Below are 261,220 nucleotides of genomic sequence, written 5' to 3' on the forward strand. Positions count from 1 at the left end.
GGCTTATGGGTCGTGGCTCGTGAGCCCGTGAGCCCGTGAGCCAGTGAGCCCGTGAGCCCGGGTGCTCGGGTCCTTAGGAGCTTATAGTGAAAAGACACTTTTGCCACGAAGTGTAGTTTTACTTAAACTCGGATTTTGACTAAGTCGGTGGAATTAACCTAATCAGTATTTGAGTATATATCTAGCTGATCTCGTAGGGTTAATCAAATTAGTTTCCGAGTTTATCTCCCACTCCCTTAACTTCTTTACCACGTTTCCTAGGCGGTTATGGTTTTCTCAGAGGCTATATATACTGGCCGAAATCAAGAGAGAAAAACACACAACTCAATTTCGGCTATCTTCCTCTTTCTGACTGTTTAAGTTTTCGAGTTCTGTTATCTCCATTACTATCTCTATTAGTGCAGACAGAGGAAGTAAGTTGTGGTCAATCCTTGGGGAGTGATCGGAATCAAGTAATTAGCACCCCGGTTACTCCGAAATCACTTTCAAGGCAGTGGCCTCCATACCACGATACAGTGAATAAGTTCTTTTCTACCCGACATTTCCATTGATCTACTCCATATTTCCAACATCATTTGGGTTTGTTTTTGCAGTTGTGATCATGTAAATGACAAAGGTGGAGAGTTATGAGATTTAGGTGATCTGAATTGTTTATGGAGTTCGGTGATCTTGTTTCTTCAAGTAAGCTTCTTTCAGTTTGGTATTCAATCTAATGAATCTCTCATTTACTGAATTGCTCATCTGGTATTGACTAAAATCCATATATGCTTGCTTCCTGTTTGATGAAATGTTTCACCATTTTTCTCAAGTAAGCTTTCTCCATTTTGGGTTTAATAAACTTCTCATTAACTGACTTGCTCATTGGTATTTACTAAGATCCATATATGCTTTCATCTTATTTGATTAAATGTTCCACCCATCTTTCTACAAATAAGCTTTTTCCATTTTGATATTATACCAAGCATATTTCATAATATACCAGCTATAATAGGTACCTTTACTCTCAAGTTTTGTTAACTATCAACTATAATAGGTACCCTTTACATATGTCGATTTGTAGATGCTCGATGTTTGATGATAACAATTTTATTAATTTTAGTTTTTCAGACAACCCTTTTTAAGACAACACTTCTAACAAGTTGTAGTTTGTGTATAACCATGTCTCGTAATTCGATAATGTATCTTATACAACTATCATTATAGTTGCACTTTGGGTTGTTCATTGTAATATAGTATATAACTTTAAATAAACCAAAATTTGTTTCTCCCCTGCGAATTGTCTTCTCGCTATAGCTCTCGGAATATGGATAGGTAATCACTGAATTTCTGATGTTCTCGCTGCTCCCTCGATTATTGAGTTCTTATAAATTGGGTGTTATTCTGTCACACATTGATACGTGATGCTTTAATTTAGTGAGAGTTGTTACCTTTATAGTAAATCAAACATGTTTTACTTTGACTTGTTTCTTTAGGTGTTATTTTTAACTTTGAATTCCCTTCATCTAATTGTTTTATTAGACTTAATACTATTTCGTACGTTAGAATGATTTTTCCAAGTGACCTTTTTTTATACAGGGTGGTGTTACCGCTTAACCATGCAATTTAGGAACGAAATTGTTCTCTCATTAACAGGTACCATCTCAGCCAACGATAGGCTCCACCAATAACTTCCCTACTTAACCAATCGGATTTTCCAGCTCGACATGCACAAATCCATGACAAGACAACCATTGTTTTTTGTATATTCATTTCTAAATATGAAATTACTATCCTATATAGTACTACGTTACTTTTGATATCATATTCATCTTTTTTTCCTCGCAAGTAGTAGATATCAACTATCTAATAATTACGTTAAATCAACATGGCTTGGGGAAGGTACATTGATTTTAAGTTGGGTAGTATAAGCAATATGAAAGCATCGTAGTAGACCCCATATTACAGATAGACTATTCTGAAAATGTTCTCCCTATTGCAATTGGACATTTTTGATAATATTTTTCATCTTTGAATCCTTTTTTAACAAAGGTTTCACCTTTTCAAGCATTAATCTTTGTAATTGTGCGTGAGTATTTATTTTCTTCCATGTCTTTGTTACGTTCAATATGTTTAACAGGTCATGTTATTTGTTTTCGTTTTTGTGGTAACAACTTTGACCTCGTTTCTAAAAGATGATGCATTTTTTCGTTTAATTTCATAAACTTTGGAAGTGTTTACATGTAGGAACCAACTACTCTGAAGTTTTCGCTCATATCTTCCAAGGCTCAAACAAAGGAGTTTTGTGCTTATGTTAGGTTATCAAGGTCTCTTTTTCCCATGTACTTCTCTCTAACCTTATAAATTAAAGCATTTAGTGTTATTGACATTTGTTTACTTAATTGTTCATGCAAGTAAAGTGGTAGGTGCCACTCATGGTACCACTCTTTCTCTCATCCTCTTCTTTTTATCCTCTTTCAATATATTTTTTTAGTCAACTAATCTATTTTCTGTTAATATGAATCTAGAATCATGCAAACCCATTTATATTCAAGATGCATTGTGAGTTTGAAATCTCCAAAATGTTAGTTCGGTAATACATTTTCATCTCTTCCAAGTGATTTGGCTTCTGTTCTGTGAATAAATATTTAACTATTCTTTATTTCTCTTTCACATATATCATATTTTTTCCCGTTCAGAATGCCATATTGTAATCAGGATTTAAATTAGTTAGAAGGTGTTTCATTTTTATAGGATTTAGCACATTTTTATATTGATTCATTTTTCCGTTGTTTAATATTCATTTAATAATTTGATTCAAAATGAAATCATAAATCCGAGCGGCATAGAATTCAACCATACAAGGGGTGGAATGTTATCATTGTCTCTTTCCATCAAAGTCGACTTGGTTCCGTTTATTTTCTCTGACGTTTGAGTTTAACGCTTGTGATATTAAATGTTTCCTAAGGAGAAAACACCTTGTGGTGGATAATACTGAAAAGTATAGACGCAAATGTTATGTCGACGGGATCAAGTCCTATCTTAGTTTATAAACCAATGTCTTCACTTCAAAAAATGGATAGACAAATATACTCAATTAGTATATGCGACAAAGTGAATATCAACCCACATAAGAGCTCTATGGGCAAGTATTCTAACATTACCAATTATTCTTTTCTTCTCGAATATTAATTGCCATTCGTTGAATTCATTATTCATTTTAATTAGTTTACACTAAGTTGGATTAAATTTTCGATTTGCAGATTTAGATTTAACATCATAAAATAGTTGTTGAATCCCATGGTCAAATGAGTTCAATTTTTTGTCAACCCATAAAAAAGGAAGTGGATGAAGATTATTCAACATGGAGTACTTATTCTTCCTTCACAAGGAAACGTTCTATGAATTGTGCCGTGCCGAAGGCACGGGCTATACCTAGTGGAATATCTAAAATCCTAATACAAAATCAGAATATATTATTGTTTTGGAAACGTATGTACAATCGGCAAGACACTCACACTGCCACAAGTCACAACTCTAATTAATGAGAAAACCGTTTCCTTTTTTTTTTTTTTGTTATTTTATTAGGCCAGCGCTTTGGGGAAAGCTAAATAGTTTCCGGGGTGTGAAATTTTAAAGGGAATATGTAGAATTTTGAAAATTTTCCGGGGAAATATATTTTATGGGGAATATTTTCTAACACCTCATGTATTCGCCACCTCATCGTCTTCACTGATGAAGGTCGCCGGCCGGCCAATTTCCGGCCGGTGACCTTCAACCATAAATTTTTTTTTTTCCTTCTCTCTCTAGATCTGATCTAGAGAGAGAGAGGAGACCTCCATTGGAGGTCCCAACAGACCTTCAATGGGTCTGTTCGGACCTCCAATGGAGGTCTGGAACAGACCCATTGAAGGTCTGTTCCGACCTCCAATGGAGGTCTCCTCTCTCTAGATCAGATCTAGAGAGAGAGGAGAAGGAAAACATTTTTTTTTTTTTTTATGGTTGAAGGTCGCCGGCCGGAAATTGGCCGGCCGGCGACCTTCACCGGTGAAGACGATGAGGTGGCAGAGAGAGAGAAGTGAGGTGGAGAGAGAGAGAGTTGAGGTGGAGAAGTTATTTTGCTTTCCCCCTAAATAAAATTGTCAAACAAAATTGACCAATTTTTGACCAAGTCTTCATACCCCGGAAACTATTTTGCTTTCCCCACAGCGCTGGCCTTTTATTATATAGATCTTGTCGGTAGTAACGGTTACCACCAAAAACGTTTATTAATTTGGGAATAGAGAGATAAATGACCGATTTCCCAAATCATTCCCTCCTCCTATATTTAACCCAAATTCTACATACTTCTTCACTCACTCAAATTCTTCTAGAGAGAGAGAGAGAGATGGCGGCTACCGGAGAGCACGAAGTTAGCAACAAACAGATTATTTTCAGAGATTACATTTCTGGATTTCCAAAACAAACCGATATGATTCCTCAAACTGGAACAATCAAACTCAAAATTCCTCAAGGATCGAACTCAATTTTGCTGAAAAATCTATACTTATCTTGTGATCCATATATGAGACCTAGAATGCAAAAGATTGAAGATCATTACATTTCTTCTTTCGTTCCTGGTTCGGTGAGATTCATTTACTTTCTCCATTTTGTTTTAATCTCTCAAATTAGGTTATTTGATTTGAAGATGATGAATTATAATCTTTGTTATATACATGTAGGTTATAAATGGATATGGTGTTTCAAAAGTTATAGATTCTGGAAATCCAGATTATAAGGTGGGTGATTATGTTTGGGGTATAACTGGATGGGAAGAGTATACCCTCATTGATAATCCTCAAGCTAGTTTGTTGATGAAGATCAATTATACTAATGTTCCTCTTTCCTACTATACTGGAATTCTAGGTATGTCTTTCTTTTTTTTAGTCATTTTTCATGAATTTCAAGCTCTTCTTGTGTTTTTTGTGTTTGATTACTATGGGAGTATGAGTTAGAAGACCTAATATTTTATTTATATTCTTGATTTCTATGATTATTTTGGACTATTTTCCCAATTACTACTTGGGGATAGAATAAAAAATTGTAGCTGTACTATTTTCAAAAGGGAAACAATTTTTGAGTATAATATGGTTTACAGTTTGATTTTTAGCTAAAAGAATGTTAAATTTCCTTTCTTTTTTGTGATTTCCATGTTTGATTCACAAAACTTATTTTTTGTCTTTCTTAGGATATACCTTTTTATGGTTATTTTTTCTATAAGTTGTAAGGAGTATCTTAATTTCTTAAAGAGGAATGTTGGTTTGGTTAAAATAATGTTTTTGGTTTGGGCTCCTATTATAATATAATCATGTTTAAACTATGCAAATTGGTATAAGCTTGAGCGAACTATGTGGAAACGTTTCTTAGCACGTGCAAATGTGTATAAACATTACTCTCCCCAAACCGGTATTGCAAATTTTAGATAAAGAGTTGAAGCCTGAAAAATTGATGGATCCACATAATTGGTAATTTATGATGAGATCATCTAACTGTTGGGGTCCCTCCTTATATGAAAAGGGCTTCTAGTCGAAATAGGGTTTTTCCTGAGTCCTTTTTTGAAGTGAAATATGTTTCCTAAAAAAAAAAAAGACTAAAAAGTTTATCCTAATATTATCAGAATACCTCCTTGTTTAATAATGTTTATCATTATAAAAGAGAATGGAAGGAAAATATTATTTTATAGAGAAAGTATCCTCTCACTTGAGAGGGTGATCAGATAGTTCCTGAAGCAATTTGACTTTGTGTTGTACTTCTTCAAGCATTGTACTTCTTCAAGTAAGAGATCTCTATTTTCCCTTTTCTTGTTCAGTTTTATCCACCATAGTTTTGGGGAAGAATTGTTATCCAAAAATGTTTCCAAACATCTTGAAGAGTTGCTTTAGGGAGAAGTTGTTTAACCCATTATTACCATCATATTGGAAGTTTTCTGGACCAGGTCCCGTGGTTTTTTACCCTTTATCTTAGAGGGGTCTTTTTGTCATGTTAAATAATTTTGGTGTCTCTGCTTTTCCTTCCACATCTTAAATGTTTTATATTTTAGAACAAGTTATTTAGGTTATTCCTGACACTAACCATGTGTGATCGAATATCGATAACATCCATTTTGACAGACCACAACCAAGAAACCCATGGAGAACTCTTTTATTTTGGTTGGAAGTATGAGTAAAAAAACCATGCTTGTTTATTCTGAATATTTTCTATTTTAAACACAACTAACTGATCATATTTACACTCATGGGAAGTTGTTTCTTGTCTATCTTATGATATTGGGTGACTTTCATTTCTCGTCTTTTCCTTAATACTATGAAGTTGATTTAAGCAACCATGGGGAATGGTTTACCTAATAGGGGAAGAAAATGAAAGACACAAGATCCTAGTTAGTTATTTATGATTGTATAGATCAAGGCTTTATCTTCCCTCACAACATCAGGTCCCTCGTGTGATATTTACCTGATTCTTCGAATAAAAATTGAATTACACTTGTACTAAAGTGACGGTATTTCTGGTATTGTAAAATGTGTCAGTTGAGTATCACTACTCATATACTATGTAATGTCTGTAAATGTTTAAAGATCGATCACCAGTTGGCCATCATTTTCACTTCCATCCAGTTTATTAAGATTTCAGAGAATTCGTCTGCTCTAATTAGTAAATGATGTTTAGGTATGCCTGGCGTAACAGCTTATGCTGGTTTTCATGAGGTTTGCGCTCCTAAGAAAGGAGAATATGTGTATGTCTCAGCTGCATCTGGTGCCGTTGGCCAGCTTGTGGGACAATTTGCAAAGTTAATGGGTTGCTATGTTGTTGGAAGTGCTGGATCCAAGGAAAAGGTTTGTTAGTTTTCATGTTTCATTAAAAGAAAACTTCTCATACATCTTTCGAGTATTATTCCTTGTCTTGCTTTTTTTTTTTCGTTTTTTCTTTTCTTTTACTAATTACCCGTTCTTCATTTACACGCCTTGAAAATTAAGGTCGATTTGTTGAAGAACAAATTTGGCTTCGATGATGCTTTCAACTATAAGGAAGAACAGGACTTGTCTGCAGCTTTGAAAAGGTAAGAATCCAAACTTTGATTAGGGAATTTAGAAACCCAAAAAGTCTTATTGTGGAAATCATCCCACATGGACAAATATTTATCTCATGGCCTATAATAAAGCTTTTATGGTCACTTCCAATTGGTATTAACATTTTTGTTTTTTTGTTGAGGAACATTTTTGTTAGATGCGTAGAAATTTTTTACATGTTTGGCCTTTTGGTACATTAGAAAGAGAAGTTCTTTAACTAGTACATTTCTGCTGCATGTTGTTACAAGTCACACAAGAGTTGAAGTCATACTTGGTATTACACCAGTCAAAGAAAGTGTTTCCTGTTGTAGTTGTCAATGTATTACTAGTTCGAGTCAAGAGAAACCTGGTCACTTAATCCAATCGTTTTCTTTACAGGTACTTCCCGGAGGGCATTGATATATACTTTGAGAATGTGGGTGGGAAAATGCTGGACGCAGTCCTCCTGAATATGAGAGTCCATGGTCGAATTGCTGTTTGTGGAATGATTTCTCAATACAACCTTGAGCAAGCTGAAGGAGTGCACAACTTGTCCCTTCTTATCACAAAGAGAGTCCGTATGGAAGGGTTTTTGGTAAGCGATTACTATCACCAATATCCCAAGTTCATAGAATTGATGAAGCAATACATCGAAGAAAAGAAGATAGTTTATGTGGAAGATATAGTGGAAGGGATTGAGAATGCGCCTTCCGCATTGATCGGACTCTTCACTGGACGTAATGTTGGGAAACAGGTAGTCGTTGTTGCCAGGGAGTGATTAGTTTATTTCTTACATATGTTTGTTGTCTATGGACTTGCATATGATGTTGCAGTGTTAGGGCTACATTTTGTTTGTTATTATGGTGTTGAGAAATGTAGTGACTATGATAATGATCTCTACACCTAGAATAAAATGAGTAACATTTTGAGTAGTCTCTCGTTGCACACGATACAATGGTGGGTCCCAAATGAATTGGCGTATTGAAAGAACAACAGTTGTTCCTCGATTATCTATTTTGTGCCTCCATTGCACGGTTCCACTCTCCTAAAATTCCAATTTCATTGCCCATTTTCGACATTTCTGTACAATCAAATAGAAAGTTAATTATCTTGTTTTTTCTTTTGGAAGTCGACTACGATGTACGTATGTCGTTACATCTGGCACTTGATACGTCATAGATGTAATAACCCGAATTCAAATAACCAAAGATTTCACCTTCTCTAGGATTCGAACCTGGGACCTCCAGGTATTTCTGGAGTTCATGTCAACATCTTGGAACCACTTGGGCTACCAACTGTTGACTTTGCTATATAATGAGCTAGTTTGTTGGCTTTGCTATATAAACTAGCTCAAGGAGACATGGCCTAAAGCCCAACAACATTATTTACACTCTAATAACCCGAATTCAAATAACCAAAGATTTCATCTTAATTACGACAAGGTACGTCATCTGGATCTGGAGTTCCTCCTATATCCAGACGAAAGCCTGGTAAACCAGGCCGCTGGATGGCATTTTGTGAGAAGAAGTGAAAGAGAAGAGGGGGTGACAAAATACCCTCAAATTTGAGCATTGCCTCCAACCATACTTAGTCAACTTGTTTTGACCAAGTTTTAGGTATAAAAGACATTGTCATTAACATGTTTGGGCATTGCATATAAAACTTCTTATTAGGTATAAGGTGCCTTATGTAGGGGTGGGAATCGGGCGGGTATGGGCGCCCACGGGTAAAAACACTTCGGGTTCGGGCGGATCGGGTAGATCTTCTCTTTGGCTATTAGGGTAGTCGGGTAGATCGGGCGGGTAATTTTTAATTTTCCTCTGCCCAAAGCCCACCCACACCCACTAAAGTAGTCGGGTTGTCGGGCAACGGGCGGCTCGGGTATCGGGCATAGTTCTTCATCCAAGTCTAAATCAGAGAATCAATTCATTTCTTCTTTGATATTTCAGTTGATTGTTAAAGTTATATATATATATATATATATATATATATATATATATATATATATATGCTTGTATTTGGTCTAGATCTTGTTTACAAATTTGTATTGGTCTTAGTTATAGATCTTGTATAGATAATCAGAAACTCATAGAGGAATGAGATAGAGAGAGAGAGAGAAAGATTAACTAGAGAAACACTAACAGAGTACCAAATGACAGAATGAGAAGTGGAAAAGGAGAAGTTTAGGGGGAACGTGGGGTATATATAATAGGGTAGTGGTGGAGTTATTAACCCTAGATCTAACGGATGAGCGATATCTTATGGATCCCACATCTCATGGCATACAATCTCTCCGCCTTATTGAAGATATGAAGTGGATTTCTTCTTTTAGGCTTCCTAATGGACCACAAATGGGCGGGTATATATAGGCACCCATCGGGCTTGCCCTATCGGACTCGGGTGTGGGCGGGAGGTCGGGCAAGGGGTTTTACCCGCGCCCGCCCACCAAATTTCATCGGGCCGGGCGGGATCTACCCGTAACGGGTAGCGGGTGCCCGTGGTCAGTCATGGGCTCGGGTACCCATGGGCGGTTTCGGGCTCGCGGGCAACATTCCCACCCCTAGCCTTATGAGTCTGAATTTGGATTGGTCTATGTGTTTAAAAATACTGCCTATTCACCGCCACCAACGACCATCCCGTTTCTCCTCCCTCTTTTCTACTCTTAATCTATTAAAAAGAACCACTTTTCTTTAATACTTTTTACATCTTCTCCTTCAATATTTTGAGGGTCTGTTTTTGGGGAAAAAAAAAACTAATTAATCTTGAGTTTTAAGTCTGAAAAAGAATTTTTTAGCTCAAGTCTAAAAATAGGAGGGGTCTTTAGTCATATATCCACACCTAAATCAATAAACACTATAAAAGCATCTCCAATGCAAGACCAGGAGCAGCCCGGATCCAAAGCCACCAAAGTGGCGGCTTTGGACCCGAAGATAACGAAGGGCCTCTTGTTTAGAATTGTATATGTTAGTTTGAATAACATTTAAATACTAAACATAATTCCAACAGATATTGAATTATAGCTAAATGGTTAAGAACGTAATTGGTATGCATTAGTCCACAGGTTCAATTCCCTCTATAAACACTATTAGAAAGTCTTTTATTTTTGGGTTATTTTCCAAATGGCCTCCAATTCTGTGACCAGCTTCCTGCCTAGCCCCCTACTTTATCAATAATTCCCATAACATTTCTATTTTATGTTTGACCTTTTTGTTCTTTAGGTACTGGGGGTGATAAATGGATTCTGATAGTGGACCTAAATATGAAACTTGATCTGGTCTTTCTAATGATTTTACTCTTCTCGCTTCAATTTCTTATGATTTTATGTTTCTCTAGGGTGCACAATGTTAATAGTTTGCTCCTATTGTAATTGTAATCTTTCATTCAACTCCCTTGATTTCTAAGTTTCATAGTAACAAAAGAGTTTGTATATATTTTGGTTCTTCAATTTGCTAGCTTTAAATGTGTCTCTTTTGGGCTGAAGTAAAACTGTTCTAGGTAACATCTACATGTTGTTTATGAAATTTAATTTTCTTTTATTACATACAGTTACTGAAGTTCATTCTCTCTCATTAACAAACATCAACCATTCTATGACACTTTTTTTTTTTGTTTATTTCTATTCATATAAGTTTTTTTTGCTTCCATGTTAATTTTCTTATCTTTTTGTTGGTTTATATGTTTTGAAAGGGATGGAGAGGTGCTGTTTATCTTCTTGAATTTATTTAGGAGTTCAAAAATTTTTCGAAGACTTCACTCAAATTGATCCTTTTGCTATTTTTTTTCGCAGTGAAGAAAATAATAGCCATTATTTTGCGAAGTATGGAGGAAATTACAAATTGAAGGTCTAGAGCTATTTTTGTTCTCCATATTTTGTGAAATATGTTGGGGACATGTTAGGATTTTTAATGTATTTGAAATTTGAAGACACGTATTACTTCAGTTTTGTATCAGTTGCTCTTTTTGTTCTCCATTCCCTTCAATCGTCTTGATGTTCAAATTAGGTCCTTGGTTTGTTTATATTTTTGGTATGTAAAGACATGTACTCTTTTTCTTAAGAGAAAAAATAATTAATAGAAACCAATGTACTTTTCGAAAAAATGATTCATTAAAACCTTCTATATAAGTAACAAGTCACAGATAGGATATTCATAATATTTCATATATTTAGTGTTAGTTAATGTTCATGTAAAACTAGGTGTCCACCGTCTTCTACGACCGCGGTAGATCACTTTTGGTTAACGCCTTCGAGACTGCGTCTTAGTGGTGCACGTTTATCGAGGTGCATATACCGAGACGTTTATGTATCGCGAAATTCATCTTTAGACCATCTCGGATTAGACAGAGTTGTAATTCGCATAACAAATGCAATTGAGCTATATATTAGGGTCGGTGGGTATATAGACCAAAATAATGTTCAAAAAAGGTTTATGATCCAATCTTCTCAAAATATGGATATTTAGTCCTTTTACATTATAGACATAAAAACCCTCACTTTCTAAACACATTACCGTCAATGTCTCACGCTCAAATTTGACGTGGAGATTTATTAGCAAAAATTGTGGAGATTTATTAGCAAAAAATATGGAGATTTATTAGAAAAAAAATGGATAGAAACAAATCATAATTTCTCTCTCCTCTAAACAGATTTGGAAAGCAAAATTTCTCTTTCCTATTATCCGAATCAATCAGAAACAAAAATCCTAACCAAAACGAAACGTCATCACCACGGATATTTCCAAATTAATTTTCTCTCTCTTCTTTACAGATTTAGAAACCAAATCAATTTTCTCTTTCCTATTATCCGAATCAATCAGAAACAAAAATCCTAACCAAAACTACTGTAAAGTATGTATAATTTATTCACAAGTTTTTTTTGTATGGTTATTTTTCATCATAAAGAAGTTTGTTTCAACGTTATGGTGAGATTTTGGGTTGATTTTTATGGTTTTTTCTGTTGTGACATAGTTTATGATGTTCAAAGCTTCGTTATAAATCAATTTTTAGAGATCTGTTTGATAAATTATGTCAATTTCTGTCTGGTATAACTTAAACTACTGTAAAGTATGTATAATTTATTCACAAGTATCCGTGAGTTACCACAGGATTCGGTAATTTTTTATAAATAACCAATGATAACAGCAAAAATTTAAAAGTTTTTAATTGTTCAAACCTTGTAATTTCTGATAGTGGTCATTTATATGAAGGAATTTATATTGTATACTGATATACAATAAGTATGTTTTACAATGGGATTTAATGATGTACAACAAATTCTGATATACTAATGATAAAGTATAATTTTAAACGTTATATACCTAAACTGTAAATACGATATTATGTATAATTTACAATAATTTATGCAAACTTTATGAAAAATAATGAGACATTTATCACAAATAATGAAATCATGTTTCCTTTCCATGTCTTTCAATATGAACATAGAATCGCATTTCAATGGTGTCCATCCATGCACTATCCATTTGCAATCTTCAACAGGACAGCAGTAACACGCTTAGAATCATTCTTTATGAATTTGAAATCATGCCCGGTGTAGATGCTATATTGCCTAAGAGCATATCGAAAAGCTTTTGCACCCCCAGGAAATAACTGTCCTAGTTCTGTAAATATCTTATCCCAACCATCTGATTTCAGTTTGATTTCCTTATTTTGATTTGATGATTCTGTCTGGAACTCCATCTTTGATAACAAAGTGAGATAGATTAATTCAATTAAATTATGTATACAAGTATATTATTTGCAGTAAATTATATAAACATTTGAATAAATTACATGTACTTTACAGAAAAGTACACAGGATTTACATATGTAAATCAAAGATGTTCTAATAATGAAACGAGAACTGTTTTGATCTTAAATCATACATTATGTTCCATAAATTGCGTATGATTTACACAAAGTAATATAATGTTAATGTTATTCGTGAAAAATTTGCAGAACCAGAACATATATCATGTTCTCAATTTGATAAACATCGCAGGGAAAAGTTTATATAATTTACGTTACATTATGGTAATTTATTCTAAAGTATATATAATGTTAATTCTGTTATAAGTAACCGTGCGAAAAAATCACGTTTCATCAATCTGAAGAAAATTTGAATATCATACTTTGCATAAACTCCAAATCTATTGATAACTGATATGACGATTGATTGCAAACAATAAGTAAACTCGATTTGTAAGATTTAGAAATGAAGTAATAATCTCATGAAGATCGTGATCATTAATACAAACTTTAGAGAGAGAAAGACAATAATAACTTTCTTGATCTGAAACATAATCATCAAATAAGAAAATTGTTTACCTGATTAACGATTAAGATGATGATTTTGAATAGCTCTAATGATAATGAAACAAGTTAATGAAAGATTTTCAATCGAAACATAATCAGAAAACATAAAATTTGGTTTGAGTTTTACCTGAACTTAGAAACTCAGTTTTCTGTTTTAATGGAGGATAGTTTCAGAAGATGAAGATGTAGAGAGAGAGAGAAAGATAGGACGAGAAGGTTTCGGTTACAAAGTTTTTTATTTTAATGGAGGATAGTTTCAGAAGATGAAGATGTAGAGAGAGAGAGAAAGATAGGAAGAGAAGGTTTCGGTTACAAATTTAAGGAAGATAAAGATTTCTTTCTTCCTTTAGAGTCGGTAATTGGAGAGGGAAACAGGGAGATAAAATAGGAAAACGAATATTGGTTGATTTGAGCTTAAATTAGATTTTATATATATGGAAGGTTAGTTTAGGTATTATAAATTATTTGGTATTCTAGGGATTTGTGTTTTCTCTCTAGATGACACCAAATGGACTAGATATCCATTTGTATTATTTTTTTGGTTTTGAAACCCTTTATAGGATTAGAGAGGACTAAAAGTCCTATTAGGGTCCGTTTTTTGGATTATAAGCCCAAAAATTCTATATATTATGTGTTCCTTCAAGATTAGCTTAATTTATGTCTCTTTATTGTTATAGTATCTCTATGTCTCTGTCTCTTTATCTCTTTTATTTTTCTTCAAAGTTCAATTGAATACCAAATCAGAAGATGAAGAAAAACACAAACTTCGAAGATTCGTGCTTTTTAATGTAATTTTTTCTTCATTTGGTTACATGTTAGTGTTCTTGATTTGTGCCTTCAAATAATGTCCTTATTTCTTCAATGTTTACATTTGTCTTCATTATGTATTCCTAATTTTAAATAAATTTGAACTTCTTTTCACTATCTCTCACAAATTTTGGACTTTTTTTTTTTTTTTTTTTTTTATTTTTTTATTTTGTTGAGATCCCAAATTTTGGACTTTAGTTAATATCTTTTCATTTTTCTTTGACATTTACATTTTAATTTGTAGAGCATGAAAATGCGATAGAAAATTGAAAAAGTTAGACGAAATATGTGTAGTTATTGGTATTTCTTATTGATTAGATAGATAATTGATAAGTTGATATGTTATTGTCAATTATACTCATTCGTAATTTTAAATTATGTGAGATTGGTTCGTTCATATCTTTAATAAATTCTCATTGTTTAACCGGTTTAATTGTTTTACTATATTTTTAGTTCAGACTCAGAAATATCAAGAGGTTTATTAATTTGTGTATTCTTCATAAAATTTCTTAGTTATGTCAAACTTTATTGTTCTATGAGAGAGATAATATATTTGGACACGTGTTTCAACTCTTTGCTTTTTATGGACATTATATCATTGATATCATCTCAACATTTTATCTCTTTTCTCTTCAAGCATTGCAACAACATTTTACTTTTGTCTTCAACTAGGTGTCCACCGCGTCCTACGGACGCGGTAAATCCCTCTTGACTAACGTCTTTGTCATTTTATTCGTCGTGGTCGATCACGTCTCAGTGGTGTGTGTTTCTCGAGGTTGTGCATATTTAAATGCGAATAAATCACGAATTTCAAATCTATGTTTTTGCGAGTCTGAGGCACCCTCGTTGTTATCATCAGTAAGACACACGCGCGGGTCCTCCATCCTACAAATCATCGACGGAAAAGGTTGAACAATTGTTCCCACCTAATGTCTAGGCCTACAAACTTTTGTCTGGAACAAGTCCAACAAATACTTGCACATATACTCCCATTACACTCACGAGCGAGCCAACACTTAGTCCACCTAGACTATGTTTGGCCTCTCTGGGGTAACTAAAGTCCTGTTAACTCGAATGGAGTGAGCCGACACTTAGTCCAGCTAGATTATTTTTGGTCTCTCTATGGTAACTAAGGTCCCCTAAATTCGAAATGGCTTGGCATCCAATGTTAACATAACACCTAAGGAGTGAGCCATCCAGCTAGACTATATTTGGTTTCTCTAGGGTAACTAAAGTCCCGCTAAACTCGAAATGGCTAGGTATCTAGTACTACCATGACACCTAAGGAGCGAGCCGACACTTAGTCCATCTAGACTACTTTAGGCAAATTCAAGGCCAATATTCCATAAATAGCAAAAACTTGGATTTCAGTAAATATGTTATCTCATAAAGATTCAAGCATCAATATCTAGCTAAAAGCATGCAAAGGAAAAAAAAATATGGAAAACATAGGAAGAACATGAGAAGAACAAGCAAAAAATACGAAGAACGCGGAGAACAAAGGTAAAAACTAAAAACCTTACCTTAAATATCCAGAGCAAGGCAAAATTTCTCCACAATTTGCTCCAAATCCTCACAACAAAAGTGAGGGAGTCAGGGGTCCTCATTCCTTTTGATGCAGGGGCACCCGGCGTGGAGACTTTTTTCATGACTGAACCCGGTCATGGGCCAACCGGCCATAGAGAGTAGTTTTAGGAAGTCCCAATTTTAGTATGATTATTAGGGAATTTAGGTTTAAGAAATTATGTTATTTTAGTATTTCCAATAATTGGAAAGGTCCAGATTTGAGTCTAGTTATTTAGGCAGTTACAGTATTTTAATTATTTAGGAAAGTCTAATTCAAGTCTATCTAGGAAAGTCCAGAATCCTATAAAAGGATATCTAGTTAGTCCATTATTCTCAGATTGAGAGAAAAACCTCTTTGAAGTTTTAATAAATTTGAGTATTTAGAGTTATTTAATCTTTATTTTTATCGTTTTATTTAGTTTATTCATCTCTTTTAATTCCGCTACGTTTCTACATCAAGTGGTATCCAGAGCCATAATTTTTTTTTTCTTCTTCACTTTTATCACCATGGTTAATACTACTATCACCGCTACACCAACTAAGGAGAAAACACCAACCTTTTCATCCGAATGGGACAACATTAAAAAAGGGCTATCTGCAGGTAAAAAGCTGGAAGAAGGTTTCAATGAGTACAAGAAAGAAACAACAGAAAAATTCGATAAAATCGATCAACGATTCGATCAACTCAACGACTCCATCAACATCATCTTCAAACAACTCGAAGGTATGTGTAAAAACCAAACTCCACCTCCCACCACTATCACACCTCAACAACCCTCACAACTACCGACTACCACCAACACCACTCGATTTCCACCTCTCGGTTTTCCTCCCGAGCCCACGACACCACTCTTCGGTCACACCATTAGCAACCCCCCTCCGGTTATCACACCACCCTTCATCACATCTTATTCACAAAACACACCTTTTCAAACACCTACGTACCCCTCCTATACCCACACGTCAACACCACCATCGTTCTCCTTTCCCGAGCTAACTACAACACCACACGAAACCCACTTCTCAGTCAAAACCCACTTCTCAGCCGACCACCACCTCCTCACCAACTCCCAAACCAACAACCGAAACATTACCAACCAACCCCAACCAATCGCCCCTTTAGGAACCATTACAACCTACCAAGACCCCCGTTTTCTTTACCCGTATACCCGATACACTCCAAACCCTACCAACCAAACCGAAAACCACCCACAATACCAACCCCATCACACCCACCATAACCTCCAAACCGAACCACGATACACCCCCACGGTTCATGATCCGGTTACACCACCTCTACACCACCGCCGTCCACATGAAACCGAGACGACCATCACCCTTCCTCTACAACCCGACCGCACCACACACCCACGTCACAGAGACCAACTCCATCCATTAAACCGAAACTGAGAACCCAACTTTACCCATACCCAAACCCGAGAACCTACCACACCTATCAACCGTCCAATCAACCTACTCCAACGACCACCCTTGGTTGTCCAACCCACTCAAACCGAACGTGAACACCACACTCCACCAACCGAAACCGAATGTCCAAACCCTAGTTCATCGTACCGTATTCGAATGGAAGTACCATCATATGATGGTTCGATAAATATTGAAGATTTCTTGGATTACGTCTCACGACTCGAGATTTTTTTTGATGTTATGCAAGTGGAAGGTCCTGAACAGGTACGTTGTGTTACTGGTTATCTATCTAAAACTGCTCTTACTTGGTGGAAACAGGAACCCGAAAATCGTCGTTTATTACACCTACCTCCTATTTCTTCTTGGTTAGAATTGAAACCATTAATGTTCTCACGTTTCCTCCCTCCGGATTATGAGAACCAATTGTGTGTTGATTATTTACGTTGCCGTCAAGGACGACGTTCAGTTGAGGAATATGCTTCGGAATTCCAACGACTAATTACAAGACTTAATCTCCCAGATTCAGAGTCAATGAAAGTAGAAAAATTCAAAGACGAACTTCGGAATGATATTAAAGATTTGGTTAATTTAAGGTCTTTTAATTCGGTTTTTGAATGTATCAGTGTAGCTCGGTCTTTTGAATCAGATTCACGTTCCATCTTCCGGGGACACAGTACGAGAAGTCAAGCAGTTCGAACTCTACCGGATGAATTAGATCAATCAAAACAATCGGAGGACGGTACTAAATCAATAGCCGATAATCCTTATAAAAAACCTCCACCAGTTAAGTGTTATCGTTGTTTTGAAACAGGACACTATTCTAATGCTTGCCCCTCTCGCGGAAAAGCAAATATTGTAGAAAAGAAATCAGATTTAGATTCAGATGAAGAACAATTGGAACGTATTAACACTATTCCAGACAACGGTGATCGGGTTATGTTACTCACTCGGAGAGTTCTTTTTACACCTTTCGAGAGGAATTTATCTCAACGAAAGAATTTGTTCGTTACACGGGGAACAGTACTGAATAAAGTGTGTACTATTGTGATTGACAATGGTTGTGTAGAGAATTTAATTTCTACAAAGCTTGTCAATTTCTTGGGTATTACTACAATGATTAAGTCAAACCCGTATAAAACCGCTTGGATTCAGTCGGGTACTACTACACGGGTTGATCACATGTGTACTATTAATCTTTCTATTGGTTCTTCTTATTTGTCTACAGTTAATTGTGATGTCACAGATATGGATTTATGCCACATCATATTAGGACGACCATGGCAATCTGATGTTGATGCCACTTACCGTGGTCGTTTGAATATTTATGAATTTTCGTGGAAGAAGAAGATCGTGACGTTATTACCAATTGAAGATGGATCGGAGGAACTACATTCTCTTCAAAAACGGTTCGGGACGAACCTCTTGGGAGAAGGGGATGCTGATGCAGGGGCACCCGGCCTGGAGACTTTTTCCATGACCGAACCTGGTCATGGGCCAACCGGTCATAGAGAGTAGTTTTAGGAAGTCCCAATTTTAGTATGATTATTAGGGAATTTAGGTTTAGGAAATTATGTTATTTTAGTATTTCCAATAATTGGAAAGGTCCAGATTTGAGTCTAGTTATTTAGGCAGTTGCAGTATTTTAATTATTTAGGAAAGTCTAATTCAAGTCTATCTAGGAAAGTCAAGAATCCTATAAAAGGATATCTAGTTAGTCCATTATTCTCAGATTGAGAGAAAACCCCCTTTGAAGTTTTAATAAATTTGAGTATTTAGAATTATTTAATCTTTATTTTTATCGTTCTTATTTAGTTTATTCATCTCTTTTAATTCCGCTGCGTTTCTACATCGCCTTTATATAGAAGTTGGACTACAAAAGGAGTGGATCACACCGACTCACATGTCACATCACCATGTTGTACTATTACACCCACAAAAGTTACTTTGTCATAAATGTGTCATATAGTTGTTGAGACCTCCGACAAAAAAAAAACATGTGTTGGCTATTTAATTATATGTCACTTGAGCACATTTGTTTACACACATATACACACATATATATATATATATATATATATATATATACACACACACACACCCACATATGTATATAAATATTTACACACACATGTATATATGTACACACATTTTTCAAGAACGAAAATTTTACTAGAAAAAATTAATATCGACCTCCAGACTGCTTCACGACAGTCTGGAGGAATCCCTCCAAGTTACCCACGGTAGTTCGGAGGGAAAATCTTCGAACTGCCAAAAAACAGTCTAGAGGAAGTCCTCCAAACTACCTCATGGTAGCTTGGAGGGAATCTTCCTCCAACCTACCGTTAGGTAATTTGGAGGAAACCTCCAAACTACCACCTTGTGGTAGTTTGGGGGAAACCTCCAAACCACCTTGTGGTAGTTTGAGGGAAACCTCCTCCACCCACTAACTGTGGGTAATTTGGACCCAAACTACCTTTCGGTAGTTTGGGCAGGCTATGTCCGACTAATTTTACCATAAGTTTGTGGTACCAGTTTTAATGAGACAATTATTTCGGACAATAGTCATCCAAGGAAGAGTGTTATATAAGTGTCTAGTTGCCCATAGTATTGTGTAGTGTATGCTTTGTAGGTTGCCTAGAGCAAATAAGAAATGAGTGTCTAGGGGGTGATATTTGCCTCTCCATGCAGCCAATTACATTTGTAGCTTTGGTAAGAAGGAATTAAAGAATTGTTCACTCAGGCAATTTTACAAGGGCAGTTTTAGATATGTATTGGATAAACCGTCTGACTATTCCCACCTATGTGATAAGCTCGATAACCGCCCACTCAAACACTAACAGACCGAACCTATAACCCAACAAGATAATGACCTGAAGCCCAACAACAAAGTTATACCCTAATAATCTCTATTCAAATAACCAAAGTTTTCACCTTCTCTTGGGATTCGAACCACTTGGACTACCAACTGTTGACTCTCTCTAAGTTACTTGAAATTTGTAACTTCCCTCACCTTATATATATTTTAGTGTCTGAGTTTAATAACAATAAAACTTCACTATCACTCTCCATCTCTCTTTAGTCTATTTAATTTTATCATTTTCCAAATTTAAGCCAAATTCTACATACTTCTTCCTTCTTCACTCACTGAAATTCTTAATTTCTTCTAGAGAGAGAAAGGAGGAAATTTAGAGAGAGAAAGAGAGATGGCGTCGACCGGAGAGCATGAAATTAGCAACAAACAGATCATTTTCAGAGATTACATTTCTGGATTTCCAAAACAAACCGATATGATACCTCAGACTGGAACAATCAAACTCAAAATTCCTCAAGGATCGAACTCAATTTTGCTGAAGAATCTATACTTATCTTGTGACCCATATATGAGACCTAGAATGCAAAAGATTGAAGATCATTACGTTTCTGCTTTCGTTCCTGGTTCGGTGAGATTCATTTACTTTCTCCATTTTGTTTTAAATCTCTCAAATTAGGTTTTTGATTTGAAGATAATGAATTATAATCTTTGTTATAAAAAACTATACGTGTAGGTTATAAATGGATGTGGTGTTTCAAAAGTTATAGATTCTGGAAATTCAGAGTATAAGGTGGGTGATTATGTGTGGGGTATAACTGGATGGGAAGAGTATACCCTCATTGATAATCCTCAACCTAGATTATTGATGAAGATCAACTATACTAATGTTCCTCTTTCCTACTATACTGGAATTCTAGGTATGTCTTTCTTTTTTTCCATGAATTTCAAGCTCTTCTTGTGTTTTTGTGTTTGATTACTATGGGAGTATGAGTTAGAAGATATATATATATATATATTCTTGATTACTAGGAGTATTTGGGACTATTTTCCCAATCACTACTTGGGGATAGAATAAAAAATTGTAGCTGTACTATTTTCAAAGGGAAAATAATGATTTTGGTTTAGGCTCCTCTTATAAACATGTTTAAACTATGCAAATTGGTATAAGCTTGAGCGAACTATGTGAAAACGTTTCATAGCACGTGCAAATGTGTATAAACATTACTCTCCCCAAACCGGTACTGCAAATATTAGATAAATAAATGAAGCCTGAAAAATTGATGGATCCACAAATATGTAATTTATGATGAGATGATCTAATTGTTGGGGTCCCTCCTTATATGAAAAGGACTTCTAGTCGAAATAGGGTTTTCCCTGAGTCCTTTTTTGAGGTGAAATAGGTTTCCTATTTTAAGACGAAAAAGTTTATCCTAATTATTATCAGAATACCTCCTTGAGAGAGTGTTCTCTCACTTAAGAGTGATCAGATATCCTCTCAGGTTTGAGTGAGAGGTTATAAAAAGAGAGGAAGAAAGAATTCTGAAGTGGTTCTCTCAAGAGAGAATGAAAGAGAAGAAGATTGGTTTGAAGAAAAGAAAATTACTGATCTTGTGAACAGGGTCGGCCCTGACTTTTGTGTGGCCCGAAGCGAACTAAGAAAATGTGGCCCTCCACTTCGTTTGTGTATGTATATAGGTTTATTTTGTCAAAACTCCTTAGGTCATTTTTTTCTCCATCAATATTCTAAATTTTAACTACGCAAATAAATTCTCACGAATTTGCCCATTAGAAAGTTCATACAAGTTCACACATATTATGTGTGATTTACACGTTGCACAAGGTTTTATATTGTGTACAAGTTTGCTCAAGAAGTAGAATTCTGAAAAGTATTGAACGTACTTTTAACCTAGACAAACCTGAAATTCAACCTAATCTCTTTTATATACATGTGTGTGTGTGTGTGCGCGTGTGTGTTAGAAATTGTTAACATCTAAATTACTTTCATTAAACTTGCGTAAAGGAACCTTACGAAATCTTTAGAGTTTGATGCGATTTTTACTAATTGAGATCATAAAATAGATCCGTTTGATTAGATGTTTGTCTTCCACGACAAGTCGTTATACTAAATCTTTAGAGTTTGATGCGATTTAACTTGCATCAAAATTCTTATATAATATTTTTGAACCATGATATCTTTCAAAATGGATTTATTGATACCCCAATTCTCCAAAAAGGGTATTTGAAGGTTCGTATTTTTCATTAATGAAATTTTCATTTCGATTATCATAGATAGAATGATGCAAATTAATTATAATATTCTCACCTAAATTTTTAATAAATTTTCGTATCAAGCATTTCTGGAGATTTGATATTTCATATTGGCTCGAACTTGGAAACCTTTATTAAGGGTTTCTCCTTAAGTTTCCGAGAATGTGTGGGATTGAGGGAGAGAAAGAGATGGATAGAGAGATAAAGGGTGAGAATATGAGAAGCGAGCAAGTGATAGAGAGTGAGAGGGGGTGAAGGAGAGAGGTATGAAGAGGCGGGGGGGAGTGTGTTTATGTCTGACTCATTTACAGATAACCAAGAGGCACTTCACGCTGACAATCAGATTTAAAATACGAAGATGACTAGGTTAGAAAGAATTGATGAGGGGGAAAATAGTTTGGAGCAAAATTGACTGTAATAATAAACATGAGGGCCAAATTTCATAGTTGATCACAACTAGGGCCAAATTTTATAGTTCCTTAAATACTAGGGGCCTCATTTGAATCAACGACAAATGAAATGGTGGGCCCGTAAGAACAGCTTGGATTTAAAGTGCCTAGCACGTCATCCTCCTGGTCTGTTTTGTGACCTGGGTTAGTTCTTTTTTTAAAGGCACTTCCATGATACTGCCCAGTTGAGTTTCACTAAAATGTGGCCCTCAAAATTGTGTGGCCCAAAGCGAGGCTTTGGGCCAAGGCCGGCCCTGCTTGTGAAGTAATTTGACTTTCTGTTATACTTCTTCAAGCATTGTGGGAATCTACGATTTGTTCAAGTCCTATGGAGTAAGAGATCTCTATTTTCCCTTTTCATGTTCAGTTTTATCCACCATAGTTTTGGTGAAGAATTGTTACCCAAAAGTGTTTCCACACATCCTGAACAGTTGCTTTTGGGAGAAGTTGTTTAACCCATTATTATCATCATACTGGAAGTTTTCTAGACCAGGTTCCGTAGTTTTTTACCTTCTGTCTTAGTGAGCTTTTTTGTTGCCACGTTAAATAATCTTGGTGTCTCTGCTTTTACTTCCACATCTTTAATGTTTATATTTTCTAACAAATTTTTAGGTTATTCTTGACACTAACCATGTGATGGATAGCATCCATTTTGACAAACCACAACTAAGAAACCCATGGAGAACTCTTTTATTTAGGTTGGAAGTATGAGTAAAAAAACCATGCTGGTTTATTCTGAATATTTTCTATTTTAAACACAACTAACTGATCATATTTACACTCATGGGAAGTTGTCTCTTGTCTATCTTATGATATTGGGCGACTTTCATTTTTCGTCTTTTCCTTAATTTGCTAATGAAGTTGATTTAAGCAACAATGGAGAATGGTTTACCTAATAGGGGAAGAAAATGAAAAACACAAGATCCTATTTAGTTATTTATGATTGTATAGATCAAGGCTTTAGCTTCCCTCACAACATCAGGTCCCTAGTGTGATATTTACCTGATTCTTCGAATAAAATTTGAAGTTACACTTGTACTAAAGTGACGGTAGAATTTGCAGTATTTCTGGTATTGTAAAATTTGTCAGTAGAGTGTTCACTACTCATATACTCTGTAATGCCTGTAAATGTTTAAAGATCGATCACAAGTTCGGCCATCATTTTCACTTCCATCCAGTTTATTAAGATTTCAGCGAATTCGCCTGACTGTAATTAGTACATGATGTTTAGGTATGCCTGGCTTAACTGCTTATGCTGGTTTTCATGAGGTTTGCGCTCCTAAGAAAGGAGAATATGTGTATGTCTCAGCTGCATCTGGTGCCGTTGGCCAGCTTGTGGGACAATTTGCAAAGTTAATGGGTTGCTATGTTGTTGGAAGTGCTGGATCCAAAGAAAAGGTTTGTTAATTTTCATGTTTCATCAAAAGAAAACTTCTCATACATCTTTCGAGTATTATTCCTTGTCTTGCTTTTTTTTCGTTTTCTTTTCTTTTTCTAATTACCCGTTCTTCATTTACACGCCTTGAAAATTAAGGTCGATTTGTTGAAGAACAAATTTGGCTTCGATGATGCTTTCAACTATAAGGAAGAACAGGACTTGTCTGCAGCTTTGAAAAGGTAAGAATCCAAACTTTGATAAGGGAATTTAGAAACCCAAAAAGTCTTATTGTGGAAATCGTCCCACATGGACAAATATTTATCTCTCGGCCAGTAATATAATAGGGCTTTTATCGTCACTTCCAATTGGTATTGACATTTTTGTTAGATGCGCAGAAATTGTTTACATGTTTGGCCTTTTGGTACATTAGAAAGAGAAGTACTTTAACTAGTACATTTCTGCTGCATGTTGTTACAAGTCACACAAGAGTGAAGTCATACTTGGTATTACGCCAGTCAAAGAAAGTGTTTCCTGTTGTAGTTGTCAATGTATTACTAGTTCGAGTCAAGAGAAACCTGGTCACTTAATCCAATCGTTTTCTTTTCAGGTACTTCCCGGAGGGCATTGATATTTACTTTGAGAATGTGGGTGGGAAAATGCTGGACGCAGTCGTACTGAATATGAGAGTCCATGGTCGAATTGCTGTTTGTGGAATGATTTCTCAATACAACCTTGAGCAAGCTGAAGGAGTGCACAACTTGTCCCTTCTTATCACAAAGAGAGTCCGTATGGAAGGGTTTTTGGTAGGCGATTACTATCACCAATATCCCAAGTTCATGGAATTGATGAAGCAATACATCGAAGAAAAGAAGATAGTTTATGTGGAAGATATAGTGGAAGGGATTGAGAATGCGCCTTCCGCATTGATCGGACTCTTCACTGGACGCAATGTTGGGAAACAGGTTGTCGTTGTCGCCCGCGAGTGATTAGTTTATTTCTTATATATGTTTGTTGTCTGTGGATTTGCCTATGGTGTTGCTATGTTAGGGCTACATTTTGTTTGTTATTATGGTGATGAGAAATGTAGCAACTATGATAATGATCTCCAAACCTAGAATAAAATGAGTAACATTTTCAGTACTCTGGTTGCGCATGATATAATGGTGGGTCCCAAATGAATTGGCTTATTCGGAGAAAGAAAAACAGTTGTTTCTCGATTATCTATCTTGTGCCTCCATTGCACGGTTCCACTCTCCGAAAATTCCAATGTCATTCCCATTTTTTTCGTCATAAATGATCTGCTTGCCTCGAAATGACCTAACCCAACAGGGAGATCCTAATTCATAGACATTTCTGTACGATCAAATAGAAAGCTACTTATCTTGTTGTAATCTTAATTATGTCCTTGTCTGTTGGCTTTGCTATATAATGAGCTCTTGTAAGGTGCGTCGTCTGGATCTGGAGTTCCTCCCCATATCCAGACGAAGAGAGAATACCCTCAATCCCGTTCAAGTCAGCATCTTACTGCATTTAATCTGAGAGAGACTAGACAACATATCATCGAAATTAGTATTAACAGAATAAGGAGGGATGATTTAATTTATCGCTTCAAAATTAACGTTGAAATCAGAATTTGCAAATTATGGTTTAAAAATGTTGGCCAGTTAAAGAAAGCAAGATTCAATTCATTCACTTTCATTAACCAACAGTTTACAAAGCTACTGATTTATATATCTAATCAGTCTAGAGAGAGAGAGAGATCTAATAGTTCGTTAACACTAATTAGAAGCTTAACTAACACTAACTAACTGTAACTAACTTCTTAACTAACATTATAATGTGCGCACGAGTGAAGTACACGAGTGGTGGAGTGTCCATAGCTTTCTTCCTTCTGATTCTTCTCTCTTCTCTCTTACATTCTCTTACACCCCCCCCCCCCCCTCAAACACATGTTGTGGAAAGAGGGACAAACATGAGTTTGTCTCGAATTGATTTCAGAGTGGAGAAGAGAACTCCCTTAGTAAGAATATCTGCTAGATTGTCATCAGAGGATATAAACTTGACCTCAAGAATCTTCTAAATTACTAAGTCCCTTATAAAATGAAAATCTATATCCACATGCTTAGTTCTAGCATGAAGGACTGGATTAGATGCCAAGTACTTAGCACCCATATTATCACAGAAAATAGTCATTGGCTTAGTAACTTCAACATGGAGTTCCTTCAGCAGATAAGAGACCCATAGCATCTCAGAAATAGCCAAGGAGAGGGCCCTGTACTCAGCCTCTGTAGAAGACCTTGAAACCACATTCTGCTTCTTAGAGGACCAACAAATGAGTGTAGACCCTAGAAAGAGACAGTAACCACTTGTGGACCTCCTAGAGTCAGGACAACTCCCCCAATCAGAGTCAGAAAAACCAGATAAACATGAAGTGTCTCCTGGAACAATTGTTATTCCAGCACCAAGAGTTCCTTTGAGATATCTAAGTACCTTCTTGAGCAGTATAAGATGGGTGGTGCTAGGCTCCTGCATGAAGTCCCCCAACCATACTCCTATAGAATAGAGGATTATCAATCTGTTCTCCATCAAATTTAGAAGCTCTTTTGCCATGAGACACTGGAATTAGGCTTGGCTCACTGTCTAACAACTCAGACTTATGAAGAAGCTCAGTGATATACTTCGTTTGAGTCAATTCCAGTGAAGAACCTTGATACTTAACCTCTATACCCAAAAATTAATGAAGAGCACCTAGCTGTTTCATAGCAAACTCATGTCCTAAATCAGTGACCAATTTCTTCATCAAAGACTCACTTGAGCCAGTAAGAATAATATCATCAACATAGAGAAGAAAAATGAGCAGTTGGCCATCCAAGTATAACACAAACATAGATGTGTCTGAGGTGCTTCTCTTGAAACCCCATTGTTGTAAATAGGTTGCTATTCTTGTAAATCAGGCTCTTGGAGTCTGTTTAAGGCCATATAGAGACTTATGGAGAAGGCATACATAATCAGGAAATTGGGAATCCTCAAAACCAGCAGGTTGTTTCATATAGACAGCTTCACTCAAGTCCCCATGGAGGAAGGCATTGGACACATCAAGTTGTTGGATAGACCAATGATGAGTTACTGCTAATGTAAGGGCTACTCTAACAGTCTGTATCTTCACCACAGGACTAAAAGTTTCTTGGTAGTCTATGCCTTCTTGCTGGGAATACCCCTGAGCAACCAGCCTTGCCTTATACCTTTCAAGAGAACCATCAGAGTTGTATTTGACCTTAAAAACCCATTTGCACCCTAGGACATTCATAGAGGGTAATCTGGGTGTCAATGACCATGTTTTATTTTGAACTAGAGCCTGATATTCAGATTGCATTGCCTGAACCCAATTTGGATCTTGAGCAGCTACCTTATAGGATTTAGGTTCAAGTACAGAAGAAATGGCAGCAATATAGGATGAATGAAGAGCATGAGGAATGGTGAAATGTGAAACATGATCAGGAATTCCTTTTGGCTTAACTATCCCACTCTTTAGTCTAGTTTGCATAGGGTGTTGATTAGTGAGGATAGGGGGATCACCCTCTGGTGAAATAGGCTCTATTTGTGAGTGTGATGAGGTAGAAAGAATAGGTGATGAGGTTGAGGAAGGCTCTATTTGTGAGTGTGATAAGGTAGAAAGAATAGGTGATGAGGTTGAGGAAGGCATATTGATGGACAGCTCCTGATCAATTTGTGGATAGCTATTGTGGTATGAGGGGATGGAGGTTAGAGGACTTGATTCAGTATAGGCAACTGTAAAATCTGATATGGAGTAGGTTGTTCTTGGCTATGTGAAGGAGTGTGTGTGATGGTTTCAGCAAAAGGGAAGCAAGATTCATAAAAAATAACATGTCTAGATACATATTCTCTTTGAGAGGACACATCTAAGCATTTGTACCCCTTATGAGTTGTACTATAACCTATAAACACACACTTAACAGACCTAGGTGATAGTTTATCATTTTTCACATCTCCCAAATATGGATAACATAATGATCCAAAAACTTTAAGCATTGAATAATCTGGACATTTATTAAACAGAACTTCATAAGGTGTTAAGTAAGAAAGTACCTTAGTGGGAGTTCTGTTTATGATATAGATGGTTGTGTCATAGGCATGGAACCAGAAACTCTTAGGCATTGAGGCCTGAAAAAGCAATGAGTTACCCACTGATGTAATTTGTCTATTCTTTCTCTCTGCAACCCCATTTTACTCAGGTGTATAGGGGCAGGAGCTTCTAAATAGTATGCCACATTTGTTTAAGTGAGCTTTGAAATCTCCTTTAGACAGTTCAGGAGCCCCATCACTTTGAAAAACCTTGATGGATGTTGAGAAGAGTTTTTCATAGTGCCTTTGGAAAGTTTGAAAACAACTCAAACTTTCTGACCTTAGCTTAAGAGGGTAAATCCAGAAAAACTTGCTAAAGTCATCCATGAACAGTATATAGTATCTTATCCCTGATTTTGTTGTTACAGGTGATGGTCCCCATATATCACAGTAGATCAATTGAAGGGGACCAGAGGATGTACTTGCTGAAGAAGAAAAAGGTAACTTATGACTCTTGCTCAGTTGACAAGAGTTGCATAGAGACATGAAATCCCTAGAGCTTAGTTTGATCCTATTTTCTTTTTCTAAGTTCAAAATGATGTCTTTAGATGGATGTCCTGGCCTATTGTGCCAGGTTTGAGCAGATGCTTTTACAGAATAAGCTTCCTCAGTACCATCTTGAGGTTTATCATATGGATTTAGTGTAAGATCAATGCTATAGAGATTATTCACCATGGGTCCATCAGCAAGAACCTCTTTAGACCATAGGTCGCTGACCATAAAACTCCATGGTAAAAACTCAACACTACAAAAAATTTTCTTTAGTGAATTTTGGAATGGAGAGCAAGTTTCTTTGAATAGTTGGTACATGAAGTACCTTTTTTTAGCTGAAAGGTAGCTGAGCCAGAGCTAACAGTTGCCTCTCCTGTGCTGGATATGGGTAAAGACTTGCCATCTCCTACCAAAACCCCATTTGTACCTTTATATGGTTCACTAACAGTGAGATTTCCTTTAGTATAGGTCATGGGGCTGCTAGCCCCTGTGTCAGCAATCCATTTCCTATCCTTCTCACTTTGACAAGATAAATGTGCTTCATGGGAAACCTCTTGATTTTCATCACAATGAACAAAATGTGCTTATTATTCCTCTTCATCTTGTTGTTCAAAAAACCCATCTTCATCCTCATCTTCTTCTTCTATTTATTGTAAATGTAAATTTGCAAAATTTATTTGAGGTACCTTGTTTGAGGATGATGATTCAGAGAAATCTTTAAACCTCATTCTACATTGCCTTGCTGTATGACCCCATCTGTAACAAATACCACAAGGTATGGTAGTATAATCAAAGAATGTGTTTCTTGGTTGAGATGGTATTTGTCTCTGATTTTGTCTGAATTGATTTCTCTGTTGAGACCCTTCTGAGTTTTGGGTCTGGTTTGGGAATCTAGTATTATTGAAAAAGGGTTTTATTTGATTCTTTGGTTGATATTTTTTCACAAAGTAAGATTCATTATCCTCATTTGAGTCTTGCTCTTTCAGCCAAACTTCATGATGAGTCAATCTACTTCTAAGTTCACCAAAATTCAAAACTGCATCTCTATTCTGAATTGTAATAAAAAATTGGGAGTATTCTTTACCCAATCCTTGTAAAGCTATTCTAGTTAATTCAACATCACTAACTCGATCATTTACTGCTACAAGAGAGTCAGCCAAGGTTTTGATCATACTCAAATATTCAGAGATAGAAGATGTACCTTTCTTGATAGTTTGTAGTTTATGCCTCATTGATGACTTCTTAGCTTCAGATTCTTGAAGATAAATTTGTTCAAGATATCTCCATATATCACTTGTTGTCTTTAACCCTAGAATATCTGATGCTATAGATTGATTAATTGTAGCTTTAATGCAAGCTTTAACGAAACTGTAGTTCTTCCTCCATTGAAGATAGGCAGGATTTAGAGTATCTCTACCTTCAATTAGAATCAATTGTGGAGGTTCTTCATAGGATCCATCAATATAGCACATAAGATCATTGCCAATTAGGGCATTTTCGATTTGCTCTTTCCAAATGAGGAAATTGGAGCCATCTAACCTTGTAGAAATTAGACTGGTTATGTTAGCATTGTAAGAAATCTGACCAGAAGAAGATCTCGTAGTTGTGTTTTTGAAGATTGAATACTCCGATTCTTTGATGGCGGAAGTTTCAACTCCTTTTGATCGATTTTGGTCTCATCCAAATTTTAGGTTAACTTGGATCGATTTTGATCTAAACTCTTAAAGCTCTGGTACCATGAAAGAAAGCAAGATTCAATTCATTCACTTTCATTAACCAGCAGTTTACAAAGCTACTGATTTATATATCTAATCAGTCTAGAGAGAGATCTAATTGTTCGTTAACACTAATTAGAAGCTTAACTAACACTAACTAACTGTAACTAACTTCTTAACTAACATTATAATGTGCCCACGAGTGAAGTACACGAGTGGTGGAGTGCCCATAGCTTTCTTCCTTTCTTCCTTCTGATTCTTCTCTCTTCTCTCTTACATTCACAGCCAGAACAAAAAGATCATAATTCTCTACAAATGTGCTTGATGTGAAATGGAACTCTTAAAAACCCTTTATACTTAAGTTTTTTCTTTGAGAAATCGACTATGATCTATGTTAGTCGTTTACAAGGCATTGATACATCGAGACGATGTGATAAGCACGATAACTGCGGAAATACTACTGAGCCTAAAGCCTGATGAATTAAATGGCCTATAGCCTGACGAATGAAATGACCTAAAAGTTACACTTCCATGGGATCAAACCTGAGACCTCTGCATTGCAGAGTATATGCATTGACCAACTGGGTACCAGTGGTTGACATTTTATAGTTCGGTTTCATAACCTATAATCTGAAGTACAAGTTGTTTTTGTTCTTGAGAGAAAGTTGGAATTGTAGGACAAAATTGGATTGTGTGTCCTAGTAAACCACATGAATTACAAAAGTGGGGGAGTTTCTCGAGTCGGATCTCAATGGAGACCAATTTTGAGTTGGATAACTACAAATTTACCGTGGGAATGGTTTCGCCAATACGTATTCAATTCTAACATGTGGTCTCTCGGAGAGACACCTTGTCGACATGCTTGGAAAACGGTAAGTTCTTCTTGGATAACTCAAGGCCAAGTCTCTAAAGCCACTTCCAACTCTGTTGTCGTCGAGAATTACAACAAAAAGACATGGTCTTTGAGTTCGGTCATGGTAAATTTATTTGGTTCACGGATAACCCTTGACAATGCACCATTGCCTGTCCAATGTCAATTTTCTTAGAGCATTGAAACCAAGCCACTCCTCACTTAATGATATCCATCGTCCATGGAGTGATGAGATCTTTCACTTCCACCATTACCGGAGGTTGTTCCTCCGCAGTGAGGGTTGCGTAAGAATTGAGAACTTGCAGTATCCATAGAAATCAGAGAAACTTGATGAGAATCAAGAGAGATAGTGCACGAAAAGTGACTAGATCTCGAGAATAAAAATTACCTAAAGAGAAAAAGAGTATGTAAAAGAGGTTCAAATTAGACACCAATAATGGAAGTTGGACTGCCAGAAATTTAGTTTCTTAACTCTTTCTTTTAAGTTGTTGAATTTCTCAAATTGTGAGCATTTGCAGCATTTTATTACGTACATGATAGACACTGGTCATTTAATATAGCCGAACATTTGTAGTTTTAGTACGTAATTGATGGGCATTCACCATTTTAATAATCACTAGTATCATATAGTAATTTAATATAGTCCAACATTTATAAATGTAGGTTGAAACGGTAAGACATGGAGAAAACCGTGTCCGCTTTTTTTAATGTTATCTTTGATTATTACTATCTTATTCGTCGTACCCCTATTTTTAAACCCTATTCTATGTCTGTACTTGTTCATGACTCACTGAAATTTTACAGGAGAAAAGAAGAGAGATAGATGGCATGGAGCGGAGAAGTTAGCAACAAACAGATTATTTTCAGAGATTACATTTCTGGATTTCCAAAACAAACCGATATGTTTCTTCAAACTGGAACAATTAAACTCAAAGCTCCACTAGGATCAAACTCAATTTTGTTGAAGAATCTATACTTATCTTGTGATCCATATATGAGACCTAGAATGCAAAAGATTGAAGGTCATTACATTTCCGCTTTCGTTCCTGGTTCGGTAAGATTCAATTACTTTCTCGAAGTTCTTTTTTTTAATCTCTCATGTTAAATTACAATCTTTGTTAAACAAAAAACATACATACATGCAGGTTATAGATGGATATGGTGTTTCAAAAGTTATAGATTCTGCTGGAAATTTAGAGTATAAGGTAGGTGATTATGTGTGGGGTATGACTGGATGGGAAGAGTATACCCTCATTCATAATCCTCAACCTAGTCTCTTGATGAAGATCAACTATACTCGTGTTCCTCTATCTTACTATACAGGAATTCTTGGTATGTTTTTTTTCTTCTTCTTCTTTTTCGGTACCATTTTGTCGGTTGAGTATTATTCACTACTCGTTTACTCTCTGTAATACATGTGATATTTCAAGATCGATCACAAGTTTAGCAATCATTTTATCTTCCACTCAACTTATTACTAAGATTTTAGTACATGGTGTTTAGGTATGCCTGGCATAGCTGCTTATGCTGGTTTTCATGAGGTTTGCGCTCCCAAGAAAGGAGAATATGTGTATGTCTCAGCTGCATCTGGTGCCGTTGGCCAGCTTGTTGGACAATTTGCAAAGTTAATGGGTTGCTATGTTGTTGGAAGTGCTGGATCCAAGGAAAAGGTTTGTTAATTTTCATTTATTATTACAAAAAAATGTCGATTCGTTGTCTTATTTTTATTTGTGCTTTTGCTAATTGCCCGTTCTTCATTTGCGGTCCTTGAAAATTAAGGTCGATTTGTTGAAGGACAAGTTTGGCTTCGATGATGCTTTCAACTATAAGGAAGAAAAGGACTTGTGTGCAGCTTTAAAAAGGTAGGAAATCAAACTTTGATACTATTGTGGAAATAGTCCCACATGAACAAATACTATTTCTCATGACCAATAATAGTACATTACTAGGGCTTTTATGGTCCCTTTCAATTGGTATTGACAGATTTTAGATGAGTAGAAATTGTTTACATGATTTTCTGTTTGGTACATTATAAAAGAGAAATGTTTAAACTAGAACATTTCCGCTGCGTGTCGTCACAAAATCACATAAAAATCGAAGTAATAGCTTTGAGTTACGCCAATCAAAGAAAGTGTTTCCTGTTGTAATTGTCAATCTACTACTAGTTTGAAGTCAAGAAAAGAAGACGTCTAGCTAGCCGTCACTTAATCCGATCGTTTTTCTTTTCAGGTACTTCCCGGAGGGCATTGACATTTACTATGAAAATGTGGGTGGAAAAATGTTGGATGCAGTCCTACTGAATATGAGAGTCCATGGCCGAATTGCTGTTTGCGGAATGATTTCTCAATACAACCTTGAGCAAGCTGAAGGAGTGCACAACTTGTTCCTTCTTATCACAAAGAGAATTCGTATGGAAGGGTTTCTGGTAAACGATTACTATCACCACTATCCCAAGTTCATAGAATTGATGAAGCAATACATCCAACAAAATAAGATAGTTTATGTGGAAGATATAGTGGATGGGATCGAGAACGCGCCTTCGGCATTAATTGGACTCTTCACTGGATTCAATGTTGGGAAACAGGTAGTCGTTGTCGCCCGCGAGTGATTAGTTTAGTCCTTGTGTATGTTTGTTGTCTATGGAGTTGCTTTGTTAGGGTAACGTTTTCTTTGTTATATTATCGTTTTCTTTGTTAAAAAGCGTTTTTCTGTAGCTTCTCTCATAAATGTTTTTCTTTTAGAACCATTTTTTGGAGAAACTGCCTATGCAAGAACCATTTGTTTAAAGAAGTGGATATGCCAAAAAAAAATTAAAAATGATTTCCAAAAAAAGTTTGTGACAAAAATGGTTTCCAGAGAAAACGATTTCGAAAAACGACTGTTCTTCGAAAGATCTATCTTGTGTGTACTGTACAGTTCCACTCTCGAAGAATTCAGAATCATTATCTATTTTTCCGCCATAAATGATTTGTGTGCGTCAAAATGAGTTGATCCAACAGGGAAACCCCATCCATCTGCATTTGTATACAATCAAGTCGTCCCAGGATGACATGATCTAATAGGAAAATCCCAATTCACCTCCGGGAACAAAATTATCCAATGCAAATCTCAGTTAAGATCTCAAGACGAGGTGCAATGATCCTAAGATGTTTCAATCATAGACTATTTTTATTCTCTTGGGAATAATCTCAAATATTTGATTCTATCAAATTAAACTTTAAGAACGATAGGAAGTCCGTCTCAACTACTTTCTCATATAGTTCAAAAAAGAACTTTCTCATATTAAATGTGCGTTATCATGTGCAACTGTAAAAAAAAATTATGAAGCACTTCTGTCTTTTCTTTTTTTTTTTTTTGTTAAAATGAAGCACTTTCAGTCCGAAGACACCCAATTTAACTATACACCAAACAGAGTTTCAATTGAGACAATTTCAACTTCCTTTTAGTTCCGCAGTGAAGATGCTCCATCTTGTCGTAATTTTAGATGTCCTAGTTAGTTGTCTGTCATATGGGTTTTTGTTTCCAACTAAACTATTAATTTTCGTACAAATTAGAAAATTAGAAGCAAGAGATGCCCACACCGGGAATCTTCACCTTCAAGGTGAAAATCAATCTGGAAATCAATGAACGGCACTGGTCTTTTTTTTTTGAAACTTTGAATAAATATACTAGAAGACGAAACTATATATTTACAAAGTGTATGGTGTGACTATGGAATCTCTCACAATATCCATACCTCCCTTCGATTCAAAGAAAGATACATTTATGTATTTCTCAGTCTTCCTAATCCAAGAGTGGATCATCCCTTTGATGTCTTCAATATCAACATTACTTGATAAGTTATTTTCTTTGAAGATTTTTGTTATTTCTACCCTTCCAAATATTCAAAAATCAAGTTACCGAACTTCTTTTTTCTTCTTCCTCTTACAAAGGCCCTCCCACTGAGCTATCATCCGAGTAGTTAAGTCTGGACTGCATCCAAGGATTGAAATAGTACTGATGAAGAACTGCCTAATACAATATAGGTTACTTTGCACCGAAGGAATAGGTGGTCTATGCTTTCCTCTTCCATGATAGTACACATCTATTAGGGATATAGAAACCTCCCCGTTTGAGAGCATCACTGTTGGAACTTTCTTGAGAGACCAAAGAAAGAAACCAACTCTTGGGTGGGTTGCTTTGTGCCGAAGGACTTTCGAGAAACAGGGATCTAGCACCTGGTATGCCGTTGTTCTTTCTTGATAAATAAAAGGTCGGCTATAGAAATCTATTGTTCGAAGAGAACTCCTCTATGTTAAGAGTTATAATAAAAAGCTCTATTAAAATTAGGTTACTTTTTGTCAAACTAGGTTTCATCAATTTCTCAAAAGCTGTCTTCAAATTCTTCCAGCCAACGACTCGAATAACCAAGTAAAATCAGCAGTAGGACGATTACAAAGGTTCAGTTTAATTGAGTTTCATAAGTTTGAATCAAAATCTAGCTTTATCATCCAAAGATACCAAGTCTAGATTACCACATAGATGATCTAATCGAAAAAGCAAACGAAGTTTCATAGTTTTCCAGTCAACCCAAAGTTGTTCAAGAAGAAGATAGTTAACACTTACTATCAACACTGCAACTACATCCCCACTGTTCGCCTAATCCTTTCACAACAACTGAAAAGCTACACTGCTAAGATCAGAACCTGCATAAGAACCGCGCCACATTAAGTTTGAAGCTCAAAACCCCAAATCAGAGATAGATTGGACAGACTAAAACTGAAAGGAATATCGTCAAATCCTTCATTTAAATTCACTAAGATACTACATATAAGTTCTGCCTATTAAATAAATGTCTAGATCAAAGCAGAGTGTAGAAGACATCAAAACAAAGCAAATAAAATTCATAGTTGTGCAGAAAGAGAAATAAAAAGAACAAAAAAACTCACTTTCGAGCAAAACTTCATCATGGTGTGGATTTACTCTTCCCCGGCTTCTTTCACATCAACCGTAAAATTGTACTCCTGATCACAACCTAGATACGAATCGCACATAAAATAGAGAGTATACGATTTCTTTCCACCTTCTGCCGGTGCTGCAAACTCCAGCTTCACTCTTGATCTTCTCTGCAGAGAGACTCTCTTGATTGCAAGCAACTGGTTCGTTTTGCTATCACCAACCACGAGCCACCATCCTTCTTCTTTAGCTTTCGGATACCTAGGAGCATCAACAGGACCTACCTCTGGTCTTCCTTCAAGTTCTCGTTCAAGAGTTACTTGCAAAGTAACATCCTCCCCAGCCCTCACATTATCACCTTCCATAACCTCATATGCCATGTCTATGTTAGGGAACCGATTGCAAAACTGTGCAATGTCGAGTAACTGGGTATCTGACATCTGGAGCAGCTCTCTCCTCTCCTCATCCTCCATTTCCACCAGATCGAAAACCGTTTCAATACCTTTTCCTGGGTTTTCCTGACATTTCTTGACCAGCTCTTTGGTGAAGTGTGGTAGCTGGAGGAGCATTGAGTCTCGTTCCCACATTCCCTGCGTCACCATCTGACTCACCTCCATCGCAAGAAGCGCAAGGCTGAGCCACCCACTGCTGGAAATCACATCAACCATTGCTTGAAGCAGCCTGCTAGCAGATAGGAGCACCTCTCTCTGATCTGAGGCTAGGTTTCCGACAACTGTGTGCCTTGAGAAGTGGGCTTGCAGCAAAGCATTTGCCTTTACATGGGGGTCAGTGCATTTCGGGTTTTCAAACGAGAACCTCTGGTGGTTAATTAATCTCCTTATCAGCTCTTCTTCTCCTGGTCTTAGAGGGAGCTGAGCATACTCTGAAGCCGAAGCAAGAATCTCCAGAAGGCCCTTCATCTTGGTTTTGGAAGTCAACGAAGAACTAAATCGTTCTATAGTGGTATAGCTTATATAGTAGTAGGACGCTATCATCCCAAGGTTCAGGGGAGACAGGTCCATATCATCTTCCACGGCAACACATTTACTCGCTTCTAGGTCACTTAACGTGTTCTCAATAAGCTCGGACAGGTGATCAGACAGATGTCTGTGACTAACTCCCTGGAGATTGTAGTAGTTGGGATTCTGAGTGAGCCTTCGGTACATGAATGTCCAAGTGAGATAATCAACTGCATCTTGCTTATTCTCGATAACTCCCACAACAACCTCAGCGTTCAGATTGTCGTGCAAATAGTGATGTAGATGACTCTCCACAGGGAATGCTTCATACAAGAACTTCTTGTAGTATTCTTTCCTCGGAGCATGACAAAGGATCACACACTTGCCAGAATTGTCTAAAAGAGGTCGACTAGCGTGTCCCATCATCTGTAGTAGATCTGTAACTGGGTAGTCAGTGTGAGCATTTTCTCGTCCATCATAATATTGTGTTCCCATAACCACCACCAAGTGGGCTGCTAATGGCATGCCCCAGCACATTGAACTGCTTGCAACACAGACCTGAATCCAACCAGCTTCGAAAAGATGCGACACAACTTCAAGATCCATACTGGTAAGGCCTTCATGCAAGTAACCGACACCATAACGGAGAGTCTCACTCAACATGGGCTCCTTGATTTTAGAAATGAAAGGCTCCAATTCTTCAACTGGTCGAAGAAGAAATGCAGGTCTCTCTCTGCTATCTGCATTTGAGTAAGTCATCAAATCAACTGCTGTGAGTCTAGCATGCTTCCTAGTAGGAACAAATACAAGTGCTGGTTTTCCATTTCTTGCATGTTGGACAATTGCGGTATACGTCGGCTTTGTCATTGCCTGCATTCTTGCTTCAAAATTAGCTATATCCACTCCGTGAATATGTATCTCCAGAGGAACGGGACGGACTCCTGGTGGGAAGTTAAATAAACCGTGAGAGGTTGCACCTATCCACTCCCCTAGATCTTTGGCATTCGCAAGAGATGTCGAAAGTGTAACTATGCGGATCTTGTTCTCGCTCTGACTTGCAATGTATCTCATCCTAGATACTATCACCTCTAGAACATGTCCAGCTTGCCCTCCAATCAAGTGAAGCTCGTCAACAATAAAAAGGCTGACTTGCTGCACATGTTTTCGCTGTTTCCACCGTCGAGATAGAGCATCCCATTTCTCAGGAGTGCTTATGATAACTTGCCCTTTCTCAAGAAGTTTCAAGTCTGTTGCTGTTTCACCTGTCAGTTCAACGACTCTAATTCCAAGACCCTTTCCGAATTTCTTCTCCCAATCACGATACCGCTCCTTTGCAAGAGCTTCAATAGGAGCAATATATACAGCACGCATGATGCTCTCGCCTCCTTTCTGATGATTCCTCAAAATCGCGAACTCTGCACAGATGGTCTTCCCACTTCCAGTTGGTGCTGCAACCAACACATTGTCGTCTGTATTGTATAAGACGGTGAAAACCTGTGTTTGTACAGGATTGAAGTGCCTGAACTGTTGATATAGAGCTTCATAGGCAGGATTTCTCAGTGCAGTCACAGGCAAGGGTTGTAAATCCAACAACTCAGTTGGTGGAGGATATTTTTCAGGCAGGATAAGGTGTCTAAATGAAACAGGTAAAACAGACTGAGAGTTGAGCCACTTGTCTGACACAACGCGAATGAAGTACTGAGGAGGCAAAGGCTCGTATATCGGCACCGTGAAATTCAAAGTATGGTCCTCATCAATGTACTGTTTCTTCAGCAAAAAGTACTCGTGATGAAGAATCAATTCTCCATCATTATCCTCAACAATAATCCAAAATGGCTGTACATATTCATGAACACTGTCCTCCCACTGGAAATCAGGTGTAATTGTCAGTTCAACCCTCAATACGGAGCGGGTAATTGGTTGAACATGTGCTGCTAGGTTCAGCTTCGGAAATTGGTGAATAAATCTGTGAAGGGTCCTTCCCATCTTTGGGAAGCGGATAAGTTCGCCAATCTCCTGAGAGGACAGATCATAATACCTATCCCAAGCCAAATCTTTCTTCTCCAACTTCATCAACATTTCCTTTGGGATGCCTTTGAATTGTCGAAGGGGTGTCTGAACATTCCACATCTGCTTGCCAATCATCTTACATAAGTTCAAAGCCTTCTCAGCCAACTGCGCCCATCCTCTTTTTAGAACAATTTCAAAAAGAGCTCGCATAAGACGTCCAGCACTCTGCAAAAGAGAATAAAAATTAAGAGTAAGTATCATGGAAAGGTTTATCTATTTTAGGTAAAGAGTAACCCAAAAATATGGAAATTCGTAACAAAAGCAATCCACAACAATACAGATTACAGACCTGAGTGATGAAAACCATGTCGGATGTCAGTGAAAGCCCCTCGAGCTTCAGTTTTGAAATGTGGGCTTGCAGTAAAACATTGATTTTGGCACTAGGCTCTTCCAAGCTTTCCTTTACAGGAATAGGCACACGATCTAAAAGCTTAGCGAGTTCCATCTTCTCGTCTTGCCTCACAGTGACGTATTTAAATTCTTCACTGAGGGAGAACAATCGACAAAGTTCAATATCCCCCATTGTTGGTTTCAGATACTCATTATATGTTGATATTGTTCCATGACTTATATAATAGTAACTAGCAATGCGACCAAGATCAGTGACCTGAAAATAGCCACTTTTCCTATCATACTTGACCAAATTATTTTTCTCCAAGAGGGTTGCAGCTGAATGGATCTGCAGAAGCATTATGACAACGTCAGTTATTCATGTTAAATGGAAATAAAACATACTTTTTTTTCAGTTGAAAGAGAAATAAAACATACTTACGGTAAACTAAATTATCATATACAAAAAAAACAAGTGAACCACATCCTATGGAAACTATATAATCAATAACATCATAGTAATGTCTGCTAGGCAGAGACAGAATCACAATGTGAGTCTCAGTAGTTGAAGCACCTTAATAGAACTCCTTACTTCATTCAGATTTATTTCATCATTCTAGCTTCACTATGGGGCAATAAGCAATGTCATTCACGGATACCAACCCAAGACTATAATGATGTTCAACTACTATCAGTCAGAAATTCAGAATGTGACTTATTCCTTTAATGCATACTTCAATACAAAACTATGCCTCGTTGGATGTATGCCAACTCTCTAAGATTTCTAGCCTTTAAGTTCACGACAGAATTGAATGTTTTGGAGTTCATTCTAATTCATTTACTAGCTATTAGCCTAAAATGAAGACCATAAATCTACTCAGTCCGCATACAAATTTTGACACAAATATAATTTCCATCGAAAAAACCCTCCCCCTTCAAAGTTTTATAGGCAAGTACAGAAAAAAAAATTGAAACAGGAAAAACAAATGAATATCGTAGAAAACCAATCCAGAAAAAATGTGACACCTATATGCCACCAAGCAAAAGTCAGAAAACATGTAGTTGTAGAACCCTACCGACCAATTTGCAGAAGATACAGAGAATAAGTTCATGGAGAACAAAAAGCACATAGGTGACAGACACGGTCAGAGTTCTGTTTTGAAGTACAAAAGTTGAATGCATGCATGTGATTGTGACTCCTTAATCATGATATCCACATGGAACTTTATTTCCGTCTTATGCTTGCAAAAAAATCTGAAATACTAAATTATTAATGTTAATACGACAAAAAAGACCAAGAAACTAACAGAATTTTACTCTAAAATCAGTTAGAAGCTTACCAAATCAGCCCTCCTTTCCTCCAGTGTTAAGTCCTTGGTCAAAACATCAGGTGCCAAACTATAAAGTGTAGGATTCCTCAACATGCGAATGTACAAGTAAGTGTAGCCAAGCCAGTTGCAAGCTTCCCTAGCATTCTGAACTGTTCCAAGAACAATCTCTGCATTCAATTGATCAGCCAACTTGGACACAAACTGACTCTCAATAGGAAGCTGTTGATTCATGAGAGAGAGATAATACTGCAGTTCACTATGACCAGTTATGATTATCCCTTCCCCAGAAGTGTCATACTGAGGCCTTCCTGCACGACCAAGCATTTGCATGACATCCAAAGGGCTTAATTCGGTCCATGCTCCCTTTTCAGGATTGTAAATCTGAGTACCTTTAATAATCACTGTATGCGCTGGTAAATTAACACCCCAAGCTAGAGTAGCTGTGGATACCAACACTTGTATATGCTTTTCAGCAAAAAGTTCCTCAACAATAGTACGGTCACCCCTAACCAGTCCAGCATGATGAACTGCAAAACCATACGGCAATAGGTCTTTTAAATCATTACTCTTAACACCTTCACTTTCTCCCCGCAAAATTGCGTGACTTGCACTATCTTCTTTTAGGAAATGACCTAGTGTGTCTTTAGCAAGAGCAGCATCTCGTATTGCACGAGCAGTTTTCACCGTCTCCTTTCTAGAATGAACGAATATAAGAAATTGATGCTTCCCAGCTCCAGCCATAACCTTTTCATAACAGATGTCGTTCATCAGCTGGAATCTCTGTAAAGGCTTCCTTACTGTTATTCCAATATACTGTTGATTTAGTGGGCATGGTCTGTAGCTGTTATCAAAATGGAAGAGTCCCTTATTTGGGTCCACTCGAAGGAACAAAGCCACATCTTCATAATTAGGGAGTGTAGCGGATAATCCAACCAAACGGATAAGCTCTTTTGTGGTCTCAATTTGTCGGACTGTTCTTGCAACAATACTTTCAAGAACTGGACCCCTGTTATCATGAAGAAGATGGATCTCATCTATGATTACAAGTTTCACAAGCTGGGTATATGTGCGGTCTCCTGATTTTCTAGTGATAATATCCCACTTCTCAGGAGTAGTTACAATTATCTGTGTTTCTTCGATTTGCTGACGAGTCATCGACTGGTCTCCACTCAACTCCCTCACCTGTACACCGTAGTTTTTTAGACGGTTGGATAAATTTCCAACTACCTCAGCAACTAAAGCTTTCATTGGTGCCACATAAACGATCTTATAATTGCTGTTGTTAAATGACCCATCTGGGTTCCTATGAGTAGCGATCTGATGAAGAATAGTTAACACTGCAACATTTGTTTTCCCAGCACCAGTTGGGGCGCACAAAAGGAGATTATCAGGTGTAAAGAGGGCTGCCTCATAAACTTTACTCTGAACCCTGTTCAACTTGGACATATTCTCAAAGGCTGGTTGTGCCCAGTCAGGCATGGAAGATATCTTCACTAGTTCTTCACCAGGGTCAAGAGGTTTAGGCTTCAGAGCAGGTACATGAACTTCTTCATATCCCTTGCTATGATTACGGTAAGACCCCGAGGGAAGCTCGCACTTCTTCTTTTCCATCAAAAGACCACCTTCCTGAAACGAAATGCCTTCTAGATCGAGTAATTGACGCTGCCCCTTCAACCAACTATTCTCTACATCTCCTCTATCTACAACCCCTCTCCTCTCCCAGTCTCTGTCCCCATCACCACTGCCACCACCACCACCACTCTCATCTTTCAATCTTCTAGCTTCGTCTCTTATGTTTTTCTCTAAGATTTTCTGTCGTTCTTTTGCAGTAGCTCTTGTCGCATGCAACTGCTCAAGAATGGAAACCAAGCCAGGACCTAAACCCATCATTTCATCCTCGATCTTCTTCCTCTCATCCTGGTTTTCTGCCCTAGCCAGACGAGTACACCAAACAATCTTTAGACGATTCCGCAAAAGAATCTTAATGAGTTCAAACTTTCCGTATTCAAGGAGCACCAGCAGACGAGCCTCCACTTCCCTACTGTCACCACCTTCAGCAAGTATATTAAGTATTTCTTGAGCAAGGTTCTGGCTCTGCTGTGCGTCAATCTTTTCATAAGCCTGGCCGATTTTCCTCTGAAGCCAATATGCATCGATGTCCTGGACATTTAGAGTCATACCCTCATTTGCCTCTTCCATCTCATCGTCATCTATTCCACCACCCATCTGCATACCAGCAGATCCATTTGTTTCAGCCCCATCTCCATCCTCCTCTTCCTCCTCCTGTACCTGATCATAATCACTCTCCTCATCCTCTTCTTCCTCTTCAAACTCGACAGCAACACCGATATCATCTTCAGCCTCCTCATCGTCATTAGCAGCAGCAGACCCCCCTACATCACTCCCATCTTGGTAATCAGTGATAAGCCTCCCAATTGATACAATATGGTCAAAAGTAGTGTTAGGGATTGCATTCAAAAGCTTCTCAATATCCTTTTTCTTGTCAGGATTCTTCACCTTCTCGTTCTTGAGAACAGCCAAGACCTCGTCGGCAGCACCACATAGAATGTCTTGCGGCTGCCCACCCAAGTGTTGCTGGATTACACTAAGGAGGGCCTCATAGGCAGCACGTGTCTCTTTAGTCTTGGGCTGGTAAACTGGTTCTTCAGAAATATTAAGTACAGTGGCCTCGTCAAGTCTTCTGCGCTTACTATCTCTCTTCTGAACAGAATCAGGAGCTGAAGGGTCACGCTCCTTCTTCTTCTTGGATTTTTTCAGCTTTTCTTCAAGTTCAGGTGGTCTACCAATGTAAGCTCGGTCCCCAAAATGCTTGGGATCAATCTTACCCCAGAGTGTTTCAGGTTCACCAGTGGGCTCATGAGTGTCCCGTGGCCGTGTGTCTGTGGTGAGAACAAGACTGGAGTTGGCTCGGTACTCGTACTGTTTAAAACGGGCGTGTGCTTCAGCACCACCACCCAAATGTGCCATGTTCCCTCAGAGCAGATCAAAGACTACCAAAAAAGTAAGCAAGATATTCCTGAAAAAAATAAAACAAAAATCACATAAATTGTCTGCAAAATCAAATCAACCAGTTCCTAATCCAAACAAACTTTTCATTATTAGAGAAAGAACACATCGAACTTCATGATTTAAGAGAAACAGTAAAACCCTAATCTCTTAAATACTAAAGAACAACAAGAAAGCTATCGATACTCACTAGCAGACGACGATTTTAAGATAAGCAACAGAAAACCTAAGAACTAAATACCCAAAAAATACTGCAAAAAATAAAACCCTAATATAGAATATATTCCAACTAAAGCATTATCTTATTCAAGAAGAAAAATAATAACGAACATCTAGGGTTAAGATTTCAGAGAATAGAGTTTACCGAATGATGATTTATCCAGAGAGAGGAGCGAACTTCTTCTGAGAGCCTTTAATTCGTGATTCCGGGAAACTAGAAAGAGAAGCGAGAAGAGGGAATAGAGAAGAGAGAGTAATGTTGGGTTCTATATTTATTCCTGACCTAGAGGCGGTTTTCACCGACTAATAAGTTTTTCTCTTCCTCAACAAAAAAAAAAATAAGTTTTTCTCTTGAACAAAACTCTGATTTTTCCAAGGGCCGCCACAAACTTTGCCCCATCAACCCCTATTGGGAAGTTTTATTATTTCAGTCATTCGGGATAATACATGATATAATAATTTGTACTGAATTTTGGTATTTATACAATGAAAATATGGTTGTGTTTCTAACTTATTTTCATTTATTTATTTTTTAATTTAGAACTTCTGATAAATAGTTATGACTATAATTTTAGAATGTGTCTAATTACCACGCAAAATAATAAAACTTCCCAATAATAATTTGTTAAAAGGCCTCCCTTCAGGTATAATTTAGCAAGTAAAATGGTCTATGGAGAGGCCTTTAATAAAATTGGGGAGGCCTTATAGAACTTCCCAATAATAAATTGGAGTGGCTACAAGATAGCAAGTATAAACTATGCCACGTACTTCTACCACTAGTAATGCAATCTAGCTTTGAACGCGCATTGATGTAAGTTTGAATTGTTTGACCTTCAAATTTCGTATCCTTTACATTTTAACTAGCTTTCAATGTGATTTTAGTTAGTACATGAAAGCTAGAAACCTAGAAGATGCTAACATAGTGTCTTTATCTTTACTAATGGTGGATGTTAAGTTGTGTAATACTAGAGTAATAGTGAAGGATGCAACTAAGGTTGGAGTATAAGTAGGTGGCGCGACACGACTAGTAGAAAAACCTTCGGGCGATGTAGAACGAGATAACATTTCTTAAAAGTTTGTATTTCTCGTGTATACGACCAAATTCACTTGTACCTCGTCGTGGAACAATACTATTGCTCGCAGTATCATTTCCCTATATATGAGTTGGATCTTACTCATTGCTAACTCTTCTCGTGAACTTTTATTCTAGCAAATGTCAGAACGTTTCTCAATAGAGGATCGAGAACTTAGAAACTCATTGTCTTGGTCCGACCCAACCTCATCATGTTAGCAACCAATCTCTCTGCAACCCTTGAGTTTGCGCTGCATATTATCTTCGCGAACTGTTGGTTCTTGTAAATCCATGTTAGGTTCATCGGCCCTGCTAGTTTTTCTGCATCTAAGTGACAAATGACAAAAAAAATGACAGTTCATTACGAACTATTGGTAAATATGTTAGTTATAATGTAACAATCAACATTGATCCGCAGCTGAGGGGAGCTAAATTCCGTAGTTCCCACAGACGATTACTTTATAATGCAAATGTAAATGCTCTGTCGAATATCTTCGTATTTGAGGAGGATTATTGTGAAAACAACACAAGTAGATATACAAAAAAAACTAATGTAGTTGGAAGGTTTTCAAAATCTAGAACGAAATTGTAAATGAAATCAGTTAAAAAAAAAAAACTAGTGTTGTTTCCTACAAAAAGGTACTAAAGAAAATGATTCCCTAGAGGTAACCTTGTTGATTCCCTAGAACTACAAAGGAAGAGAATATCCCCGGAGGTACTTTGAATCCACTCCAGATTCTCGAACAATTGCCAAGCGCCCTGTCCTCGCCACCTTCATAGGCACAAGAAAAAAAAAATCAGAGAGAATATGTTACAACAAAAATTGCTTACCAAGAATAAGAAAGAAGAAAAAAGAAAGCGGGTGAAAAATAAGCCAAGTGCAAAAAGTTCAATTTTTTTATTAAAGGTTTAAGCTGTCAATCCGGGCGAAGACGTTCGATCCTTTGCGCATAATTTTCTTTATGAGAAGAGACGCCCACTTTTTGTGGGGTAAAGAAACAAATATAAAGGCTAGAAACATCTTAATTTGCTGGACAAGGTGGGTCCAGGTTAGACGCTTAGCGAGCTAAGGTTATTACAACAAATTCTTCCTCTACTCTCAATATAATCTATTATGGAGGGAGATGAGACTAAATCCGAACTTGTCAAGTGGTTAAAAGCCACTCAACTAACCATGCAAAGGTAGCCCATCCGGTTCAAGAAACATACCTCACAAATGCCGTAGGGCTCCAATAACCTCTGTAATGCAACCATCTTGTCCAAATCTCCTGTCAGCTGAAATCATCCGAACCACCCAAATAGTCAGTTTTGATAGTAGAAAAACAATGGAGTTCAGAATTATAATTTCATGAGAAACGGGAAAACCTATTTTTTACTTATGTGGACTAATACACTAGTGTAATGGCACGTAAAGGCATTTCCTGCGACAAACTAGCCAATTGAATGTATTAGTATTTCCTTAACCAGACAGATAATGAAATTGATGCACGGTTAAGACAATCGCATTGTACCACTTCTGAAGGAAAAGACTCGATGTCTCCAAACCAATCTTAACCTGTACTTGTTTATTCTTAAATGGCAACATCACTTTTACTTCTTGAACCCGCAACCACAAAACTTCACAGTTTAGTAATTGAGCAGCGAAATAGAAGTGATAAAGAAACCGGTTATAAATCATGGATCAATCCGAAAGTGGTTTCAACTAATATGTAAGCCAGTTGATATTGCACAGTATCTAAGTAAGGACAAACTTATGTTATGAGAGAAGCTTAATTAGCAAGGATGTGATATATTTTCTGAGTTGCCACCATCTTGGTGGTATATTTATATTCAATGAGAAGCATTCACCTCAAGGGTGATTGTGTGATCAGACACGTCCACGGCTTTGGCCCTAAAAATATTAGCAATATCGAGGACATCCCTTCGAGCAACAGCATTCACAGCAATCTTTATTAGCATCAATTCTCGCTCCGCAAATGGCATGTTGGTAAGGTCTTTAACCTGAAAGTGGCGAAAAGAATGAATTAATTCTAAAGAAAGGAGGATATACGGGAGGAATATATAAAGCCTCAAAATCAGAAATTAAACACATTATCTGTCATAAGGTGTCCATGAGTAAAAATGATGCAAAAGAATTTGCCCTTGGGAGCTCATATTGCATACCCAGGTAAAATGAAATTGCCCAAATATCTATGTAGTTGGTCTCGGCCGAGAATCTCGGGTCTCGTCTCGGTCTCGGCCCTCTCCCGAGACGAGACTCGGCCGAGACCCCGAGTTAGGGCTTGGCCGAGTTTCTCGGCCGAGACAACCCGAGACCGAGACGAGACCCGAGACCGAGACAGCAACTTCCAAATATTTAGATTTTTTTTTTGGAAAACTCTTTGACCTAAATTAAGTACTACTATTTATTATATTCTCAAATCTTAACTACTTATTATATTCCCAATGTATCTAATATAAACAGCAATAATACTATATAGAATATTTAGGGTTTATGCCTTAGAGAGAAACTAATAAATTCTTTAGAAACTTTCAAAAGTTTAGTAGATTGGGATTTCCTTATACAGAAATTAAGTTATAATATATAGAAGTTGAAGATGATGGAAGTGAATTTGAGAGTGATAGCGATTAAGAGAAGCAACATAGCTATACACTACTAGTTATTAAACTTATTAGTTATTAGACTTATTAGTTATTAAATATTAGTTATTGAATACTTATGAAGTATAAACGTCGTTTTATTAACCTAATGAAGTGAACTATTTTAGAATTTAGCTAATTTCTATATTTGCTGTCTCACCGAGAATCTCGGCCTGTCTCGGTCTCGTCTCGGTCTCGGCCGGACCGAGACAGAGACCAACTACATAGCCTAATATCTGAACTAAACTTCTTGATGAGACTCCTAATCTTGGAAATGGGTGCATATTTTTCTGCTTATATCACCGAAGCTCAATATAAATTTTCCCTAGGTAAAATGTTGTGATCCTTGCTAAATAAAGGGATCTATTCGTTGAGTATGACTTACCTCATGGATATCGATAAGTTTATAAAGTTGCTGGACCAACTTGCCAATTGATTCATCTGTTCCAGGAACTACAGTAGTAATGCGAGAAACACCCTTCTTTTCAGCAGGCCCAACAGCTAGACTCTAAAGAAAGAGAAGAAAATAACTACGTCATGAGGAACCACAAACATCAAAAAGAAGTAGAAAACAAAGCCTTAGTTAAGCACCTGAATGTTGTATCCTCTGCGGGCAAAAACACCAGTAACTATGTTGAGAACTCCCGGACAGTCACTTACGAGCAGAGATAAGGTGTGAGACCGAAGACCACTGGACTGCAGAACAAAATAACATTTAGATGGGCATCACAGAATATCAAAATTCTACAGCACAGTTCGGAGCAGTACTTAATTTGGTTAAAAGAACTTCACGAAATTAAGATATGAGATGAGTTTATACATTAGGAAAATGTTCATTTCGATATCAAACTGATCTCGAGTCAGTTATGGACCTCTTGACATAACAAAAAAAAATACTCCTCTTGTTGGATTTCCATGTCATTAACACTGTTTTTTGCTAGGATAAATAAAAAGTAAAGGGAGTCGCTGCAAATATGTTTTCTTACATCTTCATCGTCGAGAACACCCCAATGAGCATCAAGAATTTGATTCATTGAGAAGCCGTCATAGGGCTCTACGGGATAAACATCACCCTTCAAGTAAAGAAAGGAAATTATTACAAACTTAATCATCAACAGAAATGATACAAATAGAGTTACTTAAACAATAAAGGAAACAAGATGCGATATGATTTACATATATACGTGACGATGATATGATACTGTGAATGACAACTTTACAAAGTCTAATATATCAAAAACAAAACATAACAACCTGTATGTTTTCGGACTTAGTTATGCACACGAGGTGGCACAGAACTACAAACTAAAGTCTCTTGAAGTCAAGGAGCGGTCAAGGAATAGAGAGATTTTTAGATCTAAGTCTTGAGCACAATATATTGTTTATCTACCACAAATGCTTAGGAAAGCAAATACCCCTGCAGATATATCTGACCCAGCATTGAGTGTTCTATTTGTGGGCTGTGCAACAGAATCAACAGATGCAGCCTCAAGGTCAGGATACGAAGCCGCAGAAAACCTCCAAAAAGGAGCAGTCTCACCCATCTTTTCTCGTCTCAAAGCAATCTGTATATAATGTCAAAAAGAATTTAAGAATTAGAGTGTGGTACTATATATATATGTGTGTGTGTGGGTGTCTGTGTGTGTGCGCGCGCGTGCGTGTACCTGTGTGGCTGTGTGTGTGATTGTATATATACAAACATGTGTGCGTGTATATATATATATATATATATATATATATATATATATATATATATATATATATTGTAAACTTTGAATGAACTATTATTTAGAAAGAATAAAACGTTACAGTGCTAGGTGAGACTATGTTATATCATCATAGTTTGGCAATGGTTAACAAAATCATTGTAACATTTGCATTTTGCCCATCTCATCTGTCTACTCCAATGGAAAAGTAGCCTTTAATGTCTTCCACCCCTACGACACGATATGAATTGGCGTCCTTTAAATTTTGTCACTTCTCTCTTTCCATATGCACCAGATTATGGCCATAGGGATTAAGTGCCATAACTCTTTCAATTCTTGGGAATTTTCAGACCACCATGTTGATAGATGGATTGGTTTATTGATTCTGGGGGTACACCATTGTAGCTTTGCCACTCGGCTGAAATGGTCCCATAAGTAGGTGGCTGGTTTGCAATGTAGCAGCAATTGGATGGCTGTTTCTTCTTTCTTTTTGCATACCACACATCTGCTTGCCATCTGAAAATCCCTAAGCTTCAACATGTCCACCGCTGGGATTTTCTGGCGGCACGCTGCCCAGACCATGAAACTGACCCTAGTAGGGATAGGTTTCTTCCAAATAATCTTACGGGACTCCAAGTTTGGAGTGTTGCTGATTGAATTCATTATTCGGTAGCACTCCTTAGCCGACATGGCATCCTTATCCTCATCCTTCCCAACTCTATTGTCCTCTGCAGGGTGTATGCTATATATTATATCCAACAATTGCGATATTACTGGAACATTCCAATCGTTGAGGTTTCTTCTTAGATGTAACTCCATCCTCCTTGAGTGGCTTTGTGTAGTTGATGTATTGTGCCATCTTTTGCAATGGACATGTGATAAATTGTTGGGAATGTTCCTTTAGGCTAATGGTATGTCACCACTTGTCGTGCCAGAACTAATGGACCTACCATCTCCCAAACCTCCATTTTGTTAACCTGGTGAATTATTGGACTCTATTTTGGACCCCTCACCATGTCCCACATCCAAAAGCCTGATTGAAGACCCTATTATTCCATACCCCCTCTGACTCTCCATATTTGTCAGATATGATACGATGGTTCGCCACAAGGCTGTTTTCTCCTTCGCGAATCTCCAGACCCATTTGGGCAGGAGGGCAAAGTTTTTCACTCCCAGGCCCCCTTCCTTCAGGTCTTGGCAAATGATATTCCAGGCCACCCAACGAATCCTTTTCTTCTCTTCTTTGTTATCCCATAAGAAGTCACATTTTCTTATTAATCTGCTTCAGCACTGCCGCTGGGATAAAAAATAAGGAGAGTTGTGGGTGTGTGTGTGTGTGTGTGTGTGTGTGTGTGTGTGTGTGTGTGTGTGTGTGTGTGTGTGTGTGTGTGTGTGTGTGTGTGTGTGTGTGTGTGTGTGGGTGTGCGTGTGTGTGCATGTACGTAACACAAAAGTAAACACACACTAGATATAGAAAATTTATAGGTCATTCGACTTCTATTACAATTATAACCCACATAGTTCACTAAAGAAACTAAATTAAGGTGACTCAGAAGAAGAAGAAGAAGACGAATATGACCTTTCCAGTTGTTGCCAGTTCTTTAATTCCGAACTTCCTGAAGTTTCTCTCCACAGCAACCATCTTACCTGGATCTCCAGTTACCTGATTCATTGGCATCAAATGCAATAAGCCAATTGTGGAGCTTTTAGGGTCAAATAACAGCCAGAGAATCTAAATTAATGACCTCTAGTTAGATTACATTGATTAGCACACAGTACTTCAAGGAAAAATGCAGGTTATACTGTAGTGTTGTACACATCATGCAGTCAGTGAAAAACAGTACCTTCGTCATTTTATCGAAACACTTTCAACTTGCATAGAACAAGTTTTCACTGAAACAGCACATCATCAAGGTTAATTTGCAACATCTTAACTTGCGACGTACTACTTTTTACTTGTGCAAAAATTTTGACCATAATAACCTATACGAACAAACCTCGGCTCATATTCATATTGTCCCCGACTTACATATCCACATGAAGTAAATGCAAGCATCTAAGATTCATAACCAATACAAACAAAAAAAAAGATAGACGTATGAAAGGGACCTCAATAGTTAGTGAATCTTCTGAAATATCAACAATTTTTGCTCTGAATATATCCACTAACCACATGATCTGAAAAGAAAAGGAAAAAATATTAAGCACTTTGACTAAGAAAAATGTAAATGGCAATAGAAACAGATTTGTTCACACTTACACAGTAGAAAACCTTCAGGTGAAGTAGTCGATTTAATATGAATCGTTATTCTTTATAAGTAATCTTACTTAAGTCTTTTAAAATCCTGATAGGAGTTCTAGGTCATTAACAGCATCGAGAAAGTGCACTTATGTACACACAGTCACATGGAACAAAAAACATAATATGGGAGCTTTAACTTGGACCAATCCACGGTTGGCACTGAAATCAGAGAGTTTAGAAATAAGGACAGTACATACCTCTGCACGGTTACTTTCGTTTGCGCTGAGCTTTATGAGCATCAATTCACGTTCTACTTGTGGTTCCCTAGAGAGATCCTCAACCTAAGTAAGAGAGAATGAAGTGTTCAAAAGGTACTAAGCGAGTGATGAAAAGAATCAATAAAACAAAAAAGAAGGAAAAGATTAGTGTAAAACAGCAGTAGGAACATATTGTGAAGAAACTTCAACCTCATTACATTTAGCAGTTGCACATACATCACAAAATGTAATGACAAGACAGGCAATGAGTTTGCAGTAATAGAAAATAAGAAACAATTAAGTCATACCGAAAGTATTACTTTAGGAAAATATTAAGTCATATAAACAGTTGGGTAGATCGCTGAAGATTGTAACTTTTCTAATATTCACCTCTTCAAGAAATTTGTAATGAACTGTAAAAATTCTAGAAAAAAGGCAGAGAAACCCCCCATCTTTCAAAGTCAAAAAGATAAGGACACCTCATATATAACATTAAAAATATGTTATGAAAAATCGAGGATAAGATTAAAACCTTCATGACATTCACAAGCTTGTTCAGCTGCTCTACCACCTGTTGCAACACCTTTTCGGTTCCAGAAACAACTATAGTGAAAAGAGCCTTGTCCTTGTTCAAACCGACTGCAAGGGAATCAATGTTGTATCCTCTTCTAGCAAATACCCCAGCAATTCGGTTTATCATTCCACTTTCATCCCCTACAAATACTGAAATTGTATGGCGTCTCACACTGCATAAAAAGAAAAAGGGCAAACCAATCTTAGCGCAAAGTTTTAACTGAAGTGCACATACTATAGATACATGTTACTAAAACGAATATAACGAAAAAAGAGGAGATGGAAATGATCAAGAAATACATAAAAGAATAGGATAACTCTTTAAATTATAAAGTCACTAGCACATGGTAGATTTTTATTACTATTATCTATTGAATAGCTAAAACTTATCGCTATTGAGAGCGAAAGCAACCCGAATCCATAAAGAGAAGAACATTTGCCAATGCCATACTTTGAGTAAAAGTTCACTTATTAACTAGTTCTTGCTCTCTAGACACAATGAAAAGAAAAATTTACCAAAAATAGAAAAGCCAACTTTCAAATCCACTTATCCTATCTCAACAATAAAGCCAACATTTTCCTCTCTCTCTCTCTCTCTTTCAAATATTGGTACAAGAACTAAAAAGATAACATTTTTATCACCTAACAACAATTGTTTTCACAGAATTATTCCAAAATGCATTACAAAAACATGCAGAAATTTCGAATCTTGGAAACAACTTAGTGAGAAAATAGGGCAAAAGAATACAGCCAGAGTAGAAATGAAGCAGTTTTAGCTAACATGAATTCGATAAAACTAAAGTGAAATTCTTACCTAGACCTAGCCCTAGGAGGTGAGGAAGAATCAGTGGCTGTCAATCCGTTATCACTACTTGCAGATACAACCAGCTTATGGAGCTCCTTAAAGCCAGAATTTGGTTTAGAAACAAACGAATTTCTTGAAAAATTTAGGTTTCCAATGAACCCCTTGTTTAGTCCAAGTGAAATTGAGGGTTTGATGGTTTTGATTGAAGTAGTGTGAGCTGAAATGGCCGCCATTGTCGTCTCTTCTCTCTCGACCGTCGTTGCTCGTTGAAAGTAGTATTTGTTCAAGTGGAGGTTTTAGAAACAGACCTAATGGTTGGGATTGTTCAAAGAGTGATATAACACTGTCTTTTTACTCGGTTACCCCCTTTAACAAAATTTACTTCATTCCTTTTAAATAAACTATAGTACGATATACGTTAGTCGTTACAAGGTAATGATACATCATGAAGATGTGATAAGTACAATAATCGCCTAAGTTAAACTAATAATGAAAGAGGTCAAAAGTCCAACAACATGAAAGGACCTAAAGTCCAACAAACTTATTACATTATTTATACCTTTAGTAACCCAAGTTCAATAAACCATGGATTCCACCTCCTCTGAAAATCGAACCTGAGACCTCTAGGATTTTGAAGTTTTTGTCAACACTTGCTGACAAGTTAAAATGTTTTTTCTAGTCTGCTCGCCCAAGTGGTTGAAAGTGTTGACATAAACTCCAAAACCTTAGAGGTCCCAGATACGATTCTCACGGAGAGTGGAATCCATGGTTTATTGAAGGGTTTTTTGAGCTTACCCCCTCGTCACTAATTGGTAATTGAGTTTACCCCCTCGTCACTAATTGGTAATTGAGTTTACCCCCTTGAATAATGGGTAATTGAGCTTACCCCCTTAGACTTACTATTAGTGACAGAAACACAAAGGTTATGTTTGGCGTACGTGAAATAATTGCGACTACCAAGAACAACTATTCTTCAATATGATTCCTAGTAGAGATTCTACCTCATTGTATTGTTTGATTTGGGCGGGATTATGATTAGTAAAGATTGATTTTGTTTATATATTATTTACTTTATGATTTTATTATCACATACCAAACATATCCTTAGTAGTTTTGAAAAATCTAAAATTCAAGGGGGTAAGCTCAATTACCAATTACTGAAGGGAGTAAACTCAATTACCAATTAATTTTGAGGGGGTAAGCTCAAAAAACCCTTTATTGAACTTGGGTTGTTAAAGGTGTAAAGAATACAATAAATTTGTCGGGTTTTAGGCCTCTTTCATTAATGTTAAATTTAGGCAGTTATCGTGCTTATCACATCTTTCTAATGTATCAATGTCTTGTAACGACTAACGTAGATCATAGTCGATTTCTAATAAAAAAATCGTTTTTTCCAAAAAAGAGATTTTCTTTTTTGCCCCCTACTTTGCAACCAGCTTCCTGTTTAGCCCTATTTTTCATAAATTCAAATTTGGTCTTCTTTTGTTAACATTGTTAGTTAACTTTAGTGATTAATTTTTTCCCCCTATAATTGTTCTTGTTATAAAAGTGATTTTGTAAATCCAAAATTGGCCCCCTTTTAAATATGAGTTGATACCAAACTAGGGGTCAAAATGGAATTTATTTTAAAAACATTAAAGACACCTCCTCACTCCTCCATTTCATCAGTACCCGTCATGACTTTTGGAGGGCCCTAGGCGAATGAATCGACGGGGCCCCTACACTTTAAGTAAAAAAAAATATATAATTTGTCATTTTTTTTTTGTAAAATTTATAATTGTTAAAATTATGCATGAAACAAATACTACTTAAACACCGTTCTTGTTGTATTTTTCGATGCAAAATCATTAATCATATTTATGTAGTCAATATTCTCAGCTAATTCATGTTCAATTGATAACAAATCTAATTCAGTTACTCTTTCTTGGGACATGGTAGATCGCAAGTAAGACTTGATTAACTTCAACTTTGAAAAACTTCTCTCCCTATAAGCCACAGTAACCGAAATGGTAAAGAATTTTATAAGCGAACTTCTTTAAATCAAATAAAAATCAAAATATTTTTGCATATATTTGAAACTTTTCAAACCTAATTTTAATAGATGAAATAGATTGATCGACAATATGCAAGAAGTAGTTGACTCGAAATGATTCTTTAGACGTAAACCCTTGTAGAGATTTTAGATAATGAAATAGAAATGTGAGATTGAAGAAAAATTAGAAAAAAAAAAATTAATTATAAAAATATGTATTTAATTTGATTTTTGATCTTTTATTAAGGTGTATTTTAGGCTTCCATGAGATGTGAATTACGTTTAAATGTTATGACTTTATGTTTTAAATTTTTAAGTTTAACACTCTAACTTTAATTATTTTCAGTAGATTTGGGTTAAAGAAAAAAATTATCTAAAACATAATGTAAGTTGTGAGAGTTGAACCCTTAACCTTAAGTTCAAAAATCAAATACTCTACCAACTCTACTACCCAAACAAACTTGTTATATGTATGCATTCAATAATACATATAATATAAATATAATACTATTTACATATATAATGTTTTATCAAGTGAGGGCCCTCTAAATTTGGGGGCGCTAACGACCGCCTGGGTCGCCTAGGCCCAGGGCCAGCCCTGCATTTCATCACCTATCTCTTCCACGTTATCTCTCTTGCCACCTCATCATCTTCTCCGATGAAGGTCGATGACCAACCAAAATATCTAGCGACCTTCAAACTTAAAAAAAATCATGAATTCTTTCTCTTGTCTTCTTCTTCTCTCTTCTTTCTTCTCTCTCTACTCTATCTATTTATCTTGAACTTAAAAACTCTTTTTCATCTTCCCCTTAAGGGTCCGTTTGATACGTGAGAAATAATGGGAAAGAAAGTCGATTTTTTCTGATGAAAATTTAAGTTTTAAGTGTTTGATAGAGTTATAGAGAAATGACGGAGTGCCTTTAAAATGTCATGGACTCTTCTTTAATAAACCAAATTAGTGAGGGTTAAAATTCGTCAACATCTTCAGCCATATTTGGGTTTCCTCTAGACTAAAATCCTCTATTCTCTCTCTCTCTCTCTCTCTCCATCTCAAACTCTCTTTCCATCTCTAACTCTTCTCCATTTTTAACCCAACTCACCATAATAATAAGGGTTTGATCAAGAAACCTTCACATACTCCTTGAAAGCTGAAGGTCCTTGACGAACCAGATGTTCATCCCAATCTCTTGTACTAACATAAACATTATGTTTACGAGCCATTTCAGTTACTTATTTGATGAATGATTTTGTCATCAAACTGTGAGATCCACCGGAGAACTTCAATCTGTCAACAAATTGTGTTTTTGACTCAAAGATATCCTGTAAGCAGACGAAAATCATAATTGATTCAAGCGGTAATTGATCAAATCATTCATATTAAACAATAAAACCATACCTGGAGGGCGTTGTTGGCGAAGAAGGTATATGAGGGTTTCTCATATCGGTGACACCAAATCTTCGAGGTTTTTCAGGTTTATCTTCATCCTCGAAGAAACTCTTCCATTAGTAAATTGACATTTTCAGAGATATCGACTCTTATGTTTGTTAACAACAACAACAACAAGAAATGTAAACCGAGTGTTAGAGAGAGAAACACGGGAGGAGAGAGCTTGTGTTTTAGTAGGGTGGGAAACCATTTCCCACCTTTTTGGTAGGAAAATTTATGACCATTCTTTCCCACCTTTTTTCTTATGGAGTTCGATTTCCAACTCCTCTGGTTGACCCAAACACAGAAAAATCGATTTTCTAACATCATTTTCACACGTACCGAACATACCCTAAACATCCAAGTGCTAGGAAAAAGATTTTAAAGTTGTTGAAGCTAATATTTCTCTTTGAAGGTTGTTTGGTTCATTTTTCTTAGTGTCTCAAATGATGCCATATATGAGATAGCTTTTCTTGTCACTCCCTTGCTTTGGAATATAGGGACCATTTCAGTTTATACACAATATATAGATAGGAGTTTGAGTATTCCGACTTACGGAGTGAGGGGAGACTTATCAACAACATATTTGTTTATTTATTTTGCTTAATCATTTGAAATTGGCGAATTGTGGTTTGATTTCTAGCATAACATGTGGTTGAGACTTAAAATGTCTCTACGTAAATTAAACCAATGTATTTACCTGCACTTTTAAAAGCTTGACTTTAAATAAGACTCGCCTTTCATTAGGATGCAAGAGTGGTTTTATCTTTTGATGGATGTTATCCGTTAGAATGTGATTTGTTCTGATAGTTTTGGGAGCCACCAAGGACAGTAAGTAGTGAGTGTATGCAATGACAACATTATAGTCAAAAAATAAGTCATTAAATATTGTTATGCTCATATGTATGTTTGAGCACTCTTTTAATTATTTTTGAACTGTTGCAGAGATGTGACGTTTCTCAAGACGAGATAGTTGTATCCCCATGAATATATAGTTCTGCTTCACGACAATGCTCTTATAATAGTTTAGAGTTATGATATGTTCTAAGTGTATCGTTGTTTGAGTGTGATTAGTTATTCGATGCGTATTGATATTACAAGCTTGTCTGATGATGGGTGATGATTACGAGGGGAGGGTTACAAAATTTTACTAGGGTAGACGTATATCCACGTGTACACTGCAGTAGACAATTGTTGTATAAGGCACCTGTTGTAGCTCACTAACAAAGGTTTATCGGTCTTTCTTAGCTTAATAGTAGGCGATCGGATTAAAGTTGTATTCAGTAGTAATTTTGGTAAGCTAGAAGAACTATCTCATTAGAATATTTCGTTAAGTGTCCTTAATTATATCTCTAGATTAATATCACTTATTCACTTATAATTATCTATAAATATCAAATTGTTGTTTGTGGTGCTGGTAGGATGTCTAGGTATCCTACTAAACTGACTTCAGATTATCTCGCTACTTCGTTGGTTTTTGTTCAATTATTGTTGACCCGAAGCGACGTATTCTACTTTATTGGCTCACATTATGTAAATTCTATATGATTTCGTATTATTCTTTACTTGCGTGATTACTTATGTCAGATAGGTTAAAATAGGTCATAAGAATATTAGCAGTAATTACATATTGCACCATACTATCTTTGAAAATGTCTAAATTATAAATAATTTTTTGTTGAAAATATATCTTACGTTTTAACACACAACTTTTTTTCTTTAGCCCTCGACTTTAGAGCATCCATAATATTCTACGATTAATAAAGATTTTGGTAATAAGTGATTATATGAGATTTTACTCTCTAATCTACATCTTCACTTTTACCTTCAATCACCTCCATAACTTTTGACCACCACCCGTCCTTCCAACTACTACCGCCACTTTTGACCATGACCGGAGGGCACCTCGATCCAAAGCTGCCAAAATGACTGTTTTGTTCCCCAAGGCAATGAAGGCTTTCATGTGTTTAGGTTTTGCATGTAAGTTTCGAAATAATAATTACATTTCAAACAGACTTATAAAATGATTTATGTTGTAGTCCACTTCTTAAAAATTTAGATTATTTATCAAAGGTCGAAAAGATCCTCCCCTTTGTCAAGACGGAGAGTAGGAGGAGAAGAAGAGACAAACACAACTAATAGTAGGTCGAAAGTAATAATGGCGATTAGAAATTCTAGGGTAGACCAGATGTAAGGGTGAAGATGAAAAGAATGAAAAATGCAAATAATCCTTGGTTGGAGTGGTAAGTGGTTTAGTCTTCCATCTTAGAGGTCAAGGGTTCGAGGCGCGCTGACAATTAAAAAAAAAATGAAAAATAACCAAAGATTCAAACTAAATAACTACCAAAGTAAAATACGATTCTTTCAACAAAAAAAAAAGTAAAATACGATTGACCAAAATCTCTAGGCATAGGACCTTAACTCAATTACATTCTTTTTTTTTTTTTTGTTGAACTAACTCAATTACATTCTCAAAAAAAAAAAAAAATTACATTTCACCCAAATTTTCTTCCCAAGCTCTAACGACCAACCGCTTGTAATACTTGTGAAAGAAAAAAGCGGGTAAAACAGATGATACAGTTACCCCTCACAGCTCAAATTAGTTATATGCCCTAATTTTCTCCCCAACGACCAACCGCTTAATACAGCAGTTATTGTCGGACAAATGTGTGGAATTCTTCTTCCTTGCCTCTCTGCCCATTACCAAATTCCCTCCCATCTCTCTCTCTCTCTCTTACTTTCTCTCTCTAAAAATTCAACCATTTTCCCTTCTTCTCTCTCTCTCTCTCTCTCTTTCTCTCTTCATCCTCCAATTTTCTCCTTCTTTTCTCTTTCTATTTCGATGATGACGAAAATCACAAGATATCGCTAATAATCGGGGGCTTCAGGAGCTCTCCATCGAGCTCTTTCTCGCCCTCTTCAGCTCCCGATTTCACTCAATTTTTTCACCTCTTTTCACATTTCAAACATCTTTTCCCGATTCATTTTTCAAGGTCGAATTTTTTTTCTGTAACTCCGATTATTTTTTTTCCCCCAAACCCTAAATTTCGTCCAAAGTTGCATTTTTTATTGTTCGAAATAGTTCGGGTTGGTGATTTTTTGACATTTGAGGCAGGCGTTTAATCGCAATTAATTTACTTGGAAATCAATCTTGTTAACCCTAATTTCAATTTCTTCATTGAAATTGGCGCCAAATTTATCATCCATAGAAGAGAAAATTAACCCTAAATGACGAAGATCTGAGGAGTAATTTAAAAAAAAAAAGAAAGAAAATGTATTCTTCTGGACTTGATTTGGGATCCTCAAGTGAGGAAATGGAAATCGCAGCTGAATTAAAAAGGGGAATTTCTCGTCAATTCTCAACTGGTTCATTAAGAAAAAGTGGTAAATATAGTTTTAAAAGACAATCTTCATTAGACCCAAGACGTAATACATCAAGATTCAGTTTTGGGAGACAATCTTCTTTGGATCCAAATCGAAGAAACTCGTTTCCTGATGAACTAGCTGTTCCTGAAAATCTTGATTCGACAATGCAGTTATTGTTCATGGCTTGTCAAGGTGATGTAAAAGGAGTGGAAGATTTGTTGGTAGAAGGTACTGATATTAATAGTATTGATTTAGATGGACGAACGGCTTTGCATATTGCTGCTTGTGAAGGTCATGTTGATGTTATTAAGTTATTGTTGAGTCGAAAAGCTAATATTGATGCTCGTGATCGTTGGGGGAGTACGGTACTTTCTCTTTCCGACTCTCTAGATCTCTTTCTTACTCTTTTATGTTCTATGCATCATAATGTTCATGATTAATTAGCATTGTCGCACGTTGGTGAGCATTAGAATTTGCGAAGTAGATAATCCTTTCTGTGCAAACCGGTTTTCAATGAGGATTAGGTCCAATGAGTTCTAACATGGTATCAGAGTTAATGTCCTAGGGATGTGTCGAGACATAGTAATCCTTTCTTTGCAAATTGGTTTTCGAGGAGGGTTAGGTCCCATTGGTTCTAACATGGTATCAGAGTTCATGTCTGAGGAATGGGTCGAGACTTAGTAACCTTAGCCTTGTGTGGAGGGGGAGTGTCGAGTGACTCTAGCCCTGGTTTTGAGGGGAGGTATTACTTATTAGCATTGTCCCACATTATCTGGCATTTAGTATTTGCAAATAAACCTTTTCTTATTAGTCGGTTTTGAAGGAGAGTTAGAGCCATTGGGCTCGTAAAACATAAAACTACTTGTGAAAATTATCTTAGAACAGAATTCCGTCTTTAAAAGTGGATTACCAGCTTGGACATCAGCCATTCATTCATCTCATCTTTGAATTTGTATTCTAAAACTTGATTTGGTTATAAGTCTTAGAGTTGTTTAATAGTTTGTCTCATTGATCTATATATCGAGAACTGAGAAGAATGTGTGCTCTGCTTCTGTCATAGATGTGGCTCGGTTATCGAGCTGGGGAAGAATTAATGTGTTCCAAAGCTTTCATTGGTCAAAAAGAATTCAAGCGGCTTTTAAACTCGCAAATCTTCTAGATTTGATATACCTTTAGGTCCGAAAGGCTAAAAATTGGTGTGTTCCATAGGGTTATTTGACTCAAATTACTCCCTTTACCGATATGGTGGTGTTTATGGATAGAAATGAATTATCAATCATTCCAAGATGCAGATTGTTCAATCGAATCGGTCATCATGTCGGTCAAATCATTGATTTTATCTTTGGGGAATGCCGACTAGATAGTTTGAGGATATTGCTTATAATGTTCTGTTGAATTCTTAGGATAACATAGTTCCCGTAATGTAAACTTTTTTATTTGTGGTTTTCGTTGTACTCTTTGTGCCTTCTTAGCACCTATTTAATATTTCAATTTATAAAGCATCTAGCTCTAATTAACTGTTGAAAATCTTTCAAATTTGACTATTTGTATAAGGAGCTTCCCCAAGTGACGAAGAAGTAGCTCCTGCTATTTTCCTTTGTTTTTCGTTTTCTTTCTTTGAGGTAGAACCCCATGTTTTATATTTTTATTTTTTGATCTATTATTGGGACGTCCATGCACCGGAAATACTAATATTGTGTGAATATTGGAAAGTAGCAATTACGTTGAATATACTCAACAATGTCAACATGATATTTGTACGTCATTACAATAATTTCTGAAGGAGTTTCTTCTCGTGATAGGCTGCAGCTGATGCCAAGTTCTATGGAAACTCAGAAATTTACAATATATTGAGGGCTCGAGGAGCCAAAGTTCCGGTAATACTTCAAACTTCTTTTTCATTTTTTTTGCTCTCCTAGAATGGAAGAGAATTTCTACTTGGCTTTTATTGTTAAATGTTTCTCATTACACCTTGCAGAAGTTCAGGAAAACACCAATGGCTGTTTCAAACCCTCGAGAAGTTCCTGAGTACGAGCTTAATCCATCAGAGCTTCAGCTACGGAAGGGTGATGGTATTTCAAAGGCACGATCCCATTTCCTTCAATATATAACATTATTTCGTTTGTTTCCTGTTTTTATCATAACTGAGTATATGAAATATTTAGAATTCAAGCATCGCCTTTAGCTACATGTGGAGATAGATTGAAGGCTTGTGTTTCTTTGCAGAATTCATATCAAGTAGCTAAATGGAATGGGACAAAGGTTGCTGTCAAGATACTTGATAAGGACGGCTACACTGATCCAGATGTAATGTATGTACTTAATATTTTCTTCTTTCTTATATTGGTTGTTCTGCACTTGTGCATCACACTTAAAAAAAGGCTCCCTCTCGGGCGCTAATGTTGTGTTCATACGTTCTCGATGCATAATTCTTATGGATTTAGCGGTGGTTTTGATTTTTAACTTTCCATTACTCCTGACTCTCTTAGAGAGCGTATTGGGTTTGTCATTTGAAACGGAGAAACATGAAAGACTTGTATCCCTATCTTGTTGAACCGTCCGGCTTCCGTCCAATAAGGACTACCCATGTCACTTTTCTTATTCAACATTTTGATTATTTGTTGTTTGCTTTTCAACATAGTTATGATATCAAGATGGTTTCTCTTAAAGTTGGTCCATTGATTATTTTACCAAATTTGCCTGTTATACACGACTGTTTATAGTATTTTCTTTTCTCATTGTGGCAGAAATGCTTTCAAACTAGAGTTGACACTGTTAGAGAAGGTGCGACATCCAAATGTGGTCCAGTTTGTTGGAGCCGTTACTCAAAACATGCCGATGATGATTGTTTCAGAGTATCATCCAAAAGTAACTAGTATTCTCTACTTCAAGTTGAAAAGTTCGCAGTCTGTTTTTTGTCTTTCCAAGTTCCAACTATTACGATATATTTACCAACTTTATTCTGCTGCCTCGTGTTTCTTTTCTGAAAGTTTTCTTATAGTCGCCAGTGCTTAGTTCAGCACTACCTCCTTTTTGGAGCTTCAGCAGCCTATTTACTTCAGAAAATACATGTGGATGTTCTGTTCCTTTGTATAAATTTCAATCTAATGATTCTAAAACTTGTAATAAATTTACAGGGTGATTTGGGAAGCTATCTCCAAAAGAAAGGGCGGTTATCGCCTTCAAAGGCGTTAAGATATGCTCTTGATATTGCCAGGTATTTCGAAAATTCGAAGTTCCATTATTATTTTCTTTTCTGGCTCATTTCGACTACTTCTTACTAATATGAACCTTCAACTTGTCCTTCAACTGTTGTTTCCTTTATTCAGGGGTATGAATTATCTTCATGAATGCAAACCCGATCCCATAATTCATTGCGATTTAAAGCCAAAGTAAGTCAATGAAGTGCATGGTGTTTAGTTTCCGTGAGAAAACGAAAAAAGTTCACTTGAAAGTTCACAATATATTTTGTATTATAGTGGGTGATGTACTGTTCTTTACTATTTAAAGTTTTTGGTAAGGTGCCAGAAAAATTTTGCTGGATAGTGGGGGTCAGTTGAAGGTAGCCGGATTTGGTTTGATAAAGTTATCAAAAATTTCACCCGACAAAGCAAAACTAGAAGAAAAAGGGATTCACCTTGATACTGCAAGTAAGTTACTATACAAACCTAACTGTCTACTACCCTGTGTTTTTGTTCCATAAAGACATGGATATTCATGCATATTGGTAGAGTCTCCTTAGAAACAAATTTGAAACCCAAGTTTACCTCTTGCTTTCAATAATCAGCGTAAAAGAGTTATGACGAAGAACAAACAATAAAAGAAACCAACAAATTAAAGCAAACAATCACAAAGAACACAAGAGCTTACGTGGTTCGGTTGGTGAGACCTAAACTACTGCGAACATCAGCGCGGTTTTCATTATGAATGAAGAACAAGATTACAGAGATTTCTGAACAGTTTTAGACTTTTGGTATCTATTACTCACTATTACCCTATCATTCAGCTGCCTCTATCTCTCTCCCAAAACTAAAAAAGAGGGTACGCCTTTTACATTGATAACAACCCTGTAAAAGACTAGGGCAAACATAATTGAATGGTCAGGCCAAATTTTTGGCAAACGGTTTCTCAGGCCGCAAACCAGGTTAGATATCAACTCATGTTCAAGGCACTTTCAGCAAATACAGTGCTGAAAATAGCAAATGAAGAGTGGGGAATGGATGCATGCAAATGAAACTTTGAACTCCATTGGTGATAACTTTATTTTTAATGAAAAGATCCGGTGCTTGAGGAATATATGACCATTTTGGTTAGTTATCCGAGTTTCCATCTGTTAAATTTTGAAAGTGATCATTGTTTGTTATATTGTTAGGTGTATACATGGCACCTGAGGTTTATAAAGATGAAATCTTCGATAGAAGTGTCGATGCATTCTCGTTCGGTCTCATTCTCTATGAGGTATGTTTCATTCCTCCCTTTTGTTTGTTTCTCATTAACATATCCAACTCATTTCGATTAAGTGGTCCAACGTCCAAACCTGTTTTGTTTCTTTCAATTAAAGACATTTCAACCGCAAATCTTCTATAAAAAGTTTAGCAGGTTTAACAAAACTTGTGGAGATTCAATAATGTATTCACTGAATCGTTATTGTTACTCACATTTTCAGATGATCGATGGAACACCACCTTTTCATACCAAGCCCCCAGAAGAAGCTTCTAAAATGATATGTTTGGAGGGACTGAGACCACCATTCAAGAACAAAAGAAGTTACCCACCAGATTTGAAGGAGTAAGTTTGTGATCGTTCTTTTAATAATTCTAATCCGTATATGATATATGTTGCTTTTTAAGTTTTTTGCACACTTTTTACTCTTTCGTGAAGTTACTACAAGTCTTTCTCTCCATAAGCATGTGTTTTTGAGCGAAAAATATGTCTAAATTTGAGAAGAATCGCTTTTGAATCAGATATTATTAGAGAGACAGATACATTCCATGACCCCTGTTATATAAGTAATCTGTATGTAAATAAAGTTCAGATTCAGACTCAGATCCGTAACAGGGAAAATAAAACGTGTTTGTTTTTAATTATTTGTCTGAATCTGACTTGTTTGAGTCAAAGTTTTTTAACCTGACTTGTTTTCTTCAGAGGCATAATAGTCATTTCAGGTTACTTTAGACAAACGAACTCTTAGTTCGGACCTTTTTTATGTCTTACTTAAATGGACCCAAAATTAGTAGTCACCCATTTAGACACACAAGCCAAGTAAAAAAATCAAACATTTCGAAATCTGCCTAGAGTTAATTTAGATACCGAGTCAGGTTTCATATCTGCAATTGAAAAAACAAGACCACCAAAGTCTGTCTCCACCGTACAAATTTCGCTATCAAGTGACGCATTTTTCTTTTCTTTTTGGAACTTGAGATTCTATTATCTTGACTAGATAGTTTCACCAACAAGTTCCTTCGGATGTTTAATTGCGAAAGTTACCTTCGTTAATTTGGTCTAGCTCATTTGTTGCTGTAAGTGAATCAAAATAATAATCTTACACTAATTATGCAGGTTGATTGAAGAATGTTGGGATGCAGAATCTGTAGTGAGACCAACATTTTCAGAGATAATCGTACGTTTGGACAGAATAGTTGCAAACTGTTCTAAGCATGGATGGTGGAAAGACACCTTTAAGCTCCCATGGTAATGCTTTCCTAACCAACATTTTTGTTTTTAATCTCCTTGCTTTGATTTTAGTCTCAGTTATATGTCACAAAGTTTCTTCGTTTTTCCTTTTCGGACTTCATTCTTGAATCCAACACACTGAAATTAAACGTCTAATTAAGAGCTATTTTAGACCAATCTCAAGCGTACACGTATTAAAAACTGAAATGAGGACTGAGGAATAAACACCGAACTTGATTGAAAAACCGTTTTATCTTCGAATGAGTCAAATTCAAATGAATTGAACTCAAAAGAGTCAGACTCAGATGAATTGGACTCAGAAGGGTCATATTCAGCAATGTAGGTGATTTGGACTCAGAATAGTCAGATTCAGGTGAATATGACTCCAGAAGAGTTAGATTCAGAGACAGCTGCATTAGTTAGATAAGTTAATCTTTGTGATTCAACTGTAGACTTTATTCTCGTAACGATAAATCCCTATTTGGTCAAATGGATGAACTTTTTTTTTTTCTTTCTTTCTTATAATCGCCTTCTTCAACATTAGTTATTTATCTGCAGGAAATGAGACGAGTTCGGTCAAAGTCAAAGATATGAAACATTTCGAAATGGGTAATCTTCCATAAATCATATACAGATTTTTTGAGTTATTCTATTGTTTTTGTTATAATATTTCGATTTATCGATTACAATAGATCACTGATACAATAAAAAAGGACCGAAATAAAACATAATCGGCCTTTTTGTTATTCGAAGAACATAAACAGTTCATTGACTATGTAAAATGTGTGAGAAATTTTAATTTTAGACCCTTTACTATCTATGGAACAATGAGATAATTATGCTTTCTATTATGATCAATCTTTGTTTAGATTGGGTTTTACTTCATCTGCCCAAGTTATAAAATGATAGATTTGAATTCAACATGCATCAAAATCTGAATCTGACTCAAATTTAAGTGAATTTGCCTGTTTTAAATTAGTTGGTCCATAATTTTATATCTTCAACCATATTATATCTTAAACAAGTTTCTTTTCAAATTTGAACCTTTCTAGCTGAAATTCATGTACTTGAACAAATATGTAAAAAAAAATCATATTTAACCAAAAAAAAAGTTATATAAAAGCTAATGAGTAAATTGGTTTAAAGACCTATTCTCCTAGTATTCTTGTTTAACCAAACAGATATCCTAGTACTTTTTTAGGATTAGGTTCATTTTTTGTAACCTCGTACGAGCGTACCAATAAATCTTTGTTAAAAAATCATTATGTCTTTTAAGTACAGACAGGAGATTGGAGTTGTTTTTGTTTAAAGAACATATGTAGTAATATTTTTTTAAATAAATATTTTGAATACTCTCGAACAATCCAATACTTTACAATGATCCCTCACTCTTTTATTTATCGATAAATAAGAACAGAAGTATCTTCGAGTATAAGAAAAAAATGATTTTTAACATCTAAAATCTTTTTACAAATTCATTTTCTTATTAGTTTTGTTTCCTTACTTTTAAAATTAAAAATCAAGTAGGTTAAGGACCACATTTTGATGACTTCATTGCTTACATTTTTTTTTTTTTTTTTTTTTTTTTTTTTTTGTTGAATGGGACTTCATTGCTTACATAGTTGTCTTCTTATTTTGTGGATTTTCTTTCAAAGGTTGAAATTATAGATCAAAATATGAGATGACAAAAGCATCACTCATGGGATATGAAGTCCAAAACAATATCTTTATGTTTTTATTTGAAACTAGTTGCTAGCTAGCTACTAGCTAGACAGTAACAAGCCATTAGAGTGACATATTAAGAATATTACTTTTAATAGACACCTAATTTTGTCATTCACAATAAGTTAATAATACCTCCAATGATTCCTATGTATAACTTTTTTTTTTTTTTTTTTTGTGGAAATATTCCTGAGTATAACTGTGGTCTAAAGTTCTTTTTTTTTTTGTTGAAAGAGTGGTCTAAAGTTTATCCAAGCTCATATCGTTACTAAACTTTTAGTTTTTCTCTTACAAATCTTTTAGCACTTCTTTCTCTTCTCATAGATAGTCATTAATCAGTCTTGCATGGCTATTTTACTACTTCACTTGGTATTAGCCTTGCATCTTTAGAGGTCAAGTTTAGAGCTCGTCAAATAGTGGTTTTTTTCATCCCTCTCCTGTTAATCGGTGACCAAACCCTAGGTTCAAACATCTCTTCTATCTCTATTGAACACAACTTAAACCTTGGATCTTCATCTACCATCTTTCATTACTGCACCAAGAATGCTTTTAACGCCAGAGATCAAATTATGTTTATTTGGATCCACCGATTAACCTTGTGGCTCATGAGTTCGTATCGATTGTCTTATAAGAGGTTTAATATTAGTATTAATTTATCTTTCGACCCAAGAAGACACTACGATTCACATAGTTATGTCCATCTTTATATCCCACCTTTTGTTTCTCATCTCTCAGCTCAATCTCTGTCGATTACTTGTGTGTTTGATTTACGAATAGGTTTAACTACTTATCCAAATTCCTTAACATGTTCACTTCCACCCCTTTTCGCAATTCATTTGCGAACATTTGTCGGGTCAGCAAGGTATTTATACTCGGGCTATAACAGCGATCCCATTTAGCAGGTGTCTGATCAGATTCTACTTTGTGGAACTCGAGCGGATATGGTCTCTGTATATGGAGAATACTGGTGGGATATCTCGGAATCTTCATTTGGTTCCACCTTACAAACATCCTCGTTTCGTTCTGAAACTTTGGGTGTCTGTTTAATCCATCTTCAATGTTGCAGGAAGTTCGGTACTAGTTTCATCTTTCAATCAACCGGAAGGACTCTCAAGACCAAATTACATTTCATCATCTTGAAGAGTTGCCAGGCTCATAAGCTACAGAATGAAGGAAGCTCCACTAATCGAAGTGATATTGTGCAATTCCTCAATTCTGTAATTTTGTTGTTTTACTTTGTTTACTGTTATGTTTGTTTTTCTAATTTAGATCTTGTAATAGACTCTTAAGTTTAATGCATTTCCTTTCAACAAAAAAAAAGAGTGGTCTAAAGTCGTACCTTAAAAAGTACCCGCACAGGCTACCGTGATCCAAAGACTTACTAAACTCACATTTTGTGTTAGGAAAAACATATTTCACAATTGCAGTCGTTCTAAAATTTGGTTTAAAACCTTCTTAGTAAACATTAATTTAGGCGAAAAATTCAACTGATATTATCCAATTTTGTTGAAAGACTGATGTTACGCAGTTGACAATGCTTCTTTAGAATACCATCACAAAATGGCTCAAAAAATAGATATTTTTTTGTTGCAAAGTTTTTTCTTGTCGAAAGCATAAAAATAGATGAAGATTACCTTGATTTATTCTGTTGAAATCATCGTTCTTCAAGCATTCATTTCATTATATCGTTTTTTATACTTTCATGCGGTTTTTCTGTAGGAGCCCGATTAAGGCAAAGCAACCAAATCCAAAATGTTCCTAGTTTCAATTGTATGGGGCTACGATGATGAGATTTCGATGAATGACCAGTTCTAGAAGTAATTTATTGGCAAAACATTCACACTAAAACTTTTTAGTCTGTTCGTATTTTCATTTTAGTCTTTTGTTATTACTAATATACTATCATCACCCTAAGAAAAAATAATCAATACCATGCTTCCGCCAAAAGGCCTAGATATTTTGTTATTGTCTAATGGGAAAACAAAAGTAAATATCTAATCACCCCCTAAAAGAAAATAGTATCTCATACTAATGGCAATAGTTCATCCAAATTTGTTATTCAAACTTTCATGTATATCAAAGATTTTACTCCCATTAGAAAGATACAGTTATCATTGAGATTTGAGAGTACCGACACTCCTATAATCTCAGAACTTCCATATAATTTACATTTTTCAAATGGACAACTCGATTTTTACATAAAAGAATATCTGAAAAGAAAACTTCATACAGACAGTAATTCAAGTTGGATTTTCACCATATCCATTAAGATAACACCCATCAAGATCGAGAACACATGAGTCAAATCTGAACTCCTACTCGAATTTTGACTAAATCTTCACAAATTCTGTTCATTTATTTCTTTTTTTGTCATTAACTCTAAAACCCATTACAATGAACATGACTCCCACCAACAAGAAATCTCATTCAAGATGGATTTCACTTACACTCAGAATCTATCACCTTCACATATTGTTACAATCTATTCACAGCCGACTAGCCAAACAAGTGTAGGAGAGATTCTTTGCTTTTTTTCCTTTTTGAGGAAATGATTAGACAAGTCAAAGACCCAAATGCAACTTGAATGAGTTAATTCCTATATGGCCCCCTACTTTGTGACCAGCTTCCTTTATGGCTCCCAAATTTTTGTAAATTCAAATATGGCCCCCTATTTTCATGGAAATGTCATAACTACCCTTCCCATTAATATATTTTCAAAATAAAATTAAAAACAAAAACTTAAATTCCACCTCACTTCCCTCTCCACCACTCATCTCTCTCCACGTCACCTATCTCTCCAACTCACCTTTCTCTCTCTCCAAGTCAGCACTCCCATGACTTCAAACTTTAAAAAAAAAAAAAAAAAAAAAATTTTCACTCACCTCTCTCTCTCTCTCCAAGTCTGCTGAAGGTCGCCGGCCGGAAAAATTTCCGGCCGGCGACCTTCAAACTAAAAAAAAAAAAAAAATTTTTTTTTTCACTCATCTCTCTCTCTCTCTAAAGATTCCGGCGAAGGGGGTTTCCCTTCGCCGGAATCTGGTCTGTTAAAGTCATGAATACTATGTATTAAGTCCAAAGAATGTCGTTAGCAGAATCCACAAAGGGGGTTTCCGGTTGAAAGGAGAGAGAGAAAATCGTCGCAGGTCTCTCTCTCTCTCTTCTCAAAAAACCGATCACTCAGTTAGCAGAATCCACAAAGTTCCTTCCTGGTCGCGCGAAACCCTAGTTTTCGAAAAAAAAATGTCGTTAGGAATGATATACATGAAACGACTTCTTACCCGCTCCAATCTTCTCTTACGAACAATTTCTACTATAGCTTCTCAAAGCCCTTTCTCTGGGAACTATATCAAACATCAAAATCAACAAAACCAGCAAACTTTATCACAGCAACAAGATTATGAACGACAACCACAGCAAGATCCCCACAAGTTAATGAAAGAAGATCCAATTCAGGTATGCTCTGATTTATGGTTCAGAACCTTCTCTGATCACAGTAAAAAACCCTTCTCTAATCTCACTGGATTCCTTAAGAAGTTTGATTTATGGATATTAGCTTATCAACGTTCATGTGAAGAAGAATCTGGTTCTTCAACAGACCAGATTCCGGCGAAGGGAAACCCCCTTCGCCGGAATCTTTAGAGAGAGAGAGAGAGATGAGTGAAAAAAAAAAAAAAAAAAATTAGTTTGAAGGTCGCCGGCCGGAAAATTTTCCGGCCGGCGACCTTCATGAAGTGCTGACTTGGAGAGAGAGAGAGGTGAGTGAAAAAAAAAAAAAATTTTTTTTTTTTTTAAGTTTGAAGTCATGAGAGTGCTGACTTGGAGAGAGAGAGAGGTGAGTTGGAGAGATAGGTGACGTGGAGAGAGGTGAGTTGGAGAGATAGGTGACGTGGAGAGAGATGAGTGGTGGAGAGGGAAGTGAGGTGGAATTTAAGTTTTTGTTTTTAATTTTATTTTGAAAATATATTAATGGGAAGGGTGGTTATGACATTTCCATGAAAATAGGGGGCCATATTTGAATTTACAAAAATTTGGGGGTCATAAAGGAAGCTGGTCACAAAGTAGGGGGCCATATAGGAATTAACTCAACTTGAATCGAACCAACTTTGTCTATACTTGAACTCACCACTTTCTCTCTCTACCACATGTCAAGAATTTATTGGCCCATCCTTCCACTTTTAGTTTTTATTTTTTTTTTGTTGAGAGTTCCACTTTTAGTTTGGTCGGCTATTCCAAATTTTGTAACTATCCCTCCCCCATTACTACTTACTTGTCCCGCCACAGACAAATCCTCTCTCTCTCTATCTCTATATCTCACTTGTTTTTATGGTTCGATGTATTTCAACTCTCTCTCTCTAGAAATTAGTTACGTTCACTTGTCCCGAAATGTCTTGAAATGTCTCTGGAACATTTTGTCTCTGAGTGTCCTCCAATATCCTGAACCACTACCCCCCTAAATCTTCACAAATTCTGTTCATTTATTTCTTTTTTTGTCATGAACTCTAAAACCCAGTTTAAAAAAAAAAAAAACTCTAAAACCCATTACAATGAACATGACTCCCGTCTCCCACCAACATGAAATCTCATTCAAGATGGATTCCACTTCCACTGAAAATATCTATGACTTTGGCATATGGTTACAATCTATTAACAGCCAACTAGCCAAACAAGTGTAGGAGAGATTCTTTGCTTTTTTTCCTTTTTGAGGAAATGATTAGACAAGTCAAAGACCCAAATGCAACTTGAATCGAACCAACTTTGTCTATACTTGAACTCACCACTTTCTCTCTCTACCACATGTCAAGAATTCATTGGCCCATCCTTCCACTTTTAGTTTGGTCGGCTATTCCAAATTTTGTAACTACACCTCCCCCATTACTACTTACTTGTCCCGCCACAGACAAACCCTCTCTCTCTCTATCTCTATATCTCACTTGTTTTTATGGTTTGATGTATTTCAACTCTCTCTCTCTCTCTAGAAATTAGTTACGTTCATTGCTTCATCATAAGTAGTCCTCGAATTTAACAGAAGAAATACGATACTTTGATTAGTTCTTATTCTAATCGAGGTTAGTTCATCGACTATTCAACTTTGTTGTAATTCCGTAAAAAGCGATTTCACTTTGGATTTGATCTTGTATCGGAACTTTCTCTTTAGTGATATTTAATCGTTTTATATAGATTTTAAGTACTTTTTTGCGCGTTCTTTTATCTACAGATTATTAAATTGGGCAGTTAATTTTGATTCATGAAATTTAGGATGAATAGCTTCTGAATTACTTCTTTTCAGTTCTTTCTTTAGGTTTTCATTGAAGCTTGAACAATATCTCTATTTCTTGTGAAAATTTCAAATGCTGAATCTATACTGTTAGTACATATGCTAAATCGTTTTAGGTATTTGTTGAATTGTGCTTGTGTGTGTGTGTGTGGGCGTGTTCGTTTTGGCATGTGAATTAGGGCAGAATTCTAGTATTAAACTATGAATATAATTGCATTTTAAACCCTTTCTCTGACCTAATAGATGTAGATGAGGCATCTGGGTGTTCTATTTTAGTATAAATGAAAGTTGTTGGTTTGTGTGGGTTTTTATATATTTTACTATCTTTTGTTGAAAAGTTGGGATTTATTTAAAAGTTGAAGTCTTGATCTTGTTTTCTTTCCTCCATTATAAGATTCTGACCATCCATGTGGAAGATGAATTAGCACAAAAAGTAATTCATCTTTTCTCCGTGAATACCTTTTACCATTCTCTTTATTTCTTCTCCTGTGACGAGGTTCGACCTTTTATTCTAGCCCCCACCCTTTGAAATTTCAGATGAATGTTTTAGTATTGTTTTAACAAAATTTGCACTTTTTCAAGTTTGGGTTATAATTTTGCCGAATTTTGATCAATTCGACTCTTCTATATCGATACTTTAGTGTTGCTTTCATTTCCTTGTTGCTGTTAAAGACTTAGAGGTGACCATTGGAATGAGCCTAACGAAATAGGGCTTTTTCGCTTTTCTTATCATGAAGGCAAGGAAAAACCCACAAAAGTTCCTTCCTCTAACTTGAACCTCAAGTTACTGTTAACTAGAGGAGAGTTATTAGTCTTGAAATTTTTTATGCTTTTCCTGTTTCCTTCTATCAAGTTTTCCAATTTGTACCTTTTGTTCGTCTCTTAATTTAGATATAAAGTGTGCAAATTCAGTTCTTGCATCCAAGCTTCATCTCTCAGATTATCTAGAGATAACGTGTCTGCAGTTTTAGTCTGTCTTCTTTCTGTTTTCTTTCAGCATTTTATTATAAATTTAGAGCTCTAACTGCAGTCACTTTGGCGCTTAAGATTTGAGCTTATGTTCATAATTTTGTCTTAGTTTCGATACCTGCTGATATTTGAGTTTCTCTCCATTTACAGGCAACACTGAAATTGATCGATCATTGAGTAAACAATAACAATTGATGGCACAGTCAGAGGTTGATTCTTCCTTGGTGTCTTGTGGATCTACAGGCGAGTTCTTCAACTGTTGTTTTAACCTATATATAAGAGAAAGAAACCCTACCTTTGTACTAACTGTAGGCAATGTCTCCTCCTCTATAGGTGATAATGGTAGCATCCCAAAGCCACCTCCTCTCCCGCGGTCAACCTGTTTTAGGTCCAAAGGGCTTGTCAATTCTAGTTATGTCCCAAAAGAAACAAAAGATACTTGGGACAAAATTTTCGTTGAAGGAAATGGAGCTAATGTTCATATTTTAACCGACGAAGGAATTACCATTTTGGCTCATTCAAGCATTATTGTGAGTCATAAATTTTCTTCTACCCTTTTTTAATTTTGAAAAAAAATAAATGATTAGAAAATTTCTGATAGAGTCACGTTTAGAGAAGTGATTCATGATTCTAGTCTAATTGGTATTACTTAGTTTTAAGTTCTCTCACGAACTCTCGAGTTGTATCATTCTAATATGAAATAAGATTAGTGAAAATGTTTAGACTTTTTTTCAAGTTTCATTAGCAACGTCTGAAACTGAAAAGAGGTGTTTCCTTTTGCCTTTCTTTAATTATATAGAACTATGTTATCTTCACAAGGACTCTTTAATTGATTTTTTCTCTCCCCTGTCTTAGTTTGTCTAGACTTAGATTTATCGAGTAAAGTCATTGAATTTGAACCATAAGAAACAGCAGTATGTATACAGCATCTTAGAGACAGGTAAGTTGATTTTAGTTGTGATTTATTTCTTTTATGTGTGCAGGGTACTACATCTTCTGTGCTAGAGAACCTTTTGAAGGAAGCAAAGGTCAAAGATGGTTTCCGATGTATAAAAATCTCAGGAGTACCCTCTGAAGCTGTTCGGGCCTTTATTCGCTTCCTCTACTCTTCCAGGTGGATAGTTCATCTTTTATATCTTCCTTTTATCGAACCACTACTCTTTCCTACTTTGTACAGAATTTCTTACAAATGATCACGTTGGTTTACGTAAGATGGTAATATTTTGATTTTTTTAGTTGCAGTTATGAGAAGGATGAGATGAAGAAGTATGTCCTTCACTTATTGGTTTTATCTCACTGCTACTCAGTGCCACCTCTTAAAAGAGTTTGCACGCACCAACTGGAGCAGACTTTGCTGACCACGGAAAATGTAATTGATGTCCTTCAACTGGCGAGGTTGTGTGATGCACCTCGTCTCTCCTTCATATGTATCCGCATGATTGTGAAGGACTTCAAGGCGATTTCTGCAACTGAAGGATGGAAAGTGATGAAGAATGTCAATCCTTCCCTTGAGCAAGAACTTCTGGAGTCCGTTGTGGAAGCAGACTCTGTAAGTTTTAGACACAATGTTAAACAACACCTTTCTCTACAAGCTCAAGCATGTAGAGGGAGAGAGATTCATATTTATATTTATGCAAATAGGGAGACGGGTTGAGCCCAGTCTTGCGACAAGCTCAAAGTTGTATAGAGGGAGTTGTTTATTTTATATTTATGCAGATGGATGTGGGGAATGTGCCAGTAATCCCTACTTTTGTTTTACGCTAATATTTTACATGTCTGGTGTCGTTTGATAATCAAAACTTACAAATCATGCTTTTATGCTTTTTCGGTGTCCGTGCAGAAAAAGCAGAACCAGATAAAGAAGATTGAAGAGAAGAAGATGTACCTACAACTGAACGAGGCCATGGAAGCTCTGTTACATATATGCAGAGATGGGTGTAGGACAATTGGTCCCCGTGACAAGATGCTGAAAGGAACTCAAGCTGCTTGCAGCTTCCCAGCTTGCAAAGGACTCGAATCACTTGTTCGACATTTCTCCATTTGCAAGACTCGTGTCCCTGGAGGTTGTGTTCACTGCAAGCGTATGTGGCAACTTCTCGAGTTGCATTCTCGCATGTGCAACGACCCTGATTCCTGCAAGGTTCCTCTTTGTAGGTATGAAAACAATTTTTACCTATTTGATTGCAGAAACATATTCATTATAATATGATTTTTGAACGAAGGAGGAAATCTATATTAGAATTGTAGGACTAGTGAAACCAATCATTATAAATGAAATAAAAGCGAATTAAAGACTATTCTTTTCTATTGGAAACTAGACTTTATTTCCTTAAATTACATATATTGCCTACCTTGTTTAAACTCCAGTCGAGAGTAACGTCCTAAGTTCGGCTCCATCTTTATCTTCTTGTATCCATGCCTTTCTCATAATTAGGGAGTTATATCCCGTTGTTTAAACTCGGAAATGAAGTCTGAGTTGAGGTCTGACTTGACTTTGAGCCTGTTTCCGGACTCGCTTTAGTTATGTATACTTTTAGTTTGTAAAAGATAAAAATCTGAATCAGTTGAATATACTATTTTATCGTCAAACAAGTTAGATGCAGGTAAGTGACATCCTGACGAATTGGATCTAAATGTCAATAAACCAGCTTTCAGCTTCTTATTACTGATATAGCATTGTTTTACTTTTACTGATTTTTACTCCTTACAATGTGGTGATAGTTAGTTCTTGTTAAATTACCAATCAAAAGGTATATATAGTTGTTCTTAAGTATCTCTTTTCTAAGTAAATCGTTCCTTAAGGGTCGGCCACTCCCCTAAAGGGCGACCATCGGCATCATATTGTAGATGAGTGTTTAGTCTTGCTACAGATAAGTTTGTAATCGAAAAAAACGAGCTAACATCACTTTATTTCTTATGTGTTTTGATTATATTAGGCATTTCAAGGAGAAAGTTCAACAACATAACAAGAAGGACGACACGAAATGGAAGATTTTGGTGAGCAAGGTGATTGCTGCTAAGCCTCGGTAACCCGACGTGCTGCTATAACCGTTCTTCGTCACTTAAGAAAAGAAAATTGATGACGGATTTTTATGTCATCAAGGTCTCCATAGTGAAGGCTTAGGTAAAATAAAAATTATATAAGTGTAACAAAAAGAAAAGAAATGATGGTTAGTTTTACTCATCAATGTCTATGTATATTCTCTCAAATATATATAATATTGTTGTGAAGAAAAGTTTAATAGATAAAAAAAGTCCCAAGAGAACATCTTTATATGAAATGAAAGGAAGTTTTATCAATACAAACTTCTATTGTCTCTAATTGGCATCCCATGTTTCTTATAGATTGTCTATACTTACATGATTGTCCTGCTGGAAATACCTAAAATCCAATTATAAATTAGGGGTCGGATTGAATCAAAGTTAACAAAGTGGGTTCCTCTTGTATGCACTAGGTCTTAAGAGGACATTTTTTAGATGCGTAATTTTTTAGATGTCTGCGTATTTTTTTAACAGTCCAAGCTCTTTTTATAGCCGTGGTTTAACGATGATATTGTATTTGAGAGCAAAAATCACAAGTCTAATATCAAGGTTTTTTCCTGCTTACTACAAAAACCAGAGCGTATTGCAAATAACTAATAGGGTTTTTTCTTAAAGAAAACCAATAAACATGATAAAAATGGAATAATAATAAAGAATATAATGTCTATTTTTTGTTAGTTCATTTAAAAATATAAACACCAAAAAAGGTATCAAAAAACAGATGTAAGGAGAGAATGTTTTTCCACATTTGGTGGAATTTTGTCAAAATTCCAACAGACTCATCAATGGCATTCTAAATTCCAAATACATTTTTGATTTACTTTACTTTTTTTAAGATCAAGTTGATTATTAATTCCCCAACAAAGCCATGCCACAGGCAAAGCGAGCTTCGCTTCCGTCCCAGGTGAGAGGACACTAACAGTCGAGTCTTTCTTTAAGAATTAGGAATGTTTAACAATGGGAAGTGATAGAATGACTTAAAAATTGGTACTTAGAGGGTGACATATTTCCTCATTTAGAAACAAAAACAGTTCCCACCGTGGTCAAACTTTGAAAAAACCTTGTCTTTTAGTGATTCCACATCAGCTGCGCATTAAAATACCCAAAAAACTGGGCAGTGTAGCGTCTCCCTAACAATAATTACACAAAAAAATTTATGTTAACAAGTCAAATTGATTAACAAAAAAACTGCGATTAAAAATAATATCTTTGTTGTCAAAATAGATTAAAAATGTTCCCTTAAATTCACCAGTGTGCTTAATATCACAAAAAATTCTTTCGAAAGTTCAATGAAGTTCAATCTAGTTCTCTGTTTGAGTAGATTTCGTACTGATTTAGATTCTTCTTGACACATAATTAAAAAAAAAAAGTACTTTATAGATCTGACCATTAAGCTAGATAATAAATAATTGTTCTTTAAAATCTCAAAATTTTAATTGCATTAGAAAAAAAAAATGAAATGATATGACCCTCTTTGCATCAACAAATGAGAATAGGAGTTTTCTATGAATCTAATTGGGGGAAATTCTTACCAAACAGACCTTATAAGACTTATCTTTAGTTTGGGTCAACGGCTTCTTTCATAGTAGTTCATATCAAGCGGCCCATTTAACTAAAGAAATGATCGAACTAGTACTAGTACTTGTTTAACTACCCTTTTATAGGAAAATAAGTAAAGACGCTTTCTTTCATTTTCTCTCTCTAAAAACTCTCAACTTTCTCTTTTTCTTCCTCTCTTTCTCTCTCTAAATTCAACTCCAACTCGACTATTCTTTCCTACCCTAACTCAGTATACCCTAGCTTTCAACTATTTTTACAACTTTACTCAACAATTACTGCTGAATTTCTAGGGTTTGTGTTAAATGGAGGTTTTCAAGCGAAATTAGGGCTTTTTTTACTTGGAATTCGTCAACTATAGATTTGTAATCAGTAAGCTAAAAAGGTTTGAAATTTATTGTTAGAATAAGTTTTTGGTGAAGTTCAAGTACCGAATTTGATGTTATTTCTACCATCCTTTGTTTTTTTGAAAATTAGGGGTGTGAAGAAATTGATGTGAGAGTTTGGGATCTGTATGGTGTTGGAGGAAAATTGGGGAATTCAATCTGAGATCCAGTGGATTTAGTGATAGAAGAACAAGTTGGAGTGGAAATTAGGGTTTTTTAGGTTGGAGATTTGCATGGGTATGTAGGGTTATTTCGAAAATGTTTTACTCGCAGTTTATTTTGGCTAAAAAAGGTCCACTTGGGACTATATGGATTGCTGCTCATTTGGAGAGGAAGTTGAGGAAAAATCAGGTGGCTGATACTGATATTGGCATCTCAGTTGGTTAGTACCCAAGTTTTAAATTCAGCTTATTTATTGCTTTTTGTTTCCTTAAATGGAGATTGCTGCAATTTATTTTCTTTACTTTGATACAAAGTCAAAGTTGTAGGTTAAAGAATAGTTATTTACTGTTAAGGTAGTTTAAAAGGCTCGATTTTCGAACTTCCATTTATGGTGGGGAAGGAAAATTGCACCTCTTGGGTAACACTATGGTTGAACTAAGTACTTCAATTTAGTAGGAGTTAGGAAACTTCAGAGAATAAGAAGAAGACAATAGTGTAGTAACCATGCCATTATGTGCATGAAAAACTACTGGAAGAACATACTAGATGATAGAGAACAATATATGAAGAAGAAAATAAGTATAAGTTAAGGTTGTCTTTGGTCATGAGATGCAAACTTAGCACAAAAGGTTATTCTGCATTTGCTTATCATTTGAAAATGTTATAAACTTATGGGCTATAGCCTTATAGGACCTATTATATGTAACACAAACGTGGGTATCATTGTTTGAAACCATGTGTTAAGCATAGTGAGTGAAAAAGGACCAAAATGGCAATACACATACACACAATTTCTGTATTAGTTATTAGGTCCGTCAATCTTACGACCAACTTTTATATCTAAATCAACAATTCCCACCTTATACACAAAGCGTTAAGCTATATAGTTATTTTATGACCTTAACACGAAATACATACATTTAAGGATTGTGAAGATCTTACGAGAACAACGTGTTTTGAGCCTTCGGGTCAAGTTTATGACTATCAAACAGGTAAGAAAAATACTAAGAAGGAATATAGAATTTAAAATTTAAAAACCAAATTTCCATTTGGTGTTTTCAACGAAATCATATTGGAATTGTAAGTAACATAGAAGCCATGTATTAAATATGATACAAAATGTGGATTAGTTAGGGTTACAATTTATTCTAAACACATGCTCGTTGAATCACAAATAAAATGCACCCTAGCTCTACTGGGAATAGCTTCTAATTTTGAAAATCATAGATGGAATTGGTGTTGGAAGTGTCATGTGTGCTCACTCTTTGTTGGACTGCAATACCTTTGTTCATTATTCTTTTGCTTTTCTTGCTCCTGGGTCGGAGATAATTTCTGAATGATGATTGGGCTTATTAGCTGATTTTTTTCTCTATTATACTCAACTTGTCTATTACAGATTCCATTCTTTCCCCTGATGTACCGATAGCACTTCGTTTATCTAGCCATCTTCTGCTTGGTGTGGTGAGGATATATTCCCGGAAGGTGAATTATTTGTTCCATGATTGCAGTGAAGCATTGCTTAAGGTAAAACAAGCTTTTCGCTCCACCGCAGTTGATCTACCACCGGAAGAATCCACTGCACCTTATCATTCCATTACATTGCCAGAGACTTTCGATCTGGATGATTTTGAGCTGCCAGATAGTGAATACTTTCAGGGGTTGGTTCTGAAATACTCAATTGTCCAATTATCGTATACAGTAATTACCAGACATAAACAAATGTATGGTCTCGGCATTCACCAGGTCTGAATGCCGTTTGGACTGTCTCCCATTAGAAATAAGCCTGATTGGGCGAGTCATAACTATGTGACCTCATATTTTTATTATGCATATGCCAGATGCTTATTACCATGCAACGAGTTCTTGTTGATGATAATTATTGTCTGTGGTGTATAATTTTTGCTATATTTGTAATAGTTACTTGCACTAATTTTTGTATATAGTACTCTAACTACAACCTTAACTTATGCAGTAACTATGTTGATCACCATGTCAGTACAAGGGAGCAGATTACTCTACAAGACACAATGGATGGTGTTGTCTACTCCACATCGCAGTTTGGACTGGATGGTTAGTATTATATGGCTAAATGATAAGCTCTAGTATGGATTATGATTCGTGTATGGCTTACCAATATTAATCCGTGTCCTTTTGTGTTCAGAGCGGTTTGGAGATGGTGATGCTTCGCAGATTGGCTTGGACCTTGATGAGGTAATTGTCTCATGCGTTATAGAAATGAGAATGAGGTTCCTTGGTTTGTCACTGTAAGAGTTACCCATTAGTCAACCCACTTACCTGGCGAGCCAAGTACAGAAGTAGTCTCATATTGCCTGGGAGAGTGTTTCGAGCCTCACTAATAGGTGGGAACTTGAGCTTGGTATGTATTTGGTCCGTTTTTGCGCTCATGGAGCATTCTCCTGGAACAAAAACTTTTGCCTATTGGGCTTGAATGTAGCCATCCACGCGCCAAAAATAGGGAACCATCTCTAGTTCCTATGCCTTGGGTTGTGAGAAATGACATAAGGTCGAATTGCAACTTGTTTTTAAGGGTGGGACAATGTGACAGTTGCACATCACTTAGGAGAACATTTGAGTCCTTGGTTATGGGTATGACATGTGAGCTCAATATTAGTAACTGTAAAGGCCTTTCGGTGGGCTCAAGAGTCTTTACCAAGAACAGAACCTTGTGACCATTGAGCTTCGGCCTTGGCGGCAAAAAACCATCAACTATATCCCCAAAAGAACTAGATTCCGTAAACAAAGAGGAAGAATGAAGGGAATATCTTATCGAGGCAATCATATTAGTTTCGGTAGATCAGGTATGTAATCGGTAATTGCTAGACCTTCAACTGTCACAAGTACTTATTTGGGGTTTCACTGAAATCCCTCTTCACCCCCATTAAACCCCATTTAGTGATCGGGCTAGGGTTCAGCTGACCTAACTAGACAGACTTCCAACCGTAATCCATTGCCAGAACTTAGTAAGACGTTGGAATGTTGTCGCATAAATGTACTTACTTCTAGATGTTTCAGTTTTTCTGAGATCCTTGTTCTGGTCTATATCCTGGTTGTGCAGCAGAATGAGTTTTCGATGTTTTATTTCTTAAACTATGAGTTTTTTATGTATTTTGTAAGTTTCAGTTTCTTCTCAAAGAGATCTGTTAATGGTTTGTTTTGGCTACAAATAGGAATTATTCTTGGAGAAGGTTTCTTCATCCCGAAATACTGCTGTCTTGGTGGAGATAGACGAGTAAGCTCTCTACACCTAAGCCAATTAACTGCATATAAGGCCCCTATTAAATTATTTCATTTGTGGGATGTTCCTTTATTTGTATTTACCACTCTTTCTCTTCTATTGATAACTATTTTTTTCACATCCAGTTAAAACTTAGTTTGTATGATTAGCATAGGCTTAATGGTGTAGTAGATCATTTTTTATGAAGTGTGATTTGGACCCAATATCTTTTAACCCTTTATGTGATTAATAGTTTCTTTTTCTGTTATGTATAATAAGCCCGTGAGTTTTGACACACAGTTATAGTAAGTGCTAGTGGTCCAGTAACACTAATTATACTTTTTCTGAACATTCAAATCCAAGCCTCAAAAGAATGTGCTTTATTTCATTTTATTATTATGGATAGAAATTGAATAAGTATTTATTATATTTGTTTCCACTGTTTAGTGTGGATCCTCAAGCATCTGGTCAAGCTATGACGCCATTCCCTGACATGGATATCGAAGATGAGGAAAATAAGTATGACGAGGATAGGACAGCTGAAGCTCCGGATGTCAACCTGACAGGTTGTAGTGGAGAGCAGATTGATTCGAACCTCCATGATCAAAAGATAGCTGATGAAAGGTCGAATGATTACATTGTTAGCTCATCAGATTTTCACAGTGCAGATGAAAATAAGGAAGTGGAATCTTCTGCTAAGAATAAGACTTTCGAGAGTGATGGTCTCCCAAGTGCAGAAAATGGGTCTCTCTCGGATGACCTGCAAGTAGTACAAGACAAGCAACAAGAAGATATTCCATCAACAACAGTGGCCACGGATCCCGCAACGTCAGATCTTGCTTCAATGCTTTCGCCCACTTCGGTTCTAGCTGAGCAAGTGAAACCCGTCTCTCCTGTATCAGAATGTTTAGATCGAACCTTAGCATCATCTGACAGTATTGAGAGAGCAGAAGCTTCTCATGATGGGAATGCAAGTCCTAGACTACCAAATGTTTCATCTCTTAACCAAACACATGCAGAGGGTGTAGAGCCCTATGTAACCTCTTCACCTTGCACTTTGGAGGAATCCCATGGTAAACCTCCCAAAAAGTGTGAAGCCGTTGATGTGAACACTGATCTTGATTGTCAGCCAATTTCAGAAGGTATGATGAAGGGTGATTGTGTTGTACACGAGAAGTCTGTCCCAGAAGCTTCAGTAGATCTTGTCAATGAGGGAGGCATAGATCTTCATGAACTTAAGAACGATGGGAAGGCTTGCACTGAAACAGAAAATGCTGAGGAGCATTCTCAGAACTTCATGCTTCGTCCATGCAATTCTCTTCCGACCCAATCTCTAGAAGAGGAGGATAAAAGTGAAAGAGGCCAAGATTCACCATCTGAAAGAGTTGAGCCAAGTCCATCACAGACAGTAGGAAGCAATGACACACTCCAAGCCTCTGGGAAATCCTCTGTACTTGAAGGTATGTGTGATTAACCTAGTTTTTCTAATATACCACTTTTTTTGTGACTTCTGTCTTTTTTTATTATTATCTTTTGATACTCCAGGTGATCAGTCAATTGGTGATAGTGAAACAATCTTAAAGGCGGACAATTTGACGGGGACCATTATCTCTGATGCCGTTGAAGTAGATTTTACCAAGTCCAATGAGCTTTTGGATGCAGACGTATCTAAAGATAATCACACAGAATCAGATTGTCCAGCAAGTTCAGATTTGCCAGCTCCAGAAATATTACTTTCAGCCCCTGAAGCAGAACCAGATGTACCTGGTGATTTACTAGTTGAGCCTAGTCATGGAAAAGATGTATCAACCGGGCTTGAAGGAAATTCTGATGGGTTAACTGTTTACAAAAGAAAACGTCGCGTGACTGAAACTACACCAATTTTACCAGATGAGAACACAACTAACCTTTCTGGCGAGACCCAACCTAAAAGAATTTTAGATTCTGTGCCTGATGATGATGATTTGTTGACATCTATCTTAGGTATAACCTGGTACTTCACTTTTGCCTTCTTCCAGGGGCCAAGCTAGTTGTTTTTAGCTTTCTACTCCTTCAAAAAAATTGCGCCTACTGTGTTAAATGTTGAACTAATATTTTGCTGATTCAGTTGGAAGAAAGTCTTCAATTCTGAAAATGAAACCTACTCCACAACCTGAAATACCACCTTCGAAACGACGGCGAGTGGCATCTCGGGCCAGTGCATCTAAGAGGAAGGTGCTCCTGGATGATACAATGGTCCTGCATGGAGAGTATGTGACTGTTTGTGTTTATTACTGATCATTGTATTTTTACATTTTACTCGCCTGCTTTATGCAAAGCTATATTTTGTGAGGAAAGGCCAGATTTTATTAGAAGTTCCAAATGGGCAAAATAATTAGAAATATAAATAAGTAACAAATTCTAAGGGGGCACACCAACACGTGTGGGTGTCGAAATCCAAAGACTGACGGTAGGAACTATCGCATCTAAGAATTAAGTCCTAGTTCATAATGATATTCTGAAAGCCAATCCCCTCAAGTTCCTCAAATTGAGATCCCACAGTTGTTCGTCTGTCCTTTTATAGTTCATACATTTCTTCAGAGCTTGCAAATCATCAGCTATCAGGACTAATAATAGTTTGTGCTGCACTTTGATGGAGAAGAAAGGTGAAGTAGTAAACACAAGGCAGTCACAATATTGTCACTAAAGATTTAAAGAAAAACATCTTGCCTGGCTCATCCCATTGCGAACAACTTGCAATTAGGAATCTGTAGTCCGCAGATTTTGGGTCAGTGCTTACAACTCATATGGCGTCAATGCCTGATGACTTGTCAAAAATACTATATAAGCTTGACTAATAGTACATGCTTGCAAGTTGCATCTGGCCCATCATATATTTTCGCGTTTTATGAGGTTAAACAGGGTATTATAGAGAACTTACCTATTTTAGTTATTTATTACATTTTGACCATTTCTCTTTGTAGCTTTTAGTGATCATTTTTGTGCTGATATTTCTTTTTTATATCTTTGGCTACAAAGTACAATACGACAGCAATTGACAAGTACTGAAGACATACGTCGTATGCGAAGGAAAGCGCCGTGTACCCGATCGGAAATTTGGATAATTCAGCAGAATTTATTAGAAGATGACATTTTCAATGAACCTTCATTTACTGGTGAGTTTTCCGTTCACACAACGTTGTGCCTCCGATAGTTCCCTGAGATATCCGAACTGTTATTACATCGTCTGTAGACCTTTGTCTACATCAGCTTAGGTGTTATATTGTTGGTTTTAGTGATTGTAAAGAGTAAGTCTAATGTTTGTATGCTGCTGCACCATTTAGTGTTGCTAGATCAGGGATAGCCTAGTCCTTCTTTGGCGCTTGAAAGCGTTAGTTTTCAAGCCCCGCATTTAGGTCTTCCTTCTTAAATGATGAAAATTGTGTTTCCTTATGTCACCAAGAACTATTAGCCTGTGCAAATGTTTGTTACTCCTGAGATTAGTTTCCATCATTTTGTGGTTCATCAGATGTTACATAATTTCCATTTTCTTTCTTCAGGTATGATTGCTGATCTGATTGATTTGCACAATGGAACATTTGATATTAGTGAAGTTAGGGTTTCGAACATCAATGCAACCAACACCGTTATGAAAGAAGCGGATGTGAATGAGATTTCTATAAGCACGGACATTATTGAAGAAGTTCATGTGGAAGGGACAAGTGAGCCCGTTGTTGTTGAGCATGATGGTTGCACACATGAACCTGCTGAAACTACTCCATTGCAGACGGAAAACCAGCTACATGTAGATCATCTCACTAATTCCGTTGCATGTGAAAGTCATGAAATGGGAGAACCTGCAACTGAGGTTACTCCTCTCGAGTTCACAAATGATGATAAACTGGGGGAAGCGTCTACCATGGAAGTAGAAGAAACAGGTAATTATGAGTTACGGTAACATTTGCTTTATGATGAATTTATTTCTGCAAATAATTCTCACATTTCCTCTTTTCCCAATATTGATTTGTTTCCCGTGTGTATAAAGGTAATGGAGAAGTACTAATGCAAGAACTGAACAAAGAAGAGTTGCTAGTAGCTGAAGGAGCATCTATAGAAAAGGAAGATTCTTGCCTCCAAGAATGTGAAAATGGTGGTTTAATTGAGGTGGTGCCACCAAACATCCCACAAGAAGATCAAATTAATATGGAAGAGGGTTCCTCCACCCTCGCGAATACTACTCTGCTGATCGACTCTTCACTGGAAAATGGTATCTACGTGGCGACTGATGCTTCAGATCCTGTTAATTGTGAAAATCCTCCCTCTGATAATGTATCAACCCATCTGTCTGTTGAAACTAATGACCATGGTGAAGATGAAATCAAAGATAGTGAGCTTGAGCCTCTGAGAGAAAATGAGAATATGACTGAAATTGTGAAAGATGATGGGGGGAATTATGAAGAGTCTGAAAGGGATTCTCTGTGTCCACTAGAAAATAATGGAAATGTGGCAAATATTCACCTTGACGAAGGAGAAAATACAGGCAATCAGGAAGCTAACCTAGACACAGTAAGTACACCAATAGACAAAGCTACGAGATATCATGTTCTAGGCTTTAGGTTCATTCTGATCCTTCTCATTAAGATGTCTATTTTACTGAAACTTTCTCCTTTTCAACTTCCATATTTTACGCACAAATTCCTATAAGATGTATGCGTTGATTCCTGATTAAGTTTGTTTATGAAAAGTTTATCTAACTATATTAGTGTTGGAATGGTTTTCTTCTATGTTTTTATTGACTATGTTTACTTTTATTTTTGGTGCAGGACTTCGGAAACACAATGGGCGAGCACGACACAGGTTTTTCTTTCCCCCTTTTTCCTATGTGATTATGCATTTATATTACTTCTGTGAACTCTTTTCATGAAAGCAATTGTAAGATCATCATTTTACTAGATGCTTATTGTAAGGTTACACCATCATCAGTGCAAGCTGTTAATGACTTTTATATTGAATATGAATCATTAGGGAGATTTTACTAATTACCTAACTCATCAGGTTCTTCAAAATTCTTTTGCCAAATTAATTAATCTCTTTCAGAAGCATGTGGAATTAATGTGGTCTTTTTACCTTTTTGTCAGGGAAGTACTTTTATTGTTCAGTATTTCCAATAGTTAGTTCCTTACATGAAATGGCTTTGTGCAGAGTTTCTGAACTTTGATGACGACGAAGTAGCTGACGAAGAGGAGGACAATGGCATGCCTAGTACTGACGAGGCTCGCTTGCTTGAGAATAGTGGATGGTCTTCGAGGACTAGGTTTGTATATCGTGATTAATATATTTTCAATGTGTGGTACATTTTTTTTTGGTCAAGAAAGCAAGTCCTTGTGATCAATTATGTCTCTTCTCCACCATTTTACTCGTGTAGGAGCTTTTTAATCTGTCGAAATCACTTCGCTTTTTCTCATAATCCTTTTTTCTGGAGTGTGGCAGGGCTGTCGCGAAGTACATGCAAACTTTGTTTGACAAAGAAACTGGACAAGGCAAAAAGGGCATTCCCGTGAACAACCTTTTGTCTGGTAAAACGAAAAAGGAGGCATCAAGGATGTTTTTCGAGACGTTGGTATGTCTTTTAATCTTTTTAACCCCTACTTACCATCAACCATATTTTCGTTGATAATGGACGAATTTAGAACGAGTTCTAACAAGATTAGACCATTCAATTGGTGAACGAACTTCATAATTTATTCTATATGATATCACTTTAAGTCTTATCTTCTTGGTGAACTATTTTCTAGAAATTATTCTGCAAGTGGTTTCTCTTTCTCGGACTTTTGTACTGTCGTACTGTCAAGGACGGCAACAAGAATTAGTTATACATTTTTATCGATGACAAGAATGTTTGTTTTATTATCTTACGCAGGTTTTAAAGACGAGGGATTATATCCATGTAGAACAAGAGAATCCATTCGGTAATATCAACGTTAAGCCTAGAGCGAAGCTTATGAAATCAGACTTCTGATCAATCTTCTAGAAGAAGGGGGCATACACAACAAATAGCAGAAAATTACCATTGTAGTTTTACTAGGCTAATACCCGATTCCACTATTTTCGACTGTTGTTGAATTATTATTCTCTCTAGGTTATGACTTTTATCTTTTTGGGTGTCTTCTGTTAATTATGTAGTTGATAGATTAACATGCAGTGGAGTCAGAGCTAGGGCATTTGTATCACTCACTCTCTGATTATAATCCTCCATTGTGTATATACATATCTGTAAAATCAGTCTGTCTTAAAATTTGATGGAGGCAATGTTATTGTTATGTATTTTTTGTGAATTCGCTTATTCTATTTCTTGATCTTGGTTGATGTTCTCTTTTCTTCCTTTTCTTTATAGAGAATTTTAAATAGGCGTATAAAATCTAATCTTGGCCCCAACGTGTTTGGTTATTTTATATCCGACTCGAATAGATTCAAAATCTTCATAAATCAATGAGTACTCACAAAATAAATGAAGATAGAAGAAGAAAGTTAATTTGAACAGATCTCCAGACTATATACAAGATAGTTTTTTCCTGGACCCTGCTTGTACATACTTAATTAGCTTCATTCTCAAATTTTTTCAAGTGGTCTATTTTCTATATATAGAGAGAGAGATTGAAATCCAAAATCTTTTACATTGGTTTTTTTGTTTATATAAATACAACATAAAAGAAACTAAGAGGAGGAAGAGCTCTCATCATCCGAGGAGCTATAATGTTGTCGGGCTTGGAATATCGGGAGCACTGGTGGCTGCATTGGATTCACAGGAACTGGAAGTTGACGAGCTGAGCTTACTGTAGTCCGTTCGTTGATCTTCCCGACTTCCTTACAAACACGATCCAGAACCGAAAGAACATCCCTTACTACCATGAAAATTCTGAAAGGATGAGCTTCTTCTTTTGCCGAGTTCCCATGGAAATATTCTGTTATCTCTTTCACTAGTGAGAGAGCAACACTTTCTTGTGCTTGAATCCTTATAATCTCTTCTTCTGCTTTCTTCAAGAAAGTATTCATCGATTCGGAGAACCTTTTACTACTCTCATTCGAACCCGTTGTCTCATTCAATCTCACAACTTCACTAATATTTGAGAGTCCTCTAGCAAGTTTTGAGACATCATTGCTGAGAACTTCAGAATCCATCGCAGCAGACTTCCTCACACTTGCCAGTTCCCCGCTCAGGCCGGAAACAACTTGTAAACCGAGCTTTCTTAATTCAACTTCGTTTGGGAAATTCGTTTGTGTATTTGGGATCTGTTTCGAACCAGAAAGACGAGATCCTTCTGCTCTTATAATTTCTTGCACGACAAAATGCAGTAGAGTAGTTTTCCCATCAGTACCTTTGACATCTGCCAGTTTGAGTAGAGTGTCAAGTTTGAAAGCATGAGCATCACCACGGTTAGTCCCAACATTCATTCGGTTACCAGTCTTTAGTACGGCTTCTAGAAGCTTTAGAAACATCCGGCTGTTTCGAAGTTCCTCGCAAGCAGCCTGAGAAACAAACAATTTGAGAAGTTAGTGCCCGAAAAAAGACTACTTTAACTATAAAGAATAGTTTGGTAGAATTGGAGAAAAGTAGCAGCTCCATGCCTGAGCCATACATGTGGTCCAGACGAACAATGGGTTGTGGGCATAGGAAGATCGTGCCAGCTTAATAATTTCGACCTATGGTAGACCTCGTTTTTTGTTATATAGATCAATCACTAAAGTACATTGGAATTCCTAAATGCATCACATGGATATAATAGCATCCCACCTACTAGTATAATCTGTCACTCGACATATAGAATGTCACTATCACCTACTTTACTTCTCATATTGTATTGTTGAAAACTAGAACTTCTAGTGCTAGCTTCCTAGTGACATCCACAAAAAAACTTCTAAAATAACAGGCATACTAGTTTCAGCAGTAGAATGAGAAGTTGGATAAGATAACATTATAAACAAATAAGGAAAGCTACTCACTTCAAGAGTTTCGAAAGACTTTCTGAGGTACTCAACCTCTGAATCGAAATTGGCAATGTAAAGTAACGCACTAACTCTCTTAAAAGCAAAAGGGACATCAATGAGTGCCTTGAGAAATCTCTCGGCTGTTCCAAGCTTAAATGGGGAGTCGTCTGTGTACTCTTTCAGTTTACGTTCTTCCTCTTTTGTTGGAGCCATCTTTAGTAAACTTTCAAGAAGATCTGTTCCTAAGGTATCTGTGTTACCTGTTCACAAAAATGAAAGTTAGTGCCGAAACTAGCACGTCTACACAATATACAAGGGAAGTAACCATTCCAAATTCCATACAATACGAACTAAAGATAATTTTATCATGGCCATTAACATCAAAATCGTTCAATGAAACACCAACGACGTCTATTGACCACTCCTGCTAAAACATAAATCCTCTGTAAATATCTATGCAACTCTAGACAATTTTTTGAAAGGTCAAGTTGATCCAACTTTTGCTTCAAGCAGAGAATATTCCTATAACTTCGACAGAATGAGCATCAGTTATGTCGTTCTTTCATTCTTCATGTACTATCATAAAAAAATTCGTTGGTGTCGTGCCACTCACTCAGCAATTGGATAGAGTCTTGCTATGCACCACGAAACAGTTCAAAGTGAATCTATAAAAGAGAAAAGCTTAAAAAACAAATTTCCGTTAACTAAAAGGACGGGCCAGCAGAAGAGCTTTACAGTTAGAATTCCACATCTGCTTTTTTTTTTCAGCTCCACCCCTCGGAGAATAAGAAGTCAAAGATGACTTATATGAAATGAATTTTCGTACTTTTATCATTCAACAAGGTGTTATAGCTCAGAAGTGTTCTCAAGCTCAGCCGGACAGATCAAACTAATATCATAATAGATTATTATCTGATATTGCTCAAAGAAAATTAGTAAGAAATAACATATTATCAAACTACAATTCGGAATTGTCGGAATCTAAAAGTCAATATGAGAAACACAAATAATTAGTACATCAAAAGGCATAAAAGAAAAGGAAAAGGAATACGATGCATCGTTATGTGAAATCAAAAGATTACTCAAGAACTTACAAATCAACTAAAACTTCAAAAGAGACTATTAAAGTTATTACCTTCCAAAAGTGCTTCACAAACCTCATCAATGGTCACATTGAGAGCTCTTAACAAAATTGCAATATTCTGCGACTTTTTGGGATCAAGAACTCTGTTCTCCTGATTTGGGGAAGGAAGAGCAGGTTTCCGAAAACCCTCATTCTGATTTGGATTCCCATTATTGACGACGAATAAAGTCTCAATCATCTCCTCATTCAGTCTGAAATAAACCCAAATTTCAACAAACTTTAGTGACATTCATCATTATACCCATACTAAGACAAAGATCTGAGATAGTAAAATTCAATTCTAACAACAAAAATCGAATCAGATCCATATTTGAGATGATACCCATCAATTCAATCAACAAAAGATCAAATAAAGATGAATAATTTATCATAATTCACATAAGAAATAAAAGGGAGAAAAGAGGGAAAAGTGAAGGGGACAATAATAATACTCAAAAATCTTACTGAAAAGAGCTTGATTTTAGCTGATCCCACACCATTGCTCTATCAGAGCTTGCCCTAACTTTATCCCAATGTAAAGGCTTTAATTTTGGTTTTGGGGTTTCAACACTTTCTGATGATAATTCAACTGGAGAAACTCCAGTAGTTTGGTTCTGGAACAGAACTGATCTAGATGGAGTAATAAGAACTGGTGGTCTAGACATTTCTTGTTCATGGATCTGAACCCTAGAAACTTGGGATTCCCAATAACCAGGTGGTGGTGGTGGTGGTGGGACAGGCGGTGGAACAGATGCTGGATACCTAAAAACACCATTATGTAGGTTTCTCTCACTAGAAATGTTAGAATGTGGGTTTCTCTGAAAATTTCTCTCTGGAGGGGAAGAAGGTGGAGAAGGTGATGGGGGTTTTCTTTTTGGTGGTGATGGAGTCATTGGACGAGGCGGCGGTGGTGGTGGTGGTGGTGGAGGTAGAGTAGTAACAAAATCATGAGCAGATTTAGTAATTGAACTACTTGAACTTCGTTGAGAATGACTATTAGTAATGGAATTACTTGGGGAGATAGAATTTGAAGTTGGATCATCAGAATGACTACTTGAATTCGAACTTTTACTTCTTCCCCAAAGATTCACAGTTGCAGCAGTAGCTGAAAAAACCCTTCTTGAATCAGATCCAATTGTACCCAAACTTTCTTTCTCACCGGAAGATCCTCTCGGAGAGTAAAATTCCTCATCACCACCATCTACTCCTCGATTACCCACTTCAGCATTTTCAAATTCTCGACTGAAAGTTTGTCTAGATAGTTTAGGAAGTGGACGAAGTTCAGGGGAATCAAGTTTCTGATACGGAGACGAATTAGCATCGGAGCTACCATTGTTACCGGAATTAACACTACCGCCGATTCCATGAGAATTTACAAGTGTACCCAGATAGAGAAATTCAGAGCTGTTATTGGAAACACCAGGTGGGAGTCTGGGTATTTTCCTAACGACATTGGAAGTTGAAGAATGAGGATTATTGTTCGCCGGAAACAAACGATGGCTATCGGATCTGGAAGTTTTTGAATCGGTGGTTGTATAACTTCGGCGTTTATAAATGAGAAGGACAATAGAGATGATGAAAGCAGTTGAGAAGAGAGAGAGAATTACAGCAATGGCAACAAATTTAGGGGAAGTGGGGTTTTTATGGGGTGGTTGAGGAAAGATTAGGGCAGAAATGTTAGCCGGAAAAGTTGCAGAAGAAGCTGAAGAAGTAGGAGGAGGAGGTGGTGGTGGTGAAGATGGGACAGATGGGAAAAAAGGTTGATTTGGTGGGGTTAATGAAGAAAATGGGTATTTGGGTTCAGGTGGTGAATGATCAGGTTCTTGGTCTGGGGAAGAAGAATCAGAAGAATCAGAAGATGGAGGTTGAGTTGGAGGTGAAGAACTTTCCGGGAAGAAAGGTTGATGGAGGATCCGACGGTGGCGGGGAAGAACGACGGTGGAGGAGGAGATTAACTGGATAGATGAACAGGACAACAAAAGAAGAAGGAAGATGAAGAAGTTATGCATTGTTAATAATAGGTTTGAAGTTTGTCTCTCTAGTTTCTTTCTCTCTCTAGTTTCTCTCCCTCTCTAGTAGAGAGAGAGAGTTGAGATTTGCAGAGAGAGTGATAGATGGGTGGTTTTTATGAAACAAAACTGTGTGCTTTGATGAAAGAGAGAGAGAGAGAGAGAGAGAGAAGAAAGATTAAATCTTTGGATGGAGGAGAACATGAATGAGAGTGAAAGTAAGGAAGGGGGGTGGGGTTGTTTTGTTTCTTCTATGAGATGATGGTATTCTAGATACAGAGAAGATCAACTATGTTTTTGAGTTTTAGAGAGAGAGAGAGAAAGTAGAAAGGGATTGGGTTAAAAGTGTGGTTTTCTACTTGTTGTTGTATACACACACAGTGAAATGGTTGAAAACAAGCAAGCAGCTGCAGATAAGAGAGAGAAAGTAGAGAGAGAAAGGAGAGAGAGAGAGGAGGGGGATAAATTCTCACCACCATTAACAAGAGAAAATGGAAACTAGCTAGAAATGTGAAAATGAGAGGTAAAAAATGAGGGGTGAAGAAGAAGAAGAAGGGGGTAAATTAATTTGGAGTAAAGGGTAAAAGTTAGATAGTAGAAGATAAAAAATCATTAATAAATTATCTGACAGCCAGAAACAAATTTAAATCATTGTTTGTGTTCATTAGGTATATCATTATTTTAATAGAAGCTATCAAATTTGGTTAGAATTATAATGTTATCCTTGGAAGAGAGTAGTGGTGGGAATCGGTCCCTGGTCGATGTCGGACTCTAAAACTTCACCGGATCGGTCGACTCGGACATAAAATGTTGGTGACCACTTATTTATTCGGACGGTTACTTTCAAGAATTGTTTGTCCATTGACCGTCCAAGACCGTTTATTTTATCGGGCCCGTCGGACTCCGAACGGTCTCGGTTCAAGTTTTCCAATAACAATTTCCAAAAACTTATAACTTCATTTTTCATCCGTGTGAAGCAAACAAATATGAATCGAACCAGTAAGTATGAATGAAACAAGTAAGTAACTAAGTGTGAATGGAACCAGTAAGGACTAAAGATTCAGAGAAAAACATAACACAAAGTTACGTAGACCTTCGTAGTACGACGCTCAATGCAAAACTTCGAATATATGGAGAGATTCAAAGAGAGAGAACGATATAAATGGGGAGGAAAAGAACTAAAATGATCAGAGATTATGCTCTAGATGGACAAATCAGAGAGAGATAGTCTCGAGCCTTGTACCCGACAACCGTTCAGGTTAGGAATTTATTACTCACTTTCTTGGACCTTGGAAGAAAAGAGAGGAAAAGAGAATTAGGGTTACTCAGGGGGTATTTATAAAAAATTGGGCTTTGGGGTCTGTTTGGTCTTCTATATCCAACGACCATCATAAGTCTATAAAATCCAACGGTCTATAACCTTTGAAAATGAAGATGGGTTTATTCGGTCACTAGTAACTGTCAGGTATTTGGAAGTTGGTCGGTCGGTTAGTGGGAGGTCAGCAGACTTAAAATTTTGATCGTAGAATTGGGCTTTGGGGTCTGTTTGGTCTTCTATATCCAACGACCATCATAAGTTTATAAAATCCAACGGTCTATAACTTTTGAAAATGAAGATGGGTTTATTCGGTCACTAGTAACTGTCAGGTATTTGGAAGTTGGTCGGTCGGTTAGTGGGAGGTCAGCAGACTTAAAATTTTGATCGTGACTGTTCGTCAATTCTTTCAGTTCGGTCTGGCACTGATTATGACCATCGGGTGCCGCGGGCACTTTTTCTCTCAATCGAAAGGATCGAGTAGTGGTCTTTCGAGTCTTCTTCCCCCCATTTGAAGAGAGAGAAGATGAAGAGAGAGGGTATCACCCGCCTCTTTCTTCAGGTGATTCAAATGACAAAGAGGTACTCCTTCTACAAATGTTTCAATCGAGGAAGAGATCGAAAAAAAATAGTTACGACGAGTGAAAGGAAAGAGATGGAAGTTCCCTCTACCTCTCTTTGTTTAGAATCCCCTCCTCATTTTGGACGAAAGAAGGGAGAAGTCTTCTCTCTTCTTTACGTTACAATGAAAAAAATATATAGAAAAGAAAAAAGCAATTTCGTGAATTTACGAAAATAGACCGTACGTGTCCAAACAGGAGCCTCACGGTTATGTTGCTTGAGGGGATAAATGTAATTGGACATTAAAATGGGGTAACCCCAAATGTGGATAAGTGGGAGGGGTGAAATTCATAACTAGTTCATCTTAATAAGAGATCTATTAATAATGTAGTTAGCCTGAGTTTGCAGTAAAGAATTGTGGAAATGTGCTCCAGTAAAGTCAAGGTCTGTTGTTGAATGAATAGCTGCGGCTTTTTAGGGTTCACACTCAAAAGTGGTGAAAAATAGAGAGGTAAATATTGTCCAGAGAAGAGATAGCTGGTTTCTCCTCTTGTTACTTTTGTCTTGTCCCAGATGAGCTACTATCCCCACAATTTAATGAGATCAACACGAGAGAGAAGTTTCACTTGCCTTAGAGCAACCCAATGTAGAAGGCCTATGCTTTCAAACTAGGTGTTCACAACTCAAATTATCAAAAATTGGATTAACCCTCCATGGGGTCCTTCCCCAAACCCTCAGCCGACGTAACGACGTCTCACTAGTACTGTGTACTCTTATCATTATATATAATTTTATATAATGATATAATTTTAGAGCCTAGAGGAGGGAGCAAATGGAGTGATGAATAGAATTTCTCCTCAAATTATATATTGTATGTGATTTCAAGTTTTAATAATAAATTATTAGTTCTAATTATAAACTAAAATTTGATATAATTTTAGAGAGAGAGAGAATTTTAAAATATCGACAAAAGAATTGAAAAAGAAATAGAGAAGAACTAAAAAAAAATTGAAAACATAAGAGGGTTAAAAGAATAACATATTAAAAAAAAGATGAGGTATAATATCGCGGCTAAGGACGTCCCAACGACTGAATTTCGGGACTACATTGGGGTTGCTCTTAGCTAGGCTACTAAAGAAACATGAGAAAGATAGTTGGGTTCTTAGATTTCTAGTTTGTTTGTCCGGTGTTTATTTACTTTTCAGTGGGAAATACATTGCGTGAAAATCAAACAGATAAATCCAATTTTCTATTATATATTTGATTGGACTGAAATAGCAGGAAATCATTTATAATGTTGAATTTATGTTCTATATGTGAGGTCCATGTAATCCAATAACCGGATGATGTTTGGTTCTTCGAATTATCAAGGGAGAATAAACTCATAACAACAAGGTCTGGTTCTGTCGAAATATAACTTACGAGAACAAGACGTAATTTGTTACAGTCTTGTCATAAGCATACAAAAATAATTATCACTCGTCAACTTAATAGTACATGACGGTTGGACACTTCAACAAAAAAACGATAAAGAAGGTTCACCATGGAAGTTGTACATCAAGGTTTCGTGGTGTAGTTGGTTATCACGTCAGTCTAACACACTGAAGGTCTCCGGTTCGAACCCGGGCGAAGCCAACTTACTAATCTACTTTTTCGCGTTTTGGTCAGTGGCTTTCATCGGCGATTAAATCGCGAAGGGTAAATACGTAAAAAAGTAAAGTGAAAACGACACAAGTGAAAAGTAAAAAAGCAAAATACGCCGAAAGATTTGGTTCTGACATTATTATTACGTACCTAAAAACTGCAACCCCTACACTTCTCTAATTTTTCTCCTTAAGTCACATTCATTTCTTAATTTCTTATTTGGTCCCCCCTTTTAAATTTATTCCACTAGACCCCACTTTAGTATCTCTGGGGTAATGTAATTATGGTTCAATCTCTTAACTAGTTGGGAACTAGTTTAGGTTCTAATCGGCTTCAAGCCTTCAACCACTCACAATTGTCATAATTGATTGCTTCATTATATAAATAACTCTATTAGCCTAATAAATCATATAAACACCTTAATTAAGTTTTTTTTTACCATTATTTATTGTTTTTAATGATTTTTAACACTTAATGTCGGAGAGAAAGATGAAGTTGTGAGCTATCTATTTTGTAACTACAAATGAAGAAGATAAAATGATCATGCCCTTTTTGAGGAGATGTAATGTCCTCAAGTATATCAAGTATATGTTAAGTTTCTAATTAAAGTATTGCATTCAAATCGTGAATGTCCAAACAAAAATTAATTCATATTGCCCCCTGCAAGATGACTAACAACACGTCCCCTAGAGATTAGAGAATCCCACTTCCATTTTAGTTTTTTATTTGTTAGTCAACATTAATAATTAATTTTTAGGGTTATTTCCCTAATGGCCCCCTACTTTGTGACCAGCTTCCCGCCTGGCCCCCCTACTTTACAAGAAATACCCATATGGCCCCCTAAAACCGTTAACTTTAACTTTCCGTCACTCTCTCTCCTCCATCTCTTTTTCTCTCTCTGCCATGTCACGCCACCTCATCTGTTAGGCCACCTCATCACCATCTCCGGCAGAGGTCGCCGGCCGGCCAAATTTCCGGCCGGCGACCTTCAAACTAAAAAAAAAAAAAAATTTTTTTTTTTTTTTTCTCTCTTCCTCTCTCTCTCTCTAAAATTACTCCGGCGAAGGGAGACCTTCGCCGGAGTGGTCTGTTCTTCAATGAACAGACCGAGGTCTGTTCTTGAAGAACAGATCTCGGTCTGTTTATTGAAGAACAGACCGAGATCTGTTCATTGAAGAACAGACCACTCCGGCGAAGGTCTCCCTTCGCCGGAGTAATTTTAGAGAGAGAGAGAGGAAGAGATTAAAAAAAAAAAAAAAAAAAAATTTTTTTTTAGTTTGAAGGTCGCCGGCCGGAAATTTGGCCGGCCGGCGACCTCTGCCGGAGATGGTGATGAGGTGGCCTAACAGATGAGGTGGCGTGACATGGCAGAGAGAGAAAAAGAGATGGAGGAGAGAGAGTGACGGAAAGTTAAAGTTAACGGTTTTAGGGGGCCATATGGGTATTTCTTGTAAAGTAGGGGGCCAGGCGGGAAGCTGGTCACAAAGTAGGGGGCCATTAGGGAAATAACCCTAATTTTTATCTTCCTTTTACCCTTCTTTAAAGATGTACGTCCCTTTTTATTTTATCATCTTTCTTCATCAAAGAAGGAATGCCAAGGGACGATACGATCCGTAGACTACCCTTCATCCATTTTTTTGCTTTTTTCCTAGTGCACCACTGCCTAACCAACCACCGTCACCAGCCTCTTTTACTCTCTGTAAACATTATTCGCTTTCCCTCCATAGTATTGAGAGAGAAGAAGACCTCGAACTAGGGTTTAGGTGGAACTCAAGTTCGAGTATTCCTTCTTCAATATTGTGGAGAGAGAGGGGGAATGTGTCTAGCAGGGCTGACCCTGAGTGTAAGCGAGGCCAAGGGCCTCATAGAAAGGAAACAAGTAGAGAATTAAAGGGACCCCAATTTTTTCTATATTCAGAAAAAATAAGGATTTTTGAGTCAACAGTCCAAAATCTGGGGGGTAAACCAAAAAAAAATCCACTCTTGCCCAAAAATTAGTTGCAGGTCCAAATGTCAGCTTTTTTTTTTATTCCCCTCTTGCCCTTGGACGGGACATGCTGACGTTTTCCTGAAAAATAAAAATGTCTGGTAAATAAAATAATTTACCAGTATACGAAAAATTCAAAGTTTCAAAATTTTTTGAAAATTTGAAATTTTCAAACGAAATTTCAAATTCCCGCCCAGCAAACCATCTCTTCTCGGTAAATAAAATAATTTCCTGTACACAAAAAATTCCAATTTTCAAATTTTTTTGAAATTTTCAAACGAAATCTTTTTTTCGAAATTTTCAAACGAAATTTCAAATTCCTGGCCAAAATTTCAAATTTTTTTGAAAATTTTAAATTCCCGGGCAAATTTTGAAATTTTTTTGAAAATTTTAAATTCCCGCCCAGCAAAAGTGTCTAGTACAGAAAAAAAATTCCAGTAAATAAAATAATTTCCCGGTCACAAATTTTTTTTTCGAAGTTTTGAAATTTTCAAACGAAATTTCAAATTCCCGCCCAAATTTTCAAATTTTTTTACGAAATTTCAAATTCCCGCCCAGCAAAAATGTCTAGTACAGAAAAAAATTTCCAGTAAATAAAATAATTTACCAAAAAAAATTGCGTTTCCCGAGAATTTTTCGGTGGCTGTTCCGTAATTTTCTAAACAGTACACATTCTGATGGACGGGTTGTCAGATTATTTTTCAGAAAAAAATCGTTTCCCGAGAATTTTCGATGGCAATTTTGTAATTTTCGATGGCATGAACGGTAAATACTTTATTTTCTAAGGGCCCTTTACGTAATTTTGACCCCCCAAACTGACACATTGGACCTCCTTTACATTTTTAGGCAACTTTGGGTGGGATTTTCATTTTGGCCCCCTTTTTGGACCAATGACCCAACCCCTCAAAAAATAATCAAAACAGGCGAGGAATTTATTGCAGCTCATTTGGTAGAAAACATGTTATAAGATCCAAACAACCCCAGTTCAGTCTCAAGCATCAGAATTTTTTTCCTTATTAAATTTGTTTTTTTTATTACTTTAGTTGACACTTCTATCACCACCAAGATTACTAAACTTCCACACTGTACCTCCACTACTACAACCACGATTACTAAACCTCTACCACTACCACCACTGCAATCACCACCACCATTGAACTGTAAATTTTTTTAGAAAATTTATTTGCTTGACACTTGTACTACCGCGACGATTACTAGACCTCCAATACCACCACCACAATCACTAAACGTCCAATACCACCACCACCATAATCACTAAACCTCTACCACTGTAGCTCCACACCCACCCACAATCACAACCACGACCACTCGTATTACTAAACCTCACCACCACAACTACCATCATTATAAAATCTCCACCGCAACAATCATAATCAAACCACAACCAACACTATTACCATAAACACCAAAAAAAGAAGGCTGAAACTTATTGAGCTCTTTTATCGAAGAATCATTTTCTAATATATATTTTGTTCAATTTTTAAAAAATACTAAACAAGATACTGAATCGCCGAATTTCGAACTCGCTGAATCACTTAACCGTGAGATCGACCATGGAACGACGAGGGCTCTCCCCCAACTTATGCCGATTTTCGAGCATCTCAACCATATTGTTCGATTCAGACTGCAAGTTACGAACACAAGTTTCATGTTTAAACCTCACATTATCTGCAAAGAAAACGTAGAAAGTTCTGGTATACAAATTTTTTTTCTTGTGAAACGCGTGTAGGCCACATTCTTAAAATTCGCTTCGGGCCTCCGAAATCTCAGGACCGACCCTGGTGTCTGGAGCATAAAAGAAGAAAGTAGAAAAATGAAAGAAATAAGAAGATAGATGATCGTGGTCAACCGACCAGTAGTGGTGGTGGAAGGAGGAGAAGACGAAAATGAGATATTTTTTCCATCCGATGAAGTGTGGTCGGTCAGTCAGTCAACTGTTGCCAATGATCATTGTCTGATGAATAAGGAAGATGGGCCAGCGAGGGAATTACATTTGTAACTGAGGGTAAAAAACTGAATTATTACAGTTAACTGACACAGAAAATCAAAAGACGACCAAATTTAAATTGATCATCTATAGGAGGCCATTTTAGTGAATTGGTCAATATTAGGAGGTCAAAATGGAATCAACCCAATCAATATTTGGAGATGCCGAGAGGTATACTTAGGTTTTTGTTCCTATGTTCAATCTAATTGGCCGATTACAAGTTCATTTTTTCCTGGTTAAAAGGTTTACGAATGCAAGTGTTTGTTTCCTATCTTAAACATTGTCAAGACATTTCGGATGACTTATTATAGACAACATGTGTTCATAGACATTTTCAAGACATTGAGAGTTTGTAGACAAAATGTCTTTATAGACATTTCAAGATATTTGATCCATAAACAAAATGTCCTGGGGACATTTTAAGATCTTGAGTCCATTGACAAAATGTGTAATGCATATTATATTTGTGCTAATCAAAAATATATTTTTCGACTTTTGTAGACATCTGTGAATATTTATGGACATTGATGAACATTTGGTAGACATTTATTATTTTAATATTATTATTATTGTTTAATCACATGAAATAATATATTTATACTAACATTTCAAAAATATATTTTTCGACTTTCGTAGACATCTGTGAATATTTGTGGACATTGATGGACATTTGGTAGATATTTATTATTTTAATATTATTATTATTTTTTAATTACATGAAACAATATATTTATACTAACATTTCAAAAATATATTTTTCGACTTTCGTAGACATCTGTAAATATTGTGGACATTGATGGACATTTGGTAGACATTTATTATTTTAATATTATTATTATTGTTTAATCACATGAAATAATATGTTTATACTAACATTTCAAAAATATATTTTTCGACTTTCGTAGACATCTGTGAATATGTTTGGACATTGATGGACATTTGGTAGACATTTATTATTTTAATATTATTATTTTTGTTTAATCACATGAAATAATATATTTATACTAACATTTAAAAAATAAATTTTTCGACTTTCGTAGACATCTATGAATATTTGTGGACATTGATGGACATTGGATAGACATTTATTATTTTAATTTTCGACTTTCAGATCTGAGTTTTTTCTCCGGCGAAGGGTCTTCCCTTCGCCGGATCCCTCTTTCCTTTAGTAGCATGTTGTTCTTTCTTGTTTCATATTGTGTGTTAGGTTTTAATTGCTGTAACTCTTTCTCTATTTGAGAGAGAGAGATTGATGGATATTCTTGATCATTGGTGTATGGTGTTTCATAGTGATCCGACGAAGATGGTTCCAAATCTGGTTCCAATTTTCGATAAGCGACAACAAATTGCTTCATCTCTTTTGTTATGGGTTTTTGATTGGGTAATTGAAAATTGTTTCAAGTGTGGTGATGTATGAAATTTTGGATTATTTGATAATTGATTTCTCCATGAATGCGAACTTTTTCCGTAGAGCCGGAGTATAGAAACGGTGCTGAATGTTCGTTTTCATCATCATCGTCGTCATCTTTGTGTGATCCATCTCATGTTCATATAGCAATGAAGCTTGATTCAGAGTATCCAAGAGGTTCAGTGGCGGCAGTTCTATCGTATTCCGGTGAAGGCCAAGATTTTCCGGCAATGGAGGCTGTTCTCCGGTGTAGCAAACGGTTTTCCGGTGAAGGCAACGGTTTCCGATGATGGCAACGGCGGTTTTGCGATGGTGGTGTGGCGACAGCGGCGGTTTTCCGGCGACGCGACGGTTATCCGGTAACGGCGACGGTTCTCCGACAAAAAGGCGATGGTTTTTAGTTTTTTTTCAGTTATTTTTGTCGGATCTTTAGGATCCCAATAGTGTCTGTGTCTAGTCCAATTTCTCCCCCTTTAGGAGGGTTTTGCATTTACAGGTATGTAAGTAGCTTGACGCACCTCCGACAGAGAGAAATAACTTTTATAATCCTTGTATCATTGTGATTTTATCACTATTAATGGATATGTTTCCCTTGGATTCAAAAAAAAAAAAAGATCACATGATGGACTCCAAATGTCTCTTGTTTTTTGAAAGACATTTTGGCTTCCAAATTTGTCCCAAATCCTTCACAAATCCATCAAACTATGAGTCCATCAAAGTCTGGGACATATTTTGTCTACAATCGAATGCCTCGGACTTTCATAGACTCTCAAATGTCTGGATTTGAATGCCTCAGACTTTTGTGGACTCTCAAATGTCCGGATTTGAATGCCTCAGACTTTCGTGGACTCTCAAATGTCTGGATTTGAATGCCTCAGACTTTCGCGGACTCTCAAATGTCCACGAAAGTCACCCCCCCCCCCCCCCCCCCACCCCAAGTTTGTTTAGGACCTCTGAATGAGCTTATTATCACATCAGTCCATACTCCATACAGTATCAAGTTGAAAGTTCACACTTTAGTACACACTTTTTATAACAAAAGTTGACATGGACACTAAAGGGTGAAAAGAAAATCCTTTGAACTTCTTACTTTACAATGAGTATTGAAGAGTGGGGTGGGGTGGGGTGGGGTGGCCTGGCCCTTTGAGTATCCAAGAAACCAAATTCACATCAAATTGATTCCTTTAAAGTCCCATCTTTCCCTCCATTTCTTTCTTTTCTCTTTTCCATTGCAAACCACACTTGATAATGTTTTGAAAAATTCCAACCCATAATTTGAGCAGTAATAGCAACATTGTGCACCTAAAAAGTTAGGAAAAAAGTTAAATATATAAAAAAAAACGTGTTAGTGTTGAGAAATTTGTCGGATAAACCAACTTAGGTTGAAACCTTTCTCAACAAAAAAAAACTTAGGTTGAAACCTATTACGCATTTCAAAAGAGAATTTACATATTGGTCTTAATGGAACTTTATTATCACCCAATACTGCTCATTGTTCTGATCCATCCGATAATGAATAAGTTGAATGACATATTGGAATTGAAGTAGTGATTTACGAATTGATGCCTTCCTCCAACGACTTTGATGGGCATAAAAAATGAGGTTTAACGCAGACAACTGTTTGTGAATATTTCTCTATCTCGTCAAATATATCACGCCAAGTATAAATGGTGGGTTAGAACCAAAACTATAAATATGGTACCGTTTCGACCTTTGAGTTGTAGTTCTTGAACGTTGCATATTTGTGTTTCAGAATTTAATTAATTAATATATTAATTAATCGCTATCGCTTACAATAAGTCATAATGGAATTTATATTTATCTTTATCTGATACCTCACGTGAAATCTACATTGTGGGGTGGATATTGATATATCTCTCCAAATTGTAGGCACAAATTCTTTCGAACACAATTTCTACAAATATCATTGAAGGCAAGTACAAGTAGATTCTACTATATATTATGGACAATCACACATTTTTCTTTGGCAAGCCAGTCATATATTTTATCCCACTGCAAGGTATCTGTTTGCAATTGAGATGCCCCAAAACACTTAAAAGAATCAAAATGGCATCCTAATGACACATCTCGGGGGTGTTTTAGTCAAATAAAATAAGTCGGGGACTTATAATATAGTTATGAACACACAACGGTCTAATCCAGCTGGTGGGAGAAAGAGACAGAAAAAAGTGTCGGTCACCGAAAAGTTAGACATTATTCCCATTTTACCCCCAATCAATTTTTACCCTCATGTTTTTTAATTTCTTAAAGAAAACCCCTCGATTATGTCCTTTTTTATCTACTACTACTCAATAAGTCAGTAGTTTTTAGCTTAGCCGGTTACCAGTAAACTGGCACGCTTGTTTATGACTGACACTTGTCACTTTCATATCTACTCAGACTGACCAATCTCTGGGTCCCATACTGGTGTCCTCCTTCTAACCCTTTTCGACTAGATTCCCACGTGTGAGGTCCACGTGATCTGATTATCTTTTCTTCTTTCATACTGGCTTTTTAGTTTTTAGTGACACCCTATAGGTTTTTCAATCTTACCCCTACCCTAATTGGTAAATTGGGTTTACCCCCTTAATAGTTAGCAATTGCACTTGACACTCTTAAAGACATCTTCCTCTCTTCTGGGGTGCTCCTATAGGCACCTAACTTATTGGATATTGGCGCCTTCCTACAGCCAAAACTGGGGCGGTGTTCAAATATGTAAAAGGTCGCCAACAACAATAATACTCGGCGCCTAAGAAGTTTCCCTTTCTTTTCTAAATCTTCATCTTTGACATTAGAGAGATAAAATTCTTGAGATAGAAATTTAACAATATTTAGATGAATCAAATTTAGAAAACACCTAAATCTGTATAAAATTAGTCGTTTCATACCTAACTTTTGTAGTATAGGCTTCATTTCACCCAAATTATTGCGGTTCAAATTTCATCTTCATCTTCGAAATTTAGAAAGTAATTTCTATTTATTTGAAAGACCATTTTTTCATACCTTGGTATGGGCTTCCCTTTCACCCATTTTGATATTTCACATAAATTAGAGAAAAAAATGGTTAGACATATGTCAAGAAAGAAGGCAGGTCAGTATGAAAATGTGCCCAGATGCACTTGAGATGGCACCATATGACTATTGCATTAACTATGGTGAGATCCAAACCTCTCCCCAAGAACATTTATTGGTGCAGTTTATCTCCAATTTGATTATAGAATGAAATGATGGTACAATCATGTATTAATTCTTCCATTTTATTCATTTGGGAGTATAAGAAAGTACAGTTTTGATCCTTCCAAGAGGTATTATTGAGTAGATATCAAGCTACCATAATAAGGTATTTACTATTTTATTTGCACCAACCATCAACGTCCAAGGGTTTAAATTGATGAACGTAGTACGGGTTCGCTTGCATTTCACAAAGTTTATTATATTCTTAAGCTTAGCTCGATTTGATTATTGTCAGGTTATAAAAAAAAAAGGTTTAAGGAATATGACTTGTTATTTTTGATATACAAACTGCCTTTGAATTTGTTTGTTCAAGGTTATAGAATGTACAATTGGACCTCTATATTGGCTTCGGATAGAATTTTTTTTACATTGTGACAAATTCCGTTGCTTATGTATGAGATAATAATCAATAATCACGTTCTAACTTTCAACTAAACTTAGGGTGATGGTGCTTGTAGTTCTTAATTCCATGAAGTCATAGATTTATTCATGTTTGGACTATAATATTTTATGGTAGAAATTTCCGATTCACAAAATAGTTGGCCTTCGAATTGATGTCTTAAAAAATGATGGTTGTAGAGATAAGAACTTCCACTAAAGATTTTGGAAAATGATTTGGGGACTCCCTAAACCCTACTCCCAAGTATACTCCCTCTCACATGAGAAAGTTATTTCAGTCTTTTCAGTCTGAAAACAACTTTGAAAATACCAAAATATCCTTTTTATGTGAGGGGGAGTACACTTGGGAGTAGGGTTAGGGAGTCCCCCTATCACCTTTGAAAGATTTTTTCATCTCTGACAACGTGGTCATTATAATGATTATTTTTTGATTGTATTCACTTCTTTCTAATAATCGTGTATTTTTTTCTTCTAATTTCCCGTTTCAGTTCACGAAGAATGACCGCCTAACACTCTTTGGACGTTGTTGGACCCAGACCTCCCTTTGAACAATATATAAGACCCAGACCTCCCTTTGAACAATATATATAGTGGAGCATTGATATGCATTTTACTTATTATTTATTATAATTAATTATTACAAAATAATCAAATAATTAGTTAATTAAGAATTCAATGGGGTCTTCCTCAGATAATACAAAAAGCATGTTTTTAGGGGCAAACACCTTTTTGGAACTCGGCTCCTCAATGCCTTCCAACCAGCTGAATGCCTTTTCCCTAATTAGGATATTATTTTCTTAATCTTTTTCTTTATGAAAAGATTTACTATTAATTATTTCTAGAGATCTTACTGGAGAAACCACCAATCAATAATGACCCCATTTTCTAAATACATTTACAAGTGTAAAGTGGGTCCTTATGCTTAAGCCATTGGATAGTGTAGGAATTAATGACCCAATGGTATAGATTAGAGAACTATAACTTTTCATAATTAATCATCAAGATCCTTTTTTAATTATAACATAAAATATGGTTAGAGAGATCTTGATTCTTCAATGAAAATCAATTAGATTAATTAATTTGATTAATCATTTAACAATGTTGTTTAATTATTATTTTTTATTTTAAAATACATGAATGTTGACCTCAAAAAATAAAATCAAGTGTGAATGGAGACTTTGGTTTTTGTAAATGTGTTTCGTGCATGTATAAGTTAATTATGATTACATGTATTACTATAAAACTCATATACCCATTCAGAGAGATAAGAATGTAAGACTAACGAACGTAGTTAAAACAAGTTTAGCTATATTAAGTTAATAATATTTGACTACGATCTGGAACGTTCTTTCACCTTGATAAGCTAACATGTCACAATGTAAGTAGAGATCTTATGTACTCTTAGCATTTCTCAATAACGTTTGAGATGATTGAGTTAGATTAGGATTCCTATTAATTTGTAACCGCCCCTACAAACTATAAATTCGGCACATCTTAAAACATATGCAACTCAAATACAAAATAACTTTGAGCATTTTGTTTTGCTTTTTCCTTTTAAGCGGAGTGAAATTTGCATGTCCTTAATAGGCTTCTTTTATAGCTTATAATTCGGAAAAGAAGTGGGTCAGCTTGTTGAAAAATCTGTCAAAAATTAAATAAAGTTGCTCAAAATTCAAAACAAAGTTCAATTTTTTAAGTTAAGAAAATGATAATTTGAACAAAAAAAAAAGTTAAGAAAATGGTATCCCAACATTTTCCATTATAGCAGGAGCAGGAGAATTCATCTTTTCCAAAAGACTAAAATTAAACGGTCATCTTAGAGCACAAATCTTCAAGAAAAAGAAGAAGAAAAAGTAGTCTAAATTCTCTACTTTTCATTCTTAGTCTTTTGTATCTCAAAGATTTTAGCTCTTTATTAAGCATCATGATATTGAGATTTAGGCTTTGATAAGAAAGTTTAGCTTTTCGTTAAAACTCGTGGTACTAAATAATTTAGCCAACGATATTTTTTGTCTGTCTGTTGTTACTAACCACTAAAATGTTAGATCAATTTAGCTGTCGTCAGTGTTAAGTTACTAATCTATGAAATAGATTCTTCTTTTTGAGAAAAAGAATTCACTAACTAAGCATGCAATTACTTTTATTCCCTTTTTTTTTTTTCGGTTTTACTTCCTTTCCCTTTGAAGCTTTAGTGCTACAATCTTCAGGAACTTTTGACAAAGGAAGTTTTATCTCCTAATAACACTAGTGAACTTAAAAAGGCAAAAACATAAAATGAAAGGGATAAAGACATGATTGAATTTTTTTACTTGCATTGATTACATATATATTTCCCTTTTTATCTTTGTTTTTTTTTTGTTGAGAAAACAGAAAAAGAGCCAAAGAAAAGAAAGAAACTCCTAAACCGAAAGAAAAGCCTCCCGAAAAGCCTGTTTCGACAGCCACATCCAATTGCCTTCATGCATTCGGCCCCATTTTGCTAACTGATCCGCCCTCGTGTTCCTCTCTCTCGGAATGAAAGAGAAGCCAACTTCACCGACTTCATCTGCTAGCTGTTTAATATTAATCATAAGATTCTCCGATTGCCAGTAGACTGTCGATTGATGGTTATTTATGCGCCTTATAATATTGAGGTTATCACTTTCGATACGGATGCAGTGTATATTGTTGTGTTTAGCCCACTCCAACGCCTTTATGATAGCCCAACATTCACATTCTTCGGCATTTTGCCCCTTGACCATATAAGCTGCCGCTGCCCTAAACGTTGACTGCTCATCTTGCATGAAACAACCAACTCCAGCATTTTCCGTTACATCCGTGAACGAGGCATCAACTTGTATCTGAACAAATGAGGTTGAGATGTGGCTCGACTGTTCACTTACTTGCACCTCCTCATTGTCACGACCGATACTGATAAGCCTAGGGGAGCCTCTAATCCTGGTAATCATCATCTCATGAGTCGTGTTAGATTGGGCTAGACATTTCTCACACCTAGCCTTCCAAATATGCCACAGAACTGTTGAGAAGAGAACCTGTGTGCCTGCATCTACTTCCTTCCAAGAAATAATCCAATCCTGCAAACTGTTTATATTTTCTGAAATGATGTTAAATAAAAACCATACAGATTTAGCAAATTCACAATGTAGCAGCACATGTATCATGGTTTTCCTGTCATTACAATAACCACAGTTATAAATTTCTCCAATGAATTTACCGATTTTGTCTCGCACTGGGAGGCTATTAGTACAGCATTTCCAGACGAATAGTTTTATTCTCGGTATAACAGGCAGATCCCATATAAATTTCCATTCCTTTGTCTCATTTTGGTTACTCGCAGCTCGTAAGAAGTTATACATGGATTTGATTGTAAAGTTACCTGTTTTAGTTAAAGACCATCTAGCAGTGTCCACCCGGTGTGCCTGTAAATTAATACTCAGAATTGCATTACATATGTTAGTATTAAAATATTGAGATAAAATATTCGTATTCCAATGGTTATGGGTAATGAGTTGCTCCACTGTAGAAAACGGACAATTATGATCGTTAGCCAACGGGGGAGGATGGTTAGGAATCCAAAAGTCATTCCAAATATTAATATGAGTACCTCGATTGACATCCCAGAAAACAAGATTAGACACCGTACTGATGTGTTTGGATATGGACTTCCAGAGCCAGGAATGGTGATGTTTAGCTTCTTTCGGAAACTGCTCTTTATTGTAGTATTTCGCCTTAAGAATTTTAGCCCAAGGAGAATCCGGGAATTTAAGAAGACGCCACACTAATTTGCTCAGGAAAGCTTTATTATCAAGATCAGGAAGCCTAAAGCCAAGGCCACCCTTCTTTTTGGGACGACAAATAGCCTCCCAGTGAATGGTATGAATAGTTTTGGATTTTCCCCACCAGAAAGCCCTTTGCAAGGCTTCAATGCGTCTGCTTACCCCTTTCGGGATTGCGAAGCATTGCATTTGGTATCGAGGAACAGCCGCTGCTATCGTGAAAATCACAATAGAGCGGCCAACTTGAGAGAGGAGAGAGGCTTTCCATTTGGAGAGCTTGAGCTGGATTTGGTTAGTGATAGAAGAAAAAAGTCTCGTTTTGCTAGCTCCAATGAACAAATGAGTACCAAGGTACTTATCAAGAGCAGAAGCTTGATGAACTTTGAGATTTCTGATAATCAGAAGCTTAAATTTGGGATGAGTATTTTTCGAAAAGAACACCGAAGATTTCTCGTAGTTGATTAATTGGCCCGAAGCTTTGCAGAACATATCCAAAATATTTTGGAGAACAGAAAGATTTTCCAGTGAGTTCTGGCCACAAATGATGCAATCGTCTGCAAAGAGAAGGTGTTTGATTTGAACACTAAATCGAGGAAGCTGAAAACCAAGAAACGTTTCAGCTCCATATCCGCTTTCAAGCAGCCTGCTAAGACCTTCCATGGCAATGGTGAACAGAAACGGGGAAAGAGGGTCTCCTTGTCTAATGCCCCTGGTAACATTGAAGGTCGGACCTGGCCTACCATTAATGAGAACCGTCATAGTGGACGTCGAGATGCATTCATGAATCATCTTAAGCCAATGATCAGAAAAACCCAATTGACTCATCACAGCCTCTAGAAAATCCCATTCTATCCGATCAAAGGCTTTCGACATATCCAGCTTTAGAGCAAAATAACTTTTCACATTACACTTAATTTAATTTGGCGAGGATGTCGTTTAGCTAGTCATAAATAGATAAAAATAGAGGCAAGTTAGATAGAGCTTATGAGGATAAACGTCATAATATCTTAAAGAAAATGCTAAAATAGTTTTTTTTTGAATTGGTAAGCGTGTGCCTCGAACCAAAATGCTAAAATAGTTTGTTTATACTATTGTTTTTTGTTCGCCGGAAAAACTTGAATTCTATCCCGTTAAGGTCCTAATACTCTGAATCCTATCTAGTTAAAGTCGTACTGTGAGTCTCTCTCCTCTTGTTTTCTTTTGTTCTTCAATTTTAATTAATCAAATGGAAATAGGACCTTCAACCAAAAAAAAAAATGGAAATAGGACAAAAATAATAATATGAAAAAAAGTGTTGGAAGAATAAGTAAAATATTCCATATATTGCAAAGAAATGACAGATTCATGACAACCCTAGACTCCAAAACCATGCACATGAGTAAACCTAATTATATTCCTATACATATGAATGCACTAATCTCAATCATTTAGTCATCCCATTCCTTTCTTGTCCATATCCTTAATTTTAGCTTACTTTAACAAAATTAAAGAATGAAGGTTTTTTCTGTAGTTGCTATCTGTTTATCTTACTCTAAACTAGAAAGCAACAAATAGAGAAGCTTCAAATTGTGTCCTGTGTGGATTCCGTTTTACAAGTAAGAAGTTGAAAATAACTCAATAAGCCTATGTATGTAAAATTTGAAGACAAATACTTGCTATCGACATTAACAGATGGATTGCAGAGATTGTGGCGCGGTGTCACTTTAGGGTGTCATTTCTATTTTTCCCTTTGGTTTTTCTTTAGTTTCAAGTTATACTTTTATGCACGAAAAAATATATGACATATATATGTACCACATAGGTTTTATAGGGATGTATCAAATTGTGCAAGATTAGTTAAGTGAGTTATGGTGGTTCGGATTTGAACCAGAGTTCGTTAGAGTATCTATGTTTCTTTATAGCTTCCGTTATGTTTGTGTATGCGAATGTACGGTTTACATGACAGTTTTTATAGGTGTGACTGGTCTGATTTACAGGGGAGGCTCTGCAAGATTTTAGTCTCGTTTGTGAATTGTCGGGGCATGCACGCGCCTATTTATAGGGCACGAGGCATCACAAGATATATTATGGTAAAGTACCAATAGGTCTCAATAGATGCACCACAATTGAAAATCACGCACTTCACGACAGATGCACACGATTAAATATCACATACTTTCTGACAGATGTATCACAGTTAAGTATCACGTACTTTACGACAGATGCATCACGGTTCAAAAATCCGGTATTTTACAACAGACACATTGTGATTCAATAACTGATACTTCGTACAGTAGTTAAATATTATCGACTTCTCAACAGATGCATCATTTAAATGCCAAGTAATTTTCAGAAACGCACCACAATTATGCATCAGGGAAACACATTATGAACCAGAGAGTTGTAGAGGTTGGAACTTAGAACATCAGTCTTTCATTATCATTATCATAATACGATCTTCGTTATTAGACAAATTCATCTTATTAGATTGAATCATAGAATGTAGCATAAACAAGGTTATGAAAGATTTGATGTTTATAAAATGTAGGATGGTAATAGGGAAGTACTAGTGATGAAAAAGTGGATTTGTATAATGACCTACTCCAGAAGAAGTTGAATTTATTAGTATTTGGACTCCTCTCAACTAACCACCAGGTCCACTACCACCATGAAAAAGTCATTTCACCTAACTACTCTTCTATTATTTTGTCAATTTGGGTCTCACCACAAAGAACAGTCCGTGAGGGTCCATGAACATCTGAAATTCGAAAACAGGCTCAACCCATCCACCCTAATGAACTAAACAGGCCGCATGAGGTGTTACTTGTTGGAATCGGTACCTAGCTCAAAAGTAGCTGGACCGGTTTTTTGTTAATTTGATGTACCTATATTCGTTAGAATCTCGAACAAGACGTCTCGTCGAGCTCTTGAATTTAAACTCAAATTTTGTCCAAATCCGATTCCGTATGAGTGAGTTATTACAAAATTCGTTTGGTATGGGTACCATTAACTCAAAACTGGGATTTTGAGTTAGTACCACATTTATGAAAGAGGAAATAGTTTATTTTCTTTTATAGAACCTTCCATATATTTATGGTATGTTCTTTAGAATAGAAAGGTGACTCACGTGGGCGAATGGGCGTTTAGGGCGCATTGGGCGCTTTTGAGGCGCCCGCACGCACTTTGCACGTACGCATCGTCGCGAGGAGCGATTGGAGCCTTGGATTTTACGATCATAGATATGATCTGACGGTCAGGATATTTAGCGCTCTTAAGATAGATCTGTTGATGATCTAACGGCGGGCGTTCAATGCGCGAGATCTTAATAGATCCGTTAAGATCTGACAGTCAACATGGCACCGAAAACCAACAGACAAATATAACTGTTGGGAAGCATCCATTCGTCTATAGGCACCTGTCTGAAGTGTCACCAATACTTCTATAAATACCAAACAGAATCCAGCAAACAAAATACGAAAATTTTTAGCATTCAAAGTTAAGAGCATTTAGAGTTTAAGAAGTCAATTCATCTGTCGTTCTTACTGCTTGTTCTAAGTTCGCATGCTTTCAGAGAAACGAAGTACTCTCGTCGTCATACTGAAAGGTACAGCCGTTGTATCCTGGGAGACAAACATCTTACTGGTTTTAGTACTAATACCAGGGTGTTCACTGTCTTAAGGAAATAGACAACTCGACTCGGCTTTCTCTCTCCAATCTTTTATTTAATCCTTGTTTTTAAAAAATATTGTTTTCCTTTTAATCTGTTTAAGATACAATATTAATTTTTTTAGAAATAAAATTATCTCTGAATCTATTTCAGAAAGACACTCTAAAGTGTATCCCTGTTTTAATTAAAAAAAAACCAGGAAGATCATATTCTTGGTTTTTCATAATACCAGAAGAACAACATTACTTCGGCTCGAAACCAGAACTGCAGGCCAAATGGTATTCACCCGAGCCGAGTACAAACTTCTAAACATCTGCTCATTTGCCCTGACTTACTTGGACACCGCGACCACTAGCCTACCCAATTTATCTACCTAGTAACTTACCAGTTAACACACCTGCTCCTCCATAGCGCAGGGGCGTGGGTGAGGGGGTGCGAGCGGTGCGGTCGCACCGGGCCCCCCTCTTCCCATGGGCCCCATATCTGAAAATTCAAATTGAGTAACCAATATAAAATTTAAAATCCACTATAATACATGTTATTAGGTTAGCTCAGATGGCTTGTGCCTCGCCCCATGCTATGAAGGTCCCTTGTTCGAGTCCCTTGGACTACAATTTATGTTCTTTTTCTTTGTTTTTGTGTTTTATGGGGCAATAAGAATTGGTTTGGGCCATGATGTCATAAGGCCCAATATTAATATTTTGTAGCCCCCACGTAGATATTTTAGGTAGATATGGGGTAAGTTGGTTCCACTAGGACTGTAACGACATGTCATTATTATTTCATAAACATGTTTATTTAGATGCGTTAGATGGCGGTAAAACTAAAAGAACAAAATTAGATATATAATGTTTGTTTTTTTCCTCTCTTTCATGTCATCTTTCTTTTTCTTACACTCCTCCTTTCTTAAAGACTGGAAGTCCCCTAAATCTTAATTAAGTCTAATAACAAGAAAATATAAAATGATTCAAAAAGTGAATTGTAGCTTAGTTAGTAAATATTTTGCACAACAAGCATGTCTCGAGGTCGATACACTCCCCCCTTATCAATTTTTTTTTGTTTATTATCTCAATGCATTATTCTCCCGAACTATTAATAGTAATAACAACTATTAATCATAGATAAATCACTAGTTTTGTTTAAAGACTAATTGTGAAGTATGATACTTATTGTTAATTTTTTTTCATTGAATAAATTTAGTTCTATGTGTACGATTTTTTTGCTTAAAGAAATTTTAAGGAGAAAAGAAATAGACAACTTAGATTCATCTGAGATAAGAAAAAAATTTCTAACTTAATTTATTTGGATATTTGCTAAATGCATTATATTTGGAAAAGAAATTTGTTTTTTATCATTATCGGAGAAAGGGCCCCCAATATTTTGTCGCACCGGGCCCCCGAATTCTCGGCCACGCCATTGCCATAGCGGACTGCTTTGCGACCGTTCTTTATAATGGTCATATATATACATATAACTATATATATGTGTGTCTTTATACACGCTGATACACATAATTTTGGTGGTGGGGATTCGGTGAGGTTGGTAGAGATTTGTGGAAGATATTGTGATGTAGAAGAAGTATGGTGGTGCCTTTGGAAGTACACATTTTTGTACAACTTACATCATTATGAATTTATGATAGTAGGAAGAACTATTGTCTATGTCAAAATTGGAACTGATTGTTTTAATTTTGACATAAAATAAAGTCTAAAGTGATTTGTGAGAAGGGATCGGAGCCTATAAGTATCACAAAAATCAGTACAGAAAAACACTTCAACATAAAATAATTTTGGGGATCTCAGTGACCTTTGACGGCTTATAAATTGTTATTTTTATTTTTGTCGAAAGGGCTTATAAACTTATTCCATGTCTTGATGTATTCATTTGATGTAATGAAATAATGGTCTTTGTCAAAAAAAAAAGAAAACCCTTTCATTTCAACCTGTTGGCCAGTCAATTTATTAAGCTTTAGAAAGCTTATAGTTGTTCCTGATCTCATTCTCTCATGAGGGAAAGTTCTTTGTTGTTATGCAAGTATTTGATCTAACTCTGAAACACAAAGAATGTATGTTTACCTACCATAACTTAACTATTCATTGGCTTTTTGATATATAATAGAGAATATAATTTAAGAAAATTGCTTTTCTAGTGAAATTTAGAATTGTTGGTTATTTAATATATAATAATAATCAGTTTAGAAGACTACGGTCTACTTTGACCTCCTCTTTAATATGCGTCATAATAATATAAACGAGTTAAGTTTCTAAGATTTCATTAAGATTGTTGTTAAGATTTAAACAAGAGACTTTATTATTATGGAAATCGTTAAACCCACTTACAAGCTGATTACAACTATTTATACTCTCACTTAAAGAGTGAAAATTATGAATCAGATATAGACGAGCTGATGAATAGGTTTCAGAACGTGAGAATGATAAAGATTTGCTCTTGGACAATTGACAAAAATGACAAATACCACTCTGAGGTTTGAAATCCAATGCTATAGCTTTGTTTCTAGCTAATAGATGAAGGATCGAGTCAGATGCGTGTTCTAATCTATTGTGCCAGATAGAAGAGGAAGAGATGACCTCTCATACATGTGCTCCACAAACATTAGGATTATGAACATTAAAAGTAATGGGGTATATAAGAATTTGACCAAACTAAATATCCGTAATTTTGTAACCCCATGGAGGAAACAACACCAAACACCGGTTATCTCTTGTGAATTTGGATATTTGAAGTAAATTTCTCTTGATGTTAGGAACTACTAACACATTTTTAAGATCAAAGACATGAAGGGCAGTAGTGAGTTTTGTGTCACCTGTACTTGAGATGGGAATACAGTTGCCACTCCCTATCATTACTGAATTTGAGCCCGAGAAATCTCCCTTGTTTTGAATAACATTGGAATCATGAGTCATGTGGCTAGTTGCACCAGTATCAGTCAGCCATGTGCCTGAGATAGTTTGTTGTGTTTCAACCACAAAGACCATTAGTGCCTCTTCATACTCATAATTATCTTGGAAGAAACCATATTGAGCATCATAAGCTTCTTCTTCACTTAATTTTCCTTCTTTGTTTGATTATGATGATTCTCCTTCTTCTTATAGATGGAGAACATCAAAATTTGATCTTTCTTGGTTGTGAAATTTCTTGATAGAGCTATTATTTGTATTATCTGTGTTGTCCGAGAAATTAGAGATTTATGGGTACGACTAGAGGTATGCTCAATAATACATGTATATAGAGAAATAAATCAAGTGGCAGACTTTCTTTCCAAAATGAGTTTACAGGTGGGTTATACTGAGATGACACCAAATGAACTTCCGGACGAGTTACAAAGGCTCATACGGGAGGACAAAAGAGGAGTAATAAGAGTGCGGCATCCTTAGATTTTCATTGTTTTCTATTTCTTAGTTCAGTTTTGAGTTGTAAGAGTATGGTTTATTTGATTTCTTAGTCTTAGCCTTTTTGGTTTCTTTCTTTGTTAGGGTCGGGCCCCTAAATCCCGTTGACAATTTCAAATAAAAAAAGTTTTGTTGGATTCATCAAAACTACACTTTGAAGCAGAATGACCCCGTTTTCTGCATATTCCACATGGACTGCTGGTGAAATCAAAGTCTATTGCTTTTTCTCCTGATTGATGACTCTTTTGATTGCTATAGTTTGGTTTTTTTGCATGCTATGTTGTTTTTGATTTGAGAAATATCTTTGTTGTTGAGGTTGGAACTTCTCAATTGTCTCTGATTCATTTGATTTGAGTTAAATTGTTGAAATCTCGGTTGAGGTTGTTGTCTGAATTGTGTTCTTTTAACTAAGGTGTTGTTTGACAACAAAAAAAATATAAGCACTTTTGCTTTTTTTTTTTTTTTTTTTTTTTTTGTTAAAACTTTCATAGATTAAAGCTTAAACGAGTACATTATTACAATACAAATTAATCAAAAAGGACGGGATAACAGTCCAGGACTTCGACCTATTTTGCTTTCTTGCCCATTTTGCTAGCTTGTCGGCTTTATCGTTCAGAAGTCTATTTGTGTAGCTGAATTGCACATTGCCCATACTAACCCTCGCTTCTCTGATCTTCTTAATATGGATGTTTGAGTACCAGTGAATGGCCTTTCTTCGATCTTTGAGGTGATTGATGAGGTTAATATTGTCAGTTTGGTAATGTAATTTACTTCTTTATTTTCTTTTCTCATAAATATACTTGATTTCAATTAAATTTATTTATGATTTTCATGATTACACTTTTGGAAGAGTAGGGGGTGATATTGGTGGTAATGGTGGTGGTGGAGCCTTTGAGGCATGGAGATGAAAGCGGTGGTGGTTGTGATGTGATTGAGGTGTGTAATGATGGTGGTAGAGGGTACGGTGGTAGGGATATGGTGGTGGTGGTGGAGGTACGGTGGTAAGGATATGGTGGTGGAGGTATGATGGTGGTGGTTGAGGTATGATGGTGGTGGTCATGGGGGCATGGGATGGTGGTGGATGTACGGGAATGGTGTTGGTGGAGGTACAATGGTAGTGGAGGTATGGTGGTGGAGGTATGGGATAATGGTGGGGAATGCATCATGGTGGTGGTGGTTGAGATACAAATGGTGGTGGTGGTGGTGGTTGAGATACAGTAGTGTTAATGGTGGTTGAGATACAATGGTGCTGGTGGTGGTGGTTGAGATATAGTAGTGTCGATGGTGGTTGAGATACAATGGTGCTGGTGGTGGTTGAGGTGTGGTGGTAAACAGGTAATAAAGGTGTTGTGGTGGAGGTTTGAGGTGTGATAGTGGTGTTGGAGGAGGTTTGAGGTGTGGTGGCGTCGGAGGTGTATAGTGGTGGTTGGTGGTGGTAGTACAACGGTGTGGTGGTGGTGTTGGAGGAGGTTTGAGGTGTGGTGGTGTATAGTGGTGGTTGGTGGTGGTAGTACAATGGTATGGTGGAAGTTTAGTTGCGGTGGTGGAGCGGAAATAAAGGAAAAAATTTTGGTAAAGTAAAATCTGTGCATATGTCGAAGAAAAGTTACTTATCTTTAAAGTCAAAAGCTAAAAATGTGAACTTTAAAAGAAAGTCAAATTTTAACTTAAGTGAATTCGGAAATTTCCACGTTACCAAACTAACTTTTTTACTTTTCTATTTAAATAAGCAAAAAGTAACTTATTTTGGTGTTATCAAAGTATTGAGCCATTGTTCATGGTGAGTAATTTGAGTTCTCAATTTTAGAAAAAATAATTTTGATTCTCTTTGATGTGTAGCAATGACAAACGGCTTGTATTCTTTTCCCAACCCTTTCAGGGCGATTCGACATAACTCTTTCTCGTATACTTTATCATTCACAACAATAAGAAAATTAGCTAGACTGTTAATTTTTCTCAGATATTCACTTACAAAAGATCCCCTTTCTTTACATTTTAAAGTTGTTCTCTTAATGAAGAAATCTTTGCTTCATATTCTTCTATATACATCATTTGGAGAAATTTCCATATTTCTCTAGTAGTAGCAAGCCCTAGTACGTCTGATGAGATTATTGTAGTATATGTAGCTTTCAGATAAACTTTTACAAAACCATCTGTCTTTCTCCTAATGACATCTGATGGATTTAGAAGTTCAGGTCCATTTTGAGTGATATACTTACTTGGGGATCTGTATAACCTATAAGATCAGTGCTTTGAAGAATGGTTTCCAATCGATCTTTCCACAATAAGTAATTTGAACCATCTAATTTCTTTGATATGAAATTAGATAGATACATTTATGTTTGAATTAAGATTTTGAGAAGAAGACATTGAAGATTCCATCAGGCAGTAATAGAAGAAGAAGATCAATATTGGAAGTAAAACTTACTTTGAATTCATTTTGTGAGTTTCACAAAAGAGAGAGAAAACAATTCACTATTCTCCGTTTGAAAGGCTCCGATACCATGTTAAGATAAGTGATGATCAATAATGGAGATGAAAGTGATGATGATGATGATGATGATAAGAGAGAGAGAAACAGATTTAAGCGAGAGACTTTATATCACTGAAATCGTTAAACCCCATTAGAAGCTGATTACAACTATTTATACTCAGTTAGGGAGAGAAAGTTATGAAAAGTTCATTAACGTAACACAAACTTTACTTAACTAACTATTCTATCAGCACACTATTTATCTTTATGCACCAATATATCTTTAGGCACCCCACTTTCACCAACTATCTTTGTTGTTTAATCTTACACCACTCTTACATTGTCTTCCTCATTAACAATTGACTTGTTTCAATGATAAAAGTATTAATTTTTTTACTGTTCTAATGGTAAAGTTAATAGTTCTTTGATCGCAAAGCTAGTCATCCCTAAGTATCTGTATTGTTTTTAGTTATGGTTTCTTTATTATTGAGATGTGGACGGTTACTCCTACTGCTTAAAATATCAACATCGACGTACTTAAGAGTTAACAAAAAACTCAAAGAGGACATACTTATATGTAACCTTAAAAACTTTTACATCAATTTTTGTATGACTCACATATTTGTTATGTAAAATAATACCAATATGATTTAGCTCTTCATGAACATGGCATGCTAAATTGATGTGAAGTGTGGGTAGTTGGACTTTCTACTTTGTGCATGTATTTTCATGAAGCTAGTTTGTTATTGCAAATCAAATCAGGATACGATCAAATGCCTACAAACAGTGTGAGATTTGTATTTTGGTATAAGAGGGGATTAGTTTGAATAAAATCATCTCTTAAGGAGAAAACAGTTTTTTTTTTTTTTTTTTTAATTATTTCTCAAAACAACTACAAAAGAATGGCCCAAAGAAGGCTTTTGCCAGAAATCCTGTATTTCATAATTATTAAACACAACTTCGGACTTAAAATGGATATACTCACTTCAAAACTAAGCTAATTAAGTTGGTCTATCTGTTTCTTCCTCATAACCAAGAACACTTAATAAGCGATGATCACTTACAAATAATCTCTCGTGATTCCATTAGTTGGCTTTTTGATACGTCTGATAACTTAACTACTTTGATTATATTTCTAAAGTCCTAGGAACCATTATTCATATCCTTGATAATCCAAGTCCAATAAATAATAGATTTCACATCCGTTGTGAATCGAACCTGAGACTTCTACATTTCAGAGTGGATCCACTGCCAACAACTAGCAGTTGTAGATATTTAGCTATAGTTCTTCCATAAAAAGTTCCGAAAAAGAGAATAAGATCATTTGCGATACAGAAATGAACTTCAACAATATTTCTAGTTATCTTAAAACAAGTGAAGTCACTACAGCGAGTAAGGATTTGATTAAACATGATATATCATATATGATAGATAATACATAATAGTTCCCGTGTCAACTCTATACGGTTTAGTTTGACAAGATCTAACAAACGTGTCTACATATTACTCTCAAACAGATAACGAGAAAAAAAAAACATGAGAAAAGAAGATGAAGTTATTATGATCCGTAGGATATATAGCTCCTACAGTATAACAAGACTAGCCAATCCTACAACGATACTTCTACTGGTAGCAAAAAGATTTGGATACTTTAAAAGAAGAGTAATTCACCTTTTTACCTCAGAAATATGTTTCCCTAGTGGGTTCCAATGCAGGAGAAAGTTAGTCTTCCTTGATATTCTTTTCTCCGTTGCCTTTGAGGAAACGAGAGAACCAGATGGCAGAAGATTTTGGGTGTCGGGCGAGTCCATTTTTATAGTCCACATAAACCAAACCGAACCGTTTAGTGTAGCCTTGACCCCATTCGAAGTTGTCCAGAAAGGACCATGCAAAGTACCCTTTCACGTCCACTCCGTCTCTGGCCATAATAGTTAAATTTTATTCTTAAGTTTTTCTATCTATTTTTATGTGTATCAATGCATTTAGGAATTGAAGTATTGGAGTAAAAGACAATCGTATCCATGAATGACAAAATAAGAGTTTGTTGAGGACTCACTTGATTGCTTCAGCAACTGCAGCAAGGTATCCTTTAAAGTATCGGACTCGCATTTTATCATCAAGCATCTCATGGAGCTCAGCCGTTTCATCTTCTTCATCATCCATGCCTATAAAATGCAGAAGGTACTTATTTTATCACTTATGGATGACAAAATCTCCAAAGAGAACTTCGTTATTCAATGTCTGAGTATAGGTTATCTTTATATACCATTCTCAGTAACATATATCTGGGGATTGTGGTATCTTTGCTTTACGTAATTGAGAAGCTTTCTAAGTCCCCAAGGTACAACGTAAAGCCATTCTGACGCAGCCTGTCATATAGGAAAGGTTAACAAAGATTAGGTAAACAACAAGATGTACATGCGCGTGTGTGTGAAAGTGTATGTGTGTGCGTGAGACGGAGAGAAATTACCTTCTCACCAATAACCTCACCTCCTGGCAATTCAACTGAGAAAAAAATGATAGTACGAGGAGCAGTCAGCAAAGCTGATTACGAACTTGTCTAGTAAAAGTTAAGTAGTGTTAGTGTTACCGGTTCTATCCATTTGCTGTACTTGATAGAAATGCTCAGGTTCAGAGCTTGTAGCTGCATGAGATATTAATCTTGACGTGTAATGGTTAATACCAAGAAAGTCCACCGAGTTTCTTAGCAACTCTTTATCTTCATCTGAGAATTTAGGAAGAAAATCTCCAAGTCTCTCACGCATGACTTCAGGATAGTCTCCGCAATATATTGGATCGAGGAACCTTCACCACAACAAGAAGGTTGATCAAATATGACGGAATGTACATGCCTTGCTAGTGGCAAGACACCAAAACCATCTAACTTCAAGTCCTCTTTTTCAAAGACTTCTCGTGGATGAACGGTCACTTAAACGTCCAAGAGTTTACATAAAAGCAACTAAAGAGTTTATCTGGATTCTCGTACGAGCTATTAAATTCTACATCTGTTTCTGTTCATGATATCAAGATACTTTTATCAACTTTAAACTTGCCCAGACTTCATTTTTGTTTTGTAGTTTATAGGACACTAGATATCCTAATTCCTAATCACCATTTTCATTTTCCAGTTCACATCACTAAAATTCTCGTAGTACAGACTTAAATAGAAAATGATAGAGCCACTACTAGTTTTCAGGAGGCTACAAAAGAGCAGGTTAGTGCAAGAGGGAGTACCATCCAAGTTGAAAATCGATACGCCTTGTTGCAGCAATTTTATCTTCCATCTTATCGGAAAAAGGCTCTGCCCATTCACAATCAACTACTATACCTATTTCACCACCCTGCTGGGCCTAGGTAGAGCACAGGAAACAGAATTTTACTAAGGTGCAATTATTGAAGGAAATAGAATAGCGATAATGAAGATTTTACCCAAAGTTATCATGAATGCATGATAGATTGGCAGCAGCACCAAGAGACATGGAATTTTTAATGCTACAAAATATTCGAAATTAACAACTACTTCACAAATTATTGAATTCCAATTTCATACTCGGATCCATTGAAAAACAAACACAACCGCAGCTTCAGGTCTGATTCAAATGAATCCAGAATCCCAGATTAATCTGAGTCAAACACGTAAGGTGGGTCAGACTTGTAATCAGACAACTCAAAACAAAAAACAAACAGTAAGAAGGTTTAATTCTAGTATGTAGTATCTATGAAAATGATTTCATCAATACATGGACACACAGATTTGTCTCATAGAAAACGTCATATGTCGCCATGTAGTAGTTGGGGATGGGATCGACTCCAGATCATTCGGGGTCAACCTAAGCAGTTGGAGATGGGATTGGCTCAGAATCCAGAAGTTACTCGGATGGTTCAGACGACCTCAACTACTTAGGTCAATCACAGAAACATTAAAAACAAATTAGACAACTGTTATCTAATATTCCAATCTGGTGATATATGATAAATGTGGTTGTTGTTCCATTTTTCATATAACTTGTACGAGAAATGCTTCTCTCCCATTGAGTCATCCTCACACTTTGAGGCAGAAGCTGCTGTGACGTCTTTCTGATCACATACTTTCATCAATTGTTAAAAGAAAATACCAGTGATTCAAAACAAAGGTACAAATTGCGTCATCAACGCATGAGTAAGAGTGAGTAAAGGTCCACATGATTGTAGCGTCAGTGTACTTGTTTAACCAGACCTTTCAGATCAAACCATAGACAAATCTACAAGAAATAAATCATGAACTAATATGCCAGAGGTTATGTTAAGTATAATACCTTAAACTTTTTCCTATATATGGAAACAGCAGCTGCATGAGCCAAAAGCTGGTAGTGAGCTGCCAAATATGGTTCTGTAGATGAATTTTCACTTCTTCCAGGAGCAAATATCCCAGCACCATATCCATTTATTGCAGTTTGAAGAGGCTCGTTGAATGTGACCCAGTGCTTTACTCTATCCCCGAAACTCGCAAAGCAAGCCTCAGCATAGATTGCGAAGTAATTCCTGGATGTTTTCAAAGAAAATATGTGATCATACTCAAATACAAGCAGGGCTAATTTGTAGAAAGTAGCAGGATATTCAAAATGCTTGTTAAGGTTAATAAGGATGTTAAATGTCTTAGGTTCGGATCACATCATTATGTTGGCAAAAGGTTTCATCTTTCACTGGACTAGAATTATTCCTTGGGCGAGATATTGATCTTTCATTGATATTGTGGATAGTTGGGAAGCTTTTATTTTTTGCTTGTAATCTTTTTCTCTTTTAAGCCCTTAGGGGCTGTACATTCTTCTTCCCTTTATCACTGATTGAATCAAAATTATTCAAAAAAAATGTCTAAGGTTTGGCATTCACATATATATATATATATATATATATATATATATATATATATATATATATATATATATATATATATATATATATATATCACACTCACATGCACACGCACACGCACACGCACACGCACACGCACACGCACACATACACGCACACATACATACATATATGTAGTTTCACTCCTTTGATGCTTGCAGTTATTCTGCCCAGATTTAGTGGATTCAAAGAATCAATTTTTCAACTAGTTTTTGCTACTTCAAACCACAAATGATAAACCTTGCTTAAGTTGATAAGTTTTGATGTATAACCATTTGCAAGCGTCTGATTTGATTAAGTAAAACCAATATATCGGATTATTAGTTTCAGCGCGAGATGTACTATAGGAACATTATGACGGAGATATTGAAATGAAGATTAATAAGTCCTTATAATGAAAAAAGTATAAACAAGGTAAAGATTATATTAACGACATTAAAATCAAGAGAAACTATGAAGGGAATTGAGTATTCATTATTCAGTACTTTAGGATGTTAAACTCTCATAACATTAATAGAGGTCTCAAGCTAGCACTGTCCCATCAGTTATTGCATAATCGAACTGGAACAGATGCCAAGAGAGTCAAATCTTTTTCTCTTCAGATTATCATAAACCAAGCCTCCGGCATTGCTCTTTGGAGGAAAATTGTCAACTTGGAGTTAGGCCAGAGGAAGTCCAGATTAAGCACAAATACAGGGGATTAATACAGCTCTTGTCTGTAGATACCTTGCTTTTGGGGACAGAGGCCTCAGTTCAAATTGTAGATACTGTGAGAATAGTCACACATGGGAAAAGGTATTCTAGCAACCAAGAATATAATATCTAGGACCTTTCGACTCATCGGCATTTGGTTCGAGTTGGAGCCACAAATTTAATGTATACAAGCGAATTATCAAATGTCTTACAAACGTTCTCTTGAACGATATGCGCCAAAACATGTAAACAAGATTTTGTTTAGTTATTTTTTCTGGCCTCTAGCCCTCTCTTGGTGTATCGTTTAAAAGAATAGAAACTTTCAGCTCCGAATAATCATTTTCTTGACATTAACAGGTAACTAGTAAGCAGGAAAAGCTAATCATCTATCTCAAATTCATTTGGTCAGAAAAGCAACTAATTTCTTTTTATGGAACTTACACAATTTTGTCACTTAACCATCCCCCAAATGATTCATGAAGATTGTTAGGCAGATCCCAATGGTATAAGGTTGCATAGGGTTCCATACCTAAAAGTACAACATCCATTACCAATTAGATATTGTAGTAGGAGGTTGAAGGGAAGAACAAGTATAATTATAAAAGCACCTTTCTCAAGCAGAGCATCAATGAGATTGTTGTAGTAGGCAATTCCCTCTTCATTGACTTTGTTTCCCAAACCATCTGCACACATATAATTAGGTTCAAACATTTTAAGGAAGGAGAATTAAGACGAGTACAAGAGTGACATTCTTTCCCAGTTTCCTCTAATAAACAAGCACCCAACAGAAATATATCTTTGTCCTTAATGCGGAAAAGGCACGAATATCAAGTACCAGGGAAAATACGAGACCACGATATGGAAAAGCGATAAGCACCAAATCCCAGTTTCGCCATAAGTGTGACATCTTCCTGTATTACAGAAGTTCAGATGACTTAAATGAACAGTAACAAAAAACAAGGGAATTGATATTATTAGCACACAATAATACCAACAAATTGCTTAATAGTTGAGTCTAAATTATGAAGAACAGATGGAAACATATGCCCTACTTGCCGATGTAGTCTATTTGTATCTGTGCAGAAATACATTAATTTCTCAATGTAATGCCTGTACGGAAAGGTATACCTTGTAGAGATGATATTGATCAACTGCAACGTCTCCATTGCTTCCATCTAAGATTTTTCCTGATATATAATACAAAAGATTGCAATTGTTAGTGTGTAATAAATCCAGCAAGAGAGAAGCCCAGGTTTCATCAAAACATACCATCTATACGACTGAAAGCGTCCCAAATACTATCGCCCCTTCCACCTTCATTACTAGCCCCTTCAACCTAGAAAGAGGCAACAAAATTCGTTTTTTTAATTTAAAGTGTTTTGTTACATAATGTCTATCCAGCAACTATAAAATGTATGTGGGTTTAGTGCATCTCCAATGCAACACCAAGTCTTAGAAACTTTGAGCGCCACATAGGACATTCCATTTCTAAAGTGTCCTACTGAGATATCTCGAATTGTCATGTTCATCAATATTTAAATTTGAACCAACAAAAATCATCTCTTCATAAATCTTCGATATTTCTATCAAAATAATGATGCCACATAGGATCACTTATTTGGCACTTAGGAATGAAAAACTCATCTTGAGACTTGAGAGTACTTGACACATAGGACTAATAGTGTTTTTTTTAGTTATGGATTGGAGATGCTGTTACATAGGAGAACCTCTACCCATTGGACCAGCCTTGGAGTGTTTCTTTTCTTATTACCCGAGTTTGCAAAGCAGATACAAATTGATTTTATTCATCCAAGTAACCCAACTTTCGTTTTTCACACATCACGTGTGGATCGGAGGAAAAAAAAAACATTAGAACTACGAAGTTCTAATTGGTAGAGCATAGATCATTTCAATTGGGGACAACATTAGAAGAAAAAAAAAAAACATAATAATCTATGATTCTACATGGTGCAAATAATCATGAAACCACACAAATCAAAACATATCTTGATCAAATTAGATAACTTCAATGAGACTGATTCAAAAGCACTAAAGATAAACAACTTGAATAACAAAAACAAGGTAAACTAAAGAAGAAACAAAAAGAACCAAATGACAAAACTAGGGCTACAAGAGCTTTGAGTTAGAAGGCTTGGAGCAGAGTGTTCATTTGATACGCGAAAATGGCACATGTTTGCCTCACGTGATTTCTGCTCCACACAAGACAAGTTTGAGTTTTTTTTTTTACTTTACTCTCTGAATATTTAGCTTAATCAAATTAAACTAGCTCCTTAATTTGATTGCAATAAAAATTATGAGATCTTCCATATTAAATAATCACAAGAACAAAAACTCAGACTAACGAAATCGGATCATCTCCATATTAATTAATCTCATTTTGATACAACAAAGATCAAGATGAGATTCAAGAACTGAAATAGATTAAGATGAAGAGTGAAGACGAAAACTGAAATTACATCATTCTGGAACAGAACTCAGGCCGGACAAGATGAAAGCAGAAAATGATCATCACTTTGAACAACGAAAAAGTTAGACAAAAGTGAATGAGATTAGGAAAGAATGAAGTTTATTAAGATGCACTCATATATTTAAGGAGATAAACTACTAGTTATAGGTGAAAATGGAAGTGAGAGAAAGCAATGAAGAAGAAGAAGAAGATCGATAACAATGGAGTACCTGATAGGCAGAAGTAGCAACGCCGAAGACGAAATCTGTAGGGAAATCGCTTCGAGAAACTTCGTTGGAGATCTTTCCACTTTCGCTTTCCTTCGACGCCATTAAAGAAATGAATTTTGAGTTTGAGTTTGAGTTTGGGCTTTTTCTTTTTTTATATAGAAAAACTGAAATATGAGAAAGAAAAACAAACCAAACAAAACCAAATTGAGAGTTTCTATTGGCCAGTGGTAGGCGGGGCCCCGGGGGCATAAGCTTTCGTTATGGCACAAAAGACTGCTGCAAAAGATTAATTAATATATATATAATTTGACCTAATTATCTTGATTTTATTACAAAAAATATTTTACCAATGTTGGATGTACAAAAAGTTTTGATTTAATTTTTAATTTAGTGATTTTTATAACGAATGTGAGTCAGCAAGTAACATGTAACTAATGTGATTTAATTTAGTGATTTTTAATTTCGTTACGGCACATAACATGCATCTTCTTTTCACCTCATCTCTCTTCTCTCCATCTTCGACTTCTTCGCTACATCTTACGTACTTCATTTAATTCTATATGTTGAGTTTTTGTGGTTGGGGACAACAAGAAAACATTTTACGTAAAAAAAGATTTTTGGTGGGCAATACGTTGACAACTAATTCTTTTTTATATGGGGAATAATTTTCGGTCGTAAGTCAATTATGTTTGATTTAATTGACTTTGACTTAATAATGAGACAACTCTATAAACACCTGAATATTAAAACTAATTAATCTGGGAACCATTAACGAATACAATAGGTAAAACCTAAGACATTTGATTGTTCATATATTGCCCATCAAAATTTTGGATACAACTTTTTAGCCACGTTTTTTGTTTTCCGCATGTCCCACCACAATGTCTTCTCCACGTCGATGAGGAGCAACAAATAACAATTGCAACGACCTTTCGCTTTGTAATTTTTTTTCTACATTTTCTTTCTTCTCTCCCTCCTTCTCTGACCACCATTTATCTCCTCTCAACCTCTCCTTTCTCTGCTAAATCTCTCGCACTCTCTGTCTTCATTGTTACGGGAGCGATCCGCTTCCCCATAACCCCATTCATCTCCGAAGAGAGGGAACGGTTCCAGGCGAAGCCCACCATCAAGGGTTACAAAACACTCGATCGTCGTTTTGTGGTCGGTCTCTTGGTCGGTCGGCTGAAACACTCGATTGAGGTTTTAGATTTCGCCTGAAACCATTTCCCCCAGACAAAAAAGACTCTGATAAAGGGGTTTCAGCTAAAGGAATCCTTCCTTCAAGCGGAACAGTGAGGATTGAGAGTGTTAGTACTGAAACGTTCGCGGAAGCTATCGAACCTATCCTAGAAATTGATCCGATTATGAAAATTAATCGAGAAACTACGTCAAAACTAAACATGAAAACAGAATTAACGAGGTTCGGCTTAAAGGCTACGTCCTCGGGCGAACAAGAAAACTTTATTGAAGGACGTAGGCTTTAAGCCGAACCTCGTTAATTTTGTTTGCATATTTAGTTTTGGCGTAATTTCTCGATTAATTTTCATAATCGGATCAATTTCTAGGATAGGTTCGATAGCTTCCGCGAACGTTTCAGTACTAACAGAGAGTTAGAGGAAATCAAAGTTTTGGAGGAAGACCTTTAGCATAGAAATGAGAGAGGGATAGAGAGGAAAGAGAGAGAGGAAAGAGAGAGAGGGAAAGAGAGACGAGAGAAATGGTAGTGCTGGTTAGAGGTGGTGGTAGGAGATGTAAGGAGCTGAGCGAAAAGATGAGTCGTGTTGCCGTAGAAAATTTGACAAATCCCACAATCTCCTTTTAAAATGTTGTACGCATTAAATTTTTTGTTTCTTCAAGGTCACAACATTATTGTTATATCCTAAAAAATAGGAATTTCACCAGTTGTGCCCAAAAGGCATGCATTACCATAGTAAAAGTTCAAAAAAGTATTAATTGAGCAGTGTACCGGGTAGATTAAAGCTTTTTAGTATCGGGAGGAACTCGGAGTTCGATCAGAGTCTCCCTTAGATGTTAATCTAGAGTACTCTTAATTAAGATTAATCGAAAAGTGTATATGAGTAGATTAAAGCTTTTTAGTACTAGGAGGAACTCGAAGTTAGATCACAGTCTCCCTTAATGTTAGTCGAGAGTACCCTTGATTAACACTAATCGAAGTGCACCAAGTAGATTAAAGCTATTTAGTACAGGAGGAACTCGAAGTTCGATCACAATCTGACAATCTCCCTTAAATGTTAATTGAGAGTACTCTTGATTAACATCAATCGAGAAGTGTACCTAGTAAACTAAAGCTTTTTAGTACTAGGAGGAACTCGAAGTTCGATAATAGTCTTTCTCAAATGCACATCTTAAGAAAAAGAAACAAATTAAACAAAGATCACGCAGAGAAGAGAATATTATCTTCATTTTATTTTGATCAAGGTAAAAGAGTACTCTTGATACACGTATGTGGTTTAGGGAGGTGATGATCAATTCATCTAATTAAGAAGTAAAAGGCTTCATCTGAAACCCAGTAGACGAAATAAACAAACAAAAGGAAGCTTATAAACAAATAAACAAGATTAACCGATGCGTTCGTATCGCGATTCTTTTCTTCCGCCCGTTTAAGGAAAAGAGAGAACCAGTAAGCAGAAGATTTTGGATGGCGAGTGAGTCCATTTTTGCGGTCAACATAAATCAAACCGAATCGCTTGGTGTAGCCATGAGCCCATTCCCAATTATCTAATAAAGACCAAGCAAAGTAGCCCTTCACATTCACCCCATCCCTGTCAATTAAGAATATAATTAAGTTGTTGATGAGAAGAAAAGTTCAAAGATATCATTTTGTGCATTAAGCATATATTAAGACCTTTCAACAGAGGTGGAGGGTCTATATGCGCCGTAAAGATTCGCCCTCTCTATCAACGCCCCTCAGACAGGGAGGTTTCAGGGCACTCGGACTGGGCCTATATGTGTTGGGTTTGAACAGACCGGACTCTGGCTAGTCTGAGTGCTCTTGGATCACCTTGTTCGTGGACTTCAGACTGTTCAATCGGAGGTCCACGGAAAGTGCTAAGAGAAGAACGGGCCAGTGAAGAAATTTGGGGGCACCTACAAAGCCTCCATTAATAGAGTGATTACTATTAAGGAGTGATGGGTTTCTATACCATCGCACGGTCCGCATGTAAAAAATGTTCAAACAGTAGCATACCCCACATTAATTTGGGACCTTTGGGTTGCATGTTTGCAGAATTGCCACCCCCACTCTAACCTATGCTAAATTAAAAGTCCGTATAAACCAGTTCATCGAAATGCTTGGTCCTGATCCTGTGCTCAATCCTAACCACGATATACGGACAAGGATGATATTCAACCTGCAGGTCGGTCTCTGCTTGCCACTCTAGATATCTTTTCGTAACAAGAGGTTTTCCCCTTATAGAAAGATATATATACACACACACAAGCACAAGATATAGTGTAGCACGATATGGAGACTTACTTAATTGACTCAGCTACTGCAGCAACATAATCCTTGTGAAAGCGAACTCTCTTTTTATCATTTAGCACTTCATAGAGGGGTGATTTTGGGTTGCCTTCTTCATCCATTCCTACAAATACAACGTCGAGGAAGCTCGTCAGTACTTGTAAGTATTCGGCAGGGAAGAACCCCAATAGTTCTTACACATGCATTATATGTACATATATACCATTTTCAGTAATATATATTGGAGGATTGTTGTATTTTGTTGCTACGTAATTCAGAACTCTTCGCATTCCCCAAGGTACTATATAGAGCCATTCTGATGCAGCCTGTCATTTCAAACAAGAAAGAAAAATTAAGATCAACTTACCTTATCCCTTCATTTGAAAATTATATTTATAATAATTATTTATTTATTTATTTTTCTAAATTCATATATTGTTGCATACAATTTTATCGTACTTCCCCTTTTAATCTTTTTAGAGAAATTATTTGTAAGAGCGGATGAATATACCGTGTCTCCAATAAAATGGCCTCCTGGCAATTCAACTGATACATAACAAAACAATATAGTAAGAACAATAAGGAGCATATGCATAGCTTTAAAAGTTAGGGCAAAAATAATAATTGAATAGGCTATACAAGAAATATACCAAGTCTTTCTATCTCTTCTTCTCGGACGAAAAAATCAGGATCAGAACTTGATTTTGCATAAGCAATGTATCTTGATGTATAGTGATTAATACCCACAAAGTCTACTGAATTCTTTAATAACTTTATATCTTCGTTCGAGAATTTTGGAAGTCGATCTCCTAGTCTTTCTCGCATGCTTTGAGGATAGTCGCCGTAAAATATTGGATCCCAGAACCTTTAAAAATACATAAAGTAAGAATCATATATAAAAAGTCCAAAATCTAGAGTTTTTTTAACCTGATAATATATGTGGCCTGATAATATATATGGGGTTATACACCTAGTAAAAGTAAAACACATTAAAGGTACCGAAAAATAAATCGATAATTAGAGAAAGTAATCACCATCCAAGCTGAAAATCTAGGTGCCTTGCTGCAGCAACCCTATCCTCCAATTTGTTTGAAAAAGGCTCTGCCCATTCACACTGAGTTACTAACCCTATTTCTCCACCTTGTTGAGCCTAAATACATCAAGTAATAATGTTACTTAAAATCAAGATTATAAAGATTGAAAAACAATATATTCAATACGATACCTTAAAGTTTGTCCTGTATATATAAGAAGCCGCTGCATGAGACAAAAGTAGGTGGTGCGCGACAATATATGGCTCAGTAGATGCATTTTCACTTCTTCCCGGAGCATGTTTTCCAGTACCATATCCTTTTACTGCAACTGGATGAGGCTCATTTATTGTCATCCAATGCTTTACTCTGTCCCCAAATTTCGCAAAGCAAGTCTCAGCATAGATTGTGAAGTAATTTCTGCACGTCGTTATATTTCAAAAAAATATCGTTAGTATACTCTTAAAGTGCAAGAAGAAAGTAGTTATATACAGAATGTTCATGTTACTAGATGATGATAATCATACTCTACACATACACAAACACACCCACACACACACACACACACACACACATATATGTTAAATGATATTTGGCCCTACAAAAAATGACCCGAATAACGCAAATGACTGAAGTCATGCTGACATTAAGTGCACAATTCATCTTGTCGGGCCATTCGAGTTACTTTTTCTCTTTTTTACTACCAGCAAGGCGGCAATGGTTAAAAGTTGTTTCTTTTTTGAAAAACTGACTAGTATTTTGGTTGTAACGGGCGTCTTTAATGATTAGAGGGAAGCTCTATACATATTAAGTTCACGTTTTTTTTCGAATCGGTAACTTACACAATTTGGTCACTTAACCATCCTCCATGTGACTCTTGAAGATTATTTGGAAGGTCCCATTGATACAATGTCACGAAAGGTTGTATACCTACAAATGCAATATACATAAATCCATTATCTCCGACTAAATATTTACTGCAGTAGGATTCCGACTGGAAAACGAGTAATAAAAATGAAAGAAGTTCCTCTTTCAAGAAGAACATTGATGAAATGAGTAATGCACATGATATAAGTACCTTTTTCAAGAAGAGCATTGATGAGATTGTTGTAGTAAGCAATCCCTTCTTCATTGGGTTTGGTTCCTAAACCATCTGTAAACATATCAAAATATTCAAACTTTGGTCGTGTTTGTTTTTTTCATCGTATGAATCTAATTCGTTTGGGTTTGACTCAATCAGACAGTCACCAATTCAAACGAGAGTTTGACAATACAAACAATCTAAAATCTTACTTCAGTTTATTCAAGTCTCGAGTTAATCCCAACTTAGAGAAAAAAAAAAACTACCTTAGTCCAGTATCATATTTACATGTAAGTTCATAGAACATGATATTTTTCATGCTTCTAATAAAAATAGATATTAAAACAAGTATTTTTTTGTAGGCCTATTTAAATTTTTTAGGTTTGTAGCTGCAGGAGTATGGATTGGAAAAGTCATTTGTTTTAGGATTAACTTTATTGTGTAGAAAAATAAGCAAAACAACTCACTTATAAACATAATAGAAAGGTTAAGATTTCATACTAGTAAAGAAAACCTAGCTTAGTGATTATCAGAAAATATGCAAATCAAATACCAGGAAAAATGCGAGGCCATGATATAGAAAAACGATAAGCTTTGAATCCCAACTTAGCCATGAGTGCGATATCTTCCTGTATTACAGAAGTAAAAAAAATAGTAAATGAACAAATAGTGTAGACAAATAAATAGGTAAATATTATATCATATGTACAAAGTATCCTCATAAGTTTGCTCAAGTTAAGTTTGTGGTCATCAAACTCAAAACCAATTTGCAATGAAGGAGATGACCTAGACCTTATGTTCTCGGTTGCTAGATACCTATTCTCCCATGTGGGACTTCACACGTCCCCTCACGTGTGGGGTTCTTTGAGCCTAACATGTGTATTTTTTTCGGGTGACGTGGAGCACGTGTAACTTTTAAGTCTATTACATGTGGGCTGCTAGATACTCATTCTCTCATGTGGGACTATTCTCACAGCTCATAACTAACTAATACTTAGTCATTAGACGAAATTATTTTATTAACGTGGGTCTGAATCTTGTTGACCAAGTCTAGAGGTTCGTGTGGTCTATTATCGACACAAATTTCAAGTATGATGTACTATTAAGCTTTATCCCTTTTTTTCTTTCGGAAAACCTTAATCATATGTAACTATTGTATAGATCGAGTGATCCTAATATCATAGATTGCATGTTCATTTGTTACTTTTGTTTATGTTTCTACTTTCTCGAAGCAATGAGTAAAATACCTTGATGCGATGATATTGATCAGCTGCAGGATTTCCATTACTTCCATCAAATATCTTTCCTAATACAATATGGAAAAACACAATAAGTGACTAATTTTTCTTTAACGGTAAAATGCATTCTAGTGGCTAATTGAAATGAAACATTCTTTGTGTGGGACACATTCGAGACGTGGTTCATATGTCTCGACTTGACGCTTTATTAGTTTTTGCAGTTTGGACGATTAATTAATTACAATAAATTGATTAGATTTTGAGCAGAATTTATTAAACTTTTTTTTAGGAAATAGTAAGATTCGAAACCCTGATTTCTCTCAAGTGGTAAGAATCTATAGTAATCTCAAAGTTGAATCTGCGTTATATCTTGTTTAAATTTTGAAAAGGAAAATGATGGGAAAGAAATACTTACCATCTATTCGTGCAAAAGCGTCCCAAATGCAATCCCGCCTTCCGCCTTCACTAGTTCCTCCTTCAACCTACGAAACATATTTGGGTTACTATTGAAGCCAACCATAGTCTAGATGGTGATGTAGCCGTCTCAATTGATCAAGCTAAATGGAGAGAAAAATAGTCTGACCAATTGAAGCCAACTACATCACTATTCGGTCAGTGGTCGGTCCCAATTTTCAGGGTATATAGCGTTTATGTTCTAGTGTCTCTAATCATTGATTGTAAGAATGGTACTAATTATGATGTTTCTAATTTAGGAATTAAAAGATTTATTCTTATCCATGTGAGATAAGGACAGATTATGAAATTCCATTTGGGGATTGTGGATAAGAGTAAAATTATCTTGATACGAGTCTGGCATTAATTCTTTAAAACTTAAGAGATAAACATTCGAATTTGATCATCTTTGACCGATTGGAATCTCTACATATTAAAAAAAAAAATATTTATAACTCAAGATATGTCAACAGAACACATGTTCGGAGAACCCTAAAACGAACATCTCTAACATCCTTAATTTATAGTATGAAGTTTACAAATACGTGGGTGTATTTGGACAACCCACCTCAATGTATTGTCAAAGCTATCGATTTTGATAGTAATCCAACTTGTCGAATTAATGAATTGGTTTGAGCCTTCTTGATAACCTATATAATAAAACAGAAGGAAAAATGCTGACTGGGACAAACATCATTTTATAATAATGGATATTGTCTAGAATCCCTTCTCAAATTTTCAAATATAGTATTTCTTAAAAATAAAATTACCTATTTAAAAAAAATAATTATGTCATTCTTAGAAATAAAATAACTAATTTAAGAAAAAAAGAAACAAAAGAAATTATAAGGGTTAAAAAAATTAAAATCTAACTCTCTCAACAAAATAAATAATTAAAAAAAAAAATTGCAAGAATTTTTTTTTTAAAAAGTTGAAACAAAAAATAAGTAAGTGCAAAAATGCTATAAGAATTTCGCTGTGCCGAGAGGCACGGGCCATACCCTAGTTTATTAGTATATAAAACCTAATTATTTTAATTTTACACCTTAGTTGGGAGATAGTAAGTATATATACTACATTTAATTAAGAAGAAACGCTGTTATCTTTTTATAAATGTACTGGTTTTTTCAGTAGAATACCCCACCAAAATTTCCAACATTGTTGAGCATCAAGTCTCAACCTTAAATTTAAAAAAAATGTCAAACATCATATCAAATATTACAGTTGGTGATTCTGTTCGAATATTAAATGAGACGACATTGAACTTTCCAAGACATTGATCACATCCTAAACTTGGAGTATAGAACAAAAATTTGGTCACGTAAGGTCTACTTCTCACATGCCACATTAATTTTGTGGTAAATAACAATAATTTAGAATTGTTCATATTAACCTCGGACGAAACACAATACAAATTGTGGACAAAACAAAAGAACGAGTTTTCTATGAAAATAGATAAAAATGAACTAAGAAATAGGTAGAAGTTGGGTAGTGAAGGGAAAAAGAAAATGATAAAGAAAAAAAATCTTGATTGTCGATATTGTTAGTGGTGTTAATACCTGATAAGCAGAAGTAGCGACACCAAATACAAATTCAGGAGGAAAATCACTCCGAGATACCTCTTTGGATATTTTTCCATTGTTTTCTTTCAATGCCTTCATCTCTTTGATTATTTTGGTATTAGTCTTGGTTGGTTCAAGTCCCTGACCTCTTTTTATAATATTTTCATGACATTTTTAGTATGTCATACATTTATTAGAGAAAAGATTATGTTGCCTATTTACATGGATTTGGGATAGATATACACGTTACTAAGTCTGTATTGACCTTGGTGTGAATTTGAATCTTGATTTGTGAATCAATTTGAATGTGCAATGATTGGTTCTCCTATCTACAAACCTCGAAGAAAATTAGATACCAGAAACCGAACAAACATAAGTTTTGATTTAGAGAATGAAGATCCGTTTAATAATACGTGATGGGTTAACAAGTTTAAGAAATTAAATATTTTACTATAGTTCGTGAAAATCTAAAATATATTAAATATACCTCAAACTATATTCTATGAGCTCAAGTTTAAGTTGATAAGGTTAACCAAAAAAAAAGTTTAAGTTGATAAGCAACATGATATGTGCACTTTATCAATATTAAGGAAGAATTGACTTGAGACAAGCAGATAATCAAAATTTTATCTGGACAATAGTCAGTATTTATCCTTTTCTTAAAGGAATCTTTTAACCTTTTTACTGTTTCTCCTTACCATATCAATTTCTATATATGGCAGGCTTTGATTCTCCAGGAGTGCTACATGTACAAAATCCTTGACAAGATTCTTGACATGATGAGTCATTTTCACTAAAAAACAAAAGAAATTCAAAGTTGATCAAAGTTTGAATTTGATCTGAACCGTTCTTTTACCCGTGTGACTCATCGTGTCAAGAATCTTGTCAAAGATTCTTTTTACAATTAGCATTTCCCTTGATTCTCTACCCGAGATTACTGGAATCTAAGAGGTTGAGAATTTATTGCTTAACCTTCTTTAGAAAAAAAAAATCTCGACAATAAAAGAACGAAAGACTTGCGAACTATAAAAAGTTTACCTTTTGTGTAAAGATTGTTTTTTGTACCAAAATTGTGACTCTCAATTTGTGACTCTCAATTTGTGACTAACTTACTGTTTTGGTCCTCATAAGTGTCTGATAATTCGATTTAGCCTTCAAAAGAAAAGTTCAACTTTTTTTGGAACTACTTTCAGGAGTCAAAATAAATTATAATTTTTGAGTTTATAGTCCAAAAAACCACACCTAAATTCACATTTGGTCTACTATAATATTAATATAGATTTTTAAGCAAAAAAATAATTATAATGAAAATCTAGTCCAAATATTTTCATCTCTATACAAAACACAAATCCCTGTGATATATATTTTTTTCCTAATACCTTTTATGACCTTCTATATATAAAGGCCTAACTCCTTTTTCAAAATCAATCCCAAAGAAGATCTTCCTATTTTTTCTCTCATTTTCTCTTTCCTCTTCTAACCGATTAGAAATCCATCTTCTCTTTCTAATTTTTTTTCTCTAAATAGAATTCCTAAACTAAAAAGAAAGAAAATCTCGTTCAACATCTTCAACACTTTCATCTTCTTCATTCATCATCTTCGCATCATCACGGTTTTCATTAAAAGATCTTAACAAAAAAAAAGATCTTTAGCCGAACTCTCTACTAATCTATAACTTCCAAGAGTATACAATCACGGTTTTCATCTTCTTCAATTTTCGGTAACTTTACAGAATTTTGTTATGTTTTTTTTTTCCTCTTATTCACCATCATCATGTCTTTTAAATCCAAATTACATTATCATATATGAGTTCTGTTTGTTTCTCAAACATAAAGCATAATGTTTTTCATTAAATTTTTTTTATTAATCTTCATGTCCAGTTCTTTTTTGCAATCTCTCCATCATCTTATTCCTACTTTCCATCTTTGTTAAGATTTTTTTTTATGTCAAAGATACTAAAAGATTTTGAAGCGTAACATATTTATGATACACAACACATTTTGTATGGAACAAACCACATTGTGTATGGAACAAACTACATTTTGTGTAACATAACCCATTTTATTCTCCATCATCGTATTCTGTCTGTATTTAGATTTTTTGATAACTATTGATGTCAGGTCTACAAACATATTACACTTCTTAACAGATGTATGATACACAACGCATTTTGTTTCATAAAAAATGACTTATTTATTCTCAATCATTTCTAACTAACATTTAATGTATGTTTGATACACAACACATTTTGTGTTAACAATGTTATACCTTTCGTATACATAAACATTATAATACATGCAATTAACACAATTCATTTTGTTTAGCAAAAAACAATTTATATACCATAAACATTGGGCAATTCATTCAACATTTCCCGTACTGTATGATACCAATTTTATTTTGTATTCAACATAATGCTTTCTGTTATCATAATAATTTATTTTTATATTGTCAGTTACAGCAGTGCTCATAGATTATCCCACGGAATCATCAACTCAGTGGAGAAGACGACTCTCAAATTTGAGGGTTGAGATAAAATTCCACTCATGTTGGTCAGCTATTCTTTCAGGGTGCGAAGGCATTTGGGTTCGTCCCTCGTCAATAAAGTATAAACATTAGATCACGATTTCAATTTTGTGAAGAATGATTTAAAGCGTGTCACTGCAGTTTTCTCTATAGAAGATTGCAATTGGCGAGTTCATGGTTGGACACTGTTGAAATGAAAACCCATGGTTGGGCACCATTGAAATGCAAAGGAATTTTTTTTTATTATTGCTATAGTAAAATAGATTAACGTTCCAACTTATTTTCATTATTGTGTATGTTTAATATAACTTTTAATAATCAATATATGTTTGGCAGATGAAAATACTTATTTTACTGTTCAACAAAATTTATATTATTCAGCTTGAAGTTTATTGGTTGTTTGGTTGAAAATATAACATAACAATTTCTTGTTGTTTAGAGAAAAACATACTTAAGTAGATGAAAAACACATTTTACCCCAAACAAAAAGGATAAGTTTCTAGTTGCACATTACTATAACTGGGAATCTCGTTTTAAAAATCACAATACAAAAAAATCATAATTAAAAAAATAAAATAAAACAACATGTTTATGAACTGAAAATATATAAAATGGATGATACAAAATATGTTTTGTGATAAAATTTGTGAAATAGTATAGACGGGTAAACATAAGTTTGAAGATGAAACCTTAAACAAAAGGTGAAGAGAGAGAAAAAATTACAAAAATATTTTCTGATTTTTGGTTGATAAAAGATGTGTTTTATTGGGTTGTCCGATGTCGTCCAACTCTTACGAACTTTGGACAGGAATGGAGAAAGAATTTGGATGGAACATGTTTCATCTATAAGAGGGTAATAGGATCCAAAAGAGAAAATGACTAAAATCTTTTTTTCTCGAAAGATAGGACCCTATTCCTTTTTAAGATTTTATTTTGGGCCTAAAAATGGGGCCATAAAATTATATCTTAAAAACTTAAAAAATATTAAAGCCACCTCATCTCTCTCGCCACCTTCTCTAACAAAGGTCGCCGACCGCCCAAATTTCCGGTCACTTTCAAATTACCAATTTTTTTATTTTTTATTTTTCTCTTTCTTCTCTCCCCCTCTTTCTCTCGGAACTCTCTAGCAAAGAGGTTCTCCTTCGAAGGAGATGTGGTTTGCCAGACCTTCAAGGTCTGGCGAACCAGATCTGATGAACCAAACCTTTGAAGGTATGGTCCATCAGATCAGATCAGACCTTTAAAGGTCTGGTTACTGCGAACCAAACTTTCGAAGGTCTGGTTTGCCAGATCTGACCAGACCTTTGAAAGTCATCAACAAGCCATCGAAGGTCTGTTGGACGTCCGAACCAAAATTTCTCTTTGTATTCCCACACCTGGTGCATGTAGGCGAGTACTTGACTCCAATCAATTAAATTTGACCACTAACCTCTACAGGCGCCCTTCCATCGAATTGTCCAGTCTGAGACTTTGTTTTAGTGTTCAATTGGAGACCTTGTTTATGGTCTTGAACTGGTATGAATCGGAGACCATTCAAATATTTTAGATCTAGTAAAATCTATCACTATTTATAAATCATTTTAAAATTATTAGAAATGATAAACACTTTTCAACACTTTAACCACTCCGAAAACTTCTCAAACACTAGATTAAAAGACAAAATCAGAAAAAAGATATTTGAAGTCTTTCTTTAGTATGTTTCTTTAATGAATAAACTAGGGGTGTACACGAACCAAGCTTTTAACGAGCTGCTCGAGCTTGGCTCGACTATTGCTCGTGCTCGACTCGGAGATTAACGAGCACGAGCTTAACACGAGCCCAAAATCATACTCGGTTATGTAAACGAGCCGAGCTTGATCATTCTTTAGTGTATCGCGAGCTACTCGTGAATAACTCGTTTAACATATTATTATAATAGTGTAGTATATAATTACGTGTTAGTATTGAAATTTGTACATGAAATATCAACCATTAAAAGATTATTGGAATAAGAATCATTAATCATTATTATTGTATGTGACAAATGATCATTGAAGTATTTTGATAATTTCAGAAGTTGTTTTAATTTGAAGTATTTTGATAAACGAGCTTAAAACAATGAAAGCTCGAACTCGAGCTCGAGCTCTTTCAAACTTTTACGAGTCGAGCTTGAACAAGTGGACAATTACTCGAACGAGCTCGAGCTCGAGCTCGAGCAAACCTTCAAAATACAGGAACCAAGCTTGAACATCTTACTACTCGGGTCGGCTCGACTCGTGTACACCCTTAGAATAAACTACAAATGTTACCCTTGAAGAGACATGAAAAAAAATCTAAAGGGTTATTTAGTGTATAGACCCGGTTATTTACGTATATTAGGGATCCGCCCCCAAAACGATAATGCTTTAGGGGTTACCCCCCATTCTCTATTTTTCCGTCAAAAGCCCGTTAAGTTGCGAGCGTGTTATTCACGTCAGTACTAAATTGCTTCAAATTCAAGAACTTTTGCTTAATTGCTTCAAATTCAAGATCAAGTACTAAATTGAAGAACACAAATTTAAAGAGAAAACATTAAAAATCGAGCATAATGACTCAAACCTAATAATTTTCTCCAATTTTAGCTGGCGTTTATCTGAAACCTTCTTTTCTAGAACTCCACTATAGCTGAGCTCCAAAACCCAAGTTAAACCTCAACCTAGTTACTCACTTGGAAGAGAATTGAATTTTTTTTTTTTTTTTGTATAGGTCAGCAGGCTTTTTAGAGAGCCTAAAACTCAAGTGCCTTGAACCCCTGACCTGGAGGATAGTGAAGCAAGTGCTTCACCACTCGGCGAAGGGGTCTTTGGCAGAGAGTTGAACTTTGTTTTCACTAAAATCACAACTTTCTTATGAAAAGATAGGAAGTAGTATTAAAATGGTGAAGGACCCCAACAGTAAAGCTGATGGAGAAGGCAAATTTGTCAAAGGAAACTGACGTGAATGGCACGCTCGCAACTTAACGGGCTTTTGACGGAAAAATAGAGAATGGGGGGTAACCCCTAAAGCATTATCGTTTTGGGGGTGGATCTCTAATATAGGTAAATGACTGAGGTCTATACACTAAATAACCCAAATCTAAAATTTTGGTGAAGATTTTGGAAGAAAATATCGAAATTAAAACCTAGGGCGCCTACATACAAAGTCTGGTACTCTTTTACTACCTATTCTACTCTCACTCCCAATAACCCAACGAATCTCTATCTACCTCTCTTTCTCGATCTTCTCTCGATGATTTACTGATTCTTCAATTTCTCAAATTCTCCAATCTCTTCAAAATTCAATCAATAAGAGAGAGAGAGAGAGAGAGAGAGAGAGGGGATTGAACCTACTCAACCTGAAAAACCCATACAGACAAAAACCTCCCAATCAATACCTGATTCTGTTTATAGTCTTCTTTCCCATTTAATTGATATTTTCTCATCTAGGTTTCTTCCAAAATGGGGAAAAATCAAGCTTACAAAGCCATGCAAAAGTCGAGATTAGGTTCAAGCTCGGCTGGTCCAGAAGAAGTGGAAGATGGCATGGTTTGTACCCTTTCATACCACCATCTCATGGATTCAAAATTATCCACTTTTGTTCTGTATTTCATTTCTATATTGATGATGCTCTAGGTTTAGTTTAGAATGCAAAAAATGCCCAATTTTCTCATACCCTTTTGTGTGTTTTGTGTTTATTCATTGAAATTTTAACTTGGGTGATAAATTTGTTGAAGTGTTGGTAGTTTATGTAAGTAACATTGATTATACTGTTATTGAAGTGTTTGGGGACCTAATTAAAAGGTAGGGTTTGAAGTAATGACATGTTCAATATTGACTGATTTTTAGGCAAATGTTAGTACACAGATCGCTCCAGTGCGTGGTACGGGTACCTGTACGCAACCTTACGAGTATCGCGTACGTCGGGGGAAATATCTATTCGATACAGTATATTGCGTGGCAGTACGTTTTGGACTACTATACTTTCTATGATGCATATATAATAGATACACGTACTCTATGACATTTTATCTCCACAAACGGTTAGTATTTTTAATTAGGTAACTAAAAATTTCTTTTAGTTAACTACCCAACTAGTCGAACTTATACATTTTCACGAAGAAAATGGTTTAATTTAGTACGTGGGTATGCGTAGGGGTGTAGTATTCGGTAACAATGGTTTAGCCTTTACCCACTTATAGACGCCCTAATTTATGTTGCTTGAGCTGACACCGTTTTCGAATCCTAGTGTAGTCCCAACCAATATTTATTTACAAAAGGTGGAGTTGGCAATTTCAGACTGATTAGTAATGGTTCAATTATAAAGAAGTATGCAGAAATTGGTATTTGATCTTAGATTACTTATGGAACTGGAATTCGTTTTGTGGAAGTAGAATAGTAGGATAATAAGACTAGTTGGAGTCTTGGAGAAGAGGCTCAGTTTCACTTGGTTTTAACACAATAGCAAAGTATTTAACAAAGCTTTCACACTCTACTTTCTTCTCCTAGGCCCTATCTATTCAGACTCTTCCTAATCACCTCTTCCTCGATGATAGATGTCTAGGTAGTAAACTTTGTTATATCAGCTGCATTCGTGGACAGAGTTGTTATGCCATTACTAAGGTCCAACTGGATGTTGAAATTTAGAGAAGTTGCCTTGAGTGGGATTACCTTGATGTTTTGACATGGAGATACTGGTTTGTCTTAAGTAATGAAACATGTTCACTAGTATATGATAAGTCCATAAAGTACATAAATGCTCAGCTAGACCGAAATGATAAAGCACTCGGAAAATTTGCATGATAAATCTCGTCCTTGGCACAATGCATGCTATAACTAATGCTGGTGGTGTACAAAATTTTATGTCTATTCTCTCATTTGTCAAAAAATTTTCTCTCTCATTTGTATGCAAAGAGGAGGTTACTTCACTTAGATCCGTTCCCCAATATCAATTGAGTGTAGACCTTGTCCAAGTATACGGCTTCATAACATTAATCTATGTTAAAGTTTCTCTTGAGCTCTGTCATCTTAGAAGTTGTTTCTGAAACCACCAAAACGGAAATCCTCATATTTTTGCATGCTATTACCAAATTGCAGTACGAAGTAACAGTTCCACCCATTTTCAGTTTTTATGCCCAAAACAATCTAACTCGTCCTTCCTTTATATACGTTGGGGCTTTTTCTAGATTCCTTGTAATTTTCACTGTGGATCATTATCTTTGATATTCCTAATTTGTGGGCTAAGCAATTAAGCATCATACGACTTACTTCATTGAGTAGCATATACACCGCTTGATGTAATTATGTAAGCATATGTTTACAGTTTCTATCAAAATATTTCCTAGACTTTTACTGACGAGGACCATCGCAGATCGATGGTTCTTTTCATTCACCAGAGTGGCATGCTGCTCGTTTGGCCAGCCTCAAAACCTCACACACAATAACCTGGGAAGAATACAAGAAGAAGCAAAAGGTAACACTCTAGATCTTTTTATTAGTGATCTGTACTGTTAAAAGACAAGTTGACAATATTTCTGACATCTTATGTTTTCATTATTGTCTGTATACTCGTTGCCCAGTGTCTAAATAGATTTTACTTGTTAACTAGTTAAAGTTTAGTGTTAAATGGTGGACAATGTATATCAACTTTTTCGTTTTATTTTGCGAAATCCATTGAGCTCCTTGTGTACAGATCAGTAATGGAATCTTGAGAACTTTCGTAATCGAAAGAAGCAAACAACAGTGAAAATGAGGTGGAAGAAACTGAAGTTGCCCACCACTAATAATAGGCAGCGGCTTTGTGGCATCGTAAAAAGTCTTCTGGGCATCCAAGATTTGGTGGGAAAATCTTGGATGCCCCCCACCATCTCTTCCTCTCTTCGCCCTGGAGAAGGGTCGCCGGCAGACTGCCATTGCCGGTGATCCTTCATTAATTGTGTTTCTCTTCTTCTTCTCCTCCTACCACCACCCCTGACTACCTTGGAGACTTTTTAGGATGCCCCAAAGTCACGGCCTTATAAAGAGATGAATATTTTTTCCATCAAAAATAGAATTGACTCACAGTTTTGTCGTGGAGATGGGTTCATTACTAATCCATGTCTATGGTTATCTGTGAATCTTCAATATCGATTTGTTTAGGAAGATGAGCTAAAGAAAGGGGAGTTGGAGGCCGATAAAGATAGAATGATGCGAGAGTACAGGGCTCAATTAGATGCTGAAAGGGCAAGCAAGCTTGCACATGGGAGAAACCACTCCAGCACTAAATCCAGCCATAAGAAGGGTAAGGATAGGATTACAAAAAGTTCTTAAATCTCTTTTTATAACCTTTAGGTTCTGTTCCTGAGTCGAACGTGTATATGCAGACAGGAAAGAAAAGGATTTGAAGAAAAGGAGCAGCAGCAAAAAGAGAAAGGTTTCTCCTGCTACTATACATTTTATAACTTGCAAGCACATTTTTCTTTCCCTTTTTAGGTACGAAATTGAATTGGACTACCCTTTTTTCCCCAAGTAACAGAAGAGAATATTACCAAGCCGTCAGAATTTTCCAATGAACTATTTTGGAGAGAACGGGTTCTTGCCTGTTAGATTTGAGGACATACTCGGCTTGATCCTATTTATACAATTGGAATCTTCTGGTCTTTTCTTTTTTTTCCTTTAGACATTCTATCCTCTGTCTCACTTACGTTTTATATGCAGCACTCGAGAAGAAAATCTTCTGATTCGAGTTCCCCTAGTTCGTCGTCTGAGTCATCTAGCAGTGATGACGAAGAGAGAGAAGAAAGGAGATCAAGATCGAGGTCAAAGAGAACGAAAAAAGAAAAAAGACACAAATCAAGAAAGAAGGAATCTCATGATAGGGAAGAGTCTGATGGTCCTTTGCCACTTTCCAAGTTCTTTGGCAATAGAAATTGCTGATTGACATTTCAAGACTAGGACAATAATATTAGCTTGATCTTTTTCATCTCTTTTTATCCAGATTTCAAACTAACTGTTAAAAGCACATAAATAGAGTTTAGGTATTCTATAATATGTAGTTCTGTATGAACTATGGGTTATGAGACTCGGGTATTTTTCTATAGATTGATTAGAGATTCTTCGAAAGACTTGGAAGCCTTAACTGTTATCTTTGCCTCTATTTGTTCCGATTTAGATTCTTAGCTATTGCTGAATCCAGATTCTAGTCTCATCTCTGTTTTACAAATATCACACTGATTAACCTGATAATGTGACCAAATCATATGGTTGGTAACACCCAAAAAAGAGCTTATACCAACAGTGAAGAAGAAAGAAGTAGGTCTAATGACAAAAGAGGATTACTCTTTTTCTTTCTTTTACTTGGAGATGAGCCCAAGCCCTAGTTATCATCATCAATTTATTATAACATCAAAATCATAGTACACCCCAAGTATATGCCAGCAGTTGGCTAGTCAAGCAGCTAAAAAGCAGCATTGGTACATGAGGTATGGGATTCAATCTGAAACTCGCTACGGCCGTTCCACCTAGACCTTGGCATTCCGATCCTTATACATGTATTGTCGCCTATCAGAAATGAAAGAACACAACAAATATCTAAAAAGCAATTAAAACAATTAAATGATAACAATCAATAGTACATACTTGTATTATTTTACTGCAAGTTCAAAACAAAACGAGAATTCCACCATCGAAATTGAAATTTTCAGTAGATGAAGTTAAGTTCATAACTTCACATAGTAGGTTGCAAAGATTTCCCTTCATTAGGATGTAAAACAGAAGGAATCATATTCTACCTCTAAGTACTAACTCTATCGAATGCAAGAAAAATATCACTTAAAAGAAAATAAACACATATTCGGCGTCTTACCAGCAAAAGCAAAGAAAAACAAAATTCTACAAATACAAGAACTTCAATAATCATAGATTGTATCGGTTGAACGAAAAAACCCGGAGAAGTAGAAGCATTTAAGCTTCGATACTCTCTATCTCATCTTCTGCTCCCTCCTCTTCCAATTCCTTGACTGCCTTAATAAGACCTCGAGTAATTCCAGTAAGATACAAGCCATTTTCTTTCATTTCTTCAAAAAGCTTCTCGGCTGTTTCCCAATCTAAAGCTTTAAGACAAAGAGATTGAATCACATTTTTGTAATCACTAGCATTAGGTAAAATACTATTCTCCTTCATCTCAGTCAACAAGTTCAGAGCTTTATCGTATTCTTCAAGCTGGCAATACCCATGAATTAATACATGGTAAGGATCAGAGCTAAGCTTGGAATGCTTCTTCTTGGCTTCTGATAAAACTGCAACAGCCTCGTCCATTTGACCTCCCTTTGTGTAACCATTTATAATAACAGTATAAGTGTATATATCAGGTCTCAATCCTCTCTTCTCCATCACCTTAACAAACCCAAGTGCCTCCTCCATATTTCCAGCCTTAGAGAGACTATAAATGACAGAATTGAACACTGCATTTCCAGGAGGTGGGCCATGACTGACCATATCGAGCAACAACTTCTTCGCCCCATCGATATCCTTACTTTTACATAGAGCACGAACGGCTGAAGAGAAAGGTTTTGTTGCGTATTTTCTTGTCTCTTCTGAGAAATCCTGCAACAACTCTAGAGCTAGCTGAACAGTTTCACCCTTTCTACACAACGAACTAATCAAGAAGTTAACAGAAGATTTAGGTGGGTATTTGTCCTTCTCTTTTGCCATCAAATAAACTAAATGAGCATCTTTTGCCATCTTTGCTTTACAGAAATAGGAAATGATCTTACCGATCTTTCCGATATCGGGCAAGTTTCCTGAGTTAAGCATCTTCTCACAAACAACCCAAGCCCCATCGAAAATCTTTCGATTGTAAAGTGCTTCGATCGTTAAATAGTAAGAATCAGCATTTGGAGCACATCCGAATTCCTCAAACTTGTCGAAAACTTCTAAAGAAGCTTTTCCTTTTCCCAACTTACTTAACAAAGAGATCAATTCATTAAGGATTTCAGTGTTCAATACATTTTTCTTGTTCTCGCCAATCTCTTTAATCAAATCCCACAATGAATAAACCTCTTTCTTTTTAAGACTAGAACCAATTGCTTGGACAAGGGAATCAATAGTTAGGGTAGTTGTGAAAGACTCCTCCTTTTGTGAAGCCCATTTGAAGAAGCTAATCAAGTTGTGGCCTGGAACAAGAGGGGTTTGGATTACTCTTAACCCAAATTCCTCAGTTAGATTAAAATCACTATTATCTAGGTTTGATTCTAAAGAACCCTCTATGCTACTCTGAAGAACAGATAAAACACTTTCCAGTTTCTCATTATCTATCTCTTGGATTTCTTCAACAACTGGTTCTTCACTAATTTGATCATCATTATCGGCATTTTCTTGAGAGATAAAATTAGGGTTTTCATCTTCAATACTATCTAGTGAAGTGAAATTCTGGGATTCATCGAGAATCCCAGATTGGGTTACTCCTTCATCTGGAATGAAACTAGGGTTTTCATTAAAATCATCATTTTCATTATTGAGGTTTGGGTTGTTAGAGAAGAATCTAGGGTTTATGGATAAACTAGGTGAGAAATGTGGAAGTGGAGATTGAATTACTGCTAGGGTCTTAGATGATACCTGGTGTTGAACTGAAGGAGCTGGATGTATTGAACATCTGATGAGGAAAGCTCTTGCTTTTGATCTCCACATATCTCTAAACCTCTCTTTCTCTCTCTACGGCTCTTTTCCGATGGTGAGATTTGAGACTTTGAGAAGGTTTTCTTCAACAAAGAAGAGAGGCCTTCTTAGTTCAATTCACCAGTGGTGCCTCTAAAGGCATCCTTTCCTTTTGCTCTTAGCCCATCTCTTTTGACACCGGGCGGACCTTGTCTTAGCTTCTCTCTTAAGCACAAGTCTAAGCCTTCACCTCAAATGCCTAGAGTACTTAATTAGGTTATTCCCACACTAAGAATGCTCTAAGAAAGGTAAGCTCGAAGTATGCAAGAACACTTAAGGTAACTTGATCTTTATTGATAAGAACTCAAAGATTACAAGTATGTTTTGGGCACAATGTCCAAGTCACTCCACTCTTTAGATTGCTTGAATCCTCACTTGGATGCCTACAAATGAGAGGGTGATCCCCTATTTATACTAGTTAGTTTACAAAATCGATAATCAAAATTAAGTCATACGTCTAACATCCAATGGATGGGAAGTGTGTGGATCCTTCCGTGGAGATCTCTAGAAGTTTTTTAGAGAACTCTTGAAGCTCCTCAAAATATGGTCGCGACTTTGGAGAATAAAGAAAATTCTCCGGGGAATTCGGATTTTTCGAAAGTTCTCTAGGGAATAAATTTTTATGGGGAATACAATATACCTTAATAATTAATAATATTAACTTTAAGTAACAAATTTTTTTAATTTTTTATTGTAAGTCCTTCCCTTCTATTTCAACAAAAATATAGTCTTACCTTCTTCTTTGAGAAATCAAAAAGGCCTCTTTCTCATCATCTCCCTTTCTCTTCTCTCAAAAAACATAAATCATCAAAAAACCCTAGAAACCATCAAAAACAGAAATCATCTCCCATTCTCTGATTTCTCTTCATCTCCCATTTTCTTCTCTCAAAAAACACAAAACCTCTTTCCTGTACAAGTTAGAGAGAAATCACCAACAAGTTAGAGAGATAAAGGGGGGAAAATCTGGAAATCATCAAAATCTCTTCAATCTCTTACCATGGGTCGTTCAAAAAAAACATCTTCATCCACTAATCTCACTCAAGAGAGGTAAGTAGCTTCCAAACCCTACAAATCAAGTTATTTTAGCCCTAATTTTTTTTTTAAGATCTTATAAACTCTAGAAATTTGTGTGATTTGGACTGTTTTTTGTGTGATCCAAATGATGTTAGGCCTTGTATGATATATGTTTTTTTAATTTCGAAGCATATTAAGCCTAGTTTGATGACGTGTCAGATATCATATCTAGGATTTTCTGCTCCTGTTTCGTAGTTCGCGATTTGCGAAATCTGTTTCAATTTCGCAAATCGCGAACTACGAAATATTTCGTAATTTATCAGGTACGAAATGTTTCGTAATTTTATCAGGTACGAAATGGCTGTTGAAAAAGGCGGCAACGGGGACTAGTCGCCAGACCCGGGACTAGGAGTAGTCGTTAATAGTCGTATTTAGGCGGGACTAGTCGTATAATATTAATATATAATGTTTTTTATATGTAATTATATATATGCATAAATATAAACATTTGAGATCAATATGATGAGAAATCTTACCTTGATAGAGGTGAATAGAGGTTCTTCCAATTTTCCAAGTGTAGACACAACTTTTCCTGAAAAAAAAAAGACTTCATTCAATATTCAATTCAGTAGCTCAATATTTACTTCACCATTGCAAATTCATGTAAAGAAAAAATACTACCAATCGCCATCACCAATTACTAATACAATAATATCATTTAAATAACATAAACTTAAGTGGTCCATAGTTAAAGCAAATTCAAAATAAAAGTGGTTCATAGAGGTCTTAACAACTAGTAAGCTAAAAACAAACTACAAACGACAACAAGTGATTAGTAGCATTGATCGAATACACTTGGCGGTTCAATCTCATCATGTTTCCTCATCATGTTTAATACTCTACCATGGTTATATATAAACCCCACAACAGTTTTGGAATCAGCTAAAGCACTCTTTATCTTCGGTAAATCATCATCAATATTCTGAAGCATTAAGTTCACACAATGTGCAGCACATGGAGTCCAAAACATATGAGGACGTTCTTCCACTAACTTCTTGCCTGCTAATTTGTAATTAGCAGCATTATCGGTAACAAACTACAAAAGAAAAGCATAGTAAGATTGTATGAGCAAGATTAATTAAAGATGATATCAAATAAAGTAATAATAATCCAAAAACATACCTGAACAATGTTTTTCTCTCCTACAAATTTAATCACATCATTAATCATGCCCACAATGAGATTCGAATCCTTAACATACTCAGATGCATCAATGGAGTTCAAAAAAACTGTTCCTTTCGGACAACTCACTAAAAAATTAATCAAACACCTACGTTTTCCATCAGTCCAAAAATCTGACATTATAGTACATCCAAAGCTCTCCCAATGTGTTCGAAAAGACTCAACATAGGCGTTTGTTTCCTTCAACATCTCCTTGACCATGGTTGTTCTAATATGGTAGACAGAGGGAGCTGGCATGAATCTTCCATATTCTCCAACTGAATCTGTGAAGTCTTTGTAGCTATCCAATTTTACAACATTGAAAGAAATCCCAGCCTCATTTGCCCACATGGCATATTTCTTCCAAGACTTGTGCATCAACTCTATTTTATGAGGATTGTTTCTATCTAGAGTGTCTTGTTTCATTTTCTTAGCATCAGCCTTAAAATAAGCATCCATAGAACCTCTAACATTGCTTGCTATCTTCTGACTTTTTCCTTTCGCATTAACAGTATTTGATTCCTTCACCAATACTTCACCCTCATCTTCGACATCTTCATCATATCCCTCATCATCATCATCACCCAAAACATCATGGTTTCGAATGATATTACTAATTCTAGCCTTTTCAATTTTTTTCTTTCCATAGTTATCCATTTGTTCTTGGATTTTCTTCTTTATCTCAATAGTAACTTTACCACATGGTAAAGTATTTCCTTTCTTGCCAATAAGATGTTCCTTAAGTCTATAGATTTCCCCTGACAACTTCTTCTCACATAACTTACACCATACCAAATTTTTGTCATTAACATTCTTACATTCTCCCCATTCCCATGCTATGTCGTAGGAATTTCTTTTCACCGGAGCAACACTACTAGCACCAGCAGATCCAGTACTCGCAGAATTCATCGCTTAAGGACTTTACCGTTTCAAATTAACCAAAAAAGGAAAAAAATCAATTCATTAAGAGTACAATATCACCAAAAATCAGATTATAAACCATAAAATAAGTTAATTATGAGTATAATATCAACAAAAATCATACAATAAACCATAAAATCAGTCCATTACGAGTATAATATCAACCTTAAACCCTAAAATAACCTCATTATGAATATAAAACAGTACAAATCATACCCTAATCCCTAAAATATCAACCTTAAACCCTAAAATAACCCCATTATAAGTATAAAACACAAAAAAACAAACCCTAAACCCTAAAATCAGTCCATATTATCCATATAAATCACTATAAATTAACCATAACAAGTCAAACCTAATTGTTATAAACATTAATGAAGTATAACAACTCAAACTTAACATTAAAATCAGTTTATATAGAAAAAAAACTCAACTAATGATTTCTAGAGAGAAAGAGTTGTAAAAAGAAAAAATGGAGAAGATAGAAAGAGAAACTTACTTGGAATCAAGTTTGGAGAAGAAGATAACTTGAAAAAGTGCTTTAATGATGGTTGATTGGTGTTTGGAGAAGAGGGAAGAAGATAAGATGGAAGAACCCTAGGCTTTCTCGGTTTGGAGAATGAAAAAGAAAGAAAAACAAAACATACCTGCTACTATAAAGCCCGACTGGCCCGACTAGTCGACCCGACCCTAGTCGGGCCGAGTCGGGGCTTTATTTATAATAAGTCCCGACTAGGGGTCTGGTCCCTAGTCGAGGCGCCACAATGGCGACTGGGGACTAGTCCCGACTTTTTCAACATAGCGAAATGGTCATGAATCTTTCCATTGTAGTTTCTTTTCATACCATTAGAAGCCAACTCTTTTGTTTCAGATATTGGTTTTGTTAAATTTATCTTAATTAATCTATCTTGATTCAATATGTTCGTCTAGTTGGTTGTTAACAACAATATTTCGTATTTAGCTAATAATGATTTTAAGCTTTATGGATGAATAAAATGCATGAACGTTGGTGAATCTATTATATATGCATCGTAGAGAGTATATTTGGATTTAAAATAGTCCAAGATAGAAACTCTGATTGGTCGGTTCTTATCAGTTCTTTGACAAACTAGAAGCCACACATTTTTGTTTTGTTTTGTTTTTTATAGGTGTAAAAAGTATAAAGCGGATGTTCCGGCTCAAAAGTCTCTGGTTCATAAAGAAGTCGTCGTTGGTAGAAGAGAACGAAATTCTACGGTGTCTGCACGTCAACGGCTTGTGGAGATACGCTCCAAGGCCAACGTTGATAGGTCGTCACTAAAAAATATAAACTATCAGGAGTCAAGCGAAGAGTCAGACTGCCAACCAGTCTGGCGAGGAATCCGACGATGAGTCTGCCGATGAGGGGGGCCACGACCAAGGCCACGAGATTAACATGGTAGAATCACCTGCTAGTTCAAGTGATCACTCAGACTTCGATGGATTCCCGACGGACCGATCTTTACTTCAATATTATACCTCGCACATTGCAAACCACATATGGAAAGGTAATATGAGTCTAATTCTTTGCTGAACTCAACCATTTTGATTGGCACCTTTTGATTTAATATTTTTTTCACATAGGTTTTCTAATGAAACTTTTATTTTTCAGAGTTCGGATCGACTATTGACAGTTAAACCCACGGCTGATTGGATTGGCCGATGGGTGCTTGGTGGAGAGTGTAAATTCGTACAACAAAAGGTAAATGATGCTAATTTTTATCCATCATTAATTATGTGTACCGGAGACCCGACGATGCTCTTGTCAGTGCTTTTACGGAAAGGTATTATCCTGAAACCAACACCTTCCATTTACCATTCGGGGATATGATGATCAGACTTGAATATGTGAAGCACATAGTCGATCTCCCATATATGGGAAGGAGGTACTGCAATGCAATCGGCTTTTGTGTTGAAGTTGATGAAGAGAACCTTGGGATTGGAGCCTAATGAAGCTAGAAATGAACTGAAGGATGGTTGTCTAAAAACGGTAAAACTTGCGTGGTTGGCTGAAAACTTTTCGAATTCGAAAAACAACATGTCACATAAGAAGAAGGAGTATTGTGCTGGAGCTTATTTACTATATGTTGTTGGATCATGCATATGCCCTGTAAAAGCGGGTGAATGTTTAATACCTCCAGTGCTTTGAAAATTTGAATGAGGTAAAGAGCTATTCTTCGGGGACTGCAATGTCTTGCAAACCTGATGCATCAGCTCTGTTCTGCGACTAAATTTAAAGTAAAATAGATGGGCGGATGTTTTACAATTCTCGAGGTACGTTACAAATACATGTTCAAATATTTTTTTATATTTATTTGTACAAAATATTTACTAATTTTAGGTTTGGATTTATGAACACTTTCCTGACCTCTACTCTGGATGGAATAAAAACACCAAATTTGAAGATGGTTGGCCATTGGCTAGAAAATGGGTACCTAGGCCGCCAACGAATAAAAGAAAAAGACTTCAAGATCTTAAAGTTTTGAGGGAGAGAATTGATGAGTTACAAAGTACAGATGTAAGTATTAATAACTTTATGTGCTTGATATACAAATCATTTTAAAAAGATAAAATTTTCATTTTATCTGCATTTACAGGTTATCTGGGATTCCTACGCACATAGTCAGAATCATTAACCAAACCATCCAGTCAGTTACTATAGTGGGATGGTGGTATGTTTCGAACTCACTGCTACCGTATATCCTCGGCGGATCCTACGTCAGCTTGGATATATTCAGTCGATTCCTGAACCACCTCAACCTCTCGATGTAGTGAAGTTAATAACAACAGACAAACACTTCACAGCTTACTACGGTTCCAGTGCTGCACATATGTGGAGTAATTGGCAAAACCACATCATGTCTGACCAATATTGTAATGATGTTACTGTTCCTGATCAAACCGAAGACGATTACATTGGTTGGTATCTCACGGCCTCCTACCCGAGGGTAGTTAACCCGATCCATCCAAGCAGAGAAGAAGAAACAGACGTTCTTGTTGAGCCACCAAAAGACACTAATAGCATCTTGCAAAGAATGGTAAAAACTACTCTCTTATCTTCTGTTTTTTCAGTTTTTTTCTTTTAACACATACTAATGTATATATATATTTCGGAAATCCTGCTTGAAAAAGTTTGCAGATGCTCTGCATATATGTGGGGGTGGTGAAAACATGGCTATATCTCCGAGCTTGAAAGAAAAAATGGTGAAGAAGACGAAGATGATAGCGGATGACATTGGAAGCGACGACCAACCCGAATGATCTTAAACTAAGTCCTTTTTTTGGTGTAGAACTTTGTTTCCTTTTTTTGGTGTGGAACATCAGTCCTTTTTTTATGTTTCCTATTGAACCCGAAGTGTTTTGGTTCAATGGCGGTATGTTTTTACTGATACTTATTCAAGTTTGAAATGAAAAACCTTTCGGATGTGTTGAGTCTTAAGTTTTCAATGGTGGTATGTTATGAGTTTGAAATTAAAAGTCAGATGAATGTTTCGTAACTAAGAAACACCTTCCTGTTTTGCCAATTTTCCGTGGGCGCGAAATGTTTCGTACCTACGAAACTGTGTTTGAAAGTCAGATGAGTGTTTCGTAACTAAGAAACACCTTCCTGTTTTGCCAATTTTCCGTGGGTGCGAAATGTTTCGTACCTACGAAACTGAGTTTGAAAATAAAAGTCAGATGAGTGTTTCGTTACTAAGAAACACCTTCCTGTTTTACCAATTTTTCGTGGGTGAAAATGTTTCGTACCTACGAAACTGAGTTTGAAAATAAAAGTCAGATGAGTGTTTCGTAACTAAGAAATACCTTCCTCTTTTGCCAATTTTCCGTTGGTGCGAAATATTTCGTTAGTACGAAATCTGCTGTTTTTTCGAGGTCCCAAGTTTTGACTTATTATTTGTTCTTCCGACATGTAATGAACATCGAATCAGTGTAAAATAAAAAATAATGCATAATTGACGTTAAGCTTAAATTGAGAGTAACTCATGTTACCATAATAGTTTTTACTACATAATAGTCTTCATTCTCAATAATGTGATTATACATCATTCGACGAATTTCCTTTCCAATCTCGTGACGTCCATTAGTAGTTGCTTTACCAACAACATGAAAACCACAATGCCCATCCACCGAGACATCTACTATGTTTTGGACGTACTTTTTCATGTGAGGGGGAATTGAACTCAACCACATTGTCTCTATCACCGGCGGATATATCACCGGAGCCGGTCTTTTCTTTGGTCCGAGTTCCTGTCGTTCAGTTTTTTGCGTCATGTTCTTCAACTTATCGTCGAGTTCCGCCTTTTGAATTTCTTTGATTTCTTTTTTTTTTCCTTTTGCATTTCGGCCGTTCTTTTTTTTTTGCCTTCTCTTTTTGTGCCTTTCTCACTCGTTTCTTCTGCAACGCCTTTTCTTTTTCTAATTTTTTTTCTTGTTTTTCCTTCTCTGTTTTTTGCTTTTCTAAAATCTAAAAGCTTGATGGTTCCCGTTTTGTAGTCCTATCCTTCTGACTTTGCTTCTTTGATCGGCGATCTTTCCCAACAATAAGATTTTCAGGCTCTCTCAGGTTTGTTGTTTTAGGAGCACCGATTAACCTTAGTTCGATTCTCATTTGCTCTCTCTCCGGTTGTGAGGCTTTTTGCCACATTTCTCTAGCTATCATTTGCTCAGGTAGGTCATCGTAGTTCATTTTTTCGACTTCTACCAAGACATCGTATGACATCTGTCTCCAATATCTATCAATAGTTTCATGAGGTATGAGTACATTACTACTATCTTACTCGAGCAACTCGTGTCTACATACATGGTAGCCCATGTGTGCGTCTAAGTATACAAAGACAAACATTTCCACTTTCATAAGGATCGACTCGTTGTATCTCAGTCAACATAATTGACATTGCCCAATGTGAGACTACATTCCTTAATTTGTCGAAAAGGCATGTTTGATGCTCATGCAATACAGTACTCAAACTTTTTTGTAAAGCAGCCGTGATGCCAATAAACTGATGTTCTAAACACTTATGAGCAGCTTCCCAACATGAAACAAAATTACCTGTCGAGTTATTTAAGAAACACTTCCACCTACCATGTTCTCCCTCAGCACTACTGGTTGTTGTGGTGCCGTAGTGTCTTATCTGATTAGTCCAATAATTAACAAATCTCTCTTTGTAGAGTGACAACCATGTATCTTGTACATAAGATACTAACTCCAAGGATTATTTTGTCCAGTTGTTTAAGAGATTATTGTACTGGGAATTGTATAATTCTTCAGTATCTGCCCAAACCAAACGCTGCCATTCATTGAAAAAATCATCAACCATCTTCTCTTTCTCAAGTTTCTTCTCACTTTCATCCATCTTCATATTCTTGACAATGTTCTTTAATTGTTTTTCAGCCTTCGATCAAACGCTCTTGTTTATATGCCACAAACAAAGGATATGTTGCCCATCTGGATACACGACCCCAATCGCATTTATCAACGCTTGTTCCCTATCAGTTACAAATACCGTTGGAGTATCTCCAACATTATATAAATCTCTAAGACACTCTAGAACCCAACTGTAATGTTCTGTAACCTCGCTAGCTATAAATGCATTTGCCACTGTGAAAGTCTTTCCAGTCGAAGTCGTAGAGACTACCTGGAGCAAAGGATACTTAAACCTATTGGTTTTGTAAGTGCAATCGATGATAACATACTGAGGGAAACACCACGCCAGTTGAACGCTCTTAGGATGTGCACAAAATAGATCTTTTATCTCTTCAGACATTTCGTGACATCTATATTTCGTTACATAGTGGTAGTCGGTGCACAACTTCAAAAACTATTGCATTGCTGACCTACCTTCACTTTCATCACACTTGAGCTTTCGTGCACATTGTAAATAGTCTTCTTAATGGACCAGTTAGGTTCACTATTTTGTTTGGCCTTTTGTTTTATGTGCAACAATATCTCTTTGGGACGTGATCCACTCTTAGTTAAACTCTTAACTAATTCAGATTCAACTTCATTCAACCGAGATGCATATCCATGTCCTGTGAGATCCTTCTCAAGTTGGTGGTTGTGATGTCCATTGATTACTTCAATAATCCACTTCTCGTGAAGTACGACACATTTCACTTTTATAGCAAAAGGACAATCACATTTAGAAGAACCCGTACGCCTCCTTAACTTGGAACTGTATTAGAAACCCAATTTTTTGGTTTGTGGCTACAGAATATACCACTTCGATTGCACTGAAGCAACGTGAACGGCCCTTTTCCTTCATTATTCACAGACTTACTCATTTTTTTCACAATGACAAATCCGGTTTCTTTACATGTCTTGCTACACCAATCTATTACTTCTTCCCTTGAATCAAAATACTGTAACATACAAGAAAATAAGTTATCTTCAACTTATATTCAATTCATTCACACAATAGTACTAATGAAAACGTATTCTTACCTTGTCTCTCAGAAATATATGTGATACGTCCAATCTCATAGAAAGAGTTTTACTTTCATGCATTGAAGATTCATTTGAGTCAAATTGAAGAGTCTGAAATAGAAATCAGAGTTTCAAATAATCTATATAATAAAATTAGTAAAACAGAACCTTTTCGAGTGAATATACAACAAGCCACATTTCGTACAAAAGATTCTTACGAAATGTTTCGCAACATCATTAAGTGCGAAATGTTTCGCATCTGCGAAATCTGTTCGTGGTGCAACTGTAAAAGAATGTAAATCGTTTTTTTTTCTTTTGAGTAAACCATGAAAATCGAGTTGAAGAACAATAAAATCAAAAACCACACATGAACTTTACCTCTTCAATATCATCAAGACCAGACCATTGTTTAGTATCTATGTCTTCTTCATTATCATTAGGTTTATTCTCCATGTGTTTTAGGGTTTACTGATTAGAAGAAAATCAAACTTCAGTGGAAGAACACAAGAAAACTTGGAAGTTGCCTTATTTTTTGATCCTAGAAAGATTTATTTTAATTTTATAAAAAAATAACTTCTAATTTTATTATAGTATCTTCTATAATTTTTTTAACTCCTAAAATTAGAAGCCCCTTAACAGAAAGAAACAAAAAAGTCAATTTTATTTGACTGATTTTAATGAAAGTCTTCATTCCCCGGAGAATTTTCTTTATTCCCCAAAGCCGCGGCCCAAAATATATCTAAGTATCGAATGCTCCTTTGATCTTAGCCCATAAGCTTGCTAAATGAAGCTCTATGTTCACGGCAGCCCAACCCACAAGTGATATGTCCCAACAATGCTTGATGTTTTGGGCCACTGTTTGGGCTAACATGTTGTTGTTCGGACCAATATGAGTTGTTGTGTTTTGGGACTTAAAAAGGAGTCGTGACAACTCCCTCTATGCATCAGACTGGCCTGAGTTCGTGTTGTTCAAGCCCAACACGGATTAGACCCAGTCTAAGTGCCCTCGGGCTGGCCAAATTCATGAGGCGCGAAGCAAAGGAAGCCCAGATTTTAGTCCTCAGTCTAACAAGTTAGGTTACTCAGAAGTAAAATAGACATAAAATCCTATGTGAGGCGGTTGACGAGTCAGTTGACCACGTGTTCTTACAGTGCCATGTAGGGGCGGAAATTTGGTATGAACCATCGGGTTTTCGTCCAAACCCGCCCCTAATGGAACGGGTCGCGGATGATATGAAGATAAAAAACATTTATCAGATTCAGAGCGGGTTTGAGATTAGGTAGTGGAACCCGCCCCGATTAAGTATGTTATCCATTATATATATATAACGTGATTCTAAAACTTTTTATCTCATATTATCAATTTAACTATTTTATATTATGTAATTAGTTGTAGTGATTGTAGTTGATGAAAGCAAACTCTTATAAAATTTTGTTTATAAAAATCTATTATTTTGATTAAAATAACTTAATTGAACTAAAAAGTAATAAATTTATGTTTAAAACACGACCCGCCCCGTTCATGTTAAAAGGGGCGGGGCGGGTCAGTAACGGTTAAGCAATTTTTAATCGAATATGGTAATTAATACCCACCCCGATTAACTATTGGGACGGGTACGATAAAACCCATTTACTAACGGGGCGGACTTGGGAAGGGGTAATCCGTCCCAAACCCGCCCCGTTGACATCTCTAGTGTCATTCATCTCCCTCTGTCGGTTGAATTAGGCAAAAGACAATTTCTTGAGTTTTTAACAAAGTGGCATATCTACTGTGGAACATCTGCAAAGGAAGGAATAAGAAGAGTTCAGACCGGAAACAGTGATCTTTACGAGTTCATCATGACTTTCGGACATAGGAACAATAGATACAAATGTCTTTAACACACTGACTACCGTTGTTGTCCGGGAACAAACAGGTTGGGCAGCGCCACAGAGGGATGAGTGAAGATTAATGTGGATGGGCATACAAGAGTTCTGAAGTTGCATATGTTGCGGTGGTTCGTGAGGATGCATGTGCTGCGGTGATTCGAGACACCAACGATTGATTCATGAAAGGAGCAGGTAAAGTGTTATCACCCCGATCACCAGGAGAAAGTGAAGGTCACATTTTCCTATTAAGGTTGAAAGTTACAATATTAATGTTACAGACACGACGTAACGTAAGCACTTTAAATCCCTAATCTTCCAAAGTTCAACCCTCATTAGTCATTAGTCTTCAACGAAGAATCGAGTCATCGATCTTCAACCAATCAACCCTAAATCCCTAATCTTTGTTGGTTTTGGTTTTTGGGTTCGTCTCGGTTCTGTTTGATGAAGTAGTTATCATCTCCAACTCTTAACGACAACAAATTGGTTGAAGATCCAACCCTCTCCAGTCTCAATGAATCGGTGTTTTGTTTCGGTTCGATCAAAGGTACGATCTAAATATATTCATTATTGTTTTCCGTGTTAAATAATTTTTTTTGTTCGAAAAAATATATTCATTCTTCTTTTGTTTCTAAGATCTAGAAATAATAATTAAGTAACTTTTTGTTTATAAGATCTGGAAATATTTTGTGTTCCAAGAAATATTTTTAACAAAAAAAAAATTTAATTTCACATAGTTTACTTTTCACTTTTTTTTTTTTTTGTTGAAGAGTTCACTTTTCACTCTCTAATAAAATAAAGGAAAGTTTTATAAGGGCTCCCAATTCTTGTTAAAAGGGTCCCTCTTGGAAATTCGACACAAGTCCAACGGATTTACAAAAATAAACTATTGGAGTAAATTTCGGTGGAATCTTACTGAATGGTCTCGTATGCAGTGGGCTCGTACCGAATGGTCTCGTATTCAGTAAAGCTCGTACCGAATGGTCTCTTGTGCATTCGGTGGTACTCCTACGGAAATCACAAGGAGACCCTTTTAACAACAATGGGAGCCCCTAAAAACTAAACAAAACCCTACAACTACTCAAATCTCTATTTCTACATTTCTAACGGTCTCTCTCGGCCTCTCTGGCGGAATCTCTCTGGCGGAATCTCTCTCTATCTTTTTTATCTCCGGCGACATCTCTATCTCTCAGTCCCTCTCTTTCAGTCTCGGACGAGATCTCTATCACTCAGTCCCTCCCTTTCAGTCTCTCGGTAAGATCTCTCTCTCTCTCTCTCTCTCTCTCTCTCTCTCTCTTTTTGTCTCTCCGGCGGGTTCTGTCGCTCTCTCTCTTACAACCATAAACCTTAGATTTCTTATATAATTTCCATGACTTTTCTCTGGTATAATATCTTACTTCTCTGGCTAAAGACAATCCAAAAAACATATAACCAGAAATCAGGTTACAATTGTGATAGTTGTGATATTTTAGGGTTAGGTTTATAATTCTGAAGCTTTCAATATTTGTGAGAGTATGGTATTTACTTAAATCTTAAATCTCTCATATGTTGTGATACTTGAGAGGAACAGTAATGGGTGGGAAGAGAAAGAATGATGAAGCAGAAGCAGTTGAAGAAGAAGAAGTAAACCCTAGTAACAAGAAGAGACAAATACTTCCATCTCTCATAAAAAATAAAGAAAAGAGATCTGCTATTCATGCTAAGATTAAGCATGAAAAGAAGCTCGAAAAACGTAAAAAGGCCAAAGCTCGTGAAGCTGCTGAAAAGAAAGCTATTGAGCTCGGTGAAGAGGTCCTGATTCAATTTCTTTTCTTCAACTATCTTTTTCCGCTTATCAATGTTATTGCATCTATATATATATATATATATATATATATATATATATATATATCAAATTAGAGATGTTTCAAATAAAAATTGCGTTTTGGATTTACTCATTATTGCAGCTACCTCCAAAGAAGATCCCTCGTACAATTGAGAACACAAGGGAGCTTGACGAAACTGTCTGTAAGCCTGATGATGACGAAGTTCGTGCTCTTACTCTTCTCTCTTTTCATCTGGGTTTTATATTTTATTATATTATCAAATTTCTTATAAATGATCGTGTACTCTAGTTTGTGCTAAAAATGAGGTGCTTTTATTTGTTTTCGTTGACGAGTACTTCTCTTAGGCCACCGACCAGCCTCTGGATATTTTGTATTTATATGTTAGAAACGTGGAAAAGATAATCGCCACATCTAGAACTTACGGATACAGTGACAAAATATTTGTCATTAACAAGTCATAGGTGAACTTGCCCTAGCTTCAATTAAAGCGTATCAGATTCCAAATTACTGTTACCATGAACTGTTGTCAAGTTTTACCTATTGTGCGACTACATGAGTTGGCAGTACTGTAACAACACGAAGGACCATCATACTTCTGGTGAGGTGGCTGTACAAATCTAGCGGGCCCAATACCAAAACCACGTTTTTCTTTTGTATATCTCTTGTTCGTTGTTTCTAAATGGTCTACTACTTATCTAGGATCGTGTTTCCCTAGATCGCAAATACAAATTTTATGGACCAGATAATCTTTCCATGTTTCACTGATGTTTTTTGGATAACTTGTGGAAATTGTCACTGGGAACTTCTTGTACAGTGTGACCTCATTAATCTTGCGGTTCTTACCTAGTCTCATGTTGTTGAATGCAAACCCTGGATAAGAATGTCTCTTTACTCTTTAGAAAGAGAAACACGTAATCTCTCTCTCTTTCACTCTTGATATTTTATACAGCTTCTTTTTCTAAATCATTTTACTGTTTGTTTTGCAGCTATTTGCGGGAAATGATGCAGATGAGTTTAGTGGAGTTTTGAAACGGGACTTGACACCAAAAATTTTGATTACTACTTGTCGTTTCAACTCTACTGTAGGTTTCTTTTGCTTATTTACTTGGTTTCGCGTCTCTTTAAGTTTCTCCATGCCTCAATCCAAATAAGTTAGGCTAATCATTTTTTTTTGTGAATGTGAGCTTATAAAATGGAGTTCTTGTCTCTTCTGTTGGTTTGTCTCTTACGCAATTAATTGCCTTGATTATTAATTGATTCTTTCATTTGCAGAGAGGACCTGCTTTTATTTCGGAGCTACTTACAGTAATTCCAAATGCTCACTATTATAAGAGAGGAACCTATGATATGAAAAAGGTGCTTCGATTTTTTTAAGTTGTTTCTCATACCGGCTATTTGATTTTTATAGTGGTTTTATATCAGCTCTTCACAATCTGAGAATTAAGTTATTTATATATATTTTTCTTTCCTTCTGCAGATTGTGGACTACGCTAATAACAAAGAGTTCACATCTATCATGGTCGTCCACACTAATCGCAGGGAGCCAAGTAAGTGGCATTCCTTATGGCAATTAAAGCCTTGGAGTGCGTGTGATTCTAATCAGATGTTTTATATCTCAACTCGCATTGCTTCTTTTGTAGATGCTCTACTCATTATTGGTTTACCCAATGGACCTACTGCACATTTTAAGCTCTCCAAGCTTGTCTTGCGTAAGGATATTAAGGTAATGTTCAAAATGTGTACATACTTGGTCTTTTTATTGACCATAAACGGTGCCACTCAGTGTGTAAATTAAGATTATAGGCTGAATATCTTTGGATTTGTGAATCTCTATACTAATACATTGTTCTTATAATTGGCAGAATCATGGCAACCCCACCACTCACTTGCCCGAGTTAATATTGAATAACTTTACAACACGTCTAGGACATCGTGTTGGAAGGTATCGATCTTTTTCTGTTTCATTTAAAATCTAACTGCGGTTCTTTTTCCTGACATTCTCCTCTGCTGGATATATTTTTATTTTTAGAATGATACAATCACTTTTCCCTCAAGATCCAAACTTCCGTGGAAGACGAGTCGTGACATTCCACAACCAGAGAGATTATATTTTCTTTCGCCACCATAGGTCTGTCTCTATTTAATCAACATTTTGCTTGGTATGTCTTAATGTTCTTGGACTCCATTAAGTTTCACACCGTTATAACTTTGGTTCTCTTTTATGAATTTAGGTACATTTTTGAAGAAAAAGAAGATAAGCTAGTCGATGCGAAGGGAAAGAAATCCAAGGACGCCAAAGAGGAGAAAACTCCCAAAGGGAAAACCATCGCTCGCCTTCAGGTTTTAAGTTTCGCCATCTTTTTTTATGAACCAGTTTCAGTATACTAGTAATGTCTAACATATCTTATGCATTCTCTCGACTGATATTTGCAGGAATGTGGTCCAAGGTTCGTGCTAAAGTTGATCAGTCTGCAACATGGTACCTTTGATACTAAAGGAGGTGAATATGAGTGGGTTCACAAGGTATCAAATTTTTTTTCTTTCGTCATTTGAGATATTTTATCACTGTTTTTCTACTTTGCTCTCCACGATTATGAAAAGCAATTGAAATTTTCGGATCATATCCTTACGTCACAATATCTTGTGATTTTTAGGCAGAGATGGATACTAGTCGGAGAAGATTTTTCTTGTGAGCTTGTTCTTGGATACTGGCAGAAGAGCTTCCTTAGCCATGTAACAGGCCTCTTGTTTTGCCGAAGTTTACTTATTTCCTTAAGATATTAGCAGTTTTTTAGACATCTTCTCTTGATGAAATACATCAACCTAGTTTGTATAGATTTTGATTTTAAAGATACAGACCCTATGTTGCTAATATATTTTTTAGATTTCGATTTTGAAAGAAGAAAAGTTGTACTACAGATTATTACGAGGAAGTGGCAGCCCTCTCTGCTACATGATGAGACAAATACAAGAATTATCCAAGGTTAATTCCGTTTTGGCCCCTAATTTGTGACTAACTGACCATAAGTATCCGTGGTTCCTTTTGAATTACAAAGGTTAAGTGTTTTTATTCTCACCAAAAGCAACTTTGTGGCATATTTCTGGTTAGTTTTTCCATTTACCATTGCCCTCACTCCATATCACCCTCTCATTCACCAAAAGTATAGAATCTTTTGATATCGATATGGTTAATACATTCCTATCGATCTTTTTAGCCAGGAGAAAATCAAGCTTAGCTTGTAAATTATTCGAGATATTAAGGGAAATGGGTGTTGATCCCGTGGGCGACATAATTCCATGATGGGGGGCGTGGATCATTCTGTCTGAGATGGCTGAAAATCTATGTCCAACTGATGTAACAACATACGAACGGGATTAATCCCGATATTTAAACATAATATACTCATCCAAGTTCATAAGGCTGGTCATGTTAAAGAAGCATATAAATTCTTGAAAATGATGCTGGATGCTGGCTGCTCTCCTAATCATGTTACAGACATGACCTCGAATTTCCTTGAGAAAAAGATCGATGGATTCAGATTTCAAAAGGCACCGATTAAACGGAACAAGGATGATGCAACTTAGTGTCAGTTTTGTTTGTTTGTTTGATTTTTTTTTTGATGAAAATCAGTTTTGTTTGTTTACCGCTTGCATTTTAAAGTTTTGGGCTATTTGCAGCATGGGAAATTTTATAAGGCCTCCCCAATTTTGTTAAAAGGCCTCCCCATGAACCATTTTACTTGCTAAATTATCACTGAGGGGAGACCTTTTAACAAAAATGAGGGGGCCCTATAAAATCTCCCTTGCAGCATTGGTCCCAGAAACCTGTAACCCAAAACAACCCTTTTCGATAGAATTCTTATATTCCACGTATTCAAATATAATGAATGGTTAGCTCAATGGCATCGAATTCTCACCCATCACGTGTAATGATATTTCTGGACACGAATAGCATATGTTTTGATGTGTATCCCTCATTTTCTATCAGTCGCTAGAGTTCAACTCTTGGTCCCATCACATTTAAAGCTTGTGCGTATTGACATTTCATCGTGTGGACCCTCATTACCATCTCCTAATAAACAGGACCTAATCCATGACTTGTGATTATATTTTGTAGGTCTACAAAATCCTACAGTATGTAGAATCGTATCAGAAAGATGCGATATGGCTCATCACTACACTGACAGTGACGCAGATGCACGTAAGGTGATAATTTATTTTCATCGTAAGATGCTATTTAAGCAAGTTTTCAACAAATGATATCAAAGTTTACTTTGTCATGTATATTTTGTTCTATTGTGTGGTGGGTTAGCCACAGAAATTACCGAGGGAACATTTGTGGTGTAGATTTTATATGGCTTCTAAAACCTACCAAGCATCGAAAACCACTAAAAACAAGTTGGGTTGAAGCTGTGTTTAGTATAATCAAGGTGAGCAAAATTCTACTGTTTTTTTGTATGCATCTAGAGAATCTTGCAGCATCTATGGGGCTTTGTATATAAATGTCTAATATTAGAAGTCTCCTGATTCCAGTACGAACTCTGTGATGCTTCTCTGACTGGAAATGGTGCATTTGGGTTCCTCAAGGCCGATACTCCTGGCGATTGTGTTACCTACTCAGGTTTCTGTGAAGCGCTACGACAGGTATTACGTGTGTGTGTATTAATACATATATAGTTAGTGAAAAAATAGAGCTAAAGTTGTTCGGTAACAATGCAGCTGGGTTTAAGTTGGCATCCTCATCAATTGAGTTCTGAAGAGATTGAGGACTTGTGGATCCAAGCAGATATCGACGGGAATGGTGTTGTTGATTATAGCGAATTTCAGGTAAATCGGATTTTTGTCAGTTTTAAACTTGTTTCTGCTTTGAAATAGTACCTCATCATACTTCACACTATTTAACTTCTATACTCTACCATCTTGATCCCATTGGAGAAAGTTTTTTAGCTATGTAACCTACACCATATTTTAATATTTTTTTCGGCTCTGGAACGATCCAATATTACCATCTCAGATACTTTTGTTCGTCACTAAGAATTGCTTTAGTGAGCCCAAAATCCTCTATGATGACCATCTCCTCTTTTGGCACTTTTCACTCAGTGTCCGATACCTCGTGCTGTTGAATGTTGATTCCCTTACCAGTGTAACGTCATTCTTAACAAGTCTGGGGTTGTCAACACTTGGTTGCCCAAGCGATTGATTGTGTTGACATAAACTCCAAAATCCTGGAAGTACAGTATAAATAATAAGTTTGTCGAGCTTTAGGCCTCTTCCATTCGTAGTTTAATTTCGGCGGTATCGGGCTTATCACATTTTGATGATGTATCAATGCCATGTAATGACTAAACGTAAATCGTAATCCATATTAAAAAAAACAAGTCTGGGGTTGAATCAAAATTCTCGATACTCTCTCCATGATATACTTTCTGTTGGGAAGATTGTGAAAGATAAACCCAGGCTTAGCTAGAGTGTTTACCTGCCGGACCACTCTTGGAGCTAAAAAATTGTGTTTCCGGAAAAAGAAAAAACAATTATACGTTATTGACGAGAGGCAATTGATTTTGCAGCAAAGGATATGGGATCCATCATACTCTAGATAGTTCCCTCAGAGTATATCTAGAAAATTCCTTTGGGTTGGCCAACAAGTATGGAACATGGAACCTTCAACTATGTACAAGGCAACCCGGTCCAAGCTTGTTGTTTGGGCTGCTGTTGGAGCTGTGTATGCTGCTGTCCCGGGCCTAAATGAGTTGTTGTTTGGTGCTCCAAATGTGGGTTGTGACAGTCAGGAGCGAAAGAGAGAGATCACTTGTTTTAGGGAGAGAAAGGATGGTTGCCGTCAATCTACTGGTAGAGAGAAGATTTGCTCGTCTGGAGGGAGAAAGAATGGCAATCGCGAGTAGAAAAATGTCTTACTCATAAGTTTGGGAGAGAGAAAAGCAGTCGCAACAATTTCGTTAGTCGGAATCGGATGATGTTTTTCAGTCGATTGACTCCTTTTTTATAATGTTAGAAAGCTCAGCTCGGTCTTCGAATGGAGCAATTCACCTGTTACGTCTCGATCAGTAACATGGACTAAAGAGACATTGGTAGTTATTGTTGGCTGGTTATCTGGTAAGATATGAAGGGATGCCTTGATGTCTAGGACGACGACATGACATATGCGTTACTGGATGAGACTGTCCGACGTTTTGTGTATATTTGTGTTCCCATGTTTGTTTTTACTGGAATAGCAAGCGGAGACGTTGGTAGATCAACTGGTATTCTGATATCCAGTGGCCATGTCTCTTGGACCTCGAAAGTCGTTTGGGTTAAACTCAACGATAGTTAATGGGCTCTGGTAATATACCTAAGTCCAATTGTCGTTAATTTGTAGGAGCGCTCTTGAGACCAGATTTCGGCCCAATATATATAGTCTTTAAGGCCAAAATTGTCTTTACTGATGACAGTTATGTAGTTTATTCAATTCATTTTATCTTCATATTATATCCTCGTATTACATTTTCAGGAAGTATACATATCATATAATATACCGACTCTTGAAATATAACCTACCATAATCACATCAATCATTATTAGTATTTGAAATTGGGCCCCTGGACAGAGGGAGGGCCAGTACGACCGCACCGATTGCATCCCTTCACCCATGTTCCTGTCCGTCGTTTAGGGATCAAAAATTCATTCCACCACATTGCCGAATATTTTGGATGTCGTGTGAGACCATTTTTCCTGTCCAAATAAAACAAGCCGAAACGCTTGGTATAACCTTGGCACCACTCGAAGTTGTCACAAAATGACCAAGCGAAATACCCTTTCACATTCACTCCATCCCTAGCCAAATAAAGTTTATTTAGTTATAAATTTGTACATCAAACTTGACTTTAGTAGATCACTCAATTATAAGAAGAAACATCATATGATAAATGCTACGTATATTTATGTATTTACACCGAGAAAAAATGTTGTCACAAAAAGCAATTTCGTGAAATGACTTCTCATAACTGCAATACCTTAATTGTTTGGATATATAACGAACTGCACTAGATAATTGAGAAATACTTACTCGATTGACCTAGCTACCGCGCCAAGATAGTCCTCATAAAAATATGCTCTTTTCATATCAATCCAATTAGGATTGAGAGCATATGGTTCATCTTCCTCATCCATACCTAAAAAGTTCACAAGGAATGAGGCTTTATGTTTAACAAGGAAAAAACACACACCATGATAAATCTATCTATAAGAAAAAGATTGGTTATGTTTGTACCATTCTCAATAATATATATTGGTGGGTTATTGTATGTATCTGATACATATCTGAGAAGCTTTTCCATGCCCCAAGGTACTATATACAACCACTCTGATGCAGCCTGACATTAAGATAACCAATATATAATTGAGAAAAAAATAATATTATGCAAGTTTTGTAGAGTAACGAAGACAATATACCTTGTCACCAATATCCTCGCCTTGTGAATTTTTAACTGGCAACAGAAAAAGGTAAAAATTGTCAACTTCGGATAAAGAAACAAGAAAAGGAGTAATTATATTGGTGGTGGATATTGGAAATAGTACCAAGTCTTTCTATTTGTTGTTCTCGAACAAAAAAATTAAGGTCAAAGCTTCTCTCGTCATGAGCGATATATCTTGACGTATAATGATTAATACCCACAAAGTCCACCGAGTTTCTTAGTAGCTTTTTTTCTTCATTAGAAAAGCTGGGAAGCCTATCACCAAGTTTCTCACGCATGACTTGAGGATAATCTCCGTAAAAGATTGGATCCAAAAACCTTCGTAACGAGTAAAGTAGTTAATCAAAATAGGAATATAGGCCGATTTCAAGAATGTGCATGTCTCATCACTAAGTGCTAGCATAAAAGATTTAATCCAAACGACCAAGAAGATCTAGACAGGATGTGGGCAAGCAACTATTTAGGTATTCGGAATTGGATAAAAGGGGAAGCTATAGAGAGTAGCACTTGGGAAATTGCTGAACAGTTTCAGCTAAACCAAAGTTGACGTCAAGTCCTCCCATAAGCACCTAATGAAATTACAAGACGCCGTCGGACAAAAGGGAAAATTTGGATTGAGAACTCGCCTTAAATAATCTAGAGGTAAAATGTTGTTGCCTAAATAGGAGAGTTGGTCCTGGGTTGGAGCAGGGCCGTGGCTGAGATTTTAGACGTCTGGTGCCAAACTTTAGTAAGGGCCCTTCACGTAACAATGTAAAGCAAATTTTAGTAAGAACCCTTCTCATATCCACAAAATTCTATGAAATTTACAAATTATATATGGTTTTACGTTATCTTTCGACCAAAATCCACAACCAATATTAACAAAAGAAACAAAAAGTTGACGTTTTTCTTAAAAGTTTGTAGGATATGAACGCATTAATTGCCAAAACCTGAGAAAGTCGTCAAATTTGTAAATATTATTTACTTTCTATTGTAAGAACTATTGAATTTGCAAGTAAAATCAACTACAAAAAAGTATTTGTGCAAACACAAAATTAAAGCTTGATATTTGTAGTTGTTGCTTGCTACTAAACTCAAATAGAAAAAACACCCAAAAATTGGCAACAAGTTAGTTTGGATCTCATGACCATAAGCGCACAATGCCAATGCAAAGCCACAGAGCCGCTCACTTCTCTCGTGGGAAAAACATTTTTAACCATTTCAAACTTGGTTTGCACGTGACAGTGGGCCCTCTGTGGTGGGGGGCCTGTGCGAGCGCACGACCCGCACCCCCACTACACGGCCCTGGGTTGGAGCCTGATGGGAACTAACCCATAATGTTAACTGAAGTTTTATTTTAATCTATCAGGAACTAATAGTATGGCCTAATTCGAGTTCACCTAAAAAAAAGTGTAACTGCAAGAGAAAATACCATCCAAGTTGAAAGTCGATATGCCTTTTTGCAGCATCTATATCCTCGGTTTTTGTCGAGAAGGGCTCTGCCCACTCGCAATTAGGTGATATGCCTATTTCACCACCTTGATCCTACAAATATAGCAATAAATTGTTTCAAATAATATTAAATAGCAATACAATATGATAATCTCAATTTGTTTTCGCTATCCATGCATCTTCAATCGACAATAGTCTGCTTTTTAATACCATATTATCTTATGAAACAAGAAAAGAATATTCATGCAATTTAAAGACAACATTATGTAAAATCAAAGGGAATACCTTAAATTTCTTTCTATAGACAGAAACAGCTGCTGCATGAGCTAAAAGGAGATGGTGCGCAGCTAAATAGGGTTCGATATGTGAATTTTTATTTCTTCCAGGAGCATGTGTTCCAGTTCCGTAACCATTAACAACAACTGGGAGAGGTTCGTTAAATGTAATCCATTGTGTCACTCTGTCTCCGAACCTCGCAAAGCATGTCTCAGCAAAGATTTCAAAATAACCCCTGAGGCCATGAATGTTTCCCAAACATCACAGAGATTGAAAAATGTGAGAATAGTCCCACATAAGAGAAGGGCTATCTAGCAACCAACAATATAAAGTAAAGGTCCTCTCCACTCATTGCCAATTGGTTTTGAGTTGGATGACCACAAACCTAATAAAATAAACTTGAAGTGAAGACCCAAAATCGGAATGTACGATTTTGCACCACTTTTTGGCCTTCTTCTGTATGGACACAATACCAAATTAAAACTTACACAATTTTAGAACATAACCAGCCTTGCATTGAAACTTGAAGATGGTCAGGGAGATCCCAATGGTATAGTGTTACATAAGGCTCCATTCCTACAGATAAAGATCCCAATTTATGTTTAGTAAAGTAGAAAATATTTTTAATCCACCTCTCATAATATTTTGACAATTCTGAAAAAAGAAATCGAACCTTTTTCCAAAATAACATTAATGAGATTATTGTAATAAGTAACTCCGTCTTCATTAACCTTTGTTCCCAAACCATCTGCAAACATTGACATAGATTATTGTTATTTTTTACCAAGACTTCCACATAGACAAGCAAAAAAAACTAAAATAGTAAAATATACATAAATAAGTATATATATATACCAGGAAAAATGCGAGACCATGATATAGAAAAACGATAAGCTTGAAATCCAAATTTAGAGATAAGGTCGACATCTTCCTGCAACGTAAGAAAATTCAAATGGAAAGTCAACAATTTTTCTAATGGTTAGCTTCATATGGATGTCTGAGTTGAGATATATAGACCAATAAGAGGGGTACCAAACGATCAGCCATTTAAGAATTATCAATGTGAAAGCATGCCTGTCTATATCTTCAGTTTTACTATGCAGACAAAACCGGCCACCGGATGGTAGGCCAGACAAAGGGTTATCCTATGATCTACTTTCTTAATTTTGTTTTTGACAATACAACAATGATAGAAGTACCACTTTCGTGACCCCTGGATGACCGCCTCCTAATAATAGAGGGAGCATTTTGGTCTTTTTCACTATGTGAAAAGACGAAAATACCTACTGTCTTGTTCGCCACGTAGACATAACAATCATCAAGAAGTACGTTTATCATTTTTGTTTACCGTATAAATATTCTTGAAGACAATTGTACCTTGTAGTGATTATATTGATTTGCAGCAACATCTCCATTACTTCCATCTTTTATCTTTCCTGGAAATCGTAGACAAAAAGTACACATTCACTCAAAAATAATATTTGGGTTAAATTTGTGACCAACTCGTCGTTTTGGCCGCAAGGGTAAAATTTTTGACGAAATTATTTTCGGGGGCCAAAATATAATTATTTCTGAAAAAGAGTAAAAACAAAAAAATATCACATCACACCTTTCTTTGTCATCCACTTCACCTTATCTCTCCGCCATCACACCACCTCCTCTCAACCTCACCCTTCTTCTCCGGCGAAAGGTTGCCGGCCGGAATATATTCCGGCCGGCCACCTTTAACAAAAAGTAAAATAAAAAGTGTCCCTTTCTTCTTCTTTCTCTCTCTTCTCTTCTTCTTCTTTCTCTCTCTTCTCTTCTTCTTAGCGAAAATGTTCTAGAAAGTAAGAAAGTAATACCCGGTATTCGTGCAAAAGAATCCCAAATACTATCACCTCTTCCACCTTCCTTAGTAGCACCTTCAACCTAGAGAAGAAACCACCAAATCCATTTGTTTATTCAACCAAACGATCACACGAGAGCAAATCTAACAACATAACAACTTTTTGAGAACAAAACCTCAGAGAAGAGAGGTGACTCAAATCCAAATAATGATTCCCCTTACCTGATAAGCTGAAGTACCAACACCGAAGACAAATCTACGAGGAAAATCATCTCGAGCCACATTCCTAGGAGCCATCACTAATTAATTAAAAGTTATCTTATTAACTATGTTACATGTGAAACTCCAAGAGTTTTCTTCACAATTTGAGATTGATAAGAAGGGAAGAGCTTTTATTGGATCTAAATTTCAGAGTACATACAGTTTCTTGTTTGGTTATGAGTTTTTAAGACTTCTTGAGTTTTAATAATTTTTTAAACAAGGTCTAAACTCTAAAGAAAGACCTAGCCAAGTCTAGAAAAATCAATTTATCAAAAAGTCATGCAGCTGAGAAAAAAAAGAGAAACTCAACTAAATTAGAGATATTGCTGAAATATTATTAATAAATTGTAGGTTTCCTAAACTTATACAATTTGTAAAGGGAAGTTTTATAGGGGCCTCCCACCCTTGTTAAAAGGGTTTCTCTTTGTAGATTCGGTACGATCCCACTGAATCTACAAGAGACCATTTGGTACGAGCCCATCGAATTCACAAGAGACACTTCAGTACGAGCCAACCGAAATTCACTCCAGTAGGTTATTTTTGTGAATTCGGTGAACTCGTACCGAATTGTGAATTCGGTGTACTAGTACCGAATTCACAAGAGGGGCCCTTCTAACAAAAATGGGGGACTGTATAAAACTTCTCATTTGTAAATATTAGAACGTAACTTTCAAATAAATAATGGTGCGTTTGGATGGAGGGCTCCTACCAAAAAATGGGATTTAGTAGGAATCATGATTGCTTGACCTGTTTGACTACAAATAATTCTAGGACTCTTGAATCCTGGACTTCTAAGTCCAAAATTTACAATGGACCAAAATCTCACCCTATCCCTAAGATTTGATAGGATTTTGGATTAATGAACTCAAATTTCAAACTTAAAATCACGAAAAATAACTTTTAAAAAATATTTTTTTCTATAAAATAATGGTTAAAATTTTTTTTTTCGTAATTCAATATTTCCCGAAAGGAAAATATTGACATTCACCCCACTATTATATCAATATTTGGACTTGACCCCTGTTATTTTTAAACTTTTGATTTACACCCCCACGTGGACGAAAAACGTAAAAACACTGTTATGTTGATCGTGTGCGAAACACACATGCGAATCTGGACGACTTTGCCATTTGTAATCGAACGGATCTCTGCATCTCATAGGATCCAAGGGTTGTAATTAAAACCTACTCCTAATATTTAATTAGTGTTGCATAAACTTTTCCCCCAATCTTTTCAAACTACCCAACCCTCTTCTTCCATGAATATGGTTTTCTCTGAACCTACTAACAGACTAAACCCTAGACGAAATGGAATTGATTTCTTTCGATTTCTATCAACCTTATCGATGCTGAGATGAGTTCCAGACCAAGACGATCCATCCACCATGATGAAAAAGTTCTTTTTGTGGTATTAGAATCTGTTTATGAATCTAGGTTTTCACAGAACTTCTAACAACTTATGCTCCATCAGGTTTACACTTGGGAGGAACTATTTAACTATTAGATCTAGTGTCAATCCTAATGCTTCTGAAGAACTCTATTAAATGTCTTTAATATCGGTACACTTTTCTTTTCACTAGATTTAGTTGGGTTTCTATATTTTTTTCCTTTCAAACTTTTGCTTTAGCTACACTGAGTATTTCTGGGGTTATTGATTAAAGATTATCATGTGGTATACTGTACCGGATTACAATATCAATCCTAGTACTTCTGATGGTTCCTAGAATGCACACGAACTTTCTTCTACCACTCTATCTTATTTCACTTTTACTAATTTTCAATCCGTTAGGATGCTTCACATTTAGCGTAATAACTAAGAGTTCGTCCTCTAAAAAAAATCGTTTTTTTCATGAAACCGTCTTCTTCTCCAAAACTGATTTTTTCTGAAACCCATTTTCCCCAAAATCGTTTTCCCAAGAAAATCGTTCATTTCTCGAGATTTTCCCTCTGATTTTTTTTTTCTAGAAAACCTTTTTTCCCCAATTTTTTTTTTCCCAAACTCGTCTTCCGAAAAACATTTTTAGTTTTATTTTTCCAAAAAATGATTTTCTCGGAAACCATTTTTCCCTGAAAACCAATTTTACGCGATTTTTTTAAAATACAGTTTCTGGAGGAAAAAAAACTGTTTCTTGGGGAATAACAGGTGAGGTGGAAGTGAGATGGAAAGAGATATTTTGTAATTAATTTTACTAGGGTATATCCCGTGCCCTAGGGCACGGACACTTGTATCAATCAAATGTTACGAAATTTATTGCTATATTTTATTGAGAGAGATTTTTATTAGTTATTATTTTTTTGTTTATTTTCTCTTAAATTAGTTATTATTTTATTGAGGGGGAGAGATTTTAATTTCTTTTTTTAACCCTTGAAATTTATTTTGTTTAACTTTTTTTCTTAAATTAGAATTTTTATTTCTAAGAAGGAAAGGATTATTGTTTTTTAAATAGGTAACTTTATTTCTACGAAGGACTATATTTTAAATTTTGAGAAGGGCTTCTAGACAATATCCTTTATTAAAAAAGGATGTTTGTCCCAGTCAGCGGTTTCCCCTCTGTTTTATTGTATAGATTTTGAAAAAATATTATAGGCAGGCCAGTTATGGCATTTACCTTAAAATATAGGGTCAAATTTGAATTTATGAAAATAGGGGCCAAAAAGGAAGCTGGTCACAAAGTAGGGGGCTAAAAAGAAAATAACTCTATTTTTTAAATAAGCGTTCATTTTTTAAGTAATATTAAATCCTAGAATTCTTATTTGTCACAAAAAAAACATTTGGACTCATGAATCCTTGGAATCATGAATCCACATATTCATCATTCCTTCATCCAAATAAATCGTTAATCTAGAACCTAAAAATTTCTCAAAAATTTAATATTATTAAATATGATATTTTTGTACTAACTTAAAATATTAAACTATTAAACACTGACTAATTCCAATTTGACACTCAATTGGAGACAATTGGAAAATTTAGCCCTTATATTTGTCCATCGTTTAAGGTTGGTCTTGACCATATTTCCATAACTCAAAGTTAACCGTCTGTTTATTTTTACTAATATTTTAGAAGATTTGCTCTCCCTCTCTCTCTCTCTCTCTATCCTTTCCCCTCTTTCTGACTCGTCCGAAGGGTTGCAAGAAGCATCATTAGAAGGGTCGTAGGAAGCGTCGTCAGAAAGGTCTTTGGTAGACGGTGTGCACCATTTTTCTCTCTATGCAAAGTGCAACACGATTTTTCAAAGTAATTGCACTTTCAGTAATACCTCAAACCCAAAAACCTAAACTGAAAATGTTGTTCATGAGAGTTTTTTTTACAAAATTTATAACGAGGAGACTCATCATGCCATGTGGAATTGCCTTTGACATTGGACCTGATCTGGACGGTTTAAAAATGAATTACCCAAAGTACACCTAAAATGGATGTAAGTTGATCTTTATATGGCCAACAAAAAAATTGACTCTCCATCAAGATCATAAAACACAGAAAGAATTAATTCCTCGAATGATTTCACTATTTGTGATCAATTATACGGTTTTGTCTGAAATGGTTATGATCAGTGTAGTGGCCAAAAATCGTATTAGGTCCACTTCGCCTAAGCACATCCTACTTGCATAAATATCACTTGGCCTCAGTCCACCTCCTACTGGTTTGACACTCTCCAACATGCAATCCGACCCACTAAAAGTCTAATGGCTTTAAAGCCTATGTGAAAGTCTATTTAGACGAATAATGACCCATGAAAGTAATAATACTCCAAGCACCCCTTGGTTGCCCTTAACTAAGCTTGTGAGATTACTAAATCAACCACAATTCCTAAGATCTGCCACGTATGTCACTCGAAGACCCTACTGTTAGGTTTTGTAATCATCACCTAGTGTTCTAAAAGGAATCTCATACGTCTAATACGTTTAACACTAGCTACCAGAGTGGTTTAGTAGGTGATATGGGCCTGAAGCAGGGGGTGACAAAGGTCTACTGCGACAACCAGAGTGCGATTCATTTGACCAAAAATCAAATGTATCACGAGAGAACTAAACACATTGATGTCAGATGTCACTTTATCAATGACGTGATAGAAGAAGAGAAGATTACGACTTTCAATTTTAAGCATTGCTTAGACTTGATTGGGATTTCCAGATGTTGCGTCCTGGCAGGGCTGAAGCGACGACGGCTAAGAGGCGCTGAGCTATGATGGTGGCATATTTAAGTCAAGAGGAGCATATTCAAGTCAAGGTGGAGAATTGTTGAAAGTGTCTTGAATATGGGTTGATATCAAACCCGATTTACGACCTGCCAACCCGCTTACAAGGCTTGTTCATGGACAAACCTTCCTCCGGCGAAGGGAAACCCCTTCGCCGGAGTGTTTAGAGAGATAGAGATGAGATTTTTTTTTTAAAGGTCGTCGGCCTGAAAATTTTCCGGCCAGCGACCTTCGTCAGAGAAGAGAGAGAGAGAGTGAGGTGAGTTGAAGAGAGGTGAGATGGAGAGAGAGAGAGGTGAGGTGGAGATAGATGTGAGGTGGAGATAGATGTGAGGTGGAGAGAGAGGTGAGGTGAAAATTCATGTTTTATAATTAGTAATTTTATTTTGAAAAAGTATTGATTAGAAGGGTAGTTATGACATTTTCATTAAAAAAGATGGTCATATATGAATTTATGAAAAATAGGGGGCCAAGAAGAAAGCTAGTCACAAAGTAGGGGGCCAAAAAGGAAATAACTCTTTAGAATATCGGGGTCCTCAAAAGTTAGGGTACGGTTTTCGTGGCTTTGGGCCTAGGTCGGCCCTGTATAAATCTGTTAAACATCCCCATTATTGGCAACAATAGAATCTAATGCAAAAAACATTCGCAACTTCCAAATAGAAGTAAAAATCCTCTTTCAAAGAAAGAGCATCACACCAAGGATCAAACTAAAACTTTTTGTAGCTCCACTTCTGTAATGAGTTTTGAGTTTTACCAACGGAATATGAAAGCAACTCCAAACACTTATGCTTTGACTAGATGTAACTAGAGTTGTGAACCAATCTGTGAGAAGAACTCCATATTTATCACTTAATAAGAGAGGAGATAAAGAGAATAGTCATTCAATTTTTACTCTTAAAACCTAGTGTGTTGGAGTCGAAGCCAATTTTGGATCGGTTCCAATCGCCAAACTCAGAAATAGAGCATGCCTTTGTAATCTTCTTGTTGAACTCCTAAGTTTAGAGGAAAGAGTCACTTGAATCCAATTCCGGATCAATAAGATATATAAGTATGAAGTTTGGACGAAATATGATTCGAGTTAGGGACCAACCGACAATAAATAAACGTTTCGTTTGGGGGATCGTTTGTGCAAAATTAGTGCGCCCTCATCGGGCGGCACACATTTTTGCTAGCCAATATTCTAACGGTTGCGCAAAGGTCTTGGTGGGACACTCGCTAAGCATTGGAGCTGCGAGGATCCAACAACCCGAGTTTCACCCGTATCGGGCATGGGGTGGGATATCACGTTCCCTCCATCTAACGACCATCAGTGCCTCCAGTTTGGCGCACTTCTGGTAGATCCAAGGGATCTCGTTTCCGCCGCGATTTAAGCCAAGATTGGACGTCCCATATTGCAGCAGACCAAGATCTATTAGAGTTAAGTGAATAGTCACATTTTCTCGACAGATGTGTCCCTAAAAACCAATAGATGTGTCCCTAATGAATGCATTTATTTGTTTCTTACAAACATAACCAAATGAACTCGAAATAGATTTTTTCCAGAGCATCAAGGATTATTAGAAGATAATTTTAAAGAGTCCAATAAAAACATTTAAGAAAATTTCCAAGGAGTTTCATAAGAAGGGAGTCCGGTCCATTCGCAGTAAGTAAGAGGTTTTTTTTTTTTTTTTGATGAACAAACCATGCAATAACTAAAACCGAAGAGTATACAACACACCAAACGAAATTACATAAACGCAGAAATAAACGATGGTATAGAGTTCCACACTGTCCTACTCTTATGTCTTCGTCCCCACTTGGCGAGCGCGTCAGCTGGAGCGTTACCCTCTCTATGGACAAATGAGAAGATCGTGGCTTCGAATTGTTTCCTGAGGGTCTTGACCTGTTGTAGAATTGATATCGTCTGCCAGTGTATGCCCACATTGTTACCTTTGATGAAATTAATCAAGGATTGATTATCACTTTCGATGTGGATGTGTGAAATCTTCAGTTCTAAAGCCCATCTCATACAGTGGAGTATAGCTAAACCTTCACCTTCTTCAGCATTTTGGCAACGAATCGAGTCTGCTGCCGCTATGATGAAGTTTGAGTCTTCATCTCGAATGATGCATCCGATTCCTGCCTGTTCTGTCATGTTAGTAAAAGAGGTGTCCACATTTATCTTGAGGAAAGGTTTCTCCGGGGGTATCCAGGAACTACTCTTGGTAGTCTTTTTGTTTTTGGTTTTGGTTGTTGTCTCCATTTTAAGAGGAGTGACAATAGTGTTATTAATTCTGTCGATAATTTGTCTCGGATTTTGTTTATTTTCATTAAAACAGTTTTCGCATCGAGCTTTCCAGATAAACCAAAGTATCTTGGCATACAATTGAGTAAGTTCCTCTGGCAGATCTTTCCATTGAAAGATCCACTGCATGGTTGAACCAATCTGCTCCGTCCGAACATGAAAATGGAACCAAATTGCTTTGGCGAAAGTGCAATGAAGCATTACATGGTCCAGAGTTTCATCCTCTGCACAATTAATACAAGTGTAAGAGTGACCAATGAATTTACCTATTTTGGCTTTTACCGGTAGGCTATTAGTGCAACACTTCCATAAGAATAGTTTAACTCGTGGGATAAGGTTCATAGTCCAAATAAAGTACCAGTCTGGTTGATCCTGCATATGATTCATGTTATTCATTCTCAGGTAATTATACATCGTTTTTAAGGAGAAATTTCCTGATTTCGTTAACGTCCAAATCGGTTTATCATCATCATTTTGGTTAATATTGATACTTTGTATAGCTTGTTGTACATCCTCATCGAAGCTTTCCTGCAATAATTGCACATTCCAGTTGTCATTAGTAATCAATTGAGAAACCCATGTAAGACTGGATTCCTTATTATTAATAATAGGTGGGGGGTGGTTTGGGATCCAGAAATCCTGCCAAATGTTAATTTTATTGCCTTTGTTAATGTCCCAGAAGATCAGTTCAGTAATCTCGTTGTAATGATTAGCAATCGACTTCCACATCCAGGAGTTACTAGCTTTAGGTTTCGAAGGCTTATGGGTATTAGGGAAATACTTACTTTTGAGGACCTGCACCCAAATGGCCGACGGATTCTTTATCATTCGCCAGTTAATCTTGTTCAGAAACGCCTGATTGTCTATGCGGGGGAGACGAAGACCCAGACCCCCCGCCTTCTTTGGTTTGCATATCGCCGACCAATTAATAGTATGGAAGGTTTTGGATTTTCCCCACCAGAAAGTCCTTTGAATGGACTCAATGCTGTTGCATATGCATTTAGGGATGGCAAAGCACTGCATTTGGTATCGGGGAACGGCCGCTGCGATAGTCGAGATGATTACCGAGCGACCTGCTTGGGAAAGAAGGCTCGCTTGCCACTTGGCAAGCTTGCTATTGATTTGGGAGAGGAGAGCTTGGAAAGAAGAGGTTATCTTTTTATCAATAAAGAGATTAGTTCCAAGATATTTGTCGCCCGTCGACGACTGGTGCACTTTTAACTCTCGAATAATCATTCTTTTGAATTTAGGATGAGAGTTTTTCGAGAAGAAAATATTAAATTTGGAATAGTTGATCATTTGCCCCGAAGCTTCGCTGAACTCTTTAAGAATGTTTTTAAGGTTGTGAATGTTCTCTAAAGAGTTTTGACCAAAGATTAGGCAGTCATCTGCAAAGAGAAGATGCGAGATAATAAGCCCCGACTTAGCAATAGGGAAACCGATAAACTGGTTAGGGTTATCACCTTTGTCCAGCAGCCTACTGAGACCTTCCATTGCAATCGCAAAAAGGAAGGGGGAGAGCGGATCACCCTGCCGGATCCCTCGAGAGATGTTAAAGGAGTGACCCGGGCGACCATTGATAAGCACAGCCATGGTGCTGGTGGCACGGCAAACCTTGATAAGGTTAACCCAGCCAGGCGAGAAACCAAGCATGATCATCACATTTTCCAGATAATGCCATTCGATACGGTCAAACGCTTTAGACATATCAAGTTTAAGTCCAAAATAGCTCTTAGACCCTTTGATTTTCTTGAAGGAGTGAACCAGCTCCTGACTGATGATGATATTGTCAGTGATTTGTCGACCAGGGACGTAGGCAGCTTGGAAAGGGGATATAATCTCCTCAAGAACTGATTTGAGTCTGTTAGCCAGGATTTTGGTCATAATTTTGTAAGTCGTATTGAGGAGACTAATCGGACGATAATCAGCAGGGGTTTGAGGGGTTTTCGTCTTGGGGATAAGACAGATATGCGTGTGATTTGCCGAAGGCGGAAGCACCGCATTGTTGAAGAAAGAGGAAACCATCTGGAGCAGATCATCTTTGACCGTGTCCCAGTTGGCTTGATAGAATAAAGGAGAGAATCCATCCGGACCTGGAGCTGCCCCCGGCTTCAGGGAGAAAGTGGCCATGCGGATTTCCTCCAGATCAGGAATTCTATTAAGATTATCGTTCTGGCCCGAGGAGATTTGAGATTTGAAGCACTCCTTGATATTTCCCGATAAAGTAGAGCCGCTAGAAGTAGAGATGTTGCGAATGTGGTCAGCAAAAGTCCTGGCAATGACCTCCTCATCATTGGACCACGAGTTATCTTCTAGTTTTATCGCCATAATTCTCAGTAAGTAAGAGGTTAGTATAGTTTCAAGTTCGACTTCTTTGTAATTCTAAGCACCATTAAATCGTAAAATTAATCATTGTGTCATGTGACACAAACGTCGGGTATTATACATGGCTTTGACTGCCTTAAAGAAAAAGAATACCTCGCCTCGATTAAAATCTTCTTTTTCTAATCCTCCCAGTTTTCCTTTTCTTTTTCATTTATCTGGTTTCTATCAAGGAGTGTGTTGATTTTAAAGTAATAAATCATAAATCACAGTAGGAATTCCTCTTTTTAATCTTAAATCAATGGTGAGATTTGAATACGAATCATCTATTCCGGATAACGGTTAGAAATACGAAACATGCATATTGGATTTTCACTTCCTTTGTCTATATGCGTTAATTCTAAACCTAAGTTTTTTCTGCTGATTTATTAATAAAGTTATAGCAATAATATATTTCACCAGTGACTCGATTAGTGACTTGATGAATCAACTCGTTCAATCTGTACACAGGAAATAACATAATTAATTGTGTTGTTCGCTTTTTTCTTCCATTCCTAGTATCAACATATTAGCCTAGAAACAGATCTTTTGTATGGCAGAACATATTGAACTGATATTTTGTGGTTTAGAAAAAAAAAAACTATTTGAATTTGAAAGCAAATAACTAGTTAACAAACAAATAAAAACAAATTGTTTATGAAAATAAACTTAGATTTAAATAAAAGGTTCTTCTCAACAACCAACACCAAAATCAAATACCTAAATAAATTAGAAAAATTCAGATTCAAATAAAAATGACATAAACATGATCAGTATTATAAGTTTTTCAGCCCCTGTAACCATTACATCCTTGATCACCTTGTAACTAATGGAAATAACCTGTCGGCCCAAGCTCCTATTTTGTCCATCGAAACCAGAGCATTTGAAATCTTCAAGACAAAGAAAACTCATATTAATATATGTTATATCATTATACGATAGACTTACGACAATTATATGATAAACTGTAATTTTGTTTGTGCTCGTAGTTATTTTATTATTTTAACTATAAATTGATTTTCAGGGACATGTTTTTTGGCAATGAATTGGAAAGTAAAAAATGATTTTGACGAAGGAAAAGAATGAGAGGAGCAATTTGTTATCTTCACCTTAGCACCTAGCATTTGCAGCCCCATTATACACACCACCTGCAACATTTGAGCATATAAGAAATTAATCAAATGACATCAATCAAGTGGTTCGCTCTCTTATGTATAATGTATGTACTTTGGCGATTGGAAGCAGGTGTAATACTACTGAAGCCAATGGTTTTGGCGTGCGAAGCATAGTTCTAATACATTTTCTTTGTCTATGTGGTTGGAGATGGACTATATATTCTCATAGTTACTATTACAATGGGATGTAATAAAGTGCATGTCAAAGGCTATTACCCACCAAGTACATACATGCTTCTTAGGTTGATGAAGGGTGATTCTAAATTTTCAATAAGATTAGTCGATGTCTTTCCTTGTCCTAACGAAATTCACCGGAAAACCACATTGCCTAAAATAACCCATGAAATTTGAAGTAAAAATAAAATTCATCCCCAAATGCTTACTTGGATTCGCATTATTGTTGTAGTTCCCATAGGCTGGATTGCCTGCATTGCTTTTGAACCCTTGGTTGCCTCCATACCCTTGGTTTCCTCCATACCCTTGGTTGCCTCCATACCCCTGGTTCCCTTGGTTGCCTCCATAACCCTGGTTGCCTTGGTTGCCTCCATACCCCTGGTTGCCCCCGTACCCCTGGTTGCCTTGGTTGCCCCCGTACCCCTGGTTGCCTTGGTTGCCCCCGTACCCCTGGTTGCCTTGGTTGCCCCTGTACCCCTGGTTGCCTTGGTTGCCCCCGTACCCCTGGTTGCCTTGGTTTCCCCCGTACCCCTGGTTGCCTTGGTTGCCTCCGTACCCTTGGTTGCCTCCATTGCCTGGGTATCCTCCGTTGTCTGGGTATCCTCCGTTTCCGGGAAATCCTCCGTTACCTGGGTATCCTCCGTTGCCTGGATATCCTCCGTTTCCGGGAAATCCTCCGTTGCCTGTGTTTGGCCAGCTTGGATTTCCTATATACAGAAGAAATAGTACTTAGTTTGATTAGCGATGTGAACACAAATAATTGAAACATTACAATAAGGGTTGTGTTTTTCTTGTTGTGTAAGAAACTCTACTTAGACATAATTGTCAACCTTTTTAGGTCTACTTAGACATAATTGTCTTCTTTTCTAAGAGGAGGTACAGAAGACATGAAAATTTAGTATCAGCTGAAAAATAGCAGAGCAGATCCTTTTATTCACCTCCATTGTTGGGATAGTTGGGATTCCACGGTTGTTGTGGTTGAATTTTGAGAAAATCCTTCCACCACATGGTAGAATATTTTGGAGTACGCGCATAATTTTGGCGATTGACAGAAACTAAACCGAAACGCTTGGTGTAGCCAGATTCCCATTCAAAGCCGTCGAGGAATGACCATACAAAGTATCCTTTCACATTACTTAACTGATCCCTGTCGATACATACATTTATAAGTCATTTTCTCCTTCGTATATGTGATCAGTAAAAATGAAATTTGAGATTACTTACTGATGAATCGACCGACATAGAGCAGCGAGGTACTGATCAAAGTAGTCAGATCTCTCTGAATCCATCCAAGTAGGGTTTACAGCATTTACACCATCCTCATCAGCCATTCCTATTGGGAAATAAAAAAGAAACAGAAAATGAGGGGTTTGGCAGATGTGCTGAGATGGCACATAAAAACCCAAAGTTATATGTACATACCATTCCCAGTAATGTAAATTATGGGTTTGTTGTAAGTAGTGGTTATATATTTGAGAAGCTTTTGCATGAAGAAAGATGCCAAGTAGAGCCCCTGTCATTTTTGATGACCATAGTATAGAATAAGACAGTAATTAAAGGAAAGGAAAATGCTCTGGCTGCTGAAATCCTAGGTAGATTTCGGAGAAAATCCCATATCAACGGAGAAAATCCCATTACTTCTTTTTTGATTTGTGATTCCAGTTGCGAAAAAATGTCTGGTCCTTGATTTAGGATTCCCTATCAACTCTGCCTAGGATTTGGCGGGTCTATCACTAGAATAAAGGAAAATCTTGACCCAAAAATCTTTCTCGAACAAGGTCGAATGACGTCACATGTCTGGGAGTAGAGATGAGCATGTCACAACTCACATTAGTACTCAGGTCATGTTAGGGCATGATTTTTGGGACATCTAGCACGATTGGTAATAGTATTGGTAATAGTATTGGATTTGGATAGAGAAAAAAGATTAAGTATAGCTTACTTGCTGGTCCCTAAGACTCTGGCCTTGTGAGTTCCTTGCTGGAGACAAAACAAGGTATTAAGATATAAAAAAAATAAGTCACTTGTTATATAGTTAAAAATATAAAAGCTGGAAGAGATTATTAACTTACTTAGTGCTTCTATCTGTTGTTCTCGTTCAAAAAAGTCAAGACTTCTACTATGGTTGGCGATAAACCTGGATCCATAGTGATTAATTCCCAGAAAATCAATCGACCCTTTTATTAATTTTTTATTATCGTCGGTTAGCTTTGGAAGCCGAGTGCCAATAAGTTTAAGCATGTCTTCAGGATAATCTCCGTGGATTATTGGATTCAAGAACCTTCGCCAAAACCAAAAAGCATGTCAAATATAAAAGACAAGTATATATATATATATATATATATATATATATATATATATATAGGATTTTAGAAGTTATATTAGCTTAAGCCCATTCTAAGATTTAAGAGAATTGAGCTTTTATGGGGCAAGTGATATAATACCATCCAATTTGAAAATCCATGTGCCTTTTTGCAGCTTCTATATCTTCCGGCCTGTTCCAATTATCAGGCTCTCCCCATTGGCAACCAAGTGCTATGCCTATTTCACCACCTTGATGCTAAATTACACAAAGTTACAACATATATGTTATTTTAAACGACTTGCAAAGACAATTTCGACATATGTTTCTTTAAAGTATTATAATAGTGAACTACAAAATTATTTCCCCAAAACACAATAGAGCATAGATCAAATAGAATACCTTGAACTTAGTTCTGTAACTAGAAACGACGGTCGCATGAGCTAAAAGCAAATGATATCCAACTTTATACGGTTCAGCATTTGATTTTCTACCAGGGGCATGTATTCCAGTACCGTACCCATTTATAGCAACTGAAAGCGGATCATTTATTGTGATCCAATGCATCACTCTATCTCCGAATTTTGTGAAACACATCTCAGCATATAATGTAAAGCGAGCCCTGTTAATTGAAAAAGTACACATTATGAGATTTGAGGACAACCTAAATGGAACCCTTTTCAGTCACATATATGTCCATTTTCATATGGACCCCTTGAAATTCTTTTTATTTTTATGAGAATTAGTTATCATGTTACAACAAAAAAATTGAGAAGTAATTTATCACCATTTGAATTTAAATTTTACTTGTTAGATTCTAAGGATTATTGAACTATTGAATCCCTATGAGTATGATCTTCAAGATGAGAAAATCGTCCTCGGAGAAAGATATCAAATTGAATTCATCAATAGCTAGGGTCACAAATTGAACAAGGGCTTAACTTATATACTTACACAATATTGGAACATAACCATCCATTTGTTGTAGTTTGGAGATGATTAGGAAGATCCCAATGGAATAAAGTTACATAAGGTGTCATTTCTGCAACACATAAATAAAGTGGGTTAGAATATTTCAAAATATAAGATGCTCATTAACTTATGAAATCACACTTTCAAGTCCCCGACTTCATCTTATATGAAAGTTCAGCCCCATCCTATTCCTATCTATACAAGTAAAAAAAAAATAAACATAAGTTTTAAGAAAGAGGAGAAAAATAAATAAGAAAGTAGAATACAATGTGGTACAAAACGATGAGTAGGAAGAAATAAATTACTTTTCTTTAATATAGCATTAATGAGACCATCGTAGTAAGCAACTCCTGCAGCATTAACCGTGGTTCCGAGACCATCTACAAAATGTGAAATATAAATATAACACAAGTTTTAAATGCATAAAATATAACTAAATTCCATTTGGTAAGAGACTAGATGTTATTCTTTCAACAAAAAAAAAAAGAGACTAGATGTTATTTACTTAGCAATGATATTTTTCTTATTCATTTTGGGACAACTTTCGTAGTTCTCTCATTTTGTTAGACGACATGTAATAGTTCGACGGTTGGCCTTTTAGGAAGTTTACATTATCTACTTTCTATCATGCTTCATTTCATTACTGAGAGCTATTCTCGCCATCCCAATATAGAGTGTAGAAATTCGTCCTGATATACAATAAGATGCTTTCATGTTGGTAAACAAAAAAAATGAAGAACTATTACTATACCAGCAAAAATACGAGACCATGATATGGAAAAGTTATAAGCCGTAAATCCAAGTTTAGCCATAAGGTCGAGATCATCCTGCATTCGACAAAAAAAAATTAGAACATGTCTATTTCTTTCTTTAGTTGTCCATATATATATATATACATATATATTCTTTCATTACACCAACACAACATTTACTTAAATGGGAGATGCTAGAGAGCTCAAATTTTTTGGGCATTTTAATGCCCAGCTGATGTGGAATCACTAAAAGACAAGGTTTTTTCAAAGTTTCACTACGGTAGGGACCGCTTTTATTTCTAAATGAGGAAATATGTCACCCTCTAAGTACCAATTTCTAAGTCACTCTATCATTCTACTTAAATCGCCCACCACTTCTTGTTGTAGTGGTTGGACAAATACTCCATGTACAACACTGGGGTCGCAGGTTCAATCACATAAAGTACAAATGTAGGATCATTGAACTTTGATATAAATAAAGTTGAAGAAAATCAGATTTGTGTGGTCTTTAGGTTCAAATCAGACAATTATAGCGCTTATTCAGTTAGAGGATTGACTAGAATCATTTTCGATGTATTGGTGATTGGCAGATGCACCTAGCTTTTACTAAGGCTGGAGAAGGTCTGATCCTGAAGAATTAAAAAACCTACAGATTGAAATCTAGTAGCCATTAGTATTTTCTTTGGCTTCCTTTCACCGTTTTTAAGAAATGACCATTATACTAAGTAATTGTGTAGGATATTACATTGTAGCGATGATATTGATCAGCTGCTGTATCACCGTTGCTTCCATCTTTTATATGTCCTACAAAAATGACCATTATACTGAGTAATCGTGTAGGATATATATATCCAATAGTCTATATTCTCACAAATTGAAAACAGTCGAATGTACCAATTTTAAACTACCCATACATGTGGGATATTGTACGAGCGGTACTGCATAAATTTGGAAGTCACAAGATCGATATTTGGTTATAAATCAAAATTTGTATTTTGTTTGGTTAAAAACTCAAATATTTGTATTTTGTGTAGTTAAACATCTAATATTTTTTGTCAAACTCTTGCAAGCTGTTGCAAATTTTCTGCAAACAGTTGCAAACCTCTTGCAAAGTTTTCTCTTGCAAAGTTGTTGCATACAAGTTGTCGCAAATTATAAAAGTACTTAGAGATGTGAAGACTGGAAAAAAAACCGAGTGATCCTTTTTCACGAAAGCGAAAAAATCAGTGAGAGTTTTGACCGATTTTGCCTAAGATAAAAATATGAATAATCGAGTTTTGATGCTCGTAAGGTCTGTATATTAAATATCTTAATGATGACAGTTATATCCCTTATCATATTCTCTTCATATTATATATATTCATGAGGTATATATGAACGATATGTATTGACCCTTAAAGTCTATGTCAAAAATAAAACTACCACACATTTGTTAATGGATCAATATGTGAAAGTAATCAATACAAAACTGTAAGATAAGAAAATAAAGAAAAACCTTATTCTACATACATTTGTTCCTCTCATATATACGGCAAGATCTATCCATGATAGAATAATGATACCAAAATGTACAATTTCCAAGGTAAAAACGAAGCGGGAGTGCTACATGTACAAGATCCTTGACAAAATTTGTGACTGGAGACCTACTTCTTTTCAAGTCTATGAACAAGAAGTATGAGCACCAAATCTCCGTCCGAGCGATTCACCCCAATTACCCCATATGACTAAATCATTATATAAAGTAATTGGGAATAGATGGACTCTCAACCCTTGTAGAAAAACTTTAAAGAGTCTTTCTATAGTCTTTAAAGTTACTTTAAAGATATCTTAACGAAGATGCTTATTTAATTCATGATATATGTTCATATTATGTTTTTCATGATGTTCTATGTCATATTATGAACATAATGAGTTTTGGAGTGCAGGGAGAAAAATGTAGACTCATGTTGACTCCGAATTTGCGATCAACTTATCGTTTTGGTCGACAAATTTGTCGTCTAAGTTCTATAATTAGTTTGGGCCCTCATAATTTGTCGCCTAGAAAAGACTTTTCTTATCCACCTCGTCTCTCTCCCTCCTCCACTTCACTCTCTCTCATTTACTTCACATCTTTTTCTTCTTCAATATATCCGTGACGGGGCGATCGATCCTCTATTGGTGAACTCCACTAGATCCAAAAAGAGATAAAAATTCATTTCGTTGTTCTTCCTCGTTGTTGTTTTTGGATTTACGAGTTCGATTCTTGACAGTCAAATAATATGACACTATTTTAATATATAAACATGGAATAAAAATTTATCTTATTCCATGATCGAGGCGAGTAGTCACTCTTTTCTTAAAACAATTATATCCAGACGACGGTGCTAACGTACCTATGGACATTAGTCTCTCAAGATACAACGATCGCGTCGTATAAAAAGAAATATTACAATTTTATACGCTCCAACGAACTTTCTAATTACTATACTCTCATTTTCGACAGTAGACGACTAAACTTTTGTCTTCAAATACTTAACTAAATGTTGTCCAAAACATTTTTTTAAAAGAGAAATCGACTTGATTATTTATAGAGTTAATCGTGACTCTACAAAATCTACAAGATACTTCTTCATTGAGTATTTATAAAGTTAATCGTAACTTGAGACTTTTCACAAGTACTTATTTCATATAATTTCACTCGATTAAAAAATTATTTATATAACAAACAGTTATCCGACACAACTTTAGTTGATCAGTTGGGGCTAACCGTGTTATCTTACTCAATGGTCGTTACTTTCTGAAGACGATTTTTGCACAATCTCAGACTGGCCATTTGACAAATCAGTCAATTCAAGATGTTTGGTAATTAAATTCTAAGTTTTTCTTCTTCTGAAAGATCAACTTCAGATACATCTAACTTCAACAAAAAAATAAAAAAAACTTCACATATATCTAGCACCCAAGTCAGACGTGGTGTGCTAGTATGGCCCATAAACAACTCTAAGTTAAAAGACCACTGGGTCGGCTTTGGCGTTTTTGCTACTATTAGTCATGTCTTGGCCCTACAAATCATGTCGTCGCTGTGGAACTAGATACTTATATATAACACTAAATTTGATATAGAGTATTGTTGTAAAATATTGATAATAAATTGAAATAGAAACTACTGATATAATTATACTCAACTAAAAAATTATTTACATACTCCGTAATAAATAATTATTCAACAACTTCTTTGTCCACCACCATTTCGACCTCCTCCACCACACATCTCCTCATTTTGTTCATTGTTCAGGCGAAGAAGAGTCTCTCTTTTCACAGAAATCTTTCGTCTGAGAAGGATTATCCTTTTTAGATAAACATGATCTTCTTCTGAGCTAGGGGCCAAGAAGAGGTGCGTCTTCTTATTAAAAGAAGAAAATTTAACCTTCATTTTTACTTAAAAGCTACCACCACTTAAAAATATGATTGGCTAGACAAAATCTTTTGTTGTTGTGGATTTCCAAAAAAATGATTAAGGAAAATTTGATATTAGTATCCACCATTATATGGAAACTAGAAAAAGTAAGTACCACTTTGGCGTGCAAAGACATCCCAAATACTTTCACCTCTCCCACCTTCCTTAGCAGCCCCTTCGACCTTCATAATAAACAAGCAAGTTCATTGTTAGAGTTTATCACAAATTTTAATTGGCAACCTAGATAAAAGCTACTAAATCGACAAAAATAAAAATGGTTAATAGGATGTATGAATAAACCAAATTTCCGTATCTACCTGATAAGCTGAACTTCCAACACCAAAAACGAATCTCCGATCAAAATCATTAGCAGTAACTATAGGCGCCATTTGTTGATGTTATTTGGTAATAGAAAGATCAATGCACAAATATGTTCCTGAGTTATTATTTGCCTGGTCTATGGGTCCATTTATATACTAGTTCCAAATGTGGGTTACAAAATGACATAAACATCCCTCAAGAAGATAAAGATACGTTGTTTATTATTGATGACTTCCAATATTGGGAAACTTCTATATAATACTTTTTATTATTGACCGATTTAAGTAAAAGAAATTATATCTATTTATCTATCTCTCTATTTGGTCTCTCTCCCAACTCTCCACCTGATGTGACGACATATCGCTTGAACGTATAGCAAATGCAAAAAAAATATGTTCGAGTGAATAGCCGCCACATCAGGTAGAGGTTTTCTAAACTTCTCAATATTTTTTTAGTCTCCTATCTAAATAATGACCTGCCAAGTCTTCCAGAGAATTTCAACAAAAAATATGTCTTGGAGAGAACAATTTTATAAGTAAAACGTTCTGTTAGTTTTAAGTTCTTGTTGTTATTTCAACAACAAAAAAAAAAAGTTATGGTTGTTAGTTGGCATTTGTTAGTTGGCAGTAACTTTAGTCCAACTTCAAAACTGCAACTACATTTACTATTTAGAGGGCCAGGAGTAATTTTAGTCCAAGTACAAACACCCAACCACATTTACTATTTAGATGGCCAGAGAAAGAAGTGGTTAAAAATGGAGTTCAGATAATTTTAAAGGAAAATTTATCATATTCACATCACAAACAATTTATTGATTTATTCCTGTGTTCCAACTTTAGAATATTAACAATCAGAATTTTCAATTTTTAATTGTCTAAGTGGTTGTTAGTGTTGACATAAATTCCAAAATTCTGGAGGTCTCAATTCTGATTTTTGGAGAAAGTGGAATCCGTAGTTATTGAATTTGGGTTATTAAAAGTATAAATTTATATAATAAATCAGAAGGGGAAACGGTGACTAGAACAACATCCTTTTTCTAATAAAGGATATTATCTAGAAACCTTCTCAAAATTTAAAATATAGTCCTTTTAAGAAATAAAATAACGTATTTGAAGAACAAAAATAACCGTGTCCTTAAAAAAATAACTAATTTAAGAAAAACAAAAAGAAACAATAACTATTTCGAAAGTTAAAAAAAATTAAAATCTCTCTCAATAAAATAATAAATAATTTAAAATAAGGAAACAAAAGAAAATAACACCAAAAAATTTGGATATCCAAAATATAACAGTATTAAATATGGAAAGTCGGGCGACATGTTTGGAGAGAGCACCTAAAACAATAATATGGGACGACTCTAGAAACACCGGGTTAGCAAAATTACACAATAAGTTTGTCTGGATTTAAGCTCCATGTTTTTGGGCTTTAGGCCTCTTCAGTTATTGGTTTAACTTATGCAATTATTGTGTTTATCAAATTTTGATGACGTATCACCTCTCTGTAATGACTAACGTCAATCGCAGTCGATTTCTCAACAAAAAAAAAGAGTTTTTGAGCTTACCCTTCGTCACTAATTGGTAATTGAGTTCCCCCCCCCCCCCCCCCCCCCAATGGTTGGTAATTAAGCTTACCCCCTTACACTTATTATTATTGACAAAAAAAAAAAAAAGTTGTGTCTGACGTACGTGAAATAATTGTGACTACCAAGAGCAATTATTTTTCAATGTGATTCTTAGTAGAGTTTTTACCTTAATTTATTGTTTGATTTAGTCGCGAATATGAGTATTAAAGATTGATTTTATTTACATATTATTTAACTTAATTATTTTATTTTCACCTGCTAAAGATGGCATTCGTAGTTTTGACAAAACATCTAAATTTAAGGAGTAAGCTCAATTGTCAATTAGTTTTGAAGGGGGAAGCTGGAAAAGCCCAAAAAAATTTAAATTATTAATTCTAGATATATAATTTAAATTTGATATTATTCTAGAGTGAATTTTCAATAAAACATTAGAGAGAATTCGAAAAAAGAAGACAATGAAGGTAAGAATAAAAATTTGGGTGAATCTCCTTTGTAGGGGTTGTGAAGGTAAGAATTCGCGGGTCAAGAAGTCAATGAAGACTGGACCGTTGACCGGAAGTCGGACCTTCACTTGTTAATATTTTTGCCCACCAACGACGTCATTGGGCTTAACCTGTGACAAAAGAGACAACAACACACGTGACAGTGAGGTCTCAGGGGACACAGGGATGGTGTCGTGCTAAGGGGGCTCCGACGGTTAAGTCAGTAAACTTGACAAATAGTAAATAGGAATTGTAAACCAGAGTTGGAGCTATCGAGTTAAATATGTTGTTTGAGCAGGACGATCGTTGGGAGAAAAGGTGATACAACCTGGTGTATGTTTGCCTAGTTCTCTGGTCGTCGAGTGAAATAAAGTACTTGCACCCCTTAGTCGTGTGGAGAGAGAAATGACCAGTCGCCTTCCTTGAACAGGTGGTCCTTAGGAGAGAGAAAGATCACCCGTCCTCTTTGATCGAGTGGTCGTCTAGAGAGAGAAAGTTCACTCCTTTCCATGGTCAAGTGGTAGTAGCAGTCGTTGGTCGCCTGCTAGAGGTTTGGATGATCGATGTGAGTGAGAAAATAAGTGGTTAGTTGATTGCCGGTGACTTTTGATGTCGGGTGTCGTTATCCGTAGTTGGGTGATTTAGTCGATTACTAGCCGATCCTTATATAGAGTTTTGTGGTCAATTGTTCGTTTTGGTCAACCGTCACCTGGTAATGAGTTGTTGCCTTAAATGTGATAACGCATGGAGCTATTACCATGAATGGGGATCTCGTAACTCCCATCCAACGGGTACATTGATGATATTTTTGGCCAACTGTCATCTTGAATAATAGTAACGCCTCAAAGGGTATACGGGAAACAAGTCTGCTTAGAAAATAGCAACCGACCGGTTTAAGCAGGGTTGACCTCTTTATCAATGGCTTCAAGGCTGACGTCTTGAGCAGGGTTGGGCTCCTCGCTTAATGTGCGCGTATTTTCTCGTTGCTCCGGATATCCGAATATGAACGGGTCAGACCCACTAGCCATTAAATCATGGACTTGGTCACTATGTAGGCCCATTAATCGTGGATTTTTTGGGGCGCTCCTGGTGATATATTTTGGCCCATACAGGGATCCACCCTAAATGTAACCGTTGGAGACCCACAACGGTTATTGGGGATGGTAGCTCCTCAGCCTAGGCTCCCAGCACCAAAGCTCCCCCGTTGTAGTCCAATGGGGCTAGGGCTCTAAGCTCCCAAATTCGAATTTGGGAGCCCACCCACATTGGACCTGGCCCAAAAACTTTTTAAAACTAGTACTAATTAACGAGACGAGTGATCCCTTTCTTCAATAAGTTAGAAACCCATGTACAAGAATTTATAATTTTAGGACTTAATGAAATTAATCAATTTTTTTTTGAGAAATCAATTACGATCTATGTTAGTCGTTACAAGGCATTGATACATCATGAAGATGTGATAAGTACGATAACCGCGTAAGTTAAACATATAATGAAAGAGGCCTAAAGCCCAACAACATGAAAGAGGTCTAAAGCCCGACATACTTATTACATTATTTATACCTTTAACAACCGAAGTTCAATCACTATGGATTCCACCTCCAATGAGAATCGAACCTAGGACCTACAGGTTTTTGGAGTTTATGCCAACACTTTAAACCAGTTGGGCAACCAAGTGTTAACAATGAGATTGATCAATTGATATATTGGATCAGTGAATAGATGAACAAAAACTTATAATAAATCTGAATTTGTATCAAAATTGTAAGAATTCATTGTTTGAAAGGAAGTAGTTGAATATGGACCCTAATAGTGCAATAAGTCCACTATTAACACAAAATAGGCCAAAAGTCCAAAATAATTACAAATTTTAAAATCTGCCGAACAAATCTTTTTTTATATACCATTTTTAGAGATTCGCCAAAAAAACATTTTAGCATGACAACGTTACCTTATTACATTAAATAAAACGTAAATAATCTTATACATTTTACTGTTGAAGTTCACACGTTTTGACTTGTGTTGCGTACAAAACAAACATATTCTTACACATAATCTACACATTTACAAAACAATCAACAGATTAGGGATACATTTATATATTTGTACAAGAAAAAAATAAGTATTAAAAAAATTAGACTTCTTACATATTTTATATTAAGTTTAAACCTTAAACCTAATTTATTTTTTATTTTGGACTATTTGCCCACAAACTCTATTTGAAATACATATTTTCAAATGGGAGATTTTATAGGCAATATCCTTTATTGTTAAAGGCAATATATTTAGCAAGCATAACTCGGTCAATTCATGATGACCAAGTTTGGTTCAAGGCAATGCTACCTTTGAGTTGTATCAACCGGCGAAATTCGTCGGCCGCCAATCTCTGGCGGGCGACCTTGATTAAAAAAAATTCCTTCTTCATCTTCTCCCTTCCTTCTTCTTCTCCTTCCTTCCTTCTTGTTCTCTTTCCTTCTTCTTCTCTCCTTTTATATTTCTTCTCTATCTATTCCGGGTGAAGGGGAGGACCCCCTTAGCCTACGGTCTGGTAAACCAAACCGTTAAGGTCGTCTGAATCTGGGGAGCACAACCTTTCGTTATATCTGATGATACATAGAATAGTCAACCGTTGACTAACATTAAGAAGTCCAAAAAATGACCATCTCTGCTATCAGTTAGGAAAAAGAGACTTTGATGTTGGATTGTCTGTTTGATTGAGCTTCTGTCTAGAAGAACAATACTGCTGCTCCTCTTAGCTCCTGCTCCTTCCTTCTGGAAACCTGGGGGAAAAACCTGCAAAGAGTTCGGAAATCTCTCTGGTGCTCAAGATAGTAAGATTGCACTTTGTAGTTAAGGTTTTGAGTATTGATTGGTCCTTGGGGAACATACCTCGTTGAAGGTGATGAGATGCCCTTTTATAGGCTGCTCCGACTATGATAGATGGTGTGTATGAAGTAGTTTTGATCCACCATTCGGGACTAAGACAACTCTTCGGTAGTTAGGAGATTTCGGGTTTTCGTTTGAGTTTATCTCGTATTTATGATAATTAGAAGTTCCTATGTTCAAGGATACTCTTACCGAGTTGATAGATCTTCTAGGAAATGTTTCCTCCTTTGAGACTCTTGAAGTCCAAGTTAATTAAACACTTAGGTACGTAGTCGAATGAGATCTTTAGGAATATTCGGGGTTAAGTCGGTAAGCGTGCATCACGCTTCTGCCTTCCCATGTTCAGGGCGTAAAGCATCGGCCTTTCTTACATGGACCCTCCCTATACTTCTTACTAATCCCATGGCAGCAGACCTGGTTGTGTTTTAGGCGGACCATAGCTGGAGCATCCTTAGATGATCTGGCCGATCTCTCGGTTCTTAGCTTAGGTGGCGGCGGTCCCCTTCTTCATCTTCTCCCTTCCTTCTTTTCCTTCCTTCTTCTTTTTCCCTTTCATTTCTCTTCTCTCTATTCTCGGTGAAGGGAGGACCCCCCTCTGAATTTGGGGAGGAACCATGTCCAACCTTTCGTTATATTCATCATGCATGTGTTTTGGCTGAGAAGAAGAATTGTCAAGATCAACTTTTCGCTTGGGCTAAACGTATTTATCTATATAAACTCTGCCATATCAAATCCTCTAGTTTTCACACTGTTCATCCTACTCCCTTAAGAGGTTTTGGTTCTATCATATGAAGGAAACACAATAGTCGTATCAAGTGGAACTATGTAAGTGTTAGCTTTCATAGGGGAAATTGTACTGTTTTTTAAAACCAAAACCAAAATCAAAACATTTGAAAAATCTTACTACTTCCTAGTTTTAGAATAAGTTTAACTAGTCTCTGAGGAACGAACCGGTCTTACCGGAATTATCACTTGACGCTCGTATACTTGCGGGTGGTGACCTATTTAGGAAACTTTCTAGGCCTATCAGTTGATTGAACCGTCATATGCCGGGACGTCCATTCGGACACGGTACATAGAAGAAGGTGGTGGAGAATCGTGATCATCCTCTAGGTGATAGTCGTCTGGTTCATTATACTTGGGACGGGGACGAGTATAACGGTTACGTTGCATGGACCCGTTATGATGTGGTTCCGGAAAGGGGGGTCAGTTTTTGGTTCTAGCCGGCTCATAAAGGTGTGATCGATTTGGTGGACGGGCTTCATGATGGTAAGGTGAGTAGTTGGGCTCAAATAGGTCTTCTCGGTTTTGGGTATGGGTTAATGGGGACCCCATGTCTCGGTTATGAGAGGGAGCCGGGTAGGCAGTGGGTCGGGTGATGGCCGGTTCGGGTATACGGGTTCGGGTAAGTTGGTAGCTATCGGCAAAGTCATGGGCGTGGTGGGTTAAGGTTTCCGGTTCGTGGTGATGGGAGGGGTGGTGACTATCGGTTTGTTGGAGAGAAGAGGGTGTTCCCCGATTGGGCGTCAGATGTGGAGAGATGGCACGAGAATGTTGGCGAATAGCTGTGTCCATGTTGGTTCGTGAGGGTTCGGTGTGGCGGCTTTGGGTTTGGGTTTCGAGTGGGATGGTGTTTGGTGAATAATATTGCCGAGGTGTTTGAAAGGGGTACGGTTGGGTGATACTTGGGTTGGTAGTAGAATGGTGGGAGAACGATTCGAGTTGGTTTGATGTTTGTTGTTCGTTGAAGGAGAAAGGTGGTGTGGTTGGAATGGTTGTAGGGTTTATGTATGTTAGTGGGAAACCATTTGAGAGTGGTGATGTAGGGTTGATGTGAATCGGTGGGAGGAAAGTGGTCGGGATTGGGTTAGTGTTAGGTTGTCCACGTAGGGAATTTGAAATTGGTGTTGTGGTTGGGAGTGGTAATGATGTTTGAATGGAAGTAGTAGAAGGAGGAGTGGTGGTAAAAGAGGGAGACTTACATATATGCCTTCGAGTTGTTTAGATAACTTCATGATGGAATCATTGACTTGATCGAATTTTTCCATATTTTCCTTCTTGTAATTTTCGAAAGCTTCTTCCAATTTTGTAACCGAGGATAACTTCTTGTTGATGTTGTCCCATTCGGAGGCAAAAGTTGGTGTCTTCTCTTTGATTGTTGGAGTAGGAACGGTAGGATTAACCATTGTGATTGGTTAAAAAAAAATGGCTCTAAATACCACTTGATGTAGACGCAGCGGAATAATTAAAGAACAATAAAATAAACTAAGAACAATTAAAGAAAACTGTAAGAAACGATAAACTAAACTTAAATTCTTAATAACTTCAATTGTTTTTCTCTTCAAGGTGAATAATAACATAGACTAGATCTCCTTTTATAAGATAATAAACCTTCCTAGATAGACTCAAACTAGGATTCCTAAAATAATAAACTACTCAAACATAGAAACTTAAAATTAAAGAAATATCAAATTAAAGTAACTTCTCTTCTACTAAATAAACTACTATTATGACCCAATAGGGTGTGGGCACGCGTGGACGTGGGCCCACACGCTTATGCGCCTGCATCAGCACCCCGTTCCCCAGAAGGTTCGTCCCGAACCGATTGTAAGATGGAAGCAAGTTCATCAGATCCTTTCGCAATCGGTAACAAGGTGATAATCTTCTTCATCCATGGAAACTCATAAACGTTCAAACGACCCTTGTAAATAGCATCCACATCTGACTGCCAAGGGCGTCCCAAAATAATATGACAAAGATCCATATCGGTAACATCACAAGTAATGTCAGATAAATAGAAAGAGCCAAAAGAGAGGGAAAATGTACACATTCGATCAACACGGGTAGCAGTACCGGATTGAATCCAAGCAGTATGATAAGGGTGTGGTTTTGGAATAGTAGGAATACCCAAGTAAGCCACAAGTTTGGAAGAAATCAAATTTTCCACACACCCATTATCAATAACAATCGTACAAACTTTGTTCAAGACCGTTCCTCGTGTAACAAATAAATTTTTTCGTTGAGAAAGGTCATGTTCAAGAGGAGTAAAAAGTACCCGACGAGTGACTAACATAACACGGTCACCTGAATCCGGGTCAATATTGACATGATCGGTCTCCTCATCCAAGTAATCCTGTTTTTCCACTAAATTTGCCTTACCACGTAACGGGCAATTATTAGAATAGTGACCTGTCTCAAAGCAACGATAACACTTACCTGGAGGTTCTTTTTTGTAAGGATTTTCAGGAACAATCTTAGCTCCATCATCCGATTGTTTCGAAAGATCAGTATCATCTGTAGGTTGTCGAATATAATTAGTACGATTGTAATTCCCCCTGTAAATAGATCTAGAATCCGATTCAAAAGAACGAGCCACACTAATACATTCCGATACGGAAGAGAATGGACGGAGGTTGACAAGATCCTTAATGTCACCTCGAAGGCCATCTTTAAATTTTTACAATTTCATGGATTCAGTATCGGGTAGATTAAGCCGAGTACTTAAACGCTGAAATTCGGAGGCATATTCCTCAACTGAACGTCGTCCTTGACGACAACGAAGATATTCCAGACATAACTGATTTTCATAATCGGGAGGGAGGAAACGGGCCATCATTAGTGGCTTAAGTTCAGACCACGAGGATATGGGAGGAAGATTTGATAACCGTCGTTGTTCAGATTCTTGTTTCCACCATGTTAAAGCTGTTTTTGAAAGATATCCGGTGACACATCTAACCTGTTCTTGTCCATATACCTGCATAACATCACAGAAGATTTCCATTCGTGCTATATTATCCAAAAAGTTTTCAATGTTGATGATGAGTCATGGAAATGCCTCATATGAATCTCTTAATTTAGGCCAGTTGGTCCAATTCGAGCCGTTACTCTGATAAATTGCTTGCTTTTCTGTTTCAGGTATCTGATGTAGAAACGCAGCGGAATTAAAGATATAAAATAACTAACTAAGAACAATGAAATTAAAGATCAAATAACTCTAAATAATAAACTTTATTAAAACTTCAATGGGGTTTTTCTCTCAAATCTGCATCTAATAGACAAACTAGATATCCCTTTTATAGGGTTTTGGACTTTCCTAGATAGACTTGAATAAGAATTCCTAAATAATTAAATACTGCAACTTGCCTAAATAACTGGACTAACTCTGGACCTTTCCAATTATTGGAAATATTAAAATAGCATAATCCCTAAACCAAATTAATTAATAAATATACTAAAATAAGAACTTTCTAAGTCTTCTCTCTTTGGCCAATTGGACCATGACCGGGTCCGGTCATGGAATTAGTCTCCATGCCGGGTGCCCCTGCATCAGCATCCTCTTCCCCCAAGAGGTTCGTCCCGAACCGTTTGTGAAGAGAATGTAGTTCCTCCGATCCATCTTCAATTGGTAACAATGTCACAATCTTCTTCTTCCATGGAAATTCATAAACATTCGAACGACCACGGTAAGTGGCATCAACATCAGATTGCCATGGACGTCCTAAGATGATGTGGCATAAATCCATATTTGTAACATCACAATTAACTGCAGACACATAAGAAGAACCAATAGAAAGATTAATGGTACACATATGATCAACTTTTGTAGTAGTACCGGACTGAATCCAAGCAGTTTTGTATGGTGAAGATTTAATCACCGTAGGAATACCCAAGAAATTGACTAGTTTAGTAGAAATTAAATTCTCTACACAACCATTGTCAATCACAATAGTACAAACTTTATTCAGTACTGTTCCCCGTGTAACGAACAAATTCTTTCGTTGAGATAAATTCCTCTTGAAAGGTGTGAAAAGAACTCGTCGAGTTAATAACATAACCCTATCACCATTGTCGGGACTAGTGTCAACTCGTTCAAATTGATCCTCATCAGTATCCGAATCAGCTTTCTTTTCTACCAAAGTAGCCTTACCGCGAGAGGGGCAAGCATTAGAATAGTGGCCTGTTTCAAAACAACGATAACACTTAACTGGTGGAGGCTTTTTATATGGATTTTCTGGTAGTGATTTAGTACCGTCTTCCGCCTGCTTTGATTGATCCAAGTCATCTGGTAGAGTTCTGACAGTTTGATTTCTTGTACTATGCCCTCGGAAAATTGAACGGGAATCAGATTCAAAAGACCGAGCTACACTAATACATTCAGAAACCGAATTAAAAGATCTCAAATTAACCAAATCTTTAATATCATTACGAAGTCCATCCTTGAATTTTTCTACTTTCATTGACTCAGAATCTGGGAGATTGAGTCTAGTAATAAGTCGTTGGAATTCCGAAGCATATTCCTCAACGGAACGTCTTCCTTGGCGACAACGTAAATAATCAACACATAGTTGGTTTTCATAATCCGGAGGGAGGAAACGGGAGAACATTAATGGTTTCAATTCTAACCATGAAGAAATAGGAGGGAGGTGTAATAAACGTCGATTCTCAGATTCCTGTTTCCACCAAGTAAGAGCAGTTTTAGATAAATAACCAGTTACACAACGTACCTGTTCAGGGCCTTAAACTTGCATAACATCAAAAAAAATCTCAAGTCTAGACACATAATCCAAGAAGTCTTCAATATTAATCGAACCATCATACGAAGGCACTTCCATTCGAATACGGTATGAAGAATTAGTGTTTGAACGTTCGGTGTCGGAAAGAGGAGTGTAATTCTCACGATCGGTTTGAGTGTAATGGCCTACCAAAGGATGTCGTTGAGGTGTGTTTGTAGGACGGTTTGAAGGAGGAGTAGAGTCGCGGGTTTGGGACTGGGAATGGGTTAGGTTATGTTCTCGGTTTCGGTTGAGGGAAAGGGATTGGTCTCGGTTACGAAGGTGTGTGGTGGTGTCGGGTTGGTCATGGTGGATGGGAAACTCGGTTCCTAGTGGGCGGCGGTGAAGTGAAGGTTGTAGAACCGGGTCCATAACCGATGTGGTTGTTCGTGTCTCGGAATGGGGATTGGGTTGGTTGTGATGTTGTTGGTAAATTGGGTGTTCGGTTTGGTTAGTAGTGGAAGGAGGGAATCGGGTATATGGGTATGGGTTACTTGTTTCTTGATAAGTTGTGATTGTGCCGAAAGGTGTAACCGGTTGGGTTGGTCCGGGTATGATTCGGTTGCTGGTTTGGTGGTTGGGTTGGAGGTGGTGTTCGGCCGAGTAGAGGCTCTTGGGTGGTGGTCGGTTTTGAGTCGTTGTTGGTTCGGTGAAAGAGAATGATGGTGGGGTTGACGTGTGTGTGTAATGGTGGTATGGGGTTGTTGGAAAAGTCGAGTGTGGGGAATAGGGGTTGATGAACGGTGGTGTGATAATTGGTGGAGGGTGGCTAATGGTGTGGCCGAATAGTGGTGTTGTTGGCTCGGGTGGGAAACCTAGAGAGGGAACACGTGTGGTGGTGGTGGTGGTGCCCGATAGATGTGTGGGAGTGTGATGTGTGATAGTGGTGGGAGGTGGAGATTGGTTTTTACACATACCTTCAAGTTGCTTGGAGATGATGGTGATTGATTCATTGAGTTGATCGAATCTTTTATCGATGTTGTTGAATTTTTCTGTTGTTTCCTTCTTATACTCATTGAACCCTTCTTCCAATTTTCTTCCCGCAGATAACCCTTCTTTGATGTTGTCCCATTCAGAAGAGAAAGTTGGTGATTTCTCCTTAGTTGGTGTAGTAGAGATAGTAGTATTAACCATGATGAGAAGATTGATTAAAAAAAAAAATATATATGGCTCTAGATACCACTTGATGTAGAAACGCAGCGGAATTAAAGATATAAAATAACTAACTAAGAACAATGAAATTAAAGATCAAATAACTCTAAATAATAAACTTTATTAAAACTTCAATGGGGTTTTTCTCTCAAATCTGCATCTAATAGACAAACTAGATATCCCTTTTATAGGGTTTTGGACTTTCCTAGATAGACTTGAATAAGAATTCCTAAATAATTAAATACTGCAACTTGCCTAAATAACTGGACTAACTCTGGACCTTTCCAATTATTGGAAATATTAAAATAGCATAATCCCTAAACCAAATTAATTAATAAATATACTAAAATAAGAACTTTCTAAGTCTTCTCTCTTTGGCCAATTGGACCATGACCGGGTCCGGTCATGGAATTAGTCTCCATGCCGGGTGCCCCTGCATCAGTATCTTTACAGGGCTTAGTGTGAAAAACGAGATAAAGACGCACAAAAGGGCAATTTGGGCATTTCTTGATTATGGTAATTTTGGTCAAAATTGGTGCTCGAATGAAAGTACAGTCGAAGACGAAGCCAACGGTGAAAACGGAACTCAAATCGGAACCCGGATGAGAGAGTTAGCCAAAGTCAAAGTTTTATTCAAAAAAACAATTGACCAGATCAAATTGAGCACACGTGGCGCGTATCCGGAACAGTAATGTGAAACTCTCGGTACACTATTGGGTGTAGGCAGTACATTTTCGGGATAAATAAGAACTCTATCCAGTAATTCATGGACGCATGTTAACTACGGTAGTCTAGATTGATCTACCCATTAATTTCCGCGCACGTCTTAATCTGACGGTTTCCTATAGCATGTGCCATCCAAGCGACTTGTATATGTGCGTCCCACGTTATTAAGATGCTTCTGCTACACCACATCTTCCATCTCAAGTGAACCAGCTATTCTCACGTGGATTGAACCCAAATCTTGGGTATTCCTTTTTAAATCTTTTCAACAGGAACATTGGAGATATGAAGTTAATTTGGAAATTATAATGGGAAGAGAGAAACCGAGAGCTGGAGAAGATTGATATTGGGATTTCATTAATCTTTCCAAAAGGTTACCATATCTTTGGTATTATTTGGGAAAGATTTCTTGTTCTATTGAGAGAAAGATACTTTGCCATTAACAGGCCAAGTTCTCTTTCTTTGTTTCATGAACAAAAATATAGAGAGAGAATTTTGGTTGGGATATATTGAAGATCAGAAGAGGAGATCTCTTGGATTCTAATTTCTATAATAAAGAGAGATCTTGGTTGATTCGGGAAAGAACAGCAAGGTGGTTTTGATCGAAATTTTCAGAGAAAGTGAAGATGGAATTTTATCTTTTGAATTAGAGAAGGATTGTTGGAGAGAGAGAAATCAGAGGTACTTCTCTGATAATGGATACTTTAAGAGAGAGAAGAAGTTGGATATTTTCTAGAAACAGAACTTATTGAGATTCGATTGGGCTGGACTGATTGTTAGTGAGAGATTATTAAAAGAGAGGATATTATAGAGGAGTATAATGATGGAAGAGATGATTTTATTGCCTTTCTTCTCTGGATTATTTTGAATTTCAGAAGGCAACTATTCTCTGCTACTTCGCTTACATCTATTTAACAGTAAGGAAGAAGAGGGGGTATGATCTCATCTTTGGGGATCATCTCTCTAGCTCAATTAGAACAGAAAATCAGAGAGAGAGTGAAGGGGAAGTACAGAGATCATACCATATCATTTATCATCTATCTTCTTTTCGCCTTATGTTTTCTTTTCCTTTTGTGAGAGAAGTGAGAAACAGAGAGTGAGGCAGAAAATGTGATTTTGAGATTCAGAGAGAGAGAGAGAATTGTAGAGAGGGAAAGAGAATTATTTTCTTAATCTTATACAATTTCTTTCTTCAATTTGTTTAGTGTTGATCTACTGGGTTCAATCAAATAGTATAGCTTCTCTTGAAAACAAATTAAAATCAAAACAGAGAGAGGAAAATAAATGGAGAAGAAGACCATGTTTGGAATACTGCTGAAAAATCGTTTTCCTTAGGGTGCGTTTGGCTGCCATATAGGAAAATCAGTGAGAAAGTTGAGTCCTTCCATTTTTCTTCATATTTATTTCAATCTTTTTATCATGATTAGCTAAATATCTTGCTAGGATTTGTGATGAAGTTTTGACATATGATTGTGATATCTTTTTCATGCTTTAATATCTTAATGTGGTTCAAATATAGAAATATTGAAGTCTTAGTTTCGATAGATGACGATTTCTTCATTGACTATGCTTTCGATTTGATACACTATACTTAGGTTTAGTTCTTTGATAGTGTATGCTTATAGATTGATAGTCAATAGTTGAAACTTTAATATATCAAGGCTTTGAATTTAGACTTTTATTATTTTCGGCGTTAACTAGACTATTTTCCGGGTATTGGTACATTTGGTTACCAAAATTCGAGTGATAAAAAGATATGCATAATTAGGTTTTCATGAGAATGTGTTAAGATGGATTCTAAATCCTAGGCCCTCTTCCCCACTGATCTGTTCACTTCCGTTATTGATCTTATTTGTTTCATTTATTTTATTTTAAAACCAAAACCAAAATCAAAACATTTGAAAAATCTTACTACTTCCTAGTTTTAGAATAAGTTTAACTAGTCTCTGAGGAACGAACCGGTCTTACCAGAATTATCACTTGACGCTCGTATACTTGCGGGTGGTGACCTATTTAGGAAACTTTCTAGGCCTATCAGTTGATTGAACCGTCATATGCCGGGACGTCCATTCGGACACGGTACATAGAAGAAGGTGGTGGAGAATCGTGATCATCCTCTAGGTGATAGTCGTCTGGTTCATTATACTTGGGACGGGGACGAGTATAACGGTTACGTTGCATGGACCCGTTATGATGTGGTTTCGGAAAGAGGGGTCAGTTTTTGGTTCTAGCCGGTTCATAAAGGTGTGATCGATTTGGTGGACGGGCTTCATGATGGTAAGGTGAGTAGTCGGGCTCAAATAGGTCTTCTCGGTTTTGGGTATGGGTTAATGGGGACCCTATGTCTCGGTTATGAGAGGGAGCCGGGTAGGCAGTGGGTCGGGTGATGGCCGGTTCGGGTATACGGGTTCGGGTAAGTTGGTAGCTATCGGCAAAGTCATGGGCGTGGTGGGTTACGGTTTCCGGTTCGTGGCGATGGGAGGGGTGGTGACTATCGGTTTGTTGGTGAGAAGAGGGTGTTCCCCGATTGGGCGTGAGATGTGGAGAGATGGCACGAGAGTGTTGGCGAATAGGTGTGTCCATGTTGGTTCGTGAGGGTTCGGTGTGGCGGCTTTGGGTTTGGGTTTCGAGTGGGATGGTGTTTGGTGAATAATATTGCCGAGGTGTTTGAAAGGGGTACGGTTGGGTGATACTTGGGTTGGTAGTAGAATGGTGGGAGAACGATTCGGGTTGGTTTGATGTTTGTTGTTTGTTGAAGGAGAAAGGTGGTGTGGTTGGAATGGTTGTAGGGTTTATGTATGTTAGTGAGAAAACCGGTGAGAGTGGTGATGTAGGGTTGATGTGAATCGGTGGGAGGAAAGTGGTCGGGATTGGGTTAGTGTTAGGTTGTCCAAGTAGGGAATTTGAAATTGGTGTTGTGGTTGGGAGTGGTAATGATGTTTGAATGGAAGTAGTAGAAGGAGGAGTGGTGGTAAAAGAGGGAGACTTACATATATGCCTTCGAGTTGTTTAGATAACTTCATGATGGAATCATTGACTTGATCGAATTTTTCCATATTTTCCTTCTTGTAATTTTCGAAAGCTTCTTCCAATTTTGTAACCGAGGATAACTTCTTGTTGATGTTGTCCCATTCGGAGGCAAAAGTTGGTGTCTTCTCTTTGATTGTTGGAGTAGGAACGGTAGGATTAACCATTGTGATTGGTTAAAAAAAAATGGCTCTGAATACCACTTGATGTAGACGCAGCGGAATAATTAAAGAACAATAAAATAAACTAAGAACAATTAAAGAAAACTGTAAGAAACGATAAACTAAACTTAAATTCTTAATAACTTAAATTGTTTTTCTCTTCAAGGTGAATAATAACATAGACTAGATCTCCTTTTATAAGATAATAAACCTTCCTAGATAGACTCAAACTAGGATTCCTAAAATAATAAACTACTCAAACATAGAAACTTAAAATTAAAGAAATATCAAATTAAAGTAACTTCTCTTCTACTAAATAAACTACTATTATGACCCAATAGGGTGTGGGCACGCGTGGACGTGGGCCCACACGCTTATGCGCCTGCATCAGGTGAGTTGGAGATAGAGAGGTGACGTGGAGAGAGATGTAGAGAGGGAAATGAGGTGGAATTAATGTTTTATTTTTAATTTTATTTTGAAAAAATATTTAAAGGAAGGGTAGTTAGGACATTTACATCAAAAAAGGGGGTCATATTTGAATTTACAGAAAATAGAGTTTATAAAGGAAATTGGTCACAAAATAGGGGGCCAAATAGAAATTAACCCTTTTTAAAATGAATCCACCTGTTATGGCCATTTATGTTTGTTTTTTTTGAATCCAAGGGAAACATATCCATTAATAGGTGATAAAATCACAATGATACAAGGATAAATATAATTATTTCTCTCTGTCGGATGCGTCATGCTATTTACAAACCTGTAAATGCAAATGCCTCCTAAAGGGGGAGAAATTGGACTAGACACAGACACTATTGGGATCCTAAAGATCCGAGAAAAGAGACCCTAAAGATCTGACAAAAGGATCCTAAAGATCCGACAAAATATTAACAATACTAATTTAAACCCCCGTCGCTTTCGCCGGAAAACCGCCATTGTCGCCGGAAACCGTCGCCGGAAAACCGTCGTCATCGCCGGAAAACCGCCACCTTCATAGAAAAAAAACCGTCGTCATCATCGGAAGACATAATTAATTCAGCAAGTCTCAACGAATCAATTCCTTTTTCTTTGTTAGCGATTCTTTGTTCTTTCAACCCAGATCTGATGATGATGAAATTGAAGTTAAAGGATAACTTTCTTCTTCATATTTTCCTCTGTTCCTGGCCATTAGAGAACCTCATAAGGTTAACTACTTTCTCTCTACCCCAAACAAATCCGAACCCCACTAAATTAGGATGGCGGTTTTGAATATCAATCCCCCCAATTTATACCCTCTCTCTCTGTATACATACATGGTGGAAAATCAAGAGAGAATGGAAAATCAAGAAAGAATGGGAAGTGATGTGAAGTTTGGAAATCAAGAGAGGATGGAAAGTTTAATGATGAAGATTGGAAATCAAGACACCATTTGAAATATTGATGGCTAAGAAGAAACAGAAGGCAATCATAAACTCAAGCAATTTGAAATAATTTATGGAGAAGAGACACACCAAAGCAAAAAAGATCATCAAAATCCCATTCCTTCCCAATTCCACTTTCTCTCTCTAAGAGAGAGAGAGCGGTCGCCATTTATGTTTGTTATATCCACTTCTTGTCACTTTTAAGTAGTTATTGTTCCTTCCTGTTGTTGGTAGAGAAATGAGGGATACCTGCAGAGACACTTTGTCAAAGATCATCTCTTTTCATAGTAAATTTGTGTCGTTTATATAGACTTGCATGGAGGTGGTGAATCATCGACTCAAATTAAGGAGGCCGCGACATGATCGTTAATGAAATATTTTTGATAGTAGTGGATAACTGGATACGATTGTATCTTGAGATATGACTAAGTTGAACCCCATGATTGACTATTGTTCCATCTGAATCCGATTATTGATGGATGATTTGATAACCAGTATGATAAGATTTACATCATCGTCCCATCTTCAAAATCTAAGAATTAGATGAATCAATGGTTGGTCGAGATTTTTGCCGACTTTGATTGATGATTTCTTAGAGAGGGGGAGAGAGAGAGAGAAGAGGTGGGTTAGAGAGTCGAATAAAAACATTTAAGAGAATTTTCAAGGAGTTTTGTAAGAAGGGAGTCTGACCCATTCGCATTAAGTCAGAGGTTAGTATAGTTTCAAGTTCAACTGATTTGTGATTCGAAGTACCATTGAATCGTAAAATTAGTCATTGTATCCTGGAAGACAAACATCAGATACTATACAGGGCGTCAATTGTCTTAAGGAAAGAGGAATACATCGCCTAGAATCAAATCTTCTTTTTCTAATCCTCCCATTTTTCCTTTCCTTTTTCGTTTATCTGATTTCTATAAAGAAGTATATTGATTTTAAAGTAATAAATCATCAAGCACAAAAGGATTGTGATTCCTCTTTTTAGTCTTAAATCAATGGTGAGATTCGAACACAAATCATTTGTTCTGGATAACGGCTAGAAATACGAAAGATATTGGATTGTTCACTTCCTTAGTCTATCTTCGTTAATTTGAAATGAAAGTTTTTTCTGTTGATTTACTAATAAACTCAAAGTAATAATCTATTTCACCAGTGACTCGACTAGTGACTTGCTGAATCAACTCGTTGAATCTGTACACTGGAAACAAAATAATTAATTGTGTTGTTCTTCGCTTTTTTTCTTCTATTCCTTGCTAGTATCAACATATTAGCCTAAAAATGGATCCATTGTATGGTAGAACATATTGAACTGATATTTTGTGGTTTAAAAGAAAACTACGTGAATTTGAAAGAGAATAACTAGTTAACAAACAAATAAAAACAAATTGTTTATGAAAATAAACTTAAATTTTAAGTGTAAATAAAAGGTTCTTCTCAACAACTAACACCAAAATCAAATACCCAAATAGATTAAAATTCAAATAAAAATAATTATGAAAAAAAACATGATCAGTATTATGATCTTATGAAGTTTGATCAGTATTACAAGGTTTCCAGCCTGCAACCATTGCATACTTGATCACCTTGTAACTAATGGGAATAACCTGCCTGCCCAAGCTCCTATTTTGTCCATCAAAACCCGAGCATTTGAAATCTTCAAGACAAATAAAACTCATATTAATATATGGTATATCATTATATGATAGACTTACGACAATTATATGATAGATTCAATTTCTGTAATCTACTTTATATCGAAAAAGAGTTACATTCTTAAAATTAATTAAAAAAATGATTTTGTTATAGGAAAAGAATAAGAGGAGCAATTTGTTATCTTCACCTTAGGACCTAGCATTTGCAGCCCCATTATACCCACCATCTGCAACATTTGAGCATAGAAGGAATTAATCAAATGACATCAATCAAGGAAGGTATAAAACTAAAGTAGCTTAGTTTCCAAGGATCGATACGAAATGATGAACAAACTATAAGTTTAATTTCTTATACAAACTCTCAAGTGTTTCACTCTCTTATATATGTACTTTGGCGATTGGAAGCAGGTGTAATACTACCGAAGCCAGTGGTTTCGGCACGTGAATCATAGTTCTAATACATTTTCTTTGTCTATGTGGTTGGAGTTGGACTATATATTCTCATAGTTACTATTACAATGGGATGTAATAAAATGCATGTGAAAGGCTATTTACCCACTAAGTACGTACATGCTTCTTAGGTTTATGAAGGGTGATTTATTCTCAAGTCTCAATAAGACTAGTCGATGTCTTTCCTTGTCCTAACGATTTGCACTGGAAACCACATTGCATAAAATAACCAATGAAACTTGAAGTACAAATAAAATTTACACACGATTGCTTACTTGGATTCGCATTATTATTGTAGTTCCCGTAGGCTGGATTGCCTGCATTGTTTTTGAACCCTTGGTTGCCTGGGTACCCCTGGTTGCCTTGGTTGCCTGGGTACCCTTGGTTGCCTGGGTACCTTGGTACCCCTGGTTGCCTGGGTACCCTTGGTTGCCTTGGTTGCCTGGGTACCCTTGGTTTCCTTGGTTGCCTGGGTACCCCTGGTTGCCTGGGTACCCCTGGTTGCCTTGGTTGCCTGGGTACCCCTGGTTGCCTTGGTTGCCTTGGTTGGCTTGGTTGCCTTGGTTGCCTGGGTACCCCTGGGTACCCCTGGTTGCCTGGGTACCCCTGGTTGCCTGGGTACCCCTGGTTGCCTTGGTACCCCTGGTTGCCTTGGTTGCCTTGGTTACCTGGGTATCCTCTGCTGCCTGGGTATCCTCCGTTCCCTAGGTTTGGCCAGATTGGATTTCCGATATACCGAAGAAATATACTTAGTTTGATTAGCTATGTGAAAACAAACAATCCAAACATGACAATGAGGGCTGTGTTTTTCTTGTTGTGTAAGAAACTCTACTTAGACATAATTGTCAATCTTTTTAGGTAAACAAAATGATGAAATATTTTGAATTTACTAGACTTTACATTAAAAAAGTAAAAAAAAACAAACACCTCCTAAGTGATTCTGTATTTCTTTTCGAAAAGGAGTTACATAAGACATGAAAATTTAGTATTTCAAATGAAAAATAGCAGAGCGGATCTTTTTATTCACCTCCATTGTTGGGATAGGGATTCCACGGACCTTGTGGTTGAATTTTGAGAAAATCCTTCCACCACATGGTAGAATATTTTGGAGTACGCACATAATTTTGGCGATTGACAGAAACTAAACTGAAACGCTTGGTGTAGCCAGATTCCCATTCAAAGCCGTCGAGGAATGACCATACAAAGTATACTTTCACATTACTTAACTGATCCCTGTCGATACATACATTTCTAAGTCATTTTCTCCTTATATGTGATCAATAAAAATGAAATTTGAGATTACTTACTGATGAATCGACCGACATAGAGCAGCGAGGTATTGATCAAAGTAGTCAGATCTCTCTGAATCCATCCAAGTAGGGATTACAGCATTTACACCATCCTCATCAGCCATTCCTATTTGAAAAAAAAAAACAGAAAATGAGGGTTTTGGCAGAGGTGCTACGATGGCACATAAAAACCCAAAGTTATATGTACATACCATTCCCAGTAATGTAAATTATGGGTTTGTTGTAAGTATTGGTTATATATTTGAGAAGCTTTTGCATGAAGAAAGATGCCAAGTAGAGCCCCTGTCATTTTTGATGACCATAGTATAGAATAAGACAGTAATTAAAGGAAAGGAAAATGCTCTGGCTGCTGAAATCCTAAGTGAATTTAGGAGAATCCCAAATCAACGGCTGAGATTGATTAATTAATTCTTCTTGATTTGTGATTCAAGTTACGAAGAAATGCCAGTCGTTGATTTAGGATTCCCTATCAAATCTGTCTAGGATTCGGCGGGTCTATTACTACTATAAAGGAAAATGATACTTGACCCAAAAATCTTTCTGGAACAAGGTCGAATGACATGACATGTCTGGGAGTAGAGATGAGCGTGTCACATCAGTACTCAGGTCATGTTCGGGCATGATTTTCGCCTTTTCGGGTCATCTAGCACGGTTGGTAATAGTATTGGATTTGGATAGTGAAAAGAGATTAATAAAAATATAAAAGCTGGAGGAGATTATTAACTTACTTAGTGCTTCTATCTGTTGTTCTCGTTCAAAAAAGTCAAGACTTCTACTGTGGTTGGCGATAAACCTGGATCCATAGTGATTAATTCCCAGAAAATCAATCGACCCTTTTATTAATTTTTTATTATCGTCGGTTAGCTTTGGAAGCCGAGTGCCAATAAGTTTAAGCATGTCTTCAGGATAATCTCCGTGGATTGTTGGATTCAATGTAACGCCCCAAGCCTTAGCAGTTGCCGATATTGTCCCCGCTTTAACCACCCAGGCCCAAGGCCACACGGGTACGGGGTTTTGTCCTTGGCGAAGGCACCACAAGCCTACCCAAAAGGCCTCGGTACTTACTAAGCTTGAGCTTACACATATAGCCCAGTCTCTGGACACTCTTGTGAGCAATGTGGGACTATTACAATCCCCCACCCTCAGCGAAGAGCCGTCCTCGGCTCTGATACCACCTTGTAACGCCCCAAGCCTTACCAGTTGCCGATATTGTCCCCGCTTTAACCACCCTCAGCGAAGAGCCGTCCTCGGCTCTGATACCACTTTGTAACGCCGCAAGCCTTAACAGTTGCCGATATTGTCCCCGCTTTAACCACCCAGGCCCAAGCCCACACGGGTACGGGGTTTTGTCCTTGGCGAAGGCACCACAAGCCTACCCAAAAGGCCTCGGTACTTACTAAGCTTGAGCTTACACATATAGCCCAGTCTCTGGACACTCTTGTGAGCAATGTGGGACTATTACACTTATTGCACAAAACTGTGATGCTACATATTTTATGATTCTATATTAGGTACACGTGTTTCATAAAAAAAAATGCATATAATTACATATTCAAGTGGTCCAAGAGTTGATATTTGAAGGTTGTGGTTCATCCTACACTATAAATCTTTATCCTAAATATTAAGATTATCGGATTAGATAAAGACTTGTTGAAAATAGAGGTGAACAACGACCGGTTGTCGAAAGTCTAGGGTCAACTCGAAGTCAAATCTATTAATGGTTGTTTGGCTAAATCACTGGTTGATCAAATCTTCAATCGACTTCTTTCGACCCGGTTCGATTTGACTCGACTGAATTTAATTAGTGTATCCGACCGAACTCCATTAACCAAACCAAACTTGAGAAAAAAAAAGAGTGAACTTAAGCAAGAAGAATAAAAATTAAAATTCATTATCACTCTTTAAACTATTATATATTTGAATACCTAAAAAATATGTTTCTTAATTTACGATCCATAATAATGTATATATAACTATATACATATAAATTAACTATATATAGTTCGGTCGATTTGATTTGGGGGGTTTTCAAAAACTCAAATCGAAGCCAAACAAAACAAAGATCGGTTGATTATTTTTTCAGTTAAGCCGAGTCGAACATTGTTCGATTGGGTTCTGCCAAGATCGGTGAGGTCAGTTTGACAGACCGTTGCTCACCCCTAACACTATAAACAACTAGACAATTGGTGATGGAACAATGTCGTCACTATTGAATAGTTCCCGTCACTAATACTATCGGTGACGACAAGCAAATCGATGCCAATGGTCTCGATGCCAATAGTATTGGTGACGCAATTTGGCGACGTGGTTAGAGACCGTCACTGTTGGATCGCTTGTTGTGACGGCAATAAGTTGTCACATAAAACTTGACCATTGCTGACAATGCTTTTTTAACGTTGACTTGTTTCGTCGCTAATAGATAATTTAGTTACGCCTAATACCGTCACCAATACCCTTTAAATTTGGTGGTTGTAATAACAAAATGCTATAGGTGGCAATATTGTTTTTTTGTTGAAAGACTATAGGTGTCAATATTTAGACGTTACTAAAAGTGTTCCATTAAAAATATTTTTATACGGTAGAATGCCTACACAAATTCATAAACATACAATATATTCAAAACACAGTTCACCATTATCTGAATTAAAATTAAATTGAATATTGGTATTACATTTGTTAGAGAGAAGAAGGTGTACTCGAAGTGTATGAAGAAGATGGTGTATGTGAAGTGTTAGAATAAGACTAAGTATAAGTATTAGGGGCTTTTATGTCTTTTCCCTTCTCTTGTAATTCTGTTAGAATTAACAGAAATATGAAAGTTTGTTATAATAACAAACTTTCATATTCTCTCTCTCTAACGAACTCTGTACTTGGTCTATATAAGGAGATGATCACTCCTGAGTTTAGTTAATGAGAAAATACAATTACTCTCTCTCTCTCTCTTACTTCGTCTCTGATCTAACATGGTAACAGAGCTTCTAGGTTTTTAATTTGCTTCCGCAACTATATTCTAGAGAGAGAAACCTTCATCGATCATGGAGTCGTCTTCATCATCATCTTCTTCTTCATCACAACCTTTAACTCTTAATATCACAAATTACATCTCTGAAAAGCTTGATGAGAATAATTTTTTGGTGTGGCGTGATCAATTCGAATCAATTCTAATTAGTAATGATCTGATCGGTTATGTTGATGGATCGATAGCTCAACCTGAAACCTCGATCATCGATTCAGATGGAAGAGAAATTCTCAATCCTGCCTTTCAAGTTTGGCGTAAACATGATCATTTTGTCAAATCATGTCTCAAAGCTACTTTTTCAAGATCAATTTCAGCAGATGTTCTAGGTCTTCCAACCTCTCACAAGATCTGGAGTTATTTGAATGAGGTTTATGCTGAGGAATTTGAAGCAAAGCAGGATTTTCTTCGCAAACAAATTCAAAATATCCAAAGAGGTAATGCTTCTATCAATGATTATCTTCGAAAAATCAAATCCTTAGCTGATTCTTTAGCATCGGTCAATGATAAAGTTACTGAAAAAGAGATGATTCGAATTGTTTTGGCTGGCTTAGGAAAGAAATTTAGTCAATTTGTTATTGCTATAGATAATCGAAATGATAGAATTCGATTTCCTGAATTACGATCAAAATTACTTCATCATGAACAGTGGCTTCTTTCTCAAGAAATTGATGAACAAAATGCCTTTTATGTTAACCAAAACTCAAATCGAAATTCTACATCTTATAAACATGGCTTGAATCAGTCAAAATCAAATTATCAAAATAAACCTATGATCTCTAAATCTGTGCAACCTAAAGGGTTTAAAAACCAGATAGAGTCTAAACATCAAACTTCCTCACAACAACAACAAACTTCTCATCCACTTATGAACCAGAAGGCAGTGAATTTTGATTTCACTTCGATTCCTTGTGGAATTTGTCATAAATGGGGACATCAGGCAAACAAATGTAGATTTAGGTATACTCCTTCAAAACCCCTAAATTCTCAAAGTTTTGCTGGTCTTCATATTGAAGATAATATCAATTCAGAAGAAACAACTGAACATTCTCAAGAAGAATGTAATATTGCTATTGAGGAATGTCAAATAGCTGAGGCTACATCTGTACCTTCGAAAGTTTGGCTTGCTGATTCAGGAGCCTCAAGTCATATGACAAATGATCCTAAGGTACTCACTCAATCTGCTCCTTATCTAGGTCATGAATCAGTAATGGTTGGTAGTGGTTCTTCTATACCTATTGTGAGCACTGGCCATTCTCATTTGAGTACTATAGATCATGATTTTGACTTGAATAATATTTTAGTTGTTCCTCATTTGAAGAAGAACTTATTGTCCATTGCTAAGTTTACAAAAGACAATGACTGTTCTGTTGAATTCTTTCCATGGGGCTATAGCATAAAGGATTTGCTATCAAGTGATGTTCTCACAGAAGGTCCAATGGTTAACAACTTATACCCTATTGAGTGCATCACTGAGTCTTCTCCATTGTGTCTTAACACTACCTTATCAGCTTCTCCTTCCTTATGGCACCATAGACTTGGTCATACTGCTAAAGGTGTGTTAGAGAAACTAAACACAAGAGGTCTTATTCAATTAGACTCAAAAGATTTTGTAAAGGTCTGTCACTCTTGTCAGCTTGGTAAGAGTAAATGTCAACCTTTTACATTATCTACTAGTAGCACATCTTCTCCACTTGAGATGATTCACTGTGATGTTTGGGGTCCAGCTCCTGTTGAAACAGCTAATGGGGCAAGGTATTATATTCTTTTTGTGGATGATTACAGTAGGTTCTTTTGGATTTATCCAATGAGACTAAGATCAGAAAGCTTGACCTGTTTTAAGAAGTTCAAAGCTATGTATGAGAATCTCTTGTCCACTACTGTTAAGATATTTCATAGTGATGGAGCACCTGAACTATCTAAAGGTGATTTCAAGCTATTCTTAGATGAAAATGGTATTCAATTGAGGTGTTCATGTCCCTATACTCCCCAACAGAATGGGATTGCTGAAAGGAAGAATAGACAGATCACTGAGGTTGGGAACACTCTATCTTTTCAAGCTTCTCTTCCTAAGTCTTATTGGTTTGATGCATTTGAGGCTGCAACCTATGTCATAAATCGACTACCTTCTAAAGTTCTTGATCAAAAGTCTCCCTATGAGGTATTATTCTCTCATCCTCCTGATTACTCTTTTCTCAAAGTATTTGGGTGCACTTGCTTTCCTCATTTAGCATCTACAAGGCAAGATAAACTCTCTCCTAAGTCTGTGAAGTGTGTTTTCTTGGGTTATAGTCTTACTCACAAAGGTTACAAATGCTTGCATCCTGAAACTTCTAGGGTATACATATCAAGACATGTTATATTTGATGAGGATTCCTTTCCTTTTGCTGAATCCTCTCCTCCTCCTGCCAATATTTCTCAATCCACACAAGTGGTATTACCTATGCTTACAACTTCTTCTGTTTCTCCTCAAATTCAGAATACCTTTGTGCCTGCTCCTTCTCTTTCAAATTCTCAAGTTCCTGCAAATTCTCAAGTCCAGACTACACCTGTGTCTGTTCCTTCTCCATCTAATGCTCAAATGCCTATTCACACAGAAAATGCAGGTTCCTCATTGGTTCCTAATGTTCCAATTCATCCTATGACTACAAGATCAAGGACTGGCACTCTAAAACCAAGAAATCTTTCTGACTTTGTCACCCATCTTTCTGTGTGTCATCCATTACCTCAATGTTATTTGACCTTACTTGAGCATCCCACAGATCCTACTTGTTATACTCAGGCTTCTAAGTATCCTGAATGGAGGAAGGCTATGCAGGAAGAGATTGATGCTTTAGAGCATAATCAGACATGGTCTCTTGTTCCATCAACTCCTTCTATGAATATCTTGGGTTGTAAGTGGGTTTTTAAAACAAAACTAAAGGCTGATGGTTCAATTGAGAGGTATAAGGCTCGGCTGGTAGCTAAGGGATTCCATCAACTTGATGGTTTGGATTATTCAGAGACATTTAGTCCAGTTGTGAAGTCTTCTACAATTAGGGCTGTTCTTACTATTGCTGTGACAAATCATTGGCACATCAAGCAGCTAGATGTGTCCAATGCTTTCCTCCATGGTGTTCTAGATGAGGATGTCTTCATGACTCAGCCTACTGGTTTTGTGGATTCCTCAAAGAAGGATTGGGTTTGCCATCTTCATAAGTCCTTATATGGCCTTAAGCAGGCTCCAAGAGCCTGGTATACTAAGTTTGCTTCCTTCTTACTTGATTTTGGGTTTCAGAAAAGTGCAACAGATCACTCAATGTTTGTTTATCAAGCTCAAGGTGACACATTGGTCTTGCTACTTTATGTGGATGATATCATCCTCACTGGCTCTTCTACTGATTTGCTTCACTCTTTGGTGTTATCACTTCAAGAAGCTTTTGCTATGAAGGATTTGGGTAGCTTGCATTATTTTTTGGGGATTGAGGTGTCTTCTCTCCCATCTTCTTCAGGACTCTTGCTAACTCAAAACAAATACACATTGGAGCTTCTTCAAAAAGCAGACCTTCTTGATTCGAAACCAATGGCTACTCCTATTCCTTTTGGGAAACGACTCTCCAAGGATGATGGTATTCTGCTAGAAGACCCAACTCATTATAGAAGTCTAGTTGGTGGACTTCAGTACCTCACCATGACTAGACCTGATATAGCTTTTGGGGTTAACTATGTGGCTCAATTTATGCAAGCTCCAAGAGATGTTCATCTTCAAATGGTCAAAAGGATATTCAGGTACCTTAAGGGCTCTCTTGGCTCTGGCATTTCGATTAAACCAGGAGATTATACTTCTCTTACTGCTTATAGTGACTCGGATTGGGCTGGGTGCCCTGATTCCAGAAGGTCTACATGTGGATTTTGTGTTTTTCTTGGCTCCACATTGGTTGCCTGGTGCTCCAAGAAGCAACCGACTGTGGCTCGATCCAGCACAGAAGCCGAGTATAAGGCTCTTGCTCTTGCCTCTTCTGAGCTTCTCTGGCTATCTTATGTGCTAACTGAATTGGGTGTCAATGTTCATACTCCTTATGTGTTGAAATGTGATAATCTTGGAGCTCAACATTTGGCAACAAACCCTGTGTTTCATGCTCGAACTAAGCATGTTGAAATCGACTACCATTTCGTGAGGGAATTGGTTGCTTCAGGAACACTTCGTTTGGATTATGTGTCTTCTCAAAATCAACTTGCTGATGTGTTTACTAAGGGACTCTCCAACCCCTTGTTTCTCTCTCTCCTATCCAATCTGATGATGTTTTCCTCAAAATCATCTTCAGCTTGAGGGGGAGTGTTAGAGAGAAGAAGGTGTACTCGAAGTGTATGAAGAAGATGGTGTATGTGAAGTGTTAGAATAAGACTAAGTATAAGTATTAGGGGCTTTTATGTCTTTTCCCTTCTCTTGTAATTCTGTTAGAATTAACAGAAATATGAAAGTTTGTTATAATAACAAACTTTCATATTCTCTCTCTCTAACGAACTCTGTACTTGGTCTATATAAGGAGATGATCACTCCTGAGTTTAGTTAATGAGAAAATACAATTACTCTCTCTCTCTCTCTTACTTCGTCTCTGATCTAACAACATTAACATCCATCTCTTATAGTAGAATAAGAACATCTATTATTAAGAACCAGAAGTCCTACAAAAGTAACTAATGTTCATAAAGTCAGAATGCAAAAGAACCTCTAATTAAATGACAAAAAAAATATAACCCAAGTTAGTAACATCAACACCAGTGCCTCCATGTTGTATATATTCCTGAAAATATAATGAAAAATTTATAGTAAGAAGACAATTTTAACATACAAGAGAATGTTTAACATGGAAAAAATTTGATAAGTTATGTAGAGTTGAATCAGTTAAGCATTAGCTGTTGGTGGAGGTGGATCTTGATTACAATCCTATAAAAGATTCCAGACCAAATTATGTGAAAGAAAATATAAGTTAAAAAAGATGACCATATTAAAGTATATAATTTTAATATGTTTACCTGGTTGTCGCTGGATCTAGATTGTCCTGCTTCCAACTGTGATATCTTCTCCATAAAAATCTTCAGTTGCTCTTCTAATGTAGCAACTTTCTCCTGAAGTTGTAAATTTTCATTCCTTGCAGCCACTCCAGCAGGAATATCCGCACTCCAATATTTTTCTCGATTTTACAGTATTACCAGCACAACGTACCCCGACCCCCTCGGTCACGAACCATCACCTGGGTAACTCTCCGCATACGAGTCCTCTTGTAAATGATTACCCGATCAGGTTCCTTCTCGAGTTCAACTTTTAACTGTAACAAAAAAAGGAACACGTTTTACTTCTATTAAATATACAAGTGCAAAAGAAATACATGTAGAACTTTTTTACTTAACCTGTTCTGTGATATTAGCAATGGATCTTGAGCCACATGTGTGTACATCCATATGCTTAGCCTTGTTTGCGGCATTAAGAGCAGCAACTTCCTAGTTATTTAGCAAAAATACTACGTTACGATACACATAAAGTACATAACTATTAACACAAAGAATTATTGTAACTAGACATACCGCAAACATATTCCGATCGAGAAGTACTACGATAGTCACTTTGTTGAACCGAACAAGAAAGCTGGGGGTTTAGTCCTTTTCTGGAAGCGTCACATTAACATTAAAATCCTCAACTCCAACGGAAACCTTATTCACGCTTCTATGTTAGATCCCAGTAGCTCGTCTAATTTACTGATCACCGGCTTCTACGGTTGCCCTTATCAAGAGAATAAACTTACTCCGTGGAAAACTCTTGTAAACTTTAAGCCCTCTTCTAACATTCCTTGGATCGTAATTGGAGACTTGAATAGTATTCGGATCCTGATGATAAGAATGGAGGTGTTGCCACTTCCAGCTCCCATATTCCCAAAATCCTTCATTGCATTAATCAGATGGGATTGATAGATATAGGGTACCAAGGAAATCCGTATACTTGGAGTAATCGCCAATTCGCGGGCAACCTCATTCAGGAGCGCTTAGATAGAGCTCTGGCTAATGATCAATGGCTTCAAAACTTCCCAGGATCTTGCCTTACTCATCTGGACACAATCGGATCGGATCATAATCCGATTTTCCTTAAGACCTGTGATCAATCTCATCCGAGTCCGAAACCATTCAAATTCATTCGCACCTGGATGACTCACCCAGATTGTCATGAATTCATCGCTAGGAATTGGGCCCATAGTCACTATAGTACTTATTCGAACAATATTCAGCATCGCCTCAAGGCTCTAAGTAAAAACCTTACTCAGTGGAACAAAAATGTCTTTGGGAATATTGAGAAGCAAATAACCAACATTATATCCAATATTCAGAAGAACCAAAATAAAACAGAGATTCTAGCCCTTCAGGCCAGTCTGGAAGAGCTTTACAGACAACAAGAAAGTATGTGGAAAGAGAAATCCAGAAATGATTTCATCACTTTGGGAGACAAAGATACCATATACTTTCACTCCCAGGCCATTCAGCGTAACCGAAACATCGGCATGCATCTCCGAGAATCGACACATTGGAAGTCTTGCGGGGAAGTGACACAACATCAACATCTGTAATAGAGGGGTATAGCAATGAAGCTACCTATCGATGAAAGGCAGTAAATAGCAGTTACTTTAACTCGGGAACAACTCGTCTTCCTATTCTTCTCTCCAGCATACTATTTCTAGTCTATCTATTGGAAAACTCATTCTCTTGACAGCAACGCCTGGGCAGACCTGTTAAGCGGTTATGTTACCCGGACGACAGAACTATGTATAAAGCTCTGTATTATCGGAAAGCCATTCCATCCTTATAGCAGGAAGAAGAGTGGATCCTACATCCATTCAAAAAGGGACTAAGACGTCCAATCGAAGAAAGTGGAAGTCATGAAGGAGAGGAAGCGAAAGCTAATAAAAAAAAAGAAGCGAAAACTTCTATCCGATCAATGAAAGGAAAGACTAAATGCCAAAGGCACTAAAGTAAAGGTTCAACGGAATCAAGAAATGGTTCTGACCTTTATCTCCAAACCCACAATGATTGATTCTGGAAAAAAAACTTTTACTAATACATTAAAAAAAAGGTAATTTAAAAAATGCTTAACTTCTGCCGACTCCACAAGTGTATTTCACTCAATTGCCTTACTGGAAATAGTACTGGAAATCGCTAGAAATCAAGTACGAACTAAAAAGTCACATCATCTGAAGCAGCAGCCTCAATTTGATACGGGATTGGCGACTGTAATTGAACAAACTGGTCGGCCGACGACTTGAAACAATCCCCTCGCCACTGGTAAACACGATTTAATTTTTTCATGCTAAAGCATGGTTTTCACAGAAGTGACTATGATTGTTGTGTATACATCAAGAAGCTTCGCGAAGGTGACTTTATTTAACTCCTTTTGTATGTGGATGACATGCTTATTGCTTCTCGAAGCATGGTGCAGATAGATAAGTTGAAATCTCAACTCAGTCAAGAGTTTGAGATGAAAGACATGGGCGCTGCAAAGAAGATACTGAGAATGGAGATTAAGAGAGAGCGGTCAAGTAAGAATCTCTACTTGAATCAGAAAGGTTACATCGAACGAGTAATTTCTCGATTTGGGATGCAGAATGCGAAGGCGGTGTCAACACCTTTGGCACCACACTTCAGGCTCTCGGGAAGACAATCTCCTACTACTACGATGGAGATGGATCATATGGATCATGTAACGTATGCTAGTGCAGTTGGCAGTTTGATGTACGCTATGGTGTGTACTCGTCCAGATATTTCACAAGCGGTCAGTGTGGTTAGTAGGTTGATGGCAAACCCAGGGAAGACACATTGGGAAGCTGTGAAGTGGGTCTTGAGGTACTCGAAGGATACTGTTGATACGGGTTTGTGCTTTGGTGGAGACACATGTCAGGTAAGCGATTACGTTGACTCAGATTATGCTGGCGATCTAGATAGAAGACGATCTACTACTGGTTATGTATTTAGGGTACATGGTGCTCCAATTAGTTGGCGATTGATGTCACAATCTACAGTTACGTTATCTACTACGGAGGCCGAGTATATGGCTATGACCGAGGGTGTGATGGAAGCATTGTGGTTGTGGGGTCTTCTGGATTATCTAGGGATTAAGCAGGAGTGCTTAGAGGTATGGTGTGATAGTCAAACTTGGCGAAGAATCAGGTTCATCATGCTCGTACTAAGCATATCGATGTCAGGTATCACTTCGTACGAGAAGTCGTAGAGGAAGGTGATGTTTCTCTCATGAAGGTTCACACAGATGAGAATCCCGCGGACATGTCGACTAAAGTGGTGACGTGTAGCAAGTTTCAGCATTGCCTGGAATGACTACAAATCGGCTCGTATTAAGTTGCCCGAAAGGGCGTAATAGCGACAAGGTAATCTTTATGTGAAGGGTTGGTAGAACTACGGTAGGCTTGATCCTATAAAAGGGTACGTAGGCAGTCATAGTCACATGGTGCAATCGGATGAAGTTACAAGAAGCAGATATATATTACAAGGAATATCCTGGTGTTCGTCCAAAATTTGAAGTATATCAAATTGGGTACGAGGTGGAGAATTGTAAAAGGAGGATCCTCCCATTCCAAGATGATCTTTTCTCTTAACCTCTGTTCTGTTATATAGAAGAATAATACACCAGTTCTTCTCTGTGAAAATATCTTCTGTATCTCTGTTCCTCAATATAGCCGAAAAGTACCAGCCTCAAATCCTTCAAAATCTTCTTCTTCATCTGGCCGAGCTGTCTCTAGATTTGGTTTTATCTGATCTGTCCGAGAGAGATAAAAAGAAAGTAAATATCATGAAGACCAGTTCCTCTGTTATAAGAGAGAATTTATTCTCTTTCTCTCTCTAGATAATCTGATCTATCTTTACTCAATCAGAGAGGATATCTCCTTCTCTTTCCATTTAGGCTGGTTAAAGAAAAATCCTTTTCGGTTCTTTCTCCCTCTATTGAATCTCTCTCTCGGTTCTATCTTGTTATTCCAGCCGAGATGATCCTTTGTTTTGTAAAGAGAATCAAATCTCTCTCATATCTCTTTCTCTTTAAAATTTCGGTTTAAAGAGATCTTCATCAATCTTTCAATTTCCTCTAATATGTTTCTCTCTCTAACTTGAACAACCGAGAATGATAGAGAGAAGATATCTCTCTCTCTCTCTATGCTGTTGATCTTCTTCAATCTCTTTGAATATATACAGCCAAATCTAATCTCTCTCTCTAGAAAATATATTTCTCAATCATCCAACCAAATACTCTTTCCATCTCTGTTGATTCTTTCTTAAGCCGAGAGGATGAAGAGAAAATATCATCCATCAAACTCCTCTTCTTCCTTCTATAATAAAATCACAATCTCTCTCTGTCAATTCACTGTAAATTTCGTGAGAGCAAAGAGGAAAGATAATCCTCTCCAAATATACATCTTGCTGGAAGAGATCTCATCCTCTCAAGCTATCACAAGAAAGTTTCTTCTAAAATCTTCATATCTTTCTCTCTCTCTCAACAGATATTCCTCTTTCTGTTAAAGAAAAAATCTCTCTTTCCTTTCTAAATTAATTGAGAAGATGAAAATGAGAGAAAGGGGGCAAGTGACGTACAAGAGGATAAGGGTCATTGACTGGGCTAGGTGTCCGTCTTTGATTGGGCGACAATCCACCAATAGCTGGCGTCAACTTGTCATGTGAGAGAGAGCGCGCTTTAACTGCTAGATTCAAATTAAGGGCGATCGGGTGCAAGAGGGTCTATTGAGCAAAGTTACAACGGCGTTCCAATCTTTAGATCCTGTGCATTCGTGGTTGTGGACACGTCAGATTTGTCGGGGAGTACCGAACTGCGGATGCGCGCGAGTAGTGAAGCGTAGTTCCAGAAAAATCCTTAGTGCCGTACCGGAAAACCCGAAACCATACAGAAAGCACCTTCAACCGTCTGATTCTTCCGTAATTCTTTCGTCACGTGTCCTTCTCTGACCCGCTGATCAACAATGTTCGGATTAAACTTTGACCTGCTCAATTTTGCTCATCCGCACTGCAATTTCACTTCTGTTTTCGCACACGAGTTCATCTCGGGCTCATCTTCTCACCTGAGTATCAAGATTGGCCAGAATTACCAGGATCTCCAAATGACCAAAATACCCTTTGGTGTGTCTTTATCTCGTTTTTGTCCGTTTTTCGCACTCAATTCCTTAGACGACACCTGAGTAAAAGAAACAAACAATTTATCAGAGTAACTGCTTGAAATAGACTAACTAGTCCAAGTAAAGATATTCAGATGGGACATTTTCATGTCTCATCAAACATCCCCAAACTTAGATTTTGCTAGTCCTCGAGCAAAAGAGGAAATAAAACTAAACCCAGTTCACCACTTTCGTAGGGAATCACGATTGCACTTAGCACGTGCAACAAGCCGTTAAACCTCTAGGTTACCCTAGAGGACGAGTTTTGTCTCGTGAGGGTTTGCAGTGAATATACCCACAAAATTCAAAAATCTCAAAAATGCAGAAGGGTCTAAATATGATATGGACTAAAAATGTTTATCCTGTAGATTTTCGAAAGTTAATAGAAACGAAATCTAAGTCGACCAAACCATACAAATGCTAAAAATTCCTTCACTAGTAATCAAGACTCGAAGTGTACGTGACCAGCCAATATGAGTATCATTTCGGTTCTGAAAAGACAAGACCTCGATTACTTTCTCAATACATTTCGCCTCGACTGCTGCCTCACGGTCATACACTCAAAAATTAAAGTCACTCAGAAATGGCTCACTCAATGTGCGAGTATGAGTATGAAAGAAAACTCAACACATTACAAAAGATTGACTAGATTTTTCGTAAACGACTGATCTCATAGAAAGGAAACAACCACTAATATGGAATGGGGAAGCTAACCAACTCTTCTCACCTGATCTACTTTCTAACAATGCTTCCTAGAGGTCAATAGACACTAATGACGATGCGACTAGAACTCCTGAGAACTCGACGTCTTCAAATCTTCAAGAACTACTTTGGGATGAACCTTAAACACACTTTTTTTTCTCTTTGATTTTTTTTTTTTTTCAATACGCTTCTGGTAATAAAACTCAAAATTACACAACATATTTTCTTAACACTTTCCTTGGGTATAATTCTCTCTATTTTGCTTCATGCCTTATTCTCAGGGTTCTAAATGATGGATGGGATCTATTTTCCTCTAATTGACATTGCTTTCAAGTTTCTCAGACTACAAGAGAAGGGTTTGCATTCCTGATGACATCCCTAGTGGTTGTAAAGTTTGAACTCAAGAGATCAAATGAGCTCGTTTAAATATTGCGAGGTTGAGTAGCTCTTCACTCTACTCGGAGTTAGCTCAGAAGAGATCACTCAAAACAAAAAGAAAGGCTCAGAATCTCACATGGATTAAGTCTCCACTAATGATCGATTAAGTTCTCTCAGAAAAGTCTACTCTTCACCTATCTAACACTCACATGGCTCGTGCACAGACAACTTCAAGACTCGAAATTCATGGAAAAACCTTTAGCAAACGGATAGTCCGACCAACTAGACTCTATAATTATTAACAAGCAAAAACAACTAGACTCACATTTTCAATCCAAAAATTTTGAAAAATTTTAAACCCTTTTGAATTTTTGAAATAAGGACTTAGCAAAAAAAATTCAATCCCCTATCCCCAAACTTAAACCGAACATTGTCCTCAATGTTCTGAAGACTATGCAAAAAAATAACAGGATGAGGGAAGGATATTACCTGATTCCAAGGTCCTAACCATGGGTTGCCTCCCAGAAAGCGCTAAGTTTAACGTCTTCAGCCAGACAAAACAGATGACTTGAAAAAATAGAAAGAATTATCCTACTGGATTACAGATATGTGATTAACTGTAAACCAATAATCGATACATCTGTGGGTCCACCCAAAACACAAAGTTTTTAGTGAACGATAGTCTCACATTTTTGTAACTTGGTGATAGTGTGAGTGAGACTATCAAGAAAGAAGGGCAATCCCCAATCTTAGACGACAATAAGGTCGTTAAGTTTGGCACCGCACTAGAAAGAGTACAGACCGGATAGAATGGGTCTTCATATGGATGATCGACAGAGGGAGTGAGTGCTCCAAAATCTACACATGGTTTCGAGGAACAAAATACAAAGCAATCTAGATGACTATCAATGACACCCGGACTTAAACTAGGGTTCTCTAAAACAGGTATTTCGGGTTCCTTCAATGGAGAAACCCTGCTATCAAACTCACAGCCCCTAGAAGTCGGTTTAGATAAACCTTCTATACTCTCTTTTATCGCGATGTACTCAGGGTCTTTAAAGAATTCTATATCCTCACCAAAGTCAAGCGAGACAATGGTCTCATTTAACACATTTATCAACCATGATTCATCGTTCTTAAGCGAGTCAGACGACTTCAAATCAACAACCTCTTCATGTTGGGACCACGATCTATCCATCTCTCTTCCATTTTTTTTTTTTTTTTTTTTTTTTTTTAACACGAAAACCGAGGAAGCACTACGAAGATCCTAGGAGGAAAACAACCACAATCAAGCTGACTCAACCAAGCAACCTAAACAAAATCTAGACGACAGACAGGTTGGTCAATTTCACTTAAAACTCTAGACAGCTCCTACTTCGTAACAAAGCTTGAACTATGATTGCTATGAGGGTTACTCCGTCAAAGTACTATGGTCAAACAATTCTCCAGGTGACAGCCAACTATGAAAAATTGCAACCGTCCAACCTGAGGCAACGTTTCCTCTTCTCGAGGCGGCCTTTTTTAAAGAATTGTATGACACTTTCCCTTTTGGAATGCCCAAATAAAAATCGAGTTCCTGGATTGTTTTAAAGATCCTATGAGCTCGATACCCTAAGGCCAATGTCTAAACCAGATTTTAATTTAAGTGAGGTTTGGGATTCGCAACGTTGTTTCCTAAATGGGCAAGAGATCGGTGATGAAATTCGACTCCTATCTTGTAATGGGGTTTGTGCCCTTACTAAAGACGATTAAACTAAGCAGTTCGTCAAATCAATGAGGCACACAAAAAACATACAAGTACCCACTTACAGGGATTCGTGGGTGGTCAGAGAAATTACCTCCCGTTCAAGACGGGCGATGACCTTTGAGGACGACCCGGGCCACTCTTCCCTTAAGTGTCCGAACCCGAGGCTTCGTTTGATTTTCGGTTACAATTTACAAGCCCTTTAGTTTAGGGTCAAAACTTTAATCCAAAAAATAAAATTAAGAAAGTCTAAAGTCTCTCTCTCACCAAAAATAAAATAAAATAAATAAAACTGTAAATTTCTTCTTTTCGACTCCTCCTCCTTGTTTGCGCCTTCTCTTTCGCTCCTTAATGCCCTACACACCAAAAATAGAGAAGCAAGTCAAAGTGGCCAAAAATAAAAGTTACCAAAAATAAAAACTTACCAAAAATAAAAACTTACCAAAAATAAAAATTTTCCAAGATTAGAACAAATTTAAAACATAGTCCCCGGCAGCGGCGCCAAAAACTTGATGGGCCTAGAAAGTTTCCTAAATAGGTCACCACCCGCAAGTATACGGGCGTCAAGTAATAATTCCGGTAAGACCGGTTCGTTCCTCAGAGACTAGTTAAACCTATTCTAAAATTAGGAAGTAATAAGATTTTAAAATGATTTGGTTTTGGTTTTTAAAATAAAATAAAAAAATATTAAAATAAAATTACGGAAATGAAAATGAACTCAAATGGGGGAGAGGACCTAGGATTTTAGAAATTCGCCACATAAAATCACCTTTAGAAACAAATACTTAAAATGGTTAATTCTCTTTTTTTTATAACTCAGAATTTCGGATAATGAACTATCCTAATTCTGGGAGATGTTTTCGTTAAAACCGAATAAAACATAACAATGTAATCATTTTATTTTAAATAAATAAATCTCTAAACTACTATTTATCAATTAATAAGTATGAACCGTCAAAGGATTTAACATAAGCACGATGCATCAAATCGAAAAGTATAAATAGTGAAAAGAAAATCTATTTATCAAACTAAAACGAATTAAACTATGAAGCATTAATCAAGAGTTAATCAATAAAAATTATATCTCTAAAAGATCAAAAATGGGTTTCATCGTAAAACCCTAGATGGAGAGTCTTAGCTAATCATGATCGAGATTAAAAATAAATAGGAAAAATAAGAGAGAAAATAAAAAAAGAGAATCAAACTTTTCTTAGTTGGAAATGATTTCCTTCTGATTTTCCCGTCTATCCGCCAAACGCGCCTTAAGGGAAAATGATTTTTTCATCTTCTCGGAAATATTTTCCCTGTGGGAAACTATTTTCCACTCTTTTTTCTCGTCTTCTCAACCTCTTTTTATCTCTCTAACTTCCTGTTTCTTCCTCATTCTACTGTATTTTCTCTCTCTTCCCACTCTCTCTATGTTTCTCTTTGTCACTAACAGGAACAGTAAAGCAAGAAATAGATAAATAACAAAGAAATTCAGATTTTTTTATGTAATTTCTACAATCTCTTTTTCTGTCTCTGTAATCTCTCTCTCTCACAAACAGAAAGAATACAAGAAAATAGAAAAAGAAAATAATCAAAAACAAGTGATGATGATGATTTTGGCCGAGCTCTCTCTCTCTCTCTCTCTAATCTTGCTGTCCTATTGAGCTCGAGAGGATCCTCCCATTCCAAGATGATCTTTTCTCTTAACCTCTGTTCTGTTATATAGAAGAATAATACACCAGTTCTTCTCTGTGAAAATATCTTCTGTATCTCTGTTCCTCAATATAGCCGAAAAGTACCAGCCTCAAATCCTTCAAAATCTTCTTCTTCATCCGACCGAGCTGTCTCTAGATTTGGTTTTCTCTGATCTGTCCGAGAGAGATAAAAAGAAAGTAAATATCATGAAGACCAGTTCCTCTGTTATAAGAGAGAATTTATTCTCTTTCTCTCTCTAGATAATCTGATCTATCTTTACTCAATCAGAGAGGATATCTCCTTCTCTTTCCATTTAGGCTGGTTAAAGAAAAATCCTTTTCGGTTCTTTCTCTCTCTATTGAATCTCTCTCTCGGTTCTATCTTGTTATTCTAGCCGAGATGATCCTTTGTTTTGTAAAGAGAATCAAATCTCTCTCATATCTCTTTCTCTTTAAAATTTCGGTTTAAAGAGATCTTCATCAATCTTTCAATTTCCTCTAATATGTTTCTCTCTCAAAATTGAACAACCGAGAATGATAGAGAGAAGATATCTCTCTCTCTCTATGCTGTTGATCTTCTTCAATCTCTTTGAATATATACAGCCAAATCTAATCTCTCTCTGTAGAAAATATATTTCTCAATCATCCAACCAAATACTCTTTCCATCTCTGTTGATTCTTTCTTAAGCCGAGAGGATGAAGAGAAAATATCATCCATCAAACTCCTCTTCTTCCTTCTATAATAAAATCACAATCTCTCTCTGTCAATTCACTGTAAATTTCGTGAGAGCAAAGAGGAAAGATAATCCTCTCCAAATATCCATCTTGCTGGAAGAGATCTCATCCTCTCAAGCTATCACAAGAAAGTTTCTTCTAAAATCTTCATATCTTTCTCTCTCTCTCAACAGATATTCCTCTTTCTGTTAAAGAAAAAATCTCTCTTTACTTTCTAAATTAATTGAGAAGATGAAAATGAGAGAAAGGGGGCAAGTGACGTACAAGAGGATAAGGGTCATTGACTGGGCTAGGTGTCCGTCTTTGATTGGGCGACAATCCACCAATAGCTGGCGTCAACTTGTCATGTGAGAGAGAGCGCGCTTTAACTGCTAGATTCAAATTAAGGGCAACGGGTTCAAGAGGGTCTACGGAGCAAAGTTACAACGGCGTTCCAATCTTTAGATCCTGTGCATTCGTGGTTGTGGACACGTCAGATTTGTCGGGGAGTACCGAACTGCGGATGCGCGCGAGTAGTGAAGCGTAGTTCCAGAAAAATCCTTAGTGCCGTACCGGAAAACCCGAAACCATACAGAAAGCACCTTCAACCGTCTGATTCTTCCGTAATTCTTTCGACACGTGTCCTTCTCTGACCCACTGATCAACAATGTTCGGATTAAACTTTGACCTGCTCAATTTTGCTCATCCGCACTGCAATTTCACTTCTGTTTTCGCACACGAGTTCATCTCGGGCTCATCTTCTCACTTGAGTATAAAGATTGGCCAGAATTACCAGGATCTCCAAATGACCAAAATACCCTTTGGTGTGTCTTTATCTCGTTTTTGTCCGTTTTTCGCACACCTGAGTAAAAGAAACACACAATTTATCAGAGTAACTGCTTGAAATAGACTAACTAGTCCTAGTAAAGAGATTCAGATGGGACATTTTCATGTCTCATCAAACATCCCCAAACTTAGATTTTGCTAGTCCTCGAGCAAAAGAGGAAATAAAACTAAACCCAGTTCACCACTTTCGTAGGGAATCACGATTGCACTTAGCACGTGCAACAAGCCGTTAAACCTCTAGGTTACCCTAGAGGACGAGTTTTGTCTCGTGAGGGTTTGCAGTGAATATACCCACAAAATTCAAAAATCTCAAAAATGCAGAAGGGTCTAAATATGATATGGACTAAAAATGTTTATCCTGTAGATTTTCGAAAGTTAATAGAAACGAAATCTAAGTCGACCAAACCATACAAATGCTAAAAATTCCTTCACTAGTAATCAAGACTCGAAGTGTACGTGACCAGCCAATATGAGTATCATTTCGGTTCTGAAAAGACAAGACCTCGATTACTTTCTCAATACATTTCGCCTCGACTGCTGCCTCACGGTCATACACTCAAAAATTAAAGTCACTCAGAAATGGCTCACTCAATGTGCGAGTATGAGTATGAAAGAAAACTCAACACATTACAAAAGATTGACTAGATTTTTCGTAAACGACTGATCTCATAGAAAGGAAACAACCACTAATATGGAATGGGGAAGCTAACCAACTCTTCTCACCTGATCTACTTTCTAACAATGCTTCCTAGAGGTCAATAGACACTAATGACGATGCGACTAGAACTCCTGAGAACTCGACGTCTTCAAATCTTCAAGAACTACTTTGGGATGAACCTTAAACACACTTTTTTTTCTCTTTGATTTTTTTTTTTTTTTTCAATACGCTTCTGGTAATAAAACTCAAAATTACACAACATATTTTCTTAACACTTTCCTTGGGTATAATTCTCTCTATTTTGCTTCATGCCTTATTCTCAGGGTTCTAAATGATGGATGGGATCTATTTTCCTCTAATTGACATTGCTTTCAAGTTTCTCAGACTACAAGAGAAGGGTTTGCATTCCTGATGACATCCCTAGTGGTTGTAAAGTTTGAACTCAAGAGATCAAATGAGCTCGTTTAAATATTGCGAGGTTGAGTAGCTCTTCACTCTACTCGGAGTTAGCTCAGAAGAGATCACTCAAAACAAAAAGAAAGGCTCAGAATCTCACATGGATTAAGTCTCCACTAATGATCGATTAAGTTCTCTCAGAAAAGTCTACTCTTCACCTATCTAACACTCACATGGCTCGTGCACAGACAACTTCAAGACTCGAAATTCATGGAAAAACCTTTAGCAAACGGATAGTCCGACCAACTAGACTCTATAATTATTAACAAGCAAAAACAACTAGACTCACATTTTCAATCCAAAAATTTTGAAAAATTTTAAACCCTTTTGAATTTTTGAAATAAGGACTTAGCAAAAAAATTCAATCCCCTATCCCCAAACTTAAACCGAACATTGTCCTCAATGTTCTGAAGACTATGCAAAAAAATAACAGGATGAGGGAAGGATATTACCTGATTCCAAGGTCCTAACCATGGGTTGCCTCCCAGAAAGCGCTAAGTTTAACGTCTTCAGCCAGACGAAACAGATGACTTGAAAAAATAGAAAGAATTATCCTACTGGATTACAGATATGTGATTAACTGTAAACCAATAATCGATACATCTGTGGGTCCACCCAAAACACAAAGTTTTTAGTGAACGATAGTCTCACATTTTTGTAACTTGGTGATAGTGTGAGTGAGACTATCAAGAAAGAAGGGCAATCCCCAAACTTAGACGACAATAAGGTCGTTAAGTTTGGCACCGCACTAGAAAGAGTACAGACCGGATAGAATGGGTCTTCATATGGATGATCGACAGAGGGAGTGAGTGCTCCAAAATCTACACATGGTTTCGAGGAACAAAATACAAAGCAATCTAGATGACTATCAATGACACCCGGACTTAAACTAGGGTTCTCTAAAACAGGTATTTCGGGTTCCTTCAATGGAGAAACCCTGCTATCAAACTCACAGCCCCTAGAAGTCGGTTTAGATAAACCTTCTATACTCTCTTTTATCGCGATGTACTCAGGGTCTTTAAAGAATTCTATATCCTCACCAAAGTCAAGCGAGACAATGGTCTCATTTAACACATTTATCAACCATGATTCATCGTTCTTAAGCGAGTCAGACGACTTCAAATCAACAACCTCTTCATGTTGGGACCACGATCTATCCATCTCTCTTCCAATTTTTTTTTTTTTTTTTTTTTTTAACACGAAAACCGAGGAAGCACTACGAAGATCCTAGGAGGAAAACAACCACAATCAAGCTGACTCAACCAAGCAACCTAAACAAAATCTAGACGACAGACAGGTTGGTCAATTTCACTTAAAACTCTAGACAGCTCCTACTTCGTAACAAAGCTTGAACTATGATTGTTATGAGGGTTACTCCGTCAAAGTACTATGGTCAAACAATTCTCCAGGTGACAGCCAACTATGAAAAATTGCAACCGTCCAACCTGAGGCAACGTTTCCTCTTCTCGAGGCGGCCTTTTTTAAAGAATTGTATGACACTTTCCCTTTTGGAATGCCCAAATAAAAATCGAGTTCCTGGATTGTTTTAAAGATCCTATGAGCTCGATACCCTAAGGCCAATGTCTAAACCAGATTTTAATTTAAGTGAGGTTTGGGATTCGCAACGTTGTTTCCTAAATGGGCAAGAGATCGGTGATGAAATTCGACTCCTATCTTGTAATGGGGTTTGTGCCCTTACTAAAGACGATTAAACTAAGCAGTTCGTCAAATCAATGAGGCACACAAAAAACATACAAGTACCCACTTACAGGGATTCGTGGGTGGTCAGAGAAATTACCTCCCGTTCAAGACGGGCGATGACCTTTGAGGACGACCCGGGCCACTCTTCCCTTAAGTGTCCGAACCCGAGGCTTCGTTTGATTTTCGGTTACAATTTACAAGCCCTTTAGTTTAGGGTCAAAACTTTAATCCAAAAAATAAAATTAAGAAAGTCTAAAGTCTCTCTCTCACCAAAAATAAAATAAAATAAATAAAACTGTAAATTTCTTCTTTTCGACTCCTCCTCCTTGTTTGTGCCTTCTCTTTCGCTCCTTAATGCCCTACACACCAAAAATAGAGAAGCAAGTCAAAGTGGCAAAAAATAAAAGTTACCAAAAATAAAAACTTACCAAAAATAAAAATTTTCCAAGATTAGAACAAATTTAAAACATAGTCCCCGGCAGCGGCGCCAAAAACTTGATGGGCCTAGAAAATTTCCTAAATAGGTCACCACCCGCAAGTATACGGGCGTCAAGTAATATTTCCGGTAAGACCGGTTCGTTCCTCAGAGACTAATTAAACCTATTCTAAAATTAGGAAGTAATAAGATTTTAAAATGATTTGGTTTTGGTTTTTAAAATAAAATAAAAAAAATATTAAAATAAAATTACGGAAATGAAAATGAACTCAAATGGGGGAGAGGACCTAGGATTTTAGAAATTCGCCACATAAAATCACCTTTAGAAACAAATACTTAAAATGGTTAATTCTCTTTTTTTTATAACTCAGAATTTTGGATAATGAACTATCTTAATTCCGGGAGATGTTTTCGTTAAAACCGAATAAAACATAACAATGTAATCATTTTATTTTAAATAAATAAATCTCTAAACTACTATTTATCAATTAATAAGTATGAACCGTCAAATGATTTAACATAAGCACGATGCATCAAATCGAAAAGTATAAATAGTGAAAAGAAAATTTATTTATCAAACTAAAACGAATTAAACTATGAAGCATTAATCAAGAGTTAATCAATAAAAATTATATCTCTAAAAGATCAAAAATGGGTTTCATCGTAAAACCCTAGATGGAGAGTCTTAGCTAATCATGATCGAGATTAAAAATAAATAGGAAAAATAAGAGAGAAAATAAAAAAAGAGAATTAAACTTTTCTTAGCTGGAAATGATTTCCTTCTGATTTTCCTGTGTATCCGCCAAACGCGCCTTAAGGGAAAATGATTTTTTCATCTTCTCGGAAATATTTTCCCTGTGGGAAAACTATTTTCCACTCTCTTTTCTCGTCTTCTCAACCTCTTTTTCTCTCTCTAACTTCCTCTTTCTTCCTCATTCTACTGTATTTTCTCTCTCTTCCCACTCTCTCTCTGTTTCTCTTTGTCACTAACAGGAACCGTAAAGCAAGAAATAGATAAATAACAAAGAAATTCAGATTTTTTTCTGTAATTTCTACAATCTCTCTCTCTGTCTCTGTAATCTCTCTCTCTCTCTCACAAACAGAAAGAATACAAGAAAATAGAAAAAGAAAATAATCAAAAACAAGTGATGATGATGATTTTGGCCGAGCTCTCTCTCTCTCTCTAATCTTGCTGTCCTATTGAGCTCGAGAGGATCCTCCCATTCCAAGATGATCTTTTCTCTTAACCTCTGTTCTGTTATATAGAAGAATAATACACCAGTTCTTCTCTGTGAAAATATCTTCTGTATCTCTGTTCCTCAATATAGCCGAAAAGTACCAGCCTCAAATCCTTCAAAATCTTCTTCTTCATCCGACCGAGCTGTCTCTAGATTTGGTTTTCTCTGATCTGTCCGAGAGAGATAAAAAGAAAGTAAATATCATGAAGACCAGTTCCTCTGTTATAAGAGAGAATTTATTCTCTTTCTCTCTCTAGATAATCTGATCTATCTTTACTCAATCAGAGAGGATATCTCCTTCTCTTTCCATTTTGGCTGGTTAAAGAAAAATCCTTCTCTGTTCTTTCTCTCTCTATTGAATCTCTCTCTCGGTTCTATCTTGTTATTCCAGCCGAGATGATCCTTTGTTTTGTAAAGAGAATCAAATCTCTCTCATATCTCTTTCTCTTTAAAATTTCGGTTTAAAGAGATCTTCATCAATCTTTCAATTTCCTCTAATATGTTTCTCTCTCTAACTTGAACAACCGAGAATGATAGAGAGAAGATATCTCTCTCTCTATGCTGTTGATCTTCTTCAATCTCTTTGAATATATACAGCCAAATCTAATCTCTCTCTCTAGAAAATATATTTCTCAATCATCCAACCAAATACTCTTTCCATCTCTGTTGATTCTTTCTTAAGCCGAGAGGATGAAGAGAAAATATCATCCATTAAACTCCTCTTCTTCCTTCTATAATAAAATCACAATCTCTCTCTGTCAATTCACTGTAAATTTCGTGAGAGCAAAGAGGAAAGATAATCCTCTCCAAATATCAATCTTGCTGGAAGAGATCTCATCCTCTCAAGCTATCACAAGAAAGTTTCTTCTAAAATCTTCATATCTCTCTCTCTCTCTCTCAACAGATATTCTTCTTTCTGTTAAAGAAAAAATCTCTCTTTCCTTTCTAAATTAATTGAGAAGATGAAAATGAGAGAAAGGGGGAAAGTGACGTACAAGAGGATAAGGGTCATTGACTGGGCTAGGTGTTCGTCTTTGATTGGGCGACAATCCACCAATAGCTGGCGTCAACTTGTCATGTGAGAGAGAGCGCGCTTTAACTGCTAGATTCAAATTAAGGGCGATCGGGTGCAAGAGGGTCTACGGAGCAAAGTTACAACGGCGTTCCAATCTTTAGATCCTGTGCATTCGTGTTTGTGGACGCGTCAGATTTGTCGGGGAGTACCGAACTGCGGATGCGCGCGAGTAGTGAAGCGTAGTTCCAGAAAAATCCTTAGTGCCGTACCGGAAAACCCGAAACCATACAGAAAGCACCTTCAACCGTCTGATTCTTCCGTAATTCTTTCGATACCTGTCCTTCTCTGACCCGCTGATCAACAATGTTCGGATTAAACTTTGACCTGCTCAATTTTGCTCATCCGCACTCCAATTTCACTTCTGTTTTCGCCCACGAGTTCATCTCGGGCTCATCTTCTCACCTGAGTATCAAGATTGGCCAGAATTACCAGGATCTCCAAATGACCAAGATACCCTTTGGTGTGTCTTTATCTCGTTTTTGTCCGTTTTTCGCACTCAATTCCTTAGACGACACCTGATTAAAAGAAACACACAATTTATTAGAGTAACTGCTTGAAATAGACTAACTAGTCCAAGTAAAGAGATTCAGATGGGACATTTTCATGTCTCATCACACACCAAATCGGAGGTATCAAGTAGTAACCGGCAAAGCACGAGTTGATCCAAGGATAGGAAGGTAGTTTGGATATCCAAGGATTTTATCAGTCAATTGAAGTGTTACAAACTAACTTAGACTAAACGCAAAAGAAACAAGGTATAAGAGGGGTTTTTTAATCGAAAAAGCAATACGAGAAACAAATAAATTAAAACGGAATGACCGTTTATTCAAATCATTTTTTATTGATATAAATGATGTATAACTAAATGTATTTGTTGCAAATAAAGTTAGACAAGAGAAAAAGGAGATGGCTAAAACTCTTTGCTCAATTAACTTTATATCTCACTTCTAGCATGAAAAAATTACAAGCTTGGGTATTGATAGATGCCCAAGTTAACACTAAATTACTTCCAAGTAAATGCAAAAGACTCTTGACTTTCTAATTACCATAACATAAGTAACTACTAATATAATAATACTATGACTTAAATATTTTAATTTAGGGCATAATAAAAATATAAAACTTCTCTTGTTTCATCTTCCACCATTATCTTCAACTAAAAGGAATTGATTCCAATTTAATTTGGTTTAATATCCATCAATGCCTCCCATAAATCAAATTTATTTTCTCTAAAACATTGTCCCCTATTATTTCACTTGTTTGGAAAGTAACTTACTGTACAAAACTGTGATGCTACATATTTTATGATTTTATATTAGGCACACGTGTTTCATAAAAAAATGCATATAATTATTTGTCATATTCAAGTGGTCCAAGAGTTGATATTTGAAGGTGGTGGTTCATCATGCACTGTAAATATTTAGCCTAGATGTTAAGATGATATTAGATAAAGACTTGTTGAAAGTAGGGGTGAACAACGACCAGTTGTCTATAATCTAGGATCAACTCGAGGTCAAATCTATCAATGGTGGTTTAGCTAAATCACCGGTTGATCAAATCGTCAATCGACTTCTTTCGACCCAGTTCGGTATGTCTCGAATGAATTCGATTACTGTATCCGACCGAACTCCATTAACCAAAACCAAACTTGGGAAAAAAAAGAGTGAACTTTAAGCAAGAAGAATAAAAATTAAAATTCATTATCACTCTTTAAACTATTATATATTTGAACACATAAAAAATATGTTTCTTAGTTTAGTTTTTATGTTTCTTAGTTCACTATCCATAATAATGTATATGTAGTTATAAAGGTAAATGTATCATTTAATTACATTTGTTTTTCTTTCTTTGTTTTCTTACATCTAATAGTTTTTCTTTTTTTATTTAAGTTTTGTTTGAATTTCCTATTAATTGCGATAAATTTTTAAGAGAGAGATTAATTACGAAGTAAAGATCACAAAAATTATTTGAAAACTACATACTACAAGAATGAAGATGACAAAAACCGATGTCGCTAGTTTGTACCTGAAGGAGTTGTTGCAACTCAGCGATTATCTTTGATTGAGTTCTGGGGAAGTGATGATTCAAAGATAAACATTTTATTTTCTTACACATTTAGGTAAAAGTTTGATGTGTTCTCTAAAGTATCGGAAAAATGCCAGAAATAGTGCTGCCTTAAAGTGTCTTCACACTACGGGTTCTAAATCCTTTTCATGAGTCATATCAGAGGTAAAGCTTCATCTTTCACTTAACATAATTTTGTTAAATGTTTTGGCAAACTTACATTATTGTTATGTTGTAAAGTTATTACTTGTTAAGTATTTTTCGTTTATTTTAATTTTTGTAGGTCGAAATAGAAGAAGGCATCACAATCAATAGTCGATAAAAAACGTTTAAAGTCACTCGAACTCCTAAAGGTGCTAAAGAGATTGTAAATGAAGACTCTGCTGAAAAAACAATAAGTTTCTTTTCATATTAACATTTGATATATTTAATATCTTATTATGTATATGAGATACGTTGACGCTAATCAACTTTGTATTGCTTGACAGAGACAAATGAATGAATTAGAGGCAAGTGGAATTGCCTAGAGTACTCCAGGAGATTTCGACAACTCGCCAAGTCCAAATGACATATTTGGCGCACCGTCATGGGACGTGAGAGAGGTGGCCTTCGGTGTCTTCCAATGGTAAAACCGAAAGACCTATAGGGTCGGTAGTCATGTTCGAGCGTCATTAAGGATTTAACGGAGAAAAAAAACATTAACGACAGAAGTTGAAGTTATGAAAGTGAAGATGGATGCATTTGAGGCACTGAAAGAAGAGATGAAGTTATTTAAGAGATTCATGCAGTCACACAACGCAAGTTCATCACCGCAAGTATAATTAACTTATATTTTTATTACGTTAATTATATCATAGGTACCGTCACAGTTTTATGCCATAAGTTACTTCACAAACAACTGAAATAATAGGGAACAATGTTTTAAACAAAATAAATTTTATTATGAATGGCTTTCTTATGGCTGGTATCTTATGACTCCAAATTGGCTTTAAAATAGCTGAAGAGAGTAAGGTGGGTATGTTTTTTGTTGAAAGGGTATTTTTTTTTTGTTGGTTGGTACCATAAAACATGAAAAGTTACATGTGAAGGTGGTAGCAAATTAAATGACAATTTCACATATGTTATTTATGCAAAAACATGGGCTGGCCCCAACTTATAAGTGGCCCAAAGCGGGTTATAATTTTGGGGGGCCATAAGACTAATTTTTTTGTTGAGAGGGAGGCCACTTATTGCGAAACGTGTGTAAACACGTGATATAAGAGACGGATCAAGATGAAGAGATCCGACGATCAAGACTATTCCGAGATATTTGAAGATATGTGAAGATCCAGAATATTTACTTTAATATGTTTGAAATATCTCTGTAATATATCTAATATTATTATTAGATAAGTTTTATATTATTTCCTAGTTTAGTTAGGAGAAACTAAGAAACCCTGAACCCTAATTTCTCTATAAATAGGAGAGGGTTGTAGGGAATCAAAATTATTGAGCTATGAGTTATGTAACCGATCAACCCACATACAATTGTATGTGGTGATTATTAATAATGAAGTAATTTCTCCGTAGATGTAGGTCTTGAGTATCCGACCGAACCACGTTAAATATCGTGTCATTATTTTATGTCTATACCTCTGATTATATATTAATCGTGACCTTATCATATTTCCGATTATCACATAATCGTGATTTTAACATGGTATCAGAGCGGGTTATCGATCCTGTTTCGTCGTAATTTTTTCGAGGTTAATCAACCTTGATTCAAGCTTTCGCAAAAATTTTCGACATCTTTATTGTTCGTTGATGTAATAATCGTTCAATTACTTTGACGATGTTTTTTCAATTCTCAAGTTAATCTTGTGACTATCAAATTCCAACATCATTTTTCTTGGTTGTGATTACCTATTGTTTCATAACTTTCTTGAAATTATGATAAAAAGTTATTGAAATGAACTTAGGAAAGAAAAAAGAATGGTGTTATTGGATTTCAAACTTGGTGCATTAATTGTGGTGATGATCTTATTCAATGGAGCCAGCCAGTGTGCAACATCTTATTTATTGGTCAAGATATCTAAAAACCAATCAAAGCTTCATCTAAATCCAGCAAACATCAAATCTTTGTGGGGATGCTTTACTCCTTTATTTCCCGTCTACCAAGCATGACCAGTCCAAGCTATTTCTCTTCATGAAGCTGAAAAACACCTTTTTCGATCTCGTATTCCGTCTAACATAGCTGATTCAAGTAAGAAGCAATTTTTTAGATGTGTATTTCACTATTTTCATCAAGTCAGACACTTCAAAAGTTTCGTGTTCCGACTTGCGGGAGGGTATTGAGATACGTGTGTAAACACGTGATATAAGAGACGGATCAAGATGAAGAGATCCGACGATCAAGACTATTCTGAGATATTTGAAGATATGTGAAGATCCACAATATTTACTTTCATATGTTTGGAATATCTCTGTAATATATCTAATATTAGTATTAGATAAGTTTTATATTATTTCCTAGTTTAGTTAGGAGAAACTAGGAAACCCTGAACCCTAATTTCTCTATAAATAGGAGAGGGTTGTAGGGAATCAAAATCATCGCTATGTAACCGATCAACCCACATACAGATTTATGTGGTGATGTCAACATTTGGTAGCCCAAGTGGTTCCAAGGTGTTGACATGAACTCCAGAAATCCCTGGAGGTCCCAGGTTCGAATCCCAGATGATGCACCCGAAAAGGTTGCACACCCAAGCGGAGGTATCAAGTAGTAACCGGTAAAACCGGAGTCGATCCAAGGATAAGTTGGTAGTTTGGATAACGATGGGTCTTATCCCCCGGTCTATGTATCAAATGCTAACTTAGACTAAATAGGAAAGGAAACAAAGATAAATGGGGGTTTTAGATTGAATATGTAATAAGAGAAGAAAACAAGTAAAGCTAACTAGGTAAACTAATGTAAATGGCGAGAGAGATTCGAGAGAAGTGTCGGAGAAACAAGAGTCGGGAGACGGTAAGACTCGATTCGGGCAACAAATAAGTGAGAGGGGTGTCGAAGTCCGGGAATCCATAATAATAAACCTACGACTACGTATGATCCAATCTAATGTGTCGAAGTATAATCGATGTTCGACTCCTAAAGTGGATGTTTCTAAGTACTACGTATATCCGGAGATCATACTTAGTCAAACAAACGCCTAATTCGATTAATCCCGAGTCAATGAAAGTGTCGCCTAGTCGCCTAACTATGTGAAGTGCATGACAAGACACATGAAATTATGACTTAGACTACTATCGATATCGAATACATCGTTTCGTCTATTAACTATGTGAAGTGCTTGACAAGACACATGAAAATACGATCAAAACGATAATCGAATCAAATGAACATCAATTCATAATCAAAACATCAAATCATATTAAACATAATCACAAATTCATCACATTTCATCTCATATAATCGACACACTTGATTTAGCTAACATGGTGAATAAGTAATAAATGAAAAGAAGATGATGAGAAATCCCCCTTTTTCGATGTGGCTCGAGGCTAGGTTCGTCGAAAAGAATGAGTCTCTAAGTGTAGTCGATCTCCCCGTAGCAATTTTCTGGATTTCCCTTTAAGAGTGCACTTTGGGTGTCCCCGAGCAAAAATCAGATTTCCCCATAGCGACCACCATCATCTTCTCCATTTTTCACCCAAACTCCATTAAAGCTTCATCAAGCTTTCTCTCTCTAAAGATTTCTTACCCAAAATCAAATCAAATTACATGGGAAGATAGATCAAGACATGGGGAGTAGAAGCCCTAAGGTTTCCGGCCAAGAAAGTGGCCGGAAACCCTAGAAAAATCCGGCCAAAGATTGAAGAAATTCCGGCCAACCATGAAATCCGGCCAAATAGGTGCTGTCCCGGCCGGATGCACACTGTCCCGAGCATGCCGCGTCCTTCCCTATGCTGTCCCGTGCTATACCCGAGCCGTCCCGTGCAAGATGAGCAGATCCGAGCACTTGAAGATCCCGGCCAGCAGCTATGGAGCTCGCGTCCCGTTGCTGTTTGCGTCCCGTGCCACTGAGGATGCGTCCCGGGCCGGCCATCTCATGGAAGCTTCCGTCCTGGCCCGAGACGCTGCTGCTGGAAGCTTCCGTCTGAGCTGCTGTTCGAGCTCGGGAAGCTTCCCGAGCAGCAGCTCGGCTGCTCCCGCGACCTTGGTGTGCCGGCCAAAGTTGGCCGGCACTCCTCCTTCTTCTCTCTTGCTTCTCTCAAACTTTGAAACCTTCCTTGAAACCCTAGAACAAGAAAACCCTAGCCTCCTTTCTCTCTCCTCCTTGGTTGTTGAAAAATTGATGATGAAGAAGATGAATAGTGTCTTGACCCTCTCTTTTTTACTCAAACCCTAGTCAAGTCAAGACTTGACTTTGACTCAAACTTGAGTCCATCAAGAGGGTGCCTCCAAAATCTCTTCCTTCTTTCATCTTCTTTGGGCTTGGGTTTAAGACTTGGGCTTTAATCTTCACTTGGAAATCAAGGGGGGTGCCTTCATAGAATCTTTGTTTTAAGACCGAACCTCGACTTCTTTCTTTCACAACTTCCCCGTCCGAACTCGGAATTGACTTCCGTTTTCACCGTTGGACTCGTCTTTGACTCCTCTTCTCATATGATTTGCTTGAAGTCCTTTTCTCTCATTTTGGGCACATGAAATGATAGTGATAATTCGCTTCCTTTATTCCGAATTAGGTTCTTTATTCCAAATATGGTACCTAAACAAGAAAAACACATAAAATGTTATTGATAACACTCGAAAATAACTAATTAGTCTAAGTTAGGCTCTCCAAATGTGACATTTTCATGTCACATCACCAGACAAGGTGGAATCTTTGGTTATTTGAATTGGGGTTATTAGGGTGCAAATAATGTTGTTGGGCTTTAGGTCATGTCTTGTTGGGCTATAGGCCCGGTTCTGTTTGTATTTGAGTGGGCGATTATCGAGCTTATCACATGTATGATGTATCATGTGCCAAATGTAACGACATACGTAGATCGTAGTCGACTTCCAAAAAGAAGACACGTTTCCTATTTTCAACCTAGTTTGTGCTAGTTATTTTTTATGGCCGCGGCTTTGGGGAATAAAGAAAATTCTCCGGTGAATAAATTCTCGAGGGAATCCAGTTTTTTTTTAAAGTTCTCCGGGGAATAAATTTTTATAGGGAATACTGAATGCATTTTTTTGAAAGTTCTCCTCCATCTCATCACCTCTCTCTGCCACCTAACCTTCTCGCCACCTCATCATCTTCTCCGGCGAAGGTCGTCGGCCGGCCAATTTTTCGGCCGACGACCTTCAAACATTAGAAAGAAAAAAAATTATCTTTTCCCTCTCTCCTCTTTCTCTCTCTAAATTTCTTTTTTTTTTCAAAATCCCTCTTCTCTCTAGATCTAGTGAACATACCTTGTTGAAGGTCTGTTCACAGACCATTAAAGGTCTGCAATCAGACCTTGTTGAAGATCTGTTCACAAACCATTAAAGGTCTGCAATCAGACCTTGTTAAAGGTCTGTTCACAGACCATTAAAGGTCTGCAATCAGACCTTGTTGAAGGTCTGCAATCAGACCTTGTTGAAGGTCTGCAAACAGACCTTCAACCTGTTCACATGCCATTAAAGGTGTGCAAACAGACCTTGTTGAAGGTCTGTTTGCAGACCTTTAATGGTCTGCGAACGGACCTTCAACAAGGTCTGTTCACCGACCATCTAGATCTGGTAAACCAGATCTGGTTCACCAGATCTAGAGAGAGAGAAGAGGGATTTTAAAAAAAGAGAATTTTAGAGAGAGAAAGAGGAGAGAGGAAAAAGATAATTTTTTTTTTATATCTAAAGGTCGCCGGCCGGAAAACTGGTCGGCCGACAACTTTCGCCGGAGAAGATGATGAGGTGTCGAGAAGATGAAGTGGCAGAGAGAGGTGATGAGATGGAGGAGCCTTTTTTTTATAGGATCTTCTAAAATTAGAAGCCCCTTAGCAATAAAAAGAAACATAAAAAGTCAATCTTATTTGACAAGTTTTAAGAAAAGTCTTTATTTTCCGGAGAATTTTCTTTATTCCCCAAAACCGTGGCCTTTTTTCTTGGTAAAAGTGATCACATGTGCTACTTTATAACATTGCATGAAATAGTAACTGGTGGTGTGCTTTGCCTCCAAAATTTTGCCTCCAAAATTTTCACGTTTTCAGTATACAATTAAAGGACTCTTTCTCTATCTTCAACCTAATTTGTCGTGCTAGTTATTTTTTAAGGAAATTGGGTCGAAAGGCCCAATTTCATGTTTTTTTGGTTAAAAAGACAAACCATCTTTTTAACTAGCTAAGACCCAAGTAAGTTTTAAAAATAGTCTTGAAGGACAATTTTAAAGACACTCCTATTTTCTAAGTCAAATATACCCTTTGTTTATCTCAAAATACCAGGAAACCCTAGAATCTCAAATTCTAATAAACATGAACGACTGAAAGAGAGAAACGACCGTGAGTTATTTGGCGATTTTGTCGAGCTGGTTGAAGTCGATTCTTGCTATAAGATCATAAATATATTTTAGGTTTTGGTGATTAAATCTCTTTATTTGTTGTTTGAAGATGATTTTGAGGGGTTTGAGTTAAGTTTTTGGTGAATAATTTTAGAGAGAGAAAGTTGTAATTTCCAATTTTTGAATCTTTAGTGATGAAGTAATTTTTTTACTATGTTAGTTTGGATGTTTTGTCAGTTTTGATGTTTTGTTCAAACTTATTTGTTGGATTTGTATGGAAGTTGTGGAAGTATAGTTGATGCAAAGAATGTGTTTGATAAAATGCTTGAAAGAGATGTTGTAGCGTGGAATGCAATGTTAGTTGGTATACAATATTAAGATTGGTTGAAATAGCTATAAAGTTGTTTGATGAAATGCCCGTGAGAAATGTTTCTTCTTCGATAATCATGATAGGTGCTTATGTTCAAATTGGGAATTTTACGAAAGCTTTGGAAGTTTTTCGAAGAAATATAAAAGGATGGTGCTAGAGCTCAGCAAGGTGTTTGCAAGGCTCTGCAAGGTGTGGGGATTTACACCCTTCTACTAGTGTTTATAGCGGAAATATGACATCTAATGTCTACACTAGTATTCCCAGGATCACATGCAAAACTAGTAATTAATCTAATGGAGATAGTAGATTACCTTAATCGCTTTTCCCTCGAACTAGTTGAATTGATTGAAGAAGACCAAGAGCTTCAAGTGTAGCTCCTCTACTTGGGACACGAGCAATCAATTTGATCTCCCACCTTGTTGTATAGCTAGCACACCAATGGTGGTTGGAAAAGAAGAACTCCTTTCTTCTTGACTAGATAGATAGTTAATGGGAATTAGCTCACTTTCTCCTCTCTACTTGATGTGGTAGAGTAAGAAAGCTTAGAGAGAAATTCCACACCTTATTCTCTGCCCTTAGAGTGTTTATATAGAACCCTAATAAGAATCCACCTCCTTTTAGGTTTCCTAAAACACCCTTTAGAATAAGATTTAGGGAAATAGTCGAAAATAACAACTATTGGTATTTTCTCAATTCCCTAAGGAGGAGGTGCCCAAACACCACGAAAATTGGCAGATATAATTTTTATTATATCAGCAACTAACCCTCCAAAATTCAGCCCAATCCGAGTCCTAGAAGTACCCGAACCGGTCTAGGCCCAAAAACCCTGTTTTTGGCCTTTTTGTACTATCTTTGCCTAATTCCTTTTTAGGCCTATGAGATATGTTTATGGGGACTCCCATGATTATATCTCACTCCCACTAGTCATATCCTAGATCAATTTGTCACTCTTATGTGTAACCCGTTGTAGGATCCGATCGAAGTTAGCCGCGAATTACTTCGTAATTCGACGATCGTAGTTGGTCTCTAGCTACAACTCTACGATCCCTAAATCAATCGGACTTGATGATCTTCCACATCAATTGTCCTATCCGACAATTTGTTCGCATTGTCACCTTGGTCGAAGGACATCTCCTTCAACTCCTTCAGACTCCCACTTGGACTTAGAACAAGTGCAATGCCTCGATTCCCGTGTCAATTTAGTATCCCATCTGATACGTCACATCATTCAGACTTTCTTGATATCCGAGTACAACTGTAAAAGACAAACGATTAACTTTAATCCGTTTGAGCGCGGCCACGCATTTTCAGTTGCTACTCATCAAGTGGCCTTGAGACACTTTGTACCTAATGTGATTAGGGTGACACAATCCATTCTTGCGCTCCCACTTAACTTCATGTCTATCCTGTCCTTCCCAGTATCCGTCTTTATAACCTCCTTTTACGGCGCGGCGTTTAACGGAACCAAAGTCGGGCATTCCTTACATAAGATGAGTGGAGCACTCATGTTTTGAGGAATCTCTCCAATTGTCTTTATGAGAAGTATTGACGTTCATCACGAGTGACGTACTTTTCATTTGAGGGTTATCCAGTGTATAAACCTTTTACACACCCACGTAGTCGAATAGAATATACTATTCATATAGCCCATGAAACTGCGCTATCCCATCGACTCCCGTGCTAGTCTTCGTGAGTCATTGTTGTCCATGCAATGACCTGGACCAGGGATTTTTGATAATAATTATTCCAAGTTCACTTAATAGGGTTTCATTCATCAGATCACGTATCTGACAAACCTATTCGGAACGTTTTATTATCGATGGACTGTCGTTTAAACACTAAACCAAGTTTAGACGACTGGTGAAATAATTCTTATTATTTCTGATAACGAGAGTTGTAAATCTGAGCCTCTTCCGTAAAACTCCTTTTACCCACTCAGTTTTACTTGTCGAGGTTTAAAATTATACCTCATGCCTTAGACTGTGTATGAATCTCATACTATGTCTAAGGTGACAGTTTAGTTTGACTACCGTGGTAGTCGGTTTTAAACTTTGCTTATTATCAATTAATTTGAAGATTACTATCTTCAACCTTGATAATATCTAGTAATCTTTACTAGAGTTAAGGCCTTTAATTCTTTGTGTAGTATTTGCAACAGTTCCCGGCTTAAAACACTTTTAGCCTACTTTCCTTCCATGTCTGGAAGTTTGCTACGATGACATGTTCAACTTTGTACTACTTCATCCTTTAGCCTTCTAGGATGTACTAAGTAGTGTTTCGGTTTTCCAATCCGAATTCGGATGTTTAAATGCTAATCATGTCCAACATGATTGACTTTATGTTTTCGAACATAAATGTCTCTCTCATGCGTGCTAGCTCATCGGTGTCTTTTAGACTCCAAGTTTTGCAACGCCCTCTGTCATGAGTTTTGGGTCGAAATTCTTTTAGACTTTCCGAGTCTTAGATTTTCTGTTTCGGATCTCAAGCATCTCAGCGTACTGAGTCTCTCTAATCCTATCATCCTTTTGATCTATGCTTATAGATCTTCAGATGCCCAAAATGGCATTTTATCCTTTTGTGTGTGGTCCTTTATTGAGTCAGTTCGTTACTGTTATACAACACCTTATGTCGTACTCAATCTTTTGTATGTACTCTGCATACGGACCCGGAAGGTTTGTTTACTCCCACTTACCTTCTTGAAACTCGTGATTCAAGATTTTCTTCATTCTCCAGGAATCAAATTTCTCTGATTGCCTTTTGAATCGAAGATTCTAACTCTTGCGTGCTTTTAATCCGTCGATAGATTTCTGAAGCATGCTTGTGGACATAACTTGATTGGAAGAATCTTTATTCTTCTTGTCTCGTTTCGGGAAACACGAATGTTTCCATCCTTCTCAGTTTTCTATTTTGGAAAACCAATTTAGGTCTTTTGTTGACTTAAATTATCAAGCTTCATGTCTTGACGAGATATGGATTCCACGATGATTTTGGCTTCTAGCCAAAATCTAGAGTCAGTTTCCGTTTCTGCGTAGGTCTTTTATCTCTTCAGAAATAACCTTTATTTTCTGTGTCTTTGAGATTTGACCTTTTAGGGCTTTTGAACAACAATTTGGAATTTTCTCAACTACTTTGAGATATTCCTTTAGAGACACTTTCACTTGTTTTGAGAGTTCTCCGGCGAATGACATTCGCTTTTGTGCGGTGGGTTTATTAGATCATGTCTTTAACCTTTCCTTTTCCGAGGAGCCGCAGTTTGTTGCTCTTGGTCGAATTTAATCGACTTGTACAAGTTTCATGATTGTTCTTCATGACCCTCCATGATTTTTCTCATGATCGAATTAAATCGACTTGTACTTTTCTCCCACTTATTCTTTTAATAATTAGTGTTTTCTCCCAGACTACTAGGTGTGCTAATTATTAGAAGAATACTATCATGAGCAACAAACACTTTGTTCTCTTGATTAGTTATGGAAGAAGCCCAAATTTCTTTTAAAAGAAATTGCGTCAGATATTAGCTAGTTTTGTAATGCTTTTACAAGCTTAGCTGTTAGACGGAATTTTGGTAGTTTTGTGAGAAGCTATGTCTAGACTAAATGGATTTTGGAGGATAGAGTTTGATTCGTGTTCTTCATCTTAATCCTTTTGGACACTCCAAATATGGATAGGTTAGAAGTACGTTTGAAGATCAATCTCTGTTTTTGACTCAAGGCTTTCTTTCTTGTCAGTTTGATTCATGTTTTGGTTATAGTGGACTTGTTGTCCTCATCCCTTTCGATTGGGATGAACCTATCTTATAGGTTTTTGACCAAGTTTAGAATCTTTTGGTATAGTTTGTTAAACTTAGCACTTATTAACATCTCAATTTAGAAATAAAATTCTTTATTGATTCTCCATAATACTTAGTACAGAGATGATGTTAAAAAAAACTAGAAAAACGATTAATCTAAAATAGTGCCTAAAGTAGACTTCGATCCCTTTCAGCATCCTTAGCAGTCGAGGCTTCTGCTCCCTCTTGGATCTTGTCTTCGTTAGCCAAATACTCAGTTCCCAGCTGCGCCTGTACATTCACAATGAAAGGGCAATTTTAGGTATTACATACCATAATTTGGGAATTTTACAGTATTTGATAAGTCAACTGTTTATACCTGAATTGGAAGCTACTGTTCCATTCTTTTTGTCCTCCAAGAACTTAGGGCAGTTTCTTTTCCAGTGGCCCTTGCCATCACAGTAGAAACATTTGGTGTCAGGAGGAGAACCTTTGTCTTTAGGTTTGGCAATTCGTTTGCTTTTACCTTTTGACGCGGTTTTCTTCTTCTGTTTTCCACCTTTCTTGAACCCTTTGTCCTTTTGTACCATAAGAACGTCCTTCTTAGTCTCCACTATAGCGACGTCCTTTTCGGCTGTTAGAAGCATAGAATGAAGTTCCTCCAACGTTTTATCCCATCCATTCATGTTGTAGTTCATCTTAAACTGATTAAAACCACTATGGAGGGAGTGAAGGATAATGTCGGTAGCCGTTTGTTGGCTATAAGGGAAACCTAGTTTAGCCAGCTTGCCTATGAGCCTGATCATTTGGCGAACATGAGGCCCAACTGGTTTTCCCTTTTCAAGGCGCATGTCCATAATTGCTTTAGAGGTTTCAAACCTCTCCAATCTCGACTGTTTCTGGAACATTTCCCGAAGTTGTCGCATCATGGAGTAAGCATCCATGTCTATGAACTGCTCTTGCAGAGTCGGTTCCATGGTTGCTAGCATTAAGCAAGTTACGGGCTCTGCCTTTTTCCGCACACTCCTTTCTTCATCTATCTCTTCTTTAGTCGAATTATCATCCAATATGAGAACTATTCCTAGGTTCCTTTCCCAGTCAAGGAAGTTGTGCTCATTCAGCTTCTCCTTGTCGAGAAGTGAGCGGAAGTTGAAAATATCTTTTGTCATCTTTAAAACTACATAAAGTAATGACAAAGTTTTAAAACTCGTTATCGTTTTTGAAAAACATTAGTTTTCCCACATTATTCAATAAAAATCGTCCCCGATTGAATAAGTGATTCCAAGACCCCAGTTCTTCGAAGTAAAGCGGACGAAGGCCCTACCCTTTGACTCCGTCGTTCCGGGTGAGTGAACTACTTCACTGATCATACCTTATGACTCTTGGTTGATAGATTTCATTAATGAATGACTAATCTATCCTTTTGCCTCGAGTATCCAAGACTCTCTTGCTGATCTCGTTGAGTAGAACCATTTAGACGTGTAGGCCTCTTCTATAGGCCTACCCGCATTGTCCCAAGGTAGAGGAGGTACTCTGCGAAGGCCGACCCACCTTCCTCGAACAAGGGCGCAACGAGTGTCTTAATCTGGATAGTCGATTACTCAAGATTACTTTTGGGGACTTTTACGCTAGTCTGGCGTTTGTTATAGTGAACTATTTAGCCTAACTAACATCCACGACATAAAGCGTAAATAAGTAAGTAAATGCGCGCGAGAAAGTAAATCAAGCAGACATGGATCCTAGTATGGCCCCTAACCTAGAAGATCTAATCTCCCTTGGTTTTCTTCTTGTTTCGCCTTTTGGTTCGTCTTGGATCGCCATCTTTGAACCTCCATTGATTTCTCCCACTCGCCTTTGGATTTCATCCTCGAGTTTCTTCAATGGACTCATAGACCCTAAACTCTAATTACAAGACTCTAACGATTCGCAGATCGTATAAACTTGAAATTAAAATTAATTACAAAGCATGCACCCATCCGTGCTTAAAACAAGAATAAGGAAATAAATCTATGGCCATACTAGTTTCCCGCATTCACATCACATGCAATCATATAATATATCAAGGCTAAGAATTATATATGCATGATTATCTTGGGAGATACTTTTGTTGACATCACATGTCACATTGCGGACCTTAAGTCTAAATTCGAAGAATTCAACTAATGGTGCTTTCCGGTTTTATGTTTTATGATTAAAATCATCTTTTAGAAAAACTCCGTTTTGGGCTAGAGAAAGCCCGGGTCAATTTCGGAAAAAATATTGGTTCGATTCTTAATGATTTCATAAATCAATTTAAATTGAAATCCGTTTTGGGCTCTTGGATGGCCCGGATTGATTTTGGAATTATTTGGTTGGAATCGGAAAATAATTTTTGGCAAAAACTCCCACTCGAATGATGGTCCCTTTTCGTGGTCCGAAAAGCCTCAAAAAAGCCCGGGACAAGTCCTAGACAAGTCCCGGCCCAAGCCCAAAAAGGGCTCGGACAAGGTCCGGACATAGCACGGCCCATAGGGCCGGCATGTCCTGGCCGAGGGCTATCAAGGCCTGGTCTCGTCCTGGCCGGAGCCAGGACGCTAGTCCATGTACCAGACGCGTTCTAGACGTGTCTGGTACTGGACCGGACCAGCATTAGGTGTCTCGGACTAGTCCGAGACACCCAGAACCTCCCAGACGCGTCTCCAAGACGCGTCTGGTCGAGTGCTCTGGACGCGTCCTAGACGCGTCCAGGAAGCTCCTTCGCAGCTGCTGGTCGCGTCTTAGACGCGACCTGGACGCGTCTTCAACACGCGTCCTTAGTAGCTGCTCTGGACGCGTCTTCAAGACGCGTCTCAGCAGCTGCTCTGAACGCGTCCAGAGGACGCATCCAGGAGCTTCTGGTCCGGCCAGGAAGCTTCCTGGCCGGACATTAGGGTTTTTCAAAACCCTAGTTTCCAAAAAGAAATTTTTTTTTTTTCTTATGCAACTTTAAGTTGCTATTTTCCAATTTTAAAACTTTTCTTAAATTTTTGAAATTCCTTTTAGAACACTTCTAAAATTTTTCAAAACTTTTAGAAACTTTTTAAATTTTTCCAAATTTGTTTTGAGAGTTTCCCAAACTCAAAACTACTCCTTTTAGAACACTTCTAAAATTCCAAATCTTTGTTTTTCAAAAGTTTCCAAAATTTAAAAAACAACTCTTAATCAAACCAATTTTGGATCAAAATCTAGGTTTTTGAAAATTTTCAAAGAACAATTTTGAAATCAATTTTGAAAAATCTTTGAATCCAATTCAAAATTAATCAAATTTTATGTTTAAAATCTTTTAAATATAACTATCAACATAATCAAGCATGGATTAGTTTGAAATTCAATGAAATTGAGTCTTTTAAAACACTTTTAATCATCAATTTGATTCTCAATTTGAAAATTTATTGAATCCCATCAAATTATGAGTTTAAAATACTTTTAAAAACATCTTTTAAAATACTTTTATAAACTCAATTTTCAAACTATTAAGCATATTAATTAGGTCGATTCTTAGCAAAAACTAGTTAATGGCAAGAGGCTCTGACGCCACTGTAGGGATTTACACCCTTCTACTAGTGTTTATAGCGGAAATATGACATCTAATGTCTACACTAGTATTCCCAGGATCACATGCAAAACTAGTAATTAATCTAATGGAGATAGTAGATTACCTTAATCGCTTTTCCCTCGAACTAGTTGAATTGATTGAAGAAGACCAAGAGCTTCAAGTGTAGCTCCTCTACTTGGGACACGAGCAATCAATTTGATCTCCCACCTTGTTGTATAGCTAGCACACCAATGGTGGTTGGAAAAGAAGAACTCCTTTCTTCTTGACTAGATAGATAGTTAATGGGAATTAGCTCACTTTCTCCTCTCTACTTGATGTGGTAGAGTAAAAAAGCTTAGAGAGAAATTCCACACCTTATTCTCTGCCCTAAGAGTGTTTATATAGAACCCTAATAAGAATCCACCTCCTTTTAGGTTTCCTAAAACACCCTTTAGAATATGATTTAGGGAAATAGTCGAAAATAGCAACTATTGGTATTTTCTCAATTCCCTAAGGAGGAGGTGCCCAAACACCACGAAAATTGGCAGATATAATGTTTATTATATCAGCAACTAACCCTCCAAAATTCAGCCCAATCCGAGTCCTAGAAGTACCCGAACCGGTCTAGGCCCAAAAACCCTGTTTTTGGCCTTTTTGTACTATCTTTGCCTAATTCCTTTTTAGGCCTATGAGATATGTTTATGGGACACTCCCATGATTATATCTCACTCCCACTAGTCATATCCTAGATCAATTTGTCACTCTTATGTGTAACCCGTTGTAGGATCCGATCGAAGTTAGCCGCGAATTACTTCGTAATTCGACGATCGTAGTTGGTCTCTAGCTACAACTCTACGATCCCTAAATCAATCGGACTTGATGATCTTCCACATCAATTGTCCTATCCGACAATTTGTTCGCATTGTCACCTTGGTCGAAGGACATCTCCTTCAACTCCTTCACAAGGAGCATGCATGGTGTTTGCAAGGCTATGCAAAGTGTCTGCATGGCTATGCAAGGTGTCTGCAAGGCTATGCAAGGTTATGCAAGGCGTTTGCAAATGTTTTCCAAGTTCTAGCAAAACTTTGGAAACTTTTCTCATGATTGATCAAAATTACTTGAAATAACTATGAACTTTATTCACATCATGGTCGTCTTCATTTTACGGCGGTTCAGGGGCGGAACCCCCTTTTTTTTGAGAAATTTATATGTATTTTTATATTGTAATTATTGTCGATTTTTTTTTCGGGGGTTCCGCCCTCGTTTTTTTTTTTGAAGAAATTTTCAAAGAAATTCATACAAAAATATGTAACTTTAGAATTTGAAACTTTGTAAGACATTGCAAGTACTTTGCAAGGCTATGCAAGGTGTTTTGCAAGGCACTGCAATCACTTTGCAAGGCACTACAATCACTTTGCAAGGCAGTGCAAGGAGTTTGCACTCTATTCAAAACATGTAAAGACAATATGAGAATAAGAAGACACAAATATTGTTCAAAAATGTAACTATAATATCCAACCAATCAACAAAATATTAACAAAAATATTCATTCATTCATCAAAATATTCATATTCAAGAGACAAATTCAAACTTTTTCTCTTTTTTGACCAACAATAATTCTCATCAGAAATTATATCAACAACTATCTTTCCTCTAAATTTTGTTATAAGATGGTTTGATCTGCATTCCTTCAATATCACCACCCTTCGTAATATTTGAAATAATCTGGCCTACGTATAAAACACAATCGACTTTGTAAAGGAAAGACAAGTCATTAAGTTGATAAATAACCAAAAGTATTATTTGCTATAATAAATAAATGATGATTTTATACTTACGAAGTTTCTAATTGTTGTGGACAGTTTACTTGCATTCTCGTTATTCGTAAAGGAGGTTTTAGACGCGAATTGTTGCTATTGTAAGCATAATAAGACAGTCATCTACAATATAAAATAAATACTTAGTTTTCATGGAGTTTTCAAAACTTTGCAATCACTTTGCAAAGACTCTGCAAGGCTCAGCATGGACTTTGCAAGACAATGAGTATGCAATCTATTTAAAACTAATTGTAATGACAAACATGAAAACAAATACTCAGTTTGAACTTTCATTTCGGATATGCAGTTGCATAATCCATTTAAGCTCAACCGAATTGATAAGTTTCTTATTACGACGCTTTAGCATTTGATCTCTTTCATTTTTTTTTTGTATCCTCTTTACCCATACTGTCCATCAAAAGAATTTTATGGTTAGTCAAGAGATTATAAACCTTAGAAAGATATTATAGGATTCTCTAATTATAAAACATAAATTAAATAGAACAAGGTGCTTGCAAGCCTCTGCAAGGTGTTTGCAAGGCAGTGCAAGGTGTTTGCAAGGCAGTGCAAGGTGTTTGCAAGCTCATTGAAGCATTTTGTCGAGCAGCTCTTGTGCATCATTTAAACAAACTAATTTCACCAAAACCTAATTTCATGCTGGTTAGACAAATGAATCTAACAAAAAAGTTGTAACAAAAACACCATCTACTGTATACTACCATCTTGGAAATCCAAACCCTAGCTTTAATCAAATACTATTGAGATTGAAGAAGTCAAATACTATTGAGATTGAAGAAGTATACCTTGTAATTAGGTTGAAGAAGTTGTGGTAAACCCTAGCTTTAATCAAATTGTAAAACTGAAACGGTCGTGAGGTTAGAGAGAGAGAGAGAACTGTCGTGGGGTTAGAGAGAGATGGAGGGAGAGAAACTGTTGTGGGGCTAGAGAGAAAGAGAGAAAGAAAGTGTGATTATTTAAACTAGGGTTAGGTTGGTCTTTTCACTATCATAGAAAATTACCTAATTGCCACCAGGGAGGTGAAGCCTCAAAAAGTTTGATGAATATTTTCTAACCAAAGTCCTAATTTCATAGGGAGTTATGGCCAAATTTCCCTATTTTTTATTGGGAAAAATGATCACATGTGTCACTTTATAACATTGCATGAAATTAGAAAACACTGACCTCTTCACATGGAATAGTAAATATGGTGGTGTGCTTGCCTCCAAAGTTTTCACATTTTCAGTATACAGTTAAATGTTGCCACTCTATAACATTTCAACCAAAATTGAAATAAAGTTCAAACACTAGAAAGGAAAAAAGGTGAATCATCTGCCATCAAGATTCTTTTTTTTTTTTTTGTTGAACTAGCTTTGCATTAATTTATAAAAACGTTATTACAATATTTATCAACTAAAATACAAGGAACATTCTTCCACGTCTTGCTTTTGTTTCTTTTCCTTGCCCATTTCGCTAATTTGTCTGCATTCGAGTTGGGTTCTCTCTTTGTGTATTTGAATTGGACCGCATCGAATCCTTTTCTACTTTCTCGAATTCTTCTGATGTGGATATGAGATTGCCAGCTAATTGTATGATGTTTGTTGTGAAGGTGTTTGATGAGATTGATGTTGTCACTTTCAATGATTATTGATTGAAATCAAATACATTGCATGTGTAAGTAAGGTGAGGGCCCATACCCCACGGCCCACTCATAAACTCTTTCCATATGACTCCAAAGAGATAAAGTTCAAATTCATAATACCAGGAGTGTAGTGGCCTAAATTTATGTATAAAATGTTTGGTAAACAATTTCTTAACGACATTTCACAGTTGTGATAGGTGTTTCAAGACGTAGAGTTTACTTTCTTGTACATGTAAAATATTATTTTATATAATAATGTATATTATATTGTATAAAAATATTCTATTATGAAATTAAGATACACATATATATACTATACTGTATAAAAATAATATATTTATTATTATTATTTTTTGAAACCTATTATTATGAAATTAAGATACACCTATTATTATTTTTAATATTATTATTATCATCATCATCATAGTTAGTTACATGCTCAAGAACGTATTGTTTGGATTTTTTTCTACCTTTAAATTTATGTTACCTATTGTTGTGGATAAAATGATCGGGTCTACGCAAATTGTTCATTTTATGAAACTATGAATTTCTAAATGACAATATTCAGAGTCGTGAGTACATGAAAGTTATATGAACAAACAAAGTAAGAACGTATCTAGTGGTACAACAATCTACCTACAATGAAAACGAATTCCATTTGTATCGTTTATTAATTAAAAAAAAGAACATTGAGTTGTATAGTATGCAAATAGGCCGATTTGTGAACTCAAATTATCAGCTCCTGACTCCTGGCCTAATAAGTTGGACATATTTAACTTAGTTTCGGAAGAGTCAGACTCAAGTGAGTCAAATTCGGACGACGAGAAGAAAAAAAAACAAACCATTTTTTTCCATTAGACACCAAATGGAATTTTTTCCACCTTGTTTTACAAATAGGATTTGTTATTAAAGTAGTCGTCGGAGTGTTATTGTGGGAACTAGGTTTGTGAATGTGTTTCGAACATGTTGGCAGCTTTATACAATTCCGGCTACAAAGCCCAGGCATTTATCCATGTAAAGGTGAAAAATCCATTTTTTTTTTTTTTTTGAAAAGAAGGATTTTTGAGTGGTGGTCTCATGTAGATGTTACCATCCCCATAACGTTTCAATTACAACCTTTTGATGTAGCAAAAATCATTTTATGGCTAATGGTAATTGTATGAAGTCCTTGCTTGAAATCTTCTTATGACATAGGGGCTAGATAGAGGCCTCTAATGCCAAAGTAATCAAAAAGTGCAAAAATGGACTCTGTTCTTTTTTACCCCTACGACAACAAAAACACTACCGGAGAGATAATTGATGCACCCGAAAAGGTTACACACCCAAGCGGAGGTATCAAGTAGTAATCCGGCAAAGCCGGGATCGATCCAAGGATAGGAAGGTAGTTGGGATATCGAAGGGCTTATCCCTCGGTCTAGATTTTACAAGCTCACTTAGACTAAAAAGGAGAGAAACAAAGATAAATGGGGGTTTTGTAATTGAATAAGCAATAAGAAAATAAAGTAAGTAAAGCAAACTAAGATATCAATGTAAACGGCCAAGAGAGATTCGAGAGAAGAGTTCGGAGGAACAAGAGTCAGGGAACAACAAGTAAGTGAGGTGTCGAAGTCCGAGATTCCGATGTGGTGGACTAACAACTATGTACGGTCCAATCGAATGGATTGATGTAAATCTAGTCTCGATTCCTAAGGTGGACGTTCATAAGCACTACGTATGCCCGGAGATAATACTTAGTCAAACAAACTACCTAAACGATTAAAACCGAATCATCGAAAATGTCGTCTAGTCGCCTAATTATGTGAAGTGCATGACAAGACACATGAAATTTGAATCTAGACTACGGTTGATATCGATCACCTTGCCTCATCGATTAACTATGCGAAATACTTGATAAGACACATGAAAAACGATTGAAACAAGTAATCAAAATGAGAGAACATCAATTTATTATCAAAACTTTAAATCATCACATAGATAATCACAAATTCATCACATTTCATCTCATCAACAACACACAAGAGTTAGCTAAAATGTTGAATGAATAAAAAATGAAAAGAAGATGAAGAGAAAATCCCCCTTTTTCGATGTGGTTCGAGGCTAGGTTCGTCGGAAAATTTGAGTAGTTGAGGTTCAGCCGATTTCCCCTTAGCAAATTTGTGGATTTCCCCTTAACAGTGCATAATGGGTGTCCCCGAGCAAAAATCAGATCTCCCCTTAACAACCAGACTCATCTTCTTCATTTAGAACCCACCACCATTAAAGCTCAACTCAAGGTTTCTCTCTCTAAGATTTCGCCACCAAAACCAAATCAAACACAAGGGATAGCTAGCAACTAGTGAGGGGAGTAAAAACCCTAAGTTTTCCGGGCAAAATGATAACCGGAACTAGCCTCAAAGTCCGGCCAAGAAAATGAAAGAATCCGGTCAGATTTGATGAGGTCCGGCCAAGGTGATGTTGTCCCGGGTTGCTACAACCAAGTCGCGTCCCGTGAAAGCTTTCTGGTGAGATCCGAGCAGCAGCTATGCAGATTCCAAGCAGCAGCAGCTGTACCCGTACTGTTGAAGCTATCCCGAGCTCATCAATGGCCATCCCTTGCTAGCAGCCGCGTCCTCCATTGCGGCAACTCGGGCTGCTGTTCGAACTAGTTGGGGACGCGTCCTTGCTGTTCCCGTGTTTGCAGCCGAGCTGCTGTTTATTGCTGCTCGAGCTGCTTCCGGCCAAGACTAGGCCGGCCCTAGTGTTGGCCGGCCTAGCTTGGCCGGCCTCTTCTTCCTTTCTTCTCTCTTTCTCTTCAACACCAAACTCTAGAAACCTTCTTTGATCAAGAACACAAAACCCTAACCTCTAGCTACTTTCTCTCTCTAACTTGTTTGGTGAAGAAGAAGATGAATAGTAGATCTTTGACCCCTTTTCTCTAACTTGAGTCAAACCCTAGACTTAGTCAAAGTTTGACTCAGTCTTTAGACTACTTCAAACCCTTGACTTTGTCTATCATTAAAGACTCTTGACTTGGACCATAAAGGGTGCCCATAGAATCTCTATTGTTCTCTTCTTCTTTGGACTCTTTGGTTGGGCTTCTTTCTAAAGTAAGGGAGTGCCTTCATCTTGTCTCTACATTTAGAACCAAGGGGTGCCTTCATAGAATCCTTGTTTCAAGACCGAACCTCGGCTTCTTTCATTCACAACTTTTCCGTCCGAACTCCGAATCGACTTCCGTTTTCACCGTCGGACTCGTTATTGACCTCACTTGTTGTTTGACTTCTGATATTGACCAAAATGACCAAAATACCCCTGGTGTTCTTTTCTTCCCTTTTGCCGCATAAGATGAAAATGTGATAATTCGCTCTCCTTATTCCGAATTACACGCCAAACCCCAAATAAACTACCTAGCAATGAAAACACATAAATAATCAGAAATAAAACTCGAAAAGAACTAACTCATCAAAGTTAAGTGACCTAAATGTGGCATTTTCACGCCACATCAAACATCCCCAAACTTAGAATTTGCTAGTCCTCGAGCAAACAAACAAAACAAGACAATAAAGTAAACCTAGCTCACTTTCGGAGGACTCCCGGTTGCATTTAGCGTATGCAACAAGCCTTTAAACCCTTAGGTTACCCCTAAAGGACGAGTTTTGTCTCGTGAGGGTTTCCAGTGAATACACCCACAAAGTTCTAGATTTCCAAGAGACATAAGGGTTCAACTATCGATGCAAATAAGGTGATGATCAACAAGTGAGAGACTTAAGTATGTCAGACATATGAATCAAACCAATAAACACAAAAGCATGCTAAGAATCTCCTCACTAATAGTTTTATACTCAAATGTAAGTATCCCATCATCATGAGTATCATCTAAGGTTAAAGTAACAAAACCTTGTTTCCTATCATAGCACATTTCGCCTCGACTTTGGCCTCACGGTCATACGCTCTTAAACATGAAATCACTCAAAAACGAATCATGATGGTTTACTCTCATGTGTGAGTATGGAATGAAGTAAACTCAACACATACAAAATTAAATGAGGATAACAAGTTATAAAACGAAATGATCTCTTAGGAATGGAAATAACCACTAACGAAATGGGGAAGCTCACTCACTCTTCTCACCCACTCTTCCCTCTAATAGTGCCTCCTAAAGGTAACAGATACAAGTGATGGAATGAAAGATGATGAAATCCCGAGAATGTCGACGCCTTCAATGATAAAAGAACACTCAAACAACCTTTAAACTTGACTTCTTGCATTGAATACTTTATTTTCATAACACTTACACAAACACAAAATAACACATAAACAAACTTTCTTTCTTTCTTTCTTTATTTTCTTTTTCATCTCTTTCTTTTCACTTTTCTTTTTTTTCGTTTTTCCTTTTTCACTTTCTATCCTTTTCTTTTCTCTTTTTTTTTTTTTTTTTTTTTTACACACATATCCAAACACCAAAACAAAAATGCAACTAGTATTCTCAACAAATCACCTTTACTTTCACATTTTGCTTTCACATTCTTTCTTCTTTACTTTTCATGTCTTCATTCTCGGGAGTAGTATGATAAATGGATGGTGGAGTATCTGTTTCCCTAAAATTGACACTATTATCGGGTTTCATGGACTACAAGAGTAAGGTTTATTCGCTATCCTGATGTCACTCCTAGTGGCTAAGGAAGTTGAGCTCATGAGATCGTCTAAGCTCTTTTGAAAGTTGCGAAGTTGAGTAGCTCTTCATTCTACTCGGAGTTAGCGCGGAAGAGTACACTCAAAAGCAATAGAAAGGCTCAGATATCTCACATGGGTTGAAGTCTCCACTAATGACTATTTTAGGTCACTTAGAAGTGTTCCTTCTTCCTTAAGATGCTACTCACATGATAAGACACCAACACCAAAGGACTTAACATTCATGAAAAAGACTAAGAGCATGCATAAGATTTATCAAGAAAGAGCCACATGTATCAACATACTTAAAAATACCACTAGAGTCATACCAAATCTACCCAAAAATTTTCAAATTTGGTCAATTTGTTGAACCTTCTTGTCTTTTGAAATCTAAGGTCATGATGTCATGCGACTAAATGGTCGTATCCCCATCCCCAAACTTAAAACTAACATTGTCCTCAATGTACTAAGCATATACTCACCAAAAGATAAGAGGTACAATAAGTTAA

The 261,220-nt window shown here is 36.6% G+C and overlaps 18 protein-coding genes, 1 long non-coding RNA gene and 1 other non-coding gene across 35 annotated transcripts; 11 read left to right on the forward strand and 9 right to left on the reverse strand.

Moving 5' to 3' along the window:
• The first annotated feature begins 422 nt into the window (after nt 1-422).
• Nucleotides 423-3,372, forward strand: LOC147568813 (uncharacterized). The gene is made up of 4 exons (XR_015238456.1): nt 423-681; nt 1,576-1,632; nt 2,224-3,121; nt 3,240-3,372. It is a non-coding gene; the product is annotated as an uncharacterized LOC147568813 (long non-coding RNA).
• Nucleotides 3,373-3,468: 96 nt separating this feature from the next.
• Nucleotides 3,469-7,990, forward strand: LOC147568814 (2-alkenal reductase (NADP(+)-dependent)-like). Of its 2 annotated transcripts, XM_086655198.1 has the most exons (6): nt 3,469-3,564; nt 4,207-4,600; nt 4,698-4,881; nt 6,679-6,845; nt 6,987-7,069; nt 7,458-7,990. In XM_086655198.1, exons 2-6 carry the CDS (start codon nt 4,268-4,270, stop codon nt 7,834-7,836), a joined length of 1,146 nt encoding a protein of 381 aa, XP_086511324.1. In that variant the 5' UTR covers nt 3,469-3,564; nt 4,207-4,267; the 3' UTR covers nt 7,837-7,990. The 2 variants fall into 2 exon arrangements, with proteins under 2 accessions (XP_086511324.1, XP_086511323.1); XM_086655197.1 differs by lacking the exon at nt 3,469-3,564 and having other exon boundaries at nt 4,279-4,600.
• Nucleotides 7,991-20,117: 12,127 nt separating this feature from the next.
• On the forward strand, nt 20,118-25,221 carry LOC147568815 (2-alkenal reductase (NADP(+)-dependent)-like). The gene is made up of 5 exons (XM_086667631.1): nt 20,118-20,611; nt 20,717-20,900; nt 23,932-24,098; nt 24,235-24,317; nt 24,686-25,221. Exons 1-5 carry the CDS (start codon nt 20,375-20,377, stop codon nt 25,062-25,064), a joined length of 1,050 nt encoding a protein of 349 aa, XP_086523757.1. The 5' UTR covers nt 20,118-20,374; the 3' UTR covers nt 25,065-25,221.
• Nucleotides 25,222-32,008: 6,787 nt separating this feature from the next.
• Nucleotides 32,009-34,045, forward strand: LOC147568816 (2-alkenal reductase (NADP(+)-dependent)-like). Of its 3 annotated transcripts, none has more exons than XM_086671433.1 (5): nt 32,009-32,348; nt 32,445-32,631; nt 32,803-32,969; nt 33,079-33,161; nt 33,529-34,045. In XM_086671433.1, the coding sequence occupies exons 2-5, from the start codon at nt 32,526-32,528 to the stop codon at nt 33,905-33,907; spliced, it is 735 nt and encodes a 244-aa protein (XP_086527559.1). In that variant the 5' UTR covers nt 32,009-32,348; nt 32,445-32,525; the 3' UTR covers nt 33,908-34,045. The 3 variants fall into 3 exon arrangements, with proteins under 3 accessions (XP_086527559.1, XP_086527546.1, XP_086527552.1); XM_086671420.1 differs by having other exon boundaries at nt 32,061-32,353; XM_086671426.1 differs by having other exon boundaries at nt 32,068-32,321.
• A 1,588-nt stretch (nt 34,046-35,633) lies between these two features.
• On the reverse strand, nt 35,634-44,581 carry LOC147568817 (DExH-box ATP-dependent RNA helicase DExH12-like). Its single transcript, XM_086667643.1, has 5 exons — nt 44,316-44,581; nt 40,934-43,961; nt 39,553-39,942; nt 36,228-39,428; nt 35,634-35,984 (listed from the first exon to the last, which is right to left on the reverse strand). The coding sequence occupies exons 2-4, from the start codon at nt 43,910-43,912 to the stop codon at nt 36,258-36,260; spliced, it is 6,540 nt and encodes a 2,179-aa protein (XP_086523769.1). The 5' UTR covers nt 43,913-43,961; nt 44,316-44,581; the 3' UTR covers nt 35,634-35,984; nt 36,228-36,257.
• A 1,104-nt stretch (nt 44,582-45,685) lies between these two features.
• On the reverse strand, nt 45,686-53,832 carry LOC147568818 (acetolactate synthase small subunit 1, chloroplastic-like). The gene is made up of 12 exons (XM_086655199.1): nt 53,475-53,832; nt 52,620-52,833; nt 52,088-52,171; nt 51,698-51,766; nt 51,168-51,251; nt 49,298-49,447; nt 48,869-48,955; nt 48,474-48,578; nt 48,268-48,390; nt 47,091-47,243; nt 46,452-46,517; nt 45,686-46,014 (listed from the first exon to the last, which is right to left on the reverse strand). The coding sequence occupies exons 1-12, from the start codon at nt 53,696-53,698 to the stop codon at nt 45,931-45,933; spliced, it is 1,443 nt and encodes a 480-aa protein (XP_086511325.1). The 5' UTR covers nt 53,699-53,832; the 3' UTR covers nt 45,686-45,930.
• Nucleotides 53,833-59,444: 5,612 nt separating this feature from the next.
• LOC147568819 (integrin-linked protein kinase 1-like) lies at nt 59,445-66,780 on the forward strand. The gene is made up of 12 exons (XM_086655200.1): nt 59,445-60,654; nt 62,092-62,166; nt 62,268-62,372; nt 62,516-62,601; nt 63,037-63,157; nt 63,427-63,506; nt 63,619-63,681; nt 63,818-63,939; nt 64,662-64,747; nt 64,956-65,077; nt 65,849-65,985; nt 66,521-66,780. Exons 1-11 carry the CDS (start codon nt 60,196-60,198, stop codon nt 65,982-65,984), a joined length of 1,455 nt encoding a protein of 484 aa, XP_086511326.1. The 5' UTR covers nt 59,445-60,195; the 3' UTR covers nt 65,985; nt 66,521-66,780.
• Nucleotides 66,781-72,538: 5,758 nt separating this feature from the next.
• Nucleotides 72,539-77,250, forward strand: BT3 (BTB and TAZ domain protein 3). Of its 9 annotated transcripts, none has more exons than XM_086655204.1 (7): nt 72,539-72,750; nt 74,079-74,171; nt 74,262-74,458; nt 74,912-75,042; nt 75,165-75,477; nt 75,769-76,082; nt 76,865-77,250. In XM_086655204.1, the coding sequence occupies exons 2-7, from the start codon at nt 74,123-74,125 to the stop codon at nt 76,956-76,958; spliced, it is 1,098 nt and encodes a 365-aa protein (XP_086511330.1). In that variant the 5' UTR covers nt 72,539-72,750; nt 74,079-74,122; the 3' UTR covers nt 76,959-77,250. The 9 variants fall into 9 exon arrangements, with proteins under 9 accessions (XP_086511330.1, XP_086511333.1, XP_086511329.1 ...); XM_086655207.1 differs by having other exon boundaries at nt 72,566-72,750; nt 75,171-75,477; XM_086655203.1 differs by having other exon boundaries at nt 72,601-72,750; nt 74,079-74,458; nt 75,171-75,477; ... (1 more) ...; nt 75,941-76,082; nt 76,865-77,093.
• Nucleotides 77,251-78,552: 1,302 nt separating this feature from the next.
• Nucleotides 78,553-88,624, forward strand: SYN4 (sister chromatid cohesion 1 protein 4). Of its 2 annotated transcripts, none has more exons than XM_086655211.1 (16): nt 78,553-78,899; nt 79,005-79,295; nt 80,472-80,733; nt 81,048-81,145; nt 81,237-81,286; nt 82,264-82,325; nt 82,758-83,770; nt 83,856-84,293; nt 84,418-84,559; nt 85,329-85,465; nt 85,850-86,227; nt 86,335-86,855; nt 87,113-87,146; nt 87,492-87,603; nt 87,780-87,909; nt 88,210-88,624. In XM_086655211.1, exons 2-16 carry the CDS (start codon nt 79,172-79,174, stop codon nt 88,306-88,308), a joined length of 3,600 nt encoding a protein of 1,199 aa, XP_086511337.1. In that variant the 5' UTR covers nt 78,553-78,899; nt 79,005-79,171; the 3' UTR covers nt 88,309-88,624. The 2 variants fall into 2 exon arrangements, with proteins under 2 accessions (XP_086511337.1, XP_086511338.1); XM_086655212.1 differs by having other exon boundaries at nt 78,591-78,912.
• Nucleotides 88,625-88,671: 47 nt separating this feature from the next.
• AFH1 (formin homology 1) lies at nt 88,672-94,089 on the reverse strand. The gene is made up of 4 exons (XM_086655213.1): nt 91,864-94,089; nt 91,411-91,610; nt 90,291-90,535; nt 88,672-89,816 (listed from the first exon to the last, which is right to left on the reverse strand). Exons 1-4 carry the CDS (start codon nt 93,405-93,407, stop codon nt 89,004-89,006), a joined length of 2,802 nt encoding a protein of 933 aa, XP_086511339.1. The 5' UTR covers nt 93,408-94,089; the 3' UTR covers nt 88,672-89,003.
• A 2,755-nt stretch (nt 94,090-96,844) lies between these two features.
• Nucleotides 96,845-96,918, forward strand: TRNAV-AAC (transfer RNA valine (anticodon AAC)). The gene has a single exon. It is a non-coding gene; the product is annotated as a tRNA-Val (tRNA).
• Nucleotides 96,919-120,667: 23,749 nt separating this feature from the next.
• On the reverse strand, nt 120,668-127,908 carry LOC147568824 (beta-glucosidase 4-like). The gene is made up of 13 exons (XM_086655214.1): nt 127,549-127,908; nt 126,121-126,187; nt 125,980-126,038; nt 125,687-125,762; nt 125,460-125,534; nt 125,293-125,380; nt 123,564-123,789; nt 122,503-122,618; nt 121,859-122,073; nt 121,739-121,773; nt 121,535-121,637; nt 121,325-121,433; nt 120,668-121,186 (listed from the first exon to the last, which is right to left on the reverse strand). The coding sequence occupies exons 1-13, from the start codon at nt 127,795-127,797 to the stop codon at nt 120,991-120,993; spliced, it is 1,614 nt and encodes a 537-aa protein (XP_086511340.1). The 5' UTR covers nt 127,798-127,908; the 3' UTR covers nt 120,668-120,990.
• A 2,131-nt stretch (nt 127,909-130,039) lies between these two features.
• LOC147568825 (beta-glucosidase 4-like) lies at nt 130,040-136,493 on the reverse strand. Its single transcript, XM_086661075.1, has 13 exons — nt 136,392-136,493; nt 134,795-134,861; nt 134,389-134,447; nt 133,695-133,766; nt 133,139-133,238; nt 132,903-132,990; nt 132,255-132,480; nt 132,064-132,179; nt 131,680-131,894; nt 131,541-131,575; nt 131,253-131,355; nt 131,045-131,153; nt 130,040-130,331 (listed from the first exon to the last, which is right to left on the reverse strand). The coding sequence occupies exons 1-13, from the start codon at nt 136,491-136,493 to the stop codon at nt 130,040-130,042; spliced, it is 1,584 nt and encodes a 527-aa protein (XP_086517201.1).
• Nucleotides 136,494-142,072: 5,579 nt separating this feature from the next.
• LOC147568826 (uncharacterized) lies at nt 142,073-146,014 on the forward strand. The gene is made up of 5 exons (XM_086655222.1): nt 142,073-142,462; nt 144,285-144,386; nt 145,052-145,193; nt 145,276-145,325; nt 145,610-146,014. The coding sequence occupies exons 1-5, from the start codon at nt 142,376-142,378 to the stop codon at nt 145,826-145,828; spliced, it is 600 nt and encodes a 199-aa protein (XP_086511348.1). The 5' UTR covers nt 142,073-142,375; the 3' UTR covers nt 145,829-146,014.
• Nucleotides 146,015-146,507: 493 nt separating this feature from the next.
• On the reverse strand, nt 146,508-148,985 carry LOC147568827 (Tetratricopeptide repeat (TPR)-like superfamily protein). Its single transcript, XM_086655218.1, has one exon. The coding sequence runs from the start codon at nt 148,577-148,579 to the stop codon at nt 146,855-146,857; it is 1,725 nt and encodes a 574-aa protein (XP_086511344.1). The 5' UTR covers nt 148,580-148,985; the 3' UTR covers nt 146,508-146,854.
• Nucleotides 148,986-161,173: 12,188 nt separating this feature from the next.
• LOC147568828 (uncharacterized) lies at nt 161,174-164,899 on the forward strand. Of its 2 annotated transcripts, none has more exons than XM_086655220.1 (13): nt 161,174-161,254; nt 161,289-161,324; nt 161,641-161,861; nt 162,017-162,097; nt 162,883-162,978; nt 163,169-163,252; nt 163,374-163,443; nt 163,537-163,619; nt 163,759-163,838; nt 163,926-164,024; nt 164,128-164,236; nt 164,330-164,419; nt 164,551-164,899. In XM_086655220.1, exons 3-13 carry the CDS (start codon nt 161,643-161,645, stop codon nt 164,587-164,589), a joined length of 1,050 nt encoding a protein of 349 aa, XP_086511346.1. In that variant the 5' UTR covers nt 161,174-161,254; nt 161,289-161,324; nt 161,641-161,642; the 3' UTR covers nt 164,590-164,899. The 2 variants fall into 2 exon arrangements, with proteins under 2 accessions (XP_086511346.1, XP_086511347.1); XM_086655221.1 differs by having other exon boundaries at nt 161,187-161,254; nt 161,633-161,861.
• A 526-nt stretch (nt 164,900-165,425) lies between these two features.
• Nucleotides 165,426-168,150, forward strand: LOC147568829 (putative calcium-binding protein At1g02270). The gene is made up of 6 exons (XM_086661086.1): nt 165,426-165,482; nt 166,014-166,102; nt 166,209-166,326; nt 166,430-166,540; nt 166,616-166,723; nt 167,464-168,150. The coding sequence occupies exons 1-6, from the start codon at nt 165,426-165,428 to the stop codon at nt 167,494-167,496; spliced, it is 516 nt and encodes a 171-aa protein (XP_086517212.1). The 3' UTR covers nt 167,497-168,150.
• Nucleotides 168,151-168,353: 203 nt separating this feature from the next.
• Nucleotides 168,354-173,525, reverse strand: LOC147568830 (beta-glucosidase 4-like). The gene is made up of 13 exons (XM_086655219.1): nt 173,129-173,525; nt 172,923-172,989; nt 172,456-172,514; nt 171,934-172,009; nt 171,752-171,826; nt 171,567-171,654; nt 171,088-171,313; nt 170,783-170,895; nt 169,472-169,686; nt 169,346-169,380; nt 169,164-169,266; nt 168,960-169,065; nt 168,354-168,727 (listed from the first exon to the last, which is right to left on the reverse strand). The coding sequence occupies exons 1-13, from the start codon at nt 173,201-173,203 to the stop codon at nt 168,472-168,474; spliced, it is 1,494 nt and encodes a 497-aa protein (XP_086511345.1). The 5' UTR covers nt 173,204-173,525; the 3' UTR covers nt 168,354-168,471.
• Nucleotides 173,526-179,091: 5,566 nt separating this feature from the next.
• LOC147568831 (uncharacterized) lies at nt 179,092-181,977 on the reverse strand. Its single transcript, XM_086661098.1, has 2 exons — nt 180,715-181,977; nt 179,092-180,177 (listed from the first exon to the last, which is right to left on the reverse strand). Exons 1-2 carry the CDS (start codon nt 181,975-181,977, stop codon nt 179,092-179,094), a joined length of 2,349 nt encoding a protein of 782 aa, XP_086517224.1.
• A 687-nt stretch (nt 181,978-182,664) lies between these two features.
• LOC147568832 (beta-glucosidase 4-like) lies at nt 182,665-191,689 on the reverse strand. 3 transcript variants are annotated; one of them, XM_086655217.1, is made up of 17 exons: nt 191,139-191,266; nt 190,937-191,003; nt 188,131-188,189; nt 187,385-187,460; nt 186,939-187,013; nt 186,616-186,703; nt 186,064-186,283; nt 185,804-185,919; nt 185,432-185,640; nt 185,302-185,339; nt 184,782-184,872; nt 184,584-184,692; nt 184,298-184,506; nt 183,818-184,066; nt 183,569-183,700; nt 183,120-183,158; nt 182,665-182,900 (listed from the first exon to the last, which is right to left on the reverse strand). In XM_086655217.1, the coding sequence occupies exons 1-16, from the start codon at nt 191,208-191,210 to the stop codon at nt 183,121-183,123; spliced, it is 1,848 nt and encodes a 615-aa protein (XP_086511343.1). In that variant the 5' UTR covers nt 191,211-191,266; the 3' UTR covers nt 182,665-182,900; nt 183,120. The 3 variants fall into 3 exon arrangements, with proteins under 3 accessions (XP_086511343.1, XP_086511342.1, XP_086511341.1); XM_086655216.1 differs by having other exon boundaries at nt 183,791-184,066; XM_086655215.1 differs by having other exon boundaries at nt 183,569-184,066; nt 191,139-191,689.
• Nucleotides 191,690-261,220: the final 69,531 nt, after the last annotated feature.

The sequence above is a fragment of the Eschscholzia californica genome, unplaced genomic scaffold, assembly GCF_041429995.1.
Source record: "Eschscholzia californica isolate CP2 unplaced genomic scaffold, dmEscCali1.0.p SCAF_1, whole genome shotgun sequence".
NCBI classification, from domain to species: domain Eukaryota; kingdom Viridiplantae; phylum Streptophyta; class Magnoliopsida; order Ranunculales; family Papaveraceae; genus Eschscholzia; species Eschscholzia californica.

What these genes read in the sequence shown, in the direction of transcription:
- LOC147568814 (XM_086655198.1), top strand. Translation starts at nt 4,268, where the DNA reads ATGACCGATTTCCCAAATCATTCCCTCCTCCTATATTTAACCCAAATT. An exon ending in CTTCTTTCGTTCCTGGTTCG is followed by an intron (nt 4,601 to 4,697) that starts GTGAGATTCATT and finishes ATATACATGTAG; the next exon opens with GTTATAAATGGATATGGTGT. An exon ending in CTACTATACTGGAATTCTAG is followed by an intron (nt 4,882 to 6,678) that starts GTATGTCTTTCT and finishes AATGATGTTTAG; the next exon opens with GTATGCCTGGCGTAACAGCT.
- LOC147568815 (XM_086667631.1), top strand. Translation starts at nt 20,375, where the DNA reads ATGGCGTCGACCGGAGAGCATGAAATTAGCAACAAACAGATCATTTTC. An exon ending in CTGCTTTCGTTCCTGGTTCG is followed by an intron (nt 20,612 to 20,716) that starts GTGAGATTCATT and finishes CTATACGTGTAG; the next exon opens with GTTATAAATGGATGTGGTGT. An exon ending in CTACTATACTGGAATTCTAG is followed by an intron (nt 20,901 to 23,931) that starts GTATGTCTTTCT and finishes CATGATGTTTAG; the next exon opens with GTATGCCTGGCTTAACTGCT.
- LOC147568816 (XM_086671420.1), top strand. Translation starts at nt 32,123, where the DNA reads ATGGCATGGAGCGGAGAAGTTAGCAACAAACAGATTATTTTCAGAGAT. An exon ending in CCGCTTTCGTTCCTGGTTCG is followed by an intron (nt 32,354 to 32,444) that starts GTAAGATTCAAT and finishes ACATACATGCAG; the next exon opens with GTTATAGATGGATATGGTGT. An exon ending in TTACTATACAGGAATTCTTG is followed by an intron (nt 32,632 to 32,802) that starts GTATGTTTTTTT and finishes CATGGTGTTTAG; the next exon opens with GTATGCCTGGCATAGCTGCT.
- LOC147568817 (XM_086667643.1), bottom strand. Translation starts at nt 43,912, where the DNA reads ATGGCACATTTGGGTGGTGGTGCTGAAGCACACGCCCGTTTTAAACAG. An exon ending in AGGAAAGGAGGGCTGATTTG is followed by an intron (nt 39,943 to 40,933) that starts GTAAGCTTCTAA and finishes ATGCTTCTGCAG; the next exon opens with ATCCATTCAGCTGCAACCCT. An exon ending in ACATGGTTTTCATCACTCAG is followed by an intron (nt 39,429 to 39,552) that starts GTCTGTAATCTG and finishes TCTCTTTTGCAG; the next exon opens with AGTGCTGGACGTCTTATGCG.
- LOC147568818 (XM_086655199.1), bottom strand. Translation starts at nt 53,698, where the DNA reads ATGGCGGCCATTTCAGCTCACACTACTTCAATCAAAACCATCAAACCC. An exon ending in GGTCAGATATATCTGCAGGG is followed by an intron (nt 48,956 to 49,297) that starts GTATTTGCTTTC and finishes CTTTACTTGAAG; the next exon opens with GGTGATGTTTATCCCGTAGA. An exon ending in GTGTTCTCGACGATGAAGAT is followed by an intron (nt 48,579 to 48,868) that starts GTAAGAAAACAT and finishes TTTGTTCTGCAG; the next exon opens with TCCAGTGGTCTTCGGTCTCA.
- LOC147568819 (XM_086655200.1), top strand. Translation starts at nt 60,196, where the DNA reads ATGTATTCTTCTGGACTTGATTTGGGATCCTCAAGTGAGGAAATGGAA. An exon ending in AGGGTGATGGTATTTCAAAG is followed by an intron (nt 62,373 to 62,515) that starts GCACGATCCCAT and finishes GTTTCTTTGCAG; the next exon opens with AATTCATATCAAGTAGCTAA. An exon ending in TCGGTCTCATTCTCTATGAG is followed by an intron (nt 64,748 to 64,955) that starts GTATGTTTCATT and finishes TCACATTTTCAG; the next exon opens with ATGATCGATGGAACACCACC.
- BT3 (XM_086655201.1), top strand. Translation starts at nt 74,123, where the DNA reads ATGGCACAGTCAGAGGTTGATTCTTCCTTGGTGTCTTGTGGATCTACA. An exon ending in TGGCTCATTCAAGCATTATT is followed by an intron (nt 74,459 to 74,911) that starts GTGAGTCATAAA and finishes TTATGTGTGCAG; the next exon opens with GGTACTACATCTTCTGTGCT. An exon ending in CGCTTCCTCTACTCTTCCAG is followed by an intron (nt 75,043 to 75,170) that starts GTGGATAGTTCA and finishes TTTTAGTTGCAG; the next exon opens with TTATGAGAAGGATGAGATGA.
- SYN4 (XM_086655211.1), top strand. Translation starts at nt 79,172, where the DNA reads ATGTTTTACTCGCAGTTTATTTTGGCTAAAAAAGGTCCACTTGGGACT. An exon ending in CAATGAACCTTCATTTACTG is followed by an intron (nt 85,466 to 85,849) that starts GTGAGTTTTCCG and finishes TTCTTTCTTCAG; the next exon opens with GTATGATTGCTGATCTGATT. An exon ending in GGATGGTCTTCGAGGACTAG is followed by an intron (nt 87,604 to 87,779) that starts GTTTGTATATCG and finishes GGAGTGTGGCAG; the next exon opens with GGCTGTCGCGAAGTACATGC.
- AFH1 (XM_086655213.1), bottom strand. Translation starts at nt 93,407, where the DNA reads ATGCATAACTTCTTCATCTTCCTTCTTCTTTTGTTGTCCTGTTCATCT. An exon ending in TTGTGAAGCACTTTTGGAAG is followed by an intron (nt 90,536 to 91,410) that starts GTAATAACTTTA and finishes TTTTGTGAACAG; the next exon opens with GTAACACAGATACCTTAGGA. An exon ending in AGTCTTTCGAAACTCTTGAA is followed by an intron (nt 89,817 to 90,290) that starts GTGAGTAGCTTT and finishes TTTGTTTCTCAG; the next exon opens with GCTGCTTGCGAGGAACTTCG.
- LOC147568824 (XM_086655214.1), bottom strand. Translation starts at nt 127,797, where the DNA reads ATGCCCCCGGGGCCCCGCCTACCACTGGCCAATAGAAACTCTCAATTT. An exon ending in TATATAGGAAAAAGTTTAAG is followed by an intron (nt 122,619 to 123,563) that starts GTATTATACTTA and finishes TGCTCTACCTAG; the next exon opens with GCCCAGCAGGGTGGTGAAAT. An exon ending in GCAGTTGCTGAAGCAATCAA is followed by an intron (nt 121,187 to 121,324) that starts GTGAGTCCTCAA and finishes TATTATGGCCAG; the next exon opens with AGACGGAGTGGACGTGAAAG.
- LOC147568825 (XM_086661075.1), bottom strand. Translation starts at nt 136,493, where the DNA reads ATGAAGGCATTGAAAGAAAACAATGGAAAAATATCCAAAGAGGTATCT. An exon ending in ATGGCCTCGCATTTTTCCTG is followed by an intron (nt 133,239 to 133,694) that starts GTATTTGATTTG and finishes ACACGACCAAAG; the next exon opens with TTTGAATATTTTGATATGTT. An exon ending in GCAGTAGCTGAGTCAATTAA is followed by an intron (nt 130,332 to 131,044) that starts GTAAGTCTCCAT and finishes CTTAATTGACAG; the next exon opens with GGATGGGGTGAATGTGAAGG.
- LOC147568826 (XM_086655222.1), top strand. Translation starts at nt 142,376, where the DNA reads ATGGGGAAAAATCAAGCTTACAAAGCCATGCAAAAGTCGAGATTAGGT. An exon ending in AAGAAGTGGAAGATGGCATG is followed by an intron (nt 142,463 to 144,284) that starts GTTTGTACCCTT and finishes GGACCATCGCAG; the next exon opens with ATCGATGGTTCTTTTCATTC. An exon ending in GCAGCAGCAAAAAGAGAAAG is followed by an intron (nt 145,326 to 145,609) that starts GTTTCTCCTGCT and finishes TTTTATATGCAG; the next exon opens with CACTCGAGAAGAAAATCTTC.
- LOC147568827 (XM_086655218.1), bottom strand. Translation starts at nt 148,579, where the DNA reads ATGTGGAGATCAAAAGCAAGAGCTTTCCTCATCAGATGTTCAATACAT.
- LOC147568828 (XM_086655220.1), top strand. Translation starts at nt 161,643, where the DNA reads ATGGGTGGGAAGAGAAAGAATGATGAAGCAGAAGCAGTTGAAGAAGAA. An exon ending in CACTAATCGCAGGGAGCCAA is followed by an intron (nt 163,444 to 163,536) that starts GTAAGTGGCATT and finishes CTTCTTTTGTAG; the next exon opens with ATGCTCTACTCATTATTGGT. An exon ending in TCTTGCGTAAGGATATTAAG is followed by an intron (nt 163,620 to 163,758) that starts GTAATGTTCAAA and finishes TATAATTGGCAG; the next exon opens with AATCATGGCAACCCCACCAC.
- LOC147568829 (XM_086661086.1), top strand. Translation starts at nt 165,426, where the DNA reads ATGGATTCAGATTTCAAAAGGCACCGATTAAACGGAACAAGGATGATG. An exon ending in CTGTGTTTAGTATAATCAAG is followed by an intron (nt 166,327 to 166,429) that starts GTGAGCAAAATT and finishes TCCTGATTCCAG; the next exon opens with TACGAACTCTGTGATGCTTC. An exon ending in TCTGTGAAGCGCTACGACAG is followed by an intron (nt 166,541 to 166,615) that starts GTATTACGTGTG and finishes GTAACAATGCAG; the next exon opens with CTGGGTTTAAGTTGGCATCC.
- LOC147568830 (XM_086655219.1), bottom strand. Translation starts at nt 173,203, where the DNA reads ATGGCTCCTAGGAATGTGGCTCGAGATGATTTTCCTCGTAGATTTGTC. An exon ending in ATGGTCTCGCATTTTTCCTG is followed by an intron (nt 171,827 to 171,933) that starts GTATATATATAT and finishes CAATGTTTGCAG; the next exon opens with ATGGTTTGGGAACAAAGGTT. An exon ending in TAATGTTATTTTGGAAAAAG is followed by an intron (nt 171,655 to 171,751) that starts GTTCGATTTCTT and finishes CTTTATCTGTAG; the next exon opens with GAATGGAGCCTTATGTAACA.
- LOC147568831 (XM_086661098.1), bottom strand. Translation starts at nt 181,977, where the DNA reads ATGGCGATAAAACTAGAAGATAACTCGTGGTCCAATGATGAGGAGGTC. An exon ending in TTTCCCAAGCAGGTCGCTCG is followed by an intron (nt 180,178 to 180,714) that starts GTAATCATCTCG and finishes CAATTATTGCAG; the next exon opens with GAAAGCTTCGATGAGGATGT.
- LOC147568832 (XM_086655215.1), bottom strand. Translation starts at nt 191,210, where the DNA reads ATGGCGCCTATAGTTACTGCTAATGATTTTGATCGGAGATTCGTTTTT. An exon ending in ATCAATATCATCGCTACAAT is followed by an intron (nt 187,461 to 188,130) that starts GTAATATCCTAC and finishes TGTCGAATGCAG; the next exon opens with GATGATCTCGACCTTATGGC. An exon ending in AATTTACATTACTGGGAATG is followed by an intron (nt 184,693 to 184,781) that starts GTATGTACATAT and finishes ATTTCCCAATAG; the next exon opens with GAATGGCTGATGAGGATGGT.